This window comes from Biomphalaria glabrata, chromosome 2 (assembly GCF_947242115.1).
Source record: "Biomphalaria glabrata chromosome 2, xgBioGlab47.1, whole genome shotgun sequence".
Classification (NCBI taxonomy): domain Eukaryota; kingdom Metazoa; phylum Mollusca; class Gastropoda; family Planorbidae; genus Biomphalaria; species Biomphalaria glabrata.
Window position 1 is genome coordinate 34,327,664 of NC_074712.1, and position 212,411 is coordinate 34,540,074.

General features: G+C 37.0%; 4 protein-coding genes across 17 annotated transcripts; 2 read left to right on the forward strand and 2 right to left on the reverse strand.

Moving 5' to 3' along the window:
* Window positions 1-25,123: 25,123 nt before the first annotated feature.
* LOC106069729 (glutamate receptor ionotropic, kainate 3-like) lies at window positions 25,124-71,795 on the forward strand. Its single transcript, XM_056021172.1, has 16 exons — window positions 25,124-25,253; window positions 26,491-26,751; window positions 27,210-27,391; window positions 28,335-28,529; window positions 32,229-32,372; window positions 32,999-33,111; window positions 33,223-33,367; window positions 34,108-34,211; window positions 35,479-35,569; window positions 38,343-38,507; window positions 38,619-38,790; window positions 38,990-39,207; window positions 40,352-40,476; window positions 43,675-43,803; window positions 70,903-71,142; window positions 71,650-71,795. Exons 1-15 carry the CDS (start codon window positions 25,124-25,126, stop codon window positions 71,135-71,137), a joined length of 2,409 nt encoding a protein of 802 aa, XP_055877147.1. The 3' UTR covers window positions 71,138-71,142; window positions 71,650-71,795.
* Window positions 71,796-73,280: 1,485 nt separating this feature from the next.
* Window positions 73,281-81,107, reverse strand: LOC106069734 (bifunctional methylenetetrahydrofolate dehydrogenase/cyclohydrolase, mitochondrial-like). Its single transcript, XM_013229463.2, has 7 exons — window positions 80,984-81,107; window positions 79,934-80,336; window positions 78,823-79,010; window positions 77,454-77,729; window positions 77,010-77,117; window positions 76,173-76,388; window positions 73,281-75,380 (listed from the first exon to the last, which is right to left on the reverse strand). Exons 2-7 carry the CDS (start codon window positions 80,296-80,298, stop codon window positions 75,232-75,234), a joined length of 1,302 nt encoding a protein of 433 aa, XP_013084917.2. The 5' UTR covers window positions 80,299-80,336; window positions 80,984-81,107; the 3' UTR covers window positions 73,281-75,231.
* A 146-nt stretch (window positions 81,108-81,253) lies between these two features.
* LOC106069732 (RUN and FYVE domain-containing protein 2-like) lies at window positions 81,254-193,596 on the forward strand. Of its 14 annotated transcripts, none has more exons than XM_056020187.1 (17): window positions 89,077-89,093; window positions 90,877-91,113; window positions 92,127-92,297; window positions 93,890-94,007; window positions 94,197-94,301; window positions 94,584-94,707; window positions 96,692-96,759; window positions 96,920-96,994; window positions 97,093-97,264; window positions 99,409-99,561; window positions 101,442-101,609; window positions 168,159-168,256; window positions 174,614-174,700; window positions 185,957-186,086; window positions 186,943-187,037; window positions 188,350-188,476; window positions 189,799-193,596. In XM_056020187.1, the coding sequence occupies exons 2-17, from the start codon at window positions 90,978-90,980 to the stop codon at window positions 189,937-189,939; spliced, it is 1,968 nt and encodes a 655-aa protein (XP_055876162.1). In that variant the 5' UTR covers window positions 89,077-89,093; window positions 90,877-90,977; the 3' UTR covers window positions 189,940-193,596. The 14 variants fall into 14 exon arrangements, with proteins under 14 accessions (XP_055876152.1, XP_055876153.1, XP_055876162.1 ...); XM_056020183.1 differs by lacking the exon at window positions 89,077-89,093 and adding an exon at window positions 89,213-89,366 and having other exon boundaries at window positions 90,880-91,113; XM_056020186.1 differs by lacking the exon at window positions 89,077-89,093 and adding an exon at window positions 89,327-89,420.
* LOC106069735 (uncharacterized) lies at window positions 108,839-148,111 on the reverse strand. The gene is made up of 4 exons (XM_013229466.2): window positions 147,884-148,111; window positions 121,683-121,941; window positions 110,361-110,429; window positions 108,839-109,180 (listed from the first exon to the last, which is right to left on the reverse strand). The coding sequence occupies exons 2-4, from the start codon at window positions 121,908-121,910 to the stop codon at window positions 109,163-109,165; spliced, it is 315 nt and encodes a 104-aa protein (XP_013084920.2). The 5' UTR covers window positions 121,911-121,941; window positions 147,884-148,111; the 3' UTR covers window positions 108,839-109,162.
* Window positions 193,597-212,411: the final 18,815 nt, after the last annotated feature.

Below are 212,411 nucleotides of genomic sequence, written 5' to 3' on the forward strand. Positions count from 1 at the left end.
TGAATGGACCAATGAATAAGCAAAACAGTTTCTTTGAGTTACTTGAAGTTACTTGTAACTTAAATATCGAAATTATGTTTTCAGAAACAAAAATTAATTGAAAAAAAATTTTTTTTTCAATTCTTTTAATCTAAAGCACGATAATTACGTAATATAATGTAAAATCAGGGGCACTAACTTCAGGGTATAAAATCTTTTTTGTTTCATAAAATCAGCCAATCGGGCGTCTGAAAAATATTTTTGTAATAAATGTCTAGACTACTCTAGACCAATATACCTGGAACCTTGAAAAATGTATAGATATATTTCGTTCGTAGATTATAGCAAAACAGAGCAGCAATTCAATAGTGAAGCTTGGTGAATCTTAGTGAAGCTTGGTGAATCTTAGTGAAGCTTAGTGAAGCTTGGTGAATCTTAGTGAAGCTTGGTGAATCTTAGTGAAGCTTAGTGAAGCTTAGTGGCTTGGTGAATCTTAGTCAAGCTTAGTGAAGCTTAGTGAAGCTTAGTGAAGCTTGGTGAAGCTTAGTGGAGCTTATTAAAACCTATGAAGAAACGATCAGCGAGCAATTGTACATTTTGAAAAGGTGTAGAAGATGTTGAAGATTGGAAGTAAAGAAATGTGCCCTTGTGACTTATTTTTTACCTCTCTAAGTGTATAAGTATTTAGTAATGTTTTGAATGTTCGCAGGAAATCCCGCTACTGCTATTAAAAGATAAAAAATGATACAGGAAAATTTTCAGTTTTTATCATGCAGTTTAAAGCTATTGTAACTTTACTGATATGTAATACTGTCTGATCTTAGTGACCTATAGATGGGACCATCCAAGACAATACTGTCTGATCTTAGTGACCAATAGATGGGACCTTTCAAGACAATACTGTCTGATCTTAGTGACCTATAGATGGGACCATTCAAGACAATACTGTCTGATCTTAGTGACCAATAGATGGGACCATTCAAGACAATACTGTCTGATCTTAGTGACCTATAGATGGTACCATCCAAGACAATACTGTCTGAACTTAGTGACCTATAGATGGGACCATTCAAGACAATACTGTCTGATCTTAGTGACCTATAGATGGGACCATTCAAGACAATATTGTCTGATCTTAGTGACCGATAGATGGGACCATTCAAGACAATATTGTCTGATCTTAGTGACCGATAGATGGGACCTTTCAAGACAATACTGTCTGATCTTAGTGACCTATAGATGGGACCATTCAAGACAATACTGTCTGATCTTAGTGACCTATAGATGGTACCATTCAAGACAGGCTGGCTGGACTAATTGAGTTATTGATAACATGGTTTCTTAGAGGGTAGAGGACAGGAGCGGACTGTCTACTATATGGGCATTCGGACAAATGTCCGGTGGGTCAGTACCCAATTGGCCATTAAAGGCTTTATAATATTATCTTATAAAAGGGTCCCTCTGAGCGTCCTGTTTATAAGATATCTCTCTACAGTGTAATGCTAATTTAATCTAACAAATTTTCTGAAATAATGTAATAGCCTATATCCGTAGACAGTGCTAGCCTACTAGTAGGATTCATCCTTTTAAAGCCTACATACTGAACGATTGAAAAGCAACATAAGGCCTATATTTCTAATAAAGATATAGAGTTCAGTGTATGCATGTGTACAGTTATCAATACTCATAATGATCTTGCGGACATGTATGCCTATAATTGGATGCCCATCAAATGATATACAATTGATGGGCCTGATTGTATACAAATGCCAGGGCAGATTTCGACAACCAGTCCGCCCCTGGTAGAGAATAGTAGAGTTACCATACTGCAAAGGCTTAGAGGGTACATAGTAGTAGAGTTACCATACTGTCAAAACTAAGAGGGTAGAAAGTAAATCAAAGGCGGCTCCATCACTTTGTACACCGATATGCATCGCTCAAAAAGTTTTTGAATGACACAAAAAGCCTATTTAGATAAAAGGAAATGTTTATGTGCGTGTAGTGATGGGCAAAAGTTAACTAAAAAGGTTCTAACTTTTAGTTTAACTAAAAAAATATTAGTTAAAGCCAAAGTTTAATTTGAACTCCAACATAGATGATGTTGCGTGTCAATGTGTTATGCGCCAGGAGGCCCATTGACTCCGACTTCAGCATGCTTTTCTTTCTGGGTGTGCTCCCATAGCCTTTGATCATCCAAGATCATCTGCAAGGCAGCAGGTGTTTATTTTCGGAGTTTTCTCTCCTAGATGAACTGCTATCCCTAGCTAACGGGTTTCATCTACCCGGGTTTAGAGTTAGAGTTTGGATAATGACAGGAGCAATCAAAACAACACCAATAAGAGCTATGGAGGAAACCGCTGCCCTGATCTCTCTGGATGAAAGAAGAGAAATAAAAATCCTTTCCCAATTCACTAAATTGGAAACCTTGGGGAGGCACCCACTCAGAACAAAAATCCACAAAACTGGCACAAAAAACCGTCTCAAAAGGACCAATTTCATACAGGAATCTCTAAACCTAAAAAAGAAACACCAACTTGGAAACTCTGGAATCCTCGATACACTATAATGAATCTCCACCCTGTGACGAAAGCCCTCTTCCTACTATAAGGGACCATATTGAAAACATAAAAGAAAATCTGATTACAGACCAACAGAGCTCAAGGAAATAGTGAACTGTTTTCTACATACCAATTACCCTAGCAATCAGTGGATCAGATTTTACACGGATGGCTCATCTCATAAAGCCACCACAAATGGAGGAGCTGGAATACTTATCGAATGGCCAGATGGAGGAAAAAAAGAGAAAAATCCATTGCAACTGGAGAGCTCTCTGACAGTCACAGAGCAGAAAGGGAAGCACTAGCACTAGCTGCTACCATGCTAGCAAATCATCCAAGTTCCCCTCACAGTCAGATTGTCTTTCTAACAGACGCGAAAACAACCCTCCAAAGCTTGCAAAACTCTGATTCCCCTTATATTAAAAACCTCAGAACAGCACTTAAAAAGCTCAACAACAACAGCAAAAAAACTGTTATTCGATGGATACCAGCTCACATACAACTAGCAGGAAACGAGAAGACTGACACACTCACCAAGAGTGGGAGAACAAACTCACAAGTAAACTCTGCACTCTATCCAGAAGAAATGAAGAAATTAATTGTAGATAAAATGAAATGAGAAATGGACGAGCTCCCATCCAAATCACAAGAAAGATGACGCTTACTATAAGCTATCCCGACAAGACCAACGTCTAATTTTTCGACTCAGGACCGGACACAACAGAATGCGACAACACATGTACCGGAAGCTCAAAATTGGAACCAGTGAAATCTACCCATGTGGAGTATCACCAGAAAATGCCGACCACGTCCTCCAAAATTGCTTTCTCCACCAAGAGGCCCGTATAAGACATTGGCCTCAAACCACCCCAATAGAAAGAAAACTATATGGAGAGCTCCCTGATTTGGAAACCACTGCGCAGTTCATCTCATGTATTGGTCTAGTCATATGAACACTCCAACATAACAATGAGAACGATGAAGAAGAAGAAAAGTTTAATTTAAAAAAAAAAAAGTTTAGTTAAAATCCTAGTTTAATTTTATTTTTTTTTAGTTACTAACTAAAAAGTTTAATTACAAATTTTACAAACTTTTTTAACATAAATATTTAGATCTATGTAATTTGGAGAATGAATGAATGAATAATAGAGAGGAGAATAAACTAGAGGGTGCACAGTTCACTAGAAAGCCTTTTGACCTTTACCCTATGATGGTCGCTATTCCCGCCAATTCAAGGTATTTGAAAGGCGAGAAAAATAAACGTGTTCATTATATTTCTAGCAAGTTTCGCTGCTTGATAATTCCTGATAATTCCTTGCTTCTATAGATATACATTTTGCTGCTTTTTATTAAACACCAGTGTGTTCCTGTATAGCTGCAGGCAAAGAATTTTGCTTTACTATAGATGTGAAAGAAATGTCGACTCTTTTTATTTTACAATTTTTTACTAGATAGATCTAGAGTTAGAGTCTAGTGACGTCTAGTCTATTGGTATTAGTCTGTTACTACTATTAGATCTATAGACATAATAGTCTATATTTAATTATTTTAGTCTTACGTAGAGTCTATCTCTTAGTTAGTAGTCTTAGTCTTAGTTCTATTTAAAATTATAAGTCAATAATATAGATCTATTAATTGAAATCTATATTACTTTACTTTACTAGACTAGATCTATTTGTTTAGAGATTCTACTATTCTAGAATTAGAGTCTAGATTAGATCTAGATATATTATATCTAGATTACTTTTTATACTAAGACCTAAGATGCATTGATGATAGATCTATAATGACTATAATACTAACTAACTAATAATAGTCGTCACTATACTAGATCTAATACTAAATTAACTAAATCTAGACTAGATCTACATCTATTATAATTATACTTATATCTACTAACTAATCTATTACATCTAGATCTGTATTATCTACTACAGTATATAGACATAAATACCCATATCTAGTTATAATCATAATTATAATTTATATAATCTAAAATCTCTAGATCTAGAGTTACTAAGATATCTACTAGACTTACTAGACTCTAGATCTAGTAGTAGTAGTAGTAGTAACTAGTATTTCTTAGATTATTTTTAGATTAAAATATTAATTATTTGATCTAGGTCTAGTAGCTTTATCTAATTCTAGATCCAGATTATATTTCTGATCATTTCGTTTGTAGAAGAGATTAGATCCAGAATATTCTAGAATCTAGAGTTTAGTAGAGTCAACATGCAGTTTTATCATTACTTCTAAAGGTAACTTATATTAGAACTTGGACAATTACTTCGAATTTCTATCATTCTAGTGATTCTATTAAGATCTACATCTATCCCATAAAGACATTTAAATCTTTTTTTAAGTGCACAAATAAATGTTTATTACATTTTGCTTAAGAGATTGGTTGTGCTTTATATTTTTCATGTTTGACTGTTTCGTCCTTTAAAAAGGTGAAAATAGTTAGTAAAAGTTTAACTAAAGTTTATTAGTTTAGTTTAACTAATTTTTTCAATTTGTGATTAACTAAAAGTTTAATTACTTTTTTTTAGTTCAAACTTAGTTTTAGTTTAACTAATAAAAATTAGTTTAGTTCCCATCACTATGTGTGTGTACCCTTAGAAAAGATACCAGCAACAGAGCTAGGCAGGCCTTAGAGTGAAACCCCCAGGGAACAAGACGCAGAGGAAGACCAAAAAGAACATGGCGACGCAGTGGACTCGAAGAAGCAGAGAAGACCGGGAAGAGCTGGGACACCATCAAAAAGCTAGCAAGAGACCGTGGAGAGTGGCGTGTTTTTTGTCGAGGCCCTATGTTCCATGAGGAACTCAAAGGAGTGATGATGATGACTATGTGTGTGTACATACGTATATACTTGCAGTCCACGAATTCGGATTAGTTTCCTACTGACGAATGGCATTCGAACACAACAATAAGGACATTATTGGTTTGTTTGTTTTTTAAATCGATTGTTTGTCTGTTCAAACAATTTTATTTTAAATAACAAAAGAGTTCGATTTCAGAAGAATACATTTGAACATGATTTGAACTGATGTCGATAAATGTCTCACAATAATCTAACCTAGTCTCGTAAGACAGTGTTTCCCAAACTATTTTCCAAGGCATGAATAGCTTCAATAGGTATTCCAGTAACTAGCGGAGTAATTAATTAGTACTAGGCTAGGTAGGCCACAACGTGAATTAATCTCTCTAAAAAAAATAAGAAAGTGTTCTGCTAAATACTTAGAATGTGCAAAGTGTTTTGCTAAATACTTAGAATGTGCAAAGTGTTTTGCTAAATACTTAGAATGTGCAAAGTGTTCTGCTAAATACTTAGAATGTGCAAAGTGTTCTGATAAATACTTAGAATGTGCAAAGTGTTTTGCTAAATACTTAGAATGTGCAAAGTGTTTTGCTAAATACTTAGAATGTGCAAAGTGTTCTGCTAAATACTTAGAATGTGCAAAGTGTTCTGATAAATACTTAGAATGTGCAAAGTGTTTTGCTAAATACTTAGAACGTGCAAAGTGTTCTGCTAAATACTTAGAATGTTCAAAGTGTTCTGCTAAATACTTAGAATGTTCAAAGTGTTCTGCTAAATACTTAGAATGTTCAAAGTGTTCTGCTAAATACTTAGAATGTGCAAAGTGTTCTGCTAAATATCTTATCTTCTTATCTTATATAATACAGACGTTACTTCAAAAAAGAAGATGATTACGTCCTACGCGTCATGCATTTAGTCATGCATATTAACCAATGACTTAAATTCTGCCAAGTCACTGGTTTTCCTGGCTAGCTCAGGCAACCCATTCCATGCTCTAATAGCACTAGGGAAGAAGGAGTATTTGTACAAATTTGTCCTAGCATATGGGACGAGGAATGTGCCTTTATCTTTGTGTCTTTAAGAGTATTTTATTAAATTTTGTTTTTGTATTTGAAGATTATGGTTCAGTGTTTTATGTATGATTGCTACTTTACTTTTGAGCCTTCTGTCCTGAAGGCTTTCTAAATTTAGTGATTTTACTAAAGGTGTTACTCTAGTCAAATGTGAATATTCGTTTGTTATGAATCTCACTGCTCTATTTTGTGTCTGTTCCAGTTTCTTAATGTTTTTTTGAGTTGAGGGGTCCCAAACGGAGGATGCATATTCTATTATTGGCCTAACCAAGGTTAAGTAACATTTTAGTTTTATGTTCTTATTTGATTTATAGAAATTTCTTTTAATAAATCCTAATGCTTTGTTTGATTTTTTTGTAGTTTCATCAATATGTGGATTCCATGATAGTTTTTCATTTATTATAACACCTAGGTATTTTGCGTTTTTAGTCTGTGATACTGGTTTGCCATGAATAAGATAAGTGGAATTAATTTGTTTTAGTTTTTTTGTTACTCTTAACAACTGACATTTTTCTGGGTGGAAAGACATGCTCCAATTTGATTCCCATTTCTGTAATTCATCTAATTCTCTTTGTAAAATATCTGTGTCTTGTGTTGTTTTTATTGTTCTATATATTATGCAATCGTCTGCAAATAATCTGACTTTTGTTCCTGAACTAATGCAATTTGGTAAATCATTTATGTAAATTAAAAATAGTAGTGGACCCAAGACTGTACCTTGAGGTACACCTGAGTTTACTGTTATCGGTGTTGATTTAGAGCCATTTATTATTACAGTTTGTTCTCTCCCTATCAGAAAGTCTTTAATCCACTGATGCAGTGGACCATTAATGCCGAAATATTTTAATTTTTTAAGCAAACTATGGTGGTGAACTTTGTCAAAAGCCTTAGAAAAATCTAGTAAGATAGCATCTATTTGTTCACTATTATCTAAACCTTTTGAAAAATCATCAATTAGTCCTATTAGTTGTGTTTCACATGATCTATATTTCCTAAAGCCATGTTGGTATGGTGTGAGGACATTATGTTTGTCTAAGTGGTTTATGATGTTGCTACATATTATGTGTTCTAGGATTTTACATGTGATGCTGGTAAGTGATACTGGTCTGTAGTTCCCTGGGTCAGATTTTTCTCCTTTTTTAAATAGGGGGGGGGGTGACATTAGCTTCTTTCCAGTCCTTTGGTACTCTGCCCTGGTTAAGTGAAGCCTGAAAGAGTATTTTTTGCTAAATACTTAGAATGTTCAAAGTGTTCTGCTAAATACTTAGAATGTTCAAAGTGTTCTGCTAAATATTTAGAATGTTCAAAGTGTTCTGCTAAATACTTAGAATGTTCAAAGTGTTCTGCTAAATACTTAGAATGTGCAAAGTGTTCTGCTAAATACTTAGAATGTGCAAAGTGTTCTGATAAATACTTAGAACGTGCAAAGTGTTCTGCTAAATACTTAGAATGTTCAAAGTGTTCTGCTAAATACTTAGAATGTTCAAAGTGTTCTGCTAAATACTTAGAATGTTCAAAGTGTTCTGCTAAATACTTAGAATGTTCAAAGTGTTCTGCTAAATACTTAGAATGTTCAAAGTGTTCTGCTAAATACTTAGAATGTGCAAAGTGTTCTGCTAAATACTTAGAATGTGCAAAGTGTTTTGCTAAATACTTAGAATGTGCAAAGTGTTTTGCTAAATACTTAGAATGTGCAAAGTGTTTTGCTAAATACTTAGAATGTGCAAAGTGTTTTGCTAAATACTTAGAATGTGCAAAGTGTTTTGCTAAATACTTAGAATGTGCAAAGTGTTTTGCTAAATACTTAGAATGTGCAAAGTGTTCTGCTAAATACTTAGAATGTTCAAAGTGTTCTGCTAAATACTTAGAATGTGCAAAGTGTTCTGCTAAATACTTAGAATGTTCAAAGTGTTCTGCTAAATACTTAGAATGTTCAAAGTGTTCTGCTAAATACTTAGAATGTTCAAAGTGTTCTGCTAAATACTTAGAATGTGCAAAGTGTTCTGCTAAATACTTAGAATGTTCAAAGTGTTCTGCTAAATACTTAGAATGTTCAAAGTGTTTTGCTTAGAAAACACTGCCGTAAGAGAACAATACTGATCTATGGACGAGTCTTTGAGAGATTAATTGCAACACTTTTTACATAGGCCTACGTTTTAAAGTGTCAGTGAAACTTCGATCACGTGACCTGGTTTGACATCTATGATAAACAGGAACGCTTAACACAATTTTTATAAGATATGTTTGAAAATGATTAAATATGGTCATAAGGTAACCATAGAGGGATCAGTAAGGACAACAACAACAACCAATAAATAGGCCTACTTACAACTAAATGTGATTCCATAGAAAATCAAATGAATTAAAAAAAGCTTGTATAATATATATTTATAAATAACTAGGCGGAGAGGTTGTCTTAAGTTTTCAATTCATCGACAAAATTTAATGGAATATGTGAATTTAATTTGATTCAATTTCACATCTGAATTGTTTACACGCGAAAATTGCTTGTAGTTTTGGACATTTGGGTAAATGGATAAATAGCTAAATGAAGAAGTACTTCTTTCTATATGTGTCCAAGTCTCAACGGATGAAGTCACTGAGCTGGTAAATGAGACCACGTGCTGATGGAAAAGTAATGGTGCTTGACGGGAAAAAATTGTGTGGCGTGTGTATGTCGATAGGGGAGGGGGGCAACGCCTTTGTTTTAGCTGAAATAAAAATGTTTTAGAGAGTGATTTCATCTGATTAGCGCTCTTTCATTCGGTCAACACAAAGTAGTGCTTTAGTGCTTGTTTGATGGTTGGATGACTGCTGACAATTTTTATTTTCAATCTGGAAGCAAGGAACACTATAGATGAGAGCTAGTGGGGAAGAGTTTTGTACTGCGATCGACCTAAGGTCACTGGCCATGGGCGTAGCCAGGGGGGGGGTTTTGGGGTTCAAACCCCCCCCCCCGAAATGAAATCCCCCCCCCCCCTCGAAGGGGGGAAGTCGGAATTTAATGACTGATTTTTTGCTTTGATTTTGTTTATTTTAGGTGAGTTTTTAATACTAAACCATCACTTGCCCCAGCACAACCAAAGGGGTTTTGAGTTTAAAACCCCCTAACAGGGGGTTCTGAGTTTAAAACCCCATACCAGGGGGGTTCGAGTTTAAAAACCCCTACCAGGGGGTTCGAGTTTATAACCCCTACCAGAGGGGTTCGAGTTTAAAAACCCCTACCAGGGGTTTTGAGTTTAAAACCCCCTACCAGGGGTTTTGAGTTTTAAACCCTCTACCTGGGGTTTTTGCAGTTAACTCCCCCTCTTCTATAAAACAAAACAAAAAAAATGCAAACGAAAATCCACTAATTCCAAGAGCACAGTTAAGGAAGATTTTGATTTTAAACCCCCCTCTAAAATTTACGATAAACCCCCTCTTCAATATAAAAAAAAGCTAATTACACACTCAAAATGTTATGAGCGTAGCTAAATGGGTTTTGACTCAGATTTAAGTTTAAACCCCACTTCAGCGGGGTTTGAAGGTAAAAAATACCTCTTTAATAATAAAAACAAAGCAAATTATGCATTCAAAATGTTGTGAGTGTAGTCAAAGGGGTTTTGAGTTTAAACTCCCCTCCAGTGGAGTTAGAAGCTAAAAAGTACCTCTTCAATATAAATAAAAGCAAATTACTCACTCTAAAATCTACGAGCGTAGCCAAAGGGGTTTTGAGTTTAAACCCCCCGCCAGGGGGGTTTGAGGATTAAAAATACATCTTCAGTGTAAGAAAAAAAAGAAAATTACGGACTCAAAATGCTATGAGCGTTGCCAAAAGGGGTTTTGAGTTTAAACCCCCACTCAGAGGGGTTTGATGCTAAAAATACCTCTTCAATATAAAAAAAAAGCAAATTACACACTAAAATTATTTGAGCGTAGCCAATATAATCGGGGGTTTTGAGTTTAAACCCCTCTTCTACAGATGGCTTTTTTTTAAAGTTTAAAACCCCTCCAGATGGTTTTGAGTTTAAGATCCCCCTACAGAGCATTTTGAGGTGGAAAACCCCCAACAGATGATTTTGACGATAAAACTTCTCTTTTCGATATAAAATCTAAAGCAAACTACAGTCACTTAATTCCAAGAGCGTATTCAAGAGAGGTTACACATTTTTACCAGTGGCAGGGCTCCATTAATAAACTGCAGTGAATAGTCATCTGCCGAAATTAAAAAACACAAAAGGTGGCTCAACAAAGATGGCTAAGACAGATTTTAGGAGTCAGTTATAGAGATCGGGTCTAAATCAAGGAAATCCTATGCCGAACTGGGAGTCGACCCATTAGTAAGATTGTAAAAGAGAGATGCATGAGGTTTGCTGGACATGTTCTTCGACAAAATAAATTACGCATAAGAAGAGTTGCAATGATATCCTAGTACAACTTGACGCCACTCATTCATGGAAGTCCTCATGGCAGGTGGGAAGAGGCTTCAGACATTACCAGTGACAGATTTTTATGGAAACAGCTTGACGTCAAATGCTCCGAACGGCGCAGTAAGAATAGCACATTAGGTTTTTGAAATAAAACTTTTTAATAGCAGGAAAATGCAGTGTAGATACCTCAGAATATGCATTTTGTTGGCTTTCAATACCAGAAATAGTGCTTGGCGGCGGGGCTTCGCCCCGCGCTGGGGGAGTTCCTAGCTCTCCCCCCAGACCCCCTTGCTATTAATGGCTGGGATTCTACAATTTTATGGAAGCAGCTTAACAGCAAATGCGCCGAACGGCGCGAGAGGGTCTAAGTCAGTAAGTCACATTAGGTTTTTGATATAGAACTTTTTAATAGCAGGAAAATGCACTGTAGATACCTCAGAATATGCGCGATGGGGGAGCTCCTAGCGCTCCCCCAGACCCCATTGCGAGTAATGGCGGGGAATCTACAAGTTTTCCACTAACTCAAGGAAGAACCTATTCTAGGTCACAATAAACGTCTTCCGAAAGAATGTAATAAAAATTATGTACACACACACACATAAATACATATAATTTTTTTTTCGCGGTTGGGGGGGGAGAAAAAAAATCCCCCCCCCAAAACCCCCCCCCGAAAAAAAACACTGGCTACGCCCATGTCACTGGCCATACCATTTGTAGATTCCGGGGAGAGAATAATATGCAAATATATTTGTATTCAACGAAGGATATATTATGCTTGCCTTGGATGTGGCAAAATATGTAGGTCACAGATGGGGCTACGTAGCCACGGGAAATAATGCATTCCTCATTAATCTTCGGACTCGAAGACAAGCCTTATTATTATTATTTTTAAAACTAGATAAATGAAGGTGTTATTCTTATGTTTAAATTTTAATTTAACCCAAAATATTTCTCAGTGACTTCTATGTTGGAGATGTTGCTTTAGAAATGTAGATTTTTAGGCCCCTCGCGTTGCAGCTGGCGGCCTACCTCGTATATTTTGTTTAACTCTAAAGAATATATTTTTTTAAATAATCCATTTGATGACTGTTTCTTATGTAGTTTTTATTCCAATTTTGGTTTTGAGCGAGTCCGTAGGGTAGAGCCGTTACAGGTTTTGTGCTGTCCCTCTGTTCGTAAGTCACGTTAATTGCTAATCTCATCATCATCATCTGTCCCTTTTGTGGTAGGTGTCCTCTGACCACTGGCGGATCCAGGGGGGGGGGGGCGGTAGGGGCAATCGCCCCCCCCCCCCCCCACTCGGCCGACCCCACCCCCGAAAGGGGGACGAATTTTAGTATAGAATTCACACAATTTGTATACGAATTTATTACGTATGTTAACAATATATACTAATTATTTATATATCAACCTATTTTCAGATTATTTCGCCCCCCCCCCTCTAGCATGTTAGCCGATTTGGTGGGGTCCGCAGAGGGCATCAATCCCGCCCCACCCCCTAAACTTTCGAGTGGAGGGCGGTCCAATTCAGTTATAGAAATCACAGCTTGCTTGTTTGATATTTTAACCGATCTTTATATTATGTCATTCCCCTGTTGGTCGATTGAGTGGGGGGGGTGCGAATACCTCTACTGCCCTTCCCACCTAAGCTTTATGAGTGGCGGGGGGGGGGCGGTCCTACTTTTATGGAGAAATCATAGTTTGTGAACAAAATTAGTTGAATTAATATATACATTTTATGTTGTCGCTCCTCCTCTGGTATTTTGGCCGATTCGGTGGGGTACTGCCCTCCCCGCTCTAGCCATCTGAGTGTGTGGGGGGGGGTCCTATTTTTATGGAGAAATTATAGTTCGTGAACAAAATTACTTGAATATCTATATAATATAAGCTACGTGTTGATATGTGAACCCATTTGTATATTATGTCGTACCACACTCTAATCTCAAATTTATGATTAGTTAATATAAAATGAAAAAGGGTTGTACCAGGTGGGAGGGGCGATACATGCAATCGCCTTCCGCCCATCAGATAAACCAATAATTTTTAGCGGCCCCCGTAAGGGGAAAAAGCCGCTATTAGGTTTGTGCAAAATGTCCGTCTGTCCGTCTGTCCGTCTGTCCGTCTGTCCGTCTGTCACACTCAGATCTCGAAAACTAGAAGAGATATGAAAAATATTATTTCATCATTAAATCCGGCTTGAAAAGTTTAGGTGCAACGGCTACTTTTGGTTTTCTAAAAGCAAACCGTTTAATTTATAAAATTAATTATGCAAGCGATTTTTTCATAAAAATACACCAATTCTAAAACAATTACGTAAATGTAAGGGAGGCAATGTTACAATATGCTAACAAAGATGGACAATTTTTGTGTAATTTCAGTATCACTAAGTCAAATATATTTTTAAAATGTACAGGAAATGTTTACAACAAATACAAATAATAGTTAAAGACGTTTTTTCTGGTCAACTAGCTGCTAAAATTTAAAGAAAACATTTCTGTTTGTTTATAAAGGCTAATAATGCACTTTGTATGTAAATATCACGCACATTTTTTTAAATGGACTTTTTATGCAGCGATTTTCGTGCAGTAGCGTAACGTCGCAACATGATCAGGTGCTAAACCAATTCCTTAAACTTTTTTTAAAAATCAGATTTTATTTATTTTTTGTTTAGTGCCCCCATCCGAATAAAAGAAGCTTATTTTTGTGCGTTTTGTCTGTTGGTCGGTCTGTCCGTCACGATTAGATTTAAAAAACTAGAACTCTAAAAGCTATTGAAAATCTGATTTACCCTTTAATGTTCCTCCCATAACATCTCAATAGTTTTAAGTATCTAAAATTGATTGTTCCGGATTTTTTTGTGCAAAACTAATCAACGCCAACAAATGTTTGTTTGATCTTCTAACTTATATTACATTCAATTTCCATGCTTAAACGTTGCAAAAACACATTATCAATAATATGTTGTTCCGTTTTTTATGTAAATAGCATATTAATGCAAAATCATAATCTCTATACTGACTTATATTTCATTAAGTGTAAAAATGTTCCGGATATTGTTTTATAAAACATGAATTATGCCTAGTGATTGTTTGAAATCGCATAAGGCTTTTAAAAAAAGTAATTTACTAGAATTGATTACTGAAAATTACTTTTTAGACATTTAATTTTCTTGTAAAACATAACATAGAAGTTTTGTAATCGATAAAGAAAGTTCCGGATTTTGTTTCTTACAAATCGTCGCCAGAAATTTCGGAATTTATTTAAAAATCTACTAACGCCAAATAATTGTTTGAACTCCCTCTTCTAATTAATAAACAAATAATCTTCTCATTTACGAAATAATGTTTTTACGGATTTTTATGAAAAATATTTTAACTCACTACTCTCTTACAGTACATTTAACTTTCTACCTAAAACATTAAAAAATCTAATTATCGTTAATATTATGTTCCGATTTTTAAGGAAAACAGAATCCAAACACCAAAGTAAGGTATGAAAATCTCTCCACGTGGCTGTAGTACATCTAATTTTTATACGAGACCATCCAAAAAATTTAATTAACGGGTATTACATTTATCTGAAATTATCTTTTTCTTTTACTATTTATACAAACATCCGGAACAATCTATTATATAAACTTTTCAATTGTGTTCATACCTAAAAATTATTGCGATGTTTTGAAACGTAAAATAAAGGTTAATCAATTTTTAATAACTTTTAGTTGTTTTTTTTATATCAAGATAACGGACAGACCGACTGACAGACAAAACGCAAAAACAATGTGGCTTTGATCCTTTTTAAATAATATCTATTAGAACTCAGTGCACCAATGTCTATGAACCCTCGTTAAATATCTCGTGTAAATAAAGACATTTTTTTTTTATGGTACCGGTACTAGCCTATTGTGAGGTAATGGAATTTTTTTTCTTTGACGTCATATGAATGGACTCTTTAAATGTAATGTTAAAAGAACGCACTCGGTGCACCAATGTCTATTAGCCCTCGAAAAAATTGCTTGTATTAATGAAAACATATTTTAGTCTAACTAAGCCGTGTGACGTAGTGTTTTTTTTTCCTTTGACGTCACATGGAATGAATTCTTTAAATGAAATGCTAAAAGAACGCACTCGGTGCACCAATGTCTATGAACACTCGAGAAATGGCTCGTGTTGATAAAGGTGATTTTTAGTCTAGCTAGGCCTTGTGACGTAGTGTTTTTTTTTCCTTTGACGTCATATGGAATGAATTCTTTAAATGAAATGCTAAAAGAACGCACTCGGTGCACCAACGTCTATGAACACTCGATAAAAGGCTCGTAATGATGAAGGCGATTTTTATTCTAGCTAGGCCGTGTGACGTAGTGTTTTTTTTTTCCTTTGACGTCATATTGAATGAATTCTTTAAATGAAATGCTTAAAGAACGCACTCGGTGCACCAAAGTCTATGAACATTCGATAAATGGCTCTTATAGATGAAGGCGATTTTTAGTCTAGCTAGGCCGTGTGACGTAGTGTTTTTTTTTCCCTCTGACGTTATATGGAATTAATTCTTCAAATGAAATGAAAAAAGAACTCGGTATAGTAATGTTTATTAAGCCTCGTTATGTGACTCGCGTTTAAAAAAAGGAATGATATCTTGATTTAGATCTAATCTAGATTTTTTAAACTAGATCTAGATTTTTATTACAGTATATCTAGATCTGGATTTATATTCTAATTAAAATTATTTTAGAGTCTAGATCTAGAATTTCTAGATCTAGTTTAGACTAAAATAGACTAGATTAAGATGTAGAATTTCAATTTCTAAACTTAAAGTGTAAAAAAAAAGTGTAGATTTTCATTTCCAAACGTTTTGATCAATATTGTAATGTTTTAATATACTAAAACTAATCTACTATTTTTTTTATTAAATTTAATTTTAAATTTACGGCAAATGAATCTTTGAAACATTATTACTTTTGACCATCGGATGGCTGCCTGGTCGTGCGGTTTGCGCGCTGGACTGTCGTTCAGATTTATGGATGGCCCAGGGTTCAAACCCTGCCCGCTCCCATCCCCCGTCGTCCTGCGGGAGGTTTGGACTAGGAAGTAATTATCTTCAACTCTGAAGGAACATCCGAAACGTGTAAAACATTTTACATCAAAATTAAATCACCTCTTGAATATTATTTGCGAAAATGCAGATCCGTCAGGGATCCGACTTCGACGGGGGCCGCCTCTGAGTTTGTGTAACACAAACTCTCTTTGTAATCTTGTTCTTTTTGTATTATAGTTAAGAAATTGCAAAAAAAAAAAAATCTGTCAATAATATAATTTATATATGCTATAAATAAAATTCTTATATCGAGTCGCCCAACCCTATTCTTTAATGCCAAATGCAATCATTAGAAGAAATTATAAAAAGGAGCGAGGATTAATCGTTCTCACTGAACCGCCCCTTCCCTTTCTATAAACAGAATTTATGTAATTTCACATGAATTTATCATAATTTTTGTAAGAACGACTTTGCTTTGGAAAAGTTTGAATTCAAACGAAATTTTTCAGTAAAAGAGTCACGATTGAGATGTGTTCTAAGCCTAGGTAATGTTTCGTCGCCTTTTTCCAACCTTTACTCAATCTGATATTTTTCTACTTAAATAAATTTGGGAATTTATGCTTGAATTTTATTGAATATTATTTATCAAAAAACATTTTTTTCGGCGGCGATCCTCAAAGCCTTAATCTAAATATGTATCTTTTCAAGGAACAAATCGGTTTTATTTGCAATGTATTAAGGGCCTATAAATTTATATTAGAATATTTTTCAACAGTATTCAAAAGGTCCTTTTTTAATAGAATGAATAATGAGCTTAAGGTCAGGAGAATGCGTTTCTTTAGTGAAGAATGCAAGAAAACGCTTTTGGCGTCGGGGCTTCACCCCGAACTCCACTGATGAATAATAACCTGTAGATGTCAGGAGAAATGCGTTTCTGCAGTGAATTATGCAAGAAAAAGCTTTTGGCGTCTGGGCGTTGCCCCGAACTCCACTGGATAAGCTTACAGCGCTCCCCCAGACCCCCAAGCTTGCAAGAGAAAGGCCTCAATATGACTGTTTTTTTTTTTTTTTTGCCGAAGGTTGAGAAACACTGCTTTTGTTTTTCTCATATATATATATATATATATATATATATATATATATATATATATATATTTATATATATATATATATATAGGCTGTACGCAATTTTATCCTTAGGGTTGGGGTTTACTGGGCGTTAGGGTTAGGGTTAGGAAAAAAATCGCCCTCCCCCACTCCAAAGTTCTGCAAAGTTTTGGATCCGTTAGTGCTCTGACAGTTCGTCGTAGGTGTCCTCCGACAGTTCGTCGTAGGTGTCCTCTGACAGTTTGTCGTAGGTGTCCTCTGACAGTTCGTCGTAGGTGTCCTCTGACAGTTTGTCGTAGGTGTCCTCTGACAGTTTGTCGTAGGTGTCCTCTGACAGTTCGTCGTAGGTGTCCTCTGACAGTTCGTCGTAGGTGTCCTCTGACAGTTCGTCGTAGGTGTCCTCTGACAGTTCGTCGTAGGTGTCCTCTGACAGTTTGTCGTAGGTGTCCTCTGACAGTTCGTCGTAGGTGTCCTCTGACAGTTCGTCGTAGGTATCCTCTGACAGTTCGTCGTAGGTGTCCTCTGACAGTTCGTCGTAGGTATCCTCTGACAGTTCGTCGTAGGTGTCCTCTGACAGTTCGTTGGCATTGAAATCAGAGTTGATAATATTAAAATACTATTTTATGGTGTCCTCTGACAGTTCGTCGTAGGTGTCCTCTGACAGTTCGTCGTAGGTGTCCTCTGACAGTTCGTCGTAGGTGTCCTCTGACAGTTTGTCGTAGGTGTCCTCTGACAGTTCGTCGTAGGTGTCCTCTGACAGTTTGTCGTAGGTGTCCTCTGACAGTTCGTCGTAGGTATCCTCTGACAGTTCGTCGTAGGTGTCCTCTGACAGTTCGTTGGCATTGAAATCAGAGTTGATAATATTAAAATACTATTTTATGGTGTCCTCTGACAGTTCGTCGTAGGTGTCCTCTGACAGTTCGTCGTAGGTGTCCTCTGACAGTTCGTCGTAGGTGTCCTCTGACAGTTTGTCGTAGGTGTCCTCTGACAGTTCGTCGTAGGTGTCCTCTGACAGTTTGTCGTAGGTGTCCTCTGACAGTTCGTCGTAGGTGTCCTCTGACAGTTTGTCGTAGGTGTCCTCTGACAGTTCGTGTCACCAAAGCCTTCCATTACTTCCCTTTCAGCAGCTGTTTTTAGTTGAATGTTAGAGGCCGGTCCATTCTATTATGTTGTCCAGCCAGCTTTTCTTTGGATGACCCTTTCTTCGTGTTTCCTACACTGTACCTTGAAGGATAAATTTGGACAGTAAGTCATCTCTTACAATATGACCAAACCATCTCATCTTTCGACCCTTCACAGTATTGAGTAGTTTCTTCTTATTGTCAGCCAGAGTGTTCACTATTTAAAGTACAAACTCGTGTGTCTTCTCTTGCCCATTGTTCTGTAACATTTACTCTCAGGCTCAGTGTCCAACTCTCACAACCATATGGAGGTACAGAGACCACTAACCATATAGAAGTACAGAGACCACTAACCATATAGAAGTACAGAGACCACTAACCATATAGAAGTACAGAGACCACTAACCATATAGAAGTACAGAGACCACTAACCATATAGAAGTACAGAGACCACTAACCATATAGAAGTACAGAGACCACTAACCATATAGAAGTACAGAGACCACTAACCATATAGAAGTACAGAGACCACTAAAAATATAGAAGTACAGAGACCACTAACCATATAGAAGTACAGAGACCACTAAAAATATAGAAGTACAGAGACCACTAACACAAAACACAGTTTTAGTTTTATTTGGAAGATGATGTTAATCTTGCAGATGTTCCAAAGTTTGATCAGCGGATGCCAGCTTAAACGGGTTTTGATCTTTTTTTAATTATATTTATATTTATTTTATTTTCTTGTTTTGTTTGACCCTAGTTATTTATTTGGGCCAACTTTTTCTAATGTTAGGCCATTCAACTTTATGGAGCATTTCGTATTATCTCCACCATAAAATAGTATTTTAATATTATCAACTCTGATTTCAATGCCAAATATTATAAGCTTAAGTTTCAGTTTTAAGTAAGGTCTTATATGCAAACTACTAGTTAAAAAAAATTCTTGAGTTTCTATTATAATATGCTCCGGAAATAAGTTACAAAATAGCTGGAGAGAAAATGCATCCTTGCGCACTCCTATGTATGCCCTAAAACTTACTAGACTTTGGTTGTTCAGAAGTACTGAGCTATTCACATTTTGGTATAGGGCTTTGGTAACATCAATAACGTTTTCATATGCATCTTAACAATTAACAGGATGGCTGCCTGGTCGTGCGGTTTGCGAGCTGGACTGTCGTTCAGAATAGTTCAGATTTATCGATGGTCCAGGGTTCAAACCCTGCCCGCTCCTATCCCCGTCGTCCTGCGGGAGGTTTGAACTAGGAAGTAATTATCTTCAACTCTGAAGGAACATCCGAAACATGTAAAACAAACAAGCAATTTATATTTTTAATCGTTCTATTGCATATTAGATTTCACTAACGCCTATATCCAGCTCCTTATACAATGGTGATCAACAAAATAGGCCCAAAGAGTTCAATGTAGACAAAGCAATCAAGGTGGACAACTACATAGTAATTATATTGTAACGTACTTACTTTATGTTTGTGCCTGTCCCAAGTTATTGTCTCTCCCCTTCAAACACAAGATCCAAACAAAGGTACAACTTTCAAGTGTAAAAATCAACATCCGAAAATAAAACTCTGCCCTGGCATTATGTTTTCATTCTGATTCAACTCATCCCAGCTCTTCAGAGTCCCAGCACATTGTCTTGGCTCATTACACATAATCAATGCAGCGGCTGGTGTCCGGAGCGCCATTGGGCCATTGAACGGTTGATTGATTTGATAGACAGGGGAGACAAGTCACCAATGGGAGGGAATTCAACGTTTCTTTCTTGGTTTGCTGACCACACTGTCTGTTTCATATATTCTCAATAGAGCTGAATGAATGGGCCATACTTATATGCTTCTAGATTCCATGGAGCGATGATAAATTGTAAAAAAAAATATTTTTTAAGTGTCTCTGTGATTTTTCTTTGAAAGTGCATAAAGTTTATATTAGAAGAACTTAATATACTTCAGCACTTCATATTTATCACTTATTTCTATACAAAGAACCTTAGGGGAAATTGTACCTTAGATAGCTTAATAAGTGTCATTCATTTTATACTAATATTTATGATTGTATTATATAATTCATGTACAATCTATTATTTGTGTACTTTGTGTAGAGAAATAAGAAGCCTGTGCTTAGTATATGTATAATGATATATTATAGCATGTAAAAGTCAGTCTATAACTTACTAAATGATAGCAATTAACATAATAAGTCTGCTCTTATGAAATATTATTTATCAAATATAATGTAAAAAAAACTTTTATGAGTTCATTGTTTGGTAATGAGTTAAACAAGCGGTTCTAAAATCGACTAATATAAGTCTCCTATTGCTTACTTTAACTAATGCTGCAATATTTGGCTGTGTTATAAGACGTGAGTCTGCCGAAAGTGGTGGAAAATCGGTAGAGCTACATACTACCTTTACTGCGTGTGGAGTGGGATTGAATTTTTGTTTTGTTTAAAGATAGATCAATGTGCATTTCTTGACTCTCAGTGATTACATTAAGTGACGTGGAGACAGGAAGCAGGCGACCAACTTGCCCAGGGAGATGGCAGCTACATCTACTCTGTTGGTTTGTCTGGCGACAAACTTCATTTTCTTGACCATCCGTTCGGTTAGATCACATGACAGGTTGGTGACAGTTTCTGCTGATCCACTGCTCTGTAAGTCAAACATAACATCTTACATCTAGAATTTTACTTTAAAAGTGAGCTTTTTATTACAATATTGAAGATGCGGACATTAGACTGGTGATAATTTCATTGATCTCGACAGACTTATAATCAATAGATCGATGATCCGCTTTCCAATTCTTCCGTTTCTTTATATAGTTCTAAAGATCTAATTGTCAGAAATGAAAAAAAAACAACAAATGTCTTGTGAAAGAGAAATGCATTGTCCGTTATTATAAATCTTCTGACCTACTTTACAAACTAACATTTTGGTTAAGAAATGTCACATCGCAACCGAACATTCTTACATACAAGAATCTACGCATCTTTTATGTTTCAATATGTTTGTAAGATTTATTTTTTTTTCACTTTGGTAAAGTGGAGTTGGTTTCAAAACAATGTCTGTATCCTAATGTATTTATGTAACCAATATATCGGATAAGCAATAAGAACAGAATGTCTTTTGTGTGCTCCTACAGTCTAGAAAACAAGGTAGTTACATTACATCTTTTGCGTAAAACTATTGGCCTTTGCAGTGTAACTTCTCAAATGGTAACGTTTAGACATTTAATATTGAATATTTTCAATCTGGCTTTAGTACGAAACATCAAGTGATGCAAAATCTCTAGGTTATAGGGTAAAACATGCACTTTGTAACAAAGTAAAATGGTACATTTTTTCCTAAGAGATTTGAAAACATTGTGTCAGTATTTTAAAGAAGCGTTTCTGTGAGGCTTCTCTGTTATGCCCACCACCTTTCAGGTGAGTAAAAAAGATTGCCATTGGCATACGTTCGTCCCCCATATGGCGTACGTGCCCTGTGAAGTATGACTGTTAGACTATAAGAAGTCCATCTATACTGTCCATACCTTCATTTGCAACAACATCGCTGTTTGTAGTGTGGTCTTGCCACAGTACGTCCCAACATCTTTGGCGAAAGCGTTCAACAATTCCTAGTCTTCTGTATAGTACCCGTGTCTCAGATCCGTAGAGAAGGGTTGAGTGTTGAGTGGTTCAGAGTTGAGGAGTTGAGTGTTGAGGGGTTGAGAGTTGAGGAGTTGAAAGTTGAGGGGTTGAGAGTTGATGGGTTGAAATTTGAGGGGTTGAGAGTTGAGGGGTTGAGAGTTCAGGAGTTGAGAGTTAAGGAGTTGAAAGTTGAGGGGATGAGAATTGAGGGGTTGAGTGTTAAGGGGATGGAGAGTTGAGGGGTTGAGTGCTGAGGGGTTAAGAGTTGAGGAGTTGAAAGTTAAGGGGTTGAAAGTTGAGGGGTTGAGTGTTGAGTGGTTGAGTGTTGAGGAGTTGAAAATTGAGGGGTTAAGTGTTGAGGAGTTGAGAGTTGAGGGGTTGAAAGTTAAGGGGTTGAGTGTTGAGGAGTTGAAAATTGAGGGGTTAAGTGTTGAGGAGTTGAGAGTTGAGGGGTTGAGTGGTTGAGAGTTGAGGAGTTGAAAGTTGAGGGGTTGAGTGTTGAGGGGTTGAGTATTGAGGGGTTAAGAGTTGAGGAGTTGAAAGTTAAGGGGTTGAAAGTTGAGGGGTTGAGTGGTTGAGAGTTGAGGGGTTGAGTGTTGAGTAGTTGAGAGTTGAGTTGACGGGTTGAGTGTTTAATGGTTGAGAGTTGAAGAGTTGAGGAATTGAGTGTTGAGAGGTTGAGAGTAGAGGGTTAAGTGTTGAGGTTGAGAGTTGGGAGTTGAGGAGTTGAAAGTTAAGGGGTTGAGAGTTGAGGAGTTGAGGGGTTGAGAGCTAAGGGGTTGAGGAGTTGAATGGTTGAGAGTTGAGGAGTTGAAAGTTGGAAAGTTGAGGGGTTGAAAGTATAGGGTTGGGTGGTTGAGAGCTGAGGAGCTGAGAGTTGAGTGTTGAGGAGTTGAGTGTGGTTGAAAGTTGAGGAGTTGAGTGTTGAGTGGTTGAGAGTTAAGAGGTTGAGAGTTGAGGGGTTGAAAATTTAGGGGTTGAGTATTGAGTGGTTGAGAGTTGAGGAGCTGAGAGCTGAGGGGTTGAGTGTTGAGTGGTTGAGAGATGAGGGGTTGAGTGTTGAGGAGTTGAGAGTTGAAGGGTTGAGTGTTGAGGAGTTGAAAGTTGAAAGTTGAGTAGTTGAGTGTTGAGGGGTTGAGTGTTGAGGGGTTGAGTGTTGAGGAGTTGAAAGTTGAGGGGTGTAGTATTGAGGAGTTGTTAGTTGAGGTGTTGAGTGTTGAGGGGTTGAGAGTTGAGGAGTTGAGGGGTTGAGTGTTAAGGGGTTGAGTGTTGAGGAGTTGAAAGTTGAGGGTTTGAGTGTTGAGGGGTTGAGGGGTTGAGTGTTTAGGAGTTGAAAGTTGAGGGGTTCAGTATTGAGGAGTTGAGTGGTTGAGTGTTGAGGGGTTGAGTGTTGAGGAGTTGAAAGTTGAGGGGTTGAGTGCTGAGGGGTTAAGAGTTGAGGAGTTGAAAGTTAAGGGGTTGAGAGTTGAGGAGTTGAGGGGTTCAGAGCTAAGGGGTTGAGTGGTTGAGAGTTGAGGAGCTGAGAGTTGAGGGGTTGAGAGTTGAGTGTTGAGGAGTTGAGTGTGGTTGAAAGTTGAGGAGTTGAGTGTTGAGTGGTTGAGAGTTAAGGGGTTGAGAGTTGAGGTGTTGAAAGTTTAGGGGTTGAGTGGTTGAGAGTTGAGGAGCTGAGGGGTTGAGTGTTGAGTGGTTGAGAGTTGAGGGGTTGAGTGTTGATGGGTTGAGAGTTGAGGAGTTGATTGTTGAGGGAATGAAGATTTGAGTGTTGAGGGGTTGAGTGGTTGAGAGTTGAGGAGTTGAAAGTTGAGGGGTTGAGTGTTGAGGGGTTGAGTGTTGAGGAGTTGAGAGTTGAAGGGTTGAGTGTTGAGGAGTTGAAAGTTGAAAGTTGAGTAGTTGAGTGTTGAGGGGTTGAGTGTTGAGGGGTTGAGTGTTGAAGAATTGAAAGTTGAGGGGTTGAGTGTTAAGGAGTTGAGTGTTAAGGAGTTGAAAGTTGAGGGGTGTAGTATTGAGGAGTTGTAAGTTGAGGTGTTGAGTGTTGAGGGGTTGAGAGTTGAGGAGTTGAGGGGTTGAGTGTTAAGGAGTTGAGTGTTGAGGAGTTCAAAGTTGAGGGGTTGAGTGTTGAGGGGTTGAGTGGTTGAGTGTTGAGGGGTTGAGTGTTGAGGAGTTGAAAGTTGACGGGTTGAGTGTTGAGGAGTTGAGTGTCGAGGGGTTGAGTGTTGAGGGGTTGAGTGTTGAGGAGTTGAGTGTAGAGGAGTTGAAAATTGAGTTGAAAGTGACTACTTATCAAGTGGACTCGAGTTTTTATCCTACCTTGAGCTGAGCTATGTTTGCTGAGCGCTTAAAGGCAGGACGGAAACCTGCTTCTAGGTACCCCTCTCCCACCGTCTTTCATGAAAGATTGGACCAAAGCATTCTGGGAATGCAGTATAAACTGAAAGTTGCACTTTAAAAAGAGTATTCACTACGGAAGTATTACAATGCAATTTATAAATGTGCACCGTTTGTATTTTGTACTTGAATAATGCACAGACTTTTACAAACACTTGTGTTGATTGATCTATCATGGAACTATGAAAAGAAAAAAAAAATGCATTTGCTTATGTATGGTTATTGTGTATAAGTGTTTCATAAATTGTTTACACTTTAATTGCGGAGAGCCGTGTAGGTGACTTTTACTTTGTTGACTAAGCTATTAGAGCCTACAATAACATTAAATGTTTAATTAAGTCTATTGATTCATAAAAACTGATGTTTGCAAAGAAATGTCTTAGTGTACTGCTGTAAGCCTAGTGACGTAAGTTGTGTCAAGTTGTCTTCCCTTTGACGTCATATGGAAAATTGTCATTTATAAAACCTTCTAGTCAAAATTATTTTTTTCAAAGCGACCTCAAGTTTCCCCTTGTGGCAATGAGTCGATAATATTTTTTTCATGTATATACATAGACATTGAAATTTTAAGAAAATCGTTACTGTTCTTTGTTGAAATAAAATTTAAATATAAATATATACATACAAGAATTGCTCGCTTATGAGTATAAGGTTTATCTGGGCGTCTGTGATTCTATGTATCTGGGTATCTATGTATATGTGTATCTATGTATCTGGGTATCTATGTATATGTGTATCTATGTATCTGGGTATCTATGTATATGTGTATCAATGTTTCTAATGATCGCAAGGCGGAACTTTACTTTTAATTTAACTGTTATACACACACTCATAGACGCCTGTCATTTTGGTACTTAGTTATTACATTTTTTGTGTGTGCTACACGCATTTCATTTTATCAAAAATAAAATCTCTTCAAATGTTATAATAACACACTCACGCAAATAACTTCAAAGGTACAGTGGAGGAATCAATGTCACGAGATTCGAACCATATGTCTTCCGAAAATGACATTGTAGAACTTGCTGTGGACAAATCTCAGGCTCGACTTTACGCAGTAGCCAACTTCTCTCTGAACAGGACAGTCATTAGTACAGACGGCGTCTTCCAGTTTATACAAAAAGGTCAGTCTTCTAGCATCGAGACTTTGATTCTACAAACATCGTTTGTTCTAATATAGTTTCTTCTTATACAGACTTATAGAATAGTATCTGTTCTTATATCATTTATTCTAATATCGTTTGTTTATATCGCATGTGTTCTAGTATTATTTGTTCTAAAAATCATTTCTTCTATTATCATAGTCTTTTAATATCATTTGTTCTAAAAAATCATGTGTTATAATATCATTTGTTCTAAAATCATTTGTTCTAAGATCGTTTGTTCTAATTTCGTTTTTTTTTTCTGATATCGTTGCCTTGACAATGGCCATTGTAATTAGATTATATACCTGGTGCAGTCATATGTTTTTTCTGGATCACTGTATGAATAGTCCAGTGTTCGAATTCTTCCTGCTGCCAGACGGAAATAGGTTTGAACTAGAATTTAATCATCTTCATCACGTCATATTTATGGACACTTCCTAGAATGTCCTCGATACATGACGAGGGGAGGTGAGAAACTTTCTACAATATACAACTAACCAATTGAGCTGGCACCTGGCTTCAGGAAATGAGTTGGTTACATTTAGTCTGCCAACATATAATTTTAATTATAATTTTTGTATATTTCAAAAGTAAAAAAAAATAATGCTTTCTTGAGTTCTTAAATCTAGATTTATTTTTAATGTTTGATTCTTACATAATACAGAAACCTACAAAAACAGAGAATCTTAGAGAATACAGAATCTTACATAATAAAATATGTGACGTATTAAATGGAGAAACTGAATATAAATTTGTACTGAATATTTCCCAGTTTTTTTGATCGAAAAGAAATTCTACAATACTTAGACTATTTCATTGAAAACAAAATTACATTTTGTATGTTGATTACAAAGCTTCTATCACTCACTCTGTTTGCCCGTCTGGTCAAAAGTTTGTACACGTTATTTTTCTGACATCCAATCTCGGATCAAGTTGAAATTTTGCACAATTTTTTCTTGTACCTGACTACACAGTAATCAATAACAAAAAAAGTTAACCAATTGAGTAATAAATTATTTTGTTTGGTATCTCGAACAAGGGAAAGAAACAGTATTTGACTGAAGTGGTGGTATAATCTGAATTGGTCCCCTTTATAGATTGTCGTCTGTGGCTTATTACAAATTCAATGACATGACTGATCCAAACTAACTGATACACTTAATAGAAGTTTTGTTTTTTATATATTTTTTTTTTTTGTATTTTGCTTGTTATTTAGGATGTAATGTGTTAAGTCCAAAGTGTGTAGCTGTACTTTCAATAGTCACCTGTCCATTGGTCAGCGCCATGGATTTCTGGGCGGGAAAGCACTCCGTTCCTCATGTGGTCTACCCGATAGACGCAGACAACTGTGGTAGCCTGACACCGAACAGCCTGCAATTATCTGCCCATGGCCAAGTTCACAGTCAGATCTTAAGGACTCTTATTCAGCGAATCTGGGGATGGAGAGAAGTCGTCTTCATTTTTGATGATTTTCTAGGTAAGTATAATTGAAACAAGCAAACACAAATTACAAAGTCATATATTTCTCTATGAGTAGAGCTGACCCGAGACCATCCGTAAGAGAAGGCCTCAACACTGATCTGCAACGTCACAACCTGTGGGCAGTGGAGACTAGAAGCTCGTTGCCACGTAGAACAGACCTGTGACTGGCAAAGAGCTATTGGTCTCCACTGCCCACAGGTTGTGACGTTGCAGGTCAGTGTTCAGGCCTTCTGTGACGATGGGTCTGGGTTTACCCCACTGCTGTCTATTTACAGCACATATAGGTTTTTTTTGTAGGACAAGTTATGATGGTAGTCCTATGATGTAAAATATATTGTATAGTCAAGCACAGTTGATAAATAATGACTATTTTTAACAGATTCTTGAAATGATCTAGATCTAATATAGATAAGATAAGAGTGCTATAAAATATACATTTTCTTTCTTTTCCAGAGCCTGAGACCAGGTTTAGGATATCTTTAATGTTGTCGGACATCTCAGTGACCAGTTGCTCTGTCCGAATCAACGATCAGTTGGCCAACGAGACGTTACAGAACATTCTAAAAGCGGTCAGTGACATGAGACACGTGATAGTTGCAGTGACCTCCAACATGCTGTCAATCATTTTCCAACAGGTAGTTTTTAAACTTTTGCTTTTTTTTTCTCTTGTCATCTTTCCCCCTGACTTCTGTCGTAAAAAAAAGGGGGGGGGGGGGGAACTGTGACAGTTTGAGCAACCTTCGAAGTCCAGTTGGTAATCGGCTCCATAAGCGCCATTTTCCCGATTGACCATCCAAAAGGATTTTATCCGACAGGCATGGACCAAGGTCTCTTCACACCTAGCCCTGAATTGAGGGATCCACCTTGTCAACGACCTTAATGCTATCCAGACCAATCGCGGCATGTACAGAGTGCACAGCCCCATGAAAAGGACCCACTCGGTATTAGCGGCCGGAGGCTGAGTTGGCTACTGGGCTTTTTCTTAATATTCTTTTTCGAGTAACCAAACCATTCAACTCTGTCATTAAGTCTGTGATAAATACAAACAGCCAAACGACTAAATCAGCGTTAAGTGTAAGTATAGGATGAACAACTGCCCTGATGCTAACCCTAAAGAAAGATGTAGCAATATTTCCCTAGGTGTCTGTCTCAAAGTAGATAGTCATTGACATGAAGCTAAAGAAAAAGACTCAAGTGAATATTTTGTCTCTAAAGACAGAAGATCTACTAACTAATTGAAGGAAATAAACAAAACACAATCAAATAAACTAACAGAGAAAAATTAAATACTTTCAAATACAATTTCAAATATCCAAATACTTAGATACTTAGATACATAGGTAATGAATGGATGAATGGATGGATGGATGGATAGATAGATAGATAGATAGATAGATAGATAGATAGATAGATAGATAGATAGATAGATAGATAGATAGATAACCTACACACACACACACAAACGCTTCTCCCCCACCTTGTTAACGAATCCACTAAATTTTGTCTTCCCGTACTATTAAAACCAAACAAAACTTGAACACATTAACTTGTTTTTATTCATCTCTCCTCGTGTGACAGGCCAAGAGACAAGGTCTCCTGACTCGATTTTACAAATGGGTTGTACTGTCCAACACCACATGCGACGAGGCGCTCAACACTTCCGTCCTGGTGGACAGTAACTTGCTGTACTTACGACCAACCCACCTGGACATGACAAGCTCAAAGCACTCCTGTCAGTTTCCTTTCACTCCCTTGGAAGAGAATGTCGCAGCAGTAAGTTTTGCACACGTCTCTCGCCTAAAACATGTGCAAAAAATATTTTTCATTGCCCTACAATTCTGATACCTATAACCCCCTTCAGTCCTAAGACGACTAGGGCTCATCTCCAGGAGAACGAGATTAGAACCTGGACATTGGTGATGATCGGGACGTTTTCAAAAACAATCAGTTGCCCCCTCTCAATGCAGCCGAACGCAATAGCTGATATAGTTTTGGATCATCAGCATTGAAGGGTTATGGTTAGTGCTACAAGCTGCTTTAGGGTCGCTGGCTCCGGTTTTTTTTTTCTCAGAGTTGACTCCGGAAGTCTTATCATTGTTTTAGTTTAGCCCAGGTGAATAGACAGTCAAGATGAACGGTCCTCCCCTGCCCAAAGCTTTCTGGTTCAGGCCCTCCTTTGTCCCATTCTTGTGAGTGTTAAAAGTTTAACCGGATACAACATCTGGGTCCCACGTGACTGTCAAAGGCAATTTGAGACGTATGATATTGAAATCATTTTTTAGCGGCCCCCGTAAGGGGAAAAAGCCGCTATTAGGTTTGTGCAAAATGTCCGTCTGTCCGTCTGTCCGTCTGTCCGTCTGTCACACTCAGATCTCGAAAACTAGAAGAGATATGAAAAATATTATTTCATCATTAAATCCGGCTTGAAAAGTTTAGGTGCAACGGCTACTTTTGGTTTTCTAAAAGCAAACCGTTTAATTTATAAAATTAATTATGCAAGCGATTTTTTCATAAAAATACACCAATTCTAAAACAATTACGTAAATGTAAGGGAGGCAATGTTACAATATGCTAACAAAGATGGACAATTTTTGTGTAATTTCAGTATCACTAAGTCAAATATATTTTTAAAATGTACAGGAAATGTTTACAACAAATACAAATAATAGTTAAAGACGTTTTTTCTGGTCAACTAGCTGCTAAAATTAAAAGAAAACATTTCTGTTTGTTTATAAAGGCTAATAATGCACTTTGTATGTAAATATCACGCACATTTTTTTAAATGGACTTTTTATGCAGCGATTTTCGTGCAGTAGCGTAACGTCGCAACATGATCAGGCGCTAAACCAATTCCTTAAACTTTTTTAAAAAATCAGATTTTATTTATTTTTTGTTTAGTGCCCCCATCCGAATAAAAGAAGCTTATTTTTGTGCGTTTTGTCTGTTGGTCGGTCTGTCCGTCACGATTAGATTTAAAAAACTAGAACTCTAAAAGCTATTGAAAATCTGATTTACCCTTTAATGTTCCTCACATAACATCTCAATAGTTTTAAGTATCTAAAAATGATTGTTCCGGATTTTGTTGTGCAAAACTAATCAACGCCAACAAATGTTTGTTTGCTCTTCTAACTTATATCACATTCAATTTCCATGCTTAAACGTTGCAAAAACACATTATCAATAATATGTTGTTCCGTTTTTTATGTAAATAGCACATTAATGCTAAATCATAATCTCTATACTGACTTATATTTCATTAAGTGTAAAAATGTTCCGGATATATTTTATAAAACATGAATTATGCCTAATGATTGTTTGAAATCGCTTAAGGCTTTTAAAAAAAGTAATTTACTAGAATTGATTACTGAAAATTACTTTTTAGACATTTAATTTTCTTGTAAAACATAACATAGAAGTTTTGTAATCGATAAAGAAAGTTCCGGATTTTGTTTCTTACAAATCGTCGCCAGAAATTTCCGAATTTATTTAAAAATCTACTAACGCCAAATAATTGTTTGAACTCTCTCTTCTAATTAATAAACAAATAATCTTCTCATTTACGAAATAATGTTTTTACGGATTTTTATGAAAAATATTTTAACTCACTACTCTCTTACAGTACATTTAACTTTCTACCTAAAACATTAAAAAATCTAATTATCGTTAATATTATGTTCCGATTTTTAAGGAAAACAGAATCCAAACACCAAAGTAAGGTATGAAAATCTCTCCACGTGGCTGTAGTGCATCTAATTTTTATACGAGACCATCCAAAAAATTTAATTAACGGTATTACATTTATCTGAAATTCTCTTTTTCTTTTACTATTTATACAAACATCCGGAACAATCTATTATATAAACTTTTCAATTGTGTTCATACCTAAAAATTATTGCGATGTTTTGAAACGTACAATAAAGGTTAATCAATTTTTAATAACTTTTAGTTGTTTTTTTTATATCAAGATAACGGACAGACCGACTGACAGACAAAACGCAAAAACAATGTGGCTTTGATCCTTTTTAAATAATATCTATTAGAACTCAGTGCACCAATGTCTATGAACCCTCGTTAAATATCTCGTGTAAATAAAGACATTTTTTTTTATGGTACCGGTACTAGCCTATTGTGAGGTAATGGAATTTTTTTTCTTTGACGTCATATGAATGGACTCTTTAAATGTAAAGTTAAAAGAACGCACTCGGTGCACCAATGTCTATTAACCCTCGAAAAAATTGCTTGTATTAATGAAAACATATTTTAGTCTAACTAAGCCGTGTGACGTAGTGTTTTTTTTTCCTTTGACGTCACATGGAATGAATTCTTTAAATGAAATGCTAAAAGAACGCACTCGGTGCACCAATGTCTATGAACACTCGAGAAATGGCTCGTGTTGATAAAGGTGATTTTTAGTCTAGCTAGGCCTTGTGACGTAGTGTTTTTTTTTTCCTTTGACGTCATATGGAATGAATTCTTTAAATGAAATGCTAAAAGAACGCACTCGGTGCACCAATGTCTATGAACACTCGATAAATGGCTCTTATAGATGAAGGCGATTTTTAGTCTAGCTAGGCCGTGTGACGTAGTGTTTTTTTTCCCTCTGACGTTATATGGAATTAATTCTTCAAATGAAATGAAAAAAGAACTCGGTATAGTAATGTTTATTAAGCCTCGTTATGTGACTCGCGTTTAAAAAAGGAATGGTATCTTGATTTAGATCTAATCTAGATTTTTTAAACTAGATCTAGATTTTTATTACAGTATATCTAGATCTGGATTTATATTCTAATTAAAATTATTTTAGAGTCTAGATCTAGAATTTCTAGATCTAGTTTAGACTAAAATAGACTAGATTAAGATGTAGAATTTCAATTTCTAAACTTAAAGTGTAAAAAAAAGTGTAGATTTTCATTTCCAAACGTTTTGATCAATATTGTAATGTTTTAATATACTAAAACTAATCTACTATTTTTTTTATTAAATTTAAATTTAAATTTACGGCAAATGAATCTTTGAAACATTATTACTTTTGACCATCGGATGGCTGTCTGGTCGTGCGGTTTGCGCGCTGGACTGTCGTTCAGATTTATGGATGGCCCAGGGTTCAAACCCTGCCCGCTCCCATCCCCCGTCGTCCTGCGGGAGGTTTGGACTAGGAAGTAATTATCTTCAACTCTGAAGGAACATCCAAAACGTGTAAAACATTTTACATCAAAATTAAATCACCCTTTGAATATTATTTGCGAATATGCAGATCCGACAGGGATCCGACCTCGACGGGGGCCGCCTCTGAGTTTGTGTAACACAAACTCTCTTTGTAATCTTGTTAAATGTAGTGGTGTGCTTATCATCCTTTCAGGCACTATTATGATAGTTCATTTTATAAACTATTACTTAGTCAATTTAATCAGTTGATATTTCAACACTGGTATATCATTGATATGATAGTGAACTCACTGTACTTGCTATTAGAGAAGTCATCTGATATCGGCCGGTATTGAAGCCGTCATTGGTGCTCTGGCGCAAGAAGAACTGCTGCTAGAGGTCGGTAACGAAGACGTCTGTGATCAACAACAGGCCGCAAAAAGAGTGAAAGCGATGCAGCTGGCCAAGAAAGTAAGTCATTGGTCAGTTCACTATTTAGCATCAACATGTTTGACGATACATCTAACATTCAAATAAGAAAAACCTAAAAAAAAATATTTAAAAAAAAAGTTTATACGAAGTGTAATCGTATCAATTAGTCTTGAACAGGTATACAATTTTTTATAGATCTAGAACAACAATAATAAATCTGTGCGATAAGAAATATTTTGACCAATCGTCTTTATTCAGCGCTGTTTCATGCTTTTAGCTTTCTCACTACGTTATGACCCTATCACTTGTCTGGACCAGTTGGGAACATTGGAGTGGGGGGGGGGGGGAGAAAGAAAAGGATATCTGGGTGGATTTTACTATAATTGGTTTTTAAAAGCATTTTTTAAAAATAAGCGTGGTTTAGATAGATAGATAGATAGATAGATAGATAGATAGATAGATAGATAGATAGATAGATAGATAGATAGATAGATAGATAGATAGATAGATAGATAGATAGATAGATAGATAGATAGATAGATAGATAGATAGATAGATAGATAGATAGATAGATAGATAGATAAGTTTAATGTCTTAACAAAATTGAAATAATTTTGATTTTCTTGATATGACTGTGTATGTTCCTACTCTGCTACTTCTGACAGACAGCCGTGGAGACAGCCGAAGGACGAGTGACTTTTGATTCTCTATCTGGTCGAGTAAACAGTTTCGGATTTGAGTTTTGCAGTTCAGATAACACAAACCCTTCAGGCTACAGGTGAAGCTTTTTTAATAGTGCCAACTAAGTGAAGTATTTATTATACCAAACGTTTCACTGAATGAACTTCCTGCAGAGAATGTCAGTCTCTCTACACTCTTGTGTTTCCAGTTCTCTTGGTTCTTGGAGTCCATCGTCCATTGAAACAATGAAGAAAGACACAAATTTGTTTAAAAATGCTTTTGGTGACTTTAGAGGTAAAACTCTACTGATTGGTGGCATGGAGGTTAGTCAGAAACTTTTTGGACAGAAGGATGTGAGTTTGTTGCCAATAATGTTACTGTATTATTACTGGACGCCGCGTAGTTCTAGCTTTTATAGTTGAGGCTTATTTGTCAATTTTTATGGTAGTGGCTTTTCTTTATTTTTATGATAGAGGCGTATATGCAAATTTTTATGATAGAGGTGTATTTGTAAATTTTTATGCTAGAGGCTTATTTGTTAATTTTTATGGTAGAGGCTTATTTGTTAATTTTTATGGTAGAGGGTTATTTGTTAATTTTTATGGTAGAGGCTTATTTGTTAATTTTTATGGTAGAGGGTTATTTGTTAATTTTTATGGTAGAGGCTTATTTGTTAATTTTTATGGTACAGGCTTATTTGTTAATTTTTATGCTAGAGGCTTATTTGTTAATTTTTATGGTACAGGCTTATTTGTTAATTTTTATGGTAGAGGCTTCGTAGTTAACTTTTATGGAAGAGGCTTATTTCCTAACGTTCTTATAAATGTATATTATAAATGACAGACATTCCATCAAGTAAATATAAATAGATATATATATAATTTACCATTAGGACATTAAGAAATTATTTTATTTACAGCGACAAATTTTACTATCATTTTTATGAAAATTTCATGAAGTCAATAAAAAAAACTTTATAGTCTAGAAGTCAAGGTTATTGATAGAATGAAGACATTTCTTTGCAAAGTTAAAATACGCTTGTAAGTTGTCACGTGACCTGAACGAGTTAAAACAGTTAATTTTGTCTCGTTAGGCCAGACCTTTCCTCCTGAAGACTAAACGCGGTAATAGCACTGGGGCCTTTGATGGCTTCTGTGTCTCCATTCTACAAGAACTTGCGGTTAGATTGAACTTCTCGTAAGTAGACCATAGTGGAAGATTTTCAATTTTAGACTCTATACAAATCCTTTTATCTTCTCTCTCTCTGACAAATACACACACAGACACACAAACACCTGCACCTCACTGTTTGTAATTTAAGGAAGCGCAGTAATTGTACAGCCAAGATATTACAACAAGTCCATAATACACATGGTCATTGTACAGCCAAGATATTACAACAAGTCCATAGTACACATGGTCGTTGTACAGCCAAGATATTACAACAAGTCCAGAGTACACATGGTCGTTGTATAGCCAAGATATTACAACAAGTCCAGAGTACACATGGTCGTTGTACAGCCAAGATATTACAACAACAAGTCCATAGTACACATGGTCATTGTACAGCCAAGATATTACAACAACAAGTCCAGAGTACACATGGTCGTTGTACAGCCAAGATATTACAACAAGTCCATAGTACACATGGTCATTGTACAGCAGAAACCAAATATTCTACTGTTATAAAACAAGTCTAGTCATAGTTGATACTTTTAACCTAAAATCACAGTCTATTAATATGGCAAGAACAGTGTGACATTTCAAATCAATGAATAGATTGTAATCAAGAAATTCATCCTTTCACACGCCCCTCCCATACAAGCGCGCACAATAAAAAGGGGAATCGAAAAGACAATTTTTTCTAAATTTACAGGACATTGTAGTTTTGAATAATTCTTCGAGAAAAAAATCCACTAACGACATCAACACAGTTAACGGAAAATGTGGTTTCCCAGTCATGATATCATTCTCTGGGAATGAAGAAGGAAGCTGAAGACTCTAGCGATATATATCTCAATTTTACAAAGTAACAAAAGAGTATACACTACAGAAATTCTGGTACCCCATTTTTTAAAATAAATTCTTCTCAAAAGTGATTACAGTCAAATGCACTAAGATATCTCTCTCATTTTTCCCCAACCCAATTTTCCCAACTGTGAAAGGATCATAACTTATTAAAAAGCTAAAAGCATGAGATAGCTAAACAAAAAACAATTGGTAGAATTATTTCCAATCGCACAGATTTATCATTGTTGGTCGAACTCTGTTACAAATTATACAATGACACTTCTTATTAGCTTTGTTTGTTTTTTTTAAAGTATTTTTGAAATGTTTCTTTTGTTCAGTTTTATAATGCCAAAGTTATAAATTAAAAATGTTGTATATTTGTAAAAGTTTTTAACGAGGCCAATGTATATATATAATATATATATATTTCATTGCACAATGTTATCTGTTACAGATATAAAATTGTGGAGCCTCCAGACATGTTGTGGGGTGCGCCTATTGGGAATGGCACATGGAATGGTCTCATAGGCATGGTCATGAGAGGCGTACGTAATTTATGTTTCTACATTTACACATTATATCGACATAGTGATGCCAAATATACGGTGTGCGGACTGAAATAGCTTATCTGGACTTAAATAACTTATCTGGACTCAACTAGCTTAGGGTCTTTTGAAGTCTAAATACAGCACTTATTTATCAATGTTCTGGACAAACGAGAGCTAATAATTTTAACTCTTAAAACTCTTTCAAACTTGATAACAAAAACTCAATGCAGAGACTTTGAATAAATACGTCCCAAATCAAAATTTTACGAATGTTCAATATATGTTAATTCATTTTCGAGCCCAAAGATTAAGGAGGTGTACAGTATTTCACGTTTATAGTGTCCATCACTGGCGGATCCATGGGGGGGGGGGGCGGTAGGGGCGATCGCCCCCCCACCCACTCGGCCGACCCCCAGGGGGGGGGGGCGGACAAATTTTAGTATAGAATTCACACAATTAGTATACGAATTTATTACTTATGTTAATAAGATATACTAATTATTTATATTCTTCAACCTATTTTTAGATTATTTCGCCCCCCCTCTATCATGTTGGTCGATATGGTGGGGTCGGAACGGGGCGATGGCATCAATTCCGCCCCCTCCCCCCATAAACTTTCGAGTGGGGGGGGGCGGTCCAATTTATCTGTAGAAATCACAGCTTGCTAACAGAATCAATTGAATATCTATATGATTAAAACTTGTTATTGGTATTTTAACCGATCTTTATATTATGTCGTTCCCCTGTTGGCCGATGGGGTGGGGAGCGAATACCTCTACTGCCCTTCCCACCTAAAACCTTTGAGTGGGGGGCGGTCCTACTTTTCGGAGAAATCATAGTTTGTGAACAAAATTAGTTGAATTAATCTATAAATTTTATATTATGTCGCTCTCCTTCAGGTATTTTTGCCGATTCTGTAGGGTGGGGGGGGGGGGGGGAAGGATTGCACGTACTGCCCTCCCCACTCTAGCCCTCTGAGTGTGGGGGGGGGGGGGCGGTCCTATTTTTATTGAGAAATCATTGTATGTGAACAAAATTAGTTGAATATGTATATAATATAAACTACGTGAACCCATTGTATATTATGTCGCACCACACTCTAATCTCAAATTTTATCATTAGTAAATATAAAATGAAAAAGGGTTGTACCAGGTGGGATGGGCGATACATGCAATCACCTTCCCCCCATGGGACAAACCAATACTTTTTCCTTTGTATTATAGTTAAGAAATTACAAAATAAAAAAATCTGTCTCTAATATAATTTATACATGCTATAAAATTAAAATCTTATATCGAGTCGCCCCAACCCTATTCTTTAATGCCAAATGCAATCATTAGAAGAAACTATACAAAGGAGTGAGGATTAATCATTTTCACTCTATCGCCCCCTCCCCTTTCCAGACAGAGTTTATGTAATTTCACATGAATTTATCTTAATTATTTTAAGAAAGACTTTGCTTTGGAAAAGTTATAATTCAAACGAAATTTTTCAGTATAAGAGTCACGATTTAGATGAGTTCTAAACCTAAATAATCTTTTCTTTGTCGCCTTTTTACAACCTTTACTCAATCTGATATTTTTCTAGTTCAATAAGTTTTGGACAATAACTCACAATTTATGCTTGAATTTTATTGAATATTATTTATCAAATAATATTTTTTCGGCGGCGATCCTCAAAGCCTTAATCTAAAGATGAGGGGTATCTTATCTTTTCATTGAACAAATCGGTTTTATTTGCATTGTATTAAGGGTCTATAAATTTATATTAGAATATTTTTCAACATTATTAAAAAGGTCCTTTAGAATAGGATGAATAATGAGCTTTAGGTCAGGAGAATGCGTTTCTTCAGTGAAGAATGCAAGAAAACGCTTTTCGTGATTGGGCTTCGACCCGAGCCCCACTGATGAAGAATGAGCTATAAATGTCAGGAGAATGCGTTTCGGCCGAGAAGAATGCAAGAAAACGCTTTTTGCGTCGGGGCTCCACCCCGAACCCCACTGATGAATAATGAGCTCTAGATGTCAGGAGAATGCGTTTCTTCAGTGAAGAATGCAAGAAAACGCTTTTGGCGTCTGGGCCTCGCCCCGAACACCACTGATAAATAATGAGCTGTAGATGTCAGTGGATGCAGTGAAAAATACAAGAAAATGCTTTTTGCGTCGGGGCTTCGCCCCGAACCCCACTGGGAAATCTTACAGCGCTCCCCCAGACCCCCAACCTTGCGAGAGAAAGGCCTCAACATGACTTTTTTATTTTTTCGCCGGAGATTAAGAAACACTGCTCTATTTTATTCTCATATATATATGCTGTACGCACCTTTATGTTTAGGGTTAGGGTTTACTCGGCGTTAGGGTAAGGGTTTGGAAAAAAATCGCCCCCCCACTCCAAAGCTCTGGATCGGCTAGTGGTGTCCATGGATGATACATTTCCTTTCATTATATGCAGATTGCGATATATGATCAAAGTATGCTATCTCTTTAAGCGTCCACTCATTTAATATCAGTGTTCAACCTAGGTGTGTGTTCATGGTGTGTCACTGATCATGTTACAGTATACATAGTTGTTGAATATGTTGATATTTATCCTTCGGGACATGTTCAGTCTGTTCAGTCTGTTTTTATTCCACCTCACTCACACTTTTTTCTTTCAACACTCTATCATAGGGCAACACAGTGATCAAGCCAACATTTATGCTGTAGTTCCGATTTAGTCGTGTTTATAGGTTTCCTTCCATTTTTTTAAGTAAGAACTGAATTTTATTGCATAGGAAATAAATTTTGTCATCGGCCCTCTGACCATTACATCTTCAAGAGCTGCAGTCATCGACTTCACCACACCATACATGGAGGACGGGACAGGTATACTGACCAAGAAGCCAGATCCGGATTCAGATACTGTCAGCGGATTCTTCCGACTTTTCAAAGCCATGAAAGTAAATCCTCTCATTTCTGTTCTACCTTGTCAATATTTCTAGATTTAGAGAAAGTTTGAGAATCACTTAATCTACATAAAAGTCAAACTATTTTGTGCTTATGTTTACTAGCCAATGGTATGGGCGTGTCTATGTGGTTCAGTCATTGGCGTTTCGTTAATCATCTATCTCGTCGACCGGTGGAGTCCATTCTCGGAGAGACGGAGTTCTAAGATGGACGACACCCCAGTATCATCATTCTTTTACAGTTTCTGGTCAGCGTTGGGGTCAATGCTAGCTCAAGGTAAATAAAGTGCATTAGAATCAGCTTTAAATGACCAACTCAAGGAAGTGATAGCGTAAAAAGATGAAAGTGTGCACAAGCAGAAACAAATAACAGTGAGATTAAATGACAATATTGTGTAATTGTATATCGTGCTTAAATAAGTATGATTCAAAGACACTTTTTAAATTTACTGTATTTTTTACTATTTCAATATCAGGCTCAGAGTATCAGCCAAAGTCCAGCTCAGCACGAGTGATTCTTGGTTTCTGGTGGCTGTTCACCATTATCCTAGTCTCCACATATACAGCTAACATGACGGCTGTTCTGACTGTTACAATACGCGAACAGCCGATCAACAGCATCACGGAGCTAGCTGGTCAATCTCAAGTCAAGCCGCTGGTCAAGCTAGGGACAAACTTGTACACATTATTTGAGGTCAATTGCTGCTTTTTGTTTTTAAAATCAATAGATTTCTTTTCTTTGTTTTAGCCTCAACTAGTGCGGGTTTTTTTTTTGGGGGGGGGGGGGGGGTATTTGTTGTTGTTTTTTCGTTTTTCGCCTAGTTGTAAGTATCAGTTCACGGAGAAGGGTATGACTTTGTTTTCAAAGAAAATGTAAACTTTCAACTGTGTTAAGACCATTTTGAATTCATATTTTTATGACAAATTAGATATATACTAAACATTTTTAAATTATTCCCTCGTATACATTCTATCTTCCTTTAAAGGCAACTATATAATACACATTTTGAGCTATTTAAATTATTTTCGAATTTTTAATGTTTCAAATGACGCCTAATTTTAAAATTTTAAAAGTGCACGCTACTTAACATTCCTTTAGCGAACATTTCATTGACTTTTACTGAGGTAGATCTCTCAACTTTGTTTTAATGATCCCATCCCAGTAGCGCTACAGTCATTGGAGGGCCCTGGCCTGCTTTAGCACATCTATCCATTCTGATCTGTTCTTGGGGGGCCCTGGCCTGCTTGAGCACATCTCTCTATTCTGATCTGTCCTTGGAGGTCCCTGACCTGCTCTAGCATATCTCTCCATTCTGATCTGTCCTTGGGGGTCCCTGGCCTGCTTGAGCACATCTCTCCATTCTGATCTGTCCTTGGGGGTCCCTGGCCTGCTTGAGCACATCTCTCCATTCTGATCTGTCCTTGGGGGTCCCTGGCCTGCTTGAGCACATCTCTCCATTCTGATCTGTCCTTGGGGGTCCATGGCCTGCTTGAGCACATCTCTCCATTCTGATCTGTCCTTGGGGGTCCCTGGCCTGCTTGAGCACATCTCTCCATTCTGATCTGTTCTGTACTTTACGTCTCCATGCCCGGACTTTTAGCTGTTGTAGATCTGTCTCTACGTCATCAAGCCATCTTACTCGTGGTCTGCCTTTGGGGGGGGGGGGGCCTTTTGGTTTTTGCCGGTGAACAATCTTTGCTCCCCTGTTCTCTGACATTCTTTCCAAGTGACCTGCCCAATATCAAAGATAAATGAAAAGATGAATCTGGTTCGGAATCCAACGTGAATATTAATTGAATAACTTTTCACATTTTTTGTTTTGACTTTCTAACTGTAGGAAGCTAAGGACAATATCTATCAAACCATCTGGAAGATGATGTCTGGTAATGAGGCCAAGGCCAGAACAAACCAAGAGGCGCTAGCATTTGTTAAGACCGGAAAATATGCTTTTCTTACTGACAGGTCAAAGATCATTTTAAAATATCATGTTTCTACTTAATTTCTCTGTATGAAAGAACTTAAAAACAGGAAAGTTAAATTTAACAAAAATAATTGGTCTTCATCGAAATTCAAGCCACCCTGAGCACAAAACTATTTTGACTGTCTGGATTAGCAGCACAAAGAAACTCTTTTCCAAGCCTAACCCACACCAACGGTTTCGCTGTTCCTCGCGGGAGTTACACGCTGTAATGAAGACTCTTTCATGGTCATTGGCAGGGGCGGACTGGGTTTCAAAATCGGGCCGGACATTACCATATAAACCGGCCCACAAATGTCATGTCGTATATTTTCGGTGTGTGTGTGTGGGGGGGGGGATTTTAAACCTCTCCGCAAATTATATATATATATGTATGTATATATATATATGTGTATTAGTGTGTGTCTATATGTAATTAATCTTCATTACATTCTTATCTTTCATTCTTTCAAACGTTCCGGGCTCACATAGGTCTCACCAGCCACCCTGTATATATATTCCTTTACAAGATAAGAGAAAGCAGAACGGTTAGAGAGGTACTTCTAAATGTGAAAAGCTCTTGCTTCGTCCTAGTACATTCTCAAAAACGCGATTTGTATATGAATATATTATTTAAAATATAAATGATTCTAAATCTCCTTTCATTAAATATCGGATGTGACAGCGCTATATAAATTATTGTAATTAATGTAATAATTTTCATTATTAATGACTTCATACTTAGCATAAGTTTGCCATTAATCATAAAGGTACCGATATTGATTTAGATCTAGATTTTATGTTTTAATTAAATAATTATTTTTATTTTGTAAGCCTTAAGTGTAGTATTTTTAGATCTATGTCATTACAAATAAACAACAAGAAACTTAGTTTTTTCTTTTCAAATCGCAGAAAGTAGAACATTATACGGTTATACCCATATTGAGCTATGAATAAGTTGGGTGGTTTGCTATTTCGCGGTTGTGTGTCTGTGTTTAAGTTAACTTCTATTAAGTTTTGTTGAAGAGCTAATTGTCTCCCCTTTTGTCGCGTTATATCAATGTTTACTAATTGAACCTCTCCCATCCCTCTTTTTCGTTAACTTTCAATGGAACCATCAAAAGACGGGTGAGGGAATGAGCAAAACAAATATAGGAGTGCCATCAAAGGCCCATGCCGACCAGCAAAATGATCAGGCCAAACACAGTCTCGAAGACATCAAAGTAGTGTTGAAGGCCATGACGCTCGTGCATAGCAGAAAGTACGGTCTAACGTTTTACAAATGATAACACGTACAGTGTATAGTGTAATTCTTAAATTTTATTCTTGTTGAATTTCAAACAAAATTAATTCTAATAATAATTTTAAAAAAAAAAACAAGAAGAAAACGTGTTCGGGCCTTTGTGTCTTGCTGCTGTCACTTTTTTTTAAAAGTTGTCTGCATTTAATTTATTTTCTTTGGTCGCGACTAGACCGGCCCATTTGGTAGCGGCCCACCGGGCATTTGCCCGTTTGCCCATATAGCCAGTCCGCCCCTGGTCAGTGGTGGCACATTGTAGGAATTTGACGAGTCTTCTACGACAGAATTTTTAAATTTCTCGTGGGGACTCGGCTTCCTGAACACGGGAAACTTAGGTGGCTCAAGTGATTGTAACCTCAAAATATATGGTTTTGAAATTGTGATAATCTCGTTAATGGGACACCTCCGGACAGCGGTCGTCTCTTTGGGAAAAATCATTCCAGTTTTGTGAAGCGTCTTAATAGGACGTAAGATCGCCCCTTAATGGACGCTCTACTAAAGATAAGTAGCGCACAAATTATCCTGTGTAAAATACAACCTTTTCCTTTCCCTCTTTCCTCATTATTTTGATGACTATAATCTCATCGATTGGTAACAAACTTGATGTGAAACTACCTTCTCTGCTTTAAAGAACAATTGGAACACAGTCTCTCTTGACTTGAAGGCAACTCAGTTTGCTTAGAGATTGTAAGTTTCCGTCCCCTTGTTTAAAAGTAAAGAAGGAAATCCACTCCCCCTCTCCAAGAGTTATGTCTCCACTCCCCCTCGCCAAGAGTTATGTCTCCACTCCCCCTCGCCAAGAGTTATGTCTCCACTCCCCCTCGCCAAGTGTTATGTCTCCACTCCCCTCTCCAAGAGTTATGTCTCCACTCCCCTCACCAAGAGTTATGTCTCCACTCCCCTCTCCAAGAGTTATGTCTCCACTCCCCTCTCCAAGAGTTATGTCTCCACTCCCCTCTCCAAGAGTTATGTCTCCACTCCCCCTCACCAAGAGTTATGTCTCCACTCCCCCTCTCCAAGAGTTATGTCTCCACTCCCCCTCACCAAGAGTTATGTCTCCACTCCCCTCTCCAAGAGTTATGTCTCCACTCCCCTCTCCAAGAGTTATGTCTCCACTCCCCTCTCCAAGAGTTATGTCTCCACTCCCCCTCTCCAAGAGTTATGTCTCCACTCCCCTCTCCAAGAGTTATGTCTCCACTCCCCTCTCCAAGAGTTATGTCTCCACTCCCCTCTCCAAGAGTTATGTCTCCAAACCCCTCTCCAAGAGGTATGTCTCCACTCCCCTCTCCAAGAGTTATGTCTCCACTCCCCTCTCCAAGAGTTATGTCTCCACTCCCCTCTCCAAGAGTTATGTCTCCACTCCCCTCTCCAAGAGTTATGTCTCCACTCCCCTCTCCAAGAGTTATGTCTCCACTCCCCCTCTCCAAGAGTTATGTCTCCACTCCCCTCTCCAAGAGTTATGTCTCCACTCCCCTCTCCAAGAGTTATGTCTCCACTCCCCTCTCCAAGAGTTATGTCTCCACTCCCCTCTCCAAGAGTTATGTCCCCACTCCCCTCTCCAAGAGTTATGTCTCCACTCCCCTCGCCAAGAGTTATGTCCCCACTCCCCTCTCCAAGTGTTATGTCTCCACTCCCCTCTCCAAGAGTTATGTCTCCACTCCCCTCTCCAAGAGTTATGTCTCCACTCCCCTCTCCAAGAGTTATGTCTCCACTCCCCTCTCCAAGAGTTATGTCTCCACTCCCCTCTCCAAGAGTTATGTCTCCACTCCCCTCTCCAAGAGTTATGTCTCCACTCCCCTCTCCAAGAGTTATGTCTCCACTCCCCTCTCCAAGAGTTATGTCTCCACTCCCCTCGCCAAGAGTTATGTCTCCTCTATTCAATGTTTTTGTCTTGTCTGATTAGATCTCAACTTGAATATATTGTCAAAAATGATTGTTTGACCTACGCCCTAGCTGAGGATGTCTTCAATACTGCTGGCATGGGTTTTGTCTTACCAAAGAATGCTGAGTTTCTGAAATCAGTCGACGATATGTAAGTAGAACGAAACTAAAATAACATTGAAAATTAACAACATAGCAGACGACTGAAATGAACGTTAATTATGGGTAATCGAAAATATAAATGAATTAAAAACAATTAACAATAATAATAGACAATAATAATAGAAAATAATAATACTCTTTAATAATTGCCTGTAATAGTCGATATTGCTACACGATTATCTTCTCTTGAAATAATAATTTGTTAGGCAGGAACTGTCCATCGTGGTTCGATGATGACCACTTTGTCATCCAGGGGGCTGAGGGCTTTGCACTGGGGTTTTACACCTCCTCATGTGGCTGGTGAGACCTATGTGAGCCCGGAATGTTCGGCCGCACACTGGGCAGGTTATTCCAGCTGGAGCTAGTGTCGTTTGTCTTGCTTTTCTTTTCTGGCGTTTTTCTTCTGCCAGCGTTGTTCTTTTTTCCTCAGCAACCTGTGCGCCAGTTTTCACAGCGCGACGCCATGATGCTCTGTCATGTGCCTCTGTCTCCCAGGTGCCTGGGTCTATGCTGAACGCCTTCAGAGAAGCTTTGAGGGTGTCCCTGAAGCGCTTTCTTTGCCCACCTTGCGAGCGCTTTCCTTCGCTTAGTTGGCCATACAAGAGTCGTTTTTGGATGCGGTGGTCTTCCATTTTGTAGACGTGACCTGCCCATCCCAGCTGGGACTGCATCAGGATTGTGTGGATGCTTTGCAGACACGCTCTTCGAAGGACTTCTGTATCTGGTATTTTGTCTTGCCATTTGACATTTAGTATTTTTCTCAGACATGTCATGTCATGTGGAAGTGGTTTAGTTTCTTTGCATGTTTACTGTACACTGTCCATGTTTCTGAGGCATAGAGCAATGTAGGGAGGATGACGGCTCTATAGACCCCTAGCTTGGTGTTTGTGGTGATACCACGTCTGTTCCAGACATTTGTAGACAGTCTGCCATAGGATGCACTGGCCTTGGCGATACGCAGGTCGATTTCACTATCGATTTTTCAATTTCTGGAGAGTGTGCTGCCAAGATATGTGACTTTGTCCACTGCGTTTATATCCTGTCCATTTATAGTAATGCTTGGATCCGAGTAGGCTTTCTCAGGAGCAGGTAGATATAAGACTTCAGTCTTGTTCGTATTGATGGTAAGGCCAAAGTCTGAGCATGCTCTTGAGAAGTCACTGACGATGCTCTGCAGATCGTTTTCAGAGCAGACATTTAGGGCACAGTCGTCAGCAAATAGCAAGTCTCTGATTACTGCTGCATTTGTTTTTGATTTTGCTTTAAGCCGCCTCGGGTTGAATAGGCCACCATCAAATCTGTATGATATATTTATCCCGTTGTTTTCTCTATTTGTGAATGCATCTGTCAGCATAGCGGAGAACACGATACTGAACAGTGTAGGTGCTAGGACACAGCCTTTCTGGTAGTAGACCATATTCTATGTGTTGCATGAGCCGATTTAGTAGGATGCGTGCAAGGATTTTCCCAGCAATAGAGAGAAGAGATATTCCTCTGTGGTTGTCGCAGATCTGGCGGTTTCCTTTTCGCTTGTATAAATGAAAAATTTTGGCATCTTTAAAGTCTTGTGGTATAGACTCTTTTCCCCACATAATTAAGAAGAGCTTATGAAGTCTTTCAATCAGGGCTAATCCACCTTTTTTGTAGACCTCTGCGGAAATGGAGTCAGCTCTTGGAGCTTTTCCGCTTGCGAGCAGTTGAATGGCAAGATCGGTTTCCTTTAGCGTAGGGGGGGTCATCCATTTTTTCATTTATTGGTACTTGCTGTAGCCTGTCTATGGTCGCTTCATTTATGATGGAAGGTGTATTGAGAACCTTTTCGAAGTGAATGTAATTTGCATCTAGAAGATCTCTTTTTTTTTAATTCACAATACGCCATTAAGTTTTAAATATCAAAGTAACTGATAGAGCGATAAAAATCTCATATGGGTATATAGAGAATGGAGGTCAAACCTGATACAGGCTAGATAACGTTAAGTCTCGAAACATGGTAGGAGAAATCTACATATTTACGGTTCTTTCTTTGACGAGTCTTCTGCACACTATATGTTTGCTCTTTATTCGCTTATTTTAAGCTTTGTCGGTACACAATGTCGCACACAAAAAAAAAGTTTTAGCATTGGTATTGATTTCAGAATCGAATTTTATTATAGGCCTTCCGTAGCTCAATTATGTAACAAAAGCTAAAAACTTCTAGAAACTAGTTCTAATTATGGTATCTATTAAATGCATATCACTCAATTCTTTCCGTCATTTCTTCCTTCCCACAATTTCCTCTATCAAAGTTTCTCCTAATGTTTCAAGCTTGTTTTCTCCGATCAGCCAAACCTTGGCCTACCTGTAAGACTTTGGCATAAAGATTGCTATTTATATGCTTATGAGTATAAAAAAAATCACATGATTGCATTTTAACGAGTCAGCTATTGATATTTTATACACAAATGATTTTCAATAGAATAGTCTTTTTTGTTCCTTAACGAAATTCGCTGATGATGCAGCTCTTCTTGCCCTGCTCTCTGAGAGACGAGTATTTCAAAGAAATAAAACACATTGAAAATACTATAATGATAATTTTTTAATGATGAATGTAAAAAAAATGAAATGATAAACGATTTTCGTAGGGAAAAGAAGGTACATGATATTGTTTCTATAGCTGGAGAGAACATTGAAATAGTGCAAACTTGTAAATACCTAGATACTGTCTTACACGTTACAATAAATTATAAATTGTACTGCTAATACTAAGTATATGAGTAAAAACAAAAAGAGCGAAAAAATCATAATTCTTAACTAATTCAGCACTTATATAGGTCTGTATTTTATCATATTCAATCCATAGACTTATATATACTATATCTAGACTGGACATGGAGACGTTTTAACACTACAAAAAATGTCGTGAAACTTTTTTTAGATAGTTGGATCAAGGCGTTGTTTTGTAAAGTAGTTACAAGAAGTAAAGGCTATTTTTTTTCAACCCTAACCTATGTTACATATAATTTAATTTTTAGATCTAGATCTAGTAAATGAACATAAAAAATAAGAGTACTCTCGTCTCATAATTATTATTTTGCAATTTTTAGATACATAATCTTCTTTATCAAAAGACTGAATGCAACACTAAATTGTGATTTTTTTGTGTGTATTTTTGATAATCAATTACTAGATCTAGATCTAAAAAATAAAATGATATGTTACATAGGTTAGTGTTGAAAAAACCACAACAACTTGACTTCTTTGAACTACTTGACAAAACAACGCCTTGATCCAACTTTCTACACAATGTTCACGATCAGTCGCGGGTAAGAATTTATTTCCGGTTTCCAGTCTAGTAGTAGATAGAAGTCTATATAACCTTAGAGACATGTAACTTTATCAACCTCTATATAAAATTCACTTCGTAACTTCTTTTACAATACAGAGATGGGCTAATATAATTTGTTACTTGCAGCAACATAACTCAATGTAGACAAGATTAAAGTGTATAGGGTCAAAACAACAACTTTGTATACATGCTGCAGTGATGATATTTTTCTTTCAGGAGCTTTACCAGAACATTTGTCTTCAATTATTTCTTCTTGATCTTAATAGGTTTCATTTGAGTCGCCCACGTGTTTTGTATTTTATTCTTAAAAGAAAAGAGATAGAAGAGTGTGTGTGTTATCATCAGGGTTGCGGTGAAACAGTGCCAGCGTACATTATGATAGAATTCCCTACCATCCTTATTTAAACATTCACGCTTTTAGAAAGAATGTCTTTCTTTCATTTAAACAACATTGCAGCATTATAAAAGGTCGGGAAGGTCACGTGAGTAAAGAATGCTATTTGACAAATGTTACGTACAAATAGATTCTCCTCCAAGTGTTAAAGTGCCACACAGGTGCAGCAGACTTCCTTCTATTAGCTGGCAGTGGGAAGCGTGGTCGAGAGGCTAAGTACGCTTGAACTTGGTTTGGCTTGAAGGGGGCTCGAGGTTCGACACCCGACTCGAGCAGAGTTGTGTTTACTCAACCCTAAAGGAAGCACGGAAAACCATCTCCCCCAATGGTCCACACATAAGCATGAAAGTAGCGCTAGATGAAAGCAATAATTTATTATCTTCATCGGTGGACAGTGGAAGTGGAAGTTCGAAAACGGCTCTAACGTATGTATATCTTTGGGAAGGGGTCGCGGCGGCTGAGTGGTTAAGATATTTGCTTCCGAATCTCGGTGAAGAATGTGATTTTGAATTTCGAGAATTTTAGGTGCGCCCCTAAGTCCTTCCAACTCTAATGGGTACCTGGTTAGTCGTTGTGCTGGCCACATGACACCTTACTTGGCCAAAGCAAAAGAGTACCTTAACATCATCTGCCCCATTAGATAATAGAAAAAAAATGTGAGAAAGTTCAGCTTGATTGGGTATGTGAGAAATAACGTGTTTTTTACCAGACAGACAGAATGAGTTGAGCTTTGCAAAAATATATTAATCGCACAGATTTATTGTTGTTGGTCTAGATTTATTACAAACCTAATTACATGACTGATCCAAACTAATTTATACAACTACACTTTGTTGATGTTTTTGTTGTTGTTGTTGTTTTTAAATTTTTTTTTTTGTTTATCTGGTTACCAGTTGTTTTTGTACCAACCTTTTACCAGACAGTGAGTTGATATAAGCTTGGTAGATACAAACCTTTTACCAGACAGTGAGTTGATATAAGCTTGGTAGATACAAACCTTTTACCAGACAGTGAGTTGATATAAGCTTGGTAGATACAAACCTTTTACCAGACAGTGAGTTGATATAAGCTTGGTAGATACAAACCTTTTACCAGACAGTGAGTTGATATAAGCTTGGTAGATACAAACCTTTTACCAGACAGTGAGTTGATATAAGCTTGGTAGATACAAACCTTTTACCAGACAGTGAGTTGATATAAGCTTGGTAGATACAAACCTTTTACCAGACAGTGAGTTGATATAAGCTTGGTAGATACAAACCTTTTACCAGACAGTGAGTTGATATAAGCTTGGTAGATACAAACCTTTTACCAGACAGTGAGTTGATATAAGCTTGGTAGATACAAACCTTTTACCAGACAGTGAGTTGATATAAGCTTGGTAGATACAAACCTTTTACCAGACAGTGAGTTGATATAAGCTTGGTAGATACAAACCTTTTACCAGACAGTGAGTTGATATAAGCTTGGTAGATACAAACCTTTTACCAGACAGTGAGTTGATATAAGCTTGGTAGATGCAAACCTTTTACCAGACAGTGAGTTGATATAAGCTTGGTAGATGCAAACCTTTTACCAGACAGTGAGTTGATATAAGCTTGGTAGATACAAACCTTTTACCAGACAGTGAGTTGATATAAGCTTGGTAGATACAAACCTTTTACCAGACAGTGAGTTGATATAAGCTTGGTAGATACAAACCTTTTACCAGACAGTGAGTTGATATAAGCTTGGTAGATACAAACCTTTTACCAGACAGTGAGTTGATATAAGCTTGGTAGATACAAACCTTTTACCAGACAGTGAGTTGATATAAGCTTGGTAGATACAAACCTTTTACCAGACAGTGAGTTGATATAAGCTTGGTAGATACAAACCTTTTACCAGACAGTGAGTTGATATAAGCTTGGTAGATACAAACCTTTTACCAGACAGTGAGTTGATATAAGCTTGGTAGATACAAACCTTTTACCAGACAGTGAGTTGATATAAGCTTGGTAGATACAAACCTTTTACCAGACAGTGAGTTGATATAAGCTTGGTAGATACAAACCTTTTACCAGACAGTGAGTTGATATAAGCTTGGTAGATACAAACCTTTTACCAGACAGTGAGTTGATATAAGCTTGGTAGATACAAACCTTTTACCAGACAGTGAGTTGATATAAGCTTGGTAGATACAAACCTTTTACCAGACAGTGAGTTGATATAAGCTTGGTAGATACAAACCTTTTACCAGACAGTGAGTTGATATAAGCTTGGTAGATACAAACCTTTTACCAGACAGTGAGTTGATATAAGCTTGGTAGATACAAACCTTTTACCAGACAGTGAGTTGATATAAGCTTGGTAGATACAAACCTTTTACCAGACAGTGAGTTGATATAAGCTTGGTAGATACAAACCTTTTACCAGACAGTGAGTTGATATAAGCTTGGTAGATACAAACCAGAACTCACCAGCTATGCCACCTCCTACATTGTGTACTTAATAATTAGCACCTAATGCATTCCTCTGCCACTTCTAATCGAAACTTATGCGTCATTGATTACCTCTGAACTAAAAAAAAAGAAATATCCACTTCCTCACCTCCCCACTCCCCCGACATCAAGAATAACTCATAGCTAGCTCCTTCCATGTCAATACAACGATTGATTGGAGGAATGAAAGAGTTAATAAAGATATGACTTGATACATTCTAGTCGTTCATTGGCTGGGACTGAATTCTGGCATTTCTTCACTTCTTGTTAAGTTATCCATTACTGTCATTGTTCGTTAACGTGCATTTTTTAAACAATAAAACACTCGGCCTGTTGTTGTCTAGATGAGGACCTGAGTTTGTGAGACTGCCAGAGAACTAGGCCTGTTGTGTCTAGATGAGGACCTGAGTTTGTGAGACTGCCAGAGAACTAGGCCTGTTGTTGTCTAGATGGGAACCTGAGTTTGTGAGACTGCCAGAGAACTAGGCCTGTTGTTGTCTAGATGAGGACCTGAGTTTGTGAGACTGCCAGAGAACTAGGCCTGTTGTGTCTAGATGAGGACCTGAGTTTGTGAGACTGCCAGAGAACTAGGCCTGTTGTGTCTAGATGAGGACCTGAGTTTGTGAGACTGCCAGAGAACTAGGCTTGTTGTGTCTAGATGAGGACCTGAGTTTGTGAGACTGCCAGAGAACTAGGCCTGTTGTGTCTAGATGAGGACCTGAGTTTGAGAGACTGCCAAAAAACTAGGCCTGTTGTTGTCTAGATGGGAACCTGAGTTTGAGAGACTGCCAAAGAACTAGGCCTGTTGTGTCTAGATGAGGACCTGAGTTTGTAAGACTGCCAAAGAACTAGGCCTGTTGTTGTCTAGATGGGGACCTGAGTTTGTGAGACTGCCAAAGAACTAGGCCTGTTGTTGTCTAGATGGGAACCTGAGTTTGAGAGACTGCCAAAGAACTAGGCCTGTTGTTTCTAGATGAGGACCTGAGTTTGTGAGACTGCCAGAGAACTAGGCCTGTTGTGTCTAGATGAGGACCTGAGTTTGTGAGACTGCCAGAGAACTAGGCCTGTTGTGTCTAGATGAGGACCTGAGTTTGTGAGACTGCCAGAGAACTAGGCCTGTTGTGTCTAGATGAGGACCTGAGTTTGTGAGACTGCCAGAGAACTAGGCCTGTTTTGTCTAGATGGGGACCTGAGTTTGTGAGACTGCCAGAGAACTAGGCTTGTTGTGTCTAGATGAGGACCTGAGTTTGTGAGACTGCCAGAGAACTAGGCCTGTTGTGTCTAGATGAGGACCTGAGTTTGAGAGACTGCCAAAAAACTAGGCCTGTTGTTGTCTAGATGGGAACCTGAGTTTGAGAGACTGCCAAAGAACTAGGCCTGTTGTGTCTAGATGAGGACCTGAGTTTGTAAGACTGCCAAAGAACTAGGCCTGTTGTTGTCTAGATGGGGACCTGAGTTTGTGAGACTGCCAAAGAACTAGGCCTGTTGTTGTCTAGATGGGAACCTGAGTTTGAGAGACTGCCAAAGAACTAGGCCTGTTGTTTCTAGATGAGGACCTGAGTTTGTGAGACTGCCAGAGAACTAGGCCTGTTGTGTCTAGATGAGGACCTGAGTTTGTGAGACTGCCAGAGAACTAGGCCTGTTGTGTCTAGATGAGGACCTGAGTTTGTGAGACTGCCAGAGAACTAGGCCTGTTGTGTCTAGATGAGGACCTGAGTTTGTGAGACTGCCAGAGAACTAGGCCTGTTTTGTCTAGATGGGGACCTGAGTTTGTGAGACTGCCAGAGAACTAGGCCTGTTGTGTCTAGATGAGGACCTGAGTTATTGAGACTGCTATGTTATAGGATATAAGAAAAGAAAAACACTTAAAATTTAGTATTCTACTTGTGTATATATATTGCTTACTTGAGTATTCAACAAAGAATAAATTGCCCGAATACCCTTAAACAAAGAGAAAGTGCCTACTTTATAATAGCAAAGAGCATGAAAATGAACATTAATTCAAATAAATACAGTACAGTAATTGACCTGGTAAAGCAGACTTAAGAACAAATACAATATTTTTAAGTCAAGCTGTTTATAATGAAAATTAACCGCAAAATCTGGCTACATTTTTTTTAAAGATGTGAAATTTCCTATTTACTTCCTCAATGCTCTCAGCGCTATGTTGCTTTACCACGAAGAACAAAAGTAACCTTGGTTCTCTAAAGGATGAAGGGCACTTGCTGCAACTATTATGCCCAGATTAGGCGCTTGTACTGTGCAGTCCTTCTTTAGTTTTCGTCCTTTCATGGAAGGCCTGAACACTGACCTGCAACGTCACAGTCTGTGTCAAGTTTAGACCAATAGCTCGTTGCTACGTCACAGATCTATACAACCTGGCAACGAGCTATTGGTCTAAACTGCCCATAGGTTATGACGTTATAGTTCAGTGTTGAGGCCTACATAACGAATGGTCTCGGTGTGGTCGAGTACGTCAGACAGCTCAATAATGGAGTGCCGACTTCTCATTATTCAGCTGCATGGGCGTAGCCAGAGGGTGGGTTTGGGTTTCACCCCCCCCCCCGAAATGAAATCCCCCCCATCAAACCCCCCCCCGAAAAAAATCCTGGCTACGCCCATGTTCAGCTGTATTGTAAGTTGGAACTAAGAGGCTACTTTGAGCATCCCAATATACGATGATGAAACTAGCGATGTTTGTAACATTGGATCACGCGTTACAGTAATATTTCTGTTTCACAACGTATAAGCTACCTTCAGTCTGAAAAGACGATGGATTTGAAGCGGCAGTTTGATTAGCCAGTAGCAGACTATTGACTAGTGACCGGAAAAAGACTTTAAATGTTGTAGCTGTGTCATTGCCAAAAGTAGATATATATATTTTTAATACTAAATCTTCGAGTATAGCAGTTGAATTCTTCTGACTGTTAGTCAAGTAATAATTTGTCTGTAAGTATATATAATGATGAGTGTGTAAGTGCATATCTAATAACGCTTGTCTGTAGGTACTCGTTTGTCTCTGTAAATACGTATAGCTTTATATTTATAAATAACAGCACCTGTGTCTTAAAGCCACCTTACTGCTACAGCTGTATCTATGGTTACTAACGACTGTGTGTCTGTAGGTTCTTGTACTTCGTGTCTGTAAGTACTTGCAGGGCCGGCTTTACAAATTGAGGAGCCCAATTCAATTAATGCTTTTTTTTTTTACAATAACAACTATTACTATTAATTAGATCACCATATCAACATTTATTATACAGCATACATAGGAAGCAACTGAAACTCAATAAGTGCCAGTGGGTTAATTAAAGTTACTGCAATCGTACGATGCACTAAATATGTTAACCCTCTAAGCCGTACATCTTTAAAAGCCTGTGACAAGAGCCGTGACTAATAGTAATATGATTAATGTAAATTGCGGGGCCCCTGCCACGAATCGGCCTAAGGCCGGCCTTGAGTACTTATATTGTTAAAATATCAGAACAAAAAAAGTAGTACCTTAGAACTAGAAATTTTGTCTCAATTAGTCGCGATGATTAATTCAAATTAGTTTTGTTTAAATTAACCCTACTGTCGCGTCTAAGTATCTGTAATATAGTACTCAATTATTTATTTATAAACGTCTGAGAGTCTCTAATAGTCCACCAATTCAAATACATTGTGAATCATAAGTCCATAGTGGACCGTGAGACAGGCACTATTCAGTTTGCACATGCACCGTGAAATTGTTGCCCTAAGTGGACCTTGGGACACAGCGATTCGTTTTCAGACTGTCTCCATTACATGAATAATCCCCCACAAAAATGAGTAAATATTGAACTTTCCAGATCAAAGATTATCACTGACGTCCTTGCTCTGATTGGGCCAATCGTTTGAATAAATATTTGTATATTGTTGACAAGTGCTACAAGGTTTTCTTTGGGTAAGACTTCAATATTATAATAATAACGGGACATGAAACTAATTGCATACATTACTAGGAGATTTGCACTTGGAAAGACAGTATCGTACCATCGAACTAAAGTAAAATGCTTATAGACGCTAGAGTAATGTGAGTAAACTAGAAGTAGCGAACTACAATCTCATATGTAATAATGATTAAAAACTTTTACTTTCATTCCAACTGCTTTTTGACAAGACGGACTGATGCTATGACTGACCGATGCCCTGACAGACTGATGCCAGGTTTAATTATGAGCTGCAAAACTAGAAAGATAGTCACCTTGATTTGAATTCACAATTTGTATTGGTTGTTATGTACTCTGATGTTCGACAGCGTTGTTTGATTTGCAAACCTGTTGTCCGAACTTGAATGTATTTGTTGTGTTTGATTACTGGCCCCGATGACTAGACAAGTATTACGTTAACGTAACTACCAGATCGACAGATTCAAAGGACAAACGAATAAAGAAACAACGAGAGACTTGATAAGACTTGGGAAGACTTCCACGATGTTTATTTACAGAATGGTATTTTCGCCACGTGTCTCTTAAATCCGTCGATATTAACTAGCAGTGAATATACTATCCTTCTTGCTTCAAGTCCAAACCTATTTTCTTCTTGTGTACTTCTATTCTGCAACGTCCTTGGTCTGTGTGGCTATGTCACAATGCACAATATTTATATACAAACTAATAAATTCTCTAAACAAAAATAGACCATTACATTGTGCATTTAGAAAGTTGTAATCCCAATGCCTAGAAGTGAACGTACATTTATTAACTATGCAAGGCCTAAATTCCTGTAGAGCATGGGCGTAGCCGGGGGGTGGTTCAACCCCCCCCCCCCGAAATGAAATCCCCCCCCCCCCGGCAGCTTGCTAGAATCAATTAAATATCTATATGATTAAAACTTGTCATTGATATTTTAACCGATCTTTATATTATGTCGTTCCCTGTTAGCCGATTTGGTGGGGGGGGGGGGGGCGAATACATCTGCAGCCCTTCCAACCTGAACCCTTTGAGTGGGGGGGTGGGCGGTGCTACTTTTAATTAGAAATCATAGTTTGTGAACAAAATTAGTTGAATTACAATATAATTTTTATATTATGTTGCTACACTTCTGGTATCTTAGCCGATTCGGTGAGGTGGAGGGGGGGGGCGATTGCTTCTGCTGACCTCCCCACTCTTGTATATAATGTCGAACATACGATCTGATCTCAAATTTTATCATAAGTAAATAAAAAATGAAAAGGGTTGTTCCAGGTGGGAGGGGCGATACATGCGATCGCCTTCCGCCCAACGGACAAACCAATACTTTTTCTTTTTGTATTTTAGTTAAGAAATTACAAAATTTAAAAAAAAGGTGACACTAATATAATTTATATCTGCTATTAATTAAATGCTGGGCGTACGAAAACAGCAACCCCATTATCTTCACCGAGTGGGGTAACCATTTCATCGAAAAAGAAAATTGCCACCTTGTTGAACAAATATTTTGCCAAGATCAACAAGGCTGCCAAGAAGTCCCCAATGTCCAAAGCCATTGATAAAGCTCGCAAAGCTGATGAAAAAAAAGACCGAAAGGAACCACAGACCGAAAGTGCTGAGGGAACGATGAACTCCACCTTCTCGATAGGCGAGCTTAATGCTGCCATAAGGAAATGCCAGCTTAAAAAGGCTCCCGGGCCGGATGGTATTACCCCCGAAATGCTTAAACATGTAGGGGGGAAAGGAAGGGCCGTGCTCTTGGCATTCGTAAATAGAACCTGGGCAGATGGTCATCTGCCCCGGGCCTGGAAACGTGCCACCATTATTCCTATACCAAAAAAGGGAAAAGATGCTTCCACTGCTGAGGGCTACAGGCCCATCTCACTCACATCTTGTGTGGGAAAGATGGCTGAAAAAATGGTAAATGACCCTCTGGTTTGGTACCTTGAGAGTGCCCGTCTTATAGCTCCAGAACAGGCTGGTTTCAGGGCTGGAATGTCCGCTATAGACCAAGTCTACATCTTTGTGCAGAGCGTAGCAGATGGATTCCAAAGGACCGAAAGCACATACGCAGTCTTCATTGACTTAAAACAGGCATATGATAAAGTATGGCGGCCTGGTTTGCTTCATAAGATAAGAGCCGTGGGGGTGCGGGGACGGATATATTACTGGATTAGAGACTTCCTACAAGAGCGTACAATAAGAACAAGGATGTACGGAGAAGTCTCAGGGGAAATGACCCTCGAGCACGGCCTCCCCCAGGGCTCCGTCCTGTCATGCGCCCTTTTCACGGCCTTCATAAATGACCTACTGGCTCAGCTAAAATGCCAAAAGCTGCTATATGCTGATGATATTGTCCTTTGGAAATCCGGAAGGAGCGCATCCTCTATACAAAAAGTGCTACAGGAGGACCTCCATACGCTCTGCTCATACACACAAAAATAGAGGCTAGAAATAAACACCTCCAAGACGGTCTATTCTCTGTTCACGCTCGGGACTGGCATTCTCAGGCAACCTTTCCAGCTCTCCCTCAACGGAGTGGCTCTCAGCATGGAAAAGCTACCCAAGTACCTTGGTGTAACTTTAGATCGCAAACTAAAAATGTGTGAGCACATCCAGGATGTTGTAAGAAAGGCCTCAGGGAAACTTTGCATTGTGCGGAAGCTGGCATCCACGAAGTGGGGAGCCCGAGCAGACATGCTCCGATCCCTGTATTTAGGAGCAGTCCGATCACAGATAGACTACAGCTTACCTGTGCAAATTTATGGCTCTAGGACTGCTCTTGAACAACTTGATAAAATACAGTCCCAAGCACTAAGATTTGTCTGTGGAACCTTTAGGACAAGTCCAGTGAATGCGGCTGAAATAATGGCTAATATAGCTCCACTAACCCTTAGGAGGGAAAGGTCAGTACTGACCTGCTATGAGCGGTATAAAAGGCTGGATGAATACCTCCCAGCTAGAAAACTAGTGGATGGTTGGAGATGCAGAAGACGTATCCAGATGCAGTCTTTTATGCATCATGCCACTAGACTATCTGATGAAGCTGGCCTCTCTACCAACCGACAAAACATTCAACGCTTTCATCCCCTTCCCCCTTGGTGTCGCCCAACAACCCCAGACATACGCTTGAAATTAGTAGACCCTAATGTCACTCAGCAAAGCCGTTCATCTAACGACCTTCAAATCCTAGCTCTGGAGACCATTAATACCTTCAAGCCCAGTGCTATTTTTGCATACACTGATGGATCGGCTTCAATAGATTCTGGAAGAGCAGGCTATGGAGCCTACATCGACTTTCTTGGCTCTCACACAGTCAAAATCTTTGGACCATGTGGTAGTGTTTGCAGTTTTGATGCGGAGACCATGGCAGTCTGTGAAGCCTTAAAAGTCATTGACTCTCAACTCGGCGAGGGACATTTGAGGGCAACACAGATTGTTGTGGTCACTGACTCAAAATCTGTACTACATGCTTTGCAAAGCCCCGGACCATGGCCCCCCAATATCAACACTGTCATCATGGCTTCACATAACATCAAACAACGCTATGGCACCCCTGTAATAATGCAGTGGGTACCGAGTCACATAGGTGTGACTGGCAACACAATCGCAGACTCTTTGGCCCACCAGGGAGGGCGAATTCCACCCACTGATCAGGCTGTAAGCTTTCATCAAGCCCTGGCTATAATACAAAAAACAGAAATGGAAAAGTGGTTTGAGTGCTGGGACAAGTCCCAAAAAGCCCGTGGAGTCTGGGAGCGCATGAGGCGCCCTGACCGCACTTCCCCGTGGTGGAGGCTGTCCAGGCCTGAGCAAGCTATTATAGCACAGTGCAGGACAGGCCACTGTCCTGTTGGCTCATATTTCTCGCGGCTATGGCCAAATTTCGATTCACGGTGCCCTCGCTTCGGGGAAGAAGAGGAAACCGTGCCTCATATTCTGTTTGACTGCCCCAGACTTGCTGATCTCCGTCTCGACAGGTCTGGGAAACCCAAAATTCTCGACCTGTATGGCGACATTCATGCACTACGCAAGACAGCAGGGTTTCTGTCCAGGGCTTTTGCAAGAGAGGATTTGAGCCTCTCAAGCCCTCACTCTAATGGAGTTTGATGATGATGATGATGAATTAAATTCTTATATCGAGTCGCCCCAACCCCTATTATTTAATGCCAAATGCAATCATTAGCAGAAATTATAAAAAGGAGCGAGGGTTAACGTTTTAACACTACCGCCCTCTCCCCTTTCCAGATGAAAAGATGACGTTTTAAAACAGAAAAGTCAAATGTGGCGACAGAGTTTATGTCATTGCATACGAATTTATCTGAGTTATTTTAAGAAAAACTTTGTTTTGGAAAATATAGAATTCATACGAAATTTCTCATTATAAGAGTAACAATTGAGATGAGTTCTGAACCCAAATATTATTTTTCTAGTCATCTTTTCAACCTCTTTTCAAACTGATATTTTTCTGTTGTAAAAAAAAATTTGGGACAATAACTCACAATTTATACTTGAATACTGAAAATGCAAAACATTTAGAGTAAAATCTAATTGGTTCACTTAATTTCTCCTCCCACTTCCAAAATGTTTTTTTAGAGCTTTGAATTATAGTTCTGTAACAAACCAAATTACAAACATGCCTATTGAACAAAATGTATCACTTACAAATGAGCTTTTATTTCAAAAATATTATTTTTCGAATAGATGTTTTTTCGGCGGCGTTACTCAAAGTCTTAATCTAAATCTGTGAAGTATCTTACCTTTTCAAGAACAAATCGGTTGTATTTGCGATGTAGTAAGAGCCTGTAAAATCATATTAGAATATTTTTCAAGTAAAACATTATTCAAAAGGTCCTATCTTAATAGGATGAATAATGAGCTGTAGATGTCAGGAAAATGCGTTTCTGCAGTGAAGAATGCAAGAAAACGATTTTGGCGATCCCCACTGGGGAAGCTTACAGCGCTCCCCCAGACTCCCTAGCTGTCAAGAGAAAGGCCTCAGACCCCAGACCCCATAGCTATCTAGGGAAAGGCCTCAACATGACTGTTTTTTTTTTCAATTAGACTGCGATCCTCAAAGCCTTAATCGAAATAATATGTGAGGTATCTTATTTTTTCAAGGAACAAATCGGTTGTATTTGCAATGTAGTAAGGGCCTATAAATTCATATTAGAATATTTTCAAGTAAGACATTATTCAAAAGATCCTTTTTTGAATAGTATAAATAATGAGTTGTAGATGTCAGGAGTATGCGGTTCTGCAGTGAAGAAAACAAAAAAAACGATTTTGTCGTCGGGGCTTCGCCCCGATCCCCACTGGGGAAGCTTACAACGCTCCCCCAGACCCCCTAGCTGTCAAGAGAAAGGCCTCAGACCCCAGACCCCATAGCTATCTAGGGAAAGGCCTCAACATAACTGTTTTTTTTTCAATTAGACTGCGATCCTCAAAGCCTTAATCCAGGGGTCGGCAACCTGCGGCTCGCGAGCCGCATGCGGCTCTTTGGATATTAAGCTGCGGCTCTTTAGTTCCATGCGCAAATATTATTTATTTTATCGAAAAAAAAAAAAACATTTAAAAATCATTCTGATTCTATTCTATCTCTCAGCCACTTGTATTCGTTTTTCAGCGCACCCCTCCCCAAGTTTTGAAATGTAACATGTTTGCAGGTGGAAGATATTCAACTTTCTTCTGCCTCATCACTTGATATATATATATATATATATGAGTCTTGATACAAAAAGAAACGGCACAAGTTGCCCTTTTTGTCAGGTATATGTCTTCCCAAGGTCCAAAAAAAGAACTTTTAAGATTGCTACCGGTCTCGTGACAAACTAGAGGAGAAGATACAGCTAATGTCGTGCAAAAATATATTAAAGACAATATAATCAATATAAATATAATCGTTTCAATAGCAACTGATGGAGCCAGAAGTATGACAGGAAAAAAATTAAGGCGCAACTACGATTCTTTGGAGCAAAATAAACCTCTAAATTCTTACGTTTCACTACATAATACACCTAGTAGCGCTTTGTGTCCAAACAATTCCGACCAAAATATTTGAGGTCATGATTTTGGTAATCAAGATTAATAACATCATCTTATCAAAAGCACACTACCGTCGTCAGTTTAAAGAATTCTTAACGAAATGGAGACTCAGTATCCCGACCTCCTTCTTTACAATAACGTGCAATGGTTCTCTAAAGGTAAGGTGTTGAAACGTTTTGCTTTGTGCTTGAATGAATTAAATACATTCCTAAATGATAAAGGCATTAATCATCCTGAATTAGAGAACAACAAATAGTTGCAAGGAAACCCAGCCTATGTTTTGGTAGAATTCGTTTATTTTGAAGAAAAAATTTATTCTTTTGCAGAAATTATTCAGAGCGGTCAAAATTAATTTATTGACAGATTTGAACACTTCAAAACAAACACAACGGTTGTAGCATTTATAGCAAAGGAAAAATCTTAACACTAATAGTACCGAAATCCACATTGAGCCATTTGGAATTGATACTGGATCTCTAGACATGCAATTGATCGATTTAAAAAGTAAAGCTTTGTGTAGTTGTCTGAAAATCAAGTTTTAAGAGTTGAAGGTCCAGAAATGTTTGTAACGCAACAAAAGTGGACTGCTTTGGAAAAAATGCCGCGAGATGAGGCACTTATATTCGACGCATGGAATAGTCTTCCAGACTGCTACAGTCAAGTGAAAAAGTTGGCATTTGGAAGACTGACTAACGTCGGATCGGTATATTCGTGCGAACAAGGGTTCTCTTGCATGAATATAATTAAAAGTCAAGTAAGAGTCGTGTTTGAAACTAAAAACAAGTTATGAGCCAAATTCATCCAAACTTTCTAAAACAATACAAAGCCATAGTTACCACTGAATTTTTTTGCTATTGAAGTACAGGCTAGTGTTGTATGTGAATGTTTAATATTTATACTGAATTAATAAGTAATCATCTAATAATCATCTAATAATACCATATATATATATATATATATATATATATATATATATATATATATATATATATATATATATATATATATATATATATATATATATATATTTATATTTATATATATATATATAATGTATAATTTGTTGTGTAAAACATTATTTATATAAAGATAAATGGATATTTTTCTTATGAAAAAAAAATCTTGTGGCTCTTTAGAAAAGTGGAAATGTTGTAAATTGTAATTTTTGGCTCTTCTGACTCAAAAGGTTGCCGACCCCTGCCTTAATCGAAATAATATGTGATGTATCTTATTTTTTCAAGGAACTAATCGGTTGTATTTGCAATGTAGTAAGGGCTCCCCCAGACCCCCTAGCTGTCAAAAGAAAAGCCTTAACATAACTTTTTTTGTCTGCTTTTTTCGCCGAAGGTTGAGAAACACTGCTTTTTTTAAACATTCTAATATATATATATAGCTATATAGCAATATAGCTATATAGCTATATATAGATAGATAGATAGATAGGATAGATAGATAGATAGATAGATAGATAGATAGATAGATAGATAGATAGATAGATAGATAGATAGATAGATTTATATATATATATATACTGTAAGCGCGTTTATGCTTAGGGTTAGGGTTTGCTGGGCGTTAGGGTTAGGGTTTGGAAAAAAATCGCCCCCCCCCCACTCCGAAGTTCTGGATCCGCTAGTGGTTCCACTCGAAAGCGCCGTTCCACTGCATTGATGAGACAGCAAGTTTAAGCACTGAATCTAGACGCTCGTCTGTAAGGCGATAACGCCACAGTGAATTCACCCCTTTCAGGCCCTTTTCCCCTGCTAAATGAAGAGCTGCAACTCGTTTAGAAGGCGCGTGTGTCAGCCTGATTCAACTTCTTGCCACAGAGGCTCAGTTTGACCTGACAATTTTTATATTAAATCTTGCCGCTATGTCATCCAGTCATACTTCTGACGGTACCAGTAGTCACGCCCACTAATTTCTCCCAAAGGAAAGAAGTCTCCTCCTCCATGATGTCTGAAACAGGTCTCTGTCAGTGCAGGTCCCAATGCATGTTACTCATATCTTTTCTGTGATTTAAAAAGTTGCAATTCGTACTGTGAACAAGTAGCAAGAGTTGAACGCTATGAAACATGTCGGCGCTAATGGTCAACATTTCCAGCTCATCTGCTCTATCTCTTAGTTTTTAATGAGATTTCTAAATTGTCATGCGAAATACAGTGGCGGCTTTAATTCCAGTCTTATTTTCATGACACATTTTGGCTTATTTTCGTGCTCTATTAAAAGGCAAAGATCTGTCCACTTTTCCTGGTAGTTTCTACTTTCAGAGTCTACTTTTCCTGGTAGTTTCTACATTCAGAGTCTACTTTTCCTGGTAGTTTCTACATTCAGAGTTTACTTTTCCTGGTAGTTTCTACATTCAGAGTCTACTTTTCCTGGTAGTTTCTACATTCAGAGTCTACTTTTCCTGGTAGTTTCTACATTCAGAGTCTACTTTTCCTGGTAGTTTCTACATTCAGTCTACTTTTCCTGGTAGTTTCTACATTCAGAGTCTACTTTTCCTGGTAGTTTCTACATTCAGAGTCTACTTTTCCTGGTAGTTTCTACATTCCGAGTTTACTTTTCCTGGTAGTTTCTACATTCAGAGTCTACTTTTCCTGGTAGTTTCTACATTCAGAGTCTACTTTTCCTGGTAGTTTCTACATTCAGTCTACTTTTCCTGGTAGTTTCTACATTCAGAGTCTACTTTTCCTGGTAGTTTCTACATTCAGAGTCTACTTTTCCTGGTAGTTTCTACATTCAGAGTCTACTTTTCCTGGTAGTTTCTACATTCAGAGTCTACTTTTCCTGGTAGTTTCTACATTCCGAGTTTACTTTTCGTTTCGACACAACGCACAAGTATTAAATGCTGCGGCGAATGAAAAGAAAACGACCCAATTTGATCCAGCTGAGTTTTGCAAAAATTAAAAATAACTGTCAAATCATCTTACTAAAACTAAGTTGTTTTTTCTTACAAAAAAAAAATATTGCAAAATCTTTGTTTCAGTTTGGTCAAGGTAAGGACAATTCGTTCCGTTCGGTTCGTACCGATCAGTTTTAAAGTTCGGGTTCGGTTCGGTCGTAAGTGAGGTTCGACTTTGATTCGTTCGGTTCGAGTTCGTTTCCCATCTCTATTTGGAAAGAAGGGTGCATCAGAAGCTAATCACAGCGTGTGACTCTAATATAATTCACACATTTTTACAAGAAAATAAATTCTAATCTTTTGGGGAAAATAGTGCTATTGAGTTTCAATATTGAAATTTCACGTTGTAGACATTTATGAGAAGTAATTTAATCAATAAATCATAGACGGTTTATACTTTTTAATGTGTGTTCATATTTTACTGACAAGCTTTAAATTTTTTTTTTATTTTAATAACCATTGCCTTGAAACACAAAATAATCTATGTATTTCTACTCATCAACTATTCTATTATGTTGCGGTATGATACATTTAGTTGACAACAAACGTAAAGGCTCTCCATTCACGCGGGGAGAGCCAGTAGAGAAATACATTACAGTACTACTGTATAGAGGAGCAACTTGACTCTGTACATAACCTGATTCTTCGTACATACAATTTAATAAGTATTTATGATACATTATGTTATCGGGTCAATTTTGTTCTTTTTAGCGGCCCCCGAAAGGGGAAAAGACGCTATTAGTTTTGTGCGAAATGTCTGTCCGTCTGTCCGTCCGTCCCGTTTAGATCTCGTAAACTAGAAGAGATATTGAAAATCCGACTTCACAATATTTTAGACCATTCAAAGTTCTGATGCAACGGCTACATTTTTTCCTGAAAGCGAAAATTCTAATTTTTAAAATCAATTATGCAAGCAGTTTTTTATAAGAAAAAGCTAATTAGTATGCATTATATGTTAGACCTAATTTAAGACGAATAGTAATCTTATAAACATCATTGAAATTTTTTTTTTTTTTTTTTTTTTTTTTTTTTTTTTTTTTGAGGATTCGAATATGAGATTGAGCCTTTTCAAAACAATTAACTTATTTAGTTCGAACCGAGGGTCCCGGGTTCGAATCCTGGTGAAGACTGGGATTTTCAACTTCTGAGTCTACCCAGCTCTAATGGGTACCTGACATTAGTTGGGGAAAAGTAAAGGCGGTTGGTCGTTATCGTCTAGCCTGCATTGGGTATTGGATCGTGTGGTGTGCTCTCTGGACAGTCGGTTCGATGGTCACGGGTTTTAACTCGTTAACCGTAGGCCACAAAAACAGATGAACTTTACATCATCTGCCCTATAGACCACAAACTAGTTAGGCCAGGTTCACATCTAACTTTACATTCACTTTCACGTATCCTTTGATCTGCGGGACGGTTGGGGCACTACACAAGATCTGTTAACCTTCTTTCTCCATTCTTATCTCTCATTTGTCATTGATATAATATCATTCGGATGTTCTTTCTGAAAATATTGAAGCCTACCTGGTTGGACCACTGGTCGTGCGGTTTGCGCGCTGGACTGTCGTTTGGATTTATCGACGATCGAAGGTTCAAACCCTGCCTGCTCCCATCCCCCGTCGTCCTGCGGGAGGTTTGGACTAGGAAGTAAACTATCTTCAACTCTGAAGGATTATCCGAATTATGTAAAACATTTTACTTCGGGGGCCGATTTTGAGTTTGTGTTTCCACACAAACTGTCTTTTGTAACCTTTTTTTTTTTTTTTTTTTGAGAAATACGAAACATTTTGCATCAAAGAAAACAGTTAATAAAACAAAGGTACAAATCAAAATCTTTTATATGTCCTGCAAGAGATCCTCTTCTCGTAGTGAGCATAACTGGCCTCCCCCCTCCACTCCCCGAAACACTTAGAAATATAAACTAATTATAATAAACAAAATATATTTTAAAAGGATGTTAAACAAATAACAATAACATGTTTGTTTGTAAAATGTTTTACATATTTCGGATGTTCCTTCAGAGTTGAAGATAGTCTACTTCCTAGTCCAAACCTCCAACAGGACGACGGGGGATGGGAGCGGGGAGGGCTTGAACCCGGGACCATCGATAAATCCAAACAACAGTCCAGCGCGCAAACCGCATGACCAGGCAGCCATCCATGAATTACTTAACTCGAAATATCTACAACATATTAATAATAGTCACTACCAAACTCTGCTTCTACAAAATACTATAGTTTCTAGTGCTAAAATAAAATAACAGTAAAAGGTTGTACGGTATAATTTGGTCCTATTGTAATTGTGTAGACAACTACGTGGACCTCTTATGTTCTGAAGTTTGTGTTTCACATTCACTTTGGACAGTTTTGTGAAGCGGAAATTGATTAGCGATGAAAAAAAAATCAAAAACATTGGAATGCAGTAAGAATATCAATTAATAACACGGGAATTAAGGCAATAGTTAAAACCCGTGACCATCGAACCGACTGTCCAGAGAGCACACCACACGATCCAATACCCAATGCAGGCTAGATGATAACAGCCAATCATTTTAAAATGTCTTGGAAAAGATCAGAACTGTCTCATACTTATCAACACAATTTCAAAACAAAATATTCAGTTTTTAGGCGTCCAGAGCTCAAAATCAACAAATAAGTAACATCAAAAGAAATAAGAAACTATGAACTTTTATTTTGACTTTTGGCTTTGTTCATGGTGAACAAATGTCGTAGTTCGTAGATAACTCATTTATCAAGAGATAAGTTTTTAATAAATGAATCGTTTTTTTTTTTTTGACTTATCAAAATTATTCAAAATGCGTGCTAAAATTCATTCTCAATGCTAGAAAAAAAGTATTTTCTATCCTATATCCTCAATAAACTTTAGATCCTAATGTTGTAATAATGCTGCCCTGACGTCAATTTACCTTGAAATTAGACAAAAATAAATAGCAGAAAAATATGAAGCATAATTTATAATTCGTGTAAAATTACTGCTTCAATTTAGAAGAAGTTATTGTAACAAAATAAGAGAGAGAGAGAGAGAGAGGCGAGGCGACACAGGATGTTTAAAAAAAATACTATTTCATTTTTATGTGAGGTTTATTATGTCTAAACATAGTCAAACAAAACCAATATTGAATTGAATTTAAAATTCTCAGAGGGACACTAAGCAAATGGAGACAGAAGTTTGAAATGAATGTTTCTCCATGCACGTAATCAGAGAGTTACGTAACGAGGCTAGCAAGACATTGTCCTTGTTCATCTGAGAGTTACGTAACGAGGCTAGCCAGACATTGTCCTTGTTCATCTGAGAGTTACGTAACGAGGCTAGCCAGACATTGTCCTTGTTCATCTGAGAGTTACGTAACGAGGCTAGCCAGACATTGTCCTTGTTCATCTGAGAGTTACGTAACGAGGCTAGCCAGACATTGTCCTTGTTCATCTGAGAGTTACGTAACGAGGCTAGCAAGACATTGTTCTTGTTCATCTGAGAGTTACGTAACGAGGCTAGCCAGACATTGTCCTTGTTCATCTGAGAGTTACGTAACGAGGCTAGCCAGACATTGTCCTTGTTCATCAGAGAGTTACGTAACGAGGCTAGCCAGACATTGTCCTTGTTCATCTGAGAGTTACGTAACGAGGCTAGCCAGACATTGTCCTTGTTCATCTGAGAGTTACGTAACGAGGCTAGCCAGACATTGTCCTTGTTCATCTGAGAGTTACGTAACGAGGCTAGCAAGACATTGTTCTTGTTCATCTGAGAGTTACGTAACGAGGCTAGCCAGACATTGTCCTTGTTCATCTGAGAGTTACGTAACGAGGCTAGCCAGACATTGTCCTTGTTCATCAGAGAGTTACGTAACGAGGCTAGCCAGACATTGTCCTTGTTCATCTGAGAGTTACGTAACGAGGCTAACCAGACATTGTCCTTGTTCATCTGAGAGTTACGTAACGAGGCTAGCAAGACATTGTCCTTGTTCATCTGAGAGTTACGTAACGAGGCTAGCAAGACATTGTCCTTGTTCATCTGAGAGTTACGTAACGAGGCTAGCAAGACATTGTCCTTGTTCATCTGAGAGTTACGTAACGAGGCTAGCAAGACATTGTCCTTGTTCATCTGAGAGTTACGTAACGAGGCTAGCAAGACATTGTCCTTGTTCATCAGAGAGTTACGTAACGAGGCTAGCAAGACATTGTCCTTGTTCATCAGAGAATTACGTAACGAGGCTAGCAAGACATTGTCCTTGTTCATCAGAGAGTTACGTAACGAGGCTAGCAAGACATTGTCCTTGTTCATCTGAGAGTTACGTAACGAGGCTAGCAAGACATTGTCCTTGTTCATCAGAGAGTTACGTAACGAGGCTAGCAAGACATTGTCCTTGTTCATCTGAGAGTTACGTAACGAGGCTAGCAAGACATTGTCCTTGTTCATCAGAGAATTACGTAACGAGGCTAGCAAGACATTGTCCTTGTTCATCTGAGAGTTACGTAACGAGGCTAGCAAGACATTGTCCTTGTTCATCTGAGAGTTACGTAACGAGGCTAGCAAGACATTGTCCTTGTTCATCAGAGAGTTACGTAACGAGGCTAGCCAGACATTGTCCTTGTTCATCTGAGAGTTACGTAACGAGGCTAGCAAGACATTGTCCTTTTTCATCAGAGAGTTACGTAACGAGGCTAGCAAGACATTGTCCTTGTTCATCTGAGAGTTACGTAACGAGGCTAGCAAGACATTGTCCTTGTTCATCAGAGAGTTACGTAACGAGGCTAGCAAGACATTGTCCTTGTTCATCAGAGAGTTACGTAACGAGGCTAGCAAGACATTGTTCTTGTTCATCTGAGAGTTTTGTCCACATCTTGAGATCCAGCCAATCAATGGAGAGTCTAGGACTCTAGCAGTTGACATTTTCCCGATGTCTGACTGTCCTGAGAGGTAGAAGGGTTTATCTGCTAGTCTGTACTCTGTAATGAGAGTTTAGAGGCTTTATCTAGCTAGTCTGTACTCTGTAATGAGAGTTTAGAGGCTTTATCTAGCTAATCTGTACTCTGTATTGAGAGTTTAGAGGCTTTATCTTGCTAGTCTGTACTCTGCAATGAGAGTTTAGAGGCTTTATCTAGCTAGTCTGTACTCTGTAATTAGAGTTTAGTTGCTTTATCTAGCTAGTCTGTACTCTGCAATGAGAGTTTAGTGGCTTTATCTAGCTGATTTGTACTCTGTAATGAGAGTTTAGAGGCTTTATCTTGCTAGTCTGTACTCTGTAATGAGAGTTTAGAGGCTTTATCTAGCTAGTCTGTACTCTGTAATTAGAGTTTAGAGGCTTTATCTAGCTAGTCTGTACTCTGTAATGAGAGTTTAGTGGCTTTATCTAGCTGGTTTGTACTCTGTAATGAGAGTTTAGTGGCTTTATCTAGCTAGTCTGTACTCTGTAATGAGAGTTTAGAGGCTTTATCTTGCTAGTCTGTACTCTGTAATGAGAGTTTAGAGGCTTTATCTAGCTAGTCTGTACTCTGTAATGAGAGTTTAGAGGCTTTATCTAGCTAGTCTGTACTCTGTAATGAGAGTTTAGAGGCTTTATCTAGCTGGTTTGTACTCTGCAATGAGAGTTCACCATCTGTTTTAAATGCTCTATTTCTATTTACTTTTCGATGGCAGAGGACAGTCTTCGAACTTCACATCACTGAGAGAGGCCAAAGGTTAATCTACCCCGAGGGAGCCTAATGCTAAGTTACCTCGAGGGGTCACTTCAACCATTTAGGACTCTAGCTAGTAGAACATGGAGAACAGTTCCACATTTTGGACAAGGTCATGCTGGTAAAACTTCCGATCGAGTGCAAGATGTGCAACAACACACGGCCAGAGAGACTAAATGGGGGCACACTAGTTTCTTCTTTTTATGAACAAGGGAACCAGCTTGTGCAAATAAAACAAGGGAACCAGCTTGTGCAAATAAAACAAGGGAACCAGGTTGTGCAAATAAAACAAGGGAACCAGCTTGTGCAAATAAAACAAGGGAACCAGCTTGTGCAAATAAAACAAAGAACTCACGCTTAGAAGGAAGAAAGCTTTATATAAAAGATAAAATCAAAAGAAGCCGACTCACTGACTGATTTAAAGGAGGACTCATCACTGGAGTGGTATACGTCTAGCTACAGTCACTGACTGTATGCGGCTAACACCACGTGTGTTTGTGTGTGTAACAAATCTTATCACGCTTTCTGTTTAAAAAGCTTATATCAACTCACTCTGTCTGTCTGGTAAAAAGTTTGTACACGCTATTTCTCCGACATCCAATCTTGGGTCAGGTTGAACTTTTGCAAAATTATTTATTTTACACAGGAATCAATAAAAACAAATTAACAATTAACCAATCAGTTAATGAACAATTAATAATTAATTATTTTGTTTGGTATCTCATGTCACGGTTGCAGAAAAGAGTATGGGACAACATATTGCTGACTAACAATACTAAAGCCTTAGTCTACCGGACCTGTGTGATGAGCACTTTGCTATACGGAAGTGAAGCATGGTCAACCTACTCGTGGCAGGAAAACAAAGCTGAATGTCTTCCACCTCCGATGCCTAAGGCGGATCTTTAAAATATGGTGGCAAGATAAAATAACCAATGAGGAAGTGCTAAGAAGAGCAGGGTGCCAGGACATCCGCTCTGTTATCAGCAGCAGACACCTTGGCTGGCTTTGCTACGTTCATAGAATGCCAGTAGGTCGATTTCCACAAGACATTCTGTATGGCGATCTAATAGAAGGCAGGAGAGCCGCTAGTCGCCAACTTTTACGTTATACGGATGTATGCAAACGCGACATGAAGCTCTTCAAAATCGACACTGGCAACTGGGAAAAAGTAGCACTGGAAAGATCCACATGGAGAAAGAGCATACAGGAAGGGTCTCCAATTGCAGATGCCATACACAACAGAAGCAGATAGAAGGGTGAAAATGCAACGGCGCCTGGTGATTACATATGCCCAACCTGCGACCGCAGCTGTGTATCAAGGATTGGCCTCTTTAGTCACACAAGAAGTTGCAAAGGGAAAAGATCATCTCTAGAGACGTAAAATGCCATAGAATTTTGTTTGTTATCTCGAACAGGGAAAATAAATTTTACTTGAATGTTAAGGTGTTATATGCTGAATTAGTCCCCTTTATTGTTTGTAGAAAGAAAAGTTTGTAAATAACTATAAAACCTATTATCATAAGCAGCTCCTTGGCATGAGAAGATGGGGGGGGGGGCTTTGCCCTCGATTTAGGTTGCTCATATAAATAATTTAAAAAGCGATCACCCAGACACACCCTTGTTTCTCTCCCCTCACCCCTTTCTAACTGGTCCAGATGAGTCATAGGATCACAGCGTAGTGAGAAAGCGAAATTGCGCTCTAAACAAAAACAACTGGTAAAAATATTTATAATCACATATTTATTATTGTTAGTCTCGATGTATTAGAAACTAATTAGCCTACGATTTATTCAAAATAATTTATGCCATTTCACAAGCTATGAACAATCTCCTAAAAAATAGAAAATATTTCTAAAAATAGTTCACATGTTTTTTAGTAATCAGTGTTTGAACATTTGAACATTAATTACATTATCATATTGTTTCCAAGTATACTTAGTATTACATAGTAATGGAACATTCAATGTAATCAGGGAAGTTCCTAGGCTAGTCGCTACAATTGGGCTCCGCGTGTGGCATATCACCATCAGTCATGGCTCTTATCACGGGCTTTTAAAGATGTTGGACTTCAAGGGTTAACAAACTCAATGTAGACCTATCGTGCGATTGACGTAACTTTAGTTAACACAAAGGCATCCATTGCGTTTGAGTTGCTTCCTATGCATGTTGTAAAACAAATGTTGGTCTAATGATCCAATTAATAGTAATAGTTGTTATTGTAGAAAATATTAGAAGATGGGGCCACGCAAGCTTCCATTAAATTGAGCCCCGCAATTCGTAAGGCCGGCCCTGAATGTAATACCATCAACTCTATTCACAGTATCATGAAGCTGAAAGAGTCGGGTATCATTGATGGCTGGAGAAGGCAGTGGTGGGCCGGAGGCAGCAAGTGCAGTGAGGCTGATAGAGTCAGCACTGTCAGTCAGCTGGATCTCAAATACCTGGCAGGGCCTTTCATAGTCTTTCTGGCAGCTATGGCAGCTAGTATTGTTGTGGTCATCCTGGAAAAATGTCTGACAACCAGATGCAGTAGTACAAAGCTAGAGAACCAATGAAACAGGTATTCAGATTTTTATAAAACTGCTATTAGTATCTATTAAACTTTTCTACTTTAGAGATATTATCAGTAAAATAAGGTAACCTCGTGTGTATATTTTACAATATTTAGGTTGATTAAAATTTCTATGTAACACATTTGGCAACTGATCACAATTAATACACTTTGTAAGACAGTCTAACATCTAAATACTTGTTTTCTTAATTCAGTTGGTTGCTATCTTCATGTTCTACTGTGCCAGATCAGAATGTATAGAACAGTAATATAACTACTAGTGTATTCATTATTTTAAAGCATTGAATGCCTAGACTAGTTTATGAATAAAATACTTTGATCTACTTATATACTAAAAATAAAAGTTTAGTAAGCGTATATTACGAAAGAGAACCTTTCAATCAAGTTTAGGTCAGACACTATGGAGTTACAAGTCCAATAGGGGAAGGGAAAAAAAGATTGGTGGAGTTAAGTAACTTATTTTTCAATTATACTTTATTTTCATTTCATTCTCAGATTCAAGTATAAAGAAATGCAGGTTGAAAAGAAACTCTTCACATTTAAAGTCAACAATGTCTTATCTGATATGCAAAAATTAATACAAAAATGTGTAAAACAAAAACTGACAAATTTGTTTGCTTAAGTCTTTACCACACCACTCGAATGGCTGTTACCTCAAGAAGTCTCTTACTAGTTCATTCATTCCTTTTCAAACTCTACTTAGACTGGAGGTACCTCAAGCTACGTGAAGTAGTTCTTTAGTTTTCGCAAACCAATGTCTCACTCTTTCCGTTATTCCTCTCTGTCTTCTCATCCATCACAGTTCATCTCTAGAGGATAGGAACACCCAACAAATGGAGCATAGTTTCAATTGTTTACAATGTATTCTCCCCATCTGTTAGAGACAGACAAATCGAAACAAATGGAGCATAGTTTAAATTGTTTACAATGTATTCTCCCCATCTGTTAGAGACAGACAAATCGAAACAAATGGAGCATAGTTTAAATTGTTTACAATGTATTCTCCCCATCTGTTAGAGACAGACAAATCGAAACAAATGGAGCATAGTTTAAATTGTTTACAATGTATTCTCCCCATCTGTTAGAGACAGACAAATCGAGAAACGATGTCATACCATTCGCTTGCCAGTTTGTCGTGTCACACCTGGCAACTTCTCAGCATTTCCCAGTCATTTCTTCAATTCGAATTATAGTTTGTCTCAAGGAAGGTTGTGCATTTCCTATCTGTGTGTGGGTTTAACGTTTTGTATCAGCTCCAGCCATCATGTGCAACAGCAAATGTAAAGAAGACAATGAAGACTGCCCGAACGAATCTCAAGTACAACGAAAACTATTAGCAAGGAAAGGCGCGACACAAATCGGAAGTCTGCGTCTGCAATGAGATGTCAAATCAATGTATGAAGTCATCCATACTTCAGCGACATTCTACCAAGTAATCACACACACACATCATGACAAATACACACTGTTCTCTCTGTTTAGAGGAAAGATGAATCGAGCAGATGAATTGCCAGTTACATTTTAACATCTCCCGTTTTTTTTTTAAAGCAATTTTTTAAAATAATTAAAGTTTAATTAGTAAAATATTAACAGTGTTACTTCTGTTGACTAGTTTTCAACAAGTGGTACTATCCCCCAAAAGATTTACTGCTACAGTGGTGAACAACAGCAGAAAAAATACAATAAACATGCCCTGCTGGGCTCAGTGAAATTGACTGTGTAATGATTGGCCAAAATAGTTTGAACAGCTCTGCAGTCTCTGATAGCTTAGTGACCTCAAAGTAGAATCAAACTTGTGAATTAGGTTGAAACACTAGAGTTCCAAAACAAAAATGATCCTTTTGTAACAAAAATGTAGTTAAGACTTTGAACAATGCTAAATAATTACACTTGGTTACTATTCACAGCAAATTTTCCATGTTACAAAAATGTTGACAGAATATTTACTTTGGTCTGGGCTTCATCCTATACAGATTTGGATGAAATAATACATTGAGCTAAAAAAAAAAGTCTTGATCTCATTGTGCATTTAGGAATGCCTAAACGTATGTGTTCTATCTGAATGCTGGTTAGATTTAGGAGGATGCTTCTTTTATTATTTCATAAATAAAAACAAACAAAGATAATAGTCATTAAAAACAAAAAAAAAATGTAATGTAATTTTATTTATTTTAACAAAAACAACATTGTCTAGATCAACAATTATTGTATAACCAATTAAACATTGCAGGCGAAGTGGATGAGTGGTAAAGCGCTTTGCATTCAAACAGGGAGTACTGAGTTTAAATCCTGGTGAAGACTGTGATTTTTAGTGCGCCTATGAGTCCACTCAGCTCTAATGGGCACCTGATTTGTTGGGGAAAAATTAAGGCGGTTGGTCTTTTTGCTGGCCACATGAGACCCTCATTAACTGTGGGCACAGAAACAGATAATCTTTACATCATCTGCATGGTCTGAATATTTTAAATAAAACACAACTGTGTTAATTGATTTGTTAATAAACATTTCTCTACACAAAATGAGCCAACAATTCATTTACTTGAAAAAGTTTACTTATAAGAGACACACTTTCTTAAAATATTTTGAAATAAAATAAATTATGGGGAAAAAAAAGAGTCACTGTTAGCCAATAAATGTGGTCAGTCATTCTTATGGATTGGAATGACCTAATGACTATTCCGTTATTTTATCCATTAATTGAAATGGGCAATTTTAGCTACACAACAATTAAAGGTTAAAGATGAATTATTTTTGTGTGTATGGTGGGATGTAAGTGCAATAGATACCAAACACACACAATGATCAGAGAAATTAACATTTAAAAAAAACATTTATCTCCTATACAATATCTACAATGATGGATTCATGAAATAAAACAATTTGCCAGTTTTCTGTCTGTATACATATCATAAAAACATCGGCAATTCCGTAACCTTTTTTATTTTTCAGATGACAGCAACAGGTTCAAATATATATATTTTTTTCAAACAATCATAATGATAGAACCATTTAGTGATTTGAGAGTGCATTAATCCAAGTGTTTTGAATATTACAAGCAAAAGTTGATCTAGCTACATTGTTATGATGTGTATGAAACAGTTTGTCTGGACACCACAAACACAAAGCTTACGAATCTATCAAGCTGTTATCCTCCCTACATTGCTCTATGCCTCAGAAACGTGGACAGTATACAGAAAAAAATGCAAAGGAACTGAACCTCTTCCACATGACATGTCTAAGAAAAACACTGAATGTCAAATGGCAAGACAAAATACCAGATACTGAAGTCCTTCGAAGAGCTGGTCTGCAAAGCATCCACACAATCCTCATGCAGTCCCAGCTGCAATGGGCAGGACATGTCTGCAGAATGGAAGACCCCAGCATCCCTAAATGACTCTTGTATGACCAATCAAGCGAAGGAAAGTGCTCGCAAGGTGGTCAAAGAAAACGCTTCAGGGACACCCTCAAAGCTTCTCTGAAAGCGTTCAGCATAAACCCATCCACCTGGGAGACAGAGGCACATGACAGAGCATCATGGAAAAGAGAAGCGCCAGAAAAGAAAATCAAGGCCAATGACACCAGCTCCAGCTGGAATAACCTGCACAGTGTGCAGCCGAACATTCTGGGTTCACATAGGTCTCACCGGCCACACGAGGAGACATAAAACCCCAGTGCAAAGCCCTCAGCCCTCTGGATGACAAAGAGGTCATCATCGAACTACGATGGACGAACTATTTATATTAAACAGTAACACTGTCATGAATATCATCAAGAGTGATTTTTTTTTAATCATGTTTTTTTTAAAAGGACAAAGAACTTTTCATCATAAATAATTTATATTTACTAATCTTAAAAGCATAATGGTAATAAATAGGGATTCAATCAATGAGATTAATAACCTTTATGAAATGAAACCAAATAAATACAGTTCATTAAAATGTGTATTAACATTTGGATGCACATTTTGAACATTTGATTTGACCTTTGATCTAAATTTTCATAAATAAATTAATTTTATTTTAATTGTATATATAAGATTTTTTTTTATACAAATAAACATTAAGTACAGAGAACACATCATCTGCTAGGAAGAACTGATTTATTCCAGGGTCCATAATCCAGTTCATTTTTGTATGCTGCCAGAGTGTTTTTGATCACCATAGCAACAGTAACAGGGCCAACTCCACCTGGAACAGGAGTGATATAGCTAGCCTTCTTAGAAACACCTAGAAAAAAAAAAGAAAAACTTAAAAAACAAAACAAAACGTTAACATTACGTTAACTGAATAAATATGCTAAAATTAAATAGAACATGCTAAGATTTAGATCTTAAGAAACATAGACAAGAAAATTTAGACAAAAGTCTGTGTTTCTATGCTATACAGGCAAGAGTAGCATTGAAATGAAAGAATTGATGAAGTCAAAGCAAAGTTAGAAGATCTCAAACTTCAATGAACCAAACATTAAGCAAAAAAAAAAACATCTGCTATATCTAGGCCTCTTTGGTAAAAAAGGAAAAATAAAGTATTGTACTCTATTGAATCTAAGCCATGCACAAATCTAAACTGTATCTTATTTATTGAGGTTGAAGAACTCATAAAAAAGATGTGAGTCTAAGCCACAGGCATTCCATCGAATGGCGAAACAAAATGATGGCTGAAAATGCTACTCTAAATGGCAAGGGATGAAGTTTGGGAAATGTTAGCACAAGGCAATATAACTTTGGCTTCTTTTCTTTTATAGATTGTGCACAGGTAAAGGCTGATATCTATCATGGTGCAAAAGCCTCGGGACTTAGTCTCAAGGAAAATCAGGAGTGGAGCCCCTTAAGAGTTGGACTATCAATTAAGGAATTCCCTCTGCAGCATCCATACCTATATATTAATATAATGCAATGCCTAGGAATGCATCCAAGAGAAATCAATCTTTCTGCTGTTTCAAAGCAACTAAAACAAAACCTGGATGGCAATTATTTATACCCATTGATGAAAAGGCAAAGAATTTTGTACATATGTTACCTGCAAAATCTACATCACCAACAAGTCTGGCTTTGCCGTTCTTATCTAATATCCGAGTGATGCCGACATCAATGACCACCACACCATCTTTCACCATGTCTGCTGTCACTAGGCCAGGGATGCCAGTGGCAGTCACCAGAATGTCAGCTGACTTTATAAAGTGACGAAGTTGATCAGGTGGTGTGTTCCTGTGACATATAGTTGTAGTAGCATCCCCTGAAACCAATGTCGAGTAAAGAGGAAACAAAGAAAGGATAAATGAGAACATTTTGCTTAGTCTGTTAAAAAAAACAACTTAACTATGATTTCAGACATTTTTAACAAAAGTTGTTTAAAAGCTTCAATGTTTCTATTGTAAGTGTGTAAAGCTCTGTTCAAGGCCAGCTATCTATGTGGCAAATAATGCACAGGTGAGCTTAGGTGTTTCTCAAGACAATCTTACTGAGGGAGTCATGGGGCCTGCAAATTGACATTTCACTTTTGCAAAAAGTATAACCATTTAGTTAAGTGTGACATTCTGAAGAGCAGAATAAAAATCCCAACATCTACTGAATCTGGAACTGGAGATCTTTAGCTCAGTGGTCAAGCACTTTCCCACGCTGCCATCACTATGACCTACAAATGCTTCCAAAAGCAGTTGAAAAGTTTTTCAATTATAGAAGGGCTGGCTTTAAAATTACAAATTAATTTTATGAAGTTGAAATATTTTAATTGATGTTTAATAATGCCTTATGCGTTTAATCCCTTGGATACACTCTGCTTGCTGACAGCAATACTCAACCAAGATGTAAAATGCTATGACTAGTAAAGGAAAGTTTAGCTAATCTGTTGCCTTACCAATAGTGGAGCCTTTATTCTGACTTGCATGAAGATGTAGAGCTATTGGAAGACCAACATTTTTAGAACGACCACATACAACAGCATTCTTTCCCAATGTGTTAATGTCTTTAAAGAGAGACAGATGACCAAAGAGTTAAAAACAGCTTTGTTGTGCTATAATAAACTTTTGAATGTAACTTTATAAACAAAGTAAAGCAAAAAAAAAAAAGTCAGAATAATTCATAAAATATTTAAGAAATGAATCTTACATAAACAAAGATCAAATAAAAAGTGTCTTTGAAAAAAAAATGAAAAAAATAGTGAAAATGTCAATGAAAAAAAAGGGCTATTATCTTTTGATTTTTTACTTTTAAGAAGTAAAAAATCAACAACTTTTAAATAGAAAATTAAGTTCAATGTATAACTCTTGACTAGAGCATTTAGAAATAAGTGGACACATACTTAACCTCTTTAAGATTTCCAGAACTCCAGAAGGTGTGGCAGGAATAAATGCTTCCTGGTTGACACAGAATCTGCCAACATTAAGTACATTAAAGCCATCCACATCTTTGCCAGGCAGCACAGCATCACAGACAGTTCTTTCACTCATGTTTGGAGGCAGAGGAAGCTGTACCAGTATTCCATCCACCTCAGGCAGTCTGTTGAGAGCTTCTATTTCCTTCAGCACTTCTCCTTCACTCACATTTTCTGGTATGCGAAGTATATCACAAGAGATTCCTGAAGAAAAGTAAACGAGTGGTTAAAAGTGAAATATTTTTAAGACAATATTTCTAAGCTTAGTGTTAAATGATCATTTTTTCCTATTGCCTCTGAGCTATAGTCTCAGATGAAGGAACCAACTACTGGCCAAAACAAACTGGAACGACAAAGGCATAACCTCTACACTCAAATCAGAGGGATGTGCTCCCTGGTCATTGACAAATTCGTATATTTGGGAATCTAGGACGCTGACTGCAGAACTAGAGATGAGAATCCTAGCAATGGAACTGAGATACTACAGAAAGATCCTAGGTATCATGTACAAAGACTGCATCACTAACGAAGAGATTAGAAACAGGATTAATACAGTGATTGGATCCCATGATGACCTGCTAAAAACTGTCAAAAATGCAAACTAAAACTCTATGGCCATATCACAAGGTCTTCAGGGCTCATTAAGATGACCAACAGGGAAAAATCGAAGGAAAAAGAAGAAAAGGCAGACAGAAAAAGTGATGGGAACACAGCATAAAACAATAGATCCAAGGCAAAAGACAGAGGAATAAAGAAAGTCAACAGATCTTGTATGGTGCCCCAATTGTCCAATGGACTAAAGAATAGGCGAAGGTGAAGATAGATACTAATACTTTGAAAAAATAGAGCCAATTATAGAAATAGAAATGTCATCTCTTAAGCTCGACACTTCTGAACTACCGTTTTAAGCTTATACTTGGGTTTAGTGTGTACATGAATGCTTGAAAGAATAATATGCATTTTGCATCTACAACAGTACTGACTATATTTAGATGCATAAATTAGGTGTGTGTAATTATATATATATGCTATTTACAAATAAATTTTAACCTTTTTTAAAAACGATATTCTTGCTCTTGATGGGTGAGGTATATCTTGAATACAAACTGATAGTCTAGTAGGGATTTAGAAATATTTGAAAGATAAAATAGAATAGTTGTTTTATTTTATAACCCCATGTTAGACAGTGATGAGATCACACAGAAATACTTTAAAGAACTCTCTTTAAAAATATTGTTTTAGACTAGCATAATGATTATCAAATTGTCACTGAGAACAAATAAAGACAAGATGTTACCAGTGTACTGTGCAGCCAGAGCTTTGTTTCTGACATATATGATGCTGGCTGGATTGTTTCCTACAAGGAGAACAGAGAGGTGAGGTGCTCTTTTACCATCAGCAACAAGTGATGAAACTTCTGTTTTTATTTCATCTTTTATGACTTGCGCTATTGCTTTACCATCAATCACAGCAGCCTTAGAAAGTCTGGAAATCAATCATGTAAATAGTCAATTAATAATGATGATCTTTCCAAAAAAAAAAAGAAATCTGAAACATTGAACTAACAAAGAAAGCAGTGAAATCAAATTCATTTTAAGAAAATAAGAAATACATTTATATTACAAAAACTTAGGATAACTTTTAATGTGCAGTTTGCCCATTAAAATATATTATATTATATACAGATACAATCTCAACCAGAAAAACAGACAGAAATATAGAAAACCATTCACAAAGAATCTTGCAAAATACTTTCATTGAGATGTATCCCACTGAAGACTGGGAATTTAAACTTCAAGATTTTTAGGATGCCTCTGAGTCCACCCAACTCTGACAGACATTGGGTAAATAAATTCCTTTGGTCATCGTGCTTTCCAAGTAACACCTTCGTTAACCCAAGGCCATAGAAATCTTATCACAAGGTTTAAAAGTGGTAGTTTTATCTTAACCTCAACACTGCATCAGACTCTGCTAATCCTAAATCAGACTACACAGTGATTATATACATTGTGGGACTCACAGACATGGTAGTTGTTTTGTTTGCTTTATCATATCGGACGTTCATTTAAAAATGAAGATCCTTATGTTCTGGACCAAATCTTCTATAATCTATAGGACAGTAGGGGATGATGGCTACTAGGGTTCAAACTAGGGACCATTGGGATGACACTCCAGAGCACATATCACAGTCATCAATTTAAAGGTGGTTCAATACTGATGGATGCCAAAAATAATAGTACTGCTAATGTAGATTTAGTAATTTAAATGCTAAATGACTTTAAAATAGTTATCAAGTCTCATTGAAATAGAAGGTAATGAATTTTACATTAACTCCAAATTTTGAGTTTCAACCACAAAGCCCATTTAAATGAAACACCCAGTTTAGATACTATTTTAAAATAACTTACGATAATTCAGGCTTTATGAAATATTTTAGATTTTCACTGCCTGTATGAGATTTAATACTTGTTAATGCACTTTGATCATGAGTGTTTCTTGTAGCAAAAAAAATGAAGTTTTTTCCAGGGTTCTGTCTTAGTAAGCCTTTGTTTTTCAGTTCCAATGGCACAGTTTTCAATTTGATTGTACATTGTAAATAGTTACAATGCAGACTGTGCAGTTGACGATTCATTTGTAACAAAGGTAATTTACATAATGTGTAAGTGGTAAGATTAATGGGCAGACCATAATGAACTAGATCTATAAGTCCAAGCCCATGAATTTTGTTGGTATGATAGCGAATTGATCTAATGCACAACATAGTTGAATGCATTCTTGTAATGTTATAGTCTAGTCATTAAGGATCGAGATCTAGAAGATACAGATCTAGGCCTAGATCTCTCTCTCTCACTTACTATCATTTACTGATTTAGTGTACCATTTTACTTTTACTCTAAAAGTGAAAGTATACTTTGATACTATTATTACTTATTATAGATCTACTAAATCATAGTCTAGAATCTATAATAGGCCCTAATAAGCCCTTATAAGTAATTCTAGTGTCTATACTAATATAGATTATATCTAAGATCTAATTATTAATAGTATTGTAATAAAGGAGGGGCTATAGTAGCGGCTATACAATAAGTTATTATCATATAGATCTAGATCTAGTCTAATACTAGCTAGATCTAGATCTAGTATTTTTAGTAATACATGTAATCTATTTTCTACATTTACATATTATAGATAGATCTAGTAGATCTATAATATAATTATTATAATAAATAGATCTAGATCTAGTAATATAATATCTGATATGTAATATACACTATTATTTATTATCATTTACTAGTCTATGATTAAAAATGATTTACTAATAACTAATAGTAATGATGTCTAGTAATAACCCTAAAATATAAGCCCTAAAAAATAGTAATAGATTAAATAGATCTATAGATCTAGAATCTAGCTAGATCTAGATCTATACTATATATTATATATCCAGATAATGATACTGAGATAGTCAGATAGTCTCAGAATGAATAATTTAAGATTTGCATTTTGTAACACAAAATCTAGCACATATTCTATTCTAGATCTAGCTACTAGAGATTTATATAATGATTATGACTATGTAAGTATATATATGTATTTATATAGATCTATATCTAGATCTAGTTTTACAGTTACAGTATACACACATTAAAGGTCAAAGCATTCTAATGTAACTTTTTTTGAGGAGATTACAGCAGTGTGTTTTTCTTTACCTGCCAGTAACTGAATAAGTTCATTTAAATTTAAAATCTTTTGAACTAGTAAAAATCTATATCTAGATATGTCCGCCCTAAAGATCTAGAAGATTCTATAGATCTATACTTTCCACAAATGTGATTATTTTGGATTTGACATTATTTAAATAAAAACAATTCTACATTAATTAATAACTTTTCAGGTAAAAAAAAAATGATGAGTTGAATGTTGTTATTGTACTGACGATTGACCTTTGACCCAGAAAAAGGGAGGTTTGTTGTGTCAAGATGGCTGCACCCGACGTTCAAAATATTGAAATTCAAAAATCGCTTTACGAGGAACTTTCTGAAGTCAGCCGAAAAAATTTAGAGGATACGGCTTGGGCTGGATCTCTAACAGTTAAAGATGATGGATTAACACTAAATAAGAAAGAAAGATTTCCTTCTCGTTACAAGATGGGACGTAAGTAAAAAGACTTTTTTTTTTTTTTTCACTGTCGACACTTTCAACTTTGCTGTCCTGTACCACCGTGACTGTTAGTTTGACAAAAATGTCAAAATAAATATATAACAACAGAAACTATCTAGTTATGTAGAGCTTGCTGAGAGGTTTACAATGATACCAAATTTATCTTTCTATGTTATATAGGAGCAAAGTTATGCCGTTTTATGTGTAGAAAAATTGACTAGGTAGAAAATGTTGAAAAAACTGTGATCGAAAAAATGAGTTTTCGTCTTTATCTCATCATAACTTTATAACCATAATAGATAGATCTAGAAGCTTGAAATTTGGAACACAGCTACCTCATTATATGATTTTTAATTTGAATGTTTCATTTCATATGCAGCTAACATTCATTCACAGCTAATTCAATTGATTGTAAATTGACTTCGATCCTTTTTCTAGAATGCCGTTTGGTAGAAACTTCCTCAGCTTTATAATATTTATAAATATAATGTAAAATAACACCTTGATAGCATTCTCTCCAATAGGTTGATCAAAGATAAGCTGTTAAACAATGCATAAATAATTTATACTTCATATTATCCACGAGATTTACTAATGTCTGGCGCCACATGTCACTTCATCATGGAGTGACTTCATTTAACATCATCAGGATGAGCCCAAACTTGCCTTAATAAGATGATTTCCTTTTATATTTTGTGTACTAAGTATAGAAAAAAAGATTTCTAACACTACTCTATAATAGAAATATTGATTTTAATACTATAGTCATAGACTGTATGGTAGAAAGTTAAATATTTTTTCCAATTTCAAACAATTGCCTAATTTGGCATCATTTATAACTGATAACAGCATGTTAGGGTAAGTTTTTTTTATTTTGGAGGACAAAATTTCATTAAAAAAATAATAAAATAACAAACTTTAAGCATAAATCTAGGTCTAAATACAAAAATACCAAGCTTGCTTAAAAATTATAGTAAATGCAAAATCATTCTTACCTATGACTTTACTGTACATTTTCTAAATAAACATGACTTTTATTTGTTGACAATGTGGTATCATTCAAAGGCTTAGGAATCCTCCTTTAAGATTATCAAGGGTTTTTAAAAAATGAAGCAAATGTAAAAACAACAATCAATCAACAAACACCATGGGTTTGGAAGTCGAGCCATGCTGTTTCAAAACTATATATAGCAGCTAGTCTAGCAGTTTATAGGTCAGTAGAGTAAGGATGTCAAAGTACCTACGGAGTATTAGTAGTGTTAGAATACAGTTAGATCTAGACTCTAGATCTAAACTAGGTCTAAATCTTGATTTATAGTGTTAATAGTGTCAATAGTGTTATTGTTAACTCGATTCACTGTTGAGTGTTGTGTTGACAGTGTCACTGTCAAAGTCAATGAATGTTGTGTTTTCAGACTTTTCATCCTTTGTCAGTTTTATTTTTATTTACTTTAGACCTTTAGTTTAGAGACAATACTCAATAGAATAGCTGTTAGTAGTGTTAGATCTACATTCTAGGATCTAGATCTATATAAAAAGGAGATGTCTCCATCATTCATCTCTACAACAGAAAGGGAAGTAGGCAGTTTTGCTATAACCATCATAGCATATCCCTCCTATGTATTGCTGGCAAGATTCTGGCTAGGGTGCTATTAAACAGACTACAACACCACCTAGAAACATGCCTACTTCCACAGAGTCAATGTAGCTTCAGACAGAGTAGAGGCACGGTTGACATGATCTTTGCAGTCCACCAACTCCAAGAGAAATGGAGAGAGCAAAATTCACATCTCTATTAATGTATTCATAGATTTGACTAAAGCTTTTGATGTCAGTCGTGAAGGCCTTTGGCAAATCATGTCCAAATTCGGCTGCCCGTATCAATTCATAACTATGGTACGCCAATTCCATCATGACATGCAAGCAAGAGTCCAAGACAACAGAGACTAATTCTAGAAGACTTTTCCTGTCTCAAATGGCATGAAGAAGGGCTGTATGATGGCTTCAATGCTTTTCAGCATAATGTTTATTGCTTTGTTGGTATATGATATCGCGCTGATGCAAGTTTATTCAACGCTCAAAGACTCAAGGCAAGGACACCAACCTAGATGATGAGGTAGACTTCTGTGTTGAGCATGCCAATGCTGCTTTTGGCAGACTTCAAGGACAAGTGTGGCAACGGAGAGGACTCAGCATATCCACAAAATTTGCATCAGGAGTCCCGGACCTTATATTCCTGCCACATCAAAAAGTTAAATTCATTCCACCTACGCTGTATAAGGAGTATCCATAAGGTGCGTTAGTCTGATCACATACCAGACACAGAAATTTTAAAATTGTCCAACATGCGACAGTAAAAAATTCCCAACTTTGATGGACAGGATATATATATGTAGTCTGCATGCCAGACAATCACCTTCCCAAACGACTTCTGTATGGGGAGTTGTGTGCAGGAAAGCACTCCCAGGTAGGTCAATACAAGCGCTATATAGACACTCTCGGGAGCTCCTTCAAGGAGTGCGATATCAATATATATATATATATAATATAATTCAAAATCTACATCTAGATTTAGACATTGTAGACATGTCTAAATATATTTATTTAATTTATACCTATAGGGTCCTAGCCCTAGTCTAGATTCTAGATCTAGATATCTATATAATATAGATCTAAGACTTAGTATAAAGATCTAAGTCTTAGTCTTTAAGAGTAGAAACAAGTCTAATATACTTTGATTTGTAGAAAGTGATCAGACATAACTGTCTGTGAATTTATTCATCTCGAGACTATCTTTTCCCTTCTAATCCTTTTCAACTTCTCATCGGTAAAAGAGGCCAATCACATCCACAGTCACATGTTTGGTTTTTATAATCGCCAGTCACTGCAGCGTTTTTAACCTTTTTCCAACTTCTGATGTTTTCATCATATCTACCATCTTTGATCCTTTGTGCTTCCACATGGGCCTATACTGTGCTATTTTTGCTCAATAATGATTTTATCTTGCTACCTTATTTTCAGAATCCGCTTTTGGCATAAAAGGTGCCAAGATTAGATTGATCATTTATATATATATATATATACTTATAAACAATTTTTGAAAGATTTAAATTGAAGTTCATGTTAAATGCAATAGTTAAATGAGAATGATTGAAGCTGATATTATAGAATATTCACCTAAATCATGAAAAAGAATTGTATAATTTCTAAATTAGGTGCAACTATAAAGGCGACTTTGTTTTGTGTTTGGATTTATACTAAATTTACTAATTTATACTAAAATTAAAATATTTCTTCTTTTCTTATATTATACATTTGCCATGACACACAGTTAGACTTGATTGTACCTTTCACTGTGTAGTTATTTTATCATTTTGGTCTTTAAACTTTTTTAAAAATTTATTGATAACTTTGCTTTTTTTTTTAATCGGAAAAGGTGGAAAGAGATAATAGACACATGTTGAATTATAAAAATTATATTGTTCTATTGTTAAGCCATTTCCAAGTGTGAGGACTTGACAAGATGAATTAAAGCTGCTTGACTAAATAAAAAATTAGCACTGTACAATGGTATCAGAAACACTGACAATAGTGACAGTACCATTACTGAACTGTTCTGAAGTACCTATTACAATGTAACTCCTTATAAAGAAACACAAAATGGGCCTATTCAGAAAGTCACCATGACATATCCAAGGCTATTTACAAATCTATTCACTCATCACGCTTGATCACCTATACTTCATTTGCCTCGTTACATGTGTGGGCTTACTCATTTACAGCCATCCCTACACATGCCACCAGCTCAATTATAGCAACATCCTCAAGTCTTATATTCTTCTAGTCATCCTATTTATGGACCTGTGGGTTTATCTGAAGATACAAGGAACTTAATTTTCTATTATTCAGTTATATATCAAAATAAAAATATGTGTGTTAAGTTATCTTAAATAAGTAAACTAAATTAACTTGTAACAAATGGTTTTAAATCTAATCGATCTCCAAAATGTTGAGAATCATTCCCTCCCCCCAAAAAGTGCTTCACCAATTAATCAATTTAATTTACTAATTAAACATGTGTTGGTATTCATCACTCTGTGGCAACAGAAGGATAGTGCTGCTGTTTGAGAGAGAAAATGGGTAGAATAGCGCAGGCGGAAAGGTTTTGTAATGACTTCTGAAAGATAATGTGTTGACTAAATATTGCATACGCGAAGATGTAATGACATTTTCTTAATTCAGTCCTTTTTTTTTTTTAACTTAACATACACAGATCAAGATTTATAAACCAGAGAGCAAATACGACAGATTTGTTGTCCCTCAAAATAAAAATACAGATCAACATTCGATTCCACCTCATCACGTGACATGGACTGGGGGAGGGAGGAGCGCTCATAATTTGAGAATCTCTGAACTAACGTTATTTGGATGGTTTCAGAACTTGGGTGAAGGGATACAATCCAAACATTTCTTAAATAATTTTCTTTCCAAAATAAAATACACAGTGGCCTCCCTTAAATTATTACTGCACATCACTGCAGGATTCATGACTTTTGGGTTTTCTTAAATCATGTATGCATAAGTCTAAAAGGTCAAAGAAAGTAATAGTTTCTTCCACCGCATGTTCAGTCTGTATGTACTTTTAGTAGCTCTCCCAAATCTTTCACTGTTTAAACATTTTACTAAATATCTTATCGGGGGGGGGGGGGAACACTATCCCACTTATCTGACACCTATAAGAAGAAAGTAATTAGCGGGTTCTTTATTTGTTCTTTTTATCTTCATAAGATTTAAAGTCAGTTAGATTAAGTTAGATCATCCTGACAGCAAAAATTTAAATGACAAAAAGCTTTATTATCACCTTCATCTATTTTTTAGTCTGTTGGACCTTTGAGGCATCACACAAGATTTGTCGACCGTCTTTCTCCATTCTGTCTATTGCCTTAGAACCTCTTTGAATGTCAGACCCGTCCATTTTTTTACGTTGTTTTCCCATCGTTTTCTCTGTCTGCCTCTTCTTTTTCCTGTTTCTGTTCCCTGATTGATGGTTTTTGCGAGCCCCGAAGACCTTGTAATATGGCCATAGAGTTTTAGTTTGCGATTTTTTTTTCACACTAGTTAGCTGGTCATGGTGTCCAATCGCTATAGTAACTCTGTCTCTAATGTCTTCGTTTGTGATGTGGTCTTTAAATGTGATACTTAGGATCTTTCTGTAGCATCTGAATTCGATTACTAGGATCCCTCTCTCTGGTTCTGCTGTCAGCGTTCAAGTCTCGCAAGCCTATACGAATGTAGTCATGACCAGGGAGCGCATTATTATAATTATTTTAAATATCATTTCTGTTTTCTAACATAGCGTACAGAGTCGATTATAAATTCACTTTCAAGACGCGTCAAGTTTTTGTATATGTGTACAAGGTCTTTCAGCAATCTGTCCTTTGATGACCAGATATGTGTCAAATATTCCCGACATAAAAATGAAGAGTTGTTTGACTTGAAATTTCTTTGGATCCGATTGTCACAGCGAAACTATGTAGCAGCTTATAGATCTATCCAGTCACGTGGGCCCTCTTAGTAGTCGTATTAACCTTGATCACAGATCATTCTTGACTTTCATCTTTCCTAGAACACACTCTAGATGTCGTAATTAAAACGAGCTCCTCTTTTTTCATATCACGACAAAATTGTTGGCGAGTAGAAATATTATTTCCAAAAACTAAGGTAGTAATAAAATAGCAAACTTTCAAGGTCTAGGCAAAGTAGGAAATGGAACAGTTATTTCGTACTTTGCCTGAAAATTTCAGGCAATCTCTGGAGTGCCTGGGCGTTCTATAGAAAGACAGATTTTTTGCTTCGCCAATAACATCTATGCACATCTCTGTGGGGACCATCCATTCCTGACAGTCTGGAAACGATGACGAGCAGGTCGTACCCAACTGAAAGCTTAGAGGAGAAGGGATTGAACGGACGTCCACTGGAGACAATTGATGGCATGCTTTACGGTTAAAAGTACACAAACAATTTATAACCAGAAAATTTGAAGGAAATCAAAGGTCCTTTTAAGCTTGGACACAGTACAATGACATGTTGAAATTCATTTCATAGAACGAACCTGCAGTGATGGTGACATCATAACAAAAATCACCCCCCCCCCAACCTCGGTAGAGTAACATCAAAAGAATTTTACAAAAGACTTATTTATTAATTATCATCCTCCCAAATGACAGTTCTCATCATGATATCTAGACAAAGGATTGGGAAAAGTATCGACTTCTTTCGGCGTTTCAATGATGCATTCATTTTCTCTTCAATACTGTACTGAAACATCACGTGACCGACCAAAACCCATGATATTTAAAAAAAAAAGCCCTCCCTCGAAAGTCAGATCCGCGAAAGTCAAAGTACAGTAAACCTGTTACTCATCTAAAAAGTTCCTCTATTTCCGTTGAATAGTTCGTTTTGTTTTGTTACGTAACAAAACTTCAGACCCTCCTTTCCTTTGTAACAAATCGTAACAATATTACCCCACCTATGTAGTCATTACGTAACGTTCCGGTACGTTGTAAATCCCATCCCGATGAAATATTGTTTGGTCAAGTCAATATAGTAGGTTTTATAAGGAACTTTTTGTTTGTGGTCAGTTGTGAAATAAAAGAAAAGAACATTAAAATCTTGTCCCATTTCATTACATCTCTCTCTCTCTCTCTTTCTCTCTCTCTCTTTCTCTCTCTCTCAATATTTCTTTCGGTTCCACGAGAAATAGTTATCGGGTGAACCTACTGTCGTGAACTTTTCATTATTTCTATAACACACACATGCACAATTGGAACTATTTATCCTCACTGAACCTTTGGGTTTACTTGTCGGGGTTGCTGTGACAGATGGCGTTACCAAATAAAGTTACCCACTTCGCTCGATCACAAGCCAACCTCCTCTTATTCGTATACATGGTTGAAACATTTACAAAACATTTCAATCAAAACAAGGAACCGTCAGCAACGATAAAATGACTTTCTAATACGTGGATTGGGATCCGTTTTCATCGCACTTATTGGGGTTCCACGCATATGTTGGGATCAGTTTTGATTAGTTTTCAACATACGAATTGGGATTTTTTTTTTCTTATGCCTGTATTGGGATCTGTTTTCCACTCGTGTGACTACAAAATTATCTTTTAAGAGGAGCTGTTAGCATCAATTTGGGGGGAAAACACACACACACACAAATGAGCTTAGGGACTAGGGATGTGTGGCTCAGTTATTGATCTCGGCTACCATGACACTTGTTTGCCAACGTCTTACTACGCTTGCTGTTGTTACCATCAGATTTACCAGGATTGTTTTTTAGCATGTTAACGAAATAACTCAGTTGCATAAAAACCACCGAAAGCAACAATAACGAATCTGAGTATTGGCCAATCTTTGTTGTTATTATTCATTGCTAACAGGAGAGCAGGGTCAGATCGACCAGAAGAGATTCAGTGCCGACACTTTGTGCCTGAGTCAAACCGATCGATACGTCCACCCCCGTGTCTGCTCACTCAGCCTTCGATGCCGTCTGTGTGTCGTGCGACTCGATTCCAACCTGCCGTAGAACAAGTGTGTGTGTGTGTTTCATCTTGGCAGTTTCCTTGTGTGTTGTGTAATCATAGGACCGATTTCAAAACAGTATCGTCTTTACGTGTGTACATTGTAGTGATAGAACTTACAAATAAATCCAGCGAGTATTTCCTGTGTAATCAACTTACAAACGCATTCTGATTCGTTCATCTGTTTTTTTTTTCCTTCGCTAGTTTCAGTTTCTGCTTTTCTGGATTAGTGCCAGACTTCATTCCTGCACTTTCCATGGCTTCTTGTTGAGTGCTACTTGTTTGATTTTGGTTGTGTCTGGCTTGTGCACACCCCATCCTATGATAATGTGGACGTTTGTCTTGTCAGGTTTTACTTATCATAATGTTTGTCTGCTGCAAAAGTGGGCTCTTCAGATTTGTGGCCAGTTAAGATTGTAGTTCGATCTCAATCTAAGAACATCTTGTTACTTTTAGCGGTAATTGAAAAATAATGTTACGGACATAAACTCGCTATTCTTTTGGTTAGTGTTGTTCTAAGTTGTTATTGGAAAGCATCTGTTTATATGTGACAGATTCGTAGTTTTAACGAGTATATAGCGTTTACAGTATTTCTCTTATTCCTAGAATGTACTGTTATTTCCATATCTAAAGCTAGATAATAGATCTATTCTTTGTCTCAAGTGTTTCAGTTTTAGTCCTACCACTGGAATGTTATTGGAAGCAATAGATTCTAATACTCATTTTTTTTTTCTTGTTGTCTGTAGCCTTCTTGTTCTTTAACAAGGTTTCTTAGGGGTTTAGCCCCATAACACTGATCTGGTTTAGAGGATGTCCTCTTGATTTGATCTACATCTAGATGATGTCCCCATATTCTGAGCTAGCTGAAGTCCTCTTGTGTTGATGCCTATTTAGATGCTATTCTTGTGATGTTGATCTAGATTATTCTAGATGATGTCTTCTTATATCTGATATTCTCCTTGCTTTGCTTGTATACACATCAACATAGCATCTTTATGGAATTAGGGCTGTTAAGCTATCTCAGCCTTAACTACACACTTTATGGGTGACTCTGGATACACTGGTTTTCTATCTCAACCTTAGCTATAAACTTTACAGTTGTAACTCTGGATACACTGATTTTCTACTCAAATTGTTTGAATCTTAGTGATTCTCTTTTGTATAGGCAGAGGCTAGAGATCTATAGTCTATGTTATAATGAATACCAGTTACAACTTATTGAACATTTCAGTTATTTAAAAAGCTTATAACAAAACTAGATGTAAGATAACTACTTAGTTTTTTATTGTAAGAAGATAATGGAGTTTTTAGTTCTAATGATAGAGTTAAATAAGAAATTATTGGTATTTAAAAGTCCATTTATTGTAGGACTCCTATGTGTAAAATAAAATACTTCCATTAACAGCTTGTATATTGTCTCTCTCATGTTGATTGATACTTGGTGTATACATGTTGATACTTGGTGTATACATGTTGATTGATACTGATGTATACATGTTGATGAATTATCAATTGGCTTTAATCTGCTGAGTCTTGATGGTAAAAAAAAACAATAGAAAAAAATGTTTGTACATTTCAATTAAGTTTATTAACTTCTCTTAGCAGAACAAAGGACGTTTGACCAAAAAAAGCTATTATCTGTTGGTCTTAGCCACACTTATAAAACAAGATTGTAAAAAGTTTGAAGTTGTACTATTCCACCAATGGCCGAGGAGACCATTTACCTGTGTAACTTCCGGGTGTCTGTTGATGGGGACTGGCTCTGCCTGAAGGAGCTAGCAGATGTACACCTTGAGATGGAAGATGTCCATATGATGGACCCTGATGACCAGAGTGATGGTATGATGACTAGCAAAAGTTGATGTTTTCAAATATGCCGTTAGTTTATGTTGCTATGTGAATGAGAAAAAAAACAACTTGAAAATATTGTTAAGGGACAGCTAAGAAAGTTCCAAGAAGTTCATAGTTAGTGTCATATTCTTTGTATTTGTAAGCCTGAGGGAGTTTCTACTTGTATCTCTACTTCCACTCTTTTTTTAGTCTTCTGAACCGAAATTTCTTCTTCTAGCCAGCTTTTTGCTGCTGAGCTGTCAGCTCTTTTACAGACTGTGCCAAGAAAAAATAGTGTACTGTTCTTTTCAGTTGTTTAGCACTGCCGTACAGAGTGTTGGTTATGTTGGGCTGGAGTGGTAGTAGGGTCTGCCTAAGGTGAATTAGGAAGGGGCATTCAAAAAAGATATGGTTTACAGTTTCATAAGAGTGGGCGCAGTGTCTACAAAGTGGAAGTTGTGTGTGATTTATTTATTTATTTTATTCAAACCCAGAACCACGGTTCAGAAGCCAAGTTCTTTACCGCTCATCCACCACACCTCAGGCTGCCAAATGCTAGCCTAGAATTTAGAGACAAATTGAATAGTTAGAATACTAGATGTTCAATGTTTACAGTTAAAACATTACTTTATTAATATAGTTTAATGTAAAGGGGCCTCAATTAGGCTGTTGATGGGATTAGAATATTTTAAGAATTAAACACCTACTTCAGATTCTCCTATTTTAATTGAATATACTTGTGTTATTTTTCCCCCAGTTTTTTAGTTATTTCTATTACTATATAGTTAGGTTTCCCAATTCGCTTAAATATGTAAGAGTGTGTAGGATTGGTCTCTTTAGTCACATGAGAACTTGCAAATGGAAAAGATTGTCTCTAGGACACATAAAATGCCACAAATTATTTATCTCTATATATAAACAGCTAATATTTATGAAAATAAAATTTGAATAGAGCAATAGATTATATCTATAGATTTACATTATTTGCTAGTACTATGTTCATCAACTTTCATTCATTGCAGGCAGAGATCCTAAGACAATTGAACGTGCCAATCTGTTAAATGTTTCAAAACTGCTGATCAAAGAAATCATAGATTCCTCATTAGCTCATGGTCGTATGCTAGATGATGATTACATCCCCTTGCAACAGTTTTTTGTTGTCCTAGAACATGTGGTCAGACATGGGCTGAAACGTAAGTACTGCTGGTCATTCTAACCACTAGTTTAAACGTTTATATTGGGAGAATATTTTAGATACATTTCCTATTTTCCTGTTATTTTCATCATCTGATCATTTTATCTAACAAATAGTAATTGTAAAAATCATGAAATGAGCAATTTTTAATATATTTATTTTTTTATTTAAATGACAAAAAGTGTAACACATTAGATAAGAATAAAATTAAAATAAAATGCCAATAAAAACTAAAAAAAATTTAACATGCATAAAAACCTTATTTCAAGGCTAAAAATTGACGCTCCCATTTTCAAGTAAAAGCGATTGAAAAATAAAATAAAGTGAAACATGGTCGTACTTCCACCACACCTTGGCCTTTGATGATAAGTTATCAGCGGCATTGTCATAATTAGGGATGTCACCTTCATCTGGGTCCCCTCCCATGTTGGCATTGAGGGAAACGAAGCCGCAGACAGAGAAGCAAAGAGAGCCCTAAATCATGCGGTGTCAGGAACCCAAATTCCCTGATCGGACCTGAGACAAAGTATTGCCTCTGCCACCTATTGAGAGTGGCAGAACTGATGGGAGGCTGAGACTAACAGTAAACTCAGGCAGATTGTGGCGGATGTCAGGTGGCGGCCCACATCTAAGGGTCTGACAAGGCGTGGTAGCACGACCATGTCCAGACTTAGGATTGGCCACACCTACATCACGCACTCTTTTGTACTGAAGAGAGAGGGGCCCCCACTTTGTGAGTACTGTGACTCTCGCCTCACCGTGGAACATATCCTCGTTGATTGCCCCAGATACCAGGATGTCAGGGAGAAATATTTTAGAGCCACTAATTTAAAAACACTTTTTGATAATGTCGACCCTGGGAAGGTACTGGGCTTTATCCGGGAAGTGGGGCTATCTACGAAGATCTGATTTATGAATTTGTGAACATGCACTATTTACATTAGATTTTTACCAAATATTTAAATTTTTACTACCTTTACTATTTTAACTGTGAAATAGACCTTGATTTTAATGATATGACTGTATATAATCTGGCCCTTGTTGTTTAGAGAGAGAGTAGTCCTTAAGGGACTGCAGGCACGACATGGCCTAAATTGTGCCGATGTGCCTCAAATCAAAAATCAAATCATTGTCATAATTATTCTAATCGCACTTCTATCTCTCAAGGGATTTTCAATACTTCCACCAAACCTTGGCCATTGATCATTACATCATGAGCAGGATAATATTATAATATTACATCCCCCACATCCAATAGAAGTGCTATAGCTAAGTACACACCCAGATTTACAATATATTACAAGATTTCTTATCAAGAAAACAAAGTGGAAGAAGAAACACTAAAAACGCATTAGTAACATGTCAAAAAATATCAAAAAGCATTCTACATGATCATATTTATATATTTGATGAAATGAGGGCTTATAGTCAAAGCCTTAACAGCACAATTAAACAATGAAAAAGAAAAAAATATTTCATTGGGGATGAAATGACCAGGGAATGAAGTGACCGGGGATGAAAAGACCAATCACCGCTTTTAATATGCAATTTAGTGTTGGTTATATTTTAACTGTTAAACTATTTCTACAGCCAAGAAAGGAATCCTCAGTTCTAAAAAAGAATTTTGGTGGGTGTTGGAGTGCATTGAAAAAATAGCTCCAGAGGCTGCTGAAATAACTACAAGTGTCAGAGAAATGCCTAATATCAGGTAAAGATGAGTATTCCAATACTAACAGTTTACTGAACTAAAAGAAAGTGTGAAAAGAATAATGTATTAATGATAGTTTTGGTGTACTATGCATGAATGGTATCATATAATAATAATATCATGCTACACATTGATATAGAGATTATAGACTGTAATTACAATGATCATCTCATTTGTCATGTTTTTCAGAACACCTCTAGGTAGGGCAAGAGCTTGGCTGAGGCTGGCCCTGATGCAGAAGTCTTTGGCTGATTATTTTAAGCTTATCATTGAAAAAAGAGACAATTTTTTAGTGTAAGTTTTTAGGATCAGGCGGAAAAAAAAATACTTTTGGAAAAAGTGTTTTGAAAGATGAAATAAAACATATATCTAGATGTAAATCTAATACATATATGGTTCTGTTTTACTGGTAATTTATTTTTTTATTTTATTGTTGTTGAGAAATATATCTAGATGTAAATCTAATACATATATGGTTCTGTTTTACTGGGTTTTTTTTTGTTGTTGCAAAAATTGGAATTTAACATTTTATGAGCTTTTTATTCACTGAGTATTTGATACATTGTTTCTCCTCAGTGATTTTTATGAACCTGGTGCTTTCCTGCTGGAGGAGGAGGGTGTTGTCATTGCTGGACTTTTGGTGGGTCTTAATGTCCTGGACTGTAATTTGTGCATCAAAGGAGAAGACTTAGACCAGCCGGTTAGTAATGTTGCCATCATTTGAATGATGCTTTACTGTTATTAATCTCTTTTGAAATGAAAATGTAAAAGTCTTTATTGAATGTATTTTGTGCAACTTATTTGTATTCATCCAATCTTTCTCAGCAATTCTTCTGTTTATACATGCACATTTATATAGCTCCTAAAAGTGATCTTTTTCTTTAAAGATTAGTATAGTACTACTATGTTTTAAAACTTTACAAAAATTCAAAGAAAAAAATCTACCATATGCATTTGCTTTGTAAGAACTTTTATTAAAGAAACATTTGTAAGAAAATAAGACCAAAGTCTGCTGCCTAAATATTGACAATTCTTCACTGAATGAACATTACAATTTTGAATATTTACATATGAAGCTATTTGTAATTTGATCTTACCAATAATACATATCCTAACTACCTATTTGTTAAAATATATTCTATTTTTGCTGTTCAATGTTTAGTGACGATACACTCTGTACGGAAGTGTGAAACTGCAGGGAAAAAAAAAATGCTACTTTTTATTGGCACAGACTGTAAAAGAGCTTACAGCTCAGCAGCAAAATGCTGACTAGTTGAAGAAAATCACTTAGTGACTTGATTTTCTCAGAGCTATAATAATAAAAGCACTTGAAAATGTTTGCATTATTGCATTTGAAAATGTTTATTTCAAACTTCAGATGTTCTGTTTGACTTTCTTGGTCATGACTTTTTTTTTTTTTTTTTTTTTTATTTAAATCATAGATTACAACCAAATGTCTTTTTAAAATTATTTAATGAAAGAAAGTGAAAATTAACCAAGTTTGATTGTTAGTACCTTATGTGTTACTCAAACTTTTACTAGTGGCACCCTGGCACAAAATGTTTTCCTGAATTCTGACCTTCAAAATTGTATTCTCCTTGCATCTACAGTATTCTTTTTTCTCAGATTAAGAAAACAGTATAACAAGGCCGACTTAGAAGTTGAAAGGATGTTATAGAAAACAGTATAACAAGGCCGACTTAGAAGTTGAAAGGATGTTATAGAAAACAGTATAACAAGGCCGACTTAGAAGTTGAAAGGATGTTATAGAAAACAGTATAACAAGGCCGACTTAGAAGTTGAAAGGATGTTATAGAAAACAGTATAACAAGGTCGACTTAGAAGTTGAAAGGATGTTATAGAAAACAGTATAACAAGGTCGACTTAGAAGTTGAAAGGATGTTATAGAAAACAGTATAACAAGGCCGACTTAGAAGTTGAAAGGATGTTATAGAAAACAGTATAACAAGGCCGACTTAGAAGTTGAAAGGATGTTATAGAAAACAGTATAACAAGGTCGACTTAGAAGTTGAAAGGATGTTATAGAAAACAGTATAACAAGGCCGACTTAGAAGTTGAAAGGATGTTATAGAAAACAGTATAACAAGGCCAACTTAGAAGTTGAAAGGATGTTATAGAAAACAGTATAACAAGGTCGACTTAGAAGTTGAAAGGATGTTATAGAAAACAGTATAACAAGGTCGACTTAGAAGTTGAAAGGATGTTATAGAAAACAGTATAACAAGGTCGACTTAGAAGTTGAAAGGATGTTATAGAAAACAGTATAACAAGGTCGACTTAGAAGTTGAAAGGATGTTATAGAAAACAGTATAACAAGGCCGACTTAGAAGTTGAAAGGATGTTATAGAAAACAGTATAACAAGGCCGACTTAGAAGTTGAAAGGATGTTATAGAAAACAGTATAACAAGGCCGACTTAGAAGTTGAAAGGATGTTATAGAAAACAGTATAACAAGGCCGACTTAGAAGTTGAAAGGATGTTATAGAAAACAGTATAACAAGGTTGACTTAGAAGTTGAAAGGATGTTACTTAATTCAAATGCAACAGATTTTTTTGTCATTGAACAAAATAATAAGATGACTTCATGCCCCATTGACATCACAGTTTGAGAGACACTGCCTTACCTAAATAATTTTTGTAATATTTTTCTTCTGTCATTGTAGATGGGTGTCATTGATTTTAGTCTGTACATGAAAGATGGCAAATATAGTGACAGCCCAGAGGACGACAGGTAAGCTGTTGTAGGAATACTATTTGTAAGAGAAAAAAAAATATTTAAAATTTGATATAAACATTGTTAGAGTTCAGTCTGAAATGAATAAGTGTATTTAATTTGTTTATTGTTGCAGATTTTTAACTAATTTTTTTTTTTTCTTTTCATATCAAATCAGAGGTGAAGGTGATTCCAAAATGGCAACTATTCTTGATCAGAAAAACTACTTGGAAGAACTTAACAGACATTTAAAGTAAGCATAGAATTATGATAATAATATGAATTGTTTAAATGCTTATGTATTGTTCACCAAGCTTCAGGAATGTAAAATTCTGTTTGCTTTCTCCCCAGTGCAACAGTTGCCAACTTACAACAGAAACTTGAACAAGTTCAGGCAGACAATTGTTTGATGAAAGAAGACCTGGCCATTGCCAAAAATACCATCATTACACTTCAGGCTGAGATGGAGGCCTTGAAAAGTGAAAAGGACAGTGCTTCAACAGATTACCAAAAACAGATTGAGGTGAGTGGCTTGTTTGCTATGTACCCTGGCTTCAAATATTAATCAGAAACAAATTTTGTTTGGCATTTTTTATTTTCCATAAAAGTGTACGAAAATGTAAAAAATTGCAAACATTTTTACCAAATGACATGATTTTGATTTTTCACTATTTCAAGTCTCAATATCTATTTTTTCTTTTATTTCCTGACTTAATTTTCATTTGAAAGTCAACATCACAAACTAAGAGTGGAAAGAAGGGGAAACAAGATTTCAAGCTTTTCAGCTGGGACATTATTTTAGGTGTTTTTTTTTTACAATTCCTATTTTCAGCTTGCAGTCTTCATGGGTGGTTTGTAAAGTCTTTATGGGTGGGCTGCAAAGTCTTTATGGGTGGGTGGACACTGGACAAAAACAGCTCTAATTTTTTTCCTAGAAATTTGACAGTTGATATATATCTTTGGGAAAAGTAATTACTAGCTGATTGACAACACTAGGAAATCTCTAGTTTGACTGTTGTAATTTTTCAAAATACTATCTTCTAAAAAAATTTGGTGTAGACAATATTTATCTTGAACAGACAGACACCACAGCTGGTTATGCTGCATCTTCATGACAGAGTTAAAGAAACAGACATTCAAGAACATTTTGTACTCCATTTTCTAAGTCTATAGGGCTATTACCAAACTAGAATCTTCTAAGTCTATAGGCCTATCACCAAACTAGAATCTTCTAAGTCTATAGGCCTATCACCAAACTAGAATCTTCTGTAGCATATATCTACATCCAGATTTTTTGTCTAGACTACTGTCTTTTAATGTTGCCATGGCTGGATCTGTATCACTAAATTAGAAATTGTATATACTGTTAAGACGTGGGATTGAACTAAAGAAAATCACTCACCAATTCTCAGATCTGATTGCAGAAGCACAATTCAACTATGATCAATCAATATCCCCAGTAAAAAGAAATAAGGTCACAATCTTCAAATCAAATTTACATATCCCGATTCACTAGGTCACAATCTTCAAATCAAATTTACATATCCCGATTCACTAACACAAATTAAAGAAATCAATCCTCAGTCAAGAAATCCAAAATCATAACTAAAGTTTCTTAACACATTTACACACTAGTCAAGGTCATTTATGCCCAACAGCTTAAACAAAAATCACCCTATTTCGCTCGTGGAAACAATGGTTAGTCAGGGAGGAACAGTGTTTCATCAATACTTTCAGTAGATATATGCGCTTGACCATGATTTTGTCCAGGGAGGGAAGGGGTGATTCCATTATTTTGATCTATCATTCATTAGTAATTAAGAGTAATAGCTCTTACAAAAGTTATCAGTTTTATAAAGGAGAAATTGTCTTTCCAAAAAGTTATCAGCTTTATAAAGGAGAAATTGTCTTTCCAAAAAGTTATCAGCTTTATAAAGGAGAAATTGTCTTTCCAAAAAACACTTTTTGGTTTCAATGTTTTGATTCTTTTCCATCCCTTTTCCTCATGAGATCATCAGTAGGTTAACTTGACTTTCTGACAAAGAAATGAGGCAACACTAATCCTTGAAATATTCTTTTAAATATTCTCTACCCCTGGACTAATTTCCTGTTTTTTTACATCAATTATTTTTGTGCACAAATACTCTTGTCACATTGCTACAATCATATTCCCCAATATTTTATCAATGATTGCCACTAAGGCTTCGCCTTGCATATGCTTTATTTAGAAATCAATAGAGTTAAATTGATACAAATTCAGACCTTAACATTTAGTTTCATGGATTCTTCTGGTTTTTCTACCCTGTTTAAGGGACTTTAGATATATACTATTACTGCTTCAAAACTTTAAACTCTAGCTAAAAATATATACTTGATATACTTGAGCAATGTCATGAAATTTATCATGTTTTATAATGTTTAAAATTTCGATATTATCATGCATTGCAATTTTAATGTTTTTATCAGACATTGTATTTTTTTCTCTGAGTTTTCTCTTTCTAGGGAATTTAGTGAGAATCGAAACTAGTAATTTCTTTTTATAGTTTATCATTCATATTTTAAAAAAATATTACTAAAAATGTAGCGATTATGTTTTTAAAATTCTTTCTTCTTGCCTACATCTTTTTACAGTCATTTTTCATATATTTTTGAATGTTTCCCCTCCAGGCTGCCAAACAAGATATAGACACAGAGAGGGAGACGTACATGACATCACGAGCAGGTCTGGACAGCATGTACGCAGAAGCTAAAAAGCAGCTGGACGAGGAGACAAAGCTAAGACTGGTGGGTCCTGAGCAGGTCTTTAGCCAGACTAACAAAGTGAGACAACTCACTGTACTCTAAATGTCACACAGCTGGATCTTTTTTTTATAGATAGCACTTGGTAGTTCTAGCCCTGAGTTTTGCATTGATTAGTTTGAGAGAGAATTTTCTGTTCTGTTGCCTTGGTGTGTCTATAATATATTCTGAGTGTTTTTGTCTTTTTTCTTTTGAAAAACAATTAATTTCAAAATAGAAAATGTGATATATTACATTCATGGAAGGATGTACAAAACAGCACTTTTTGCTGATCATGTTATTACCCAATACATTTTTTTTTATGAATGCAATATTAGTCAAAAGGTCAGAGTTTTGTACTTAAGCTGCAAAAGAGGAAGGAATAGGGGGAGTTATGGCTCAGGTTCCAACCTCACAATGGTTAGATGTTTCAAAAACATTGATATAGCAAATGTTATACTTGACATTGCCAATGGTAAGGGCTGGTTATTTATTAGAATTTTTGGCAACCTTGAAATTCAATTTACTCTGTCCACAGGATACACTAAATAGTTAGCTATTTATAGTTCTTCTGCCACAGAGGAAAATCTCTAATCAATAACCATCTCTTACTATTGGCAATGCCAAGTATGAAATGGACATTGTTTAGTTTATTGCTAAAATTCCTTACAGATATAAATAAAAACAGTTTTGCATGTTTCATACAATTAGAATACAATTTTGTTTTGTCTATTCACAATTTATTTTGACTAGTTGTGGGCTGAATAATAATACAGAGTATTTTGTTAACTTATACTTTCCTTAAGTAAACTTCTAATTGTTGCCTATTTTCTGCAACTTAATTCAATGTCTTTTCAGTTGCTGTTTGAATGTCTTAGAATTTTTTTTAACGTCCATTATTTATTATTACTGAATATTATAAGGTTTTTTAAAAATAATAATGAGATATAATAATAATAATAAGATAATACTAAAGAATATTTGATATCTAAACGTCTGACAGCATAGTTCTCATTTTTTAATGTGGCTTACTGTATCCATGCAATCTATAGCTTTTATTTACTAATAACATTAATTTTCAAATGTTTCTAATAGTACTTATGTTAAGAGTTTATGCTAATATTTTAAGTTTAATAGTTTATACCCATTTGCTTTTAAATTTGGATGGTAAAAGCAAATATATATTTAAATTTGCTAATTTTAAAGTCTTTAAAAATTTCTTTTAGTGAAACAACTCTGACAGTGTACTCACTATGTAAAGACATTAATCACTGACATTGAACTCACAGTGTAAAGACATTAATCACTGACATTGAACTGACAGTGTAAAGAAATTGATCACTAACATTGCACTCACTGTGTAAAGATATTGATCAGTGACATTAAACTCACTGTGTAAAGACATTAATCACTGACATTGAACTGACAGTGTAAAGACATTGATCACTGACATTGAACTCACTGTGTAAAGACATTGATCACTGACATTGCACTCACTGTGTAAGACATTGATCAGTGACATTGAACTCACTGTGTAAAGATATTGATCAGTGACATTGAACTCACTGTGTAAAGACATTGATCACTGACATTGAACTCACTGTGTAAAGACATTGATCAGTGACATTGAACTCACTGTGTAAGACATTGATCAGTGACATTGAACTCACTGTGTAAAGACATTGATCACTGACATTGAACTCACTGTGTAAAGACATTGATCACTGACATTGAACTCACAGTGTAAAGACATTGATCACTGACATTGAACTCACAGTGTAAAGACATTGATCACTGACATTGAACTCACAGTGTAAAGACATTGATCACTGACATTGAACTCACAGTGTAAAGACACTGATCACTGACATTGAACTCAGCCATTTCTCTTCTGCTCACATACCAATTGTGCTGCCTTACAGGATGTGGAGAAAGAGCTTGAGCTGCAGATAAGTATGAAGACAGAGATGGAAATGGCTCTAAGGCTCCTTGAAAAGGACATCCACGAGAAACAGGACACAGTCATCAGCCTTAGGAAACAGCTAGACGACATCAAGACAATCAACCTAGATCTCTACAATAAGTTACAGGTAGGCTCTATCTGCACAAACACATCCATACTCTCTTAGGGTACTGTCTAGGGTCCATTTGTACATACTCTCTTAGGGTACTGTCTAGGGTCCATTTGTACATACTCTCTTAGGGTACTGTCTTGGGTCCATTTGTACATACTCTCTTAGGGCACTGTCTAGGGTCCATTTGTACATACTCTCTTAGGGCACTGTCTAGGGTCCATTTGTACATACTCTCTTAAGGCACTGTCTAGGGTCCATTTGTACATACTCTCTTAAGGCACTGTCTAGGGTCCATTTGTACATACTCTCTTAGGGCACTGTCTAGGGTCCATTTGTACATACTCTCTTAAGGCACTGTCTAGGGCCCATTTGTACATACTCTCTTAAGGCACTGTCTAGGGTCCATTTGTACACCTATATCCTTTCTTAGGCTGTGTTTATTCACTTTGTACACCAACATTTTCTTAGGGTTGATGGAATAAAGATTAACATACAACAGAAGAACTACTATACAATATTGATAGAAAATAAAGTAGATACTTGTGAAAGAAAGGTAAGCTTTGATCAAGACAAGAACCACAACCCCTGACACTACCTAGTTGTGACACAGGGACAGGATTGAAATCTAACATCACAATCTAGATTCTTAGTTTTTCAGTTGATGATGTTAGTTGGTCCTGCTTTTACCACCCAGTGGTAACATTTACCAGAATGCTGTCCAGATGTTGCCACACTTGCCTCTCATCATTCATTTGATTTGCATAAAGGTTCACATTGGTATCTATATATATACAGATTCTTTAGGCTGGTCATTTAAAGTTTTTACACCAATGTCTAGATTTACCTTGTTTATCTACATTTTTACAGTCCAGATTCATTATATAAATCCACACTCTCTTAGAGCTTTGTCGTTTCATTTTTTAAAAACTCTCTGGCAATGTAATTGTTAATTGCCCATCTATCAAAATGAGGTTGCAAGCTTGAAAGTAAACTGTGCTTTGTGACTCTTTGTTACTTATTTAATTTTGTCAATGTCTTTACTAAAAGTAGTTTGTTTGATACTTAATGGCTGATAGAATGATCGAAACAGAATTGGCTCATATCTGTGGTTATAGTTTACGAAACAGAGTAGGTTATAGTTTACAAGCATGTTATGTTCCAAGCATGCCAGTCACAGAGGCATACAAGTTATCTATATATATATATAGACTCAAATAGCTGATACTTAATAGCTGATAGTTACACAGATAAAAGCATATGTTATATATATATATATATATATATAAATATATATATATATATATATATATATATATATATATATATATATATATATATATATGTTTGTATACAGAGAGATAGATAGAGAGACTCTACAGCTCATCAAATAAAATAAAAATGTGAGTTTTATCAACAACCCTAACCGCTAATCTCTGCTACTGACCAAGCAGTGACAAAAATTCATCTTTGCATGGAGTGGTAACCATAATGTCACAGAGGTAGCTGAAGGACTATCCTTTAAAATCTGTAGCTATACTCTGCTACATAATCTGTATTTTTATTCTACAATATAATCTGTATCAATACTTTATAATCCTTTTATAATAACCAACACCAAAAAATCTTCTAAGTTCATCCATTGCCTCTGAAGACAAAAGGAGACATATTTTTATATTTGTTATTAGCTACCACAACCGCCAGGTTTAATTTATTTTTGTTTAATTTTTACAAAGCTATATCAACTCAGTCTGTCTGTCTGTCTGGTAAAATGTTTAAACATGTTTTTCTCCCATTTCCATTTCTTTGATCAAGTTGAAACTGAACAATTATTCATTGTATCTGATAAGACATGAATCAATTTTTAAAAATTAACCAATAAGTTATATAATTATTGGTGATTAATTATTTTGTTTGATATCAAAGTAAGGGGAATAAATGCTACTTATAGTGGATGCACATATGGATTTAATGTTTTGACAAATTTTGTATCCACTTCCCATTCTTGGATCAAGTTGAAATATTACATAATTCTATATAGTCAAGGACAATACACGAATCAATCCAAAAATTAACCAGTAAATTAATCAGTTAGTACTAATTAATTAATTTTGTTTTATGTAGCAGAAAAGGAGCTAAAGCCTGCCATTCTCGGATAAATGGCAGTAATTAGTGGTTCTTTCCCTTAGATAAGCTTTGTTATTAAAAAAGTAATCTTTTTTCTTTTGCTTGTTAATTGTTTATAGTTACTTAATGTCATTTTAAAGGCCCATAATGCAATAATACAATAATTGGCTTTTTTAAATAGTAAAAAGGGCCCTAAAATAAAATAGCCCAAAAAAGTCTGAATATATGAGCTTACCATTTATTACAAGATAACTGTGTAGAGATTTAGATTACCCTCAACACATTTTGTGCCTCAAATCTCTATTTTTCTTACTTTAGAATAAATTGTTTTTAATACCTACAATTATTGATGACACATTTGCAAGAGCCATTGAGAGCTATGCATTTTATTTTGTACAAAAATAATGAGGTATGAAGGTGTGATTTAATCTGTAGGTCAGTATCGTTTCACTAGAGATGTTGCATTTGGTTTTAAGCTTTTCTATGCAGTGTTCTTGAATCTAGACAACAAAGTAGTTGAAACAATAACTATATTTTCTATTCAGTTATTCTGTAACCTTACGAATTTAAAAGCATTTAGACTATATTCCTAAGAAACTAAACAAATGATCGTTATCTTGTTATGATATTGTAGGTATAAAAAAAACAAAACATTGACAATAATTGAAATGGTCACGATAATTAGCATATTTTGTTAATCAAATTATTTTTATTTTTTTTGGACATTCACAATTATTGCTATTTCATAACTGTCACTATGTGGGACACTTAACTAATTGTATAGTTTTTGTTCAACAAATTGTGTGAGATATAAACCAAATGTTTGCAACATTCCCATCAAATCCTAGATTTGTCTTTGTCCTGGTGCTTCCCATCTTTTCCTGCTCTGCTCTTGGTGAACTTACACGACATGGAAGTTTGAGTAGTTTTTGTTTTTGTATTTATTTAGTATTACCTACTACAAAGTAGTGAAGAAAGTGAGACAACTAGTCTTCAGTATCTTGGTTCCTTTTCACTATCTTCTTTTTTTATTTTCATTGTCTATTTTTTTGTTCTTTTTTCTTTTGTTGTTATAATTAAAATATTGAAAGTGACATAGTAAAAAAAATGTTTGAGCAGAGATCAGTATTACTGAACTGATTGTTAACTGCTTAGGTCACTAAAATTACTTTTTCTCTGATGGTAAAGTTGGTATTTTTTTCTTTCGATGCAGGATTTTTCAAAAGAAAATGTGTTAAATTCAAAATTTAGACAAAATATTTACCAAAACTCCCCCTCCTTTTGTTTTTTAACTTTTTTTTGTTTTTTGTATCCACATTACCCTAAAGAATTCCACCCATTTCGGTGTGATTAACCCAATTAGCACAATACCTTTTTGTTCTAACCCATTGGAGTCACTACAATTTTCTATTGTGTTTGTCTCTGCTGTGTAAATAAAGAATCCCGATCCAATTCCTGTTGAAATGTTTTCAGTTTGTATCTTGACTGTGTCTGTTCTAATTGCCTCTTTTCCTGTTTTCCTCCTACAGACTGAGTAAATAAAATAGAACGTAGTGCTGTGACTCCAGTGGTTTAGAACCAAGATGTAAGAGATGCAGAATGAGAGAAAGTCACCCAAACCATGATTCTTTAAGTGGCTTTCATCTGATGATGTGTTTCATTATGAACATTTGTTTGAAACATTACAGTGCAATATACAACAATACTTTGGTGTTGGAAAACAAAATGGGGGAGGAATGGGCTGGTGGATAGATCATTAATTATTTTGTTATATATCAAGAGTTCTTGTTGAAATCCAATTTTAAGTGTTCTCTCCCTTGCTCACATTCTCTCCCTTATTCTTTTGTATCATAACCATCAGCTTGCTAGTCTATTCATTCTGAACTAAACCTTTAAGCTAGAGAAATATAACTTATAAAAAAGATATTCCAAGAACCAGATGTTATTTTCTTCTTGATGATTCTCAACAATATTTTATATTTGTACTTTAAACAATTGTTTGTTTACATTTGTATAAAATTATAAGCTTAAGTCCATGCATTTAGACATGTTGGTGTCTCCACAATCTGCTGCCTCTTTTTTGGATTATTGATGGTTAATGTATTATGTATGTCATTGACAATGATCTTATCAATCCATTTTTCAAGTACTATGATATGCCTGTGTTATTTAGTAGACAACTGAGTGAACTTGAATCTTTTGTAAAGCTGTGCCTATAGCTGTATCAGATTCCATCATATTACAGACAAGGCAAACCAAATTTGATACTTAAATAAATATTATTTATTAGTTTTCTTGAGCTCAGTGATAATCGGGCAGATGAGACACTGATTGGCCAATCCAGAAGCAGGTTGCTGGTTGACCTGAGACCTTGGCTTTCATTTTTTGATTAACAATTTTTGTAATTCAATAAAAAAGAAGATAAAAAATGTCCAAATCTTCATAGTAAACAAACTAGGCTTAAACATATTGATTTTATTTGTACCAGATTTGTGTTTACATTTGCATAGCACTCTCTATTGCTGGATTGTGGTTTGTGTTGATGATGCCAAAGCTTTGCTACATTTCTATTTCTGTACATTTGTTCTTCTTGTGTTTTGTGGTATCTTAAAGCTTATGAAACAATCTCCTGGGACCTTATCATTCCTGACAGCGTTGTGGTCTGCTAGTATGAGTGTGTGTGTGTAACACCGCTGGTTGTGAAGTGGATATAGTGCACACACTGTTGCTTCTGTGATATCTTCAATTTAATTGATTCTGCTTTTGTTTTTGTATGTATAATTTTTAATGGCTGGACAATGATACAAGAAAATAATAATCTACAAAATCTTCGCCATCTCCACACTAGGTATTTATTATGTATATGTTCTGAAACTCAAGTATACACGAGATCTTATTATTTCATAATATATTCATTTTGAAATCTTTTGAAATAATCCATAGTTCATCTGAGTTAATCTATAGTGATCACTATTCATCTGTGTTGCATTATGACCAAAAAAAAAGTAAATCAGGCTTTAGTAATGTCAAACTTATTTGACTAATTGGGACATCATGATGTATGGCATCTAGTAGAGGCATGAAATGTTTCTTTATAAAAACTACTTCCTAGCTCATGATGTCTAATTTATCTTAATACACTTGAGGCTGCTTTCTATTGTGGAGAACTTTCAAAATAAATATCAGTTTGTACAGTTTTTTTATGTACTTTGATACTTATTATTATATGAAATCAAGGATTACATTCACCTGTTTGTATTCCAGGGCACAACATGGCCTAAATTGTGCTGATGTGCCCAAAATCCAATCCTGTTTGTATTCCTACCAAGTACTGAGCCCTTTTTAAATGCTGGGTTTTGTTGTTGTTGGTTATGTTTTAATATATTCAATTAAGAACTCAGTAGTACCAATAAGTCCTGTAACTTTGTAATAAACAGCAATGAAGCAAGTGCCTGTCTTTAGGGTAAAACTTTGTTTTTATGAAATGCACATGCTTTACATACCAATGCATAATACATTTCTGGGAAGAGCACAAATGTCAATTCACGGAAGACATTTATAGAAAACAATCGGCAGGCTCCCAAATACATTTTAAAATATAGAATAAATAATAGTTATAGAGTGTTGTATAACTGTCAAAATCTACTTGGTAGAAATATATAAGGATTTGTAACTGTTCTCTGGTTTCTCTGTCTAGACTTGCTAACTTGGCTTGTGTTTGTTTATTGGTAAACAAAATTTTGTTATTGGCTTCCTATTATGGAATCTCTTTGAGTTGAGCTTTTCATGTTAAATACATTGAGACCAACATTGCTGTATTAATCAATTGTGCAATAAATGGTGAACAATAAAAGTGTTGCTGGTTAAACCCTATGCCTTTTATACTGTGGCTGCAAGGTTTAGTGTCATAGTAATGATGTTTTCTTTTTTTAGTTTCTTTTTTTTATGTGATGGAAAGGTTAAAATTTAACATTAAATACAAACTTTCTTTTTTTTTCTTATGTGATGAAAATGTTTTCTTTTCAAAATGGAAATGAGAAAGACAGCAATTGATTTGGTGACATCTTCTGTGCAAGTACTAAACACAGGACTTTCTCTCTGTACAAGTACTAAACATGTGACTTTCTCTCTGTACAAACACTAAACACAGGACTTTCTATAGAAGTACTAAACACAGGACTTTCTCTCTGTACAAGTGCTAAACACAGGACATTTTCTCTGTACAAGTACTAAATACAGAACTTTCTCTCTGTTCAAGTACTAAACACAGGACTTTCTCTCTGTACAAGTGCTAAACACAGGACATTTTCTCTGTACAAGTACTAAACACAGAACTTTCTCTCTGTTCAAGTACTAAACACAGGACTTTCACTCTGTACAAGTGCTAAACACATGACTTTCTGTACAAGTACTAAACACAGGACTTTCTCTCTGTACAAGTACTAAACACGGGACTTTCTCTCTTTACAAGTACTAAACACAGGACTTTCTCTCTGTACAAGTACTAAACACGGGACTTTCTCTCTGTACAAACACTAAACACAGGACTTTCTATAGAAGTACTAAACACAGGACTTTCTCTCTGTACAAGTGCTAAACACAGGACATTTTCTCTGTACAAGTACTAAACACAGAACTTTCTCTCTGTTCAAGTACTAAACACAGGACTTTCTCTCTGTACAAGTGCTAAACACATGACTTTCTGTACAAGTACTAAACATGGGACTTTCTCTCTGTACAAGTACTAAACACGGGACTTTCTCTCTTTACAAGTACTAAACACAGGACTTTCTCTCTGTACAAGTACTAAACACAGGACTTTCTGTAGAAGTACTAAACACAGGACTTTCTCTCTGTACAAGTACTAAACACAGGACTTTCTCTCTGTACAAGTACTAAACACAGGACTTTCTCTCTGTACAAGTACTAAACACAGGACTTTCTCTCTGTACAAGTACTAAACACATGACTTTCTCTCTGTACAAGTACTAAACACAGGACTTTCTCTCTGTACACATGCTAAACACAGGACTTTCTCTCTGTACAAGTGCTAAACATTGGATTTTCTCTCTTCTTTCTATGTGAGAAGAAAATGAAAAAGTACACATTTTTAAACACCATTGAAAATGTTAAAAGTCGATTTATTTATGAAAACAGGCATGCAATCAATACTGTTGGTGGATTTAATATTGTCATTTATTGATTTCATTAAGTTTACTTTGTTATTCCCATTGCACTTTGTATGTGTTTTGTGTTGTAGCATGTGTTTAGGTGACGTTTGAACCAAACCAAACAATATCTTTGGAATTCATCCCCCCCCCCCCAAAAAAAAAAAAAAACATTTTCTGTACTTGGAATTTTTCATTACAATTGTGAAGTAGCTTTTATTTTCTTCTTGACTCAGTCATACAGTTAGAGATGTTCAGAAGGACTGCTACCTTTGTCTAGTTGGAGTCTGTGCTCTGTGGATAGAATAGAGACATACTCTTTAGTAGTGTCAATAGAAAGCATTCAAAAAGGTGGTCCCTCTGTATCGCCTAATGGAAAAAGAAAGTAAATAATCAGGCTGCCAGTCAGCTGGCTGTATCCCTTTTCAAATCTAGACTATCAACAGATTTTTATTCAGTTATTTACGAGCAGCAGTTATAATGTGCTAGAAAATGGTTCTAAATGTGCTCCCTGGAGAAAGGTCTGAAGAAGAAACAATTATGTACCCCCCCCACACACACACACACCCTTGCTGATTGAGTGACACACTCCGCTTCCTGTCAGAACAAAAGTTTGAACTTTCAAGTATGTGCCATCAGTCAATGATTGGGCCATAGTGTGCAGGGTACAGAGTCTTCAGCTTATTGGACTCTCACTGTAGCATACAAATAAGATACAAGAGAAAAACGAAAATAAGTGAAAATAAGCTTTTGGGAGACATCAATTTAGGACACATTTTGTCTTGGACACAGACAGTCCTGGACACCAGGGGAATGTTGTAGTAATTTTAGCACTGTGTGTTACTGCAACTATATTTTTGAATTGTGTTTTGTTACTGTAGAGAGAGTTTGTTTAGCACATAACTAATTAGTGATGGCGCTAGATAAATACTTTTATTGCACTGGGTTTGGGGGGGGGGGGTACTTTCAGAAAAGAAACAGTTCGAGATGCAATTTTTTTTTGATCCAGCTGTATTAATTCCATTTAAGATACCTTCTAGAATCTGTTTGTTACCTCTAACAAGAGAATCTGTTTCTTATAAGAGACTCTGTATCTTACCTCTAGCAATGCCCTGATATCTTACCTCTAGCAATGCCCTGATATCTTACCTCTAGCAATGCCCTGATATCTTACCTCTAGCAATGCCCTGATATCTTACCTCTAGCAATGCCCTGATATCTTACCTCTAGCAATGCCCTGATATCTTACCTCTAGCAATGCCCTGATATCTTACCTCTAGCAATGCCCTGATATCTTACCTCTAGCAATGCCCTGATATCTTACCTCTAGCAATGCCCTGATATCTTACCTCTAGCAATGCCCTGATATCTTACCTCTAGCAGTGCCCTGATATCTTACCTCTAGCAGTGCCCTGATATCTTACCTCTAGCAATGCCCTGATATCTTACCTCTAGCAATGCCCTGATATCTTACCTCTAGCAATGCCCTGAGTCCGCTGGAAGGTCCCGATGTACACACCTTTTGTATTCTTGCCACTTCCTCCTGAAAACAAAATGTGCAGAGTTTTGAGTTGTTCTTATGAGACACAATTTATTCAATAACTGAGTTGTTTTTATATTCGTTCTTGTGTTGTTTCTTAGACAGACAAAATGAACGTTAAGACATTATGAAGGGATCTCGCGAGTAGATCTATTCGTTTTTAGACTGTTTCGAGAATGTTTGGATTGTCTAGCTGTTAAACATTGGTTAAATGCGATGTCTGCTTGCAGGTTTTACACAATGGCCTTGACATTTAAACAATCTATGGATGTAAATATTGTAATCATCAAATGAATACTATGATGCCTCACACATTAAACCGAGATTAGTTGCACAACATGCACTTGACTAGTGAAGTTGAAGTTTATAGTTCCATACACCACAGATAGTTCTCTAAACATTTAACATTAATTATTTGATTGTTTGGAGATTCTAAGAATACGCTAAGGAAATGTATCATGGCATTATTTGATTCCTCTTTGTTACAAGGCTCATTATCAACTCGTTCTGTCTGTTTAAAAGTATGAACATGTTCATTCTCCCATTTCCTATTCTCGGATGAAGTTAAAACTTTGCACAATTTTTCATTAAAGCTGACAAGACAATCAATCAAAAAAATTAAACAGTTAATTAGTGCTGATTAGTTATTTATTTTGTTTGATTTGGAAATAAGGGGAATAAATGCTACTTAATGAGAGATGTGGATATGTATATGGATTTAGTCCACGTATTACGTTTGGACACGTTTGTATCCCCACTTCTCATTCAAGATGAAATGTTGAATAATTATTCATAGTCGATAATAATACACGAATTGAGTGCTAACCAATTAGTTTTATTGTATATAGCAGAAAGGGGAGATAATTCTTGTAATTTTCAGATAAACGGCAGTACTTAGCGGTTCCCTCCCTTAAATACTCTTTGTTTTTAAAAGTATCCTTTTTTTTTTTTCTATTGCTTGTTATAATAATAATAATAATTCAACGTTTTAATTCCATAAACACACATCTGTTATCAGAAAGCTCCACACAAAAAAAAATATATGTTTTTACCCCTAAATAACTAATTAGATCTTGTCTCTAACCAACAGATCAACTTGCGAGATCCAGTAAGTACTTCTCATCTGTAGCATCCTTAACGCTAGTTTAGCCTGTTTAAACCAGATTAAGTACTGTAAAACCTGGTATCTTTAGTTGACCTGTGCATGACATTAATTGTTCCTATTTTTCACACTTTTCATTGACCATTTCAACTTTTTAATTAACTTTATCATATTTGCATAAATGCGTCTTACAGTTTTGTATTGCGTATAACAGTAGATTAGATGAAGTGCACGTCCATACCACAGTGTCTCTGTTCAACAGATGTGCAGCAGTCACTGATTCTGTTACTTTTATCAAGGTTTTGTTAAGTTGGGACACATTGGCAGAGACACGTTTTCAAGAAGCCAGTAAATGTTCGACAAAAACAAGAAAACTTGGTGACAGCAGTCACGTGACCAAGATTAGCAGCTTGTATTACTTGCTCAGGTTGGGATTGTTTTTACCCGCATTTTCGAATTTAAGGGGGAAAAAAATGTGTTTCAATGATTTCGTGTGATTGCTTATTACCAATGTTCTGACGTCTAGGCACACAGAGAGTTTCAATGTTTTCTTTTGTTTTGTCACATAGACAAATAATTCTGTGTTTTTTTAAGTCTTCCCTCTCCGCCCACGTTTTTCCCTACATTAATGTTAGTGCGTGCGTGTTGTAGTGTTTTGTTTTTGTATCGATTTCTGTTACTAATTTCTCAAGACTTTTAAGTGATCTAAGTTGTTGACGCCCTGGGCTCATCGTCCAGCTGTACGGACTTAAGAATCACGCTTGAAACCTGACCCCAAAGACGCCGCTCCCCCTCCCTTTCTAACCTAACGCTCACCAATCTTGACAATGGCAACTCAAGGCCTCCATGTTGTGTACTGAGTCCCCCCTGACTCCAATCATGAAGTGGCTGAGAGCGACTGATGGGCTTCCCATCTCTTTGATTGATTTAGAGCATCTGCTCTCGGGTCAACTCTTACACAGCCACCTCGCGACAGTCTTGAACGCAGACAAGAAAACGCGGAAATTGTCATGTCATTTTTTTTCCTATATTTGGTTTTGGGGATTTTAATTCTTTGAACTGCCATTTAGACGGAATAGAATTTTTTGCACTGCCATTTAGACGGAATAGAATTCTTTGACTGACGTTTTGGCGGAATAGAATTCTTTTCAATGCCATTTAGGTGTAATAAAATTCTTTGAACTGCCATTTAGGCGGAATAAAATTCTTTGCACTGTCATTTAGACGGAATATAATTCTTTGCAATACCGTTTTGGCGGAATAGAATTCTTTGCCATGCCGTTTTGGCGAAATAGAAATGTTTGCACTGCCGTTTTAATAATAATAATAATCTTTAGTGTCTGTATGGAAATTTGTCTTACAATTAGTGCATTACACCAAACAAAAAACATTATAACTATAAGAAACCAAAATGTACATTCACACCAGACTCACTCATAATTTACATGTGAAAAGTTTATATCAGATTGTTTCTATTTAATGATTGGATTGCCAGGGGAACAAAATAGTGTTTGTGTCTGTTTGTCTTTGCTATCGGTGTCTTGTATCTCTTTTGTGATGGTAAAATCACAAAATCCTGACCCAAAGGGTGATTTTTTATTTCTAGAATCTTTTTTAGCTTTTGTTTGTCTCAAACAGCTGCCCAAATGGGGTTTGTTTTTTTGCCAATGATTTTACCAGCAGCAGTTAGGATTCTATAAAGTTTATTTTTATTTTTTAATGCTCAGATTGCCATACCAGGCAGTGATACTAAAACTTAAAATATTGCAGATGTGAGCGTGATAAAACATAGCCAAGGCCTTTTCGCTAACATTAAACGAGGACAGTTTTCTTAGTAATTGTAATCTTTACTGCCTTTTTTTGCTAATATAATCAGTATTTGCAGTAAAATTTAGTTTATTGTCTAGGATAGTACCAAGGTATTTAAATGTTTGCACTATTTCAATAGTCTCTCCAGCTTCAAATACAATATCATTTTCCTTCTTTTCCCTACGAAAATCGATTATCATTTCTTTGGGTTTTTTTTACATTTAATAATAAAAAATTATCTTTACAGTATTTTTCAATGTGTTCTATTTCTCTGAAATACTCATTTACATCTGAGCTCTCTGAGAGCAGGACAAGAAGAGCCGCATCATCAGTGAATTTTGTGAATTGGCGTAAAAGAATTCTTTTCAATACCATTTAGGTGGAATAGAATTCTTTGGACTGCCATTTTGCTGGAAAAAATATTTGCACTGCCGTTTTGGCGGAATAGAATTTTTAGCACAGCATTATCAATGTAGTTCTAGATTGTCATCTTTCTGAAAGGAAATCTAGTCTTATCTAAATCATTACTGAAGGGAACATGTCATCTTTCTGAAAGGAAATCTAGTCTTATCTAAATCATTACTGAAGGGAACATGTCATCTTTCTGAAAGGAAATCTAGTCTTATCTAAATCATTACTGAAGGGAAAACGTTATCTTTCTGAAAGGAAATCTAGTCTTATCTAAATCATTACTGAAGGGAAAATGTTATCTTTCTGATAGGAAATCTAGTCTTATCTAAATCATTACTGAAGGGAAAATGTTATCTTTCTGATAGGAAATCTAGTCTTATCTAAATCATTACTGAAGGGAAAATGTTATCTTTCTGATAGGAAATCTAGTCTTATCTAAATCATTACTGAAGGGAAAATGTTATCTTTCTGAAAGGAAATCTAGTCTTATCTAAATCATTACTGAAGGGAAAATGTTATCTTTCTGATAGGAAATCTAGTCTTATCTAAATCATTACTGAAGGGAAAATGTTATCTTTCTGATAGGAAATCTAGTCTTATCTAAATCATTACTGAAGGGAAAATGTTATCTTTCTGATAGGAAATCTAGTCTTATCTAAATCATTACTGAAGGGAAAATGTTATCTTTCTGATAGGAAATCTAGTCTTATCTAAATCATTACTGAAGATGAATAAAAGCCAAATATAACAGAACAGCTGGAAGACACTCAATTGACCAAGCTTTTATCAACTCACTTTGTCTGGTGTCGGTAGTGGATTCTTTGACACATTTTTGTTTTCCTACTTCCCAGTCTCGGAGCAAGATGAAATCAATCACAATTAACCATTGTCGCTTTAAAGGGGGATATAAAACTTGCAGTATTGAGACATATGTCAGGGATTGTGCGATGCTTTCTCTTATGTAATTTTTTTTTTTTTTATATTTAATTTTTTTTCTTTCTTTAATTAAGCCGTAGATATAGTCATTAGGTCTCTCTGCGTTAATGACACATTCTACTTTCCTAGTTCTGCCGTTATGTTTTAAATGCATATATTTTTGTGAATTTATAATGTATTCATCGTGACTTTGTTCTGTATATGTTGTTTATTTATATTCATTACGTATCTGTAGTGTATTTCTTGACACCAATGTAAACATGTCTGTGGTTCTTGAGAAATGTGACCAAAGTCTGACTAGTCATTACCACATTTCTAGTTGAAATCACTTTTTGGCTTGTCTTTAATCCTTCGATGTTCCACGAACTTTAACCCGGGAATTATTCATTTACAATTTTAAAATCTTTAAAAAAAAATAAAGTCTAACCGACATGTACAAAGTCGAGGACTGGCTTAGACAGTATGTGGGAAGGGAAAGGTCTTACAGTGCGTGAGGCCGTTTTGTTTGGAAACGTCTGATGTTTTATGAGGGTATCTGACAATGAAGTTTCATGTCTTTCATTAGGAAACCAGCATGCACAATGTTTCAAGTAGACGAAGGCAAAGCTTTTAATGATATCAATCTTTCAAGTAATACAAGTTGGTTTGGGTGTTGTTTAAATTTATTTCTAGGTACACCGTGACTCTTATACTAAAAAAAACAGTGTGTGTGTTGTTTTTTTCCACGATGTATATTTAGCGTATTAACTATATCTTTTAGCATTTTTTTTTAAATGCGGGGGCGGTAACTTTGTAAAACTATTTTTATCGAATGAAAACCAGAACTCAAATATGAAAATAATGCCTTATGAACATTTAAAAGAAAAACATTACACAACACAGATTATAGATGCACCTCTGCTGAATTTACTGTTTTTTAGCGGCCCCCGTAAGGGGAAAAAGCCGCTATTAGGTTTGTGCAAAATGTCCGTCTGTCCGTCTGTCACACTCAGATCTCGAAAACTAGAAGAGATATGAAAAATATTATTTCATCATTAAATCCGGCTTGAAAAGTTTAGGTGCAACGGCTACTTTTGGTTTTCTAAAAGCAAACCGTTTAATTTATAAAATTAATTATGCAAGCGATTTTTTCATAAAAATACACCAATTCTAAAACAATTACGTAAATGTAAGGGAGGCAATGTTACAATATGCTAACAAAGATGGACAATTTTTGTGTATTTTCAGTATCACTAAGTCAAATATATTTTTAAAATGTACAGGAAATGTTTACAACAAATACAAATAATAGTTAAAGACGTTTTTTCTGGTCAACTAGCTGCTAAAATTAAAAGAAAACATTTCTGTTTGTTTATAAAGGCTAATAATGCACTTTGTATGTAAATATCACGCACATTTTTTTAAATGGACTTTTTATGCAGCGATTTTCGTACAGTAGCGTAACGTCGCAACATGATCAGGTGCTAAACCAATTCCTTAAACTTTTTTTAAAAATCAGATTTTATTTATTTTTTGTTTAGTGCCCCCATCCGAATAAAAGAAGCTTATTTTTGTGCGTTTTGTCTGTTGGTCGGTCTGTCCGTCACGATTAGATTTAAAAAACTAGAACTCTAAAAGCTATTGAAAATCTGATTTACCCTTTAATGTTCCTCCCATAACATATCAATAGTTTTAAGTATCTAAAATTGATTGTTCCGGATTTTTTTGTGCAAAACTAATCAACGCCAACAAATGTTTGTTTGCTCTTCTAACTTATATTACATTCAATTTCCATGCTTAAACGTTGCAAAAACACATTATCAATAATATGTTGTTCCGTTTTTTATGTAAATAGCATATTAATGCTAAATCATAATCTCTATACTGACTTATATTTCATTAAGTGTAAAAATGTTCCGGATATTGTTTTATAAAACATGAATTATGCCTAATGATTGTTTGAAATCGCATAAGGCTTTTAAAAAAAGTAATTTACTAGAATTGATTACTGAAAATTACTTTTTAGACATTTAATTTTCTTGTAAAACATAGCATAGAAGTTTTGTAATCGATAAAGAAAGTTCCGGATTTTGTTTCTTACAAATCGTCGCCAGAAATTTCCGAATTTATTTAAAAATCTACTAACGCCAAATAATTGTTTGAACTCCCTCTTCTAATTAATAAACAAATAATCTTCTCATTTACGAAATAATGTTTTAACGGATTTTTATGAAAAATATTTTAACTCACTACTCTCTTACAGTACATTTAACTTTCTACCTAAAACATTAAAAAATCTAATTATCGTTAATATAATGTTCCGATTTTTAAGGAAAACAGAATCCAAACACCAAAGTAAGGTATGAAAATCTCTCCACGTGGCTGTAGTACATCTAATTTTTATACGAGACCAAAAAATTTAATTAACGGTATTACATTTATCTGAAATTCTCTTTTTCTTTTACTATTTATACAAACATCCGGAACAATCTATTATATAAACTTTTCAATTGTGTTCATACCTAAAAATTATTGCGATGTTTTGAAACGTAAAATAAAGGTTAATCAATTTTTAATAACTTTTAGTTGTTTTTTTTATATCAAGATAACGGACAGACCGACTGACAGACAAAACGCAAAAACAATGTGGCTTTGATCCTTTTTAAATAATATCTATTAGAACTCAGTGCACCAATGTCTATGAACCCTCGTTAAATATCTCGTGTAAATAAAGACATTTTTTTTTATGGTACCGGTACTAGCCTATTGTGAGGTAATGGAATTTTTTTTCTTTGACGTCATATGAATGGACTCTTTAAATGTAATGTTAAAAGAACGCACTCGGTGCACCAATGTCTATTAACCCTCGAAAAAATTGCTTGTATTAATAAAAACATATTTTAGTCTAACTAAGCCGTGTGACGTAGTGTTTTTTTTTCCTTTGACGTCACATGGAATGAATTCTTTAAATGAAATGCTAAAAGAACGCACTCGGTGCACCAATGTCTATGAACACTCGAGAAATGGCTCGTGTTGATAAAGGTGATTTTTAGTCTAGCTAGGTCTTGTGACGTAGTGTTGTTTTTTTTCCTTTGACGTCATATGGAATGAATTCTTTAAATGAAATGCTTAAAGAACGCACTCGGTGCACCAAAGTCTACGAACACTCGATAAATGGCTCTTATAGATGAAGGCGCTTTTTAGTCTAGCTAGGCCGTGTGACGTAGTGTTTTTTTTTCCCTCTGACGTTATATGGAATTAATTCTTCAAATGAAATGAAAAAAGAACTCGGTATAGTAATGTTTATTAAGCCTCGTTATGTGACTCGCGTTTAAAAAAGGAATGATATCTTGATTTAGATCTAATCTAGATTTTTTAAACTAGATCTAGATTTTTATTACAGTATATCTAGATCTGGATTTATATTCTAATTAAAATTATTTTAGAGTCTAGATCTAGAATTTCTAGATCTAGTTTAGACTAAAATAGACTAGATTAAGATGTAGAATTTCAATTTCTAAACTTAAAGTGTAAAAAAAAAGTGTAGATTTTCATTTCCAAACGTTTTGATCAATATTGTAATGTTTTAATATACTAAAACTAATCTACTATTTTTTTTATTAAATTTAAATTTAAATTTACGGCAAATGAATCTTTGAAACATTATTACTTTTGACCATCGGATGGCTGCCTGGTCGTGCGGTTTGCGCGCTGGACTGTCGTTCAGATTTATAGATGGCCCAGGGTTCAAACCCTGCCCGCTCCCATCCCCCGTCGTCCTGCGGGAGGTTTGGACTAGGAAGTAATTATCTTCAACTCTGAAGGAACATCCGAAACGTGTAAGACATTTTACATCAAAATTAAATCACCTCTTGAATATTATTTGAGAATATGCAGATCCGACAGGGATCCGACTTCGACGGGGGCCGCCTCTGAGTTTGTGTAACACAAACTCTCTTTGTAATCTTGTTTTTTTTTTTTTTAGGTTTGTTACTTTTCCCCCTCGTATTCAGATGCTTTATACTTGGTCTATACAGGGACAAATCATTGTTATCCATCTGTAGCGGCACTGACAGCACAGGGACAATTCGTTAATATCTTCTGCTCTAGAAACGTAACTTTTACCCAAGATTCTTCCTATACATTCTTTGCAATCAATCTTTTTTTTATTAACGACTTCCGGTGAAATCTTGAAATCTTTCAAATTTCCATGTCCAGGTTCCACGAAGATACGCGTTGTGTAGAGGTAGTGTAAAAAAAATGTTTAAATTTCTCGTTCTGAAGTGCCGACTATTCGCGATTGAGCATTGAGTATTATTCAAACACTTGTTGATCTTTTTCTACTTCTATTCAACTTCATACAAATTTTGCAATTTGACAATTTTTGTTCATATATTCCTAGAAATGTGACGGTCGCTGTATCTCGTTTTGGAAAAGAATTACTAGTTCGTTGGTCACAATGGGATAACTCTTATTTGACCGTTATAAAGTATAAAAAAATATATTTAAATTTGTCTAGAGAACTAGAAAACATTGAGAACAAACTATAGGGGCCTACGACTTCCAGTATTCCGCATGTAGGCCCTAGTCCTAAAAAAAAAAGAGTTAAATAAATAAATGTTCAGGAAAAGTGTGCGTTCCGTCTGTTAAACCTAGATCATATTTGATTAACAGTGATTTTTTTTCTCTCGGGAGGAGGGGATGGGGCGGGTTAAAAAATGTTCCTTTAAAAAATAAAAGCTAACATCCATGAGTTATTAAAAGCAAAATAATCGCTCTATTAGTTGTATCAAAGAAGGTATAGTCTTTTTCAAAAGTATTTTAAATGTTAGGGTTATCAAGGTTGTCATAGTGTAACCTGATACAAACAAAGAGAGAGAGCGATATAGAGCAATGTGGAGCAATAAAAAGAACCAAAAGAGAGAAAATGAAAAAAGGAAGATTGTGAGAGATTGTTAAATAAATAGACAAACAAAAGCAATGTCAAGGACGCTATATTAAAACACAAAATCAGTGTTGCCAACTAAACAAATAAGAATTAGTGCTACAACAGAAGGAGCTTAGAAATGGGATTAGTGCTACAACAGGAGCTTAGAAATGGGATTAGTGCTACAACAGGAGCTTAGAAATGGGATTAGTGCTACAACAGGAGCTTAGAAATGGGATTTTAAGGAGCTAACACGCGCAACAACAACCAAAAAACGTTACTATTTTAAAAAAACAGCAACAGCTTATCCAACTCTTGTTAGATCATGTACATGAGAAACAACAGAAATAGCGACCTCTTTACTCTTGTTGTCTTCCAGAACTGGGAATGTCCAGTCTAAGCCTTGACCAGTCCAAATATATATAGCTCTATGGATTACAATCAATTTAAAGGGAAACTCCGATGGTTTTGATAATTTTTGATATCATATGTGTTTTGATTTACAGATAATGAATATATTATAATATGTTTTTTATTTGCAATAATAACTTAGTAATTGATATTTTTCTTACGTAGTTTTCCTGCGCATCAAATACGGTCAGATTTTCACCGGTTTTCTATGTGACGTCACACATGCCTATTAATTTAATCTATCGACTTACTGTATAACGGAAAACCATACAGCAAAGTTTACATTCTCGTAAAAGAAATACATCTTCGTCTATGCAGTTAGATCTAGATCTTGTAAGCAAAGAAAAAAATGTGTGTTAAAGGAGATTTACATGCTTGGCTAACCACGGCAGTGTGTATCTTCTCGCCTGACCACTCAACACACAACAAACACTATCGCTTGGTTTTCTTGTCATGACCGACTACACGTAGTCTCGACTAGCCTAACACTGACCAGTTTGTGGTCGAATCAGTCAGAGCTGCGATCTATTTACTTCTTGGGACAGAGAGGGGCTTATATGAAAATGTTACTTTTTTTCTCGAGTTGGTTGTCCTAATGCTTTTAAATCTATCTATCTATATATAACTGTACCATAGCGCTTGACTAGGCCGTCACTAAGCCTAACAGCCTAACAGCTACTGTAAGAATGAAGCGATACCATTGGTCAAATCTAGTTTCCCTTTCAGTGTTGTTGACGGAAGTGACGTATGCCTAACCTAAAAACAAAATATCAAAGAACCCCGTTTCTTTGGAGATGTCAAGAATTTACTGTCTTATTTATTAAATATAAATGTTTCTAAGCATTTAAATACAAAATGGTACAATGTTTAATATTACAACTTTTTACTTAGAATTTAAATATGTCAATAACTCAAATTTGAAAAACCATCGGAGTTTCCCTTTAATTCATTCACTTATCAGCTTTTCTTGTTTTGTTTTGTTTTTTTGGAAAAGCCGAAACATTTTAATAAAAGGTCATACAACTGTTTTGAGACAGAAATTTGATTATTTTGAGAATAGAAATTTGATTGTATTCAGCAAAGTTTGTTGTTTTTTTTTGTAAGTATTTCTATTCTCTGAGGCCAGCGTCTTCACTTTAGAAAAAAAAAATCGACATAAATTTAGTTTCAACAACTTTTAGAGAGATTAAATTTGTTTTTAAATGTTTGTAGAGAGACAGAGCATTTATTAGATCTTCATAAGTGGGCTTACAACTTTAACGACAGATCTATCACTTTAACTTTCCACTGAAGATGTAAATAAGTGTCTCTCTAGCCTGAACTGAGCAAGTTTGGCATGTAAAGAACTAGATTCTTATATTTCCATTTACAAGAAATACCATTTCCTAACAATACAGTTATATAAATAATGCATCTTACTTATTTTGCGGAGTAATATACCCTTACATGAAATAGAACAGAGATCAATTTAACAACCTTTTCTTTAATTCGATTTGGAAATGAATGTGTGGTTTTGTAGCACATGTATACCGGTATCTCACTAAAAGATAACTTGAAACTTCTGTTATAGCTCACAAAAAGATAACTTGCAATTTCTAGTGTTGCTCTCTAAAATATAACTTGTATTATTGTTGTAGCTCTCTTAAAGATAACTTGTAATTACTCTCGGCACATAACTTACCTGCAATATTTTGTTGATTAAGAAAATGGACTCAGGACTTATATTACAAGAGGCATCAATGGACGACGAGCCTGTTTCGCTGTCAAAGATAGGAGACTGACTGGGGTAAGTGGGTGCCGACCTCTTCCTCCCAGCGTACCAGCCGTTACTGAAGTGGTAGTTCTGGGCTTGGCTCATGTGAAGTAAGGCAAGGCAGACGACCAGAAAGTAGACGCAGCTGTTCGTCATGGTCACCAAATTACTGTTTGGGTGCCGTTAGCTGCGGATGGAAGAATTGAAATGAATGTTGTTTCCCTTCTTTAGCTGTGGATTAGAGAATAGGAGTGAGTATTGACCTGCAAACGTGAAGGGATTTGGTTACGCGAACTGTCACAGCACCACTATGACGAAAGTCAAGGCACAGATAATGAGAATTGTTTCTAACATTGTCTGCGATTAGAGAGAGTATGGATTAATATTGTTTCTGGGATTGTCTGTGATTAGAAAGTATGAATTAATACTCTTTCTAGGATTGTCTGTGATAAGGGAGTATGAATTAATATTGTTTCTAGGATTGTCTGTCGCCCACGAGGGTGCCATGTAGCAAACAGAACGTATTGACTTCCCCAACTAATGTCAGGTACCCATTTGGAGTTTGGTACATTCTTAAAATCCTGAAATTGAAAATCCCAGTCTTCACCAAGATTCCAGACTCACTATGTAAGGAAGTCAAGCGTTCACCATTCAGTCACCACATCTCTTAAAAATATGTTTGTTCAATGTATTAAATATCAGTTATCAAAAAATGTTAGTAAAATAGCTTTTACCAAAATAAAATTTTAAAAATTACTTAGCAATAAAATACCAACAAAACGACATTGATACTTTATATTACTTAGCAATAAAATACCAACAAAACGACATTGATACTTCGAATTCTCTTTTTTTTTCCCCACCACTGCTAGTAGACTGAAAAAACAACTAACTCGGTTTGAGCACATTACATAAGTGAGCTTTATATAAGTGAACTTTACATAAGTGAACCAGTTCACTGTTACGTTTCTTTGCTTTTTGAATGAGCTTCTTACCAGCCAGTAGTTGTTGTAAACACCCTAGAATGAGAAGATTGAATGTTTTAGGGAAATATTGCCATTGGATTTGATAATGTGTGTATTAGTGTGAGGGAACAGTAGCCATCCCATATGTGTACACCACGTACATCTAATCTACTTGACTGAGCACTAACCATATGTGTACTATTGTGTACACCACGTACATCTAATCTACTTGACTGAGCACTAACCATATGTGTACACCACGTACATCTAGTCTACTTGACTGAACACTAACCATATGTGTACACCACGTACATCTAATCTACTTGACTGAACACTAACCATATGTGTACACCACTTACATCTAGTCTACTTGACTGAGCACTAACCATATGTGTACACCACGTACATCTAATCTACTTGACTGAGCACTAACCATATGTGTACACCACGTACATCTAATCTACTTGACTGAACACTAACCATATGTGTACACCACGTACATCTAATCTACTTGACTGAGCACTAACCATATGTGTACACCACGTACATCTAGTCTACTTGACTGAACACTAACCATATGTGTACACCACGTACATCTAATCTACTTGACTGAGCACTAACCATATGTGTACACCACTTACATCTAGTCTACTTGACTGAACACTAACCATATGTGTACACCACGTACATCTAATCTACTTGACTGAGCACTAACCATATGTGTACACCACGTACATCTAATCTACTTGACTGAACACTAACCATATGTGTACACCACGTACATCTAGTCTACTTGACTGAGCACTAACCATATGTGTACACCACGTACATCTAATCTACTTGACTGAGCACTAACCATATGTGTACACCACGTACATCTAATCTACTTGACTGAACACTAACCATATGTGTACACCACTTACATCTAGTCTACTTGACTGAACACTAACCATATGTGTACACCACGTACATCTAATCTACTTGACGGAGCACTAACCATATGTGTACACCACGTACATCTAATCTACTTGACTGAGCACTAACCATATGTGTACACCACGTACATCTAATCTACTTGACTGAGCACTAACCATATGTGTACACCACGTACATCTAGTCTACTTGACTGAACACTAACCATATGTGTACACCACGTACATCTAATCTACTTGACTGAACACTAACCATATGTGTACACCACTTACATCTAGTCTACTTGACTGAACACTAACCATATGTGTACACCACGTACATCTAATCTACTTGACTGAGCACTAACCATATGTGTACACCACGTACATCTAATCTACTTGACTGAACACTAACCATATGTGTACACCACGTACATCTAATCTACTTGACTGAGCACTAACCATATGTGTACACCACGTACATCTAGTCTACTTGACTGAACACTAACCATATGTGTACACCACGTACATCTAATCTACTTGACTGAGCACTAACCATATGTGTACACCATTTACATCTAGTCTACTTGACTGAACACTAACCATATGTGTACACCACGTACATCTAATCTACTTGACTGAGCACTAACCATATGTGTACACCACGTACATCTAATCTACTTGACTGAACACTAACCATATGTGTACACCACGTACATCTAGTCTACTTGACTGAGCACTAACAATATGTGTACACCACGTACATCTAATCTACTTGACTGAGCACTAACCATATGTGTACACCACGTACATCTAATCTACTTGACTGAACACTAACCATATGTGTACACCACTTACATCTAGTCTACTTGACTGAACACTAACCATATGTGTACACCACGTACATCTAATCTACTTGACTGAGCACTAACCATATGTGTACACCACGTACATCTAATCTACTTGACGGAGCACTAACCATATGTGTACACCACGTACATCTAATCTACTTGACGGAGCACTAACCATATGTGTACACCACGTACATCTAATCTACTTGACGGAGCACTAACCATATGTGTACACCACGTACATCTAATCTACTTGACGGAGCACTAACCATATGTGTACACCACGTACATCTAATCTACTTGACTGAACACTAACCATATGTGTACACCACGTACATCTAATCTACTTGACTGAGCACTAACCATATGTGTACACCACTTACATCTAATCTACTTGACGGAGCACTAACCATATGTGTACACCACGTACATCTAATCTACTTGACGGAGCACTAACCATATGTGTACACCACGTACATCTAATCTACTTGACTGAGCACTAACCATATGTGTACACCACGTACATCTAATCTACTTGACTGAGCACTAACCATATGTGTACACCACGTACATCTAATCTACTTGACTGAACACTAACCATATGTGTACACCTCGTACATCTAATCTACTTGACTGAACACTAACCATATGTGTACACCACGTACATCTAATCTACTTGACTGAGCACTAACCATATGTGTACACCACGTACATCTAATCTACTTGACGGAGCACTAACCATATGTGTACACCTCGTACATCTAATCTACTTGACTGAACACTAACCATATGTGTACACCACGTACATGTAATCTACTTGACTGAGCACTAACCATATGTGTACACCACGTACATCTAATCTACTTGACGGAGCACTAACCATATGTGTACACCACGTACATCTAATCTACTTGACGGAGCACTAACCATATGTGTACACCACGTACATCTAATCTACTTGACTGAACACTAACCATATGTGTACACCACGTACATCTAATCTACTTGACGGAGCACTAACCATATGTGTACACCACGTACATCTAATCTACTTGACTGAGCACTAACCATATGTGTACACCACGTACATCTAATCTACTTGACGGAGCACTAACCATATGTGTACACCACGTACATCTAATCTACTTGACTGAACACTAACCATATGTGTACACCACGTACATGTAATCTACTTGACTGAGCACTAACCATATGTGTACACCACGTACATCTAATCTACTTGACGGAGCACTAACCATATGTGTACACCACGTACATCTAATCTACTTGACTGAACACTAACCATATGTGTACACCACGTACATCTAATCTACTTGACTGAGCACTAACCATATGTGTACACCACGTACATCTAATCTACTTGACGGAGCACTAACCATATGTGTACACCACGTACATCTAATCTACTTGACTGAGCACTAACCATATGTGTACACCACGTACATCTAATCTACTTGACTGAACACTAACCATATGTGTACACAACTTACATCTAGTCTACTTGACTGAACACTAACCATATGTGTACACCACGTACATCTAATCTACTTGACTGAGCACTAACCATATGTGTACACCACGTACATCTAATCTACTTGACGGAGCACTAACCATATGTGTACACCACGTACATCTAATCTACTTGACGGAGCACTAACCATATGTGTACACCACGTACATCTAATCTACTTGACGGAGCACTAACCATATGTGTACACCACGTACATCTAATCTACTTGACGGAGCACTAACCATATGTGTACACCACGTACATCTAATCTACTTGACTGAACACTAACCATATGTGTACACCACGTACATCTAATCTACTTGACTGAGCACTAACCATATGTGTACACCACTTACATCTAATCTACTTGACGGAGCACTAACCATATGTGTACACCACGTACATCTAATCTACTTGACGGAGCACTAACCATATTTGTACACCACGTACATCTAATCTACTTGACTGAGCACTAACCATATGTGTACACCACGTACATCTAATCTACTTGACTGAGCACTAACCATATGTGTACACCACGTACATCTAATCTACTTGACTGAACACTAACCATATGTGTACACCTCGTACATCTAATCTACTTGACTGAACACTAACCATATGTGTACACCACGTACATCTAATCTACTTGACTGAGCACTAACCATATGTGTACACCACGTACATCTAATCTACTTGACGGAGCACTAACCATATGTGTACACCTCGTACATCTAATCTACTTGACTGAACACTAACCATATGTGTACACCACGTACATGTAATCTACTTGACTGAGCACTAACCATATGTGTACACCACGTACATCTAATCTACTTGACGGAGCACTAACCATATGTGTACACCACGTACATCTAATCTACTTGACGGAGCACTAACCATATGTGTACACCACGTACATCTAATCTACTTGACTGAACACTAACCATATGTGTACACCACGTACATCTAATCTACTTGACTGAGCACTAACCATATGTGTACACCACTTACATCTAATCTACTTGACGGAGCACTAACCATATGTGTACACCACGTACATCTAATCTACTTGACGGAGCACTAACCATATGTGTACACCACGTACATCTAATCTACTTGACTGAGCACTAACCATATGTGTACACCACGTACATCTAATCTACTTGACAGAGCACTAACCATATGTGTACACCACGTACATCTAATCTACTTGACTGAACACTAACCATATGTGTACACCTCGTACATCTAGTCTACTTGACTGAGCACTAACCATATGTGTACACCTCGTACATCTAATCTACTTGACTGAGCACTAACCATATGTGTACACCACTTACATCTAATCTACTTGACTGAACACTAATCATATGTGTACACCTCGTACATCTAATCTACTTGACGGAGCACTAACCATATGTGTACACCTCGTACATCTAGTCTACTTGACTGAACACTAACCATATGTGTACACCTCGTACATCTAATCTACTTGACTGAGCACTAACCATATGTGTACACCACGTACATCTAATCTACTTGACTGAGCACTAACCATATGTGTACACCTCGTACATCTAATCTACTTGACTGAGCACTAACCATATGGGTACACCACGTACATCTAATCTACTTGACTGAGCACTAACCATATGTGTACACCTCGTACATCTAGTCTACTTGACTGAGCACTAACCATATGTGTACACCTCGTACATCTAGTCTACTTGACTGAACACTAACCATATGTGTACACCACGTACATCTAATCTACTTGACTGAACACTAACCATATGTGTACACGACGTACATCTAATCTACTTGACTGAGCACTAACCATATGTGTACACCACGTACATCTAAACTTCTTGACGGAGCACTAACCATATGTGTACATCTCGTACATCTAGTCTACTTGACTGAACACTAACCATATGTGTACACCACGTACATCTAATCTACTTGACTGAACACTAACCATATGTGTACACCTCGTACATCTAATCTACTTGACTGAGCACTAACCATATGTGTACACCACGTACATCTAGTCTACTTGACTGAGCACCAACCATATGTGTACACCTTGTACATCTAATCTACTTTACTGAGCACTAACCATATGTGTACACCATGTACATCTAATCTACTTGACGGAGCACTAACCATATGTGTACACCACGTACATCTAATCTACTTGACTGACCACTAACCATATGTGTACACCACGTACATCTTATCTCTTTGACGGAGCACTAACCATATGTGTACACCACGTACATCTAATCTACTTGACTGAGCACTAACCATATGTGTACACCACGTACATCTAATCTACTTGACTGAACACTAACCATATGTGTACACCACTTACATCTAGTCTACTTGACTGAGCACTAACCATATGTGTACACCATGTACATCTAATCTACTTGACTGAGCACTAACCATATGTGTACACCACGTACATCTAATCTACTTGACTGAGCACTAACCATATGTGTACACCACGTACATCTAATCTACTTGACGGAGCACTAACCATATGTGTACACCACGTACATCTAATCTACTTGACTGAGCACTAACCATATGTGTACACCACATACATCTAATGTACTTGACTGAACACTAACCATATGTGTACACCACTTACATCTAGTCTACTTGACTGAGCACTAACCATATGTGTACACCACGTACATCTTATCTACTTGACTGAGCACTAACCATATGTGTACACCATGTACATCTAATCTACTTGACTGAGCACTAACCATATGTGTACACCACGTACATCTAATCTACTTGACTGAGCACTAACCATATGTGTACACCACGTACATCTAATCTACTTGACGGAGCACTAACCATATGTGTACACCACGTACATCTAATCTACTTGACTGAGCACTAACCATATGTGTACACCACATACATCTAATGTACTTGACTGAACACTAACCATATGTGTACACCACTTACATCTAGTCTACTTGACTGAGCACTAACCATATGTGTACACCACGTACATCTTATCTACTTGACTGAACATTAACCATATGTGTACACCACGTACATCTAATCTACTTGACTGAACACTAACCATATGTGTACACCACGTACATCTAATCTACTTGGCTGAACACTAACCATATGTGTACACCACGTACATCTAATCTACTTGACTGAACACTAACCATATGTGTACACCACGTACATCTAGTCTACTTGACTGAACACTAACCATATGTGTACACCACGTACATCTAGTCTACTTGACTGAACACTAACCATATGTGTACACCTCGTACATCTACTATACTTATCAGATCACAATGACCTGTACAACTGGATATTGAAAGAAATATGAGTGGCTGATCTCGTCACCGGAGTTCGCGGTAATTAAACATATCTTCGTCTTGTCTCCCTTTCCTTCTACGCTAGATAGGGTTAGACTTCGTAATTGGAGTCGTTCTGAAGCTCTCCTATGTCAGTTTAATTCGCTGTATCTCAACTCTAGGAAGTCTTGTCACATTAGAATGGAGTTCGTATTTAGAAGGGAAAATGTACACTATATTGCAGTCGAGCAATCACAAAAGTACAAGGGCTACTTTTTGTATGTCGTCTGAATGTGGTTTAGAATTTCCTACAAAATTGAGAATCCTTGTTGATCTATGTAAAAGAGTATTGTCCAGATATCTATTTCGTATCACTATTACGAATCAGTGAAGTCTAAAGTGTATACAACACTATTTCTTCACTAATGGGTGGAAGATAGGGGAAACTCGGATTTCGGAAAGTTATAGGAAATGTTAGATTCGTGTCTTTGTTATTGTTTGTTTTAGCGATTGAAATTGTCGACATTTCTTGTTTTTGACATTTAACCTAATCCTGACTGTTTGTTGGTGGTGATTATTCGGTGTTTTTATCCACCACCCTTAGAGGACATGTGTGGGGTTGGGGGGGGGGGAATAGTTCCCCGTGTGACAAGTGGGCGTCCTGAGGTAACAATGATCGCACTGATTTAAAGTTACACCAGATGCTTTTTTTCTGTCGTAATTGGTCTAGATATGAGTGTCATTAGATAGTGGCTATTTAGTGGCACACTATGGACTAGCAATGTAGATGGTATAAGATACAAATATCTCATTAATTATAAATACTAATTAGATTTGTTTACATTGGAAAAGTCAATCTCATCGAGTCCGTCTACTTTTTATATTTGACTTCAGAGAAGAGCGGCATAGGACTCGACCAGGAGTTCGTTAAAAAAAAACAGCGCAGAAAATGTTTTCTGTCCCTGTGGTTATTTCAATGTACATTCAGTTTTACAATCTTAAGTAACAGAACGACCTGAGCAGTAGAGTGGATGCGTGCTAAATTGTATGTCCCGGACTCACATATTGATATCAGGTTTGTAAAGCGCTAGACTTATTCATCCATTGTTAGTGAGCTCGAAATCCGCTCAAGCATAGATACCTGTTAAACTGAATTTAGGAATTGTGGATGAATCTTTCCTATGAAGCCAGTTAAAGATTTTCTACTTTCTCCAGCTTTGATTAAACTTATCCATGAGCCTGTTGAGTTAATTCTCTCAGTTAGTTGTAGATTTATTGGCGTTTGAAATTGGGAAACTTGTGAAGTTGTTAGGAAGTTTTTCTCGTCTTGTCAGAAAGTATTTCGATCGGACATAGTTAATTCAAGTTCTACCTCTAAACTTATATTAGCTCTACCTTTAAACTTATATTAGTTCTGCCTCTAAACTTATATTTGTTCTGCATCTAAACTTATATTAGTTCTGCCTCTAAACTTATATTTGTTCTGCATCTAAACTTATATTAGTTCTGCATCTAAACTTATATTAGTTCTGCATCTAAACTTATACTAGTTCTGCATCTAAACTTATATTAGTTCTACCTTTAAACTTACATTAGTTCTACCTTTAAACTTATATTAGCTCTGCCTTTAAACTTATATTAGTTCTGCCTCTAAACTTATATTAGTTCTGCATCTAAACTTAGATTAGTTCTGCATCTAAACTTATATTAGTTCTGCATCTAAACTTAGATTAGCTCTACCTTTAAACTTATATTAGCTCTGACTTAAAAGTACTTCCGACCCAACCAAAATGCTTGATCTCAAAACACTTAAAGACAGTTTATGTGGAAACACAAACTCAAAATCGTCTCCCGAAGTGGTCCACCCAGACAAGAAAAAAGGCAGGTTTCAATATTTTCAGAAGAATATCGGTATTCAATTCTATCAGAAGTGGTCCACCCAGGCATGTAAAATGTCAGGCTTCAATATTTTCAGAAAGAATATCATAATGAAATTCTATCTAAGGCAAATGGCAGAGAAGAATGGAGAAAGAATGTTGACAGATCCTGTGTGGTGCCCCAGCAGACCAAGGGATAGGTGAAAGTGAATGTGAAGTTAGATGTGAACCTGGCCTAACTGATGTCTTATAATGAGTATCTAATTGATCTAATTGTTTTGCAATGGGTCAATCAGCCTCAGTAAAAAAAAAAAAAAAACATTTCGTAAAAAAAAAAAAAATAATTCCTTTAGTTTTGTCTTCCATTAATCCGTGGGCATTCTGCAGTTCATGCAATAAATATGAAAAACTACTTATTATCGGCCCCCGAAAGGGGAAAAGACGCTATTAGTTTTGTGTGGCCTGTCTGTCCGTCCGTCTCGTTTAGATCTCAGAAACTAGAAGAGAAAATGAAAATCGGGACGGACGGACCGAAAGACGGACAGACAGGTCACACAAAACTAATAGCGTCTTTTCCCCTTTCGGGGGCCGCTAAAAAAAAAAGGTAGATTTCAATACTGCCACTAAAACTGTTTGAACTGTTGCTGTGGGCATGGACGGAACTAGATATTGTCATGTGATAGGAAATCGTGACTTAGTTCTACTCGAGTGTCTTATTGTGTCATACTCCAACGTTTAAAAGATAGTCACTGAAGAGAAATATGGAAGAGAAATGAAAAGATATGATACAAAAAGGAAACTAATCTCCGCGATTATTCTCGTGTACTAAGGTCTAGGCAGCGAACTATTTACAAAGAATCACATATTGCTTCCATACACATGTGGGGTGTTAAAGAGATTCACTTTTTTGCCCTTCACGCGTTCTCCTAGGTACATACTCTAGCAGACACTACACACCTTAGTTCAACATCATGGCGTTGTGATTGTTTTGATGTTGTCTAGTCCTGAACCAAATATATTTTTAATTGTAGGCGACTTTTTCTCTCTCTCTCACACACACACACACACACACCGAGTGATGTAAGTATCATATTTACGTGCTCGCAATCATCTACCTACACACACACACTCCCAACAAACTCACTTTGTCCTCTAAGGCACATTCCTCGTCCCATATGCTAGGACAAATTTGTACAAATACTCCTTCTTCCCTAGTGCTATTAGAGCATGGAATGGGTTGCCTGAGCTAGCCAGGAAAACCAGTGACTTGGCAGAATTTAAGTCATTGGTTAATATGCATGACTAAATGCATGACGCGTAGGACGTAATCATCTTCTTTTTTGAAGTAACGTCTGTATTATATAAGATCTCAGTAGTCACAATAATTGAACCAAAAGAAGGTCTAGGGAGTTTGATCTGAGGAGCACACAACAAGAGAACAATGGAAGGCGAGTCTGTTTTTGTTTTGTTTTTTTAAGCTGAGAGCAACTTTGGACTATGGAAAAATTAAAACCCCAGATTGAGAAATGAGGAATGGAGAAAGACAGTCGACAGATCATGTGTGGTGACCCAACGTTGAAACCGACTGAGGGATGGGTGAGGGTGGGAATTGTACATACTTATGCTAGGATGACCTCGCCAAAGTTTTGGTCTCCATTTATTGTGTGTGTGTGTGGTTTCTCCTCTTGTCCATTCTTCTCTTGGTTTCCTCTCATTGTAATGAAGTTTGTAGTGAATCTTTGATTTGTATTACTATTTCATATCTTCAATAAGCGTTGGTGTATATTTTTTCCTTGTCACAGTAAGCCATTGCATTCTAGTCTTCTAGTAAATAACGTGATAGCTGGGATATTTTCTCTTTCTATCTTTCATTTTAAATATTTTAATTACTTGTCGACTTTTTAAAGTTATAAATCTTTAATTTAAATGACAATGCATCAAATCAAACTGGAAATGTTTCACTTGCTACAAGCGTAACATGTTTTACGTATCAAGTTTTAATAAAGTAATAAATTAGCGTGATGAAAAAAATAAATATATATGTATATATTGTCGGTCGCCTGCCAGCACCACGTGACTATGTTGCTGAATTATCGGGTATTTATGTAGAATAGGATGATTTAGATGAAGGGATGGAAATGTAAACAACTGGTGTGCTGAACCAGAGGTCGTAGGGTTTGAATCTAGAATCTTGCGAGTTAAGCTTTGAGTACTCTTCTGACTACTAGCATCATTAAATGAGGCATTCAGGTCCAAGTGGATGAATACAGGCCAGTAAGGACGAATACAGGTCATTGTGGATGAATACAGGCCAGATTGAAGGAGTACAGGCCAGAGTGGAGAAATACTGTCCAAGTGGACTAATTCAGGTCAAAGTCTGTGAATACAGGTCAGTAAGGAATGAATACAGGTCATTGTATCAATGTTGTTTCAAAGCGTCAACAGACATTTGTCCCCTATAATTATAGGACTGATAAAATATGCTTGGGTTTTGTCCATGACGACCTGATGTACCTCTTGATCTCCAGAGTATAAGAAAATATTACCTATGCTATAACCTATGCCACGGACTCAATTTTTTTTTTCCAAAACTGTTCTAGAGTTGCTACTATTCACTGAGTCTGTTATGCACCGTATATCTCATTGGATTAAAAATTTTGTAAGTTAAAAGATCACTTCTAAGATAGCATCTGTTAATGTCAACTTACTAATTAGATCTTCTAAGTAGAGGTCTGTTCACTAGACGTACCAAATAGACCTATTAACTAGGAATGTTAAACCCTTTAATGATGTCAGTTTGTTCCTCGTTGCATTTATTGAGCTCAATACATTCAATTAAACAAGTTCAGCGTCATGGTTCTTCTTACTGTGAACAAGTTCAGCGTCACTTCTCACTGTGAACAAGTTCAGCGTCATGGTTCTTCTTACTGTGAACAAGTTCAGCGTCACTTCTCACTGTGAACAAGTTCAGCGTCATGGTTCTTCTTACTGTGAACAAGTTCAGCGTCACTTCTCACTGTGAACAAGTTCAGCGTCATGGTACTTCTCACTGTGAACAAGTTCAGCGTCATGTTACTTCTCACTGTGAACAAGTTCAGCGTCATGGTACTTCTCATTGTGAACAAGTTCAGCGTCATGTTACTTCTCACTTTGAACAAGTTCAGCGTCACTTGTCACTGTGAACAAATTCAGCGTCATGGTACTTCTCACTGTGAACAAGTTCAGTGTCATGGTACTTCTCACTGTAAACAAGTTCAGCGTCATGGTACTTCTCACTGTGAACAAGTTCAGCGTCATGGTACTTCTCACTGTGAACAAGTTCAGCGTCACTTGTCACTGTGAACAAGTTTAGCGTCACTTGTCACTGTGAACAAGTTCAGCGTCATGGTACTTCTCACTGTGAACAAGTTCAGCGTCATGGTACTTCTCACTGTGAACAAGTTCAGCGTCATGTTACTTCTCACTGTGAACAAGTTCAGCGTCATGTTACTTTTCACTGTGAACAAGTTCAGCGTCATGGTACTTCTCACTATGAACAGATTCAGCGTCATGGTACTTCTCACTGTGAACAGATTCAGCGTCATGGTACTTCTCACTGTGAACAAGTTCAGCGTCATGGTACTTCTCACTGTGATTAAGTTCAGCGTCATGGTACTTCTCACTGTGAACAAGTTCAGTGTCATGGTACTTCTCACTGTGAACAAGTTCAGCGTCATGGTACTTCTCACTGTGAATAAGTTCAGCGTCATGGTACTTCTCACTGTGAATAAGTTCAGCGTCATGGTACTTCTCACTGTGAACAAGTTCAGCGTCATGGTACTTCTCACTATGAACAGATTCAGCGTCATGGTACTTCTCACTGTGAACAGATTCAGCGTCATGGTACTTCTCACTGTGAACAGATTCAGCGTCATGGTACTTCTCACTGTGAACAAGTTCAGCGTCATGGTACTTCTCACTGTGAACAAGTTCAGCGTCATGTTACTTCTCACTGTGAACAAGTTCAGCGTCATGGTACTTCTCACTGTGAACAAGTTCAGCGTCATGTTACTTCTCACTGTGAACAAGTTCAGCGTCATGGTACTTCTCACTGTGAACAAGTTCAGCGTCATGTTACTTCTCACTTTGAACAAGTTCAGCGTCACTTGTCACTGTGAACAAATTCAGCGTCATGGTACTTCTCACTGTGAACAAGTTCAGTGTCATGGTACTTCTCACTGTAAACAAGTTCAGCGTCATGGTACTTCTCACTGTGAACAAGTTCAGCGTCATGGTACTTCTCACTGTGAACAAGTTCAGCGTCACTTGTCACTGTGAACAAGTTTAGCGTCACTTGTCACTGTGAACAAGTTCAGCGTCATGTTACTTCTCACTGTGAACAAGTTCAGCGTCACTTGTCACTGTGAACAAATTCAGCGTCATGGTACTTCTCACTGTGAACAAGTTCAGTGTCATGGTACTTCTCACTGTAAACAAGTTCAGCGTCATGGTACTTCTCACTGTGAACAAGTTTAGCGTCATGGTTCTTCTCACTGTGAACAAGTTCAGCGTCACTTCTCACTGTGAACAAGTTCAGTGTCATGATACTTCTCACTGTAAACAAGTTCAGCGTCATAGTATTTCTCACTGTGAACAAGTTCAGCGTCCTGGTACTTCTCACTGTGAACAAGTTCAGCGTCACTTCTCACTGTGAACAAGTTCAGCGTCATGGTACTTCTCACTGTGAACAAGTTCAGCGTCATGTTACTTCACACTGTGAACAAGTTCAGCGTCACTTGTCACTGTGAACAAGTTCAGCGTCGTGGTACTTCTCACTGTGAACAAGTTCAGTGTCATGGTACTTCTCACTGTAAACAAGTTCAGCGTCCTGGTACTTCTCACTGTGAACAAGTTCAGCGTCACTTCTCACTGTGAACAAGTTCAGCGTCATGGTACTTCTCACTGTGAACAAGTTCAGCGTCATGGTACTTCTCACTGTGAACAAGTTCAGCGTCATGGTACTTCTCACTGTGAACAAGTTCAGCGTCACTTCTCACTGTGAACAAGTTCAGCGTCACTTCTCATTGTGAACAAGTTCAGCGTCACTTCTCACTGTGAACAAGTTCAGCGTCACTTGTCTTTGCGAACAAGTTCAGCGTCACTTCGCACTGGCCCCATTATTCTCGTGACAAGCGACTTAAAACTTTTGGAGTTCAGTAGCTAAGCGAGAGAAAAAATGATCGACGGAAAGATAACCACGTGACCACATGAATCCGAGATTGAAAGAAGGTTCATCCACTTAACTCATCGCATAACGGTAAATGTCATTCGGGGGGGGGGGGGGGGGGGGCTAGGTCTTTGACCTTAGACTGGCGGTTCGCAGTGAAGGCGGTGTTTCCCCGACATTACCTTGGGGAACGTTCCTATAGTACGTAACGACTAAAGGAGGGAAAAGGGGGGGGGGGTATAGAAATTTGTTACATGAGGTGGGCGGGAAGGGATCAGAAGATTTGTTAAAGTTACACTGTGATGGGAATTTTCAACAAATACTTTGTAATTCCTAAAGTTTCATCCGATCCATTGTTCTGTTAAAAAAAAATCGTATTTTTCCTCCGATATTTCTTTAATTTTTATTTAGATTTTTTTTTTTTTCAGATTTTATTATTTTCCATTTTTGCGCACATTCTATTTACTCTATTTTTTACAATACCTCCATTCAAGTCATAACTTCATGGAACCTTCAGAAACCTAGAAAAAGCTTATCTCAAAAACGACTGTAACGAATTTCCTAGAAATGTAACAGTGGATGTATGTTGCTGAGACAAGAATTACTAGCTCGTTGTCTGCACGGGGAAAACTCTAGCTATCATTTTTCAGAGTAAAAAATAAATAAATGTAAATTAGGCTTGAGTACTAGACTTAGATCTAGGGCCAACATTGGTTTTGAAAGGACTATCGCCTGCTTGAAAGGACCATACGTTCGTGAATTTCCAAATGTAAGGCTTTATTGATTCAATCGTTTTTAATACATTAATGTTCACTGTTCAGGACAATTTTTCACATTGTCTCCTACGTCTAGATTTAAAGGCCTAAAATCCCTGGATCTATATCATTGGGATTATTCAATTTAAATAAACTGTTTATAAAATATAAAGTTGCTTTAGGTTTATCAATAGATTATCTAAGCTTTGCTTATATTTTTATGTAAATCTAATTATGGACTACGTCTAGATCTATACGTAGAAGTGATTGTTTTTCTTTTAAAAATTAATGAATGAACAACATTTTTCTTACCCCGCCCCCCTTCTCGCAGAGAAAGACTCCTGGTTAAGCGAATGTATAGATCTAGTGCACGTCCTACTAGTCCAATGATACGCATTCAGATCTAGACTTAGAAGACAGTGTTCCTGAACATTAATTGATTCAACTCTCCAGTCAGAAAAGTCTTGCATTCGGAAATTCCAAGAACGTGAAAGTCCTGTTAAAACATATTATGTAGAATATTGTGTATGTAGAATATTGTGTAAGCATATATAGTATTGCGTAAGCATATATAGTATTGCGTAAGCATATATAGTATTGTGTAAGTATGTAGAGTATTGTATCTAGTATTGTATCACTAAACCATTCACTGATAGTATTGTATCACTAAACCATTCACTGATAGTATTGTATCACTAAACCATTCACTGATAGTATTGTATCACTAAACCATTCACTGATAGTATTGATAATGTTATATCAACAAACGATCACGACACTTAAGAGTTGAACAATTCTCTGGTGTTTTCTTATGAAGTAATTCATACCAGACTCTTAGCTTGTCTTACCCAGAGGTATGTTGTCCCGGTCAGTCTCCTGGCTGTCACTTGTCAAATAGAAATTGATTTTAGTTTGCAAAATTTGTTTTTCAAATAGCCCATTTACAGAATATGGAAAATACCAAATATCTGTAGAATCTTTTTCTTACACGTTTGAAATGCTAGTGTTTACAAAGCCAGAGCTACTACTTTGCAATAAAATAAAAGAATCATTTGATTTCAATGACAAGAACTTTACATACACGAGTTCAACAATTGAATTGACTTGGAAGTAATAGAGACGTCACAGACTCAAGTGATACATCTAGTTTGTTCCTGCCAACTTTTAGTTTGTTCCTGCCAACTTTTAGTTTGTTCCCCTGCCAACTTTTAGTTTGTTCCTGCCAACTTTTAGTTTGTTCCTGCCAACTTTAAGTTTGCTCCTGCCAACTTCTAGTGTATATTACCTTCCACAGTGTGTGAGATTTACTTAGCATGGACTCGATCAAATGTTTGATTTTACATGAAGGATGATTTTTGTTTTGTTTTGTTTCTTAATGAAAACCTTTACTGCATAGTTATTACCTTTAATTCCAACCGAGCATGTCGCGAAACGCAGCATTCATTTTTCGAAAATATATTTTTTTCTTTAAAAAACCAAGTCCAGCTTTATGTTCAAATAAAATTGTTACGGATTTGATAAGAAAGGATCATATCGGATCGTTTTTGGAAAAACAAATTGTTTGTAAGGGGGATCGAACCCACGACATTCGCGTTACATTCTATCAACTTCTCTGCCAGTTTCGTGAATGCGCCGACTTCCACCCACCCACTTTTTCCTTCAGCTTTTCGAAGCCATGAAGAGAGTGTCATTAGGGAACATTAGGGAACATTAGGGAACATTGAACAGTACTCGAGGCGTAGTCCTAGGTAAGGGCAATGCTCTCAAGTCAGTTCATCTGTTGATCACCTTTAGTTTCTGCTGTAGGATATTTGAATATATACACTAGCTCATCACAAACACACAGTTCACCTGAACTTCTCGAGTAGGAAGCCAAACGTTTGACCACTTAGCCTCACTGCTTTTTAAAGAGAGTCCAGATAAAACGTTACATTGTATTCTGAGCAGTCCGTCTTTTGACGGGTTCTTGCTAACTACTTTATAAACCACATTGTTTTGTATACAGAGCACATTAACTTTAAGCAGTGATGGCCATAACTACGACCTGTGGGCTATATCCAGCCCTTGACACGATGCTGTCCACAGTTCATGCTGTAGAGGATCGACCTCGTAGGACTGAATCGTGCGGCCCGTGAGTCGGAAATTTAAAAAGGCCGAAAAGAGTTGTCCACCCCTGATGTGTTCGGCTTTGTCTTCAAGACCCGGGTATTAAGAATGACAGCAGTATACTCACGCAGAACCAGTTGCTTACTACATATTTTGTGACATCATCTCTAAAGGATATGAATAAGTAAGAATTAAACTGTATTTTTATTAATATTGTTGTAACCCTGCCTTGCACCAGTGCTTGAGGTGCGCACTAGTGAACGTAAACAGGAAGACGCTAGAATGGAGAGAAGAACAGTGCATCAGGGATTATGAAGAGTCTGAATGTTTGGGAAGCTAAAAGGCCAACTTTTGTGCAGCCTGAAGGTTGTAGTAGGGACCTGGAGCGAAGCGGGGAAGGCTGTCGTTGGTCCACATTCGGGTTAAGGAGCTAAGGACTGGTACACTTAGTAATAAGACTCTGAGGAAGCTGAAGGATGTTATTTGTTTACCCTCGTGAATAAACACAACTATTATTTCCTGTTAAACTGTGTTGAGTTGCATGCCTTTACGTTGAGTGCCTACCCTAGAGTTGCAACAATATTTACAAAACGTATGTACTCATAACCAACGTATGTAAGACGGGAGTCTATGGTGTGCTCAGGATTGTACAGGATGTTAACTTAACTATAAGTTTTAAGTTTAATGATAGCCTGGGTTGATGGGTTTTAAGTTTAATGATAGCCTGGGTTGATGCGAAAACTGTCTACTTTGACGGAGTGTGTTACAATCTAAGATTTCATAAGGACAGCTTTTTGCTTTGCTGTAAATTCCAATACTATCATTGAACGTGAATATTTGATATACCTACTGCTACAGGTGAGGAATAGGAGAGAAATCCTGTCAACTGCTAGTGTAAACCTAAATAGTATCTCGTTGAGCTCGACATATCACTCTAAATAGCAGACTCTAGAGGTCTAGGTTTTGTGTCATTGTCTCAGTTGTTTTTTTACCTGGCCACTGAAATAATGAAATAATGAGTAGCAGATCACACTTTGAAGCGTTTCTTTTGATGATCTCTACATTTAATTGTATGAGCCACTGTTTTAGTGAGATATAGAAAGAACTACTCTTTCGTGTATTGTGTGTGCTGCTAATTATCTACCATCATCGTATTCCACTTTTAATCCCGGAAATATCCCAATTTGACGGAACCCGATAAAACTAGTCTTACACCAAGACTCACTTGCTAGAAATAACCCAGAAGTTTGGAACCTTCATTCGCAGAAGACATGCTTTTTATAGATAGATAAACATTTAGAGATACATTTATAAATAGCTAGCTTTTTGGCGTATCCGGTTTACGGTTTATCTTATCTTATATAATACAGACGTTACTTCAAAAAAGAAGATGATTACGTCCTACGCGTCATGCATTTAGTCATGCATATTAACCAATGACTTAAATTCTGCCAAGTCACTGGTTTTCCTGGCTAGCTCAGGCAACCCATTCCATGCTCTAATAGCACTAGGGAAGAAGGAGTATTTGTACAAATTTGTCCTAGTATATGGGACGAGGAATGTACCTTTATCTTTGTGTCTTTCAGAGTATTTTATTTTGGATAAGAGATGTATTATCAATCTCTTTCATTTAGTCTTCCAGTTTTAATTCTCTTACATTTCTCTTACATTTCAATACTATCGACCAAAAACACTTTCTTTTTTTCTGACTGTATTTTATTGCTTTAAAAAATGTCTTCGAAATGCAAAGTAGATCTTAGAAAAAAAATCAAAATCGAAGCAAAAAGAAAGATAACCAAGATTTTCTTAAAATCTAAATAGAAACAAAAGAAAGATTACTATGATTTTCTATTTTTAAAAACTTAAAAAGAAAACTAAAAGATATATAACTTTCAGTTTCTTAAAATTCAAAATAAAAACAAATTAGGATAACTGTGATTATCTTTTCAATGAAAGCCTCTACTGCAGGATTTGTACTTTCAATTGCGAGCTTACCGCTAGTATTATAGTGGATTCCACCATTCGTGATACCAATCCACTGTTTTTGATAAGCAATTTGTAATTCGTATGTTACAAGGGGCCGCCTTCAAACATTTACATGTTACTCTATGAAGTTTGGTCAAATTTGATTGATAGTAGACTTGACATTCGTGTGTATCACATTTTATCTGCTATCAAATTGAAATGGTTGTTTCTAAGTGTTATAACACTATTGTTTTGTATACTTCGATCTAGCCAAAACATTTTTCCCACTTATGTATTCTTCATTCCTTGCGTCAGGACTGCATTTACACTTGATAAGGCCCTAATCTATTAGAGATGTGAGGCCCTTTATAATTCAAACACCACTTCTGGCGACGCTCCTGTTGTTTACAATATCAGGCAATTTTTTCTTTGCTTGAAACTATTCCGTGAACCCTTTTGGGTTGGCGCACTAAGGTCTAGTTGATGTTGCCTGTAGGTACATCCAGCACTCAGCTCTAGTTTAGGTTGCCTGTAGGTACATCCAGCACTCAGCTCTAGTTTAGGTTGCCTGTAGGTACATCCAGCACTCAGCTAGACCCATCGCAATCAAAGAATGTTAAAACTTGACTTCAGATAAAATCTTCAGACTTGACTACAGATAAAATCTTCAGACTTGACTTCAGTTAAAATCTTCAGACTTGACTTCAGATAAAATCTTAAGACTTGACTTCAGATAAAATCTTAAGACTTGACTTCAGATAAAATCTTCAGACTTGGCTTAAGATAAAATCTTAATACTTGACTTCAGATAAAATCTTAAGACTTGACTAAAGATAAAATCTTAATACTTGACTTCAGATAAAATCTTCAGACTTCACTAAAGATAAAATCTTAAGACTTCACTAAAGATAAAATCTTAAGACTTGACTAAAGATAAAATCATCTGACTTGACTACAGATAAAATCTTCTGACTTGACTACAGATAAAATCATCTGACTTGACTAAAAATAAAAATCTTTGAGAAAAGAAATCCTTTCACACCTCACGTTTCCAAGAGTAATATTTCATTGCCCGCTTCCGTCTTGTTGAATGATAAATGACGGCCAATAAATAGGCCTATTGTAAGGATGGAATGTGTACACTAGTCACAAGTACACGGCCAATAAATAGGCCTATTGTAAGGATGGAATGTGTACACTAGTCACAAGTACACGGCCAATAAATAGGCCTATTGTAAGGATGAAATGTGTACACTAGTCACAAGTACACGGCCAATAAATAGGCCTATTGTAAGGATGGAATGTGTACACTAGTCACAAGTACACGGCCAATAAATAGGCCTATTGTAAGGATGGAATGTGTACACTAGTCTTAAGTACACGGCCAATAAATAGGCCTATTGTAAGGATGGAAAGTGTACACTAGTCACAAGTACACGGACAATAAATAGGCCTATTGTAAGGATGGAATGTGTACACTAGTCACAAGTACACGGCCAATAAATAGGCCTATTGTAAGGATGGAATGTGTACACTAGTCACAAGTACACGTACAATAAATAGGCCTATTGTAAGGATGGAATGTGTACACTAGTCACAAGTACATGTACAATAAATAGGCCTATTGTAAGGATGGAATGTGTACACTAGTCACAAGTACACGGCCAATAAATAGGCATATTGTAAGGATGGAATGTGTACACTAGTCACAAGTACACGGCCAATAAATAGGCCTATTGTAAGGATGGAATGTGTACACTAGTCACAAGTACACGGCCAATAAATAGGCCTATTGTAAGGATGGAATGTGTACACTAGTCACAAGTACACGTACAATAAATAGGCCTATTGTAAGGATGGAATGTGTACAATAGTCACAAGTACACGGCCAATAAATAGGCCTATTGTAAGGATGGAATGTGTACACTAGTCACAAGTACACGTACAATAAATAGGCCTATTGTAAGGATGGAATGTGTACACTAGTCACAAGTACACGGCCAATAAATAGGCCTATTGTAAGGATGGAATGTGTACACTAGTCACAAGTACACGGCCAATAAATAGGCCTATTGTAAGGATGGAATGTGTACACTAGTCACATGTACACAGCCAATAAATGAAATCACTCTCCAGATACCTAATGCACTTCGCTTAGCAAAGCTGTTCCAGGATTAGGATTAGGTTGTTGATGTGGTGCGTGTGAATGATGTAATGTAATGTACTATGAACCATTTAGAGCAGTGTTTCCCAAACTGTGTTCCCCGAGGCCTAAATAGGTATTCTAAGAACTACTGGAATTATTAACTAGTAGGCCACCATGTTAATTAACCTCAAAAAAAAAAATAAGTAAAGTATTCCTCCAAATACTCAAAGTGTGCCAAGTGTTTTGTTAAGGAAAAAATGTGGGAATCACTTAGAGAATAGGGAATTTCATTTGGTTTCATTTTAAAACTGTACGCAGTGGCGTGGCTAGGGTATTTGATGCCTGGTGCGGCAGGTCCTCATGATGCCCCCCCCCAAACAAAAAGTCCTTTTTTTCTCCAAAAGGTTTGTGCATTTAATGTTAAAGTATTGTTAATTTGGAAAAAAATCTATTTAAAAAAAAGAAACTACAAATAAATCTTAGTACATTCTTACTAGCAATTTATCAATAATTTTATCAACATTTTTTTAGCGGCCCCCAAAAAGGGAAAAGACGCTATTAATTTGTCCCCTTTAGACAAGAAAAGATAGTGAAAATCCGACATCATAATATTTTAAACCATTCAAAGTTCTAATGCAACGGCTACTTTTTCTTTTTTTGAAAGCGAAAAAATCTAATTTTTTAAATCACTTATGCAAATATTTTTTTTATATAAAAATACACCACTTTTACAACTATTCACTATTCATAATAACGAACATGGGAGGCTCGTTAGTGAGGGAGATTATTATTTAACATATTTTTAATTCATTTATGCAAATGGTTTTAGATTTTTTGTAAAAAAAAAATTTTTACATTTGTATTGCTAAGTTATGTAAGTTTTGTCATACTAACTCCTACATTAACATTTTATAAAACTCTAGATCTCAACAACCCTTGTTTCGTTAGTTGGAGGCTTCTGAACAAACTGCGACAACGTTGATGTCTCTTTCTATTCATAGGAAATTTGTTTTTGTCAATATTGCTATGAATACCATCAAGAATGATAATAATTTCTAGAAGAATTTGGTCCAATGAAAAAAAAATCCACCCGTAGCTCTTATATGTGTGTTTCTACAGAATCTACGTTTTTTTGTCTGTTTTTTTTCATGCAGCCAATATTGCACTAATTTTGGAAGTTTAATTCAGCCTTGACATGTCAGGTGTAGGCTACTGTTCAAAAAATAAAGTTTTAAAAAATTGTTTCACTTGCTGTAGGATTTGATTTCGTAATCGTCCAAAATTACAATAAACTCGTTTTGTATTTGTGGGGACATTTACGCTTTCGGTGTGGAACTAAGCTTGGTTTGAAGCACATGGTATGTCAGGAGTGGTTTGTTCTTGGATAATGGTTTCACCAAATCCAAGAAATTGCTTTCATTTTTGACCCTCCACTACTTCTTTAACTTAGCGATGTCCACAGAGTGCCAGAATTTGCTTTGAGAGAAAACGAATGATGTCCAAGATTCTCTTTAGATAATCTCTGTACTCTTTCCCTATTCTTTAATTAAATCTTGCGCCTTGGCGCCTTGCTGTCAATACAGTTCCCTACTCGCAGCGATTGCTGAATGTGAGCTCTGTTGGTCTCATTTATAGTTTTCCATTTTATAGATAACCTCCATTACTCATTGAATCTGTCATTGGATTTAAATGTAGATGTAGTACTTTACCTTGTTGAGAAGAGTTAGCAGAGGTAGCAAAAAAAAATTTTGTTTAGTAATACATTCACTTTCTGAAAACTTTGGCATTAGCTGGAAGAAGGAGACTTTCCAAAGCTTTCTTGCCTGTCCTATTGCTGAGTTTGTGTTTACATTTCAACATTACAATGATCTCGAGATGAAACAAAAAATTCACCGAAAATAAAAGTCAAAATGTAAAAATATGGATATTAAAATTGATTAGAAGTAGTGAATTCTTTCCAGAATGACTAAAACTAAAAAGAATCACAATGAAATGAAAATAGGCTACAAAAGTTAACTAGAGTTAAGAGGCATATTAATAAAAACTAGATTTAGATGAAACTAGTATACTGAAGAATTTAATAAAAAAAAATGTACCAACACATCTTTGTCCCTCATTAAAATGCAGAGCATTGAACAATGCATGTACCATGTGACCCTGAAGAAAGTGTAAAAGTGCGTTGGCTTCAGAGCTTTAAACAAATGTAATTAAATTGATTCAAGATAATCTGCAGCTTAAATGTATAGTAAGGAAGCATATAGGAGAAAAACAGCAGCGAAATAAATACATTTGTTAGTGTTTCTTCCTTGGCTTGATGCCCCTCATCACTTGATGCCCTGTGCGGCCCGCACCACCCGCACACTGCTAGCTACGCCACTGACTGTACGTGTGATGTTTGAACAGGAAGTAATGGCTGAAGAAACAGGGGTCAGTGATTACTTCATTTGACAGCCATTCAGTGAACACCTATGTTAAATACGTGACACTTTAGATACTGAACAATGGAGATTGTAACTACATAATGAAACAATATCTCTATTGATAAACTGCATTGACTTACATCTCAACGTCAGCTGTAGCTAGAGGTTCAATTCCTACTGGTTAAATACTTTCAAGATATTTACACAATTTTAAACGTTACGAACAATGCATCCTTTTTTTTTCTGTTTTAAAGTGTATGTGTTTTTAGCGGCCTTCAAACGCAGGGCCGATCCTAACCATTGCGGGGCCCTATGCGAAACTGATTGCGCGGGGCCTAGTCTGGGTGGGAATAAGGGTAATAAGTGAAAATTTAAGATTTTGTATTAGAAAAAAAATTCGACTTTGAATTTTATTTATTCTTTACTAAAAACAAAATTGCGATCAAATTAACTTTAATTTACGAACCGTGCTACCTATAGCATATTTATATGCCAGTGACTATAAAAGTAAATAAAGAATTGTAACCTCCGATTAAGGTGAAAATTCGCCGGATTATAACATTTTATTGAATGAAAGCTGTCAATGCCTTTTTTCTTTTATTGCGCGTAGGATTGGCGTTTTCTGCAATGAATGACAATTTTGACTATTTTCAGGAGATTTTTATGGGTTTTCAGGAGATTTTAATAAATTCAGTTCTCCATGACTTTTTCGTATATATTCTGCAATTTAATAATTACACATTGAATATGCGCGGGGCCTATAAAAGCGCGGGGCCCACTGCGACCCCATAGGTTGCAGTGGCCTAAGACCGGCCCTGCCCAAACGTACAGTGCGGTCAGTCCGTCCGTCTGTCACGTTTAAATCTCAAAAACTAATAGAGCTGTTGAAAATTCGATTTCTCCATTTTTTTTTAAATCTATTTTATTTTATTATATATTTTATTTATTTGTTGCTTGCTAAAAAAATTAGCAACTGGTTTCTTTTTGTTCTTGTTTTTGTTTTTGTTTTAAATGAAATATGCAAATGTTCTCTTCATACTATAATACTATGTATAAAACAATACCTTAAGTCTTAATTTTTTGTATACTGACATTTGTTAGTATTGCTGTGGATGTTACAAGAAAGAGTAATATTATTTAAATCTCTTTATTAAGTTTTGGTATTTATTAATATAATTTTACCTTTAAAAAAATATGCCACCGATTTCATCAAAACATGCCTTTACCTTCATTGCTTACCAACACGGCCGATCCACAGGACCGGCTACAAGTTTATGTGAAAACACAAACTATCTTTCTTTTTTTTTTTTTTAAAAAAAAAACATACACCCACAGGTTACACATGATATTTGCTTCCTAGTGTATAATGATGAATGATAAATGGATACAACTTCAAAACTTTAATACGCTTCCTATATTTATTTTTTTTTTTTGCTTGTTTAAAAGGGGCGATAAAAATACTCAACATAGTAGTGGTGTTAGAAAAAATTACTTTATTGCTTCTCTCCCTTACTCTTCGATCGTTCCAAGATACCTTTTTTTTTTTTTTCAAATCTGTAATAACTATTATCAAATATCTGAAGTATTATATTAATCAAATCTAAATTGTATGAAGCGAACTTTCAGTTATATGAATTTAAAAAAAAAAACTCCATTTAAATTTACAATATTTTTCATATTAACCGTGACTTGCGGTTCTATCATACGTACAGCACCTGCCATGCAAATATTAAGGATGAGTGCAGTGTTTCACATGTCCATGTAAAATCAGTTATGACTTGCATATTTTCCTGCATCTCTTGCAGACAAAGTCGTTGTCCGCCGTATGTTCAAACATACAGGGTTATATATCTCAATACAAATGATCATGTTCTTACCAATACTACTTTCTTACCTATAGACACTTACAGTTTGTTTGAATAACCAATATATTGGTTTTAAAAAAAAAAAAAAAAAAAAAAAAACACAATTAGCCAATGCACTCAATAAGAGATAGTCACGTGCACATAGAACAATGATAACTTCACATACACAAGATCCAACTGCACTTACCTCTAAAACAGCGGCCGCACTGCCGAAACGAAAATAAAATCAACTATAAAAATAAAAGTCTTGCGTTCGTTTGGCGTGTATGTGTGTGTGTGTGTGAACGCGTGCGTGCGTGTTAAATCTAAAATATAACGAATGGGTTGATAAAGAGAAAGTTCTGTCTGTCCTCAGACTTATATATGCTTTACAGCAGCCTCTCGTTCGTCTGTAGGCTGAGTTATCCCTAGGCGTCTGATCCAGGAGACATCGAGTTGTGTCCACCCCACGTTAGGTGCTGTGCAATTATTCCTAAGCCTGCCGGACTATGTAGGCGTAGGGTGTTTAGAACCTAACTTATGACTGCCCCCCCCTCTCCCACACCATACAGTTTGGTTCATTCATTAAGTATGTAGATTGCGAGGGGGGGGGGGAGGAATACACTTTTTAAACTGAATTTCTTTGGGGGGGGGGGGGAACAAGCGTCGGGGAGATAGTGGGTTTATTATTTTTTAAATACTAGTTGGATCAATTATAAATTGAACAAGCAAAATATGGAATCTTTTAATAAAAATAAAGCTTATCTAAATGGAAGAAATCCGAACTTACAACTATATCTCTTAATAATGAAGAAATTATTTCCCTTATTTGATATCAAACAAAATAATAAGTTTCCAATAATTAATTGACTAATTGATTAATTTTTAGATTGATTCATGTTTTTTTTTTTAGGTACAGTAAATAACTGTTTTAAGTTTCAACTTGATCCGTGTACAAACTAGTTACTACAACTAACTACTACAACTAACTTCTATAACTTCAGGGTTAATCTACTACACTTCTCAAACTTTATGGCTAGAGTCATCTAGTACTTTCTTAGAATTTCATTTTTTTTTAACTGCCGGTTCTAGCTAAACCTTTCTTTTGAAGGTGAATCATTTATAGAGGAACACTCTCATTTATAGAATACTGTATATTGGACCAAAGAACACTGGCATTTATTGAATACTGTATATTGGACCAAAGAACACTGGCATTTATAGAATACAGTATATTGGACCAAAGAACACTGTCATTTATTGAATACTGTATATCGGACCAACGAACACTGTCATTTATTGAATACTGTATATTGGTCCAACGAACACTGTCATTTATTGAATACAGTATATTGGACCAAAGAACACTGGCATTTATAGAATACATTCTATTGGACCAAAGAACACTGTCATTTATTGAATACTGTATATCGGACCAACGAACACTGTCATTTATTGAATACTGTATATTGGTCCAACGAACACTGTCATTTATTGAATACAGTATATTGGACCAACGAACACTGTCATTTATTGAATACAGTATATTGGACCAACGAACACTGTCATTTATTGAATACTGTATATTGGACCAACGAACACTCTCATTTATTGAATACAGTATATTGGACCAACGAACACTGTCATTTATTGAATACAGTATATTGGACCAACGAACACTGTCATTTATAGAATACTGTATATTGGACCAACGAACACTGTCATTTATTGAATACAGTATATTGGACCAACGAACACTGTCATTTATTGAATACAGTATATTGGACCAACGAACACTCTCATTTATTGAATACAGTATATTGGACCAACGAACACTGTCATTTATAGAATACTGTATATTGGACCAACGAACACTGTCATTTATTGAATACAGTATATTGGACCAACGAACACTGTCATTTATAGAATACTGTATATTGGACCAACGAACACTGTCATTTATTGAATACAGTATATTGGACCAACGAACACTGTCATTTATAGAATACTGTATATTGGACCAACGAACACTCTCATTTATTGAATACAGTATATTGGACCAACGAACACTGTCATTTATAGAATACTGTATATTGGACCAACGAACACTGTCATTTATTGAATACAGTATATTGGACCAACGAACACTGTCATTTATAGAATACTGTATATTGGACCAACGAACACTCTCATTTATTGAATACAGTATATTGGACCAACGAACACTGTCATTTATAGAATACTGTATATTGGACCAACGAACACTGTCATTTATAGAATACAGTATATTGGACCAACGAACACTGTCATTTATAGAATACTGTATATTGGACCAACGAACACTGTCATTTATAGAATACTGTATATTGGACCAACGAACACTGTCATTTATAGAATACTGTATATTGGACCAACGAACACTGTCATTTATTGAATACTGTATATTGGACCAACGAACACTGTCATTTATAGAATACTGTATATTGGACCAACGAACACTGTCATGTCGTATAGAATACTATAACTTGGATCCTGACGCCGTAAGTAACGCCAACATTTGAAGTGTGTCTTTGGTATTTGTTTCGGTACATACTTATAAATCTAGATCCTAGTTTGTTCCAACTAGCTGTGTCAGTATATATTTTGAATCCTGTTCTACCCTTGACAATAGCCCCGTACATATTTTACTAGTGCAGTGTGTTCCTTGTTTGTGTGGCAGTTGTGTCACTAGCACGTCGCCCCCCCCCCCCTAATCCAACTCAATGATCTCTATCATTGCTAAAGCCTAGAGTTGGCTCCACTTTGACTAATGTCTTTGTGCAGCTTCGCTGTTGTGTTTCATTCACTGCGCCAGACTTTATTGCTTTGATCACGCGAATATTTTTCCCCGTTCTTGGGACTCTGAACGTATTTGTTGACAGTTTTCCCGGACTCAGTTTCTTAGATTGTTTTTTTTTAAGCCTACACTAGGAACAAGTTTCGTAGATTAGGTTTCTTTTAGCCAACTCTAGGAACAAGTTTCGTAGATTAAGTTTCTTTTAGCCAACTCTAGGAACAAGTTTCGTAGATTAAGTTTCTTTTAGCCAACTCTAGGAACAAGTTTCGTAGATTAAGTTTCTTTTAGCCAACTCTAGGAACAAGTTTCGTAGATTAAGTTTCTTTTAGCCAACTCTAGGAACAAGTTTCGTAGATTAGGTTTCTTTTAGCCAACTCTAGGAACAAGTTTCGTAGATTAAGTTTCTTTTAGCCAACTCTAGGAACAAGTTTCGTAGATTAAGTTTCTTTTAGCCAACTCTAGGAACAAGTTTCGTAGATTAAGTTTCTTTTAGCCAACTCTAGGAACAAGTTTCGTAGATTAGGTTTCTTTTAACCAACTCTAGGAACAGCCTTACAATTTGTCACAGATGCCATTATAGATTTATTTGTATATTTCACATTTAAAAGCTTGTGTGTAAATAGAAATATAAACCCTTGACTGAGCCTCAGGAATTACCCCACAAATCTAGATCCCTGACAGCGCCTCAGGTTTTACCCGAGACGTATTTACGATGTCGCAAATCTATTGGTTGATTTGAAAATAAATAAAGACATTTTTTAAAAGAGTTGAATAAAATAACCCAACTCGACTCATATCCTATGCCAAATCCTGAAGATCTTATGACCAAATTTTCAGAGGCAAAGTTCTTCACCAAAATAGACCTGTCCAGAGGTTATTACCAAATACCAGTCAGACAAGAATGCAAACAGTTTACGGCATTCACCACAGCTTATGGGCTATTCCATTTCAACTTCATGCCATTTGGTCTAGTCAACGCCAGCAGCACCTTTAATAGAGCCATTCACAACATACTAGGCAATCGCTCTGACACAGTGTCATATATAGATGACATTTGCATATTCCATAAGACATGGAACGAACATATCAAAGGACTACAAGAAGTTTTCAGCATACTGAAACAACATGGTTTTACCATAAAGCCTAGTAAGGTAGAACTAGCCATGTCAGAAATATCCTTCCTGGGTTATAGAGTCAGCTACAATTCGCTGAGACCACAAGAGAACATTATTCAACGCATACTAGACATCAAAGTCCTCACCAGTAAAAAGCAAGTGAGAAGTATTTTGGGTCTGTGTAATTTCTACAGACATTTCATACCAGGTTACACAGCACTCATAGCTCCATTGATTGAACTCACTAAGAAAGGACAACCAACGAAGATTCCATGGTCTACAGAGTTACATACCACGGTTGAGAACATTAAAGCTGAATTTTCAAGAGACACTATTCTCAAACTTCCGAATCCAGAGAAGCAATTTTACCTCGCCACAGATGCTTCATCTTCAGCCATAGGAGCATGCCTAATGCAGAAATACCAAGACACTTCACAGAAATGCCAAGAGACTTTGCACCCAGTATTTTTCATCAGCAGGAAGTTGTCACCAGCTGAAACCAGATACTCAACCATCGAACGTGAATGTCTAGCCATTGTATGGGCCATAGCCAAGTTCTCCAGATATCTACTAGGAGCTCATTTCACACTCCTAACTGATCATGCACCACTAGCATTTCTGAACTCAAAGAAGTTAGCGAACAGTCGTTTAACTCGTTGGAGTCTACAACTCACAGACTACCAATTTGAGGTCAAGACAATTCCTGGACGTGAGAATGTCTTCGCTGACACACTTTCCAGATGTATTTAATTCTTTACATAATTGTGTATATATTTTTCTTCCACAGGTGTAGTATATCAGTTTTGTATTGTCATATTTTAATTTTATCATGAAGAGAAGTAACTCATTCAATTCAAGATTTAATTTATTCAAGTATTATGCTTTGTACAACTTTTGATATTGTCTCATTTTCATAACCACTTGAATAGTGAAACAGGTGTTCTAAGTCATCAATAATTTTGTTCTCATATACCTGACACTGCATTTACATTTTTTTTTTTATTGTTATCTCCAAGTTGACTTTATTTTTCAGAGCATTGTCATATGTTACCTCAACCATTTTTCTATAATTCCATGTATGGTATCTTGTGTATATTTAAATATTTTTAATACATATGAGCATTTCTATTACCATACAAATGCTAAATGGAGGGGGGGGGTAATATGTCACAGATGCCATTATAGATTTATTTGTATATTTCACATTTAAAAGCTTGTGTGTAAATAGAAATATAAACCCTTGACTGAGCCTCAGGAATTACCCCACAAATCTAGATCCCTGACAGCGCCTCAGGTTTTACCCGAGACGTATTTACGATGTCGCAAATCTATTGGTTGATTTGAAAATAAATAAAGACATTTTTTAAAAGAGTTAGCGCCAAAGAATTGACGAGAGTAAAAAGAACGCGAGTCGATGAAAGAATTTCCTAGTATACAGTCGCGTTTTCTAAGAGCACTGATTTAAAGCCTTTGTAATATTATTTGTGCTTGTTGATCTGTAACTTGTACATAAGCTGTACTTACGTTTTATATTTAAATAAAGTTCCAAAGTTGTGTTTTAACAAAGAATCTTTTATTGTGAATCCTAGATCGTCATTTATTCAACTATTTTAATTCAAGTCAAATCCCCGGCACCAACGCACGTTGTGACACAATTCTTAGGGTTTGTTGTTGCTACTTGCTAGAACGTCGTGGTTGTTGTTCTTTTCGATTTTGTGTTAGTTTGTGTGGTTGTCTTAGTGCTTGTCTTAGTGGTTGTCTTAGTGGTTGTCTTTGTCTGTTATTGTTGGTTGTTGTGGTTGCTGTGATCTTTTTCTTGTTGTCTTGTATTGTTGTTATGACTGTTCTTCTGTTCTTTTAGTTCTTTAGATGTTTTTTATCCTTATTCTGTGTGGGTGTAGCTCGTTGTAATTTGTTGTTGTCATTTTTGTTGGTGGTGTTGTCGTTGATCTTATGGTTCAGTGTTATTGTTGTACCGGTACTTGATATTGTTTTCAATGAAAACACGTTTTTAACCCCTTGTCCAAAACTCCTTTCTTGTTGACTGACAACTAGTCCAACTAAGTTGTATCTATCCTAACTTCATGCTCATAGAACGATGCTTGTCTTCAATAGCGTATCTCATATCATCCCAATCATGAATGGAACGTAAGAAGAGATGTGAACAATTGCATTGTGTGTATTTGTTGACCCACTTTTCACGCGCAGCTCATCTGTTCAGACTGGAGTTTTTATTGGAAACGTTTCGTTAGGTTTGTATTTTCTATCTTCCAGAAGTAGGACACTATCTCCTTATCAACTCAAAGATACAGTGCTCACACTGTCCTGGTCATTGGACAGTGGGGCAATAAAATCGATCTAAGAAATTGGTGGTTTTAGGATTCTAGAGCATGTAGAGCGGCCATCACCTGCATCGTTGAGAAAATGATGTAACTAACCCAAGTTCTTCAACTTTGGTTCCTTGGCTAGATATCATTGACGTCGGTCATGTTTTAGCCTTGAGCGAGAGAAACAGGCCGTCCTAGTCCAGTCGGTCATGTTTTAGCCTTGAGCGAGAGAAACAGGCCGTCCTAGTCCAGTGGGTCATGTTTTAGCCTTGAGCGAGAGAAACAGGCCGTCCTAGTCCAGTGGGTCATGTTTAAGCCTTGAGCGAGAGAAACAGGCCGTCCTAGTCCAGTCGGTCATGTTTTAGCCTTGAGCGAGCGAAACAGGCCGTCCTAGTCCTGTCGGTCATGTTTTAGCCTTGAGCGAGAGAAACAGGCCGTCCTAGTCCAGTGGGTCATGTTTTAGCCTTGAGCGAGAGAAACAGGCCGTCCTAGTCCAGTGGGTCATGTTTTAGCCTTGAGCGAGAGAAACAGGCCGTCCTAGTCCAGTCGGTTATGTTTTAGCCTTGAGCGAGAGAAACAGGCCGTCCTAGTCCAGTCGGTCATGTTTTAGCCTTGAGCGAGAGAAACAGGCCGTCCTAGTCCAGTGGGTCATGTTTTAGCCTTGAGCGAGAGAAACAGGCCTTCCTAGTCCAGTGGGTCATGTTTTAGCCTTGAGCGAGAGAAACAGGCCGTCCTAGTCCAGTCGGCCATGTTTTAGCCTTGAGCGAGAGAAACAGGCCGTCCTAGTCCAGTCGGTTATGTTTTAGCCTTGAGCGAGAGAAACAGGCCGTCCTAGTCCAGTGGGTCATGTTTTAGCCTTGAGCGAGAGAAACAGGCCGTCCTAGTCCAGTCGGTCATTACCCAAAAGGCGTGTATTTTGGGCTATTCAGAGGGAATTATGACTCAAGACAGCGTCATTGCAGAAAGGACAATGAGACAGTATCGTATCCTGCAGGGTAGGGGACAAGGATATAACATAGAAGAACTGGTTCATGTTTGGCTACTCTTTGTACGAGGACATGGAGACCTTCAAACATACTGCCCGATTACGTCCACGTGTATAGTCTCAGCTCGTCACGAAGAGGGTTTCAGATCTAAGTGATATAGACCGTATTGTATGTCTGTGGGGCTTATGTTTTGGCTGGTCTGTATGTTGAACTCTTTATTTTATTTTTATTCTGCTTTTGAATAAAGCCTCTTACTATCGTTATTAGCCTCGAGTATGTTAATAACATTGATCTTGTTCGATGACATCTGTAAATACAGCAGTAACAGAAACAAGGCGGGTCACCCTTAAAACAATCAATGGAAATGATCCAGTCGAGAAAGTCGCAATGCATGTGTACGACATGGTCACAGCCAGATGTGTTGAAATGTAAATGTTTGGTTTTACTTAGAGCACATTGACCTTTCAAACAAAAAGTTTCATTAGCGTTTTGTATTAACATCAGTTGTATTAACAGTATCATATGTTGTAAATATCAAATATGAAGATGATTATAGTCATTAAAAATAAATATTGTAATCAGAGCGTCATCGGCGGTCTAAATTAAAAATAATAATTAGAGAGTTAATTAAATAAAATGTAAAACAGTAGTACTATTAACACAACTTGGTTTATACACGTTTATTTGTGTGTCTGTGAAATCTCTTTCTATTTGAAATATTGGATAGGTTTTTCTTTTGTTATTTTCAACATTTGATTGACATCTATTCAGTGTCCTCTTTCAATGTCTACGTCAGCTGTGTGAATGAACATCGTGTCACAATTCCCCTTGTTGCCACTGCGAAACATTTGAGAAACTCTTGACTTTGGAGCTGAGAACTAATGAGAGATCTAAGACCCTTGGAGCTTTTGTAAGTCTTTCACTAACGTCATAAGTCTACTGAGAGTTGCTGGCAGTGTCATAAGGCGAGATAGCAATGAATATCAAAATAGAACATCTGCATTGGTATTTTTATTAGACTGCTGAGATTTTTTATGAATATCAAGATAGAATTAGAACATTTGGTTATTCTATAAGACTGGCCAGATTTTGATGAATATCAAGATAGAAGTAGAACATTTGAGTTGGTTTTTCTATAAGACTGTTATGTTTTTAATCAGTCTGCACTTTAAAGCCAGCCAATTGGCAAACAAAAAGCTAACTTCCATAACATCAACAGATGTCTAACTTTTAATGTTAATTACTAATATCATGCCATATCACGTTGTTTTTACAAGTTTTTGTTTAATGACCTCTGTTGTAGATAAACTCTCGGCAGCTATAAGATCTGTCTTTTCATTATCGGAGATGTTCATAACATGCATGCAAATCTGTAGATGTACATAATGTGGAAGTATTGTAGGTGTACATAATGTGGAGGTATTGTAGATGTACATAATGTGGAAGTATTGTAGATGTACATAATGTGGGAGGTATTGTAGATGTACATAATGTGGAAGTATTGTAGATGTACATAATGTGGGAGGTATTGTAGATGTACATAATGTGGTAGTATTGTAGGTGTACATAATGTGGGAGGTATTGTAGATGTACATAATGTGGGAGGTATTGTAGATGTACATAATGTGGAAGTATTGTAGGTGTACATAATGTGGGAGGTATTGTAGATGTACATAATGTGGAAGTATTGTAGATGTACATAATGTGGGAGGTATTGTAGATGTACATAATGTGGAAGTATTGTAGATGTACATAATGTGGGAGGTATTGTAGATGTACATAATGTGGAAGGTATTGTAGATGTACATAATGTGGAGGTATTGTAGATGTACATAATGTGGAAGTATTGTAGATGTACATAATGTGGGAGGTATTGTAGATGTACATAATGTGGGAGGTAATGTAGATGTACATAATGTGGGAGGTATTGTAGATGTACATAATGTGGAAGTATTGTAGATGTACATAATGTGGAAGTATTGTAGATGTACATAATGTGGAAGTATTGTAGATGTACATAATGTGGGAGGTATTGTAGATGTACATAATGTGGGAGGTATTGTAGATGTACATAATGTGGAAGTATTGTAGATGTACATAATGTGGAAGTATTGTAGATGTACATAATGTGGGAGGTATTGTAGATGTACATAATGTGGAGGTATTGTAGATTTACATAATGTGGAGGTATTGTAGATGTACATAATGTGGAAGTATTGTAGATGTACATAATGTGGGAGGTATTGTAGATGTACAAAGTATTTCATAAAACCTATACTAATTGTGTACACTCTGAAGCACTGAGTCATTTTCCTACTTCATATCGCTTTCCCCCCCCCCTTTTTTTTTTTACTCTTGCTGTATCTTTAGCGGCCCCCGAAAGTGGAAAAGACGCTATTAGTTTTGTGTGGCCTGTCTGTCCGTCCGTCCGTCCTGTTTAGATCTCAGAAACTAGAAGATAAAATGAAAATCGGACATCGTGATATTTTAGATCATTCAAAGTTCTGATGCAATGGCTACTTTTTTCTTTTCCGAAAGTAAACCATATAATTTTTAAAATTATATAGCAGATTTTTAAAAAAATCATACCACTTTTCAATTAAAAACTTCAGGGGAGATAACTTTTTTTAAAAAAGGTCATGGACTTCTTCATTAATAAATCAAGCTTCATTCATAGATTCGCGCATTGGTACCAAACATTTGCATCTAAGGTCACTATGGTAAAAGTGTCAATGGATCATTATAAAATATATTTTCCATTTAACTAACTCATTGATTCAAATGTTATTTAAAAAAAAAAAATTTGATACGAACTTCGTTTTAGTTATAAGTTTAAAAAATAACGAACCACTTTTATAGCGCACAGTTTTGACATATCCTCATTTTAGAGGCCTACACTTGACAGTGAAAGTCTAAATAAGACTGAACAGAGCCCAGATCTACATAATTATAATACGAGTTCTAGTCTAGATATAGAAGATTCTATATTAAGATTCTAGACCTAGTTCTAGATCTAGATATAGACTTAGATCTAGATAATGATTTAGATTTAGATCTAAAACAAGGTCTAGATCTAGCTAGACCTATGTCTAGTTTGTATGACAAATGACAATGGAGATATTAATTTTTATTTGGAAGGGGAAAGTCTTCTTGTCATTTGTACTCAATTGTAGCTTAAAGTAGGTCAAGAACCTTTTTTTTTTTTTCGTGTTGCCAATTTATCTAATTTTGTTAGAAGAAGAAATCTTTTTTAGTTTCTCTTTATTTCATGTAACATGTTATTAATTTTGAATGTATAGATAAGGTTAGTAATTATTATTTTAAAAAATATAAGTGTATGCTAAATGAATAAATGGAGATGATATGGCTGAGGGGTAAAGCACTTGGAACTGGAAGTCCCGTGTTCGAATCCTGGTGAAGGCTTTAGGTGGACCACTTCGGGGGCCAATTTTGAAATTGTGTTTCCACACAAACTATCTTTGTAACTTTGTATTGTTTACAGATAGTTAACGGGATCTACACATGAAAGTGTAAGCAGAGTTCACAGTAATTAACTTTTAGTGTGAACATGTTAGACGTGGCCGATTGAATCATATAGCGGTATACGCCATGTTTCAGTATTTGGCGCTTCTCTTTGGCTGTTCTTGTAATTGAGTGACATTAGAACGTCTCTCCGTCTAATTTCATTCTCAATATTATCTAATATATACAGGTCATTGGTAAGAGTATGTATATTTGTATTTTTTCATGTCCCAAATAAAAAATCAAAACCGTTTGACCGATGTGGATAAAACCTTTCATAAATGCACCTTAGATGCTAGCGTTGAACCTAAGATATTCAATGTAACTCTACCACAAAGCTGAAGACCCTACAAATAAAAAAAACAAATTTATTTCTATTGAAGAACGAAACTTTTTTTTAAATGGGTAAATCCATGTTCACAGTATTTTATATTAGCTTCTAGACATATGTTACCCGCGGGTCTTAATTTGTGTATCACTGTCGATATAGTCACTGAGAGTGTTTTGGAAACAATTAAACGAAATAATAATGCTATAAGAAAGCGAATGCGTGAATTTAAAAAAAAAAGTATGAATGAAGCTATCAAAATAGCTAATCGGCCTAAATCCATTTTTTAATTAAAAAAATTTGCTTGTAGGTCTACATATATTTAGATCTAGATCTAGAGTCTAGGTACCATTATAATAGATGTAGACCTACTCAAGAGTGAATTCAATGGCTCAAGAAGCTTATTAATTATTGTATGTTAGTATATTATGGAATATCTTCCATATAGAGCTGTTCAATCATAGTGTGTTTACATAGCGGTGTGCACGACACGTGAATGGGACTATTAAAATGCCTGTCAACATGGAAGCTATAGCGAACGAATGCATGAAAAATGCTTTAGAAACACAAAATTTGAGGGATAATTTGATTTAAATATGGAATGAATGAACTTTATTTTGTATGTTAATGTGCTAAAGTATAAAGTAGATCTTTCCTCTTTGAATTAGATCTAGAATTAGAGTTAGACTTAGATGTCGGCTTCGATAGATGATGGGATTATAAAGTACGTCAGGGACTTCTAAATTCGCAGATATAAGGAACGAATTTATGTAAAAATGCTTTTGAAAGACACATTTGAAGCTTAGATTTATTATTAAATAATGAAATCAATAGACTATATTTTGTAATTTTCATGTGTCAAAGTAAAAAACTATCTGTGCAAAGTGTAGATTTTAAAATTAGATCTAGATCTAGATCCTTTCGATCTTTTCTCATGTAAACATGGTAAACATGGCCTAGATTTATAAGACTTGAATGTCTTAAGTTTGTTTTATGGCTACTATGCATACGTTACGGTTCCAGTTAGCACCCAAGGAACATTTCTGCCAAGTTTATCAAGATTGGTCAAACGGTTTTGATTTCCATGCTGGACATACATACATACATACGCACGCACACACTCACCCACGCATACATATATACATACGCCTTACTTTCTACTTTATAGTATAGATGAATATGTCGGCTTAACGGGTAAACCCTATTTTCATTTTCGTGTGAAAATTAAAAAGTGTTAAGGGACCATCTCGCCTTGTTTGACTGATTTCAATCCATTGCACTAGATGAGTGATACACTAAGGCCCGCTGGTCATATCCGACTAGTGTTAGATGAGAACACACAACGTACGCTAATGTTCGACTGTTAAAGGCAGGTGTCAGACGTTTGTTGAGCCCATAATTTGGTTGTTTCTCCCTGTTGATTTTAAAGTTGTTTAAAGTTCAATTGATCCACAGTCCTATAGAAAGTTATTGATTTCAAGGAGATAAATGTATTGCTGATTAATTTCCAATAACACCTACTAGTAGCCTTAAATAAGATTAGAATATGTTATTGGTGTTCTGAATGTATGTTTATAGTATCTATTTGTGACTTGGCATGTAAACTTACTTGTAATCCAGTACCGGGGCGTGATCGATTTGGGAATGGTTGATGTCACTTTATTTATAAAACATACAAATGTCATCAGTGTTGTTATCTCTAACATTGAAACAGATTCACCGGAAGTTTTCTAATCAATACAAATTCTATCTATATTTGAAATACATCAAACTATACATTGCATTCGTCACGTGTTCACCAGAGTCTAGATGCCAGTTCACACCAGTTTCCTCTTTTGTTCAAACGATTAAAATTTCTAGTGACAGGCTGATGTTCGGCCGATGACCGGTGGATGATCGGCTAATGAAAACACTTTGAAGACCAGCTTTTTTCAATATAATTTTTAATAAAATTGAGGGGGTGGTGAACGAGTAGGTAACCTTTTTCTGATTTATCTGTTTCAGACATTAAGATTGAAATACTCCTGGTTGTATGGGATACTTGGCAACTTGGTCTAGGGAACCTTTGTACTAGTAGCGATATTCTAGAAAAATGCACTTCACTAACTGGAATAGATTTCTTACACATATTACAAATTGTCCGTTAATTGATTTTCTAAACATCTCAACTGTACGGTGTTTGTGTTTTAGAATCTCCTTTCACATTTCTTATAGTATACAAATGTTGAGTGTTATAATTCTGTTAGAAACTCATTTCGCCTAACCCTAACCCTACCATGCAGCAGATGTCTTTAAGTTCTGTTAATATCTAAGTGTACTCCATGTCTCTTTTTTGTTCCGTGTTTAGTTTTATCATATTGGTACTTGTAATGCATCCAAGCCCTCTAGACTTTATAGACGAGAGTTCAAAGCTGTATCGTACTTACTACTAGTACTGTACTTCGGACTGCCCTCCAGACTTTATAGACGAGAGTTCAAAGCTGTATCGTACTTACTACTAGTACTGTACTTCGGACTGCCCTCCAGACTTTATAGACGAGAGTTCAAAGCTGTATCGTACTTACTACTAGTACTGTACTTCGGACTGCCCTCCAGACTTTATAGACGAGAGTTCAAAGCTGTATCGTACTTACTACTAGTACTGTACTTCGGACTGCCCTCCAGACTTTATAGACGAGAGTTCAAAGCTGTATCGTACTTACTACTAGTACTGTACTTCGGACTGCCCTCCAGACTTTATAGACGAGAGTTCAAAGCTGTATCGTACTTACTACTAGTACTGTACTTCGGACTGCCCTCCAGACTTTATAGACGAGAGTTCAAAGCTGTATCGTACTTACTACTAGTACTGTACTTCGGACTGCCCTCCAGACTTTATAGACGAGAGTTCAAAGCTGTATCGTACTTACTACTAGTACTGTACTTCGGACTGCCCTCCAGACTTTATAGACGAGAGTTCAAAGCTGTATCGTACTTACTACTAGTACTGTACTTCGGACTGCCCTCCAGACTTTATAGACGAGAGTTCAAAGCTGTATCGTACTTACTACTAGTACTGTACTTCGGACTGCCCTCCAGACTTTATAGACGAGAGTTCAAAGCTGTATCGTACTTACTACTAGTACTGTACTTCGGACTGCCCTCCAGACTTTATAGACGAGAGTTCAAAGCTGTATCGTACTTACTACTAGTACTGTACTTCGGACTGCCCTCCAGACTTTATAGACGAGAGTTCAAAGCTGTATCGTACTTACTACTAGTACTGTACTTCGGACTGCCCTCCAGACTTTATAGACGAGAGTTCAAAGCTGTATCGTACTTACTACTAGTACTGTACTTCGGACTGCCCTCCAGACTTTATAGACGAGAGTTCAAAGCTGTATCGTACTTACTACTAGTACTGTACTTCGGACTGCCCTCCAGACTTTATAGACGAGAGTTCAAAGCTGTATCGTACTTACTACTAGTACTGTACTTCGGACTGCCCTCCAGACTTTATAGACGAGAGTTCAAAGCTGTATCGTACTTACTACTAGTACTGTACTTCGGACTGCCCTCCAGACTTTATAGACGAGAGTTCAAAGCTGTATCGTACTTACTACTAGTACTGTACTTCGGACTGCCCTCCAGACTTTATAGACGAGAGTTCAAAGCTGTATCGTACTTACTACTAGTACTGTACTTCGGACTGCCCTCCAGACTTTATAGACGAGAGTTCAAAGCTGTATCTTACTTACTACTAGTACTGTACTTCGGACTGCCCTCCAGACTTTATAGACGAGAGTTCAAAGCTGTATCGTACTTACTACTAGTACTGTACTTCGGACTGCCCTCCAGACTTTATAGACGAGAGTTCAAAGCTGTATCGTACTTACTACTAGTACTGTACTTCGGACTGCCCTCCAGACTTTATAGACGAGAGTTCAAAGCTGTATCGTACTTACTACTAGTACTGTACTTCGGACTGCCCTCCAGACTTTATAGACGAGAGTTCAAAGCTGTATCGTACTTACTACTAGTACTGTACTTCGGACTGCCCTCCAGACTTTATAGACGAGAGTTCAAAGCTGTATCGTACTTACTACTAGTACTGTACTTCGGACTGCCCTCCAGACTTTATAGACGAGAGTTCAAAGCTGTATCGTACTTACTACTAGTACTGTACTTCGGACTGCCCTCCAGACTTTATAGACGAGAGTTCAAAGCTGTATCGTACTTACTACTAGTACTGTACTTCGGACTGCCCTCCAGACTTTATAGACGAGAGTTCAAAGCTGTATCGTACTTACTACTAGTACTGTACTTCGGACTGCCCTCCAGACTTTATAGACGAGAGTTCAAAGCTGTATCGTACTTACTATTAGTACTGTACTTCGGACTGCCCTCCAGACTTTATAGACGAGAGTTCAAAGTTGTATCGTACTTACTACTAGTACTGTACTTCGGACTGCCCTCCAGACTTTATAGACGAGAGTTCAAAGCTGTATCGTACTTACTACTAGTACTGTACTTCGGACTGCCCTCCAGACTTTATAGACGAGAGTTCAAAGCTGTATCGTACTTACTACTAGTACTGTACTTCGGACTGCCCTCCAGACTTTATAGACGAGAGTTCAAAGCTGTATCGTACTTACTACTAGTACTGTACTTCGGACTGCCCTCCAGACTTTATAGACGAGAGTTCAAAGCTGTATCGTACTTACTACTAGTACTGTACTTCGGACTGCCCTCCAGACTTTATAGACGAGAGTTCAAAGCTGTATCGTACTTACTACTAGTACTGTACTTCGGACTGCCCTCCAGACTTTATAGACGAGAGTTCAAAGCTGTATCGTACTTACTACTAGTACTGTACTTCGGACTGCCCTCCAGACTTTATAGACGAGAGTTCAAAGCTGTATCGTACTTACTACTAGTACTGTACTTCGGACTGCCCTCCAGACTTTATAGACGAGAGTTCAAAGCTGTATCGTACTTACTACTAGTACTGTACTTCGGACTGCCCTCCAGACTTTATAGACGAGAGTTCAAAGCTGTATCGTACTTACTACTAGTACTGTACTTCGGACTGCCCTCCAGACTTTATAGACGAGAGTTCAAAGCTGTATCGTACTTACTACTAGTACTGTACTTCGGACTGCCCTCCAGACTTTATAGACGAGAGTTCAAAGCTGTATCGTACTTACTACTAGTACTGTACTTCGGACTGCCCTCCAGACTTTATAGACGAGAGTTCAAAGCTGTATCGTACTTACTACTAGTACTGTACTTCGGACTGCCCTCCAGACTTTATAGACGAGAGTTCAAAGCTGTATCGTACTTACTACTAGTACTGTACTTCGGACTGCCCTCCAGACTTTATAGACGAGAGTTCAAAGCTGTATCGTACTTACTACTAGTACTGTACTTCGGACTGCCCTCCAGACTTTATAGACGAGAGTTCAAAGCTGTATCGTACTTACTACTAGTACTGTACTTCGGACTGCCCTCCAGACTTTATAGACGAGAGTTCAAAGCTGTATCGTACTTACTACTAGTACTGTACTTCGGACTGCCCTCCAGACTTTATAGACGAGAGTTCAAAGCTGTATCGTACTTACTACTAGTACTGTACTTCGGACTGCCCTCCAGACTTTATAGACGAGAGTTCAAAGCTGTATCGTACTTACTACTAGTACTGTACTTCGGACTGCCCTCCAGACTTTATAGACGAGAGTTCAAAGCTGTATCGTACTTACTACTAGTACTGTACTTCGGACTGCCCTCCAGACTTTATAGACGAGAGTTCAAAGCTGTATCGTACTTACTACTAGTACTGTACTTCGGACTGCCCTCCAGACTTTATAGACGAGAGTTCAAAGCTGTATCTTACTTACTACTAGTACTGTACTTCGGACTGCCCTCCAGACTTTATAGACGAGAGTTCAAAGCTGTATCGTACTTACTACTAGTACTGTACTTCGGACTGCCCTCCAGACTTTATAGACGAGAGTTCAAAGCTGTATCGTACTTACTACTAGTACTGTACTTCGGACTGCCCTCCAGACTTTATAGACGAGAGTTCAAAGCTGTATCGTACTTACTACTAGTACTGTACTTCGGACTGCCCTCCAGACTTTATAGACGAGAGTTCAAAGCTGTATCGTACTTACTACTAGTACTGTACTTCGGACTGCCCTCCAGACTTTATAGACGAGAGTTCAAAGCTGTATCGTACTTACTACTAGTACTGTACTTCGGACTGCCCTCCAGACTTTATAGACGAGAGTTCAAAGCTGTATCGTACTTACTACTAGTACTGTACTTCGGACTGCCCTCCAGACTTTATAGACGAGAGTTCAAAGCTGTATCGTACTTACTACTAGTACTGTACTTCGGACTGCCCTCCAGACTTTATAGACGAGAGTTCAAAGCTGTATCGTACTTACTACTAGTACTGTACTTCGGACTGCCCTCCAGACTTTATAGACGAGAGTTCAAAGCTGTATCGTACTTACTACTAGTACTGTACTTCGGACTGCCCTCCAGACTTTATAGACGAGAGTTCAAAGCTGTATCGTACTTACTACTAGTACTGTACTTCGGACTGCCCTCCAGACTTTATAGACGAGAGTTCAAAGCTGTATCGTACTTACTACTAGTACTGTACTTCGGACTGCCCTCCAGACTTTATAGACGAGAGTTCAAAGCTGTATCGTACTTACTACTAGTACTGTACTTCGGACTGCCCTCCAGACTTTATAGACGAGAGTTCAAAGCTGTATCGTACTTACTACTAGTACTGTACTTCGGACTGCCCTCCAGACTTTATAGACGAGAGTTCAAAGCTGTATCGTACTTACTACTAGTACTGTACTTCGGACTGCCCTCCAGACTTTATAGACGAGAGTTCAAAGCTGTATCGTACTTACTACTAGTACTGTACTTCGGACTGCCCTCCAGACTTTATAGACGAGAGTTCAAAGCTGTATCGTACTTACTACTAGTACTGTACTTCGGACTGCCCTCCAGACTTTATAGACGAGAGTTCAAAGCTGTATCGTACTTACTACTAGTACTGTACTTCGGACTGCCCTCCAGACTTTATAGACGAGAGTTCAAAGCTGTATCGTACTTACTACTAGTACTGTACTTCGGACTGCCCTCCAGACTTTATAGACGAGAGTTCAAAGCTGTATCGTACTTACTACTAGTACTGTACTTCGGACTGCCCTCCAGACTTTATAGACGAGAGTTCAAAGCTGTATCTTACTTACTACTAGTACTGTACTTCGGACTGCCCTCCAGACTTTATAGACGAGAGTTCAAAGCTGTATCGTACTTACTACTAGTACTGTACTTCGGACTGCCCTCCAGACTTTATAGACGAGAGTTCAAAGCTGTATCGTACTTACTACTAGTACTGTACTTCGGACTGCCCTCCAGACTTTATAGACGAGAGTTCAAAGCTGTATCGTACTTACTACTAGTACTGTACTTCGGACTGCCCTCCAGACTTTATAGACGAGAGTTCAAAGCTGTATCGTACTTACTACTAGTACTGTACTTCGGACTGCCCTCCAGACTTTATAGACGAGAGTTCAAAGCTGTATCGTACTTACTACTAGTACTGTACTTCGGACTGCCCTCCAGACTTTATAGACGAGAGTTCAAAGCTGTATCGTACTTACTACTAGTACTGTACTTCGGACTGCCCTCCAGACTTTATAGACGAGAGTTCAAAGCTGTATCGTACTTACTACTAGTACTGTACTTCGGACTGCCCTCCAGACTTTATAGACGAGAGTTCAAAGCTGTATCGTACTTACTACTAGTACTGTACTTCGGACTGCCCTCCAGACTTTATAGACGAGAGTTCAAAGCTGTATCGTACTTACTATTAGTACTGTACTTCGGACTGCCCTCCAGACTTTATAGACGAGAGTTCAAAGTTGTATCGTACTTACTACTAGTACTGTACTTCGGACTGCCCTCCAGACTTTATAGACGAGAGTTCAAAGCTGTATCGTACTTACTACTAGTACTGTACTTCGGACTGCCCTCCAGACTTTATAGACGAGAGTTCAAAGCTGTATCGTACTTACTACTAGTACTGTACTTCGGACTGCCCTCCAGACTTTATAGACGAGAGTTCAAAGCTGTATCGTACTTACTATTAGTACTGTACTTCGGACTGCCCTCCAGACTTTATAGACGAGAGTTCAAAGCTGTATCGTACTTACTACTAGTACTGTACTTCGGACTGCCCTCCAGACTTTATAGACGAGAGTTCAAAGCTGTATCGTACTTACTATTAGTACTGTACTTCGGACTGCCCTCCAGACTTTATAGACGAGAGTTCAAAGCTGTATCGTACTTACTACTAGTACTGTACTTCGGACTGCCCTCCAGACTTTATAGACGAGAGTTCAAAGCTGTATCGTACTTACTATTAGTACTGTACTTCGGACTGCCCTCCAGACTTTATAGACGAGAGTTCAAAGCTGTATCGTACTTACTACTAGTACTGTACTTCGGACTGCCCTCCAGACTTTATAGACGAGAGTTCAAAGCTGTATCGTACTTACTACTAGTACTGTACTTCGGACTGCCCTCCAGACTTTATAGACGAGAGTTCAAAGCTGTATCGTACTTACTACTAGAACGGTAGAACGCTCTTGTGCTGTTGTTGAGGGAACTGTTTATGTAATAACATTAACTATTGGAGCTGCTTCCCTTGCTTAATGATATACACTGTGAGTGCTGCTTCACTGATGTAGGTATAGGTTTATAGTTGGCAGTGCTGCTTCACTGATGTAGGTATAGGTTTATAGTTGGCAGTGCTGCTTCACTGATGTAGGTATAGGTTTATAGTTGGCAGTGCACATGTTCGGTCATCTGTTCGGTCATCTCTCCTTACCCCCCTCCCCCTGAAACGACGTGTCTGAGTCTGACATTTCTCTCGGTAGCATTGGTTCACCTTCATCTATCCCTAAGTCTCTTGAACCGTTGGGCACCACACAAGATCTGTTCACCGTCTTTCTCCTCTCTGTCTTGGCTAGCATCTCTTTTAATATCAGACCCGACCATTTTTTAATGTTGTCTTCCCATCTCTTTGTCTACGTCTCCTACTTTTCTGGTACTGTTCCCTGAAGGAAGGTATTTGCGATCCCTGAGGACCTTGTGATATGGCCATAGAGTTTGAGTTTTTGACAGTATTTAGCAGGTCTTCGTGAGGCTCAATCGGTGTATTAATCTTGTTTCTAAACTCTTCGTTTGAGGATGTGGTCTTTGTATGTAATACCTAAGATCTCCTAAAGTTAGTATTATACTTGAGTAAATAACATCCTTCGTGCCAATGTAACTCTTGTGTGTTCCTCCTTTGTGTAGGCGTGTGAGAGTACTGTCAAACACAAGACTGAGATGGTGAGCAAGCTGGAAGAGAAGACTAATCAGCTGGTCAACGCAATGAAAGAAATGGAACACAGGTAAGCGTGGCGTTGCTCTTACCTGAAGCCTAATAGCAACGCCCTAAACGGCCTCTCCCTTTTTCTTATTATTTAGATTGAGACTATTCGTTATAGAATGCCTCAACACTGACCTGCAACGTCACAACCTGTGGGCTGTTTAGACCAATAACTCGTTGCCACGTCACGGGTCTGTACGGCGTGGCAACGAGCTATTGGTCTAACCTGCCCACATGTTGTGACGTTGCAAGTCGGTGTTCAGGCCTTCTGTATCAATTGGTCTAGTTTAGATCCATTGCTTTGTTGTTTTCGTCGGGACTAATGCTGTGTGAAAGATCCCGATGATTAGTCTAGTGAGGAGTTTGAATTACTGATGTAATGGATTCTGTTGTTTGATCGAGTGTTGTAATGTAGACACTGCCCACACAAATTAGTCGATGTATGATTCGTGTCTTCGTCTCTACCTACACCAGAAGAGTTGAGTTACTTTTGAATCACTGTTTGTAGGTGTGATGTTTCTCTCTTTGACATATTCAATGGTAGACTCTTGATGGTGTTGTAGTTACATGGACTTCTCCTTAAATGAAAACGTCTGCTGGGGGGGGGGGGAAGTCCGTCGATGAAATTTCATGGGGGAATTGAAGCAGACGTTATTTTAAGATGAGGGTATTTTAGTATCGCACAAGGGGTGTTAACTCGTATCGTATTCATTGAAATTCTCTCCAGAACCATATCTTCTTTCAAATTATATTCATAATTATATCTTTTTTTTTAAATCATCGGAACTTTATTTTCTTCAAAAATTCTATCCCGAAATATTTCTTGTATTAAGAGCCATACATTCTATTACTGAATAACAATCTGTAATCACGTCTTGAACAAAACATTGGATATATTTCATTATATCCTGAATCATTCATGCGTAGAAATGTCTATTAAGAAACAATGTTATAAAACATGAAGGTAAATAATCTGCACGCATCTGTGGAGCAATGTGATAGAAGAAGCAGATCATAGTTCCATTGTCTTTCAAGTTTTTCATGCAATCTGTACTAGTAACTAAGTAGAAATGAGATTTTTATATCACAAATCTTTTTAGCTTAATTCTCTGTAGTAATACCTTGCCGAAAAGAGTTCATAACCTACATGTATATATTCTTACGCTTACAAAAGGTATCGATCGTCCAGAATAGAACTTTTTGTTTTGAGGCTTCGCTTTGTTTTGCTTTCTCGCGTGCTTTGCCCTCATCCTTAAGGCGAGGGCTCGTATTGCAGATATTGGTTCTGGATCCTCTTTGAGTTTTTACTGCACAGTAAAATGTTGGGAGGTCCAGTTTTATGGTCCATTGACTGCCCATTTCTGTGTCATTGACATGCTTCGTGGCAAGGCTCATATAAGTTCACCGTGTCCTTTGCTTTCTCTATTTATAGCCAGGTCGGTGACATATGTAATGAGCTGTCCATAGGTGTATCTTGTTCCTCGTGTTCCTCCGAGGTTTATCTTAGAAACGTGCTGGAGTCAGATTTGTTTATACTCTGTAGGAAGAGAATTGGTTTGTCTTGGTTCACAACAATACCATGTGTTCCAGATATATCTCAAGTCTGCAAGACTACAACTCTAGTTGTATGGACTCTAAATGCCGATAAAGACCTGATACTTTCATTACATCACACAGTTCTGGAAGTTCATGGAAAATGAGTTTCCAAAACATATAAAATCCTTAAAGACACTTGGTATCCATTAGATCACAGTACATCAAAGTACATCACAGTACATTATAGTACATCACAGTACATCAGGTCTGGACAAAGTGGTCAGCTTCTCTCCATTCAGGCTGAAGCGTCTACATTCCACTTTCAGCCAGGTGTTTGAAGGCTTATGGCCGTCACCTAGAAGCATACGGCAGCTCTATTCATTAAGCGCTAGATTTGTGTGTGTGTGTATATTATTCTCGGTTGTGTGTATATGTTGTTCGTGTTAACATCTCAATTGTTATTGTAATAGTAGTAATGATAAGGTGGTCAGTTGTAGTCAAACTGCATCCCCATGTGTTTGGACCAATACAATTATCTTATTTTCTATCTTATGCCATGCGACTGTTCTTGTTGGGGGGGAAAAAAACGTCTTCTTGAGGAACGGTGTGTGTGTTGTAACAGGCTGCTGAGGCTTTTTTTTTTCATCCCCGCCAGTGCAATGATCTCAATTCATGTTGGCACCCCAGCGGAAGTTCTTTTTCGTTTCTTTATTGGCCTTTTAGTCTACTCTAACGTTGAGGCCACAGCACATTGAACCTGCATAAATACCTTGTAAACGCTGTAAAGAAAAATAATTATTTTAATATATGTATATTACAGATTTTGTAATTAATGGCGGTAAAAAAACTAAAAATAGTTTTTTTCGTTTTTCTTTGGTGTATCCGCAGTACAGAATCAAGAAATGGATGTCTATGAAAGGTATCATTTGTGTGCTCTTTTTAGCCCTGCAGTATCACATTTTCTAAGGTCTCCAGTTTGTAGTTCATTTCTTTGTATATAGTTGGCAACATTGGAGTTCAGTTTAGCGTCCTTGACATATGATTCGTAGTGAATATATATATATGGCTCCTTCTGTCTCGGAAGACAATGGATGTGCCTAGATAAGTCACGGGCTTTGGTTTCGTCTTGAGACGGGGCAGAATTTGGAGTGACTGATCAAGCCAATTCTGGAGCGGCAGATTTTGCCATAGTTCATGTGTCACAGATTACATTATAGAATTGTTTGTACATTTCACTTTTGAAAGAAATATAAGCCCTCGACATGAGTCTCGGGATTTAATCCTCAAATTTAGACACTTGACATTCAAGTCAGGATTTACCCAAGGGACGTAATTAGTATGTTTAAAATCTATTGGTTGATTTTGAATTTAAACAAAGACATTTTTGAAAAGAGTTAGCGCCAGAGAATTGGCGGTAGTAAGAAAGAAAAGCCAGTCGATAAAAATAAGGTTCTTGTAGTCAGTCAGGTTTCTAAGAGCTCTGTTTGAAAAGCCTTTGTAATATGTTTCATGCTCATTGATTTGTAATTTGTACATAAACTGTACTTACGTTATGTTTAAATAAAGTTCCAGAGTTTTGTTTTATCAAAGAATTGTCAATTGTGATTCTAGATCTTCATTTTTTGTTAACTATTGAATTCAAGTAAAATCCCCGGCATCACAACACATCGTGACATCATACCATCCGAATGTTGTGACATCATGCATGTGTATGTATCTGTCCTAGGGCTAGCTGACAGGGCAGCTTTCGTTTTCTTTCTCTTGACTGGTGTAGCTTCGTTTTTTTAGCGGCCCCCGAAAGGGGAAAAGACGCTATTAGTTTTGTGCGAAATGTCTGTCCGTCCGTCCCGTTTAGATCTCGTAAACTAGAAAAGATATTGAAAATCCGACATCACAATATTTTAGACCATTCAAAGTTCTGATGCAACGGCTACTTTTTTTTTTCTGAAAGCGAAAAAATCTAATTTTTAAAATCAGTTATGCAAGCAGTTTTTTAAAGTGAAAAAGCTAATTAGTATGCATTATAAGTTAGACCTAAGTTAAAACGAATAGTAATCTTGTAAACGTCATTTTCGTGAACAATTTTTTATTGCGGAAATGCTGTCTTTTTTTTTTTTTTTGAGCATTCGAATAAGAGATTGATTCTTTTCAAAACAATTACATCAATTATAAGACTTCATTTAGGCCAGGAGAGGCGCGGTAGCTGAGCGGTAAAGCGCTTGGCTTCCGAACCGGGGGCCCCGGGTTCGAATCCTGGTGAAGACTGGGATTTTCAACTTCGGAATCCTTAGGCGCCTCTGAGTCCACCCAGCTCCAATGGGTACCTGATATTAGTTGGGGAAAAGTAAAGGCGGTTGGTCGTTGTGCTGGCTACATGACACCCTCGTTAACCGTAGACCACAAAAACAGATGAACTTTACATCATCTGCCCTATAGACCACAAGGTCTGAAAGGGGAACTAGTTAGGCTAGGTTCACATCTAACTTTGCATTCACTTGCACCTATCCTTTGATCTGCTGTACCGTTGGGGCACTATACAAGATCTGTCAACCTTCTTTCTCCATTCTTATCTCTCATTTGTCTTTGATATAATTTCATTTGGATGTTCTTTCTGAAAATATTGAAGCCTGCCTGGGTGGACCACTTCGGCGGCCGATTTTGAGTTTGTGTTTCCACACAAACTGTCTTTGTAATCTTGTTTTTGTTTTTGCTTTCGGCGAATTTCGTACCAGCACGTGCAGTCTGTCTCCATCCTGTCCGGTCTTGGGCTATCTCCTCCCACATACTTTGGCTGATGCTTGTGGTTCTCGTGTCTCGCTTGCAGACATCTCTGTAGGTTAGTCTTGGGCTATCTCCTCCCACATACTTTGGCTGATGCTATGGTTCTCGTGTCTCGCTTGCAGATTTCTCTGTAGGTTAGTCTTGGGCTATCTCCTCCCACATACTTTGGCTGATGCTATGGTTCTCGTGTCTCGCTTGCAGACTTCTCTGTAGGTTAGTCTTGGGCTATCTCCTCCCACATACTTTGGCTGATGCTATGGTTCTCGTGTCTCGCTTGCAGACCTCTCTGTAGGTTAGTCTTGGGCTATCTCCTCCCACATACTTTGGCTGATGCTATGGTTCTCGTGTCTCGCTTGCAGACTTCTCTGTAGGTTAGTCTTGGGCTATCTCCTCCCACATACTCTGGCTGATGCTATGGTTCTCGTGTCTCGCTTGCAGACCTCTCTGTAGGTTAGTCTTGGGCTATCTCCTCCCACATACTTTGGCTGATGCTATGGTTCTCGTGTCTCGCTTGCAGACTTCTCTGTAGGTTAGTCTTGGGCTATCTCCTCCCACATACTTTGGCTGATGCTATGGTTCTCGTGTCTCACTTGCAGACCTCTCTGTAGGTCAGTCTTGGGCTATCTCCTCCCACATACTTTGGCTGATGCTATGGTTCTCGTGTCTCGCTTGCAGACCTCTCTGTAGGTCAGTCTTGGGCTATCTCCTCCCACATACTTTGGCTGATGCTATGGTTCTCGTGTCTCACTTGCAGACCTCTCTGTAGGTCAGTCTTGGGCTATCTCCTCCCACATACTTTGGCTGATGTTATGGTTCTCGTGTCTCACTTGCAGACCTCTCTGTAGGTCAGTCTTGGGCTATCTCCTCCCACATACTTTGGCTGATGTTATGGTTCTCGTGTCTCACTTGCAGACCTCTCTGTAGGTCAGTCTTGGGCTATCTCCTCCCACATACTTTGGCTGATGCTATGGTTCTCGTGTCTCGCTTGCAGACTTCTCTGTAGGTTAGTCTTGGGCTATCTCCTCCCACATACTCTGGCTGATGCTATGGTTCTCGTGTCTCGCTTGCAGACCTCTCTGTAGGTTAGTCTTGGGCTATCTCCTCCCACATACTTTGGCTGATGCTATGGTTCTCGTGTCTCGCTTGCAGACTTCTCTGTAGGTTAGTCTTGGGCTATCTCCTCCCACATACTTTGGCTGATGCTATGGTTCTCGTGTCTCACTTGCAGACCTCTCTGTAGGTCAGTCTTGGGCTATCTCCTCCCACATACTTTGGCTGATGCTATGGTTCTCGTGTCTCGCTTGCAGACCTCTCTGTAGGTCAGTCTTGGGCTATCTCCTCCCACATACTTTGGCTGATGCTATGGTTCTCGTGTCTCACTTGCAGACCTCTCTGTAGGTCAGTCTTGGGCTATCTCCTCCCACATACTTTGGCTGATGTTATGGTTCTCGTGTCTCACTTGCAGACCTCTCTGTAGGTCAGTCTTGGGCTATCTCCTCCCACATACTTTGGCTGATGTTATGGTTCTCGTGTCTCACTTGCAGACCTCTCTGTAGGTCAGTCTTGGGCGGCCCTTGGGTCTGACTCCCTCCGCAAGTATGTCTTTAGGGATTTTTCTATCTGGCATGCCAGTGACGTGTCTGAGCCAGCGTAGTCTTCTCAGGAGAGGATAGATGCTGTGCAAATAGACCCGTTTAAAATCGTCCTGGTTGGAGACATGATCCCTTCAGGAGATGCACATTATGCGTCTCAGGCAGTGTAAGTGAAAGCCATTTAATTAAATAGTGAAAATACCAATAGAAAATTTAGTTTACTTAGGGAGAACTGTCAAATTAATAAACAATAACTTAACTGGAACGCGCTTAGAACTTTTAATTCATGAACCATCTCTTATTTTATCACAAGATACGCGTATCACGATACGTTACTTACCAAAATAGACGCGTTGTGTAGGTTTTCACTCTGGAAGTCTCGTCTAGTCACTTAGTTTTAAAGTTGTGATGTCATTTATTTAGGTTATCGTGAGCTTACAAAACTTAAGGCCATACTCTTTCTGTCACAGACTCAAACAGTCCGAGATACACCGGAACGCCGCGGAGGAGACGGCCAGAAAGCTGGGACAAATCATTGCTGACAAGGACCAGAAAAAGTAAGTTGACTGGCGTCGTATTCAATGCATTTCATGAAACTTTATTGTTTTCTGTAGTGTCAATGTAGTCGTTTAAAAAAAATATGATGGAATTTAAAATGTATGTTGCCCAGTCTGTAGTCAAGTCTTACAGTTAGATAGTCAATCTACCAAGTAACGTCGTTAAGTTGTACAACAGTACTTGGTACCTTCTGTTTCAAATGATGGCATAGATTCCGCGAAGCAAATCAGTGAAAGAGCGGGGATGATCTAAACTCTAAACTAAACTAAAGTAGAAGTATCTAAAGTTGAGATTTTGAAAGAATATTGAAACTATATATCTAGACCTTTGCTAGCATACATAAAGTGTAGAAGCAATGAGTAGAAAACACCAGATTCACTGGTCAATTCTTTCAGTACAATTTTTTACAAAGCTTATATCAACTCGCTCTGTCTGTCTGTATGGTAAAAAGAATGTACAAGTTATTTCTCCCATACCCAATATCGGATTGAGCTGAAATTTCGCACAATTATTTCTTTTACAAGACTACGCAACAATCAATTAAAAAAAATTAAACAATTATTTAATTAACTAATGGTAATTAATTATTTTGTTTGGTATCTTGAACAAGGGAAAGAAATCGTTCTTGAAAGTTGTCATGGTATGAGTTGAATTAGTCCCCTTGAAGACTCGAGCCCCTAGTGAATACTGTTTTAATGCATTTTAAAAAAACGATCCTGTCAACATTCACCAAGATACTCCCTCATTCCCTCCCCCTTTCACAAGTGGTCCAGGCAAGTGATAGGATTAAAGCGCATTGAGAAAGCTAAAAGCTAAACAAAAACAATTAGTAAAAATGTTTCTAATTGCACAGATTTATTATGTCTAGGTCAAGCATACGAACAGACTGATCCAAACTAGTTGCTACAATTACACTTAATAGAAGTTGAAAGGGTAAAAGACGCCATTAGTTTTGTGTGGCCTGTCTGTCCGTCCGTTCGTTCGTCCTTCCCGTTTAGATCTCGTAAACTAGAAAAGATAGTGAAAATCCCGCATCACACTATTTTAGACCATTCAAAGTTATGATGCAACGGTTACTTTTTTCTTTTCTGAAAGCGAAAAATCTATTTTTTTAAATCACTTATGCACGCAGTTTTTTTTATAAAAATACACCACTTTTACAACTATTCACTATTAATAGTAACAAACACTGGAGGCTCTTTATTAGTGGAGATAACAACAATTTACCATATTTTTAGCACATTTATGCAAACGGCTGTAGTTTTTTTGTCAAAAAAATATTATTTTTACATTTGTATTGTTAGGTTATGTAAGTTTTATTATATTAACTACTATATTTACACACAAAAAATGTTAACTATTTTTTTCAAGAGAAAAAATCTATTTAGTATGCATATAAGTTGGACATAATTGAAAACAAAAATAAATAAGTAGTTTTTCATATTATCGCGTCACGTGTAACACGGTGGACTCTACAAACGGAAACATTTTTTTCATGAGGACTAAGACTTCTGGTTCTAACATTGAATTGCTTCTAGTTTAGAGTTCCATTGACTTCTGGTTCTAACATTGGATTGCTTCTAGTTTAGAGTTCCATTGACTTCTGGTTCTAACATTGGATTGCTTCTAGTTTAGAGTTCCATTGACTTCTGGTTCTAACATTGGATTGCTTCTAGTTTAGAGTTCCATTGACTTCTGGTTCTAACATTGAATTGCTTCTAGTTTAGAGTTCCATTGACTTCTGGTTCTAACATTGGATTGCTTCTAGTTTAGAGTTCCATTGACTTCTGGTTCTAACATTGGATTGCTTCTAGTTTAGAGTTCCATTGACTTCTGGTTCTAACATAGGATTGCTTCTAGTTTAGAGTTCCATTGACTTCTGGTTCTAACATTGGATTGCTTCTAGTTTAGAGTTCCATTGACTTTTGGTTCTAACATTGAATTGCTTCTAGTTTAGAGTTCCATTGACTTCTGGTTCTAACATAGGATTGCTTCTAGTTTAGAGTTCCATTGACTTCTGGTTCTAACATTGGATTGCTTCTAGTTTAGAGTTCCATTGACTTCTGGTTCTAACATTGAATTGCTTCTAGTTTAGAGTTCCATTGACTTCTGGTTCTAACATTGGATTGCTTCTAGTTTAGAGTTCCATTGACTTCTGGTTCTAACATAGGATTGCTTCTAGTTTAGAGTTCCATTGACTTCTGGTTCTAACATTGAATTGCTTCTAGTTTAGAGTTCCATTGACTTCGGGTTCTAACATTGAATTGCTTCTAGTTTAGAGTTCCATTGACTTCTGGTTCTAACATAGGATTGCTTCTAGTTTAGAGTTCCATTGACTTCTGGTTCTAACATAGGATTGCTTCTAGTTTAGAGTTCCATTGACTTCTGGTTCTAACATTGAATTGCTTCTAGTTTAGAGTTCCATTGACTTCTGGTTCTAACATTGAATTGCTTCTAGTTTAGAGTTCCATTGACTTCTGGTTCAAACCAACATTTCACTCCAGCTAGAAACAGAAACAAAATTTGATCACAGTGACCTTTTTGCTTCATCTGACGCTCACCATTCCTGGTATTTAAAGAAATGACATTTAAAATAAAAATACACCTAAACAAGAAAACTTTCTTTTGTTATGACACGAGTTTGAAATTAAAAGTATAAATAACAGTAGAATGTAGAATCTCGACTGATGTGGTGTGTGTCTTGTTTCCTCTCTGATCTAAATCTCGTCTTGTTGACAGCTTCCTCTGGCACCTTGGGACAGAAAGACAACGACACCAGGGACTCACTGTGAAATATTAATGAAGCTCAACCAGTGCTCTGCAGATTTCACGCGGCACAAAGTTGTTCAGTTTTTAATATTAATAATAAATAGGAACAACTAGGCGGGGCGCGAGAGAGATTAACAAATGAAGGCGGCTCCTCAAGTAAAACATACTCGCAGGAGACCGCTATGAACGACAGATTATTAAAAGAATTCGAATACAAAGAATGAATGTCCTTTATCAATAGTTCTTTCCGGCCTATGGTACATCTCTATTCAACTAACTTGGCTAAATCTAGTTCTGTGTTTGTTGATCACTTCCATCTGTTTTTGTTGAGACGATGTGAGGGTGATCCCTTCTAGATCTTGCTACTTTCAAAATATTGTCTTGTAGACGGACTTATTGAATTGAGTGTCTCGTCAGAGTGGGAGATTTACTGGTGATTATAGGGGCATACGAAATTAACCTTCATTACACGGTTAGCGTTTTCTTTCTGTGTTTGTTAGCTAGCTATCTTCTCTGACATTCCCTATGTAGCTGTATCTGCTCTGTCTCTCTCTCTCTCTTACACACACTCACTCTGCAGCTTTATCCTCTATGTCCCATCTTTTTCTACAACTCTCTCTCTCTCTCTCTCTCTCTCTCTCTCTCTCTCAATTTGTGTAACTATATCCTCTCACTCCCTCCCTCTCTTCTTATTTCCCTACCTATCTTTCTCTCCTCTGACAATCACTCTATGTGTATCTTCTCTCTCTCTATCTCTCTCTCTCACTCAATCTACAGCTCTACCATCCTCTCTCTCTCTCTCTCTCTCTCACTCTATAGCTATATTCCCTCTCTCTCTCTTTCTCTACCTCTCTCACGCTCTCACTCAATTTACTGCTCTATCCTCTTCCCCCCTCTCTTTCTTTCTCTCTCTCTCTCTCTCTCTCTCTCACTGACTTTACAGCTCTATCTTATCTATCTCTCTCTCTCTCTCTCATTGACTTTACAGCTCTATCTTCTTCTCTCTCTCATTGTAAAGCTTATCCCTCTCTTTCTTACTCTCTCTATCTCACTGTACAGCGTTATACCTCACTCTCTCTTTCTCACTCACTACAGCTCTATCCCCCGCCTCTCACTCTCATCTTCTACTTTTGACTTAGCTCTCCGTTCTCACAATGTTGGGTTTATTTCACTAAGTTTTGACATTGCAGCGTCCATCAGATTGAATGTTGAATAAGTAGCCAGGGATAGATAACTCGTGTGTTTTATTTCACTATGTTTCTAGCTCAATAGCCTCCAAGCGGTAGTTGATATAATAGTGACCACGTCAGGGCCTGCTCTAACAATGAACAGAGCTGCGTCAAAGAGACAGTCCAATTGGATCTACTTTGGTTGTTGAAGTACATAGGAGTGCACATTGAAGTACATAGGAGTGCACATTGAAGTACATAGGAGTGCACACGACATTTGACACCATTCTTGGATGTGTGCGTGCATTCGCTGAATAGAAAGTGGACATTTCGTCTTCAACACAAAACTTTGAAAGAATTGAACAATGTTCGATCTGCTAGTAGCGTTTTTACCGCGTTTTTACAAGAGATGAATAATTAACATAGGTTCGTGTTGTCGGGCTTATTAAAAACCAGGAAAGAATGAGATCATGTTTTAAACAAGAAACTGCATTATATGTGAATGCGTGGACTTTCTGATGCCTCGGGCACTGTCTAGTCCCTTTCTTTAGAATTTGTGTGGGTCACGTGGTGTTGTTAATTTTTTATTTTTTGTTGTTGTTGTTGTTGTTGGGGGGGGGGGGGGGCAGGCAGTAATAACTAAAAACCGAAAATCGCATTGTATTAATTATTGTTGTTTTAGGAATATATTTTATTATGGCAGAGTTTGGACTCACTTTATGTCTCAAGACTACAAGTTCCGGAGTCCAAGTTTTGCAGCTGCACGCACAATGGAAACTTTGACCTTTGAAACATTCAAAGGGTGTGGGGAGGGTCATGAGATCCAAAAAGATTAGTAAGAAGATAAAGTGGCGGTGTACTGCAGACTTAGAACCTCTCTCTCTCGCTGAGATCCAAATAGATTAGTAAGAAGATAAAGTGGCAGCGTACTTCAGACTTAGAACCTCTATCACTCCCGGAGATCCAAAGAGATTAGTAAGAAGATAAAGTGGCGGCGTACTGCAGACTTAGAACCTCTATCACTCCCGGAGATCCAAAGAGATTAGTAAGAAGATAAAGTGGTGGCGTACTGCAGACTTAGAACCTCTATCACTCCCGGAGATCCAAATAGATTAGTAAGAAGATAAAGTGGCGGCGTACTGCAGACTTAGAACCTCTATCACTCCTGGAGATCCAAATAGATTAGTAAGAAGATAAAGTGGCAGCGTACTTCAGACTTAGAACCTCTATCACTCCCGGAGATCCAAAGAGATTAGTAAGAAGATAAAGTGGCGTACTTCAGACTTACAACCTCTATCACTCCCGGAGATCCAAAGAGATTAGTAAGAAGATAAAGTGGCGTACTTCAGACTTAGAACCTCTATCACTCCCGGAGATCCAAAGAGATTAGTAAGAAGATAAAGTGGCAGCGTACTTCAGACTTAGAACCTCTATCACTCCCTGAGATCCAAATAGATTAGTAAGAAGATAAAGTGGCAGCGTACTTCAGACTTACAACCTCTATCACTCCCTGAGATCCAAATAGATTAGTAAGAAGATAAAGTGGCAGCGTACTTCAGACTTACAACCTCTATCACTCCCTGAGATCCAAAAAGATTAGTAAGAAGATAAAGTGGCAGCGTACTTCAGACTTACAACCTCTATCACTCCCTGAGATCCAAAGAGATTAGTAAGCAGATAAAGTGGCAGCGTACTTCAGACTTACAACCTCTATCACTCCCTGAGATCCAAATAGATTAGTAAGAAGATAAAGTGGCGTACTTCAGACTTAGAACCTCTATCACTCCCGGAGATCCAAAGAGATTAGTAAGAAGATAAAGTGGCAGCGTACTTCAGACTTACAACCTCTATCACTCCCGGAGATCCAAAGAGATTAGTAAGAAGATAAAGTGGCAGCGTACTTCAGACTTACAACCTCTATCACTCCCTGAGATCCAAAGAGATTAGTAAGAAGATAAAGTGGCAGCGTACTTCAGACTTAGAACCTCTATCACTCCCTGAGATCCAAATAGATTAGTAAGAAGATAAAGCTGCGTACTTCAGACTTACAGCCTCTATCACTCCCGGAGATCCAAAGAGATCAGTAAGAAGATAAAGCTGCCTACTTCAGACTTAGAACCTCTATCACTCCCGGAGATCCAAAGAGATTAGTAAGAAGATAAAGCTGCGTACTTCAGACTTAGAACCTCTATCACTCCCTAATTTAAAAACTTGATATGTTGTTTCCAGTAGTTCTTATTCGACTGTGGGCAGAGTTTGTCTGGACACAAGAGTTGCATATCGGATTATTATGTTTCCCTGGAACTATTTCTTTTAATTTGATTATGTGGTACATCATCTAGGATGAAAATGAATTCTTCATTTTGTGTAATCTTATACCCAAAGATATACTGCTATATCAGAACTTATAGACTTGTTTGGCTAGAAACACACTCGATCTGTTCAATTAATTATATGAACAGTTTTGTATTTCGTTATTGTACTAGTAAATCTATGAGACCCCTTCATTTTCTTTGTCCGGGGTGGGTTTTTTTTTAGGTAAAGGAAAGTAGAACAGTTTGAGTCACCGAACTGTTAAAACTTTGTGGCACGCCATCTTAAAAAATGTTGGCATGGAAACAATTGCAACATATATACAAACCTTTTTTTTTTTTTTTTGATGGGTGTGAGAGGTTTATCCTGCCAATTGTTTCCTTTCGTTGTAGAAGATGGCTGACCTTGGACTTGTTAGGGAGAGATAAGTATAATATTAGGGCACATGGACGGGCATGTAGCAAGAACAAAGAATGGGAATGATCAATTGAACAAGGATTTTACATCAGAATCGAACTCAACCTTATAACACAACACGTAGACAAGTGGAAAAGGTGCATAAAGGTGGCTCTGGTGAAATGAAAGAGTAGATATTCATCTTAGAGAATGAGCTCAGATACAGATAGGTCGTTTGTTTTGTTCTACTGGGCTTCACCATGGTTCTGGTGGTCTAGCACGACGTTCTGTCCAGGTCTGCTCTCGAGGTGGAGTAAAGAAGCTCGCTGTAGTCTCGTGAGAGGTAGCTGTCCACTGGGAGCACGCTGTAGTCTCGTGAGAGGTAGCTGTCCACTGGAAGCACGCTGTAGTCTCATGAGAGGTAGCTGTCCACTGGGAGCACGCTGTAGTCTCGTGAGAGGTAGCTGTCCACTGGAAGCACGCTGTAGTCTCGTGAGAGGTAGCTGTCCACTGGAAGCACGCTGTAGTCTCGTGAGAGGTAGCTGTCCACTGGAAGCACGCTGTAGTCTCATGAGAGGTAGCTGTCCACTGGGAGCACGCTGTAGTCTCGTGAGAGGTAGCTGTACACTGGGAGCACGCTGTAGTCTCGTGAGAGGTAGCTGTACACTGGGAGCACGCTGTAGTCTCGTGAGAGGTAGCTGTACACTGGGAGCACGCTGTAGTCTCGTGAGAGGTAGCTGTCCACTGGGAGCACGCTGTAGTCTCGTGAGAGGTAGCTGTCCACTGGGAGCACGCTGTAGTCTCGTGAGAGGTAGCTGTACACTGGGAGCACGCTGTAGTCTCGTGAGAGGTAGCTGTACACTGGGAGCACGCTGTAGTCTCGTGAGAGGTAGCTGTACACTGGGAGCACGCTGTAGTCTCGTGAGAGGTAGCTGTCCACTGGAAGCACGCTGTAGTCTCGTGAGAGGTAGCTGTCCACTGGGAGCACGCTGTAGTCTCGTGAGAGGTAGCTGTACACTGGGAGCACGCTGTAGTCTCGTGAGAGGTAGCTGTCCACTGGGAGCACGCTGTAGTCTCGTGAGAGGTAGCTGTCCACTGGGAGCACGCTTCACTCTCTTGGAAAGTGTCAAAGATGATGCCACAGTGGCGAGCTTACACCTTGTAAGGAGACAGACTAGCCTGTGAGATGTAGTCTGGAATGTTGTCAGCTCTGTCGAGGTGGATAATCCATAGTGTCACGCTTTGTTCAGATGTAGCAACCACGCCAGCCCTTTGGCCGAATTCTATTAAAATTCAGGGAAACCAGAGTCAATCATTGGTTGCTGTTGTTTCACGAGGAGGGCTTTGGAACGTGTCCGTCAGACTAACTAAACCGTGTTCGGTGTAGCGGGAGATGAACTCACTACATTCAGCTGCATCCTTGGCCGCCAACAGTGTCTTGACCGATGCAGTGGCGAAGTGAATAGAATGGGTGCGCGAGCCGCCAACTTCGTGTGATGTAAATTTGAAGATAAAAAGGATTCAGAATTCTTAATTAAGTTATTCGTTGAAAACGTATCGCTTTCTCAGTGTGCGTGTATTTATTGTCTGGGGAGAGTTCAAGTATATGTGGGTGACCTAGTAAGAGTTATTGGGGGGGGGGGGGGGGGCCTAAAAGTCAAGTTCACGGTATTTGTAATGAAATATGGTAGCCGTGGGAAGCTTTGATTTTCCATTGGTTAATTCAGTACATTCAGTCAACGTATTTCGCCACCAAAAGACATTATAAATTCCAAAATGACTGAATTGACCTGTGAATGATGAAATCGTTGGTGGAGCAAGTTTAGATAACATCCCTCGGGAGCTTCTACCCATGTCTGAAGCCCAGTGTGAGCGGGGACAATATTGTGGGTGTTGATGTCAGTTAGAAACTCTCCTACAGATTTCTGGCTTACTAGGAATGTGTACTAGCTCGAGCAGGTGAGGTCAAGGTTACTATTGCCCGTGCCTCGATCGTATCGATAATAGTCAAGTATTAGCCGAGACAACCGAATACTTCGTTAGCTGTTGAGACATTCAGATGAACGCTTAACGATCGTAAGTTGGGCTTCTAAAACTGGCGCATTTCTGCTGATTCAAGACACATGTATTCCAGTCGCCCACCATCTGTCCTAGGGACCATGCGAGTCACCAACAGTTTCAATCGTTTTACTTTTCGATTGCCTCTTCTAGATGAACTGCTATAGCTAATGAGCTTAAGTTACCCGGGTTTAGATTAGTTTAGTTTACCCGGGTTTAGATTAGTTTAGTTTAGTTTACCCGGGTTTAGATTAGTTTAGTTTGGTTTACCCGGGCTTAGATTAGTTTAGTTTAGTTTACCCGGGCTTAGATTAGTTTAGTTTAGTTTACCCGGGCATAGATTAGTTTAGTTTAGTTTACCCGGGTTTAGATTAGTTTAGTTTAGTTTACCCGGGCTTAGATTAGTTTAGTTTAGTTTACCCGGGTTTAGATTAGTTTAGTTTAGTTTACCCTGGTTTAGATTAGTTTAGTTTGGTTTACCCGGGTTTAGATTAGTTTAGTTTGGTTTACCCGGGTTTAGATTAGTTTAGTTTGGTTTTCCCGGGTTTAGATTAGTTTAGTTTGGTTTACCCGGGTTTAGATTAGTTTAGTTTAGTTTACCCGGGTTTAGATTAGTTTAGTTTGGTTTACCCGGGTTTAGATTAGTTTAGTTTGGTTTACCCGGGTTTAGATTAGTTTAGTTTAGTTTACCCGGGTTTAGATTAGTTTAGTTTGGTTTACCCGGGTTTAGATTAGTTTAGTTTGGTTTACCCGGGTTTAGATTAGTTTAGTTTAGTTTACCCGGGTTTAGATTAGTTTAGTTTGGTTTACCCGGGTTTAGATTAGTTTAGTTTAGTTTACCCGGGCTTAGATTAGTTTACTTTAGTTTACCCGGGTTTACACTAAAGCTTCCCACACTCGCTATTTGCACGTTTGAGAAATCCTAACCACTGAAATACCCCACCTCACCCTCCATGACTGCAAACCAGTTGGTCAGTGGCTGTTTATTTGCTATTCACAGCTATCCCTTGTATTTAAAAGTCCTTCTTCTATCCGCCACATAAGAACGCGCTTGGCAGAAACTGGACGCTACTTCAAGACACTTGTTCTAGTATCTAATGTATTGACTAGCACCACGAGTAAACGTGTACCGCCTTATAGACTTTCTTGAATGAACAGATCGATGTTGGAAGTGGGAATAGATTTGTCTTTGTCCAGGCCACACATTGCCATTTCAGTCATGGAAGTTCTCTTATCTGCTTTATTGAAATACAAGGTTTTGTGAATATGTGTCGCCTGCTGAGAGGCAACGGGTCCCAACCCGAAGATGCGCCGCTGCTAATGAGATGATCCTCGAGCAATGCCCATGGGCTGAAACCTTTGGGCCCTACCATGCTGGGAGCTCTCGTGTTACCACATGGTGCATTGGTTTAGTCAACAGGTTAACGCTAGTCTCTCCATAGCCAGACATTCGGAATGAAGTTATGGTCTGGGAAAATAAAGTTTCTCCGCTATTGAGTTTAGCTATTAGAATCAGTAATGGCACATCTGTGTCTGTGTGTCTCCTGGAATATATAGATGTTGGTGTACTTTTCCTTATCTAGAGTATGGCACGTACAAGGTATTGGTCAAGATTTAGTTTGGGTGTTATATATTTGTTAGATAGTCTGTTAATAGACTTAGATTTGTTGATGTCTCTGTACTAGACTTTTTGTGTGCTTCACATTTGCGCAATGATCAGGTGAGGAGTTGTTGATCATTTTGTTCCAACATCTGTCGCCGCCTTGCCATAGTTTGACTTCTATATACGTCCTGGGATCACTTCCTTTTGTCTTGATTTCTTGACTTGACTTTAATATTGATTGGACTATTTTCCCCTACTCATTATGAAATAACTTTACACCAAACAAACTGTCATGGAATTGTACTTATCGTGATTAGCCAGTCAGATTAGTTATAGATAAAAATAACATGGAATTGGACTACCCAAGATGCAACTTTCTGTTGTATGTGTAATGAGGATGAACCAGTAACTTTTTAAGTTCAAGATGATAATTTTGAAGTCGCCTGGGGCAACCAGGCAATCCAGAAAAGATCTACAAACATGACCTAGCCACAGTTCATTCACCTTCAGAACCTTTTTTTTTTTTACAAAGCTTACATCAACTCACTCTGTCTGTCTGGTAAAAAGTTTGTACACGTTATTTCTCTCACACCCAATCTTCTATCAAGTTGAAATTTTGCACAATTATTTCATGAACCTGAAAAAAAAAAACAAGAATCAATTTTTTTTTAAAATTAACCAATCAGTTATCTACTATTGCTAATTAATTATTTTGTTTGGTATCAAACAAGGGAAAGAAATTGTACTTGGCTATCATGGCGGTATAAGTTGAATAAGTCCCCTTTTGTTGTTTAACTTTTGCTAATAAGGTTCTAAGCATCAGTCATGATTAAAAATCTTAAATTTGTTTCAAACATTTATGTAATCGTATATCTTAAAGACCCACACATGACACACATAGACTTAATCATGTCAAGTCAATCAATCCCCTTGTTGTTGTTGCACAGGTCTGCCTTAGAGACAAGTCTGCAGATAGAGAAAGAATGGAGGACCAGCTTACAAAACAACTATGAGCAGGAGAAGGAGAAGGTGGCCCAGGCTCACATGGAACTGGCTCAGATGAACTCACTCATCAAGGTAGGAGCAGGTGTATCTGAATGTACTCTGTGAGACCTCTAGCTTTACATACCAGCAGCCTAGTTGTCTTCTTAAGGTCAGGACAGCCCTTGGTTGATCAGCATGCCAATGACATTCTTGGTCGTGTTGGGCTGAACATTTATCTTCACACTAATGACCTTCTATCTCAGATACGGTCAACTCTTTGTTATCTTGACATTGATGACCTTCTATTTCAAGGTCAGGTTAGGTCAGCTCTTGTAATCTTCACACTGATGACCTTCAATGTCAAGGTAAGGTTAAAACCTTACTTACCTTCACCTTATGTTAAGTTCAGGTCAAACACTGTTTTAGTCTTGGAAGGCTACCTGTAACTTCCCTGCTTCTGCATCCAACTTCAATAAGCGTATGCTGTGATTGAAAATCTTCTTTTAAATAAAAGGGACCCATATTATATTTGATCAGTGCCAAAGTTCTGCATTTGAAACTTTTTTTTAAAAGATTTTAAGTAAAATACAAAGCCAGCTTTTACTTCCACTTTTGGTGATTGTATTCAATGAAGTTTTTTAAATGTTAACTGTACTAGTAAAAACATTATTATATCTGTTGGAAAAAAAGAAATTTCATTTTTTAGTTCAGGCTAAATTTGAAGCCTCATGATTGATTAGTTAAATTTGAAGCCTCATGATTGATTAGTTAAATTTGAAGCCTCATGATTGATTAGTTAAATTTGAAGCCTCATGATTGATTCGCTAAGTTTGAAGCCTCATGATTAGTTCAGTGTGTTATAGATGTATACCATTGAGCAGGAGATATTATATCTGATCTGAAGTAACTGTTGTCGTGGGGTTACACTGTGGTCTTGTTGTTCTTCCAGGACTATGCTCAACTAATGAGCCAACATGAACAGCTTCAGAGCAAGTGTATGGAACAGGAGAGTGCTTTGGCTGAGCTTGGCTCCCATCTCAGAGAGTAGGTCACAGGATTCTTCTTTCCCATTTTATTCACTTTCACATCAAATTCACTTTCTCAACCCTTTTTTTTTTTCAAAATAAAATATCTTGTGACTTAAATTACAAATAACTATATTTAAACAAAGACCACCCACTATGTCAATTATTATTCTAATATCATTCTTGCAATATAAAAAAATCTCAAAGATAAATATTTTAATAGAATTTAAAATGTATTGTAGGCTAGTCTAAGGTTACAACAATCAAATAACGCCATATTAAATTTCACAAAACACTATCCACTGAAACATTATATGTTTGATGTTATCGACTACTTCACTACTTTTATTGTTTACTAAATTAATTCTCCTCTATACAATGAAACTCTGACTAATAAAGCTGTGACCTACTTTTATAGCATTTTGTCCTTGAAAAGTTTTCTTGTTTGTTTGTTTTATATGTTTTGGAGGTTCCATCAGAATTGATTATTACATCCTGGCCCAAACCTCTTATAGGAAACCTTGGGATGGCAGCAGTTAGCGTTTGAACCAAGGAACATTACTAGGACAGTTCTTTGAAGCACTATCTATTCCACTCTAACTTGTTACGTTTGTTGTTGGTGTATGAGAAAATGGTATCGATGTTATCTACATTGTGATGGGAAAGTCGGAGCTTTAATGGTTGCAAGCAATGAATAGAGAGCTTTCCATAGATGGGAGTTTTATTTATTATTTGATAATAGAGACAATCATAACTGACTAGGGGAAATATCTTCTCTACCAAACAAACAGGTTTACAATAACTTGAACATCCAACATCAATTGATACCTCAAGCTCTGAGAAACGGAAAACAAATTCTGTTTCCTCCTGGAAGCCAATCACATTTTGTTGTGTCAATGGCAAGAGATGTAGTTACCTTCCCTGCTACTTTCCCTTTCAGGCCTTGCCATTGAACTAATGGGTTGAATGTTTTGTCTTGATAATAGTTCTTTGTTAGTTCAAAAGGATGGATAACCCTGTTTTCTTTGCCCCCTTTACTTGAAGCTCTTCATGATGACATCCTCACAGGTAGAACACATTGGGGGGGGGGGGGGGGTCTGTTCTTTCAAAGAAGAATTAAGAGTTTTTTTCTATTTCTGACTCAAATAAAGTTTATTATGAATTTTCTTCTTGAAGCTACTTGTTTATGGGCATCAGGCTTACAAAGTAAATTTAACACAAAGTTTTAAACACAATGAGACACTTTTCAGTGACTGTGTACATGTACTCTTACAGTTCTGAACTACAAACAAAATAGAACATAGATCTTTGTAATTGTTATATTTGGACAGGTCCAAGTTGAAAGTTGAAGATTTAAGGGAAGCCACTGCAATGCAGAGAGAAGCTCACTGGGCCAGTGATGACACAGTCACTAACTGTAAACAGTGCACTAAAGAGTTCTCATTAGCTAGAAGAAAAGTAAGTCTTGGAAGTAGCTCACAAATGTTTCAGGCATCTTAAGAGTTGGCTGATTGGGGATGCTACTAGGTCAGAGTTGAAAAGACTTGATACATAAATGGCAACCAAAAAAAAACATACTTACTGGTAAATTGATCAATTGCAAATTTAGTTATTTCGTTAATTTTTTAAATGTATTCCCCAAGATTTATTACTTCTAAATAATTTCTCTTCAATGGCCTATAAATTTATTTCTAATGTGATCAAAAATGAATTTTTAAAATAGAATTGTCAACAAGAAGTGCTTACAGCTATCTTTAAGATAGTGCAAGTCAATTAAAAATTGAATTACTGTACTGTATAGTCTAGTCTGCTTTGGGAAGACAAAGAATGGTATTTTAAAACAAACTCTTAGAGTTTCTTGCAAAATATGAGCTTAAACAAACAAGTGTTGATTCATGTTACTAATAGTTTATTTGACAGTTTATTTGTTATTCCTTAGACAAGATTTTTTCAAAATCAATTTAAGATTGTTTTGGATTAGCAGCCTAGCAATAAGTAATAGACATCGAAAAACTTTGAGTTAGAAAAAAATTTGTTTACTTTTGCAAAACATTTAAAAGAAATTATTTCTAGAATAAATGCTACATAAATGTAATTTGTAGCTTTTAATACTGAAATAAATGATGACCAAACATGACATGTAACATGTAATAATAGCAACACAAAGATACCAAGGTCATTGAGAAGTGAAGATGAAGAAAATATGGCAAAATATCCACATCCCGAAGAGGGTTCGAACCTCCTACCCTGACCCAACACCATCGCCTTGCATCGACCAGGCACCAGTCTTACATCCACTTTCGCTATCTGTCTCACTAAAAAAAAAGAGCTTTTAAGCAAGTTTTGTTATCCCTTATCCCCCCCCCCCTTCCTTTCAGAGCTTGACCACATTTCTCTACATAATAGTCCCCATATTGGAGTCCGAGGTCTTCCAAAAGAAAAAAGCTAATTAAAATTGCATCTATCTCTCTGTAAGACTACAAGACAATATGAATACATTACCTCTAGATAGCTTCATAGTTTTAGTAATTTAACTCATGAAACATAAATGAAGTTGTAAGCTATTAGAGCTTCAACAAAAATTATGAATAGACATCGCTTCCAGGTGATGGCTCCAGGTCGGGGTTGGTGTTTCGAGTCCTCCTCATATTTTCTTCCCCTTCTTCTCTCAATAACCTTTGAACCTTAGTACTGCTATTATTAGATATTATGTCATGTTTATTCATAGAATAAATGCTATATCACTTAATGTTTTTAAAAATTATTTTCATTTTCCACAGCATCACTGCCGTTATTGTGGAGATATCTTTTGCTCAGAATGCTCAGACAACAAAATGCCCCTCCCCTCTTCATCTAAACCCGTCAGAGTCTGTGACAATTGTAACACACAGCTTTTGCACCGTTACTCAGCCTCATCCTAGGAATGTAAAGACAATGCTGGACATTGAAGAATTGAGCAATTTTTTTCTTTGTTGGCCAAGTCAAGGTGTAAGCTCATGTCCATCTCAACTGGCTTGTTGTGTTCAGTGAGTTCAGGACTTCTTTCAACCAGTGGCTCTTGTTTCTTTGCTTTGTTACTCCTTTTTATCAATATTTTATCATCAGATAACTCTGGGTCCATTTTGGAGCTCATCTATTTCCTGAGTTATCTCCTGTGTTAAATGTCTGTTTTTTTACTACTACATATTTTGTAAAAAAAAAAAAGGAAACAGTAAGAAATTTGATTTTCTTATCATTTTTATTTCCTAATGAAACTCAAATTAATCCACTGACTTGTTTGGATCTTTCCTTTGTTTCCTGCCTACAGAACTACAAGCCTATCAAAACTAGCCGACATATATATTTCACAAAGATTTCAAATTAATGCAAGCAAAGGGAGATTACAAAGTTTCTGTTTATATTTTTCCATGTTTAACCCATTTAGTACCATGGTGGCCAAAAATGGCCTCTACCGATTCAACCCCACAGCAGCCAAAAACGTCCACTTAGCATTTGATCTACCAGCTGCTATACGGCAGCGTATTAATAACCAATGAAATAAAACTATCGCTAGATATGTTACTAGCAGATACCAAGATGCTATAAATTTATTTTTGAAAAACGTTGGCTGAATATAAAGAAAAAAAAAAATAATATCAAATCGGCTTTCAACACTCATCAATATCTGTAAATCACGGCATTAGGTTGTCATGTTTAGATAATGATAATGAATTATTTCAGGAGTTGAAACGATTCAAAGTGAGATGTTTAGGTACTGTAAATGATGAAAATGAAAGCAGTGATTTAGACTAGTTCTAGGCATGATTGTGCAATATTCTAAACTCGTCTTTCAACACTAGGTCCAAGACCAAGCTAATTTAAAAACTTGTAGATCTAGCACTTTGTCATAGATCTACAAGATTAAAGATTTCTATATAAAAACATGAAGTCTTTAGACATAAAGAGTAATTGATGCTGATTATATTGCAGTTGTATTTATTATATTATCTTTGGAAATAGATTTTTTATTGATGTTTTTGCAAACCCGCTAAGTTTTCTTGCGGAACTTTATCCCTTTGACTAGGACTTGGGAGGTCCAAACTTTAGAGGGGCTGGTACTGAATGGGTTAATTTACAATGCTGGAATTAATCATAAAGGGAGAGTAACATGTCCTGGCTCATTAAGTCTCTTGTCTAGAAGAACTACTTTGAGTGTAATGATAGTTAATGTTGAATGTTATTTACTTGACTTTTAGTTGGATCTAGGAATCATCAAGCTCTCACTTCCATCCTGTGGGTTTTACTTGGGATTAGTCAGCATTAGTCAAGTCACCAATTAAATACAGTCCATTCCAAAACTAACAATGCTGATTTGGGCATCTGACCACAACAAGAGTACTCATACTATAGTAAACGTCACTTACCAAATCAGGCATTTGTATGATGTTAACAAGAAATATATATATATATATCATTTAATATTGTATTTATCAATATCTTGCTTCACTCTTTCTCTAACTGGTAACTGGTTATAATCTGGAGGTTATTAGTTCATCTGTGCATAGCTGCTGTCAGGCTGGTCAAATGTTATAAATAGATCACTGTGTCTGTAGGATACAGAGTATTTATTTGGAAGTTTGAAATAACCTTGTGATCAAATGTATACATGTAGTGTGTGTGTGTGAATGAATGTATTTACCATTGCTGGATTAGGTGTGATTGTATTTGTAATGGTGGGCATGGGTTTGTGACTTTCAGTACAAGCTGCAGTGCTATTGACAAAAGAAAGATAACTCTTTCAGAAGTAATGTGCTTCAGCATTGCATGAAATCTGTTGTTTTATCTAAGTTACAACAGAAGTAATAAACATTGATATTAGTTTGGTTTACTTTGATATTACTGACAGTATCGTGAGACCTACAAGATGCTGTGTTTTCAGTTTTATTTTCTTAGGACTATTATATTGGATTATAGAAAACTTTTTCTTTCAAGATTTCAAGACTTCAATGTCTGGTAAAATATAGTCCATGACTAAAACTGGCCTGCCTCTTGTGCTGAGAACCTTCCTGTACATAGTGTTGACAGACCAAGTCTTTGAACTAAATAAGTGTCAATAGAATTCATTGCTTTTTCTGGCAATTGTAAAATGTTGTATTGAGCTTTGGAGCTCTTCACTGTCATCTTTCTCTACAGCACCTGATGCCCAACTTTTTCATGTCAAATATATTTCTGACAAAGTTCTAGGGTCTCATCATCACAAAAACAGTTGAAGCCCTTACAATTTTATTGTGCATTGTGGGTGTACATTTCGAAGGGCATTACAAATCATGTGCGAGATGTTGCCCGCAGCCTATAATTTGGTATATCTATGTTGTACAGCTTAGCAGTGAATGAGGCTGACTTGTCCAATAATTGCATGAGCTGTCAGCCTGCCAGCATTCCTAACAAACTTTGCTTGTTGGTGCCACAGGTTAAATAGGATTTGTTTTTTTAAATAGGATAGTTACCATCACATCCGTTGGTCAAAATGTAAGCTAGTATCTCTCTTTGTGAAATGTAAGGTAGTATCTCTCTTTGTGAAATGTAAGGTAGTTATCTCTCTTTGTGAAATGTATCAAGTGTAGCATAGACCTCTTTTTTTTGTAAGTAGGGAGAGACAATGCTGATGTGAATAATTTGCCTTAGTTGTCAAATAATACATATTAAAACTGAAATCTTCCTAACATTCTCTAGGCATCGGTCTTAGAAGGCCTGTACTTGCAATATGGGTAATTCAATTAAGTTATGATAAATACAAAAAATACAAGATAAAACTCGATACATTCATTTTTTTATTGTTACTAATCTCCGGGCTGAATTATGCATTTCTGTAGCCTGCTCAATTTATTATAAGGGGGCCTCCACTTTGCACAGGAAATGTTTTAAACATCATACCATGCTTGTGTCTGATGTATGAAATGATCTCCAGTGGTGTACTGTATAGGCATAAGGAATTTGTCCCCTTGTTGGCTCGGCCTCCAGCCTCACATTGGACCGTGGCTCAATGGACCGTGGCTCAATGGACCGTGACCCATGAACAAACGAATGTCATGAAATGGTCATCTAGTTGATGGGAGCCTTCAGACAGAACAGTGAAAGAGTCAATCCTTCATTCAGGCCACGAAACAAATTCCTTACCCAGATCAAAGGTTCCTAAAAGGGGTTTATCTAAAACTTTTTCAGACATCTCGACCAAGTGCATACAAACAGCTCCTCATGTCTTGCTCCTCGTGTCATTTTACATTGCGATAGATGTGAAAGTGTTCATGCGATGGGAAATGATGGCTCTTAAAGACTGAAATTAGTTTAGCTGTACTTGAAGCTTCCTAGGGCTACTGTTGTTGTTTTTTCTGTATTATTTAATTTTTAATTCCATGCTAATATGTTGATACTTGTTTTGTTTTAACCACGAGATTGAAGTTTCTGTACGTAAAACAGACTTTTATCTTGTTACATTTTATCATTTCTGATTTATTTTATAAATGTAAGAATGGTTTCCATGATATGTAATAAAGTTATCTTCTCATGAACTTAATAAAACATTACGTTGACTAATGAGATTTGCAATTGTTTGTTGTTTGTTTGTTTGTTTTTATCCCGTAAAGTAGAAGAGATAGTGAAAATCCGACATAGTGATATTTTAGACCTTTCAAAGTTCAGATGCAGCGGCTACGTTTTTCTTTTCTGAAAGCGACAAATGTAATTTTTATAATGAACTATGCAAGCAGTTTTACTATTCACTATTAATAGTAAAATACACGGGCGACTATTTAGTAAGGGAAATTACTTTCCAACATATTTTCAGCTCATTTATGCCATCGGTTTTAGATTAAGTATTTCTGTCATACTAACCACCCACATTTACACACACACAAAAATTTTTTAAAGAGAAATTTAGTGCGTATATAAAAGTAATACAATTTAAAACAACAATTACTAAGTCGTGTCTCATATTATACACGTGCGCTGCAGTGACCTCTGTAGCACTTATACACGTGCGCTGCAGTGACCTCTGTAGCACTTATACACGTGCGCTGCAGTGACCTCTGTAGCACTTATACACGTGCGCTGCAGTGACCTCTGTAGCACTTATACACGTGCGATGCAGTGACCTCTGTAGCACTTATACACGTGCGCTGCAGTGACCTCTGTAGCACTTAGACAAATGAAAGGGAAAAGTGTTGTTTGTTTTCCAAGGGAATACAACTATACATAGAGAGACATTGAATGAGAGATTGAAAGCAATTAGATCCAATCCATTAGATAGTTAGTCAAGAACATCAGTTAGCCCAGGTTCGCCTATCCCGTAGTCTTTTGGACCGTTGGGGCACCACACAAGATCTGTTAACCGTCTTTCTCCATTCTTCCCTGTCCTTTACCTTTGATAGAATCTTATTCACTGACAGGTCTATCCATTCTTTCTTCCTGAGGACCTTGTGATGTGGCCAAAGAGTTTGAGCTTACGTTGGTTTTATTTTTTTTACAGTGCTTAGAAGGTCATCGTGGGCTCCTATTGCTGTATTAATCCTGTTTCTAATCTCTTCATTCGTGATGCTGTCTTTGTAAGTGACACCTAAAACTGTATCAGGTCGTTAGTCGAACTAACATTACAACATTATCGGCAAAAGTTTCGACACAAGCATGTCTCTTCTTTTTGTATCGAGGGAGGTAGGATTGTAGTTGGTGATAGTTTGTAGTTCATGTTATTCTTTCTGAAAATATTGAACCCTGTGTTATGAAAATTATATTCTGTATCGGTTGTCGTTCTTATGTTTCCATGTGCTTGTAACTCGTCCGTGAGAATGTGTTCACGAAATGTGTGTTGTGTAGTCATTCAGTGTATTAAAGCCATACTAGGCCTATATAGACATGGTTTTTGACTCTCTTATCTTTAAGTTCATAACAATTTAATACACTGAATCCAAAACAGTGAAGTTGTAAGAATTTCGAAATGGATAGGATATTTCGCCCAGAGAAGTTTGACATCAAGCCCACAGCACCTCAAGCAGCAGAGCATTGGCAGCACTGGTATGAAACTTTAAAAAATTTTATATCAGTAGTATCAGTAGATAATCTTGATACTACGAAACTACTGATAAACTATATCTCTCCTGCTGTATATCAAATGATACTTGATAAAGAGACATTTGATGAAGCTATCCAGACTCTAAATGGCATCTACATTCAACCAAAGAATGAGGTGTTTGCTAGGCACAGGTTAGCTACTTGCAAACAAGAGCAAGGTCAAACGATAGACGCCTACATGCAGAAATTAAGAATTCTATCCAAAGATTGCAACTTCAAAGCGGTGACTGCTGAACAACACCGAGAAGATTAGAGATTCGTTTATCAATGGACTAGTGTCCAACAGCATTCGAAAACGTCTACTTGAAAAGACTGTTTTGAGTTTAAAGGACGCCTTCGAGGAGGCTAGCTTACTAGAACATGCTTATCAGCACTCAATACAATATGAATCATCACAGCCGGAAACTAATTGCGCGGCAACTACTCTCACCAATTCTTCGGCCTCACCCTTGCCAAATGTAACGATTCCTCAAAGTGCAAGCAATTCACACACACATGAAATAAATGCATTAGCTAGCAAGTGTTACTTTTGCGGCAGGGTTAAGCATCCCCGCTCTCAATGCCCTGCAAGGGAAGTGACATGCAATCAGTGCTTCAAAAAAGGTCACTTTCAAAGAGTTTGCAAATCTAGATCTTCAACAGTTTCGGCTATCGCTACTGTGCAGCCTTTGAATTTAAACAAATCTACAATACCAATTTGCATCAACAACGTGCCATTGAAAGCCCTAGTAGACACTGGGAGCTGTGAAAGCTATATTTCGACGCACATCGCTAAGAAGCACAAATGGCAGACATGTTCCTTAGGCAACAGAATATTTATGGCTTCCACCCATCTATCTCGAATCACTCAAGGACATATCTACGCTAACATACGTCTCAAAAATGAACGATACGAGGGAGTTAGACTTTCTCTACTAGACAATTTATGCTCTGACGTAATTCTTGGACTTGACTTTATAAGTTTGCACCAAAACTTGTTTATTCCTTTCGATGGTCAGAAACCATCGTTGTGCCTGAGTACTCTCCAGCCAGCGAAGGTAGAGGCTCCTAGCCTATTTAGTAATCTGTCACCAAACTGTACCCCAGTGGCTACAAGGTCTCGCAGATACTCAGTTCCAGATAGAAAGTTTATAGAGAAGGAAATTCAACAACTAATAAAGGATGAAATTTTTGAACCATCTAAATCTCCCTGGCGTGCACAAGTCCTAGTCACAACAAATGACAGACATAAGAAAAGAATGGTTGTGGACTACAGCCAAACCATAAACCGGTTCACTCTACTAGACGCCTACCCTATGCCCAGAATTGACGAACTGGCAGAGAAGATTTCCCAGTACTCTGTATATAGCACTTTAGACCTGAAAAGTGCATACCATCAGATTCCTATAAAAGAAGAGGAAAGACCGTTCACAGCCTTCGAAGCATGTGGGAAACTGTATCAATTCCGTCGGATTCCGTTTGGCGTTACGAATGGAGTCGCCTGTTTTCAGCGTACGATTGACAAAATCATCGAAGACGAACGACTCACTGACACTTTTGCTTATGTGGACAATGTGACCATCTGCGGTATGGACTCTGAATCACACGACCGAAACCTACAGCGATTTCTAGATAGTGCTCAAAAGTATGGAATCACTCTTAATGAAACAAAAAGTGAAATTAGCACTGCTAAAGTGAGACTGTTAGGATACAAGATTTCCAAAGGACAACTTAAGCCGGATCCTGAGAGATTTCGCGCTCTAAGGGAATTACCCGTACCAGTGAACATGCGTGAACAGAAACGAGTAGTGGGTCTTCTGGCTTACTACTCACAGTGGATACCTAACTTCTCAACAAAAATAAGCCTGTTAACAAGAAATCAACAATTTCCTGTCTCCGAAGAAGTCAAAAGAAAATTTGAAAGTTTGAAAAAATGAGCTTGAAAAAGCCGCCGTATATACTATAGATCCAAATCGCCCTTTAACCGTTGAGACGGATGCTTCTGATATAGCCATTGCGGCTACCCTCAACCAAGATGGCCGGCCCGTTGCTTTCTTCTCTCGCTCATTAACAAAAAGTGAAAGAAAACATTCTTCATATGCCATTGTTGAGTCGCTGAGGAAATGGAAACATTTCTTAGTTGATAAAGCGTTAACACTTGTTACGGATCAGCGATCTGTCTCTTTCACGTATAACAGGTCAAACAAAGGAAAAATTAAAAATGAAAAATACCAGAGGTGGAAACTAGAACTCTCGTGTTTCCACTATGACGCCATCTATCGCCCTGGCAAGCAGAACACTTTTGCTGATACATTTACCAGAAACTATCTATCTGCCGTCACTCGCAATGATCTTAAATTGCTGCACACTAGTCTTTGCCATCCGGGCGTTACTCGACTATTGCACTACGTAAGGACTAAAAATCTTCCATTTTCCTGTGATGACGTCAGAACTGTAATACAACAATGTCAAGCTTGTGCAGAACTAAAGCCCCGTTTTTTTCGACAGCCGACCGGAGAACTGATTAAAGCAACTCAACCTTTTGAGAGAATTAGTATGGATTTCAAGGGACCTCTCCCTACTGTTTCAAGAAATAGATATCTACTTACCATTATAGATGAATTCTCTAGATTCCCATTTGCATTTGCATGTCCCGATATGTCTTCCTCTACGGTCGTTAAATGTCTCAATGAACTATTCGCCCTATTCGGATTTCCAGCGTACGTCCACACTGACAGGGGAACTTCGTTTATGTCTACAGAGGTGCAGCATTTCCTCCACGAGAGAGGAATTGCAACCAGTAGAACGACCCCTTACAGTCCGAGAGGAAACGGACAAATAGAGAAACTTAACGGGACTTTATGGAAAGCCATCACCTTGGCTCTACATTCTAAGGAATTGGACATAGCTAAATGGGAACTAGTACTAAATGATGCTCTGCAGTCCATCCGGTCATTACTATGCACTGCAACTAACAGGACACCACATGAACGACTTGTTTGGTTCAACCGAAGAAGTGGTTCCGGGACATCCTTGCCAACATGGTTGACCAGTCCAGGTCCTGTCCTGCTGAAGAAGAACGTTAGATCATCTAAATATGATCCCATAACAGAGGAAGTTGATTTGGTAACATGCAACCCTCAGTACGCTGTTATCCGAACACCAAACGGCCGAGAGGAAACTGTCTCATTACGAATGGTAGCCCCTAGGGAGGATCAAAAAGTTATAGAAAATGAGAATCAGAGTAGAACAGAGCTTGATATTGGCTGCCCCGTCCAAAGCTCACCTCCCAGGAATCAACCGACTGATTCTATCATGCCTGAAGAAACCACCAGCACCACCGAAGACATAGCCAGACCGTCCGAAACTCAAGCAGATGAAACTACACATACCTACAATCTTAGAGTAAGGAGAACTAGGCCCAACTACAAAGTGTAAAAGCTCATCAGCTTACTAGAGCTCTTACTTTGACATTCAGTTTTGTCTCCAAAATGACATTTGTTTATTTTACTACTTTCATTTTGTTTTGTTGACTTGACTTTAATGTGATATTTGATCTATCATGATATATTTTAATAAGCTATTTGATTTACCATGTTATATCAACATGTTACATTATGTCATGCTATTCTACATTGTTTGTTTACTTGAATCTCTATTATAATTCTACACTTACTTATATCAACATGTTACATTATGTCATGCTATTCTACATTGTTTGTTTACTTGAATCTCTTATTATTCTGCACTTACTTATATCAACATGTTACATTATGTCATGCTATTCTACATTGTTTGTTTACTTCAATCTCTATTATTATTCTACATTTACTTAATTCTTTCATTGTTTATAATACTAGTTAGTATTATTTGAACCGGGGGTGAATGTTATGAAAAATATATTCTGTATCGGTTGTCGTTCTTATGTTTACATGTGCTTGTAATTCGTCCGTGAGAATGTGTTCACGAAATGTGTGTTGTGTAGTCATTCAGTGTATTAAAGCCATACTATACAGACATGGTTTTTGACTCTCTTATCTTTATGTTCATAACACCCTGCCTATTTTTATTTGCCGTAGTGGACCACTTTGGGGGCCGATTTTGAGTTAGTTTCCACACAAACTTCCTTTGTAACCCTGTTTATAGATTTACTTTGCACCAAAATTTAGATTGTGCTTCCTGATAATCTTCCGCTTTCTTGGGTAGTTTAATTAAAGAATTTAATCATGTAACGTTGGGGGGAGGGTGTAAGGTGTTAAGAGTGCTTCCCCTTCATCACAGCTCCCACTGACTCCATTTCTATTCGGATATCTGCAGCAAAGATACTGAACATTGTCTTGTAAAATTGTATGATACTTATTGTTGTTAACTTATGGCGCCAAACTGCTGACAGACAACTAAACCGTTGTAGGCGTATTATATCTAAACTTATAAAACTTTAAATAACTCTAAAGATTCTCTGTTGTAACATGCAACCTATATTACAACTTGAGATGAAATAAATGTAGTAGTCATAAGATTAAATGGTATTTTAAATAAAATCAACTCACTAGAAAAAAAAAAGTTTGTTCACTCTAAAATTCTGGACTCGTCTGGCGTATCCAAAACACACTACGATATTGCCGCTTTTCTTGCATCATTCACTGTGCATAGCTACCAACCAATCGAGGAGTACGACTCAGTGGCGTCAGTGCGGTCCGCACTGGGTGACACCCGTTAGGGGGGTGACACCCAAGTAAAAAAAATGGACTTTCGGAATAACTGACAATTAAAAAAATTAAACGACAGTGGCTAAATATTGGAACATGATATTCACTATTAATAAATAGATATATCTACTTTTTTTTCATTTCAACTGAATATATTTAAACTTTTTAATGAAATTCTATCAAAAGGTTTAAAATGTTATATCACAAGAAAAACGTGAAATGTTACTTTCAAATGTATACCAGCTAAATGCATGTATAGGAACACTGTTTTGATTTTAAAAAATAAATGTTTTAATCGAATATAATGAATTTGTAACTAGCACCGTACTATCAGGATGCCAATCAATAGTCACTGTTTAACAAAGGACGACATTCTCGAAATCTCACGTGTAATTAATATAAATATTATATAATTGGAAAGTAAATAAGTGGCCATTGAGATTTCTGAAGATGATGATGTTATTTCATTTTTCTGTAAAAGAAGCTCTAGCCAAGATAAAGGAATTATTACAATGTCTCAGTCGAATGATATTATGATATGCTTTGATATTGTAAAGGAATTTTCATTTTGGCTATTGCCAAGAATGGTTCTGATACTTCCTAATGGGGACGATTTAGTCACTTCCTAGCAGAATACACTGGGTTGTATTGTTGTCGACTAGTTTCAACTTGTATTAAATATGATGACAACACAAACCCAGTGAACTGTACATAAATTGTAATAAACTAATGAATTTAAAACTTTTTTAAACCATCAAATAACGTAGGGCTAGATATTATCTGTATTACAGCGCAACAGCCAAACGAAAAAAAAAAAGGATTTTTAAGGGGGGGGGGCGGGGTGACACCCTGAGCTGACAGCACCGGATGACACCCACCCTAGTGACGCCATTGGTACGACTATTAAGTTGTCTCCCGTAGTCTGACCTATAAATACATTTCTCAAAAGGGTAGCAACATGTAATTCTAGATTTTCTATTTAAAGACAGTAAGAAACTGTTTCACCACAAGTTGTGAAAGAATGTGTACACAAGTATGTTTTGTCACGTGACTATTGTCTCAATGATAGTTGTAAGAGCTTGTCGTTCTATCCAATGTTTCTAGATCCTTCTTCCTCAATCAAGAAGGGAGGTTCTGCTTATTTCCTGTTTGATCCCAATCTGTACCACGCCTGGCCTTGCCACAAGGAAACACGAGCCTGCCTCAAGGGAGAGAATGTCCTCTTGCGTCACAGGAATTGTATTTCCTGAAAGATGTTTTTATGTCTAGACTCCCTCCCCCTCCCCCTCCTGCATGAATGGAGTTTTAGTGTTGCACTTTCTCACATTCACATCTAAAGGTTATGCCATCAAGGTGATCCTGTCAAAAGTACAGCAGCGAATTCCTGTACACTCTGATTACTTTTACGTGTACAAGGAGGAAGCCAGTGTACTGCTGACTGTCGATGTGTACTGTTGACTGTCGATGTGTACTGCTGACTGTCGATGTGTACTGCTGACTGTCGATGTGTACTGTTGACTGTCGATGTGTACTGCTGACTGTCGATGTGTACTGCTGACTGTCGATGTGTACTGTTGACTGTCGATGTGTACTGCTGACTGTCGATGTGTACTGCTGACTGTCGATGTGTACTGTTGTTAGCACAAGAAAAATATGTTTAAAAAATACTTTAAAAAAACAAAGCCTATATATAGCCTATATTAAATGTAATTGTATCAATTAATTTGGATCAGCCATGTAATTACATTTGTAATAGATCTAGACTATAAATAATAAATCTGTGCCATTTGAAATATTTTTACCAATTGTTTTCGTTTAGTGCAATTTATATGCTTTTAGCTTTCTCATTGCGCTATGATCCTGTCACTTTCTCATTGCGCTATGATCCTGTCACTTCTCTGGACCGGTTCAGAACGGAAAAAGGGGGGGGGGAGAAAGCGATATCTGGCTGAAGATTATCACGATAGTGTTTTAAATGCATTGTATAAAAAAAAAAAGGTGAACGACTTGAATTCGAACTCGAGGGCTCAAGCCTCCTCAAGCCAATACACTAACCACTGTACCAGCAAAGTGCTTTTAAAAATAGAAGGCTACATAGCTATCTAGTGTTAGTTTCAAACTTTTCAGCAACGACCTAATTCTCTAAACAAAGTACAAAGGGGACTAATTCAATTTATACCGCAATATCTGTATAGTACAATTTCTTTACCTTGTTCGATACCAAACAAAATAATTAAATAATAATTAATTAAATTAATGGTTAATTTTGCTTATTGCTCCTTGTTTTGTCAGGTACAAGAAATAATTGTTAAAAATTTCAACTTGATCCGATATCGGGTGTGGGGAAAATTGCGTGTACAAAAATTGTACCAGACAAAGTGAATTGATATAAGCTTTGTAAAAAAAAATATATAGGCTATCTAAAGTTAATTCTGGTTACAGGGTAGTCCCCGGATAGAGGAAAGGAATATGAGAAACATCCTGAGGCCTCGCATTTGATTTGGGAACAACGCTATATAGATCTAAGTTGTTCATGTTTGTCCTGGCATTATTGCCTCACAGGGTTTGAGAGGAGCGCATGGCCGATGAAGTGGTCTCTACTGGCTGAAGTGGTCTCTACTGGCTGAAAAAACAAATTGAATTCCACAACCATGTTGTATGTTTTTTAAAATAAATTAAAACGATAGATTCTAGTTTAAAATCAAACAAACTTAACGCCATCCGAGAATTGGCCGAAACAGAATATGTTATCTAGGTGAAACATTCGGTATTATCCTTCTCAGAATTAAAGAAGATCTACATAGTAAGGAAATCAAATGTCGCCGCATCACGTAGTGGTAGAGAGACTGGACTATCAATAATTGTTTAAATCAGGTGCACAGAAATTCGTGATATATTATATCATGTCATATCATAAAATACATGGGCGTAGCCGAGCGATGGATGGGTTTAAATTAAATTGCTGATTTGATATTTGTCCTTTAATATTTTGTTAGATGAATAGCAGGATATTGCACCTCAGAAGATGCATTTTCGGAGCTAAAAATGCAACGGGAAAAAAAAACGCTCCCACAGCCCCCCTAGCTGGCACGAGTGGTATCTAAAGTCATTCCACTAACTCCACAAAGAAAAGGGCGATAAAAACCTCCGAAAATATATGTACAAATGGGGGGGGGGAGGGACTGAAAAAAATCCTCGCTATGCTTATAATATAATATAATATAATATAATATAATATAATATAATATAATATAATATAATATAATATAATATAATATAAATTGAATGGAATTGACTATAAAATGAAATATCCTTTGTAAAATAGTTAGAGCGGAACTATCAATTAGAAACTAGTCACTTCCAAAAGACCACTCCCTATTCTCACGTATATCACTGTTGAAAAGCATATCTGAGAGATCAAATCACAGCAAAGCGATTTTTTTAAATTCAGTTTTCCGTTGTCCTGGTTCTAACAATATAGGATCATAGATGTTGAATTGAACACAGATGTTCTTACTCCCCCCCCCCCCCCCCCCCACTGGTCTTGGTAAATCCCGGCTACATTCCCTCGGAATTCTGTAGATGATTTTCAAAGGGCGCTTCCTCTGGGCCCCTGATCACATATACAGTAAGTAGAGCCCTCCCTCTCTCACAGCTCACATGTCTCATTCAAAAGAACACTTCGGTTCATATATTTGATAGTAGCAGAACAGAGCCCGGAGTTAATGGTCAGTCGTGTTCAAAGAGCGGAAGTGAGAGACGCACCAGTACTGGGGCTCATGTGGGTAGTTCACTTTGTGCTAGAAGCCCACCAAATCCCGGCCTTTGTATCCCCAGTTGAGCCATTGGATTAAGTCTGACAGTGACTTCTCGGGCACATCGTTTATTTCATGTGTTCCCTCTCTGCTAGCTACTTCTTAAAGAGATGGTCTAGGATGGGAATGGGGTGGACCGCGCATTCTGAAAGGTGTTTCTGTAGAGATTTCATCGGCATTCTAAACTACATGTCACACCTGTCTGCTCATAAACTTGGTTTGAACGAAATAAAGTTTGGTAACAATGTCATTGACTGATATCGACTCATTTCATCTCATGTGAAAACGTGTCCGCAGTAAATTGAACTTCACTGTAGAATGACTCTAAAAGATTATACTGTGCACTTGATTTTGAGTTGGTTTATAAATTATAACCAAGACTACGAAGTTAAATTTCAGTTAAATTTTGGAAATAAATCTATGAAATAAAAAAGCTGACAGCATTTCAAGTAGGAAGAACGTTTGATGTCATTTATTCAAACCAAAAACCAATATCAATATCCATACTTGAAGATGTTTTATACATTATTAAAATACCCTGGGATGACCGCCAATTACCAAATGTTTTCAATAGTAGCTAAATAATGGTATTGATCTGGCACTTATAAAATGTTAATATTTATAGGTTGCAAATGTAGGTGCTTATAAACCAGTGTTGACTCAAACTGCTATTAGTGACATCCAACAGTTTGTGAAACCCGTTAGTCAGCTTTTCGGTAGGGCGGCACTGGAATCCCACCTCACCCCCAAAGTACAGGGAGGAGCCCCGACGCCAAACATTTACCTGCATTTTGGGAGTCAGAAATACATTTTCCTGGTGTCTACTTCGCACTACTGCATCTAATAATCAGAGCAGGGCCGCCGCTACCTAGTGCTCAATGTGTGCATTGCACGCAGGCGGCCGACTTTAGGGGGCGGCCAAATCGTTATTCCAAGGTGACTTTTTAAAAAATTTAATTAAATATAAAACATTACTTAAATATTTTAAATAAATTATAATTATTCCACTATCTTTTGAAAATATAATCGATAATTGTACATAAGAAATGACTTTGGAAACTAGAACAAATAAAATAGAGTAGAGTGCGAGGGATTAAGTCCCACGTTTTGTTTTTCCATATATATAGGGGCCTGAACAAAAATCCTGCCCCGGGGCTTCCACATACTTAAATCCGGCCCTGCCTGTAACAGCCATTGATGTAAATTGTTTATATTTTTTATCCTCTTTGTCAATATGCAATCAATATGCAATCAACGCAGTAAGGAAGTGTTAACGTGTGTTTGTGTTCATACACGACATGTCACGTAGAACTCTAGCAGCACTAAGGTACAAATTGTATTGAGAGAAGGTGAAGACAATATGGCGACATATAGACAAGCCCCGGTCAAACCCACATCATTTGTTTCAGTACTAAAACCTTTCAACTCCATTTATCTTTCATTTGCTTTAATGCGTGTCATTATTTTTAATACTTAGAACCAAAGAAGAGGCCTGGTTGAGGTCAGGTATTGACTTACATAGACCTCAGTGGACTACGGCTTTAACTGCATAGATGTGACAAAATATTCAGGCGGCAACTGGATTTGCGTGGTCATATGAACTGCTCACTCATCCTTAATCTTATTTTATCTTATGAAATACAGACGTTACATCAAAAAAATCGTGGTAATCGAAGACCGAACTTTGTAATTGTTAACTATTTAACTCATCTAGCTTAGACTGGAATATCAATACACAATAGGAAGAGCTCAAAAGAGGGCGCTTTTATCTCTTGTGTGCATCCTAACATTAATTAACTTTAATTTCAAAAGATGATTTGTCCCAATCTATATGGTCCAGTGGACATTCTATCTTAATATTGTGTTGACCCGACAAAAGATAGAAGGCTGTCAGCTACTGGACGAATCAGGTCTCTTCCTCCCAGTCCGTGACAGCTGACTCTGGTCCACGGGTCGCCTGTATCCGAAGTGTAAATAACTCCCGTTAGGTTCTCGAATCTAACAGAAAGGCGCGAAGCAGAGGAAGACGCAAACACGATGGGCGCGCATTATCCCAACACCTTGTCGTAGCAGAGAGAGGAGATGAAATCTGGTGATCAGACACACTATCGGTGTTCGAAGCGTCATAACTTGACTAAATCGTTGATAGTCCGAACAATGGGCCAGACGGTTGGATAGATCGAGCAGGGCAATCGTAACGTCGCTAGCCCGAGGGCATTGACGGCGAAGGATTTAATAAGTTCGTGTCTGAGAATACCTGAGCAGAGAGAGGTTTATACCTGGTCACCTGGAGTTGACATTCAAAACTGAAACAGAATAGCGGCGTATTGTTTTAACAAACAAAAAAACTAACTAAATTTTTAAACATTCAATGGAAATAACGAAACAATGTTTCCAATTTTGAAAAACTATTGCAGATAGAAAGTAAAAAGTTAAATAAAAGAAAAACAAACTTTTGTTTTAAAAAAATGAAAAAAAAAAAAAAAAAGATAATTAAACTCTGCCGGTCAGACATAGCCTACTCACACTTGAACTGGCACACAATCTTACACCTTTATGGCTAAAAATAGATGCGGATAATTTAGATTCCATTCCAATATTTAATATCAGGAACCGCCTGCAATATTGAAACTTAGAATCGAAAAACAAAACGGCATTATTTCACTAGATTGTGTACATAGGAAGACGATGCCGCTAATAGTGCTTTGAACACGCTCATCTCGGCAATACAGTGGCCAGTAACTCTACGAGGATAATAATAATTAATTTTGTCAGGTCCGGTTTAGGCAAAAGCAAACTGCCGCCTACGGCCTCTGATTGGTGGAGGCCATGCTTAGGACTCAAAATATTTTTTTTTAGAGAAGAAATAGCTAAACTTGTGCCCAGTGTTATGGTTGAAGTACACTAGCCTGACTGGGTTTTTAATAGATTGCGTAATTTTAATTTTCGCAGTTTATTTTTTTATTTTTCTATTTTATTTGGGGACACCAAATTTACTTTGCCTAGGGCCTCCAATTATCTAAGGCTGGCCCTGATCTTGTTTTCATAATTAAAGTACAAAATTGAATAATGAATTTTTGTGTCTTTGTAAATAAAGTGAACGCCTGTTCATAAGTAGCTGTTGCATCTATTTCGAATACATATTGCACAGCAACATAGTACAGTAAAATGATATCGTAGGTAGACTTAAAGTTTTGCTTTTATTTTAACATGGTTTCTGTGAAATAGGATTTTCATTGAAGATGTTAGTCTTTTGAGATAAAAGTATGGGCAGACGAACAGTTCACTAATAGTAGCTTTCACAGTTTACGCAAACTAATTGCTATGCGATAGGAGAAACTGAGGAAGAAACTATTTCAGCTGGAGATTTCATCGCTACCAAGAGAAGGCAAAACTTCATTCAAAGCAGTGCAAAGAAAGGAGGTGGGGAGACTGCTTATATTCTCGTCACTTTTTAATCTGAACGTATGAACAGTGGCGTAGCTAGGTCATGTGATGCCAAAATAAAACAGCAAAATGGAGTTATTGTTGTTTTCAAAATAATATGTGTTCATTGCAGAGGCGTAGCTAGACATTATTTATTATGTTCGTAAACACCTTATCACTCAAAGAAATGTAACAGTTGCGTCTGGCTCAAGAAAAACTACTCGCCCCCACCTCCGTTGCGTGGATGTGATAAAACGGGATTTTAAAATCAGTGAACATTGATACTGACCAATGGGAAGACATAGTCTTAGACCACACTAGATGGAGAGAGACAATGAACAAGAAAGCTATGGACAGCGAGAAAACAAGGGCTTCAGCTTTTGAAGAAAGCGTGCCACAAGGTAAATGACCGGCTCCTCTACCATCAAAGAGAAAGACACTTTGACCTGCAATATATGTAGACGAAAGTGTCTCGGGCTCCACAGCCATAGGAACAAGTTTTCGAGATAAACCAAAGTCATTCTACGACTGAAGGAGGCCAATATATAATATAGGAAACAGTATTGACTGCAAGGCTTAAGCTTGAATTAAACAAGAGGGTAAAAAGTGGTGAGACTCTAGAAGAGAATCTTGGACATCATTCGTTGTCTTTCAAAGGAAAATCTGTCCTACTGCTGGCATTTCAAACGAGTTGAATAAGAATTGTAGTGACAAAATCCAGGCAATTTCTTGGAGTTAGTGAAACTACTATCCAAGTACATTCAACAGTTGCAAAAGTTATAGAACTTTCGTAGACATTGATAAGTACAGACATAATTCTTCTACTTGATCTGAAGTAGGCAAATTGTTAGTTGCTGGCAGAATTATAATTGTCTGAACTATCTTGTGTTTTGATTGCATGTACTCAAGGAAATAACTAGCAAGTACACCTTTAAAAAAAGATTGTCAGTTCGAGACATTTGAACTGAAAGCCTTGAAATGTAGTGAAAGACATTTGTAACGACTAGTCGAGAGGACATCGATGACGTCAGTATTAACTTTGTCAAAAACATGTCGCTCAGATTTGGACATTATTGAAGAACCACAATTTGCCAGGCGAAAAGGATGAAGATTTTATATGACATTCAAGAAGGAGCTTTGTATAGACATTTTTCTTTGGATCGGATTGTTCAAGAAGTAATCACCAGATGGCAGATAAATATAAATTTGTGCAGCCTTCTCAACTATTGAATGGAATGTTAATCTCCAAGTTAACATTTAATGGAACAAAGAATATAGGGAGGTCAACAAAATGAATACATTTTAATGTATATTATCAATACAGCAGTTTGTGTTCATGTAAGTACACACAGAGAAACGTATAGGGGGAAAGTTGGATGCTGCTCAACAATTGTATCCACACCACCAGCACATTGTTGCTACGCCTCTGAAAATGTATGTTTTATTTTTTTGTTTTTTTAGACTTAGTTTTGCATAGTTTAATGAAAGAACAAGAGAAACTAGGACAGGGAGGTGTGCTCTGTACTTTAAAGTAAGATGTAACCCTATTAGTTCTAGGTTCAAATCAGAGGGATTTCTCTTTAGGGCTTTGACCTGCAGGTTAAGCCCGAAATCTTGATACAATAAATCAATACTGAGCTGACGCCTGGTCTGTCTCTTCACGTGCCATACTTTGTTTTTCTTTCATTTATTTCGAGTCTATCTTGAGAGTTTTTTTTTTTTTTTTGTGTTCAACTTTAACTCTTGATCACTGAGACTACATTTCAAAACTAAGACGCTTGACGTCATTGCAAAAGTGTTGAATTGACAACACATAATACATTTTAAACTGATTGGGGAGGCCAGGTTTACAAACACAGTAAACATGTAAAAAAAAAAAAGCTTATATTGGGTGTGGTTGTATCAATTAGTTTGGATCAGTCATCATCTAATGTAATTAAATTTGTAATAAATCTAGATTAACAAAAATAAATGTGTGCGATTAGAAATATTTTTACCAATTGTTTTCGTCTAGCGCAGGGGGTGGGGCGGAAGGAAGGAATGTTACCGTGATTACAAATTTTTTAAAAGTTGACTTTAATTCGAATTTGGGGCCCAAGCCTCATCTTATACCATCACATCTGTCAATTACGATTTCTTTCCGTTTTTCAATACCAAACAAATTAATTATTTACCAATAATTAATTAACTATTTTTAAAAAATTAATTCTTGTTTTGTTAGGTACTGACAGGTAATTGTACGAAGTTTCAATTTAATCCGTGAATGGATGTGGGAGAAATAACGTGTACAAGCTTTTTGCCAGACAGACAGTCAGACAGAGTTGATATAAGCTTTGTAAAAAAAAGTCAACCATAGACTTGAAATTGACTTCAAAATTATAATTGTTTTTTTAACAAAAAAAATCTTAAAACGTTTTCAGTCAATCTGCGAAGCTTAAGGACTGAACCGCTTTATTTTTCAGCAGGCAAGTTCTCATCCAGTGATAGGCCTAGATCTAGATCTATAATATTCTATATAGTAAATCTCTATAATTTTATTCTGGTATTTATTACATTAAGATTTTAAACGTAGAGAAAATACAACTCTTTTTTTACGCAACTATTATATTTTCGGTTTAATTTTTTAAAAATATTTTTTTTAATGTAGTATACAAAATAAATTAAAAAGTTGTAGGCCTACAATTAGTAGCCTTAAGACAATATTTTGTATAGGTCACAACAATAAGTTCAGTTGCTCCGACTTTTAAGAATAGAACAGAAGAGAAACTCTGCGGACTTTTTCACACGGGACAGTCCGTCATGTTATTCTAAGCTTACTGACCAGTGGTACAGTGGTGTCCATCACTGTCACTATTTGTAGAGATGGGCTCGTCCTCTATCTGGTTTTGTTACCGAGGCGCAATGTTTACGCCGAATTCAATAGACAACGCCCACCTGAGTGGACAGGTCATTTCAATGAGAGATCAAAACTTTCGGCTGACCTCTTCAGATGAGGAGATATAGAGGTGCGAGAAACGAGTCAGAAATTGGATCTCACGTCTCGAGACAAAAACTTATTTTGAAAGATTCTTCCGGAGCAAAGCAAACAATTGATTTTTCATTAATTTATTGCAGCGGAAAGATCTGAGTAACCCTACAATGTTTCATCACGGTCTTTAGGTTGGATGGTGTGAAAGTTTGCTACGGTTAGAGAGCCCGTAGCCCCAGAGATTTGTTTGGCTGTGAAGAAAGAAATAGGTTTGTATCTTTTGTTGTTCTTGGTGTAGAGTTTGGTGGCATTCCTTAGAATTGTTACGTTCTTAAAGATACAATATTTCCCCCAGAAAAAATAATTCTATAATTTAATCTGGTTTTTGGTTGAGAATTTCGTTGAAACGAACTATAATTATAATTCAATGAACAAGGAGATTCCAAGATGGAATATTATTGCCTTTACTAAGTGACTACTGTTGTTTGTATTTGCATCAATATTGTTATTGTTATAGTAGTAATGGGCGAGTGGCCAAGTTGTTAAACGCTTAGCTTTCGAACCTGGGATCTTGGGTTTCTATCTAGGTCGACTAGGTGAAGACTGAGATTTTGAATTTCGAGATTTTTAGGGCGCCTACATGACTAACGTTGGGTAAAGTAAAGGAGGTTGGTCGTTGTGCTGGCCACATAAGACCCTGCTCATTAACTGTTGGCCACAGAAACAGATGACCTTAATATTATCAGCCCCATAGATCGCAAGGTCTGAAAGGGAACTATAGTAGTAGGCTAATGCTGAGTCGGACAGTCAAACTGAATTGCCTGTTTGTTTGGACCAATTCGATTATCTTGTTGTGGATTATTAATATTATTTAAAACATTCGTTTTCTTTTGACTGTGTTTTTAGCGGCCCAAGAAAGAGGTAAATCCTATTTGTTTGTGTGATTCGTCTTTCCGTCCGTCCGTCCTTCCGTCACGTATAGGTCGTTAAAAATCTTTAAAAATAGAAAAGCTATGAAAAATCATGATATCTTGGGTTTGCAAAATTTAGATTCAACTGCTACTTTTAGTCTTTTGAAAAAGAACTAGATCTAGGTTGTTTAAAAAATAATTATGCAAGTTTTTTTTTTTTTTTTTCATGAAAATTAAACCATTTTTAAACAATACTTATAAATAGGTGTAGTTATTAACGAAGGGAAATGATCTTTTAAACATTTAAATTTATGTTTTTTTGTCGATTTTCAAAATAATGTTTTATGCATGGTGTACTCATAATTAAAAGAAAATTTTATTTTTGTTATCAAAAAAATAATAACTAATAATGCATGTTTGTCATCTTTATGCCTCCGAATTTAAAAAAATAAACCAATAAAGAGATTTTAAAGACAGTGGTTTGTGTTAATTATTGGTATGGTTCTACTTGCATATTAATGAGGTATATGCTACATGGGGATACGTGCAAAAGAGGCCAGAAATGAGAGAGACGCTCTTTGAAAAACCCTTTTCTGGAGGGACCTAATTAATCATCTTTGCGATTAAATATTTGAAAGCTGTTAAGTTAAATATCCATATCCCTAACTACGAGATATATTAATTTATATTCAGTACATTAATAATTTGAATTATTTTTTGTGGATAATTAAAACTCACCGACCGTTCACACACTTTGTTTCAGGTACATGCAAACGAAATTGACTAAAAAGCCATAGTCTCAAGTCTCATTTCACAAACTTCCTTGGAAATCTTAAGCGTGACGAAACGATTTCATATTAAATCTTAAAGTCACGTGTTTTTCTTACATTCTTTAAAAACATGTAAACATAAGAACAGAAAGAAAAGATTTTTCTAAAAAAAAAAACAAGGAAGAAGTGAAACGAAATTCGACATTTTCTCACGAAAACTATTGTCTACGTCTCGCCTGGTTCTAGTTACGTTTTTTTTTTTGTTTTAAAAAGTGGGTTACATGAGGGGAAAATATGACGGTGTAAATTGTTCTAGCAGTGGTCCAGACAAAACAAAACACACACACAAACTGCATTGTTTTTAAAACTGGCTTTCGATAGTGAGGCCTAAGCATGGACAGAGACGGCAGTGGTGGAGAAGTCAACATTTTGTTTCTTCACTATCTTTATGTCTATAATGCACATTGCTCAAACCTCGAATGTTTTAAACTCTGTTTGGATTATAGCTATTAGAAGACTCTGTTTAGGAGTACATATCCGTTTCTATAGTGATTGTGAATGATGCAAGATAAGTGGCATTATCGTCAGCTGTCTTAAGTATAGCAGACGACTCCAGATTGCTAGACTGAAAAAACGTGTTTTTGTAGTGAGTTACATTTTGTTCAAAATACCATTTGATAGTAGGACTCAAGTCTAGTAGGCCTACATTGAT

Bases quoted from the DNA above. Each gene is read 5' to 3' on its own strand.
- LOC106069729 (XM_056021172.1), top strand. From the start codon at position 25,124: ATGTCTTCCGAAAATGACATTGTAGAACTTGCTGTGGACAAATCTCAG. The intron at 27,392-28,334 runs GTAGTTTTTAAA...CTCGTGTGACAG, and splicing joins TGTCAATCATTTTCCAACAG to GCCAAGAGACAAGGTCTCCT. The intron at 43,804-70,902 runs GTAAGTAGAACG...CTCTATTCACAG, and splicing joins CTGAAATCAGTCGACGATAT to TATCATGAAGCTGAAAGAGT.
- LOC106069734 (XM_013229463.2), bottom strand. From the start codon at position 80,298: ATGCATTCAACTATGTTGTGCATTAGATCAATTCGCTATCATACCAAC. The intron at 79,011-79,933 runs GTAAGTTATTTT...ATTGATTTCCAG, and splicing joins TTCATAAAGCCTGAATTATC to ACTTTCTAAGGCTGCTGTGA. The intron at 75,381-76,172 runs GTAACATATGTA...TTTTTTTTCTAG, and splicing joins TGGTGATGTAGATTTTGCAG to GTGTTTCTAAGAAGGCTAGC.
- LOC106069732 (XM_056020177.1), top strand. From the start codon at position 81,506: ATGGCTGCACCCGACGTTCAAAATATTGAAATTCAAAAATCGCTTTAC. The intron at 186,087-186,942 runs GTAGGAGCAGGT...TTGTTCTTCCAG, and splicing joins AGATGAACTCACTCATCAAG to GACTATGCTCAACTAATGAG. The intron at 187,038-188,349 runs GTAGGTCACAGG...ATATTTGGACAG, and splicing joins CTTGGCTCCCATCTCAGAGA to GTCCAAGTTGAAAGTTGAAG.
- LOC106069735 (XM_013229466.2), bottom strand. From the start codon at position 121,910: ATGACGAACAGCTGCGTCTACTTTCTGGTCGTCTGCCTTGCCTTACTT. The intron at 110,430-121,682 runs GTAAGTTATGTG...TTTTGTTTTCAG, and splicing joins TAATCAACAAAATATTGCAG to GAGGAAGTGGCAAGAATACA.